We start from the raw sequence: 287,961 nt of genomic DNA, 5'->3' as shown, positions 1-287,961 counted from the left end.
TTTTTTTTCGAAAAGTTCAGGGAATTTCCTATAAAATTGTCCAAGAAACATTGAAGATTCGACCACTGCTCTGGTTGCTAAGATTTGAACATTTTGAAATAAAGACTGACATTTCTGAAGAGCGTAATTTTAATTTTTGGTCCTTTTGAAAAATTTGCCTTGAATTTTAAAAATTCGAAATATTTTTTTGGAATGGATCAGAACATTAAAAAAAATTGACATTGAATGTTGGACCCTTAGTTGATAAAATATTGGCGTTACAAAATGGGAAGTTGTTTGAGTGTGGCTTAGAAAACATCAATTTTCCAACAATTTGCATTTTTGCCTTTTCTATTGTTAATATTTTTTTGTAGTTAACGTCCTTTGAGTAATATTGGCGTAATATTGAATGTTTGACCCTTTTAACATGTTAGTCTTGATATTGTTTTGCGAAGTGATCACAAAAATTTACAAACGTTTCATTTGAAAAACTTCATTTTCTAACAATTTTCCAGTTTTCTTTTATTCAATGTATCTTACCCGAGCACCATAAATTTTCACAAATGATTCATTTTTCAACATTGAAAATTGGACTGGACAAAAGTTGCTGACATATTGGGATTAGAAAATGCTGGAACGTTTGGATGATTCTTAAAAAACTTCATTTTTCTTGGTTCTTTTTCATTTATTTGCTGTATTTAAGCAACCAGAGGACCAGTCTTTAATGTCCTTAGGCAATTTTGTTGTAAATTTTCTAAGCTTTTCGGAAATAAAAATCAGGCGTGGACAATCATGAACATTATATTTAAAAATCGAAAAACGGGAATTTGTACGTTAAAACCAAATTTTAAGTGGCTAAATCTTAAAAATAGACCCATTTCCAAAAAAATCTGTGAATAACTTTTCGATTGCATATTTGTTATTTCAAAGGGCCCCGTGGCGCTGTGGTTAGCGGCTTCGGCTGTCGATCCCTAAGTTGCTATGAGGCGCGGGTTCGATGCCCGCCTTATCCTTCTGGAGCTTTTCGTTCAATGTTTGTCCCGTTTAATACTTTTATTCAGTCTTCAAAGACAATGTGATTGTCTTTTTATTTACATTAAAAACTGAGAAAAAATTTGGCTAAAATTGCTGTTTTTTTCAAAAAAAAAAACACAGGTTTTCAAAAAAACATAACTCTTTGGCAAAACTTTTGTTAATGCTCCTCTATGTCTCAAAAGTTTCAGTTTTTTATCCCCTTAAACAAATAAAAAAAAATAAACACATTTATTTTGGAAAATAGAATAATTAAGAATAGAGTTTATTTAAAAATCGGCAATTCCCAGCAACAGTGACAGTTTGTTTGCGAATTGTTTTCCTGTCCGTGTCAATCCGATAGAAGCTTTAGTCACAGCTGAAAGGATCCCCTAATACTCTGTTCCCTGATCCTAAAGAAACTATCTGTTTGTCGATAAATTAATGAAATAAACTGAATTGATTGAATTGAAAATCGGCCATTTTTTTCCCTGTACCATTTTTTTCTGAATAGTCCTCATCAATACCCGCTGAAAATTTTGGCTCGAGCCTCGAGTAGATCTGGCTCGAGATCAAGCCTGAATCGAGTCGAGGCTCGACCTAAAATTCTCAGTGGGTGCTTTCAACTTTGCCAAAGACACTAAATAAAATAAAACCAAATCAAAAGTTACAGATTTTCAAATATTTACGTACCATTAAAGTCAAAAAATTTATGGAGCCCTGTATTGATGAACCAATGTCACCAAATGGTTTCTTTGATCATAGGGAAGGCCTACATATTGTATGAGCCAAAATAAAAAAAATACAAAAAATAAAAAAGGATCTAAATCGGACGATTTCGTAGAGAATTGCTCAGCAGTTTTAAAATCAAGCTCATCGACTCGTTCTTAATGTTAACATCCACAGACGTAAGCAGGACAGACTGTTTGTGTTTACACTTCGGCTTTGGCCTATTTACATTGTTTTCCTTGAATTATCATTCAATATTCGAACCAGCATGCAAAACAACAAGCAAGTCGGGTCATGTTTTAGCCGACTCCGACTCCAGCTATTCGAGTTTTGACGACTCCGACTCCGACTCCAGGTCCCCAAAAAGACCCAACTCCACCGACTCCGACTCCACAGCCCTGGTAGAAAGTATCATATCCGCATCTCTTGCTTTTTTGAGTTTTGAAAATCTGTCAACAGCTTAGTTTAAAGTTTCAAGAAAGCATTATTTAAGCAGTATTTTACTGATATAAATTATTTTTCTTTATTATTTCATTATTATTTATGACGGAAATAAATAATTGTACCTTTTGGCCTACAAGCTTTTGGCTTAAAATTTGGCTCGAATGTCAAAAGCTATGGGAACCTCTGACCGAAACGTTCATGCTGTTGCACAACTTTGTGCAATTTGTTTCTTCCCTTGGGCACTGCATGACTCCACCGGCTTGCATGCAAAGCCGGTGAGTAGTTCGAAACTTGCATGCAACTTTTGCATTATGTATCCCATCTTGTTTTGAAAACATTTGAATTCGCAGTTTTTTCGAATTGCTAGTTGATTGATTATTTGAAAATTTAGCAAGCAAAAATAATCAGAAGCGTTGAATAATTCTTTATGAAACGTGTTTCAAAACATTCTGTTCATCAACAAAAAAATAGGTACTAAAATTTTAAGGTAGCTGTCCAACATGTCTACTGGCTTTTGTCGTTATGTCACATTTGTTTTTGTTTTTTCGCAAGCAGAAGGGAACTGTCAGTGCTCGAGTTCGATAGCGCGGCCGATTGCTCGCAGGTTGGTGACCTTGCCACTTTGCTTCATCAAAACAGTGTCCGATCGATTGCGGTCTGAATGATACTGAGAGTGGTTCGCAGGATGTCGTCGTCCGTCGATATATCTGGTAAGGGAAAGAAAAATTGTGTTTTTTTTTTTCTACTCTAACTTTTGAACTTAATACGCATTGCTTTGCAGCACTTCGCATCAAGTACAAGGAACCGAAGGACATCTTCCACGAGTCCAGCATCGAGGTGAAGGAACCGTTCCATCTGTTCCGCAAGTGGTTCGACGAGGCCTGCTCGACGCCGGAGATCATCGAACCGAACGCGATGTGCCTGGCAACGGCGACCAGGTTCGGGGGATTTTGTTTACCAAACTGATAAGGCAATATATATCATTTTGATTGTTTTTTGTTATCTTCACAGAGATGCCTTCCCGTCGGCTAGATTTGTACTGTTGAAGGACATCACCGACCAGGGCTTCACGTTCTTCACCAACTATGAGAGTCGAAAGGCGAAGGAGCTGGTAAGTTTTTTTTTCAATGATAAGTTCTTGGATGTTTTTTTTATAATTTGCTCCGAGAAACACACCATTTTTATGTACCGTACGTAAACCGGGGTGACACTGATGGGTTTGAAATGTTTTAGCAATGTGAAAATACGAATTGATTACAAACAGAATTTGGAAATTTTTCGCACTTGATCCGTATTCCATTCAATTTGCAGATTTTCACTGTTTAGACAACTTATTTTGTAAAACTGATGATAGAAACTTGCTTGCTCACTTCCTATTGAACTATTTATCACTCGATTTCAGTTGAAAACGCTGTTTATGAGAATTGAACGTCGAAGTGCTAAAATATCGAAATTAGGGGCACGATGGATGTTATGCAAGTGAAATCAATCCTTCTAATGAACGTGGCAATACAGGGTTAAGTTTTAGAGAAATGTGGTATTCGGAGCACTTCTGGAACTCTGAAAAACGAACGTTTTTACTTTTTGACATGTCAATTTGGACTTAAGGGTCAAAAGTTACAGCCATTTTAAGGTTAAAAAGATGCAAATTTAAAACTTAAATACCGTAAACCGGGGTGACTTTGATAGGATTTCAATTTGTTTTTAGAATATTATCCAACAGGTAAGGTTTTTCTCAAGATTATTATATTAAAAACATGTACTGGGGTAGACTACACAAAGTCCATGCACTATTTCGAAAAAAAAGTTTTTTAATAATGTTTAGAAAAATAGTTACGTTAAAAATTCTTAGTTTTAATTCCGGAGTGACTTTGATAGTCATAGTTTTTCTTGTTAAAATCATATTTAAGTTGTTCAAACTTTATTTGTACGCTAAATGTACCATCACTAAAGAAGGTGATATAGTTTTTAAGAAAAAAATCAATGTTTATATTTAGTTAACTAAGTGTATAAGCTTTTTAGCAAAATACATATAAATTTTAGGTAAAATTGTTAAAAAATCAGAATTTTGCCTTAAATTTGTTGAAACTAGTTTTGTTTATAAAATTATCGATTTATATTGCATTTTATACTGAATTCGAAGCACGAATCACAAGTTTTCACATTTTACATGAAATTTGTTCAACTGAAATTTGCGTTAAATTTGGAGATTTTTTTTAATTGTGTTTCAAAAACACATATTATTTATTATTTACAAACTTATTTAACCTTCTCCTAGTGGAAAATTGTCCAAAGAATCCGAATATGCATTCCGTTTTCCGATTAAAAATCATGTTCATTGAGAAAATCATGAAACTTTGAGAAGTTTAAAATAATGACTTTCATCAATATTTTCTTTACTATAGTTAACTAACTTTTTAAACTTGTCAAAATTTTATGAAAAGTTCTGCTTGAGGTACTTTGAACACTTCTCTACCACGGTCAGTATGATTCTAAACCATTCCTTACGTATTTTAATTGTACTCTCCATTTTGCGGAAAATCGCAAACCTATCAAAGTCACCCCGTTTTACGGTATCTCGAAAAGGCGCAAGCCAAATTTTAAGTACCAGGTTGCATTTAAAAGAGGAGTTCTAGCACTACAAACGCTGAAAAAATCTCAGGGGTGTTTTTCTTTAAACTCGAGATATCTTCATTTGAAAAAGTCTAATTTTCAAGGGAAAACCATACTGGACCACCCTAACGAAATTCGATTTTTGGTTCCAAATATATGTTTTTCCATGTAATTTTGCCCGCTGAATCTGAATCTGACCTCAGAATTGGGTCCTAAAATGCAGCTTAGATTGCTGATATTATTGTTTACAGCGATAAAGCTTATTTTTCTGAGTACAATAACCCTTTGTACGACCACAAAGAGTTTAAAATGGATTTTTAAATCAATTTTGAAAAATTAACCTCGTGGTCCTTCTTGACAGAAAAGCTCCTACTTGACAGCTCGTTCCAAGGGACCATAGTTGATCCATCGAAAAAATGTTGTCTTGTCAAAAAAAAAATTTCATTAAAATGATAAAAAGTGATCAGTAATGGTTTTTAATGGTGTTTTTTACCGTTGTACATAAAAATTTACATAGGGCTTTAGTACCCAATTGAGCCAAAGTATCGAAAAATCGATTTTTGCTCATAATTTGGGTTTGCATGTAAACTTATCATTTAAACCCAAATTATGACCATTCCAAAAAAATTTCGAGTTTTTATTTTATTTTTAAAAACAAAAACATTTAAAAACATTCTCGATAGATGTAATTTTTTGTGAGTTTTGCCATTCTTTCAAATATGAGCGGTTCTTCCAAAAAAAGTTTTACTTCTAAAATATTTTTAAAGATTTTATTTTATTTTAAAAACTTATACTTGACTGTCGTAATGATTTTGTGATTTTTTGTATTATTTCAAATGTGAGCGGTTAATTTTTTAAATACTACTTCTAAAAAATGTTTCAAGTATTTAATTCTGTATATATAAAAACTTTCGATGGTTTTGTTCGAACGCGAATCAGTTGAACATGGAAGGATCGAGGCGCTTTTTGTTGCGTTAGGTTCGTGTAAGCCCAAGAAAGGTTTATATGCAAAAAAATTGCCACTTTGGCCACTCTGGGACCGATTCCGGAGCATTTGCAGATTGTATGAGAAAATTTACGTAAAATCAAATTTTGATCACAGGAGGCTGAATAAGCAAACAAGCTGAAAACGTCATGAAACAATAAAAGTCTAGACGAAGTTTGTCGGGTAAGGCTTGTTTATTTATAAAAAAGGTGGGAATATTTTAGTGAATTTACCATTTTTTCAAATACAAATATTTCCAAACAATGAAAAAGTCCTGCTTCCTAAATATTGTTGCAAGATTTATATTCTTTTTCAATATACTCGTACTGACTCAGAGCAAGGGTGAGATGTAGGTGTAAGAGCAGTGCGTGTTCGTCGGGAACCTGGTGCATAAGATCGGTTAAGGCCCGTTCTTACACTGAAAATTGCGAATTGCGAATTAAGCTTCCAATTTATATGTATTATTATTCCAGGAAAATTGTACCCAATAATGAAAAAATCTGGGGGTGCATTTTGCCCAACGCGACGCGGCTTTTTCAAACCTAAAATCGTTTGGAATTTGGTTAAAATATCCAATGAGCCTGGTTGGAATGGAACCAACAATCGATACCTTTACTTCTTTTAAATTATGGTCATAGATTTTTTTTGTTACTAGATGATATCCTAAACAGAAGATAAAGACATCTTTAGACATTTAGACATTTTTTTTCCTATTATTTCAGGCGGAAAACCCGAACGTGGCCCTGGCCTTCTACTGGCTCCCCCTAAGACGGTCCGTCCGCATCGAAGGAACGGCGGAGCGCATTCCGGGCGCGGAATCGGCCGCGTACTTCCACCAGCGACCCCGGGCAAGCCAGATCGGTGCCCTGGCCAGCCCGCAGAGCCGTCCGATTCCGAGCAGGGACTTTTTGGACCAAAAAGAGCGCGCCATCAAGGAGGAGCTCGGCCCGGACGGGGAAGTTCCGCTGCCAAACTGGGGCGGCTACCTGGTCCGACCGGCGGCCGTCGAGTTCTGGCAGGGTCAAACGAATCGCCTCCACGACCGCATTCGGTTCCGCAAGCCGGCCGGCCCGGAGGAAGCAGTTGACGGCGAGGTGTTGCATCGGGGCGAGAACGGGTGGATCTACGAGCGGTTGGCACCGTAGGAATGGTGTTGTTTTTTGGTTAAATCTCATCGGTACGGGCTTCCAATTGATTTGTTGTAAATATCAATGAGTTTGAAGCTATTTGTTTAATAAAAATAAGAACATTTGGCGAGCATTTAACAATAGCTTTTTATTGGATTATGGCCGAAATCGTTAATAGCTCCTTACGTATGTTCGGCCCAAGCCGAAGTTTTGACCCAGTTTCGTGCTAATTGGGTCCTAAAATTAAGCTTTAATTTGTGATATTATTGTTCAAAACGATAAAGATTATTTTTCTGAGTACAATGAACCGTTGAACGACTGCAAAGGATTTAAAATTGATTTTTAATTAAATTTTGAAAAATTAACTTCACGGCCCTTCTTGACAGAAAAGGTCCTACTTGACAGCTCGTTCCAAGGGGACCATAGTTGATCCATCGAAAAAATGTTGTGTGTGTGTGTTGTGTGTGTTTAACCAATCCAATATCCGTAGGCCGGCTACGAAATTATGGGAAAGTATAATCTGTATCAGACTTGGTTTATGCTGATACAGCTTATCGAAGTCCCGGACATTAGGTGGTGTTAGCCCTCGCGCTGCTTCCAATAACCCGTTTCAGAATGACAGAGCTCCTTGCGGTCCAATTCCGAGGTCATTGGGCATTGTCCGGCCCCGCCCAAGCATAGAACAAGAACCAGAAGAGTCCTCGAACTATCTTCAGACTTCCAATCTCATAAGGCAAAAATGAGATTAGCGCGTATTTAATGGTTGTTGATAAAATGGCAAATTTTGAAAGTTTGAATTTGGATAGATCTCACCAAGTTTCTGGAATTTCCGGTAGCCCTCTCTGTCGGCTGCTTTGCTTCTGAGCAACTGGATATTGCCATCCGTTTTCAGTCGTAATCTGCTGAAAGGATGCATCTTGTGGAATGGTTTCCTTGCAGGCAGCGGACACGATCCTTCGGCTTCTTCGCAGTGTCCTCTTCAGCATCAGCAGCAGCAAAATTCCCCGAAAAGATCCCGCCAGAACTTATTCTTGTTCACTCTTCAACACGATACACGCACCAAAAACTTCTCATAATTTTAATTAATCGAATCAATTATGATCAAAACTAAACAAAGCAAAACACATCGTCGAAAATAATTTGATTCCACATCACTGTGTCGAAACTGACAGGGTGAGTTCCGTGAGAGCCCACGCGGAAAAAAATGACGTTTGAAAGAGTGACCGGCAAACGAAATGCATAGCATAGCAACACAACAAAGATGAAGAAGAAATTTCCAAGCTAAAATTATGAAATTCTTGCAAAAATGCCGTAATTTTCTCTTAACTTCACTGAATCCCAAATCTTTGTTCCTTTTTTAACCACTACTCGGCAGCGGACAATTCGAAAGCTGCGAAAAACACACCAAAAAACGTAAAAAACTGGAGACCGATCGAACGCGCTTCTTTCTTATTTCACAGACAAGCAGACCCCTTGATCCATCGAAAAAATGTTGTCTTGTCATTTTTTTTTGCATTAAAACGAAAAAAAAAAGTGGTCAGAAATGGTTTTCAATCGTGTTTTTAACCGTTGTACATAAAAATTGACATAGGGCTTTAGGACCCAATTTGCCCAGTGTGCGCAACCCCATCCCTGCAGGGTTGACAGCTAGGCGCTGCCAACCTGACAGAACTAAAAACAACGGCGCGACCACGAGAGTTCGCGCGAAAACGAACACGAGAGCGCGCGCAAAGGCAAACACGATGCAAGTCGCAAGGAAGATCGCGAACAACCAGCACGTAATCTTGTATATAGATCATAAATAGAGAAAGTTTTGTGAAGAGAAGTGAATTTCCGCGTGTTTATTCTTGTCTGAAAAGTGGTCCCAAAAATCCAGTTGAGAGTTTACAGTCCGCTCAAATCGAAACCGTATATGGACTAGTTTAAGATTATGCCAATCCGAACAGGGAAAAATTAGGGACCCTAACTAGGGAGACTGGTCGAAGTGAATTTGACGTACCCAAACGAGCATTTGCCTTAACTAGACTGGTCGGACTTTGCTAAATCGATCTGGCAACGTATGTTTTTAGTTTAAACAATTGCCAACACAGCCAAGTTTTGCTGGGCTCGTTTGGATACGTCAAACTCGTGACTGTTTGGGTACGTCAAATTCACTTCGACCAGTCTCTCTATTTAAGGTCCCTAGCCTTAACACCCAGCAAAACTTGGCTGTGTTGGCAGACTAAAACATACGTTGCCAGATCAATTTAGCAAAGTCTGACCAGTATAGACTCCCTATTCGCGATTAATGCAAACTTCAAATTGAATTTACAGCTCTTAGAACAACTTTTGGGAAAAAATTCAAGTAGTACGAGTGTAAACTTTTTGCCCTCTATAAATTAACGCAATAAAAAAAAATTGAAAAAAAAATATTTTGAAAAAAAATATTGTTTAAAATGATAGAGCATCAAAAGTTAACAAAGTATCAGCTCAAATTTTTGCTCAAAAAATAATTTGAACGCTGGAATTTAACAAAACAGAATTCGCATACATAACCTCAAAGGGCAAAAATTTCAATCGACATCCTTTGCTCTGTTCTGCTACTCAACACTAGATGTCGCATGTTGTTTAGCTTATGAATGCCAGTTTAGGGTCTCTACTGTAGAGAATGAGTGTGGCAGAGAAGAGAGAGAGAGTGAGAAGAAAAAGCGTTCATGTAGCGTAATGAGAGAGAGAGTGAGAAGAGAAAGCGTTCATGTAGCGTAATGAGAGAGCAGGTCAGCCGAGAGAGAAGTTGAGAATGTGTGCGTGAGAAAACGAGAAATAAATCAGTCGTGTGTTTTTCTTGGGCTTGAAAGGACGCGAGAAAAATTACACGGAAGTACATTAACATGAACCAAAATTTGCCCATGGTTTGAGTACCAAAAGTTGTGTTTTTTTATCAAGAAAATTTTGTTACACAAACATGTATAGGTCGTCGCTGTAGGAGCGGCCGTGGCTGACTGGTTACGGTGTTCGTTTTGTATGCGAATGGTCCTGGGTTCGATTCCCATCTGCTCCCATCGAGAAAGTATAGGAAACATAAATCTCGAAACTCTGAACATGAACGAAAAATCAAAGTCGCTCGAGTCGGGGTTCGATCCCCCGTCCTTTGGATCGGTAAGCAAAAATGCTAACCACTAGGCCATCGCGACTTGGTGAGCTATAACTGGAATTAGGAATACTGTTGCTACTAACTATATACGCGCTGGGTCCTTGTCCATTTGACAAGGGTTCGGAAGTTCTAAATAACGTTTGAACCCGATTGGTGCAAACGTTCTTCAGGGCGGGGCTTGTCGATAAAGCTGAAGTACAGTCATCCCTCATATTCGGAACAGTTTACAGATAGGCCAATGTTCAAAAAATCATAGAAAATCGATAATTGAACTTAATGATTCGCTTTTACCTTCATTTGAAAGCTTTTCTTGCGAGCTTTCAAATGCTGTACTGAACAGCTGCAAATTTTAACTTTTAAATCACGTTTTTGAAGAAAAACTTTGACCCTTGAAATCCACAAATTCGGAACACTTTTTTCTTACGGATGTAAACAAACTTTGGTTCTCTCCATGAGTACAGAGTTTTTACAAAATAATGACTTCACGCACTGAAACCAACGAAACTCAAGCTTAGTAATGTTTTATGAATGGTCTAATAACATTTTTTGTAAAAATATCAGTTAAATTCAGGTGTTCCACAATTGTGGGAGGCACAATAACATCCCACAATTATGGAACAGGCAATTTGGAGGCAGTGTTTTGCTACTCTGAATGAAATAGTCTTGAGATGCAGTTTTTTGTTTTAAAAGTACTACTTTTACTAGTGAAATAGCAAGAGAATGTCCTAATGAAGGTCATAAAAATAGTAGGGTCGACAGAAAAGATGCATTTGGCATGCTATTGACAAATTACTACAAAAGTGTTCCGAATTTGTGGGTGTTCCGAATATGTGGGATGACTGTACCTCGCGCTTGGCTAGCCAGCGTAGAAATGGGTCACCGAAGCTCGGCAGAGCTAACACCTTCCAAATGCCTATGCGAGTTATTTGCATGTATAGAATGTAGATCTAAAAATACATGGAAACAACTCAATTTGTAAGAAGCGGCCGCGTGGTCCCGTTTGGTTGGTTGCACACACACACACACACAAACATGTATAGGTCGTCGCTAAAATTTGAAAGTTATCGCAGTTTTAGTTTAAAAAAAGTTGATTTTTTCCTGTTTTCGTAATTTTCTCGATTTTATTTTCCAAAAAATCACATCTCGGAATCCTTGTAATGAACACCTCCCAATTTTGAGTATGTTACTGTCCAAGGAATCCGATGAAAATATTTTCAAACATAGGCTCTTTGGTCCAGACACCGTCAAAACGGCATTTTAAAGTTTCATTCGACCTTTTCAAATCTTGGGCTAGAAAGACAACTAAAATCGGTTGAAATGTCGTGGAATTGTTTACCCTAACGGCCAAACAAAAAAAAATACGGGTATAATTATTTCGTTCAAAGAACCCCCTAGAAAAAATTTGAATCCGACCAGAGACCTTATTTTCGGTTAAGGCTTTGTTCAGATGGAATTGCTGTATACAGTGAGTCAAATATTTGTCCGTACCACCCTGTACGGATTTTTTTTTGACAGGAAGGTACCAACTTCTATACGTCAATCGACGCGGCAGAATATCCTCTTCAAAATCTTATCGTTGAGTATTAAAAACGCATTCTTAAAAAATTCAAAAATTGTTTACTGAAAAAAGTTAAAAATTAGGTCAAATAATTGTCCGTGCCCCTTATACAACTACGGAATCTACTCGATTTGAGTACATTCTTTAAGTAAATATTGATGCTGTGTTAAATACAAGTACTTTAAGCTAGATTGTGACAGTTTTTAACTTCTGATAATTTTTTCTAGTAAGTTTGTGTAAAAAGGGTTAAAATTTACTTTTTTTAAGTAAAACTTATCAAAACATTAGTTTTTGAATATCTATTTATAGCAAATTATTGAAATTGAACAAATTTCAATAAAAAAATTTCAAAAAAACGTTGTGTTTAGTCTTTTTATTTACATTTTACGACAAAAAAAAATCTATTTCGGAACAAACCGTAAAACAATCCGGATTGTCCCAGAACCAGTTTGACCCCCGGGGGGGAATTTTCCTGATATAAGATAGAGGACACAAAACCCCACCTTTTGCCATTTGAAGCATCCAAATTCGTTCACTACAGCCCGATTACGAGTCCCATCATATAGATTGGACACCCGGTTTGATGGTGTACTCAGAATTTTTTCTGAACATATCATTTTAAGGCAAAATTAATTTACTTTTCAAAACTTCATTAACCGAGAAGGGTCAGTGGTAAAATTACACATTTTCAGAGGTAAAATTACACCTTTTTTCTGACACAAAAGATGTACCCCTTCCCAGATGTAATATTACCATGATTTTTTTAACTATGTAACACGCTTAATAAAAAATGACCCTTCTTGGTTAATGCAGATTTTAAAAGTACATTAAATTTCCCCTTAAATGTTATGTTCCATTTTTTTTTACAGTTGAGTAAAGGAAAATGGCAGAGTTTATAATTTTTTTATGTTTTTGGCGATGAAAAATACTTTTTTTTAGTACGCCATCAAGTTAGGTGTTCAATTTAACATAAAAGTCCCTTTGCATGACATCAAATTTCCATCTCATCACCTTATCAAGCTGAAATTTATTGAAAAACACGACTTTTACGCATGTTCAAAAATGAAAGGGGTCGTACCGCCCCTCCGCCACGAGATATCAAAAAAGGACCTCAGATTCGTGATCAGGGATAAAAGTTACCCCTTAGGACAAAGTTTCACGCAAATCGAAGAGGGGTCGAAGAAGTGAAATTTCTATAAACAGTTAAGCATAGAGTTCTTTTATCGCACTTTTTGTTTTTTTAAGGCTAATAAAATAGTAAACAGTTTTGCTTTGTTTTCTTTTTTCAGAATTTGGAGATACTGGTGACGGGAAACAGTTTTGATTCAGTACAGTTGGAAATACACTAAAAACCCCGATGGTTTGACACCAACTGTTGTCAAACGAACGGGGTCACTTTTTAGTTTGACACCCCTTTTACACACACACACTATTAAACGTTTGTTTTGAAGTGCGCGCGAGCGCCGTGTAAAAAGTGACAGTCCGTCACTTTTTACACGGCGTTTCTTCTTTATTCAACTAGCCATCAAATTCCTTGAACTCATTCTCAAATTTAATGCCACTTAAGAAATAGAAACAAATAGTGAACATTGTTTATAACATATTTGGTAAATGGTTCAAGATTTGAGGAATGATGATATTCAAAAGATTTTCTTCAATGCGGACACTCTTCCTATGTATAAAAAAAATGAGAAAAATGATAGTGTTTTATTTCATAATAAAAACCAAAAAAAGTACTCATTTTTATAACACTCAGCCTTCGTTTCTGCACAGATGCAACAAAACCAACGATGAAGCTTTTTGTTCGTCAGAATAAGATCTTGAACCCGGTTGTGCACCCAGCCGACGACCAAAAGCGACTCCAGCACGGCTTTGCTAAGCGCGAGTGTGCCTTTGAACGCGCGTGGGACTTGCCTGTTGTGTGTGACCTGCTGGCTCTGCTCAGTAGTAGTCAGTTCGGAGTTCGCAGTTGCACGTAGTTTTTTTTTGTAGTTTTTCTGCTTCCTCGTAGCAGCCAAAAAGTGCACCACCGAGGGACGAAAATGACGCGGAAGTTGTTAAAATTTCAAATTATCCTCGACAAGGACTCGTTACTGTACCTGCCGGGTCAAGTGCTGGCCGGAAGGGTGCTTCTGGAAACGCTGGAAAGCACAGCTGTGCTCGGTGAGTAAGAAGAGCACCTGCCGTTTCATCATGAGCGCGGCTGCTATTTCGTTTCAACTTGAACATGCAGTTGAGGGATTCCGTGAGGGTAGTTGAAATTAAAATGGACCAGTGAACGATAAAAAAAAGTGTTAAACTTTTGAGTGCATGGACCAGAAACTAAAAAAATATTTGTGAAAAAGTTGATTCAGCGTAGGCACGCGATGTGAGGTACCTTTTGGCGTAGGCGTCGTGACGCCGCAGCAGCAGAAGCGTTCAAGGTCGTGTAGACGAAAGTGGCTTTCGCGGTTTAAAAGATGTGTTTGTTTTCAGTTTTCTGTTTCAAGTTGGTCATTTTGTGCCAATTTTGTTGTTTGAAAACATTTACTTCCCTTTTTGTTTAAAATTCCAGCATTAAAAACTAAAAACTAAAAACTAAAAACTAAAAACTAAAAACTAAAAACTAAAAACTAAAAACTAAAAACTAAAAACTAAAAACTAAAAACTAAAAACTAAAAACTAAAAACTAAAAACTAAAAACTAAAAACTAAAAACTAAAAACTAAAAACTAAAACTAAAAACTAAAAACTAAAAACTAAAAACTAAAAACTAAAAACTAAAAACTAAAAACTAAAAACTAAAACTAAAACTAAAAACTAAAAACTAAAAACTAAAAACTAAAAACTAAAAACTAAAAACTAAAAACTAAAAACTAAAACTAAAAACTAAAAACTAAAAACTAAAAACTAAAAACTAAAAACTAAAAACTAAAAACTAAAAACTAAAAACTAAAAACTAAAAACTAAAAACTAAAAACTAAAAACTAAAAACTAAAAACTAAAAACTAAAAACTAAAAACTAAAAACTAAAAACTAAAAACTAAAAACTAAAAACTAAAAACTAAAACTAAAAACTAAAAACTAAAAACTAAAAACTAAAAACTAAAAACTAAAAACTAAAACTAAAAACTAAAAACTAAAAACTAAAAACTAAAAACTAAAAACTAAAAACTAAAAACTAAAAACTAAAAACTAAAAACTAAAAACTAAAAACTAAAAACTAAAAACTAAAAACTAAAACTAAAAACTAAAAACTAAAAACTAAAAACTAAAAACTAAAAACTAAAAACTAAAAACTAAAAACTAAAAACTAAAAACTAAAAACTAAAAACTAAAAACTAAAAACTAAAAACTAAAAACTAAAAACTAAAAACTAAAAACTAAAAACTAAAAACTAAAAACTAAAAACTAAAAACTAAAAACTAAAAACTAAAAACTAAAAACTAAAAACTAAAAACTAAAAACTAAAAACTAAAAACTAAAAACTAAAAACTAAAAACTAAAAACTAAAAACTAAAAACTAAAAACTAAAAACTAAAAACTAAAAACTAAAAACTAAAAACTAAAAACTAAAAACTAAAAACTAAAAACTAAAAACCAAAAACTTAAAACTAAAAACTAAAAACTAAAAACTAAAAACTAAAAACTAAAAACTAAAAACTAAAAACTAAAAACTAAAAACTAAAAACTAAAAACTAAAAACTAAAAACTAAAAACTAAAAACTAAAAACTAAAAACTAAAAACTAAAAACTAAAAACAAAAGACAAAAAGACAAAAAGACAAAAAGACAAAAAGACAAAAAGACAAAAAGACAAAAAGACAAAAAGACAAAAAGACAAAAAGACAAAAAGACAAAAAGACAAAAAGACAAAAAGACAAAAAGACAAAAAGACAAAAAGACAAAAAGACAAAAAGACAAAAAGACAAAAAGACAAAAAGACAAAAAGACAAAAAGACAAAAAGACAAAAAGACAAAAAGACAAAAAGACAAAAAGACAAAAAGACAAAAAGACAAAAAGACAAAAAGACAAAAAGACAAAAAGACAAAAAGACAAAAAGACAAAAAGACAAAAAGACAAAAAGACAAAAAGACAAAAAGACAAAAAGACAAAAAGACAAAAAGACAAAAAGACAAAAAGACAAAAAGACAAAAAGACAAAAAGACAAAAAGACAAAAAGACAAAAAGACAAAAAGACAAAAAGACAAAAAGACAAAAAGACAAAAAGACAAAAAGACAAAAAGACAAAAAGACAAAAAGACAAAAAGACAAAAAGACAAAAAGACAAACAAGACAAAAGACAAAAAGACAAAAAGACAAAAAGACAAAAAGACAAAAAGACAAAAAGACAAAAAGACAAAAAGACAAAAAGACAAAAAGACAAAAAGACAAAAAGACAAAAAGACAAAAAGACAAAAAGACAAAAAGACAAAAAGACAAAAAGACAAAAAGACAAAAAGACAAAAAGACAAAAAGACAAAAAGACAAAAAGACAAAAAGACAAAAAGACAAAAAGACAAAAAGACAAAAAGACAAAAAGACAAAAAGACAAAAAGACAAAAAGACAAAAAGACAAAAAGACAAAAAGACAAAAAGACAAAAAGACAAAAAGACAAAAAGACAAAAAGACAAAAAGACAAAAAGACAAAAAGACAAAAAGACAAAAAGACAAAAAGACAAAAAGACAAAAAGACAAAAAGACAAAAAGACAAAAAGACAAAAAGACAAAAAGACAAAAAGACAAAAAGACAAAAAGACAAAAAGACAAAAAGACAAAAAGACAAAAAGACAAAAAGACAAAAAGACAAAAAGACAAAAAGACAAAAAGACAAAAAGACAAAAAGACAAAAAGACAAAAAGACAAAAAGACAAAAAGACAAAAAGACAAAAAGACAAAAAGACAAAAAGACAAAAAGACAAAAAGACAAAAAGACAAAAAGACAAAAAGACAAAAAAAAAAATTCTGGGGTTGCTGTTGATGTTCATGTAGTAAAAAAGTATGTCAATTTAAGGGTGCACAGCAACGAAGGAAGTTGTTGTCTTCTTATTCCAAAATTGACAAACTTACGGACCCAATCCTGCAACAATCTGATTGTAAAAATATGCAAATTTTGTTGTAAATCGCCTAGTAGACAGTACTTTAGGGGATGTATAAAAAAATATATCAATAGTTCCCTTAGTTTCGAAAATACTAAAATATCTGTAACAAACATCTTGGTGCAAAAGCATTGGTTGATGTGCACCGTTAATGACCACCCTTTCCCCAAAGGCCTTCACTTCCATGTGCTCGGCGAGTGCACCGTCAACGTGGCCAAGGGCGTCCGGCGGGACAAGTCGTACGACAAGGAGAACTACATCGACTTCCGGATGAAGCTGCTGGACGACTTCGACAACAAGCCAATCCTGCTGTCCGCCGGAGTGCACTGCTTCCCGTTCAAGCTGGGCCTGCCGGTGTCGCTGCCGTCGACCTTCCTGGGGCAGCACGGGTGGATCCAGTACTACTGCAAGACCAGCCTGCAGGAATCGTCCGGCATCACGCACAAAAACCAGCAGGTCTTCATCGTGCTGAATCCGATCGACCTCAACCTGGAGGATCCGCTGCTGAGCGTAAGTGGTGGTCAGCTGGCAATGCAGAGTAGTAGATCCTTAACCATCTTTTTTAGGATCCCTTGGAGGCCAGCGTAAGTCACCGCGTCGGAGTTGGACCGCTCGGAGGGACGATCCGGTGTAACGTTGGGCTGGACAAGCGAGCATACGTCCCGGGAGAGAACATTCTGCTCACCGGAGAGATCCACAACCAGACCAAGCTGGCCATCAAGCTGCTCAAGTACGCGCTCATTGAGGTTCGTTGTAATATTTCGGATTATTCAGAGCCAAACATCACGTGGTTTTGACCTTTCACAGACCGTGCAGTTCTACGCCCACGGCAAGCTGTTGCACCAGGAGCGTCGCGAGTTGGCCGCCCTCGTACGTGAGCGCATCAAATCCGGCAGCCGGGACGTGCTCCAGAACGGACACCTGACCGTGCCGCCGCTTCCGCCCACGAATCTGCTCGGGTGTCACCTGATTCGGATACGGTACAGCGTTTGTGTGAGTATATGATTTGAGCTGCTCTAAACATTAATTTAATATGAGTTATTTTCCACTTGTTCGCAAATCGTCTTATATTCAAATTATTTTTATTTGAATGTCAAAGAACCCTAAAGTCTGTGAAAATTGTGAGGAGGGTTTTTCTGATCGATTTGGATTTTCAAAAAAATAAATAAACATTCATTATTATTTAAATATTGAAATAATAAATATAAATATAAAAATATTGTCAAAAATTCAAATTTTCAATCAAAAATATCTTTTCACATTTTTGATAAAGTGACCCATATTCAAGTTCTAGGGGAAATATACCCTTTCTAATCAAACACCTATCTTCGTCATATGGAGAGTTTGATGCTCGATTAAAGCTCCAAAAATACTATTTAGGCTGTAAACTTAACAGCAACAGCACCGCCTCGAGTAAGCACGCAAATGTATGCCACTTACTGGCCAAAAAGATCAAATTTAATGCACTTTTGATCATAATTTCTATTTTGCGAGACCATTTCTCATCATTTTGGTGGCACACACATCCACACGCAAGATCAGAGGTTAACTGCTTAACGAAAGTTGCCATCAACATCTATTCACTTGCGCTAACGATTTCAAAGCGCTTAAGATATAAAATTGCTTCCAACTACCGGCAACATGTTCTTTTGACCGTTACTTAGTCACTCACTTGAAAAATAATCCCGAAACATGTAAATAATTAGCAAGCGCCATCCAAAAAACAAACGCGCTAAGTCTTTTGACGTTTCAATTTTGACCATCCATTCCAATCGAAGGCTGAAGAAAACCGAGCGAGAAGCAAAGGCAAATAAAGAACAAAGGGTGGCCACCAACACCACCAGCAGCGCTTGTGTTGTTGCCAGGAAACTTTCTCTATAAATGCTACTTTTCGTGAGTGTTCGCTCAAAATTTAATCAATATTGGCAGCACGAAGCAGACCCAAACGAGCGTTGGAAGAAAAAAATAACTGAGCTGAAAATAGAAAAATGGGCGTGGCCCAATGCACACGACTGATTAGAATGCGTTTTTGAAATATTTTTTTTAATGCTTGTAAAAGGAATAGCATAACTTTAAAAAAAAGTGAAAATAAACAGAAATGTTCACAAAAAGTTGCATTACTCGTTGGTGTACTTGGTTTTACTGAATTTCAAGGAACACTCCAGATTATCCAGCATCATTCAAACAAGACCGCTTATTAGGCTTAAAATGGGTTTATTTCCCCTAGCACCTAAAAAAATAACTATCGAAAAATTTGGAAAAATTGCTTTCAATTTTCTTTTTAAACTTGGTTGACAAGAATGATGGTTGCTGAAATACAGCCTCTTAATACAGTGGACTCTCTCGTTGTCGATATTGAAGGGACCGTCAAGAGCGGGAGTTATCAAATTATAGAACGGAAAATCAAAGCAATCTATTTAAAGGGACTGAAAAAATTATTGACGGTTGGAGCAATATTCACACTACGAAAAAAAAAACGTGTAATTTACGGTAAAATTAGACGCACATAATTGGAGCATTAAATTAGACGCAAAGCTGGGTCATATTAAACGTAATGTTACACAACTCAATAAATGTCGATGGTCGTGTAAAATTACATTAATCGTAATTTTTGTGAGAAATGTTCCAATTGAAATCGTGCCATTCTTATTGAACGACATAAAACGTGTTTATATATTATTAAATCAATACGATTGTATTGCATCACATCATAATTTATCACATAATATTCACACATGGTCCAAAATTGTCTTCTTTGTAACTTTTCTACGATTTTCACCGAAGTCACTCCATTACCCTCACAACCTTTGTTGTTCCACTACCAAAAAAAATATGAGTGATCTGTTTCACATCACTCCAAGAAGATTAAACTCCCCTCTTACAGAAATTTGATTGTTTTTATCGATAATTGTAGCGGGCTCCGATCTAGGGGTAGGCGTGGCTGAATGGTTACGCTGTTCGCTTTGTAAGTGGAAGGTTCTGGGTTCGATTCCCATCTGCTCCTATCGAGAAATTATGGAAAGAAGGAATTCTGAACACTTGAATATTAACGAATGGCAATTCCAACGATTTACGTCAAAATAAACCCAATTTTACATCGAAATTACGTTTACATGAATAATTAATAGGTTTCATCAAAGATTAGGGTAGAGTAGTCATCAATGACGGGGAACAATGATAAAATGGCTCTCACAAGACGTAGTTTCAACTAATCTGGCTCATATTTAGGGGAAAGGTGTGTCTACTGGATACACGTCTGCCATTATAGTGGCTTTGGTTATGGACGCTACCTTTGTAAATTATGGACAAAAAATACTTTTTCGCTTGTAGGCTGCCATTTGAACCAAAACTAATATTTCTTCAAATTTCTTTCGACGTTCCATAGGGATTGAGTTGGGCTACAATGTCCTTTCATTAGGTTTGGCCAAAATTTAGAATATACCCAGAATCAGGGGCTGTCTCATTGTTCCCCACTCATTTCAGCCCATGGGTAACAATGAGACACTTCGATTTTTCTTCATTAAACTTTTCAAAATCTATGAAATCTTTTAAAACATGAATTGAAAGTGATTTTTGGCATATTTATAGAGTGTTAATTTCATTTAACCAAAAATAAATAAAGTTATTTGGTATTAATATATGGATTTAACAAAATTTAAATCCTTTTTAGTACAACTTTTGTTAATTAAAGTTTCATGTTGTCAAAATTGCTCTAAAATGTTCAAGGCAAGTCACCTGCAATGGAACAATACAAAAATATGATGTTTTACTAGAAAAGTGTTGATTTTCGTAGAGTGTCTCATTGTTCCCCAGCTGCCTCATTGTTCCTGCCAAGTGCGTCTATAATGAGACAGTTGAATAACTCTGGCTGAAGATGTCGGATCGATCTCATATTTTGGTCAATGTTAGTGCTCACCGTGAAGCCATTTTGGAATTATCCATTGATGACTACCCTACCCTACGTCAAATGGACACTTCGAAAAAAACTTGTAATTTTCGGTTAAATTAGATGCACATAACTGGAACGTCGAATCAGACGTAAACTTGTGTTAAATTGGACGTAAAATTACACGACCAACAATCAACCTAGGACGTGTAAAATTACATTAACATATTTTTGTGGAGCACCAATCAAATAAGAATCTTAAAAGTCTTATTGGAAAAGGAGAAACGTGTTTCTGTTGTCTGAGGTTTATGTTTTTATTGTTACATATTTTAATTTATCACTCAATTTCACTCACAGCACAATTTTTCTTCTTCGAATTTTCACCGAAATTTCATCCTTGGGTTTGTTCATTATCAATCTTCCGGCATACCGCTCGGAGTGTGTTGGCCACACCACTGGAGCGTTTGCCATGCTTGAGGAAACTCACTTCTTTGCAGGGCTGCGGAGTCGGGTCATATTTCAAGCGACTCCGACTCCGGCTTTCTGAGATTAGCTGACTCCGACTCCAACTTCGGCCTACCAACTCTAGCCAACTCCGACTCCGACTCCGACTCCAGCTTTCAAAAAATGGTTGGCTCCGACTCCGACTTCGATTCCACATATTTTTAAATATTTTAAAAGTTAGTTAACTATTATTTCGTCAACATTGATAAATAGGATATTTAAAAACACTCCAAATGGAAAAAAATGATTTTTTTCTTGTTTTATAAGTTTTATACGTTTTTTAAAAAGAGAAATCAAAATATATCTCCAGTTTTGAAGTAATTTTCAGAAATTTGGATTTATTTACTTAACTGAAAATTTTTATTAAATGTTTTAAAAGCTAAAATATTAAATAGTAATTTTTTTAACGATCATTAAAAGAAAGCTGGCCCTTATGATCGAAACTATCTTTTTAAAACTCCATTGATTTTTTTTACTAAAAATGGTCGCGCCTCCATCAAAATATATGAAAAAACTTAAAATGGGATGAAAAACTAAAATCCACAAGTAAAATATTTTCTAGGTCACGGATATTTCAAAAGGATCCTTAAGTTACCTTTCCAAGAAAAATTGTTTAGTTGCAATGGTAATCACCTTCCGTCATACCGGTAAGAATTTTCTCATGCTGTTTGTCCCACGCCAAACAGTATGAGAAAATTCTTAGCGGTTAAATAATATTTTGAATTTGATTATTTTGAATAATATTTGAAATATATAGAGCAATTCTCTGAGATTTCGGTCATTCGAATTTTCGTATTTTTTAATCCGGCTGAAACTTTTTTGGTGCCTTCGGTATGCCCAAAGAAGCCATTTTGCATCATTAGTTTGTCCATATAATTTTCCATACAAATTTGGCAGCTGTCCATACAAAAATGATATGTGAAAATTCAAAAATCTGTATCTTTTGAAGGAATTTTTTGATCGATTTGGTGTCTTCGGCAAAGTTGTAGGTATGGATATGGACTACACTGGAAAAAAATAATACACGGTAAAAAATTTTTGGTGATTTTTAATTTCACTTTTTGTCACTAAAACTTGATTTGCAAAAAAACACTGTTTTTATTTTTTTTATTTTTTGATATGTTTTAGATGACATAAAATGCCAACTTTTCAAAAATATCCAGAATGGGCAAAAAATCTTTGACCGAGTTATGATTTTTTGAATCAATACAGATTTTTTCAAAAAATCGAAATATTGGTCGCAAAAAAATTTCAAATTCATTTTTCGATGTAAAATCGAATTTGCAATCAAAAAGTACTTTAGTGATTTTTTGATAAAATGCACCGTTTTCAAGTTATAGCTATTTTAAGGTTACTTTTTTGAAAATAGTCGCAGTTTTTCATTTTTTAAAATTGGTGCCCATGTTTGCCCACCTTTGAAATTATTTTTGAAAAGTTGAGAAAATTCTCTATATTTTGCTTTATTGAACTTTGTTGATGGGACCCATTGTTGCTGAGATATTGCCATGCAAAGGTTAAAAAACAGGAAAATTGATGTTTTATAAGTCTCACCCAAACAACTCACCATTTTCTAATGTCGATATCTCAGCAACTATAAATCCGATTTACAATGTTAAAACATGAAACATTCGTGAAACATTCGATCTTTTCGAAAAAAATATTTTCAAAAATTTTAAATCAAGACAAACATTTCAAACGAGCCAAACATTCAATATTACGCCCATTTGAAATGTAATTCTTGATTTAAAATTTTTGAAAATATTGTTTTCGAAAAGATCGGAAAATTTCACGAATGTTTCATGTTTTAACATTGTAAATCGGACCTATAGTTGCTGAGATATCGACATTAGAAAATGGTGAGTTGTTTGGGTGAGACTTAGAAAACATCAATTTTCCTGTTTTTTAACATTTGCATGGCAATATCTCAGCAACTATGGGTCCCATCAACAAAGTTCAATAAAGCAAAATATAGAGAATTTTCTCAGCTTTTCAAAAATATTTTTTTCAAAGGTGGGCAAACATGGGCATTAATTTTAAAAAATGAAAAACTGCGACTATTTTCAAAAAAGTAACCTTAAAATGGCTATAACTTCAAAACGGTTCACTTTATCAAAAAATCACTAAAGTACTTTTTGATTGCAAATTCAATTTTACATCGAAAAATGAATTTGAAATTTTTTTGCGACCAATATTTCGATTTTTTGAAAAAATCTGTATTGATTCAAAAAATCATAACTCGGTCAAAGATTTTTTGCCCATTCTGGAAATTTTTGAAAAGTTGGCATTTTATGTCATCTAAAACATATCAAAAAATAAAAAAAATAAAAATAGTGTTTTTTTGCAAATCAAGTTTTAGTGACAAAAAGTGAAATTAAAAATCACCAAAAAATTTTTAACCATGTATCATTTTTTTACAGTGTAGTCCATATTCATACCTACAACTTTGCCGAAGACATCAAATCGATCAAAAAATTCCTTCAAAAGATACAGATTTTTGAATTTTCACATATAATTTTTGTATGGACAGCTGCCAAATTTGTATGGAAAATTATATGGACAAACTAATGATGCAAAATGGCTTCTTTGGGCATACCGAAGACACCAAAAAAGTTTCAGCCGGATTAAAAAATACAAAAATTAAAATTAAAGAAAAAAGACCGATTCCGTAGAGAACTGCTCATATATTAAAATCCAATAATTTTTCAGTTTATTTTTTTATCTTGAAATTCTATCTTATCCTAAAATCTTGAGATTTGTTCAACGATTATATGCGTCAGTACCAAAATAGTTTGCTTAAGGATCAAAATTCGCAGATTTTAGTAGAGAAATAGTAAACATTGTTATAATTGATAATGATAATCGACATCGCGTCGCGTCGAAAAACCAGGATTTTTTTTTTAGTCATGTCTCAGAATCCTGTTAATGAACCTCGCCCAATTTTTGATATGTTATGTAAAATAGTCAGAGGAATCCATTAAAAATATTTTCAGGTATAGGCTTATTGGTCCAGACACCGTCAAAACGGCATTTAATGTTTTCATAAGACCCTTTTCAAATGTTTGGCTAGATTTTTGAAACTCCGCATTATTTTTTCTTGAAAGCCAAACTTATCATCTTTCATTTGCGCCAAAGACAGCTAAAATCGGTTAAAATGGAGCGAAGTTATGATTTAAGAAAAAAGTGTTTTTTTGTGAAAATCATCGAAAATGGCAATTTTTGAACCACCCTAACACGGCGTAGGCCACCCTAACGGCCAAACAAAAAAAATGAGGTCTAATTATTTCGGCCAAGCAACCTACAGTAAAATTTTGATCCAAATCGAAGCACTTTTATTTTTTTCTTTAACTTTCATATGGAACTGCTGTGTAGGCAAAAGAAGCAGTCAAGAATCAATTAATTCTGACTACAAAACCAATAGCATAGCATAGCATAACGGGTCTGCACCACGCTGTAGGGGGTGCCACAATGGTCAATTCAATATTCTTAGACAATTTGATTGCTGCCCGGTACATCCAAAAATATCTAAGAACGTAAATTTCCACACTGTGCTCCAAGGCTACGCCCATACAGTCCCGTGGGGATTTGGGAGGGGATGTTTTTGTTGTTCACTAGCGGCAAAAGTGCAGGGAACCCATGCGACTTTTAAAAGTGAACGGAATATTTTTTGGGAGGTTTGGAATGGGGGTTAGGGAAATTTCATCGGGCCGATGAAAATGGTTGAGTGCGTAATGTATTTAATGTTTTGAATGTTTGTAAGTGTAAATGTGAGTCTGTAGTGTATTATCTAATAAGCATATAGTTTTGTAATAATGATAAATAATAAATATAATAAATATACCGTCATCAGGGGTGACATTAGGTCTGGGGGGTGAGATTGGGTCATACAAATTTCTGCATTTTTGTATGACCCAATCTCACCCCCCAGACCCAATGTCACCCCTGATGACGGTAGTAAATAAAATAAATATAATAAATATAATAACTACAATCAAGATGATTCCTGGAAGCTGTAAAAAAAAACAGTTATTTAAAATATAAATGCTCCAGATGGTTCCCATGCTGTTTTAGAAAGTTTCGTTAATTTAAGCAGTTTGATCATATATGGTATGAGGAGATGGTATATTACAGGAAAGGAATAGGATAAGGAATAATATGAACATTTAAATAAATCATATAGTGAGTAGACAAATTTACATGTAGACATTTGATTTAAAATAATTCCAGGAAGCTGTAAAAAATGAAAATAATTTTAAAACTAATACTCCAGATGGAAACAAAAATTTAACAACAAAGACCCAAGAATCCTAAAACACGGCTTCGCACCTTCCACATAATTCGACATGAACACGATCACGAATACAGCACAAAAAGAACGCCACAAAAATCCATCTTCCCGGCGCTGCTGCTCACACAATAATCTTAATTCTGACTACAAAACCAATATTGTTTTATTTTTTTGAGTTATGATGATACTACATACTTGGGTAAGAGTGGATTCACAGGTTATCATTTAATGGTCATAGATCTCTAAAAAAAAGATATAAGAAATTTTGTTAATTAAGCTGTTTTATAGCTAATACTAAAACATTAAAAAACATATTTTTTGTTCAATTCAAGATAACTCCGACTCCAACTCCGGGTTATCAGAAATTTTCGGCTCCGACTGCGACTCCAGCTAATAAACTTTTGTCGACTCTGGCCACGACTCCGACTCCAGCTGTTCGTGTTTTGATGACTCCGACTCCGACTCCGACTCCAGGTCCTCAAAAAGACCCGACTCCACTGACTCCGGCTCTGACTCCGACACCTACTCCACAGCCCTGCTTCTTTGGGATTAGGTTTTGGTCCACTCCGGGAACATCCTCTTCGGTGGACAGAAAGTGTTTATCCTGTAATATCGCCGTATTTTGCTGTAAGTTCCATGATATCGGTAACCTGCAACGAACAGCAACAAAACGAGGAACGACAAAAATATGAGTAATCTGGTTTTTCACCTGAAGAAAGATTAAACTCACCACTCCCGTAGATTTGATTGCCGGCAACAGGTTCAGGCCAATAATGAAAAAAAAAATTAAGATACTCGATGACGAAAATTGCTGCGGCAACAATATTTTTGCGACGTCAAACATGGCGAACGCTTTGACGTTTCATCACTCTGACCAGGGCTGTGGAGTCGGAGTCGGAGTCGGAGCCGGAGTCGGTGGAGTCGGGTCTTTTTGGGGACCTGGAGTCGGAGTCGGAGTCGGAGTCGTCAAAACTCTAACAGCTGGAGTCGGAGTCGGAGCCGGAGTCGGCTAAATTTTAAGAGCTGGAGTCGGAGTCGGAGTCGGAGCCGAGGATTTCTGATAACCCGGAGTCGGAGTCGGAGCCGGAGTTATCTTAAAATCAACAAAAAATATGTTTTTTTTTATTGTTCAGTATTTCCTATAGAACAGCTTAATTTACAAAACATCTTATATTTTTAAAGAGCTTTATCAGATGCCATTGTGTTTTTGAAGCTTTTTATTGTGATTGAAAAGCTCTAATTGTGTTATTACACTATAATCACTAAATGATAACCTCTTGCCCAAGTATGTAGTATCAAAATTTAAAAAATAATAAAAAAATATTGGTTATGTAGTCAGACATATCTAATTGATTCTTGAATGCTTCCTTTTGCCTATATTTATGTGCCCTTTCAATTCAAATTTGACCAAATTTCATCCAGTTATTTCTGAAAATAAAGTACACACACAGTCATCTTTTACCCCGATAGCATATGGCTTGGTACGAGGTACATAAAAAGATTAAAAATAGTAATCACTGTTTTTGCAAATCGAAAAAGAGTCACTGACAGTTTAACTTTTGTAACAAATAATCAACGATAATAACAATCTCTTACTTGGAACTCAACATGCGCATTTTGTTTATCACTAAGTACAAGAAAATCAATATGTTGCATTTAAAATAATTGAAACTAACAAAAAATATCAAAAGAAGTTGCAACAAATTTCGAATTAATCATTGATTGTTGATGTTGATGTTGATTTTAGTTAAACTATTTTGATATCGTTGCAAATTATCGTTGAACAAATCTCAAGAATTCAGTACAAAAATGTAGGATTTTAGGATTTTAATTTATTTTTCAAATATTATACAAAAACCAAAATCAAAATATTATCAACTGGTACGAATTTTCTCATACTGTATGTCCCACGCCAATATGACGCAAGGTGATAATCATTGCATAACAATGTACCTTAAAAAATTAAATATTTGTGAACTACAAAATATTTTACTTGTGGATATTTGTTTTTTATTATATTTAAGTTTTTTCATATATTTTGATGGAGGCGCAAGATCATTCATAAAGCTTCGTTTTAGATGAAGATTCACGAAGTATTGTGCGCCTCCTTTTTAAAGTATATAAAATTTTAAAATAAAAAAAATAAAAAATTCCAGGGTAAAATATTTTCCATGTCACAGATATTTGAAAAGGACATTTTAAGTGTCCTTTCCACGAAGAAATTGTTTAGATACATTGATTTGCAATAATAATCTCCTTCAGCCATGGCGTGATGTCCATGTACGTCTTAAAAAAAAAACAAAAAAAAAATGTTTCGTTTAAAATTGTCATTTTAAAAACAAGGTGCCTGTCACTGTGCTTCTTACAAATGTCAGCCTGAAAGTGAGCAAATTGAATTTTAATGTTCAATAGATCATTAAGGCCAGATTTCTTTTAGTTATCCTTTTAAAAATAACAATTTAATATTTAAATTTATTAGCTTAGAAAAAATATTTTCAAATTTGAGGTTAAGCAAATAAATCCAAATTTACTTACAAAACTGTTCTTCTCAAAATGCCTCTAAAACTGAAGATATTTTTTGATTTCTGTTTCCATAACGTATAAAACTTGTAACCTAGAAACTTTTTTCCCGTTTATTTACTTTACTTTACTTTTACTTAACTTATTTTTCTTGAGACAACATGACGCTTAGAGAGTATTCAAATAATCCTATTTATCAATGTTTTAAAAATAATTAACTAATAATAGTTAACTAACTTTTGAAACATTTGAAAATATGTGGAGTCGGAGTCGGAGTCGGAGCCAACCATTTGCTGAAAGCTGGAGTCGGAGTCGGAGTCGGCTAGAGTTGGTAGGCCGGAGTCGGAGTCGGAGTCGGAGCCAACCATTTGTTGAAAGCCGGAGCCGGAGTCGGAGTCGGAGTCGGCTAATCTGAGAAAGCTGGAGTCGGAGTCGGAGTCGGAGTCGTTTGAAATATGACCCGACTCCGCAGCCCTGACTCTGACAAATGGGGAACGGCGAAGCCCGTGATATTGGGTTTCGTTTGATGTAAAATTACATGCTCCAGTTATGTGCATGCAGATAAAGCGTATTGTTGGGTTATTTGTCATGTAATTGTTGGTTTCGCGAGATGTAAAGGTGTACCAATGGAAATTTCACCAATTTACGTCAAAATAAAATTCAAAATTTTTTAGCTGCAGCTTTTCCTTACAGCTAATCATTATACTGTAGCAACGTGCTCAACGCATTCAGCAACACCTATTAGTCAGAGTTACACGATCATTGAATTAGCTGCAGCAAGCTGAATGTAATGCAATTCTCTCCTCCCTCTTCTCTTTTCACCGTTTGCAGATCCTCATCGAGCCGAACCTGATGGAGCGACAGGTGGCCCTGCGGGTGCCCATCACGCTGGGAACGTACCCGTACAGGCGTGACGACCAGGACCAGGACCAGGGTGAGAACCTGCAGCAGTGGGTGGAAAACTACGTGCGCTATCCGTCCACCCTGCCCGTGTCCCGAACCGGCCCCAACCCCCCGCAGCTCGAGTGATCCGGATCCTTCCGGAGCGACGACGACGACGACGACGACTCTCAAACTCAATTCCCCAGGATTAATCACTATGCAATGACTTTAGTAGTTTCGTTCGTACGTATGTTCGTTCGTTTGGCCAGGCCTTGGACAAACGTGCCTCTGAGGCAGCGAGCTGTTGAAGTAGCAATTACACTGGCCAACTAACACGTGGAGAAAGTGTTGGAACCAACTGAATCGTTAACCAAAACTCTTAAAATTACGCGGAAATTTTCGCTCAGTGTTCGTTACGCTGTAGTGTGCACATAAAACGACTTGCCAACTTTTGGATGGGAAGTCAAACTCCATTCAATCTGTTGGTCAGTGTAACTTTTAACTGCACACTTCTGAAACAGTAAAACCTCGCTGTTTGGACACACCACTGTATGCAATCTTATATGTGATTCACTGTCATGGCCACTACCAGGACAAGAGCGAAGGTACACGCAATCAGTGCCAAACCAACGGGGTTTTACTGCGTTCACACCTAGCTCTATTTCTCTCAGCACAGGAGGCAGGATGCCATCGCATGCAGGGCTGACTGACACCAGGCACCTGCACCAGTGCAAGTGCTCCAACACTAACATACACACACACACACACACCGGTGCAAAATGTAACACGATACACTCTAACGAACCACCCAATGCAGATGATGGTAATACAATTTAATAAAGCCTGATGGAATTATTCGAGTGTATTTCTCGGCGAATTGGGTTAGTGAATGCTGCTGCCGTCCTTTACTGGGGGGTGGGGGGGAGGTGGGGGGGACGCATGGTTTGATTGGTTTTGTGGCTTTGCAATTTAAAGTTGACAATATTGAACAATTACCTACAGAATGTTCACTAGTGTAATTCTTCAGAATTTCAGCGACCAACAAACACAGCATAATGTCATGTAATATTACACTCAAACCCCGATGGTTTGACACCAACTGTTGTCAAACAAACGGGGTCACTTTTTAGTTTTACACGGAGTTCACACTCACTACCAAACGTTTGTTTTGTTTTGATAGTGTGCGTGAGCGCCGTGTAAATAGTGACAGTTCGTCACTTTTTAGTTTGACTTTGACCAAACCACGGGGTACAAACTAAAAAAGTGTCAAACGAAAAAGTGACCAACCACGGGGTGTTGAGTGTATACCCTGAAATATGCAGCTCTAATCAATGATTTTCAACCAGGAGCCTCATAAACTGCATCACAAAATTAAAAAACTTCTTCAGCACCTTCAAGAACAACTAACATATGGGTCATTCCATCTGAAGCGGAACAGCATTTGAAAATTGAGCAATTCTCTGAGATTTCGGTCATTCGATTTTTTTGGTATTTTTTAATCCGGCTGAAACTTTTTTGGTGTCTTTGGTATGCCCAAAGAAGCCATTTTGCATCATTAGTTTGTCCATATAATTTTCCATACAAATTTGGCAGCTGTCCATACAAAAATGATATGTGAAAATTCAAAAATCTGTATCTTTTGAAGGAATTTTTTGATCGATTTGGTGTCTTCGGCAAAGTTGTAGGTATGGATTTGGACTACACTGAAAAAAAAATGATACACGGTAAAAAAATTTTTGGTGATTTTAAATTTAACTTTTTGTCACTAAAACTTGATTTGCAAAAAAACACTATTTTTAATTTTTTTTATTTTTTGATATGTTTTAGAGGACATAAAATGCCAACTTTTCAGAAATTTCCAGAATGGGCAAAAAATCTTTGACCGAGTTATGATTTTTTGAATCAATACAGATTTTTTCAAAAAATCGAAATATTGGTCGCAAAAATTTTTCAACTTCATTTTTCGATGTAAAATCGAATTTGCAATCAAAAAGTACTTTAGTGAATTTTTGATAAAGTGCACCGTTTTCAAGTTATAACCATTTTTAAGGTAACTTTTTTGAAAATAGTCGCAGTTTTTCATTTTTTTAAAATAGTGCCCATGTTTGCCCACTATTGAAAAAAATATTTTTGAAAAGCTGAGAAAATTCTCTATATTTTGCTTTTTCGGACTTTGTTGATACGGCCCATAGTTGCTGAGATATTGCCACGCAAAGGTTAAAAAACAGGAAAATTGATGTTTTCTAAGTCTCACGGGCCAAACATTCAATATTGCGCCCTTTTGAAATGTAAGTCTTGTTTTTAAATTTTTGAAAATATTTTTTTCGAAAAGATCGGAAAATTTCACGAATGTTTCATGTTTTATCATTGTAAATCGGACCTATAGTTGCTGAGATATCGACATTAAAAAATTGTGGGCTGTTTGGGTGAGACTTAGAAAACATCAATTTTCCTGTTTTTTTACCTTTTCATGGCAATATCTCAGCAACTATGGGCCGTATCAACAAAGTCCGAAAAAGCAAAATATAGAGAATTTTCTCAGCTTTTCAAAAATATTTTTTTCAATAGTGGGCAAACATGGGCACTATTTTAAAAAAATGAAAAACTGCGACTATTTTCAAAAAAGTTACCTTAAAAATGGTTATAACTTGAATACGGTGCACTTTATCAAAAATTCACTAAAGTACTTTTTGATTGCAAATTCGATTTTACATCGAAAAATGAAGTTGAAAAATTTTTGCGACCAATATTTCGATTTTTTGAAAAAATCTGTATTGATTCAAAAAATCATAACTCGGTCAAAAATTTTTTGCCCATTCTGGAAATTTCTGAAAAGTTGGCATTTTATGTCCTCTAAAACATATCAAAAAATAAAAAAAATTAAAAATATTGTTTTTTTGCAAATCAAGTTTTAGTGACAAAAAGTTAAATTTAAAATCACCAAAAATTTTTTTACCGTGTATCATTTTTTTTCAGTGTAGTCCATATCCATACCTACAACTTTGCCGAAGACACCAAATCGATCAAAAATTCCTTCAAAAGATACAGATTTTGAATTTTCACATATCATTTTGTATGGACAGCTGCCAAATTTGTATGGAAAATTATATGGACAAACTAATGATGCAAAATGGCTTCTTTGGGCATACCGAAGGCACCAAAAAAGTTTCAGCCAGATTAAAAAATACAAAAATTTAAATTAAAGAAAAAATACCGATTCCGTAGAGAACTGCTCAATTACCTTCTCCGATGCTGCTCAAATTTTGCAGAGCTTGTTGATCAATTTTCCTTGAAAATGAAGGACGGCTTCACAGTGATGACCTGCTGACTGGAAAATTGTATTTTATTTTCAAAACTGTCCTTACCTTCAACTTTACCAAAGACTTGGTGACTTGAAACAATAAACTGCAAAAAATAATAATATTGGAATGCATATGAGGGTTGATATTTAATTTTTAATGCATTCCTTGGACAATTTCCTATGAAATGCAACCAAAAGAAAGTCTTTTGGTCTAATAGTTAGAAAGTTACGAGTAAAAGTATAAAACGTTTTTTAGAAAATCGTCAAAACAGAGGGCGGTGCCAAGGAAGAAGGATGGTCCAATCGGCACCAAACTGGGGATTCCTGTTGACTATCTATAAATGAAAGTTCCCTTCAAGTTTGGTCCAAATCGGCGAAGGTCGAGTCCCAAAGTGTACCCCGGAATGCCCCGACTTCATCAGTATATTTTCAAAAACAAAAGATGACATTGCTTTAAGAATGTGTTTCAAAATATATTTGTGAAAAATATGAAAAAAATCACATTTTTCAGCAATTTGTATGGCTGGTTCCCCGTGATAGCACACGATCATTTTGAAGAGAAATTGATCCATGCCACAATTTGCAATACCGGTTCCGTAGCTGTCGGTACCTTTGAAATTTGGAATCAAGAATTTGAACTTTGAATATGAACAAAATCGAAAATTCAATCCAGTTGGGTTTCGAACTCTCACCTCGCACCAAAACAAAGCCAGAACAAAAGAACAGTTGTTCATCTTGTTCATTACGGAACCAAAACAAATCAACTGCGCACTGTAAAAAAGTACAAAAACTTCTGGCATAAAATGGAAAAAAACTGATTATAAAACTGCGCCAGGTTGCATTTTGTTCAGGAAGCCGATCCCTAGAGGAGCATTTTTTTTGTGCTGCCAAAAAATAAAAAAAAAATTTCTTGCGCTGTGTTATTTTTTTCATGTAAAATATAATTCAAGTTCAAAAGGTAGTGTATGTTTTTGAGGTGATTTTTTCTCAATTTATGTGCAAAATAAACTACTAAAGTTGGGATCATTAAGAACACATTTGGCCGATAACTTCATTTAAAATTATACTTTTATCACATGAAACATTTAACTGAAGTACTGAGTATTTTGATTTTCACTACAGTAAATCAGAATTAATGTTAAGAAAAAATTAAATATAAATAAAAATTTTTTTTTGGACTGAAATAAGCTGTATCAGCATAACCCTAGTCTTATACAAACTATACTTTCCCGTATTGGATTGGATCACACAAACACATGTCACAATTGTATTTTGTAATATCCAGAAAACGGAAGCGTCTTTCCAAAATCGGGTTAAAGTATCTTGTAGGGTTTGTTGAGTTAAACAAAACTTCATCATTAACTCATTTTCGACCAAAATGGTCATTTTCACAAGATAACACACAACAGACGAGATTCTGGAATGCGTTTTCAACTGAGCAATCACAGAGTAAGACAGAGTTCGAACTGCCTCTTGATTTTTTGTTCAACTTGGTGGTACATCGCAGGTACATCGCACGCCTGCTACCAGCAAACCTTATGGAGCCAAAAAATTCAATGACATTTCTTCGGACTGGGCACTCTGGGTTACGCTGTGGAGCAATTCTCTGAGATTTCGGTTATTCGATACCTACCTTCGGTACCTTCGGTATGCCCAAAAAAGCTATTTTGCATAATAAGTTTGTCCATACAATTTTCCTTACAAACTTGGCAGCTGTCCAAAAATAGCTGATACAAAAATGATATATGAAAATTCAAAAATCTGTATCTTTTGAAGGAATTTTTTGATCGATTTGGTGTCTTGGGTAAAGTTGTAGGTATGATTAAGGACTACAATAAAAAAAAATATGCACTGTACATTTTTTTATGATTTTTAATTTCACTTTTTGTCACTAAATCTTGATTTGCAAAACAACACTATTTTGATTTTTTTATTTTCTGTTATGTTTTAGGGGACATCGAAAGCCAACTTTTAAAAAATTTCCAGAACGGGCAAAATATCTATGACTGAGTTATGAATTTTTGAATCAATGCTGATTTTTTCAAAAAGGCGATAAAGAAATTTCAACTTCATTTATTCTCCATCAAATTTGCAATCAAAAAGTACTTCAGTGAAATTTTGATAAAGTTGATACGACCCTTAGTTGCTGAGATATTGCCATGCAAAGATTTAAAAACAGGAAAATTGATGTTTTCTAAGTCTCACCCGAACAACCCACCATTTTCTAAGGTCGATATCTCAGCTACTAATGGTCCGATTTTCAATGTTTAAATATAAAACATTCGTCAAATTTTCCGATCATTTCGAAAACAATATTTTTTAAACAAAGACTAACATTTCAAAAGGGCTTAATATTGAATGTTTGGCAAAAGCAAAATATATAAAATTTGCTCAGCTTTTCAAAAATATGTTTTTTAAAAGTGGGCAAACATGGGCTTTTATTTTAAAAAAATGAATAACTGAGACTAATGTCAAAAAAGTTACCTTAAAAATGGCTGTAACTCAAAAACGATACACTTTATGAAAATTCACTACGGAACTTTTTGATTGCAAAATCGATTCGAAAAATGAAGTTGAAAAATGTTTGGAACCAATCTTTCGATTTTTTCAAAAAAATCAGTATTCATTCAAAAATTTATATTTATTATACAGATTTTTGAATTTGCATAAATAATTTTTGTATGGATAGCTGCCAAATTTGTTTGGAATATTATATGGACAAACTAATGATTCAAAATGGCTTCTTTGGGCATACCGAAGGCACCAAAAAAGTTTCAGCCGGATTAAAAATTACAAAAATTAATATTAAAGAAAAAATACCGATTTCGTTAAGACATGCACAACTGTAATCGAGTAATAAATAGCGTAACAAGAAGTAACAAGGCCTCATGATCCCCTAGGTGTACTGAGCCCGAATCTCAAATATGAGCTTGATTGGTTGCTTGGCGCTTTGACTTTGAATTTCAAATGGGATTTAACCCGTAAAATCGGCGCGTTTTGGTTTTTGCCAGTTTTGAGCCCCTTAACATTTTTTGCATTTTTCAAAAACCTCATAGTCCGTATTCCAGGGAACAACTTTGCCGAAGAGTTCGAAAAGATTTGTCCACTATGTAAAATTTTACAGAATTTATAACATCGTCGCTGAAAACATCAACTTTTTCTTTACCCTCTTCTGAGGGGATGACAATGGGTCAAATAAAACTTAAATGATGCTCGAATTCAAAGAATGGGTGAAAACTTCCCAAGTAACAATTTAAGTTTTTTTACTTTCTTAAAGATAGATTCAAGTTATCTTAGCCAAAAATTATCACAAAGCCAAACTTTCTCCAGAACAACAATAAATCAGCGTTAAACCTGAGTTAAGAGCAAAGTGGACTATTTTAGGAGGTTATCAAGAGCGTTTATGCGGAGTAATTTAAAACTAAGCAACTTTGACGTTGATTTTTACAATACTCTGCAAATGCTCTTTATTGCTATTCTAAAACTTATTCTCAAGCTTCAAAAATTTATAACATCATAGAAGAGATCTTCAAGACTGTAATAAAGTGAACTTAAACTTATTTGCTCTCGTTGATGATAAAAAAGATTTGTCGAAGAAAAACCAGTTCTGAATTTTATTTCGTTAAATCCATTTAATCTTTTCGAAATTAATTCTCAAATGGCCGATGAACTTAAGCTTACACCGAAAATAATATTATAATAACCAAATAAATATAACTCTGACTTTACGCAGCCATTTTTATCGTAAAATTCTTGCCATAAAAATTTCACTGATCAATTTTCTTAGATGCCTCGAAAAAATATGCATCGAAGGTATGAATCTTTCAAAATTACTATGATTTGTAATTTTTAATGGAACAATTAATTCTACATCAGCAGAAAAATCAACATGGCTTCCGTTTTTGGGCGTTATTTTTCATGTTAATATGGCTGATCTCATCAAATCTATTCTCTCTTACTCAAAGCAGTTATTAGAGCTATGTTTCTTGAGAAGCTCTTGTTCAAGATTAAGTAAGAACATGTAGACTGCAGTAAGCTTTAATGCGGTTTTATCGCAGAGTAAAACGCGTAGTATTGCGACCGTAGCGCATGCACATATTTGTTTGCAGGAGGTAGATCCGAAAAAGATTTTTGGAAATGCTTTTTTATCGTTGGATTAAAACAATGGTGTTAATTATTTTTCAAATCTTTTTATTTATTCATTGAACGGCCGCGACTTTTGAAGAAAACACTGATCTCGCACTTGAATCTAAATGTAAGGACGGGTACTGGACACGGATTCACCGGCAGGTTGGTGTTTTGCTCGCACCTTATTCGACAGCCTTGACGAGAGCCTTGGCCACTTCAACGGCAATTCAGCCTCGGCGCGTTCCACATCAGTAGAGGCCGACGAAAGTTTGCCCTGGGCGCCGGACAGGAGCTCGCGGTACGCACCGGCATCCAGATCCTCAACCGGGTGGGCTTCTTCGGCCAGCACCTGTCGAAAAAAAATCACAGGGAAAAAAAACGTTGAAATAACGAACATTTTTAGTCACAATAATCAACACGAAACCAATAAAAACACTAGCACTCCGCGGGACATTTTTCTCCATTCTCGAAACACCTAATTCTGGTCCGGATGCGTCGTGCCAATTTTGCGTGTCGGAGAGGTCACTAAACTGACTGACTGTACGAATATTCAGTGATTTGACAGATCAAGTTCAAAGACTCTTGAATTATGCTTTCATGAAACGGAGAAGTTTTAGTTTAGTTTTAAGGCAGTTTTGGCAATGTAAAATGGTCTTAAAAATAACCTCTCTGGGATAACTTCAAGTCAAACAACGAAGAGTGGCATAAAACTATGTGTCATGCTTCTAAAGTGCTCTTGAAGATACTTTTAAGAGATTTCTATCGTAAATCTTTAAAGTTTTGTTCAATATCATCACAACACCGAGTAGCAAATTTTAAATCTTTTATAAAACCTGCTAAGAAGTAGAAGCATTTTGCTTGTTACTTGGGTTGTCATCCAATGTTAGAAGTGGAGATTTTTAATCATTTAGGTATTTACTTTCCAGCAATAAAAAAATGGAATGATTGATTTTTTTTTTCCAAAACAAACCTTAATTTAAGACACCTGCCAAAGTGACGATATATTTTTAAGCAAAGTTCCCTTCACAACCAGGCAAACAGAATTAAGTTTCATTGAGATGAACTTGTGAAATTGCAAAACACGTTAAAAATCACTTTGACCCAATGTCACCCCGACGGTACGCGATTTCATTCTGATAACTCTGCTGCACACCATTTTCAGCATTAATTGCTGGACAAAGCCAGTGAAACTTGCTCTTGTTGGTTGTGAATGAATGCAGTGGACGGAGCGCTGTTAATACCGTACACATAATCCTATTAGCGTGTAGAACGAACTTATATTTCCGCGCGGATCCGTTTAGAAGCTGCTCCATATGGAAGGAGCTTATTATTCACACCAAATTAACTAATTGAAGCGGAATCATGGTTTTAGTTACAGTACCCACGGTGCTCAAAATACCGTTATTATGAAAAAAATATGTTATCCTGGATTTTGGGTTCTATCGATTCCTTACCCGAGCAGGGGTAAATAACACGGGAATACCAAATTTTGGTATTACTTGGGCAAATAACAGGGACCAAAATGTGCCCTTGGTTGCCCCAGTAATAGATGGTAAAATACCATAAAATCATACCAAAGTCTTGTATGTGGAAGGGCACAACAATACCAAACCATGTTATTCCAAGGGTAAAATAATACCTCAAAATAAAACCATTTCAATACCAAGTTGAGGTCTTCTGGATTTTTGAACATTGCTTGAATACCAAATCTTGGTATTGCCATGGTTTTTTTAGGTATTCCCGCGCCCTTGGAAAATCAGATTTACATACATGATTTTGGTATGCTTTCATGGTATTTTACAATCTATTACTGGGCAACCAAGAGCACATTTTGGTCGCTGGTATTTGCACAAGTAATACCAAAATTTTGTACATTCATACCATTTTTAGTGCAGCAGTTGCAGTTAGTGAAAAAACGGAAATGATCCATACGCAACAGCCAAATCTACTCACCTGATGATTCCATGTTGTTCTTAGTGATATTCTTCACCACACCGAATGCATTTGTCATTGATGAACGGCCTGTGCATGAAGTTCTTGAAGATTCTGAATGATAACAAGATTGAAAAATAAGTGTTATTAAAACGAAACTGGATTGAAATTCACCAAAATTTAATAATCTGTTGATTAACTCGTTTTTCAAAGTACCTATTTGTTTATCGCGACTTAGAGAAAATTCAACGATTAAAAAAAATCCTAATGGGTATATAAAAAAAAATTAAAATCAGCTTTAACATTTTTGGGTTTTAAGTCATTTTAGCGCAAAATTAATTATCTCGCCAAAATTTATAGAAATTTCCCATAGCTTCAGAGGAATTTGATGAAACCTGTCAATATCAAAATAATACCAAAATGTGGCATCCTGACATAGGGGGTAGGGGGGTACAGTATGTAAAAAAAGTATTTACACCCCTTGGGCACTATGCACATTTTTTGATGAAACATGTAACAATTTAAAGTTTGTCAGAAACCTAGTACTACGTTTTGTTCAGAAACTCATGCCGAACATTTTGCTACAAAAAGCTCATGAAAAGATGTGTTCCATAAATAGTTATATAACAAATACTATTACAAAAATCAAAAAAGGTGCAAAAAAAGTTTGAACACCTTTTGAAAAATTAACATTAATAGAGTTATTTGTTGACAAATCACCATAAATCTAGTCTCCCAACTCTAAATAGGCATCCTTGACTGATTAAAAGAATAATTTGGATTGAATATAAAGTTTACTAATTACTTAGTATAAAAGTTTATATAACTCTGGAAATTCTATGTAAAACTTATCTAAACATAATTTTGCAAACTTTCAATTTAGCTAAATGTCAATATATTACCATAGAATTGCTAAACAAACCTTCTGGAGTGGGTATAACACCGTTTTGGGGGTCTTTGTATCGCTAGAATAGATTTTTCGTTGGAATTTCGTACCAACCCGGAATTACGTCGTCGGAAAATCTGCCGGTATCCGAACCGGTCCACAATTCACAAGTCAACCTATGTGGCATCGAAAAGGGCATAAAATGTCCGATCTTTTGATACCTATACATCTAGGTTTTCTATAAAACCCACGTTTTTAAATACCTGGGCAAAAAGTAAGTTTGTTCCACGAGAACAAAAATAACGAAATTCCATACATTTTTGGCAGGTTGCTCAAACGAAACCATAACAATGAAAAATTTGAAATTTCCGGTCTTCAATGAAAGCATTTTCTTTCAGACATCATTTTGGCGCAAAATTAATTATTTTATCAAAATTGGTCGACATTTTTCCATAATTTCAAAGGAATTTGATAAAATACTTTAATGCCAAAATAATACCAAAATGTGGTGTTCGACCATTGACAAATTCTGCAATTTTGCAATATCAAAACAATACTTTAAATTGGTATGAAACCACATTTTGCTCTTGCATAATCCTTAAGACAAATTTTAAAGGGTCCAGGAATACCAAAATTTGGTATTGATACCAAAGAAAGGTATTATTACGCATTTCTCTTGTTATTTACCCATGCTCAGTATACACCATAGGGCACCTCTGTGCAAAAAATAAAAACATTCGCTGATGTAGTTTTCGAGATACAGCCCTTTTAAGATGTTATTTTCGACTTTTTATAAGAAAATCTGTTAAATCAATACAATTTCAGCACTTTAAAGAATATGCATTTCGAGATAATGATGTTTTTGCTTCATATGACAGTCAAGTATCTCTGGGTAAAGTTTCAGAAGGTTTGCGGATGTAGTTCTCGAGATATAGCCTTTTTAAAATGTTATTTTCGACTTTTTCCAAGAAAATCTATAAAATCAATACAATTTTAGCACTTTAAAGAATATACATTTTGAGATAATGATGAATTTTGCTCCATATGACTGTCAAGTATCTCTGGTCAAAGTTTCAGAAGGTTTGCGGATGTAGTTCTCGAGATATAGCCTTTTTAAAATGTTATTTTCGACTTTTTCCAAGAAAATCTATAAAATCAATACAATTTTAGCACTTTAAAGAATATGCATTTTGAGATAATGATGAATTTTGCTCCATATGACTGTCAAGTATCTCTGGTCAAAGTTTCAGAAGGTTTGCTGATGTAGTTTTCGAGATACAGCCATTTTAAAATGTTATTTCCGACTTTTTCTAAGAAAATCTATAAAATAGATACAATTTCAGCATTTCAAAGAACATGCATTTCAAGATAATGATTGATTTTGCTTTATATGACTGTCAAGTATTTCTAGGCCAAGTTTCAGAAGGTTTGCTAATGTTGTTTTTGAGATACAGCCGAATTAAGATGCTATTTTCGACTTTTAACGCCGATTAAATAGATTTTCTTTGAAAAAGTCGGAAATAACATTTTAAAACGGCTGTATCTCGAGAACTGCATCAGCAAACCATCTGAAACTTGGCTCAGAGATACTTGACAGTCATATGAAGCAAAAAAACTTCATTATCTCGAAATGCATATTCTTTAAAGTGCTGAATTTGTATTGATTTTGTTTGAAAAAGTCGAAAATAACATTTTAAAATGGTTGTATCTCGAGAACTACATCAGCAAACCATCTGAAACTTGGCTCAGAGATACTTGACAGTCATATGAAGCAAAAAACATCATTATCTCGAATTGCATATTCTTTGAAATGCTAAAATTGTATAGATTGTTTTGATTTTCTTATTGAAAATCGGATGTAACATCTTAAAAGGGCTGCATCTCGAAAACTACATCAGCGAATGTTTTTATTTTTTGCACAGAGGTGCCCTATGGAAAGGGAGCGGCCGTGGCTGACTGGTTACGGTGTTCGCTTTGTAAGCGAATGGTTCTGGGTTCGATTGTAAAAGTGCTGAGTCATCGTCAAAAAATAGACGGCGTCCTATCTTGCCCAGCAAAATAAGGTCGATAAAGTAGTCGGTTTCGATGAGAAAAAGTGGAAAACGTGGTCTAAAAATAGCGACGCCATCCCCCTATGCTAACCACTAGGCCATGACGACTTGGTGAGTGTGGACTGGAATTAAGAATACTGTTACAGAGAGCGAGTTGTGGCGCTATAACCACGGCAAATAGTGTTCAGGGCATTCGTGGAAATACAATGTCCCATCCCAGAGGGTCCCGGAGTACCAAAACCTTCTTAGCATGGTGCTCCCAACAAATACAACCAAAATCTCGGAGCGTATGGTGGTGTGTCCCCACGCTTCTTCCTTCCCTGTCGATTCAGAATTGTGCTGTTGTTCGAACACTCAGTGCTCAAACTCAACCCAATTACGAGTCATCTCTGCGATACGGCTTTACGCAGTAGGCCTGGCCGCTTTAACGCTTGTGATGTTTCAATGCATTCTAATGCAATGGCGCACTACAAATGTTAATAAATGACAAGAAGAGTGCTAGGCGTCATCTAACCTAAGGCACTCTCCAGGATCCCTTCGAAAGATTGGCTGCGCTTGAGTCTGATTAGATTAGATTAGATAAGATTAGATTTGCACAGAGGTGCCCTATGGTGTAAGGAATCGATAGACCCCAAAATCTCGGATTGCATATTTTTTTAATAATAACGGTATTTTGAGCACCGTGGCACCAGCATCTGAACTTTCAGACGAAACTTTCCATAAACACGCTTGTACGTATTTTTTTAATATTAAATGTTGAATAACTTAAGATATTCTAACCTCTTTGAGCTATAAAAGGCAAAACTGTATTCAACAGATTTGATCAAATCTAGAATCAGTTCTATATATTAATTAAAACACATATGGGCCATTTCGCGCCAACTGGCACACCACTCGAAATGAACTTTCTCTTATCAAGCTCAAATTTGGTGGAGCTATTGATACTATCAAAACATTAAAGAATCCCGATTTTGAACCAAATTAGACCGCCCTTCTTTTTGGCACCGCCCAAAGTTTTGCGGTTTTCGTTTTTTTTTTTCAAAAACATCTTTTTCACAATTTTTCAAATGGCCATATTTCGGAAACAAAAAATGATAGAGCAAAACTTGACAGTTATTTCTAAATTTAATTGGTCGTGGAATTGAATGGCGTCATCAGATTTTCGATTTCAATCAAACTTTGAGGCATTAAACTTCACCATCGTGTTCCCAGGCGATTTTACATAGGAGTCAATTTTTCGAATGTTGGGCGAATTGAAATCTCTTGAGATAACGATTTTTCAAGCTTGCAGTGGTAGAATTTACCTCCCACGCGATTCATTTTGCCTAAAAAATGAACAAGCACATAACCTCCAACACCCATACTCCCACAGGTCAAAAGTTAGGTTATTTCATAGTTTTACGATTTTTCTATCACAAACTTTTGACATCGTTAAATTTTGCCCTGTAGGCCCTATTAGGGTGTAATAACAAAATCGATTTTCCAGCACAGCAATTTTTCAGTTCCTTTTGGGGTCCTAAACAACTTCCCAAAGTTTGAGAACGATTGGTTCAGTCCTCACATTGCGCAAAGCGATTAAATTTTCCATATAAATTTGTATGGGAAAAACCATTTTTTTAAATTTTGATATTTAAAAAACCCACGTTTCACGCTGTTCTGAAACCGGATTCATATTCGGATGCTCTGGAAGATGCTCTACAACTTTCCCGAAGAGAGTATGGTGCTAACTTGTCCCTGAAAGAAGATACAACGTCCTCAAAACTCGTCTAAAACGTGATTTTCGAGCAAAAAACACGTTTTAGACGAGTTTTGAACACGCTGTATCTTTTTATAGGAACAAGTTACCACCATACTCTCTTCAGGAAAGTTGTAGAGCACATTTCAGAGCAATCAAATATGAATTCGGTTTTAATATAGCGTGAAACGTGGATTTTTTAAATATCAAAATCTAAAAAAATGGGTTTTCCCATACAATTTTATATGGAAAATTGAATCGCTTTGCGCAAAGTGGGAACTTAACCAATCGTTCTCAAACTTTGGGGAGTTGTTTAGGACCCCAAAAGGAACTGAAAAGTTGCTGTGCTCACTAAATTTGAACAACTTTATTTTTTTCCATACAACCATATTACACCCTAAGGCCCTATATTACGGCACTTTTTGTCATATTCGAAATCCTTGGCAAAATTTGATAGAAAAAATAATTCAATAAAATATTTTTGAATAAATAGATCTTGTTTACCTTGTGATCAATACGTCAAATGATGTATCATCATGGACGAACGGACATGACACCAGGAACAAATTTCTGAAGCAAAATATCACTTGCGCCATCTACATTCAAGTTGTCGAAGTATCATCGCGCGATTACGCATGATTTCTCAAAATGTCTTATGCAATAATTAATCAAAACATTTAGCATTAGTTTGGTGCTAGAAACAGTTGTTTGGCATTAAGTTTGTCTTTATTATTCTATTTAATAAGGCTTTCTAGTCAGAAATTTACCAACACATTCAAAGTATGTTTTCAAAATTCAAAAATGCCCTTGAATTTGTATCATCAGCTGGCTTTGCTTAAACCACGTGGCGCGAAGATTTTGACTTAAGCGATCTCGCTTGCGCAGATTTTCACAAAGAAGAAGTAAAAGAAAACCTGCTTCACTTTTTGAAACCCCGTGTCATGTCCGTTCGTCCGTGGTATAACGTAAATGCGAGCAATTTTAGGATTTTTAATGTTTTTTGACCATGAGCATGAGCATGGTTGACTGCCAATGAGCTGCTACTCCGTTATTGACAGATCAGCTGAAGTTAGACAATGAATCATAAATGATCAGTGGAAGCCAACCATCCGTTCACTGTTTAACTTCTGAAGATCCCGACTTTATTAGTCAATACCGGCGCCCTCCCATGAAGCCTGCAGTTCAACAAAAGGGAGAAATGTTAGTCCGATAGTTGAAGTTGCAGACTCATCAAGCACACAGTTGTTGCCGGTTGACACCGCATGAGACTGTTGAAACCACGGCATCTCCTTCAAGTATCACGGGATTAATATTTTCCTTTTCGATGCCTCCTGAGCTACGATGCTATGGGGAGGACTTTCATTATAGACCCGTCAGCGAGCATTCCGAGCAACGATGTTATGGGAAGGTCTTTCTGGTTAACACACAAGAACACTCACACACAGTTATTTTAATATCAAATAATAGAAAATTTTGCGCCACTATTAACTCGACGATTCAAAATATCAGCGTGTCTTTCGACAAACGATTCGATAGAAATTATTTTTTCACCGTGAAAATTTTACACATTTTTCGATAAATTAATGCACAATCCACCCGACGCCGTGCCTTCTGATCAACGATGATTTAGGAAGGGCTTTTAAAATCAAGAAATAATAATCGAAATTTTAATCAAAGCACGAAAAAAAAACAGCAGTTACTTTAAAAAAGGACGCTCGAAACACGAACAAGGCAAACGCGCTGTCCCACCGTCCACAATCGACTGATGCAGGCAACACAAAAAACTAGGATTTTTAATGTTTTTTGAAACTTAAACTTCAATTCCCGTTTTACCCCACTTCCGTTGGTCGTAGAGGGCCCATGTTTTGCATGAGTTTATCTCATGTATAGACAAACAAACGCCGAAAGTCATTGTTATCCGAGCATTCGTTGGAGAAGGTTGTCTGATTCAACATGACTCGTCGCGTCCCGGCGCAAAACGCCGGCAATATCGCCCTACCTGCGGCTCAAGCAGGCAAAAAAGTGGGAATTTCCAAAAGGAAGGTTGAGGCCTCAACTGATGGCCAAAAACCGGGGATTTCCAAGAGGAAGGTGCTTTTGGAAGTGACATCGAACAGCAAAAAGACGAAAAAGAGCGACGGTACTGTACCGATGGATGAGGAGGAGGAGAACTCTTCGTCGCACGAGGAGCAGCTTTTGAAGAACAACAAGTTCGCTGGACTGCCTGACGAGGACCAGGTAGCGGAAGCAAAGGAGAATGAAGTGAAACAGCGAAAGGAGAAACTGCCTCCTTTTTATGTGCGGCAATCAGCAGCAACGATCGACTTTCGAGCGGGGCTGGTTGAACTCATCAAGTCTGGGAAAGTCCAAGGCAACATTCGTCTGTGTCAGGACGGATTTAAGGTGCTGGTGCAATCCAGGCAGCACTATCAACTGGTCAAGGAATACTTGACCGAAAACGAGGCGGAGTACTTTACCCATGATGTCGCCATGGATAAGCCGTACAAAATCGTCGTCAGAGGTCTGTACGACATGCCAGTGGAGGAATTAGCTGCCGAGCTAAAAGTTTTGAAACTGGATGTGTTGGCCGTGCACAAAATGAGCCGACGCAACAAAGACATCAAGTACCGTGACCAGCTCTACCTGCTGCATTTGGCTAAGGGATCGACGACGCTTCCTGAGCTGAAGGCAATCCGAGCGGTTTTCAACATTATCGTGTCGTGGGAGCGATACCGACCAGTGCACCGTGACGTCACACAATGCTTCAACTGCCTGGGTTTCGGGCACGGAGGTAAGAACTGCCACCTAAAGCGTCGTTGCGCCAAATGTGGTACCGATGCGCACATCACATCCCAGTGCATCCAAGATTCGCTGGTGAAGTGCCTCAACTGCAACGGTGAGCACTCGTCAACCGACCGAAAGTGCCCCAAGAGAGCTGAGTTCGTGAAAATTCGGCAGCAAGCATCGACGAAGAATCAGCCTCAGCGTCGTAGAACTCCTCCAGCCCTGGTGGAGCAAAACTTTCCACCTCTTCAACCGCGACGCCAGGTCCCGAACTTGGCACCGTTGCCGTTGGATCCCAGGAAGAGAGCTGAGATGAATCAACCACGGCCGGGTTCCAGCCAGGAGCCGAGACCGCCACCACCGGGCTTCAGCCAGGAGCCAAGACCAACCCAAGAACCAGCAGTTGAGGAAAATGGTAATGATCTTTACACCTCAACCGAACTCCTCAATATTTTCAAACAGATGTCCGCTGCACTGCGTGGATGCAAAACCAAGACCCAGCAGATTGAAGTGCTGACCTCGTTCGTCATCCAGTATGGATCGTAGGTCCCTCAAGCTGCTGAATTGGAACGCTTGCTCCATTAGGAGGAAGAACTTAGAGCTGGTGGATTTTCTTCGCGAGAAGGATCGACGTAGCTGCCATCACGGAAACTCATCTGAAGCCCGGTGAAAAAGTTTATCTGCAAAACTACAAGATCGCGACGCAGCTCGACAGGACCACCTCTGGAGGAGGAGGTGTGCTTGTCGCTGTTCATCGTGATCTCAAGCCACGCCGGCTGCCACACTTCAAGCTGGACATCATCGAGGCCGTTGGGGTGGAAATTCCCACTTCGGTTGGCCCAGTACTCTTCATTGCTGCATACTGCCCACGTCAGGTGAATTCCAGAGATGGTTCAGCAGCAAAACTGAAGAGCGATATCCAGAAGCTGACACGGCGGAGCGCAAAGTACATCATCGCTGGTGACCTCAACGCGAAGCATGAAGTTTGGGGCAACAGCAGGAGGAATCGGAACGGAGTGATTCTGCACAACGATCTGCAAAACGGATACTACAACGTTGTGAGTCAAGATCGTCCAACGAGGGTGGCTCGGTCTGGGAATCACTCAATCATCGACTTCTTCATTACCAATATGGCTGAGAACGTGGCTCATCCTGAGGTGTTTGAAGAGTTGAGTTCTGATCACTATCCGGTGGTTGTGGAGGTTGGAGCATCCGTTACTCCGCAGCGGCAACCAACCCGGAAAGATTACCACAACGTTGACTGGCAGCAGTTTCAGCAAGTGGTCGACAGCAACATCGACTATGATCAACACCTGGAAACTTCTGCCGATATTGATCGTTCGCTGGAGGTGATCCAGCAGGCTATCAACCAAGCAGAGGCTGCCAACGTTCGGGAGGTTCCTGTTAATTTTAAGGTAACTGTGTAACGAGTACATATGGAATAAAAGTACAGTCGGTATGATTGGGAAGTAGAAATACCTAAACTGTATTAAACGTACACACCGCAGAGTAGAGCTTTCTTTGCTGAGTGACCTTTGCTCATTCCTTTGATCACTCAAATGCCGAGTACCTTTTGCGCCAGTTATCCCAAAAGCTTTCCGTTCAACCAGATGGCCGAGTGGTTTAAACTTTGCTCTTGAGGTGAGCCAGCACAGGAGATCGGGGAGAGCCAGCCGCACGAATCTCGCGAAGAGTTTCGCGTTTTCGCGGTTCGGGGGTGATGAGATCGCGGAGGTAGTAAAGCGGTCCAGGGGAATGACAAGCTATTGTCCAGGGTTGGTAACCGTGAGAGGAACGGAATTCGGAACTGAAGCCTCTCATAAGTCTCGGCGTTCTGATGACGCGCCCAACGGTTCACTTTTAACAGTTCCGCGGAAGAGGCACCAGTGGCCCTCGATTGTGCGCGTCTCGTGATTAAATTGTAGGTTTTCTAGTTCCCATGAGTTTGTCTTTTTAGGTTATCTCTAGTGTAATGTGTTTCTCTGTCCTTTCCCTGTTAGCTAGTTAGCGAGATTAGTAGATCGTTCTAGTGCCGTGTCGTGTGCGTGTGTGAAGACCGTGTGCATGTGCGTTCCAGAAATCCTGGTAAGTGCGCTGACCACCTCGTGGTCACCTGTGCGAGTGCCAAGTTAACATCTGCCCCATGACCAGCTCTGCATCCACCGCCACGCTCGTCAAAGACGGCCCGATCTACCGGGGACCAGCTACCGCTTCGATCCGGCCGCAACGCCCACGCCGCCGAAGGCCAGCGCTCGCCAAACCGCGCTAGGCAGCGGAACTGTACGGCCACGCCGTAACAGGACAGCAGCAACCGTCACCGCAGCGTCCTTGAACTAACCGCCATCGCGATCAGCATCCGCCATCGCGATCGCCAACCGCCATTGAAACCTAACCTGGAAGGTTAGGAAACCACGTGAGGAAGGTTAACCCTTGGGAGAGAAGTCCGGCCTCGAAGGCGGACACGCGAACCGGCAGCAAACAACAACCAGCTAACCAGCGTTCCAGCCGAGCAGCAGCAGCAGATCTTCAAGCGTAGGTCGTCGCGGTTCCCTCGCAGGTGCGACCCACCACGTGCTCGAGTCCCGTCCGGTGTTAACCGGAGAACAGCATCAGCAGCAGCAGCAGCAAGTGATGACGTCGTAGACGTCCGCAGCAAGAACACCGACCACCAATCGTCCGGAGTTCCTTCGAGACCAGCAGCAGCAGAACAGGTATCGAGACGACCACGTGATCGTCGACCGCGAACGCCAAGCAAACCGTGAGTAAGAGCATGCACTAGTGGTAAGACCATGGCCCACACCTTTTCGCCCGCTACCAACCTTACCAACTAAGTAGCGCGGCGCTGCGCGTCGAGATTGTTCCGACACGTCAAAATATGAATACATAAAACGCACATAGCACACACCCCTAAACCGGAAGAAGAAGAGAGAAGAAGGAAGACACACACGGTAGATTTTTGGATGAAGTAACAGGATCTCAGGGAAAGGAAGAGGGGAGGATCGCCGGCAAACACAAACGTACGTACGTAAACATGTATGACTCACTGTAAAATAAACGAACACAAAACACTACAAATGTTTTTCCTGCTGCACTTAACCTAGACACACAGTAGCTATAAAACAAACACTTATGCTAGGGTGACCGAGAGAGTCGACTCATGTTGATCGCGACCGATTAAATAAATGTAGATTTTCTTTCATTATTCTAGTTTACTTTATTCTATTTTTCTACTGGAGTCAGGGCTCCGAATCCCTTGGACCATTTGGCTATTTTTCTGCAGATCTGTTTCAGGTGGACTGTTCCAGGCCGCAGGTGATGAAACACGCCTGAGGTCTCCAGTCCGTTTCCGGTTTCTTTTCAGCTACCCTTCCTGGGTAGTGGCGTGGTACGCTAGTCGGAGTACCTCCGACGCGTTTTACACCCCCACAGAACTCCCTGTCCCGAAACGGGATTACTGAACCCCCCTCGAGAGGTCTCTACGGCTGGGCAAACCGACAAACAGGTGGATGGTCTCCTTCGGGAGTGGCGCTTAAGCCATCTCACTTAACCATAGGGGAGTTCGATAGGCTGGCGGGCTATAACTGATATTGACGTAGATACTAAACACTTGATAAGACTAAGGAATGTTTATAGGAGACAATATCAACGGACTGGGGACTATGACAAAAAGATTTCAGTGAACAATTTGAACAAAATCATACAAGACCGACTTGACAATATCAGAAATCAAGAATTTTCAAAACATGTAAGCCAGCTTGGGAATTATTCAAAACCATTTTGGAAACTTTCTAAAGTTCTTAAAAACAAACCAAAGCCTATTCCTCCTCTTATTGTTGAGGATTCTCCCTTGATTACATCCGAGGAAAAGGCAAATGCACTTGGGCTTCATTTTGTTAGTTCTCATAATCTTGGCGCTTCCATGACAAGCCGTAAAGAAACATCAGTTGCCAATAGTATTTCAACAATTAATAACTCTACCTTTGAATTTCCTGCAGATTCCCATGTTTCTGGTGAGGAAGTCAAAGTTGCAGTAAAACAAATGAAAAATATGAAAGCTCCTGGCTTTGATAACATTTTTAATCTAGTGTTGAAAAAACAGAGTGATCAGTTCTTTCAACATCTAGCCAATATTTTCAATAAATGTTTGCAACTTGGTTACTTCCCCACCAATTGGAAACTGGGCAAAGTCATACCAATTTTGAAGCCTCAAAAAGATCCAACATCGCCAACAAGTTATCGTCCCATTAGTCTTTTGAGTAGTCTGTCCAAACTCTTTGAGAAGGTCATCTATTCAAGGCTTTTGGATTTTACCAACGATAATAATATAATTTTGAATGAGCAGTTTGGCTTCCGTAAGGGACATAATACTGCTCATCAGCTTACGAGAGTAACCAAAATCATCAAGCAGAACAAGCTTGAGTCTAAATCAACTGCTATGGCTTTGTTGGATGTTGAGAAGGCTTTTGACAATGTTTGGCATGATGGTTTGATACATAAACTGTATTTGTACGGTTTTCCAATGTATCTTATCAAAATTATCCAGCACTATCTTTCGGAGAGATCGTTCAGGGTTTTCTGAATGGGATTGCTTCTGGATTATTCAACATTGATGCTGGGGTTCCCCAAGGAAGTATTCTTGGCCCACTTCTGTACAATATTTTTACATCGGATTTGCCTACTCTTCCTGGTAATGGTGTGTTGTCACTTTTGCTGATGACACTGCCGTTATTTATAAGGGTAAAATAACCAGATATTTAGTTGGCCGTCTTCAGAAGGGTCTTGACGTTCTTTCTGAATACTTTGGCGACTGGAAAATTCGCATAAATGCAGCAAAAACTCAAACCATCATTTTTCCTCTTTCCAAATCGGCCAGATTTGTCCCAAAGGATGATGTTTTGATAAAATGAATGATGTTTCGATACCCTGGTCAAAGGAAGTTGTCTATTTAGGTCTCATACTTGACTCGAAACTTTTGTTTCGGCAGCATGTAGACAAAATATTGAACAAGTGCAGCATTCTCATCAGGTGCTTGTACCTTTAATTAACAGAAAATCAAAGCTTTCTTTGAAAAATAAGCTAGCAGTTTACAAACAAATAATTTACCCCGTTATTGAGTATGCAGTACCTGTTTGGGAGTGTTGCGCTAGAACTCATAAATTGAAGCTCCAGCGTGTCCAAAACAAGGTACTCAAAATGGTTTTGAATGTTCCTGGCTGGACAAGATCAAGTGAGGTTCATGAATTAGCAGAAGTAAAAATGTTGGATCAGAAGATTCAAGAAAAATGTTTGAAATTCAGGGAAAAATGTGCTATTTCTGAATACCCCTTGATTCAAGGATTGGTTTAGTTTATTGTAAGTTTAAGTTAGTTTTAGGTTAGGTTATGTTTTCTTAACATTTTTTTTCCTCATTGTACCTAGTGTTACAAAAATGATAAATCATATATTTTTATAGTTATGAAAATGAACAGTGTTTAAATCACGAAAAGCAAATTAAAGCTGAAGAGCCACAGCTGACCACTTATTATGTAAACCAAATGTAATTATTATAAGAAAGATTCAATAAAGTATATTTAATTCAAAAAAAAAAACGCCGAAAGTGTCATCCAAATCGGAGCACCTCGTTACGACCTCTAGAACACACCGTGCAAAATCTACAAAAACTGCCTCTTAAATGCAAAACATCATTAAATTAAGTTTGTTTTGAAAACATAACTGTCATCGGTGCTTGATGGGTTCAAACCTCGTCGGTTCCGTCGACATTTCTAGAGGCTTTTCCCAGGAGGGTGCTGTGTCCTATCCCCCGCCTAGACCAGACCAAAATCCATGATAAAGCTGTCAGACCAAGACATTCAGACCAAAGAGCAAAAAGTAAACAATCTTGGTCTTCGACGTAGGGGAAATATACCCTTTCTAATCAAACACCTATCTTCGTCATATGGAGAGTTTGATGCTCGATTAAAGCTCCAAAAATACTATTTAGGCTGTAAACTTACCAGCAACAGCACCGCCTCGAGTAAGCACGCAAATGTATGCCACTTACTGGCCAAAAAGATCAAATTTAATGCACTTTTGATCATAATTTCTATTTTGCGAGACCATTTCTCATCATTTTGGTGGCACACACATCCACACGCAAGATGAGAGGTTAACTGCTTAACGAATGTCGCCATCAATATCTTTTCACTTGCGCTAACGATTTCAAAGCGCTTAAGATATAAAATTGCTTCCAACTACCGGCTACATGTTCTTTTGACCGTTACTTAGTCACTCACTTGAAAAATATTCCCGAAACATGTAAATAATTAGCAAGCGCCATCATAAAAACAAACGCGCTAAGTCTTTTGACGTTTCAATTTTGACAATCCATTCCAATCGAAGGCTGAAGAAAACCGAGCGAGAAGCGAAGGCAAATAAAGAACAAAGGGTGGCCACCAACACCACTAGCAGCGCTTGTGGTGTTGCCAGGAAACTTTCTCTATAAATGCTACTTTTCGTGAGTGTTCGCTCAAAATTTCATCAATTTTGGCAGCACGAAGCAGACCCAAACGAGCGTTGAAAGAAAAAAAGAACTAAGCTGAAAATACAAAAATGGGCGTGGCCCAATGCACACGACTGATTATAATGGGGTTTTGAAATATTTTTTTTAAAATGCTTGTAAAAGGAATAGCATAACTTTTAATGAAAGTGAAAATAAACAGAAATGTTCACAAAAAGTTGCTCTACTCGTTGGTGTACTTGGTTTTAGTGAATTTTCCAGATTATCCAGCATCATTCAAACAAGCCCGCTTATTAGGCTTAAAATGGGTTTATTTCCCCTAGGTGCACACAAATGTAGAAAAGAAAATTTTAAAAAGAATTTTATTTTTCCAATTCAACAGTTACGTAATAAAAGAACGCTCCCCTAGTGAATTGCGTACTCGAGTACGGTTTTACGCCGACTCGTTTTTGAGGTTAGAATTTTGACAGTTTGCATGCACCAAATGACGTCACGGAGTAAAACCCGGTAAAAGCTGTGATATCCACTAGTCTAAATGTAAAAGGCGTACACAATCGATTGCTCTTTTTTTTTCTACTAATCTGGTATAAACATTTACTCTGATATTCTCTAATACACAACAACATCTCCAAAAGTTACTATCGCACTACTTTGCAACAATGAAACACCAAGTTTTCCTCCAAATAGTGCGTTTTGATTGTTCTATTACTGTGTGTGGGTGTGTTTAGTTAGACCGATTCGTTGGCCATGGGCCGTGTTACGGTGACAGTTGTGGCGGCGGCAGCGTGGTGCTAGCTGCTCGGCGGTTGCCACGCCGGCTTCGAGCCGTACCGACAGAGGAGCACCTTTTTGAACGCGTCCCGAAACGCCTTGTTGAAGATGGTGTAGAAAATGGGGTTGACCATGCTGCTCGCATAGCCGAGCCACGTGACAACCTCAAACACCCACTGGGCGATCCGGGACTCACAGTCTTGGCACACGCTCGGCAGCAGGTTCAGCACGAAGAACGGCGCCCACAGGATAACGAAGGTGAAGAAGACCACCCCGAGCACCTTGGTGGCTTTCTGCTCCAGCCGGATGATGCGGCCGTGGCGGGACGAGTTCCGCGAGATGACGCTGGAGTTGCGCGAGTGGTGCGACCGGATCGTGGTCTGCCGCTGGAGCAAACACGGAGTCGAGCTGTTCTGCTTCGGACTCCGGCAGTCCGACGCACTGCCGGGGACTCCACCGGGACCGCCCACCACAATCGATGGCGTTCCCTCGGAGTGGTTCCGCAGGGTGGCCGATCGACGCAGGGAGACGGCCGGTGGCTTCGTCGGGGTCAACAGCAGTGAGGTGCGGGCGCCACCGAAGCTGGAACCACGCCGCTGGTGACGCCGGGAGTCCCACGTGACGACCGAGACGCCCTTCAGGTTGTTGAACTTGCTCTTGCTCGGCGAAACAAGCGCCGAAGCGGGCAGCGTCGACAGGCTGCTCGACGTGGACCGCGTCGAGACGTTGTTGCTGTAGACCTGCGAGGAAAACATGGATACATCATGAGGGAAAGGGTTAGAGGTGGGCAAAACCGCTCTTTCTTAGAAGCCGCTCATTTTCGTTCGCTCTTTAAAAAGAGCCAATCTTTTGAACGGCTCTTTCGCTCTTTTTCAAAATTTGGATGAAAAGGTTTTTTTTTAAAGAATCGTGTGATTTAATATGTTATTTCACATTAGACTTTTATAAATTAATAGATTAGATAAAAAAATTTAAACTGAAAACAAGAAAATGCCATTGAAAACCATAGATCATGGTGGTCTCTATGTCAAGATTTCTACTCGAACCTAAACATTCGATTAATTGAGTGGCATCCGAACTTAAATCTAGTATGCTGGAAAAATTGCTATTAATTCTAAAATTGCGTTTATGTCTTCAAGAATTGAACTAATTTGATATTTTATTTAGCTACAGTTTAATTGGACAAAAGGCTATATTTTAACTCTAAAATCTCTAAACTATTCAGTAGATTTTTGGTAATATTTTACAAATTATGCAATTTGAAATGCTCAAATATGTATTCCGGTAATTCTTTAATGTACAATCAGTTAAACAATGAAAAGTTTTCTTCTGTTTGTTTAGAACTACATTTTTTTAAATTCAATTGATAATATTTATAACATCAATCATTCCATCTTGAAACGGTTCTTTCAAAAGACCGGAGTTTAAAAAAGATCCGCGGTTCTTTTTTTTGTGAGCCACGGTTCGTTCGCTCTTATTTTGCCCACCCCTAGAAAGGGTGCACTGGTTATGTCGCAAGCATAACCAGGATGACGAAGAACGAACGAAAAAACTATTTTTTTTTGTTTTTGAGTAAAATATGAATTGCTGGCTTCCACTTGGTGGTGACAACGAGCAGAGTGAAATGGTTTCGTGTAATGCTATAAGATGAAGTTCTTCGGGATACTATCGATGTTCCGTTCAAGCAAAACAATGTAGGGGAGAGTGGGGAGACTTGATCCCCGAGGACACTTGATCCCAAGCCTGTATCTCGTCAGCATGTGGGTAAAACAATTAGCTTTGTTCTAAAAAGTTGTGCGAAATTAACTAAAACTCATTATAGAAAACAAAGAAAATAAATAAAAATGTTTAGATTGAGTTACACACATTTTTCTAAAACGAGCTGCAAAAAACTTCCAAGAGATCTTTTTTTCATTGTTTTGATATGTATAAAAAACACTCAAAAATTATTCAAAAAAATATTTTTTTTACATGAATTGTTTGATAAACTTATCAACTCCAAAACCCTTACGCATTTGATGTTAAATTTATCGTCATACTATTTTGACAGTCAATTGTTTAAAAAAGTCCGTTTAGGGAGACTTGATCCCTGAATTTTTACAGTCACTGGAATCAGCCTCAAGATTAAATAATTGAGCTGGGTTTTCATAAATAGTTTCCTTTAGTATAGTTGTACATAACTTACTGCAGTTTTAATCTTTTTTCAAAAGTTTTGTTAACAAAAATTTCCAGCTTTTGTAAACATGCTTAATTTTGGTTTAAAAAATAATATTTTATGTTTTTTAAATATTTTACATACTAAACTTGTTATATTTTGAACACAAACATACAGGTGTTATGTGAAATTGCTGTAACTTATAGAAAATTAAAAGTTTGGATGAATAAGAAACATTTTGCTTAAGATTTCTTCAAACGTTGAAAGGGGGATCAAGTTACCCCTAACATTTTTAAAATGCCGGTTTAAATTATTTTTTTAAAACGATTGGCATGATTCGAAGAGTTTATCTGATGAAATACCCTTATTAGCCAAACATATATGAATGTTTAAACTTTCAAATCATGCAAAAAGTTTAAAGTTTTGTGAGAAATTGACAGAGTTATGTGCGATACAAAAAAAGGGGATCAAGTCTCCCCACTCTCCCCTAAATTAACCAAATGTATTTTTAACATGATTAGCTACCTGCGTTTCAAAGTTCGAGATCGAGCTAAAGTTGGACGTCGTCTTGACGATCTTGATCTCGGCCGGCCGGATGCTTTCGTACTTTTGCTGGCTGCAACTCTCGCCAAAGTAGGGACACTTGCAGGGCGGTGGCAACCGCAGCGTCACGCTCGTCGTCCCACCCTCACTGGTCGTCTCGCTTCGGCTGCTGTCCTCGTGGTCGTCGGTGGTCGTCGTCTCTCTGTCCTCCGTCCGGCGGCTCTCCCTCGAACGCCGGATCGCCTCCTGCAGCAGCAGGTCGTCCACCGTAACGTCCCCAGCGCTATCGCCCGGCGGTGGCACCACAAACGGCAAACTCTTGAAGCGCTTCCGGGCGGTCGTCGAGGGCGGGGTCACCGAGTTCCGCCGGTTGATCCACGCCGACGTCGAACTGCGACGCTTCTTGGGCACGAGCGGCCGCGACGGCGGCGGAACCGCGGCCGGCGTCGAGGATTTTTTCCTGCAAATGACAGCAATAAAATAAAAGTGATACAATGAAATTGATATCGCGTTCACACCCAGCAAATAAATTGAATCATAATCTGCAAGGGTTGGTCGTCCCCTCCTTTTCGGGTAGCCTGTTGTGAACCCTTCTCAGAAAAAAAAAGGTGTTGGCATCTCCTTTGGTAAAGTAGAAAAGGTGCATCAGCGAAAGGGTTTCCCCATTTCCAACATTAATGGGGCTATGTGGAGTGAATCAACAAAGCTTTGTTTTAAAATATCAGTGTCCGTTTTAACCCAACCAGTGCGTCCATTCCGGGAATTCCCGTGACAAAATTCCCGGGATTTTTCTATAACCGGGAATGCCCGAATCCCGGGAATTCCCGAAATTGAAAAATAAAATCAACTTTGGTTTGGAAATTCAGGTTTGGTTGTGAATATAGATGAACAGTAAAATACATCGAATTTAAAAAAAATATAGCATTCTAATTTGTATTCAACAAATGAGCAATTCTCTACGAAATCGGTCTCAATTTTAATTTTTGATTTTTTTATTACGGCTGAAACGTTTTTGGTGCCTTCGGTATGCCTAAGGCTACCAACTGTACGGATTTTTTCCTTATCATACGGATTTTCGACCCTCTTCGCAGATTTTTAACAGGCCGGAATTTTTGTAAGGAATTTTTCGCATAATACGGATTTGTACGGAATTTCAATAACTTTTAAAACATTGATTTGATTTTTTTTATTTGGTCAAAGCTTTTGTTAACTAGACATTTTTATTTTACTGTGAGTTTGATTTAAAAAGGGAGAGTTTTCCGGGTTTTCCTCAATTCAAACTTGATTATCATTAAGTCTAGAGTTCCTATAAACTATTGTCTTTCTTATGTTATAGGACCTTTTAACGGTGCACATCAACCAGAGCTTTTGCACCCAGATTTTTGTTACAGACATTTTTGTATCTTCAAAACTACGGGTACTATCGAAATAGTTTTTTATTCATCCCCTAAAGTACTGTCCACAATGTTTTTTACAACAAAGTTTGACTAATTTCACAATTCCGTTGATGCAGGATTGGGTCCGTAAGTTTGACAATTTTGGAATAAGAAGACAACAACTTCCTTCGTTGCTGTGCACCCTTAAAAAAATCTCGAATTGTTCTTTTAGAAATTCCTTACTAAATATATTTATCCATTAAAAGACCCAAAGGCCATCTAAAACTTGTGAAAACCTTTGAACATTTGAATTAACAAATCTAGAGTTTTTTTAAAGGTCATATAAACTGTTGTATTCCACATGTTATAGGACCTTTTCAATAAAAAAAAAAATTGGAAATGTGTTCGTGAAAACACTGAGAACGATATTATTCGTAAAAGCAAACTTGACATTTCATAAACTTTTAAACGTTTAACAAAAAAATTAAGCACGTAATGTTTTGATTCAAATCACGGTTTATTTAGTATTTAAACGTGCAAGTCATAAGCACTCTGATAGCATTTTGTGAAATTTGTTAGCTGTAAAAACGACACAGTTTTAAATTTTTGATTCTCAAATTTAATTTAATTTATAAAAATAATTCCTTGACAGTTTTTGCTATACCATGCTGTCATATCGGCAAAGTGTACGGATTTTTGCACAGCAAGAGTTGGTAGCCTTAGGTATGCCAAATGAAGTCATTTTGCATAACTAATTTGTCCATATAATTTTCCATACAAATTTGGCAGCTGTCCATACAAAAATGACGTATCTTTTGAAGGATTTTTTGATCGATTTGGTGCCTTCTGTAAAGTTGTAGGTATGGATGAGGACTACACTGAAAAAAAGTGATACAAGGTAAAACAAATTTTGTCACTGAAACTTGATTTGCCAAAAAAAAAAAAAACACAATTTTAATTTTTTTATTTTCTGATATGTTTTAGGGGACGTCAAATGCCACCTTTTCAGATATTTCCCGAACGGGCAAAAAATCTTTGACCGAATTATGAATTTTTGAATCAAAACTACTACTATATTTCAAATAATCGAAAGTCGCAAAAAAAAAATAACTTCATTTTTCGATGTAAAATGGAATTTGCAAATAGTGTTTTTTGGCAAAACAAATTTAAGTGAAAAAATTTAAATAAAAAATCATTAAAAAAAATTTAACTTGTATCATTTTTTTCTGCGTAGTCCTCATCCATTCCTACAACTTTGCCGAAGAAACCAAATCGTTCAAAAAATTCCTTCAAAAGATACAGATTTTTGAATTTTCAGATATCGTTTTTGTATCGACAGCTGCCAAATTTGTAAGAAAAATTAGATGGACAAACTAATGATGCAAAATGACTTCTCTGGGCATACCAAAGGCACCAAAAAATGTTTCAGCCAGATTAAAATATACAAAAAAAATCGAATGACCGAAATCTCAGAGAATTGCTCATAAGGGGAAATTGTTTGAATTTAAATTGACAGGTCCGCAAAATACCTAGCTCTTTTAACATTTTATTTTTAATTTTAATTATTTTTTAATAAACTGGGAATTATATACCTTTATTAATCATTTTAAATTATAAAAAATAATATCATATTTAGTATTGTTTCATGAAATTACCAATGTGACTAATTATCGAATTAAGACAGCATTTTTTTGCATAATGTTTTGATTTTTTGATTGATTTCGGTTAAAACAGGAACAGAACATAACAATTCGTACACCAATTTCCAAATTTATTGTTCTACAATGTCCTGTACTTATTCAGACTAGTAGTAGTCCCAATTTTCCCCAGTTGACGGTAGTGACTTGAAGATATTTTGTAAAATTTGTTTTACATGTACTGGTGTAATTTTTTTTGTTTTTTTTTTTGTTTTTTAGACACTTCAAAATAAATGTTCAAACTTTTCTTGTCATGTCTTATAAAATAATAAAAAATAAACATTTACAAGAAAGGTGCATTTAAAATTCAAAGCACAACAAAGATCAAAAATCATTTCTTACAGCTATCTAAAAACTGCTATCCATGCTTAGATTGGAGTGCAGATTATCACCAATCAATAGTTTTGAGCTAATTCTATGATTTTAGGCTTGTGAAACATAAAAAATATAATGAAAACATAGATTTTATGACTATTTCAAAAGTTCCCGGCATGCCGGGAATTCCCGGGATATTTTTCCCGTTTCCCGGGAAATTCAAAACCCGGAAAAATTGGACGCCCTATACCCCTAACTCCCCTTTGTTGTAGAGGGCTCATATTTTGCATGAGTTCATTTGATGTATGCTGACCCGTAACACACTCACGCAAAAAAATCGCTTTTAACGCCCCCTCCTTCATAACTATTTACGAAAATTTAAAATATTTTATTCGCGAGGGCTAACTTCACCAAAAGCCCGAGACTGAGGTAAGCTGTATCAGCATATATTCCAAGTCTGATAAAGTTTGAATAAAGTTTATACTTTTTCATAATTTCATTGCCGGCCGTTTTAAAAATTACAAATAAAAAAGTTGTACTAGGTAGTTATTTCATTAAAAAAATCTTATTCTGGCTTTTATTAAATTTTAAATTTTACTTGACAAAAACTGTAAAAAACGTTAAATTTACAAATATTTTAAACCCCCCCCCCCCCCCCCCGTTCCACCTACTTGTCGAAAAACTTTCGCCGGATCCTCTGTCAAGTGGAGGGTGGAGCTGCTGCCGCCGCTGCTTGAATTTATGGCTTGCTCATTAGACGGGACTCGTCCTTTTTCACCCATATTTCATCACTCTTCATTCGGCAGAATTTTCGGGAAGTAAAGTAAAAGTAAAGTGAAAAAAGTGCTCATGACTCATTTACGTGTTTCAATGCATCACTCTTTGTTACTTCATCTCTCCTGAACTATGTCTTCTACTAAATTAGTTTAAAATATTGAAGTGAAAAAAAAAAGTTTTGTTAGATTTTTTTCAAATGAGTACTTACACTCAGAATGTTTGAGTTGTAATCCGGTGGCAAACAATGCAAAGAAAAAGGTTGGTTTGTTAGGAAGGCAGTGAACATAAATGTCACTGCCGAAAGATAAAGCAGAAAAAGAACCGCATTTCGTCGTTGTCGTGCTATCTTGTCGCACGTGCATTCTGGGCCAAATTTAATTAGGAACGCTATTTTGTGCAGCTCACATTGCTTCACCTTTTGACTTTCACAGATCCCCAAAACTCAATTTAAATCCTGAGATATTCAATAAAAACCAGAAAAACTCCGTGCATTGTTGTCATTCTTCAAATGGAAAAAAGCCTGAAAATTGCTGTAAGTGCGACAACTGGCCAAAGGGATTTCAGGTCAGAACGCGTTTGACACACGTACATGCCCGACTACCGTAAACATTTGTAACGATAACTTGGGATTCAGGCAACCAAATCCAACCGAACTTCGGTACAATGCACAGAATGGTCAACCAAACAAAACGTGTTTGTTATTGTTTACATTGCGTGCACTTGCCTTTGTTTATTCAAGGTCAAACATTGAAACACGTTTTTCTCGGAACGTCAAAGAACGACGTGCGACAAGATAGCACGAAAGCGACGATTTGTGACTGCTGAGCTGAGTGGAACTAGAGCGGACAGTCGACGATAGACAGACCTATAGTTGGCATACGTGATTTATCATTGCCACAGCACTGAAATAGCCCGTAAGTCTCTACTTCTGGCAGGACGTGGGGGCTGGGGCATAGTTTTACGGAGATGAATGATTGATTGGATGGGTTTGAGTTCCGGTGATGGGTTTTTCCGACTCCCGTAGGCGAAAACATGGCTTTATATGGATGGAAATAGTCAACAGTTTTACTGACAAGAAACGGCTGTAAACAAGAGTGACGGCAGACGAGACAGGTATGCTGTTAGATATTATATTATGGAGTATGTTACATTGTTTTTATAAATTTAAAAAAAAAACCCGGCTAGACGGAACCATACAAACGCTTTATGTCAACTGGATTTCCGACCATAGTTTTTATTTTTGTCTGCAATTCATTCTCTCAAGAATGAGCATTTTTAAATTATTTTGATACAGATGAAATTTTGAATACATGTAGAGTCCAGACAGATTATACATACAGATACAGATAATCCGAAGACCTTGGAAAAATTACAGAAAATTTAATCACACAATTTTTTTTTTCGTTGCCTTATTTTTGATTGTTGAGCTTGAGTTTGACCCTTTAACTACGCTAAAGTAACTTAGAATTTTTATATCAAAGATGGTTGAAAATGTTCTTAATTTCAAAATTTTAAAATCAGAAAATTGTTGTGTTGGAGGAAGAGAGTGAGGGTGTTTTCGTTAACTGCCTGGCGGATGCAAGGAGCGGACTTCATTGGTCGCGATCGACTCGAGAAGCGAGAGACAAGGAGCAATTCTCTACCAAAACCGGTAATGGGTTTTATTTGTATTTTTTTATATGGCTCAAACTTTGTGAGGGCCTTCCCTATGACCAACTAAGCTATTTTGTGTCATTGGTTCACCCATACAAGTCTCCATATAATTTTGGCAGCTGTCCATACAAAAATGGTACCTAAATATTCAAACAGCTGTAACTTTTGAGTGAATTTTCTGATCATAGTTGAGGACTATTGAGAAAAAAATGGGTCAGCGGAAAAAAAATTGCAGATTTTTCAATCAACTTTTTTTTACAAAAACTCAATTTGCCAAAATACGTATTGTTTGAATTTCGAGATTTTCTGATATGTTTTAGGGGACAAAACCCGCAACTTTTGAGCCATAGAGAAACATGGTCAAAAAATCTGCCGCCAAGTTATGAATTTTTGAAAAAAATAGTGATTTTTGGAAAAAAAAAATCGAAATTTCATGCAAAAACAAACTTGACGTATTTTTTTAATGTAAAATTGAATTTCCAATCGAAAAGTACTTTACAGATTTTTTGATTAAGGGCTCTGTTTTCAAGATATAGCCACCGAAAGTTTGATTTTAGCGAAATATTTAAAGTTTTTCGATTTTTTAAAATAGTGACCATGAGTGACCATTTCTATTTTTTTTTTTTTAGAAAAGTTCAGAAAATTCTAAGTCTAAGAGACATTGAATATTGGACGTCTGGTTGCTGAGATACAGCGGCTTGAAGAAAAAGAAACACAAAAATTGAAACTTTCTAAGTCCCACCCAAACAACCCACCATTTTCTAATGTCGATATCTCAGCAACTAGTGGTCCGATTTTCAATGTTAAAACATGAAACATTTGTAAAATTTTCCGATATTTTCGAAAAAAAAATTTGAAAGAAAATAAATCAAGACTAGCATTTTAAATGGTCGTAATATTCAATGTTGGCCCTTTTAAAATGTTAGTTTGATTTAAAAAATTTCTAAATATTTTTTTCGAAAAGATCGGAAAATTTCACGAATGTTTCATGTTTTAACATTGAAAATCAGATCATTTGTTGCTGAGATATCGACATTAGAAAATGGTGGGTTGTTTGGGTGAGACTTAGAAAACTTGAATTTTCGTGTTTCTTTTTCTTCAAGCCGCTGTATCTCAGCAACCAGAGGTCCAATATTCAATGTCACTTAGACAATTTTATAGCAAATTTTCTGAACTTTAAAAAAAAAAAATATTTTTAGAAATGGTCACTCATGGTCACTATTTTTAAAAATCGAAAAACTTCAAATATTTCGCTAAAATCAAACTTTTGGTGGCTATATCTTGAAAACAGAGCTCTTAATAAAAAAAATTGTATAGTACTTTTCGATTGGAAATTCAATTTTACATAAAAAAATTCGTCAAATTTGTTTTTGCAAAAAAAAATATTTTTTTTTTCCAAAAATCAACTTTTTTTCAAAAAATCATAACTCGGCGGCAGATTTTTTGACCATATTTCTCTATGGCCCAAAATTTGCTGATTTTTGTCCCCTAAAGCATATCAAAAAAATCTCGAAAATCAAAAAATACGTATTTTAGGAAATTGATTTTTTTTAAGTTGATTGAAAAATCTGCATATTTTTTCCGTATACCTATTTTTTTTCTCAATAGTCCTCAACAATACCTACAACTTTGCCGAAGACACCAAATTGATCAGAAAATTCACTCAAAAGTTACAGCTGAGCAATTCTCTGAGATTTCGGTCATTCGATTTTTTCTGTATTTTTTAATCCGGCTGAAACTTTTTTGGTGCCTTCGGTATGCCCAAAGAAGCCATTTTGCATCATTAGTTTGTCCATATAATTTTCCATACAAATTTGGCAGCTGTCCATACAAAAATGATATGTAAAAATTCAAAAATCTGTATCTTTTGAAGGAATTTTTGATCGATTTGGTGTCTTCGGCAAAGTTGTAGGTATGGATATGGACTACACTGAAAAAATGATACACGGTAAAAAAATTTGGTGATTTTTAATTTAACTTTTGTCACTAAAACTTGATTTGCAAAAAACACTATTTTTAATTTTTTTATTTTTGATATGTTTTAGAGGACATAAAATGCCAACTTTTCAGAAATTTCCAGAATGGGCAAAAATCTTTGACCGAGTTATGATTTTGAATCAATACAGATTTTTTCAAAAATCGAAATATTGGTCGCAAAATTTTTCAACTTCATTTTTCGATGTAAAATCAATTTGCAATCAAAAAGTACTTTAGTGAATTTTTGATAAAGTTCACCGTTTTCAAGTTATAACCATTTTTAGGTAACTTTTTTGAAAATAGTCGCAGTTTTTCATTTTTTTAAATTAGTGCCCATGTTTGCCCATCTTTGAAAAAAATAGTTTTGAAAAGCTGAGAAAATTCTCTATATTTTGCTTTATTGAACTTTGTCGATACGACCCATAGTTGCTGAGATATTGCCATGCAAAGGTTAAAAAACAGGAAAATTTATGTTTTCTAAGTCTCACCCAAATAACCCACCATTTTATAATGTCGATATCTCAGCAACTATAGGTCCGATTTACAATGTTAAAACATGAAACATTCGTGAAATTTTCCGATCTTTTCGAAAAAAATATTTTCAAAAATTTAAAATCAAGACTAACATTTCAAATGGGCGTAATATTGAATGTTTGGCCCGTTTGAAATGTTAGTCTTGATTTTAATTTAAATATTTTTTCGAAAAGATAAAATCACACGAATGTTTCATTAACAAATCCAGACCTAGATATCGACATTAGAAAATGGTGGGTTGTTAGACTTAGAAAACATTTTTCCTGTTTTTAACAACTGCAAAGTTCAATAAAGCAAAATATAGAGAATTTTCTCAGCTTTTCAAAATATTTTTTCAAAGATAGGCAAACATGAACACTAAAAAAATGAAAAACAAAAAAGGCAAAATTGGTTATAACTTAAAACGGTGCACACAAAGTGCACTGATTGCAAATTGATTTCATCGAAAATGAAGTTGAAAATTGCGACAATATTTCGATTTTGAAAAAATCTGTATTGATTCAAAATCATAACTCGGTCAAAGATTTTGCCCATTCTGAAATTTCTGAAAAGTTGTCAAAACATATCAAAATAAAAAATTAAAGCAAATCAAGTTTTAGTGACAAAAGTTAAATTAAAATCACCAAATTTTACCGTGTTTTTTCAGTGTAGTCAATCCATACCATACAACTTTGCCGAAGTAAATCGATTCCTTCAAGATACAGATTTTAATTTCATATCATTTTTGTATGGACAGCTGCCAAATGGAAAATTATATGGACAAACTAATGATGCAAATGGCTGAAACACTGTTTCAGCCGGATTAAAAAATACAAAAATTAAAATTAAAGAAAAAAGACCGATTCCGTAGAGAACTGCTCAGCTGTTTGAATATTTACTAGGATGTAACAAAAATGACTTTTTGGCGGGCATTCAGGGGTTTGTTCCGGTGGGCATACTGAGCCCAAATCCCAAATATGAGCTTGATTGGACGTAACAGGAGCTGGCGCTCCGCCCTTCAATTTTAAATGGGATTTAACCCGTAAAAACAGATTTTTCCAAAAATGTCAATTTTTGAGGCACTTTGGCCACTGAAGCGTTTACCAAAAACATCACTGGCGTGTAGGCCAGATCCTTGCGCATCTTTTGGTATATATAACATTGAAGTTTGGAGCACCCTGGAGTTCGGTACAGACCTTCAAATTTTGGCATTTTTTCAAAAAAACTGGCCCCGGCAAAAAAGATATGCGTCGCGTCTCGCGACGCCCGAGACGCCATTTGATTTTGCTGGGACCGATTTTTCGAAAAAATGCCAAACTTTGATGGTCTGTACCGAGCTTCAGGGTGCTCCAAACTGATATATACCAAAAAGATGCGCTCTGGCTACGCCAGTGATGTTTTTAAACGCTTCGTGTAATATGCCTCAAAATTGACATTTTTGGAAAATCTGTTTTATTAAATCCCATTTAAAATGAAGGGCGGAGCGCCAGCCACGTCCAATCAAGCTCATATTTGGATGGGCTCAGTATGCCCACCGGAATAAACCCCTGAATGCCCGCCAAAAAGTCATTTTTGTTACACTCTAATATTTACGTACCATTGTTTTGTATGGACAGCAGCCAAAATTGTATGGAGACTTGTATGGGTGAACCAATGACACAAAATAGCTTATTTGGTCATAGGGAAGGCCCCCACAAAGTTTGAGCCAATTCAAAAAACACACAAAATAAAAATGGTCGAAATCGGCCGATTTCGTAGAGAGTTGCTCAGGCTGGAGAGTGCACAGGCGAGCCCAAGCAGAGCCCAAGCTGTTCCACCTATGCTGCTAAGGGGAAGTTTGGAGAAAGGAACTGCTGCCAGAGAAGCGCAGGAAACCGACGATCAGTACTGTTTATCGTGCGAGGGAAGAGCTCAAGAAGCTCAATCTCTCAGCGATGCCTGACGGTTCATCGTCTTGAAAACTTGCCTTAGGGGTTATTCAAATATTACATTCAGAGATTTTCGGGATTTCTGAACCACCCTCCTTCCTGTCACGCACTTTTCCTATCTTTAACATGGGCTTCACAAACTGCAAACCCCCTTCCCTCCCTTTATTCGTGGAAGTAATTTGTGAACAAACCCTTACAGTGCTTCCAGATTATATCCTTTTCAGAGATTTCCAAAAAATGTTTCATTTGTTTCCCAAGTTTCTTATTTCCGTTTATTCTTCGCTTCTTTATAGTTATTTCTTCTGAAACTATCAAACTTCTCTTCAAATCTTTCATCTCAGTTTTTCTTACTATTATTTCTTACAATTTCTTCATTTCTTCTAATTAAAAAATGCTGTGCTATACGCTCTGCCTTATTTCAATGAATAACGTATTATTTTTCATATAAAATAATGCTATTGACTTTATTCATTGATTATATTTATTATATATCATTACACTAAACACACCCTACACAACACTAATGCTACTATAAATCGGAGGTTGAGATTTCCAAAAAAGTGTCCACGTGTGGATGGTTCCTTAAAAAATATTTGAATATTTTTTGTCTATGTCTTTGTTTTTTTTTTTTTTTTTTTTTTTTCAAACAAAGCACGACTTTTAGAAACTCATATCTTTTAAACTAGATTTTGCACCATTACGCACTATGGCTCAGAAGATGTCTTCTTTAGTGCTCTAAAAGATATAAAAAATCGTTTATTAAAAAATATGTATTATCGGAATTCAGCTGTTAGTTAATCGGCTGATTTGGACCATTTTTATTTTTAAGTATTTTTGATTTGGTCTATGACCAAAGAAGCCATTTACAATAATGGTACCGTAATCTGGGGTGAATCGGGACTACAGTCTGAATAGGGACAGCAGTTTTTAGAGCACATAAAGCTTATAAATTTGGAAATGAATGTACACATTTTGTTGGCCTGAGTCTGTTCTAATCGAAACCAACCAGAAAAATCAAAATATTGTGCTCCAACATGGTTAAAACTGCTGTCCCAATTCGCCCCATGTGTCCCGATTGACCCCAGTTTACGGTACGTAAATATTCGAAAATAAGTTGAAGGTATTTATGAGGATTATTTGAAAAAATCGGTTCACGGAAAAAGGCTGATTTTTTAAATGACTATTTTTTTACGCAAATTCAATTTCTCAAAATCCGTATTCAGAATATCAGAAATTTAAGTCAATATCTTTTTGACTTCAGTTTTAATGTAAAACCAAATTTACAATCGAAAAACACCGTAGCTACCTAAAGTTTAATTTTTGCTAAAAATTACCATTTTTCTCAACAATCAAGCCTTCGGACACCTAGTTTCGAGTAGGAATCTCGCAATCGAGAACGCCAAGGCAATGCTGTAGAGCGAATAATTTGATTCGATTTGACTGATGGCCAAGGATGTCAGATGCACAGTTTTGTCTGTGTTTCACAGCATTTGAGCTTGTGCCAGACGTTTTTTGAGGTACACAGATTAAAAAAAACTTAATTAAATTAATATGTTGTAACAAAAAAGTTGTTGAAACTTATTTCGTTAACCTTCAAATGCTTAAAAACACAATTTCTGATGGATTTCAATGACTGTAAATTGATATATTTGAATTTTCGACAAATGCACAAACATACACAGAATTTTTACAGACATTTTAAAAACCAAGTGGCATTCCTGCTGATGGTCTACACATTTTAGCTTATAAATCAAATAAAATCTCATGAACGAATGCAAATTGCACGATGAATTTCCCTTTTCATTTTTTGCTGTGTGCTCTTTGCTTCATCTCACACTCATTCGGTTGCATACCTGCAGGGATGTTTTTTCCCGTCTGCCGCCGCCGTCAAACCCGGACTGTTGGCACGGTTGGCCACTGAGGAGGCCTCCCCGGCCTTGGCCACGGTTTCCAGGCCCCGCGAAAGTTTCAACATTTCCTCGCCAAACTGGTGCAGGGCGGTCATCGTTGTGGGCGTTGGCTCCGGAATACTGGGTGGGAAAGAGAAGGAGTAGAAAAAAAACACGAAATAAACTCTCAAAAAATAAACATCATTCAGTAACCGTAACGAAAAACTTCACCAAACCATCGAGGCTGGCTGTGCAAACTAATTATGGACTGTAAAGCGCAATTTTGTGTGGGTAAACAGTCAGTTGAATTGGATTTTTTGAAATTCGAGCATGGAAGTTGCAATAAAAGTAAAATTAACATTTGCATACATGAGAATGAGAATGATTTTGGTGAAGAATAATTCTATGATTCCATGACACTCTCTCCAATATCAATGATTCTTTGAAGACATGTCATCCTACGTTTATAAAAGCAATTTTTGTGTAGATTGAGCCTGTGGTACTCGAGAGCGAGTTGTGGAGTTATAACCACGGCAAATAGTGTCCAGGGTATTCGTGGAAATAAAATGGTCCCGGAGCACCAAAACCTCGTAGCATGGTGTTCCCAACGAATAAACCAAAATCTCGCAGCGTCTGGTGGTGTGTCTCCTCGCTTCTTCCTCCCCTGTCGATTCAGAATTGTGTTTTATGAACACTCCATGCTCGAGGTCAACCAACTTCAAAAGAATCATGTCTCTGCGATACAACTTTACGCAGCAGGCCTGGCCGCTTTGACTAGCACTAATACTCAGTGATTAACAACATTCGTTCAATACCTGGACTCGAGCAGCCAGAGGTCGTGATTGTCCAGGGTGGACAGTTCGGTGTCGGTGGACGCGGCCGAGTGGGCGTGATTGGGCGTCGCCGGCAGGCTCAGCTTGATGATTCGTTTCCAGGTGTTGCGCCGGTCCAGGGCCGGTGCCTGGCCAAGCCACCCGCTGGACCACCCGGCACCGGTTCCGCCGCCGCCGCCGCCCAGCTCCAGACTTTGCTGGGCCAGCAGCCGGACGGTCAGCGTGTACGTAATCAGCATCACGGCCAGCGGGATGTAGAAGCACACGATCGAACCGACCAGCTTGTAGACCGGGTCCGGAATTTGGCACGTGCCCTCCACCAGCACCGACGCGTGGTTCTGAGGCACAGGCGGAAGAGCAAAGAAAAAAGTTGTGGTTAATTGATTGGGAGCTTGATTGAATTACACAGAAAAAAAATCATGATAATATTACATCTGGGAAGGGGTACATCTTTTATGTCAGAAAAAAACTGTGTAATTTTACCACTATTCTGGTGTAGTGTCGCTTTTTCAGTCTAAATTGAGGTAAAATTACATCATAAAAGAGGTTATATTCAACCTTCCAAAATTACACCTTCCAAAATTTCCAAAATTTTTAGTGTGTAATTGCCGGCCATCAAAGTTTTCAATTATTTAGTTTTTAGTTTTTAGTTTTTAGTTTTTAGTTTTTAGTTTTTGGTTTTTAGTTTTTAGTTTTTAGTTTTTAGTTTTTAGTTTTTAGTTTTTAGTTTTTAGTTTTTAGTTTTTAGTTTTTAGTTTTTAGTTTTTAGTTTTTAGTTTTTAGTTTTTAGTTTTTAGTTTTTAGTTTTTAGTTTTTAGTTTTTAGTTTTTAGTTTTTAGTTTTTAGTTTTTAGTTTTTAGTTTTTAGTTTTTAGTTTTTAGTTTTTAGTTTTTAGTTTTTAGTTTTTAGTTTTTAGTTTTTAGTTTTTAGTTTTTAGTTTTTAGTTTTTAGTTTTTAGTTTTTGGGTAATTCTCTACCAACTCACACGAAATCGGGAAAAGTTGCCCCGACCCCTCTTCGATTTGCGTGAAATTTTGTCCTAAGGGGTAACTTTTGTCCCTGATCACGAATCCAAGGTCCGTTTTTTGATATCTCGTGACGGAGGGGCGGTACGACCCCTTCCATTTTTGAACATGCGAAAAAAGAGGTGTTTTTCAATAATTTGCAGCCTGAAACGGTGATGAGATAGAAATTTGGTGTCAAAGAGACTTTTATGTAAAATTAGACGCCCGATTTGATGGCGTACTCAGAATTCCGAAAAAACGTATTTTTCATTGAAAAAAACACTAAAAAAGTTTTAAAAATTCTCCCATTTTCCGTTACTCGACTGTAAAAAATTTTGGAACATGTCATTTTATGGGAAATTTAATGTACTTTTCGAATCTACATTGACTCAGAAGGGTCATTTTTTCATTTAGAACAAAAATTTTCATTTTAAAATTTCGTGTTTTTTCTAACTTTTCAGGGTTATTTTTTAGAGTGTAACAATGTTCTACAAAGTTGTAGAGCAGATAATTACAAAAATTTTGATATATAGATATAAGGGGTTTGCTTATAAACATCACGTGTTATCGCGATTTTACGAAAAAAAGTTTTGAAAAAGTAACTTTTTGCGTTTCTCTTTGTTTCGTCGTCCGTGTCTGTCGCGAGTGACCATGAACGGCCATGATCGATGACGACCAACTTTTTCAAAACTTTTTTTTCGTAAAATCGCGATAACAAATTATGTTTATAAGCAAACCCCTTATGTCTATACATCAAATTTTTTTAATTATCTGCTCTACAACTTTGTAGAACATTGTTACACTCTAAAAAATAACCCTGCAAAGTAAGAAAAAAACACGAAATTTTAAAATGAAAAATTGTGTTCTAAATGAAAAAATGACCCTTCTGGGTGAATGTAGATTCGAAAAGAACATTAAATTTCCCATAAAATGACATATTCCAAAAAAAATTTACAGTCGAGTAACGGAAAATGGGAGAATTTTTAAAACTTTTTTAGTGTTTTTTTCGATGAAAAATACGTTTTTTCGGAATTCTGAGTACGCCATCAAATCGGGCGTCTAATTTTACATAAAAGTCCCTTTGACACCAAATTTCTATCTCATCACCGTTTCAGGCTGCAAATTATTGAAAAACACCTCTTTTTTTGCATGTTCAAAAATGGAAGGGGTCGTACCGCCCCTCCGTCACGAGATATCAAAAAACGGACCTCGGATTCGTGATCAGGGACAAAAGTTACCCCTTAGTACAAAGTTTAACGCAAATCGAAGAGGGGTCGGGGCAACTGCTGTGTGAGTTGGCGGAGAATTACCCTTTTAGTTTTTAGTTTTTAGTTTTTGTTTTTAGTTTTTAGTTTTTAGTTTTTAGTTTTTAGTTTTTAGTTTTTAGTTTTTAATAAATAAAATTGACCCTAAGACAAGTCGAAAACCCAAATATGAGCTATTTAGGTTGAAATTAAGTATTTAAAAGGCCTTGCCCCGTGCTAATTTTCACTAATAACGGGAGCGAAAACCCCGTAGGGCTAAAGTTCCCCAAATAAAATCAACAACAACAACTTTCACTAATTACCTTCGAGTACATCAGACTGAGCGGCAGGCTCATCGCAATCGACAGCAGCCACACGAAGCTGATTTTGAGCACGACCCGCTTCCGGGTTTTGTTCCGACCGAATCGCATCGGGTACCGCAGCGACAGGTATCGATCCACCGAGATGGTACACAGGTGCATGATGCTGGCGGTGCAGAACAGCACGTCCAGACAGATCCACACCAGACAGTACTCGGACTGCAGTGGAAAGTAGCCTGCAAGAGAAAAGGGGGGAAGGGGAGAACCAACAGTCACTTTATCGTTGACCACTTTGCTGTTATTGCAGAAAACAAACATTAAATTGTGGAAAGTCGTCAAGTCGTCTTGAACTAGGAGATTTAAAGTTTTGAATTTGATTTGGCACCATACAATTATGCGGGAGGTCATACAAAATAAGCATTTGAATATTTGAAAAACTGTATCTAAAGAAAAGATTTCCTGATCGATTTAGATTCTTTGGCAAAGTTTTAGGTTGTGTTTAGAACTTTTTAGAAAAAAAATGCACGAAAAAAATCACGACTTTTTTTATCGCAAAGTAACTTTTTGAATGGACTAAAAACATTAATTTTGGACATTTTGAAATTGGGTTGGGTAGAAAATTTCACAAATGTTTCATTTACTTTTAAAATCGAATTATCAATTTCAAAGATATCAAGAGTGAGGGGTTTTTTAAATGTCACTGAGAAGCAAGGGTCCTGATTTGATTTGATTTGATGTGATAATCAACAGGGCCACAAGGATGACCTATGTAGCGGTTGCCTGGAATTACAGTGGCTCAGAGGGAGCATCTTCAAATTTCTGCCGTATGAAGGGCCAAAAGGGGATGGTTGGACGCGAACAAGCAAAATCACCCACGGTGTCCTCAGGGGAATCTCCTTCCGACAGTAACCTCCAATAACTCCGAAAAAAGTCTGACAAAGCTTAAAAACAGGGCTGTTGGGGGCCTTAAAGGGCGCGGCAAACAGCTGGAAACTGACATTGTACAAATATTAAACAATTTTCCCCTTGTGACGTACTTCTGGTCTTCCACTATCCACATCCAGTCTGCGCCATTACAGCATACTGTCCACTGCCCTGATGCTCCCTCCCCAATCCCCGGCTTTGATTCTAACTACTGATGAAAAGGAAAATCATAGATGAGAAAAGGTCAATGCGGATGGAGAGCAAATCGAGCTCAGTATCCCCTCACAAAGACTGGTAGTAAGTGTGAAAAAGACGGATGGATCGATGATCCCCCCACAATGACAAAAAAGAGACAGATGATAGGGAGAGCAAAAGAAGAACAAACAATCAGGAATAAGAAATATTAAATGCAAATGAATAGCAAATTAAGCTCAATTTTCCTCACAAGTTAAATACTTTAAATACTTTAACCACTTTAAATACTTTAACCACTTTAAATACTTTAAATACATTAACTGCCCATGATCGCATAAATGTCCCATATGCATTTTCTTCACTTTTGAGTTATTGATGCAGTTTGGTTCAAAATCGTGTGCTCTTTCAGAAAAGCCTACAACATTCAGTACTTTGTTCTAGAAATCAGGAGGAAATACTGTGAATGAATTGAATACTTTTAATACTTTGAATGTTTTAAATACTTTAAACATTTTGAATACTATAAATATTTTAGGTACTTAAAAGCGAGTCCACGCCTTTGTATGGGACGTCGTTTCACCAATCTGCCTGAAATTTTCAGGGGTTGTTTGTACATATAAAACTAGCATCTGGCCAAAATATGAGCACCCTAGGTCAACGAGAAGTGGGGCAAATCGGGACACAAAATTTAAAGGTTCAAAAACGTCAATAATCCTAAAAAAGCTATAACTTAGACAAAACGAAGTTGATTTTATAGCTGTCGGCCACCATTGCTAGTACCAACCACTAGTGTCTTCCTTTTATCTACAAGGACTTCGCCGCCCTGGGCTCCTAATTGTATGAAAGTATGGCACGGAGTGACGGCGCCGAATACTCATGTGTACACAAAGAATTTTAGAGCGCCCGCCGCGGGATTCGAACCGGCGACCTCTGGATTGTGAGACCAGTGCGCGGTCCGATTGATCCACACGGGCGGGACACTAACTTAGACAAAATTCAATTTTATTTCAGAATTCAAAATCGGGACACAAAATTAACTATCATTTTTTAAAGGGTTTAAATAAATGAAAATGAACATTTTTATGCATGTTTATATTGTGAAATTTTCTCTGGAACATGAATATGATAAAATTAACACCAGAAAATGTTCTCAGTCTCAGATGGTAGTCCCAAATGTCCCCTTCAAGCTGCAGGTCGAACCGAGTTGATATCTGGATGGAACACTTTTTTATTAGAGTTTGAAAATTATGCTATTTTTTCACTAAAATGCCAATAACTCCCTTTAGATTTAACCAATTGGGATGCTTCACCCGGCATTTTGTAGTATTTTTTAAGCCCTATCAGATGCATTTTGAATTTTGAAATTAAATTGAATTTTGCCAAAGTTACAGCCTTTTTAAGGTTTTTGACGTTTTTGAACTTTTAACCTTTGTGTCCCGATTTGCCCCACTTCCCGTTGACCTAGAGTGCTCATGTTTTGGCCAGATGCTAGTTTTATAGGTACAAACAACCCCTGAAAATTTCAGGCAGATTGGTGAGGTCGATGCGAGATGCTTTGCTCGTGGTTTTTAAAACTTTCAATACTTAAAATACATTCCAAATTTCAAATGAGAAATTGTGGATCCGATGGAGAGCATATCGAGCTCAGTAACCTCTTAAAAATATAATTATACAGCAATTCCCCACGAAAACAGCATGGAAAAAATCAAAAGTGCTCGGATCGGACTCAAAATTCTTCTGGGGGTTCCCTGGACGAAATAATTAGACCCGTATTTTTTTGTTTGGCCATTAGGGTGACCTACGCCGTTTTAGGGTGGTCTAAAAAATGGCCATTTTCGTCGATTTTCGCAAAAACCACTTTTTTCAAAAAAACATAACTCCTCGCCATTTCAACCGATTTCAATTGTCTTATACGCAAATGAAAGGTGATAAGTTGGGCTTTCAAAGAAAAATAATAAGAAGTTTCAAAAATCTAGCCTAACATATGAAAAGGTCGAATGAAACTTTAAAATGCCGTTTTGACGGTGTCTGGACCAAAGAGCCTATGTCTGAAAATATTTTTATCGGAATCCCCAAACATTTTTACATAACATACTAAAAAATGGGAGGAGTTCATTAACAGGATTCCGAGATATGATTTTTTGAAAATAAAGTCCGTGTTTTTCGACGCGCCGCGCGCAAAAACAAGAAAATGACAAAATCGGCAAAAAATCAGCTTTTTCCACTAAAACTGCGATAACTTAAAAATTTCAGCGATGACCTATACATGTCTGGGTACCAAAATTTTTGTAATTGAAAGACGCAACTTTTGTTTTTTTCCATGCTGTTTTCGTGGGGAATTGCTGTATAGAAAAATGTTCAGCACACTACTTCATTGATTTGAAATGATTTTAACTACCTCCTTATCACCCACACTTCTTTTTTTAAATATGTAAACAAATTGGAAATTCAAAATTGATAAAAACGGACGTTAATAAATAAATGAATGTCGCATAAATTTGAATTGGTTTTATGTTTTGAAATTATGAATAATTTTACTCTAAATAAAAGTTGTATCTGTTTTATGTATGTATGTATGTTAGGGTGGTCCAAATCTGGCCTTTTTTGGGGCTACCCCCTGATATCAAAGATTGACCCATCACTAGGTTTAATTCCAAATTGGCCGCGTTAAAATTTCATAACACCTTATAGAGGAGAAAATCGTGCCGTCAGAAATGAACTCAAATCACTCAAAGTTCATTTTGTGAGTGACTTTAACAGTTTGGCCTAGTTTGACAGATATCTTGTCCTCAGTTTTCTTTGGGAGAGAAAAGGAGGCGAATACATTATGAAAATCATACCTGTCAAAATTCCTAGCCTCAAAATTTTGTCGCGAGTTGCTTTTCTCCTCTAATAGCTTTTATTGCCAGAAGCAGGGCTGCGGAGTCGGGTCATGTTTTAGACGACTCCGACTCCGGCTTTATGAGTTAAGCCGACTCCGACTCCGGCTCCAGCTTTATGAGTTAAGCCGACTCCGACTCCGACTCCAGCTTTTAACAAATTGTTGACTCCAATACCAATTTTTCCAATTTTTTTCAATACAAAAATGGGAGACCTAGCCTCCATAATCGATTTGACATATAAAATCATTTTGCTTACATTTAGGCTGTAATTTGTAAGACACAAAGTAACTATCAAAGTCACCATGGTATTAAAATAAACAGTTTACGTAACTATATTGCAATGCTCTCCTGAATTTATCTAAAAATACATACATGGACATTTTGTGATCCAGCCCAGTACATGTTTTAAACATATAAGTCATGATAAAATTCTTACCAATTGAATAATATTTGGAAAAAAATCTAGGTCTATCAATGTTACCCCGGTTTATGGCATTTAAAAATAAATATTTAATGACCGAAAACAACCATATTTTTAGATTTGTTCAACGATATTTGAAAGGATCCACTCTTTTAGATTTTTGTAGAGAAATAGTAAACATAAAGGAAATCAATAAATTTAATATATTCAATGATGATTTCAAAATTAGTTGCAACTTATTTTTGATATTTTTTGTCAGTTTCAAATATTTACAACACGACCCTTTGTTTTTTTATTTATATGCAAAATGAGCATGTTGAGTTCCAAGTAATAGATTGAAATTCTCGTATGTTTGGCAGCGTAAGCACTCGGTCCTAACTCCATCCAATTTGCTGATTTTCACTATTCAAACACTAATTATGCAAAACTGTTGATAGAAACTTGTTTGCTCACATCCTATTGAGCTATTTATCACTCGATTTCAGTTGAAAACGCTTTTTATGAGCTGCAATTTAACATCATTGTGCTGATATGGCAACATTAGAGGAATTCGATGCTGTTCTCCTAATAGTTGATAATTTGATGGGCAAAATTAACTGAAAAAAATCTTTACGCGGTTTAAAAAAAATAGGTACATAGAAGTTTTGTAAATTAATTTGCATTATAACAAAAACTGATCAGTAAAAAAGTTTATAAATAATATTGAATTTAAGATAACTCCGACTCCAGCTCCAACTCCGGGTTTATCAGAAATTTTCGACTCCGGCTCTGACTCCAGCTCATAAAATTTAGCCGACTCCGACTCCGACTCCAGCTATTCGAGTTTTGACGACTCCGACTCCAGGTCCCCAAAAAGACCCGACTCCACCGACTCCGACTCCGACTCCACAGCCCTGATCAGAAGGTTTTATGTCCGAAGCATAAAACCTTGTTAGAACCTACTAATTAGCTCTTGCTTATTGGTTGCAATGAATGCCCAAATAAAACTAGAAAGCAAACAAGATGCTACCATAACACCTCAATAAAACTTGGTGGTGGCTTGTTGGTTTAAGGGGTTACAAACATGTAGAAAATCACAAAATTTCATATCACAGAAAATTTATTGAATCCACTAAAATGATGATCTCAAACACTCCTGAAAGTTTCATGATGATATTTCATGATTAAACTGAGTAAAGGACGATTTAAGCTCAAAGTTTTGCCATGCGTAAAGCGAACTGTCAAACTTTGTGAGCGTTTTTCTCTTAACACCGAGTTGATTTACGGGTGCCACAATATCTTGAGATGAGATGTACAAAATTGGCTGAAATTTCGGGTGAAGACTCTCAGGACATATCCCGTGTGCATGGAGAAGCCCGATTTTGAAATTTTGCTTTTTTAAAAAAATACAAAAAATCAAAAACTAACGATTTTTTATATGAAAAACATAAAACTATTTTTATCTTTTTTTTAAATAAACTTTTTGAAAATCGGCCTGGTTAAACGAGTCTTCACCAAAATTTTGAGCCGATTTGATTAAAGCAGTGTTCAGATATCGTGGCACCCGTTTTTTTAAACTGCAAACTTCAAATAGCTATATCTCGGCGAAGACACAACCATATGTGTTCAAATTTATTTCGTTTTATTTTTATGGAAATTGTCCATGAGGGGGGGGGGGGGGGGGTTGAGATTTCCAAAAAAAAGTGTCCACGTGGTTTGTGGTTTGTGGATGAAAATGTATATTTTAATGCCCTGAAAACAGTTTTGAAAAAAAGTTTAAGCGTGTGCTCAAACCAACCTCCGAAATTTATGCCGATTTACGTGTATGTAACCCCTTAAGATATTTGTTTTACAAAAATGGTCAAAATGGCACTGAAGAAAAAAAAAGTAATTGTTTTATGAAAGTTTAAGGGCCACTTTCCATTCTTTATTTTTAAAATTCAATGTGAGTAGCATGACTAAGTGGCATCGATTTTCAGGACCTATGGGTTCTTGATCATAGTTCTCTCCCGTTGTCCATTCTGTGATGCTAGGGAGGGGGGGGGAGCTTTTCCATGGTTTAGCAACGGAGCGAAACAAGCAAGCAAAGCAAATAAACAAACAAACATCCCACTCCAGCGGCCAGTCTGGGTCTGGACCAGAGCTTTATTTGTCAGGCTAGGTTTTGGGGGTGTTGGAATGGGCCCGGGGGACAACTACCCGACCTGATGGAACTGGTCTGAAATCTCTCGAAATCGCCTGTTGTGAGGATTGAATGCTTTTGCAAGGTTTGTAACTTTGGATGGAACAAAAATAAAACGGTGAAATTTTTTTTTTCCAACTGCAACAGCCGATGTTTATACTTTGAATAAAATCGACGTTTTGTAAAATCAGTTCCTAGAATAAAAGTTTTTGTTTTATTAAAGGCAGCAAGGATCATTTGCCAAACTTGTACTTTCCCTGACTCGGGATGTTTTGCGGAATCAACATGAGTTATTTCTGTTGCATTCTCTCTCTCTCTCTCTCTCTCTCTCTCTCTCTCTCTCTCTCTCGTTCCTTCCACTGTCCCACCGGCCTCACGCTCCTCATTGTTCACTGCCACTTTCTGTGGGCCTAGCTCTTAATTTCCCACCCCCACAAATTCGCAACCCAGCTTCCCACAGCCAAGCGGCACGAGGTTTTCGTGGAACCAGAGTCGACATAATAAATATTATCTTTGGAAATTGATTTTCATTCATGCGATTTTAATGATACAACATCCCCACCCGAAACCCAATTCCGCACAGGGCGGATCCTCGTAATCCAAACCACAGCACCGAGAGGATTAAAAGGATCGAGGCTTTTCGTGCGAGGTGGGAAGGAGAATGGGCGGGGGTGGTCGTACGGTTATAATTGGAACACGACAGGAACGGGTTTAGTGACACGCCGAGAGGTCACTCCGGGAATTCTACCCATAAATTTGCTCCGAATAGATGGATTGTGTCCCATTAGGAAATGAAAAGGTGGATTTCACTGGATTTAGTTCTGTTAGTAATCTTAAAGGTTTGTTTTACAAAAAAAAAACGGCATTTGAAGACTGTACCGATTCAATTGAGAAGTGATGACATTTTCGAAAACAACATTCGAAAATCTGATTTTTGGGAAGGGATTTTATGATCGATTCAGTGTCTTTAGCAAAGTTGATTTTGGAAAATTCACAAAAAAGTTATATTTTCGATGATATAATAGTAGTTTATGCAACAAGTTGCAAAAAGAGGATTTTTTCAGCACGAGTCGTACATTTATCCAACGAGGTTCACCGAGTTAGATGAATACGAAGAGTGCTGAAAAAATCATGTTTTGCAACGAGTTCCATACATTTTTTTTTGCAATTCCGAAAAACACCCATTGAGTGAAATTTTAAGTCAATTTTTCATGTATTTTGTCAAAAAATCGTTGAAATCTAAAAAATGTTAAAAAGTGTTAATTTTCGAAACAAGTGCTGAAAAGTTCAACTTTTCAGCACCCATTTCACTGCTGAAAAGTAGAACTTTTTAGCATTTATTTTGAAAAGTGTTGCTATTCGATTCTGTTATTTTTGGTACAGAAAAGTAGGCTAATTCGTCGTTCCAGAATGACAGTTTCAGTAAAGGGGTCCTTCTTGAAACTTTAAGAACAGCTGTATCTTAACAGTACACATCAATTGGGGAAGTAGTTGTATTTTTCTATCACAATTGTTGCATTTACAGACACTTTGATTCTTATCTTATCCAATATTATCGAACAAAAAGGCAGCGAGTCCGAAGAAAGCATCCACCGCAAATTCATTCTTGTCATTATGTTGAACGAAAATCAAATTTCACAATATCAACTGGGAAGGAAGAATGCGTGGACATACCGCAACAAACGCTCCAAATCGGTAAAGGCTCACCCATAAACAACATGGCCTCTCCAGTTTGGGGTTCAAGTTTGATGTCAGGTTTCATATATTTCCAAATTTTCAGACCTTTTTTGTGACCTGTTTTTTGGTAAGTGGCGAGGAAGGTATCAACCACAGATGGATAGTTAGTATAAAAAAAGATTTATAGCCATGGAAGAGAATGACACAATATAAAAAATTTACGCCTTAATTGACAGCGTACTTTGCGTACATAAGGAGTTTCATCGCATCCATCACAAATTACGATAAATTTTCAGTTTTCAATAAAAAAAAAGTTGATAATTTTTACTATTTTAAACTAGTTTGTTGAAGCTTGTCGCTTCCGCCTCGTAAGCGGTAAATCAGGGTTCAAATCCCGGCTCGGACCAACACAACTGGTGATCTTTTCCCTTCTGGATTCGATTGCTTTTTAAAGGGAAGGTAGTGTATCGTCACAAACTGGACCTTATCAAGACACCTTAGGAAGACAACCTATGGAATGTAAACATTAACCTTAACATGTTAACATTAAGTTAAATAATAAACTGTCACTGAATCCGCTTTGTAAATGCCGGCCCCGATACTCTTCATGGGAGTCCCCAAGTGCGTCCATCCCGGGAATTCCCGGGACAAAAATCCCGGGATTTTTCCAAAACCGGGAAATCCCGAATCCCGGGATTTTCGTTAATTTGTCCCGGGAATTCCAGGAATTAAAAAAAAATCATATTTTGGTCCGGAAATTTAGATTTGGTTGTGGAAATAATATATCAGTTGAATACTAAGTAATCGATAAAATGAATTAAAATTTGGATTCGCAAATATCAGCATTAATTTGGCTTATTAAGGAAAATAATTATAAATTAATTTACAGGTCTGCAAAATGCCTAGGGCTTTAAATATTTTCTCTCTTTTTTTATTATAAAAGACTTTTTATTTTAAAAAACTGAATATATTTACGATTTTAAATTTGAAACAAAAATCTCATATTAAATTAATATTAATGAAACACCGGCATCTGGGGCAAATAAGGACAAATGTAACGAATAAAGACAGCTATTTAAGCAAAAAAAAATGCATAATGTTTGGATGTATTGCTCTGAAATCTCCTGTACCTATTCAGACTGTAGTCTCGATTTTCCCTCGGTTGGCGGTAGTAACTTGAATATAATCAGTAAAATATGTTTTATATAAAACAATGAATGCAAAATTTATCTAAAATTTTACATTGACTGGTATCATTTTATTTGCTGCCGTTTTTCGTTTTTTAGACATATAAAAGGATTTTTTTAGGCTGCTTTAGTCATGTCATATAAAAATATATATAAAAGAAATATTTTTATAAAAGACTAATGTAATTTGTTCCGCAAATCGAAAAAAAAATGAATCACATTGGGGTAATTCTCTACCAAATCACACGAAATCGGGAAAAGTTGCCCCGACCCCTCTTCGATTTGCGTGAAACTTTGTCCTAAGGGGTAACTTTTGTCCCTGATCACGAATCCGAGGTCCGTTTTTTGATATCTCGTGACGGAGGGGCGGTACGACCCATTCCATTTTTGAACATGCGAAAAAATAGGTGTTTTTCAATAATTTGCAGCCTCAAACGGTGATGAGATAGAAATTTGGTGTCAAAGGGACTTTTATGTAAAATTAGACGCCCGATTTGATGGCGTACTCAGAATTCCGAAAAAACGTATTTTTCATCGAAAAAAATACTAAACAAGTTTTAAAAACTCTTCCATTTTCCGTTACTCGACTGTAAAAATTTTTGGAACATGTCATTTTATGGGAAATTTAATGTTCTTTTCGAATCTACATGGACCCAGACGGGTCATTTTTTCATTTAGAACAAAATTTTTCATTTTAAAATTTCGTGTTTTTTTTCTAAATTTGCAGGGTTATTTTTTAGAGTGTAACAATGTTCTACAAAGTTGTAGAGCAGACAATTACAAAAATTTTGATATGTAAACATAAGGGGTTTGCTTACAAACAACACGAGTTATCGCGATTTTACGAAAAAAAGTTTTGAAAAAGTTACTTTTTGCGTTTCTCTTTGTTTTGTCGTCCGTGTCTGTCGCGGGTGACCATGAACGGCCATGATCGATGACGACCAACTTTTTCAAAACTTTTTTTCGTAAAATCGCGATAACTCGTGATGTTTATAAGCAAACCCCTTATGTCTATATATCAAATTTTTTGTAATTGTCTGCTCTACAATTTTGTAGAACATTGTTACACTCTAAAAAATAACCCTGCAAAGTTAGAAAAAACACGAAATTTTAAAATGAAAAATTTTGTTCTAAAAGAAAAAATGACCTTTCTGGGTCAATGTAGATTTTAAAAGAACATTAAATTTCCCATAAAATGACTTGTTCCAAAATTTTTTACAGTCGAGTAACGGAAAATTGGAGAATTTTTAAAACTTTTTTAGTGTTTTTTTCGATGAAAAATACGTTTTTTCGGAATTCTGAGTACGCCATCAAATCGGGCGTCTAATTTTACATAAAAGTCCCTTTGACACCAAATTTCTATCTCATCACCGTTTCAGGCTACAAATTATTGAAAAACATCTCTTTTTTCGCATGTTCAAAAATGGAAGGGGTCGAACCACCCCTCCGTCACGAGATATCAAAAAACGGACCTCGGATTCGTGATCAGGGACAAAAGTTACCCCTTAGGACAAAGTTTCACGCAAATCGAAGAGGGGTCGGGGCAACTGCTGTGTGAGTTGGCGGAGAATTACCCATTGGAATTATAAATGAAAGTTGGTTTTTAAATCCAAAACACCTCAAAGAAAAAAAAAACATTTTTGAATTTCTTTTAAGCTATTTAAAAACTGCCGTCCTTGTTCAGATTGAAGTGTAGATTATCACCAATTAATATCTTTAAGCTAATTCTATGATTTTAAGCTTGAAAACATAACAAATATAATGACAACATAGATTTTATTACTGATTAAAAAATTTCCCGGGATCCCGGGAATTCCCGGGATCCCAAAAATATGTTTCCCGTTTCCCGGGAAATTCAAAACCCGGGAAAATTGGACGCCCTAGCTCCCCTCAGGGAAGGGAAATATTTACTTTGTTTTTACTTGTTGAAGCTTCACTTTAGAATCTCATAATTGTGCCATCAGAAGTGTTTTTTTTTTCAGAGAGTTCAGCTTATTTTTCAAGAGAATGATCTTTTGAAAATTAATTAAGACTTAGTTACTGTATTGTTTTTATTTAGGGGAAAGATACTCATTTTCATCACACTAAGCCTTTCGACCTTTTTTTTTGTTTGCCGCTATTCAAACAACAATTTCAGATACACCAACATTAGAGAGTTGCTTGCTCACTTTTAAAAAGCAAAGCAATCCACTTTAACGACCCCCGGGTCTTTTGAGGTCTCTGTTGCAAGTTTCTGCTCATTTCTAGACGTCCGAAAGTTTGTGTGGTGAGTGTGTGTGTGTGTGCTCCAATCCAATACCCGCTAACCGGTAGCGAAATTATGGGAAAGTATAATTTGTATCAGACTGTGTACATGCCGAATGCTGATACAGCTTATCACAGTCCCGGGTATTAGGTGGTGATAGCCCTCGCGCTGCTTCCAACGACCCATTTCAGAATGACAGAGCTCCTTGCGGTCCAATTCCGAGGTCGCTGGGCATTGTTTGGCCCCGCCTAAACATAAAAGCAAGCATCTGAAGGAAACTCGATCTATATTTAGACTTCTAATCCCCTCAGGCAAATCAGGGATCAGCGCGTATTTAATAATATGAGAAGAAGAGATAACATGTTTCAACACTACGGATCAATTCACTGCTAGAGTGTAAACCTTCTGATGGCCGACTGCTTAGCGTCCCAGACCACCACCACCACCAAAGGTGTGAGTTCGAATCCCACCTGATTCATTTTAGTTTTTATTCATATTCAAATTCCTGATTACAAATTTCAAAGGTACCGACCGGGATTTGATCCCTGAACCTTTTGCTTGGGAGACAGAAGCCGTAACCATTAAGCCACGGAGCCGGTTGAATGAGACGTGGTTCTCTGTATGGATTTTTGCGAGATGAGAGCAGAGGACAACAATCATCTCAACGTTTCTACTTTACCCGGGCTAACGACCGGCAGTTCCAGTTCACGATGATTTCCCTTCATATGTTAAAAACCACTTATGATTTTGGCACATATTCCGTTTGTCAACGTTTCCTGTCATTACTGGCGGGAAAAATCTACGTGGAATCAGCTCTGCAGACCTCATGTGTGACAGGAATGCAGGTTGAGCGACTCCCACGGGCACGTCCGAAAGTTTGTGTGGTGAGTCACCCAAAACCTTTTTTACGCAGATGGACCGACGTTTTACTTCCCCATCCGATAGAAGGCGTGATCACACCGTCTGGGATTGAACCCAGAAGGTGAGAGACTACCACGCTGGCCACTACACCACCGGGCCCTCACTTTTATTTGAGCTAAATAGTAATAAATGACTTTAAATAGTCAAAAACACCTTACAATCCATGATCAATGTTCTGATAAGCCAAAAATAGAAATGGGCCGTGAAAGGAAACATTTCCCCTAATAGTGCGCTGATTTTTTTCCAACATAAAGATGCTCTTTACAATAAATAGTTCTTTTTTTAATCCTCAAATGCATGCAATGCTCTAGCCAAAATGAAGAGCCAAACATTCAATACTAAGCGCATTTAAAATATTAGTCCTGACTCAATAAAAATTTTAAATATTTTTTTCGAAGATATCATGAAATTTCATAATTGATTTATTTTTCAACATTGAAAATTGGACATTTAGTTGCTGAGATATTGGTATTAGAAAACATTAGAATGTTTAGATGAGACTTAAAAAACTAAGATTTTCTTGTTTCTTTTTCATTTATTCGCTGTATTTCAGCAACCAGAGGTCCAATCTTCAATGACTCTTAGGCAATCTTATTGGAAATTTTCTAAAATTTTCGAAAAAAAAATATTCAGGAATGGACAATATGACTCGTTTCCTTAGGTAAAAATAAGTATCTGTGCAAATTTTGAGCCAAATCGGTTAAGGTTTAAGGGTCGCTTTTTATCGTTGAAGTTTTTATGGGGAAAATCGCAAAAATTGATGCAGAAAAACATCGTTTCAGTTTTTTTTCCGCCAGGTGGCGCCAGGGTCTCACCAGAAATTGATTCTTGTAGGAAATTCAATTCCCTGCAACTTTGCCCAAGGGTACGAAACAACCCGAGTTGATCCTGATTTTTGGTGATTTTTTTAGTAAAAAATATTGTCTTATATACTTCCTATGTACTCCTTATATACTTTCAAATATATAAGCCGATTTCTTTTCATCGTATTGCTAATAACTCATCAGGATCAACTCGGATCTTCTTGCATTCTTCGACAAAGTTGTAGGAAAAGAATCTCACACTTGAACAAAATTGGGCGAGACATGCGCCACCTGCTGCCAAAATATTTAAGCGATGTTTTTTTTTGCATTTTGCGATTTGGCTCAAAATTGGCACAGTTACTTATTATTGCCTAAAAAACCGAGCCAAGAGGTATCTCTTGAAATTTTCCATTATTGTCACCCTAATGGACAATCATGGACACTGTTAAAAAATCGAAATACTTGAATTTTTCAGTCATAGGGAATTTGTCCCTATTTTGGGCCTACTAAGCCGAGCGAAGTCTTGCTTATAGTACATGGAATAAGTTGGGTTTTTCATGCTAGGGACTATCCATAAACCACGTGGACACTTTAGGGGGGGGGGGTGGTATGGCGATTGTCCACGCTCCATACAAAAAAGATTTTTTTTGTATGGACAATTGTCCACGAGGGGGGGGGGTTGAGATTACCAAAAAAAGTGTCCACGTGGTTTGTGGATGGTCCCCTAATGCTTAATCACATTTCTGATAAAAATACTTTATATCGTTGTATAAGCCCAAAAACTAAAATATTTGTGTCCCTGTTTTGGGTCTATTATTCCATAGGATACGACCATGACGCTGAGTGTCAAAAAGCGGTAAGCAAAAGTGGTGAAAATTTTGGACCTATTGGGCAGCTTGCAATTTGCCAAGAAAAAGTGAAGAGTGATATTTTTATTGCTTCATTTCTAAGTTAAAAGGAAAAACTTAATTATTCTTGCCCACCAAAATGAAGAAAAGCACGTAACATTCTCAAATGTAAGATTTCTGCAAGATTTGGTGCAATGTTCAATTTTGTTGAATTATGTTTGGTAAACCCAAAATAGGTACTAGGCCATAAATAGAGACAAATACCCTAATTAAACGTTCAGTGGCTTTAACTTGAAAATGTTGCTCTTTATCGAAATATCAATAAGGTTTTTTTTTCGATTGCAAATTTGATTTTACATTAAATAAAACTGACGTAAATATTTTTTTTAAGTAAACACTAAAATTTATATTTTTGCCAAAAAACACATTTAAAAAAATCATAGCTTGGCTTAATCATATCAAATAATCTCCAAAAAATAAACCATTTTGGCTTTGGGAAATTGAATTTTGGTGAAAAAAAGTTAACTGAAAAATCAACAAAATTATCCACAAATACAAAAAAAAATAACACCAGTTAAGTTGTTTTGCAACCATTGCTTTCCAAAATATTTGAGTATTGACGAAAATTGTTGTTTCGCCTATCAAAAAACTTTTTGCGGTACTGCAGTACATAGTTCATGTACATAGGAATTTCACTTCTAATTTCGTGAAAATTATAAAGTTTTTCGAAAACATATTTTTTAGACCCCCAGATTTTCCGGGTTGATTTTAAAGGGAGACACTTAAACTTTAACAAAGGTTTGCAATGGCTTAGTTTTATAAAAAAAAAATGTTTTGAATTTTTATATTTTATTTATTATTGTCCGACAAAATATTGCAACCATGCTTTTAAGTACTTACACATGGTTTAATCAAACTTAAGATAAAGTCAACTTCAAGTTAAAGACTTCCGTTTTTGTATGTAAAACATACGGATTGCTTTAATGGGGTGGTAGATTTAAGCGTTTTAGCAATTACACAGTTTCGTCACATTTCCGCTCCGTAGATAAAGAGCCCTCAGGACAAAGTTCTGGGTTCGATAAAACTTTAGGCGAGACACACAATCCATCCTTCAATCCCGGAGAAATTTAGGAGCCACTGCTGCCTTTCCGGAACGGAAATTGGCACAGATTTAAAGCTTTCTGCGAGAAGGAAATCACTCCTCACCCTTTGCCTTGTATCACCATCCAGTTAGCCGGCAAGTTATCCCTCGCAGAGCTCCCACACACCACAGCTAGGTTTCAACTTTCATTAGCTACGGAGTGGGAAATGTAACTTGATTTGGGTCAACTAATCCCATTGGGCTTGGGAGCCAACTACAGCAGCAGGAATGGACTGGAGTGGAGATTTTTTAATTACGTGAGAGTGTAGCGCGATTCCTTGGCGGAAGGAGTTTTCTTTTCTTCCATTTTGGTTTATTATATAATACGGCTAAGAAACTGAAAATTTGTATAGATATTTTAATTTTGTTTGGAAATTAGTAAGTAATTTTTGTTTTGAACTACATTTGTATACCCACAAAACAACGTTAAAATTGAGACAATTCTCTAAAAAAATTCTTACGAAAGAATGGGCATTTGAGAGTTTTAATCTTTATTGGTATCGACTTCCGAAGACAATTTACTCTAAACTGCATCCAGAAGAATGTCTTTTAGTTTTGTCGTTGTAAAGTTACGAAGCAATACAACATAAATAACAGCATCTACCTTCAGTCGTACAACATAACATCGACCATTTCCATTAGTCGCTAAAAGGATGGTCAAATTTTGGTTCAAAACGGAACATGCGAAAGCCATCCTGCCCGCCGGCAAAAGGGCAGCCATGGAGTTTAAATGAAAGGTAAAAGTTGGCCACCCTTCTAAGAAAAGGTATGAAAGGGGCAGCAAGGGGTTGGGGAATTCTTGGAACTGCCGTTTGCGCCTTTTTGAAATCGTAATCGTTGATGGGAATCTAATTTCCCAAAGCGATAAATCGGAAAACTTTTCACCATCGGTGGCCATCCGAGGGCGGGTGCGGTGCCATGTCGTCTTTCTCCGGGTAGATTCACTCTCTCGGAAGGATAACGGAAACGGAAATGGAACCGGGGGAGAGTGGGGTGTTAATTGTGGGACTTGGTTCACCAGCTATGGGTTCTTTCTTTCGAATACTGAAAAAAATCAACTGGAAATAAGCAACTGAAGTAATATTGAACTCTTTTTTTTAAATTTACCAAGCAGCCAAGTAGGAGTGAACTCCAGTCTCCCCCTGGACCCAATTTGAAAGAGCATCCTCACTTTGACGCTGTCGTGCTATCTTGTCGCACACGCCATTTCGACGTTCCGAGAAAAACGCGTTTTAATGTTTGACCTTGAATAAACAAAAACCAAAGCACGCAATGGAAACAATAACAAACACGTTTTGTTTGGCTGACCATTCTGAAATCCATTTGGCCAGTTGTCGCACTTACATCAATTTTCAGGGAGTGTCAAGATAGCACGAAAAGTTTGAAACTTCTTTCATATGAAGAGCGACAACAATGCACGGAGTTTTTTCGGTTTTTATTGAATATCTCAGGATTGGAATCAAATTTTGGAGATCTGTGAAGGTCAAAAGGTGAGGCATTGTTAGCTGCACAAAATGGCGTTCTTAACTGCAATTTGGCCCAAAAAGCACGTGCGACAAGTTAGCACGACGGCGACGACTTTGGATTTAACTGGTTGTAGATGACAGAGCGAACAACTTTTGTCACACTGTCTGTGGGAGGGCTGGCAACCAGGCCGACTTGTTGCTGCTGTTATTCACTATTGTCAATTTCGCCACTTTAGCAGATCGCATTACAGTACCTTTGTATCAAATTTCAAGCCTGATTCTCAAAATTTTGAAACTGTTATGAATGTATAAAAACATCTTTTTTTCCCCTAAAGTTTTACATCTTTTTCCGATGTGTGTTTCCAAAATTTAAAAATGTAATGATTTAAACTACAAAACAAAGCGTTATCCAATTAAGTTAATTCTCCGCCACCTCACACAGCAGTTGCCCCGACCCCTCTTCGATTTGCGTGAAAATTTGTCCTAGAGGGCCACACAGCAAATAAAGTAGTAATCCAGCTACGTGTAAAAGGCCTGGGTGTAAAATAAATTTTGCATTATTTTATGAAATTCTGTGTAATATTACACCCTGAAATATGTAGCCCATCAGTATGGGAAACCTACTTGACCGAAATGTCAAGCTCATATATGCGTTTATCCTTACAGCATTTCATCGGTCTGATGGCCGAGTGGGCTAAGGCGCCAGTCCTAACTGTTGGTGCTGGGATTGAGTCCCGTCAGTTGCAACTTTTTTTTGTGTATACAAAAATTGTACATGCAGCGTGTAATATTAAGTGTGTCTGTTTTGACGAAGGTGATGTGCATGCTTTTGCATGCGATTTTACCATCGGATTTTTTGCTGTGCAGCTTTTGTCCCTGATCACGAATCCCAGCTCCATTTTTCGATATCTCGTGACGGAAGGGCATGTACGACCCGTTCCATTTTTGAACATTCGAAAAAATACGTGTTTTTTTTAACCTTCCTACGGTATTGGGGTCCTTTTCGGCCTTTTTGAAAATTAAATTTGCCATAACTTTTGCTATATACTTGCTAGAGCCTTGAAATTTTCTGACATTAAATTTAGATAATAAATACACATTTCACAAAACAAAAAAAACCTAGGGAAGCGTCCATAACAAAAGTTACTTTAAAGGTATTGGGGTCCTTTTCGACCCCAAACTTTAAATAATCGGCAAAAATCCAGTTTTTGACCGATTCCGGTTCTTTTGGTCACACATGAAAGCTTACAACGTCCCCTTTCCGAAAGCGTCCTGGAAAACCGGATTTGGTCGTTGTGGCCACCGGGAATCGGCTACAACCGAAAAAATGCCTTTTTGAGACCCCAACTTTGACGACCCTGTATTTCCGGCAAATTTCAACCAATCAGGATGCTCCGGGTTGCATTGCAATATCACGGCCAGGTGACCTACCGGTTCCGGAAATCCGGAAAATCTAAAAAGTTCATATTTTACTGCTTTTCACGTATGTGTGATACCAATACTCTCATGATAGATGGAATTGATCCATAAAACATAAAACTAAAAACATAATAAACGATTGCTAGAACCACTCTGGCGTGTTAGTGGCCACTTCCGGGTACCCGATGAACGGCCAATTTGATTTTTTTGTTGAAAACCCATCATGTTGCATATCAAACTTCATGAAATTGAAAGATATGTCCATCTTTGATAATTTCGTTAATCGCTGAGCCATCCTGGCCAATCTGGAATCGGTTACTGGTGGCGCCTTGGGGACACTTCCGGAATATGAGAGAATCCCTATCATCCGACATATCAAACTTCATGAAATGGAAATACATGTCAATCTACGGTCATGCCGTTGTTCGCTGACCCATTCTGGCCAAGCTGGAATCGGTTACCGGTGACCCCTTGGGGACACTTCCGGAATATGAGAGAAACCCTATCATCCGACGTATCAAACTTCATGAAATTGAAAGATATGTCAATCTACGATCATGCCGTTGTTCGCTAAACCATTGTGGCCAAGCTGGAATCGGTTACCGGTGGCGCCTTGGGGAAACTCTCGGAATATGAGGGAAACCCTATCATCCGCCATATCAAACTTCATGAAATGGAAATATATGTCAATCTACGGTCATGCCGTTGTTCGCTTTGAATTTCCCTTAAATGACATGTCCCAATTTTTTTTTCAGTTTTGTAATGACAAATCCCTTTGACACCAAATCTCCAAAACATCACCATTTCAGGGGCTGTTAATTATTTAAAAACACGTCTTTTTTCGAATGTTGAACAATGAAAGGGGTCACGAGATATGGTTCATTTCGCGCCAAATGTCACATCACTCGAAATGCACTTTCTCTGATCAAGCTCAAATTTGGTGGAGCTATTGACACTATCAAAACATCTAAGAATCCCGATTTTGAACCAAATTGAACCAGGTATATTCTTAAACTGCAAGTTTAAAAAATCGGTAGCTCAGGAGATTTCAATTTGCCCAACATTCGATTCTTATGTGAAATCGTCTGGAGAATACGATTCTTATGTGAAATCGTCTAGAGAATACGATGGTGAAGTTAATTCAAAATTTAATCGCATGTTCATTGAGAAAATTGCGTGTGAAGTTTTCAATTGCGCAAAATGCATCAAAGTTTGATCTCATTAAAAAAAAATCTCAAAACGCTCAATGGAAATTTAAGTGCAATTAGCTGAAATCAATTTAAAATACATTCCCTGCGTAAAAAATCATTTTTGCAAATTGGGTTGATTTAAAAATTATTTTAATTTTTGAAAATTTTCGATATGTAAACAACTGAACTAGTGAGAAATGCATTTAAAAAAACTTATCGCATTCAAATGTTGAGACTACGGCTTGTTATTCCAATTTTTATATATTTTTTATTTTTTTTTGCAGACACCCCCCCCCCCCCTCGACCAAGGCCAGAGCTGAGGGACAAAAAAATTTGAAAAATATTTGCATCGGCCTGATGGTTTTTCAATAAAACTTAAAAGCAGTTGCTCATCTAAAAATGCTACCAATATATTCAAGGATTTTTACCTTCAGAACGTTTTTGATTTGATAACTTCAGCATGGTTATAGGTATTGATCAAAAGATTTCAGGGAAAAATGTTACACACTTCAGAATCAACCGTATTTATTCGAAAATAGAATAGAATAGAATAGAATAGAATCAAAAATAGAAGTTAATTAAAAAAGTTCTCCGAGTCTTACCTAATTGAGACTGAACGCTTCATGTTGCTGAGCGGAGCTGACCAAGACCGAATCACTCATTACAAGAGTACAGATTATGTGTACGTCCAAATGTTCAAACACCTAAATTCTAAGAATCCGATGACCTAACAAACAAATCCCACAGCACGGAGTCTCTGGAGGAGGCCTGCAGTCCATAAGGATAATTGAGTACAGAAACGAGTGGGACGAGACTACATTACGAACAGAGTGCTCCTCGGGGTGGCTTCATTCTACAGCAAGGGTAGTGTGAGCAATTTTGGGCGTTTTAGAACGCAAACAAAAATAGACGAGCTCACGACAGTCTAAAAGAAAGTCATTGTGACAGGGGACCATCCATTAACGACGTGAACACGAGGAATTTCAGACCCCCGCCTTCCTTGTGGACAATTGTCCTTTGAGTTTCCTCCGGGAACCACCAACCAGTGAGGAGTGCCTCCAGATTAGTTCCAAAGAAGAATAGGCGGTCCTCACCCGTAGGATCGGTAGATTTAAAGAAGTTAAAGAGTACCGCTGTGCTACCTGAAAACAAGGCAATTTGAGCAAGGGAACAAATCTGGAGATTTTTTTTTTTTTAAAAGGTCCAAGAAACCAAATTTTCAGATTTTGCTTTTTGGGTGTTTTTTAATACCCCTGACTCAACACCCAAAAAGCAAAAACTGGAAATTTGGTTTATTGGACCTTTTGAAAAAAAAAAAAAAACTCAGTAAATCCTCCATAACTAAGTTTGCTGGTTTTCTTAGTTGAATAACATAAGAGAGAACAGGGGCATCGAAATAATAAAACGAAAAATACAACAAAGGTGAAAAGCATTTAGGCATAACAGTTGACATGTAAAAGAAATGTAATTATTATTAGATAGTTAAGCAAAGATAAATTTAATTCAATTTTTTAAACTGGAAATTGGATTTTTTTTAAACTTTAAAAATGCAAAATACTACACTGAAATAAAAAAAAAGTACCAAATTCCTAAATTCTAGGAATTTTGGCGCTTTTCCTTATTTAGTAATAGGGTTTTTTGGATTACTTAATAAGAAAAGGAGGCAAAATTCCTAGAATTTAGGAATTTGGTACTTTTTTTTATTTCAGTGTACAAAACTGGTTACAGCAAAAGTACCGTCATTTCTTTGGCAAAGTAACTATCCTAACCATAGGTGTACCATTCAACAGCTGATAAATTCAAAGTTGTGTGCAGAGTTTGCAGGTGCTTGAAGAATAATATGATACTAAAGAAAAAAAAAGTTACAACATAACCTTCGCAATAATTTATGAACTGGGTAATTCTCTACCAACTCACACGACATCGGGAAAAGTTGGTCCGACCCCTCTTCGATTTGCGTGAAACTTTGTCCTATGGGGTAACTTTTGTCCCTGATCACGAAGCCGAGGTCCGTTTTTTGATATCTCGTGACGGAGAGAGGCGGGATGACCCCTTTTTGCCTTCCTCACCTCACTGAGGCAAGGCTATAAAATCACTCGAAAAATTAACTTCTTAAATACACCTCCTAGATATACCTTCACGTATACCTATCGACTCAGAATCAAATTCTGAACAAATGTCTGTGGGGATGTGTGTAGACATGATTTTTTTTCCACACGATTATCTCAGAACTGGCTGAACCGATTTTGGCCGGATCCGCCTTATTCTGTTCGTTTTGGGGTCCCCTAAGACCCTATTAAATTTTATCCTGTTTAGTGAAGTAATTTTAAAGTTATGCCATGAAAAAGTTTTTTTGTAGATACAAAAAAGGGTGATTTTCAACATAACCTCAAATGGCCGGGTCTACTGTTGCGGGTCGACGAGCGAATACAGCGTTGTCATTTTTTCTATATCAGAGATCTGTTTTTCCCTCTGTAAAAGTCTGTAATTGGCAAGTACATTTTTTACACCTTTATAGATTTTTACTAACTTTAAATGCAAACTAATGATTTTGAAGCATTATTTATTATATAGTTTAATAACAATTCAGCTGAAATAACAAAAATAACAATATATTAATGAAACTTACTACTTATTTCAAATGTATTAAATTTCAAAAGTCTGTACTAAACATTTGGTTTAATATATCTGGCATCCTTGTGTGTGAGAAACGTCAAGTTGCAAGTTGTTTCGTTTCGGTTTTGTTGTGCTGCAATTCTTCCTCCTGAGGAGGTATTTCAACGATCTGAACCTGTTTGAACGGTATTTTCGCGATTCTTAAGCCAAATCCGGTGGCTGTCCGTTAGTAGTGCTAAGTGCTGGTGAACGGTCCCCGCGTTGGTGTTCCGGAACGGGTGAAAAAGTGACGTTAAGGCGGCGGCGGCGGCTCGCCACGAAGAAACTTTTTTATTGTGCTGGACAAGTACAACGAGTGCATTTGCAAGCAGGACCGGGTTCAGAAAAGCTGGAGATCGCTAAATGGTAAGAAGTTTTTTTTTGAGATTCAGAAGAATATTTCCTAAAAAGACTTGTTTGTTACAGGCCGGCAATTACAAAATTTGTCTGTTAAACATTGCTTTGGCCAGAAAGCACAACTACAAGGCCAGGTCGGAGCCCAAGTTGGCCGATGGAAGAACTTCGAGTGCTGATGGAGAAGCTTCGCGAGGCGACGAACCTACTCCAGCTGCATCTGGACTTGAACAAGCCGAGGAAAGAGGTGATCTCAGGTGGTCCTTCGATGACTCCAGACTCGCTGCTCCAGAACCAGTCTAGGCTGGTGGTCCATTTAACGCAGATTCAATTGGATATTGTGAAAATTCGGTCGTCGGTTGTGGTGCTGACTAGAGAGGAGCTGTGCCAAATCTCGACGTCCCTGTCCGTTACGGTTAGACCAACGGAAGAGGAGGATGCCCTCGCTGGAGATCTTCTCAGCCGGATCGACTTTGGCCGGTTGGCCAACACGCGGCTTAAACACGTCAGCCTGAACGACATCTCCGATTGGGTCCGGCTGTAGCTACTAGGGCAGATTCGGCACCTTGCAACGGTTAGACATGCACACCTGCTGGCTGGACAGTTGGGCTGAAGTCTTTGGAGCGGTTTAGGAGGCACCGGCGTTGCTGTTTTTGTAGCTGAGGTGCATCCGGGTTGAGTGTGGATGCGATTGTCTGACGGAACGGGTCGGGAATCTACGATATTTTACGCTGAGGGCGTGCGACGTGACCAAGAGTATGTGACTGCACCTGATTGTGGTGTGCCTGGCATTGAGGCAGGTTCCGCTGTCCTGTTGGTGCTCTGTCTCGGACTATCCCGACTGGCGCAGCTGATCGTGTTCCGGTATCCCGTTTCGGTGAGTCCAATAAAAACGACTGTTGAAACCAAAAAAGGTATTATAACTATGAATGAGAGTGCAAACTTCAAAAAACAAAAAAGTTTCCCGTAAAACAGATGAAGCTGTTCGCTAACGAACGAAAGACCCTAATACTCCATACAAACTTTGGAGAAAACCCATTTGGCTCTGCCTAAATATTTGTTCGAAAAATTCAAAGTGCACTTGTTACTAGGGATTTTTGTATTTTTTAAGGTCATTGATTAATCATATATATATTTCTGGGCAAATGATGTTGATCAAAATAATTGAACTCGATTATTTTGGGACTGGCTGAACCGATTCTGACTGTTTAAGTCTCATTTGGACTGTCTTGAGGTTCCATAAGCCACTATCTATGAATTATGATATATTGTTAAGTACTTTAAAAGTTATGTAAAAAAAACGATTTAGGTTAAAGTCCGGAAGAATGTAAAGGGGTGGTTTTTGTAAGAAAACCCGGCATGTTATTCCTTTTTTAGAAAGGTATTTAACAGACCTTTCAAGCTCTAATGATTACAGACCTGATAACTTTATCAAAAGTTATAAGCCCTTAATGTTTATTTATACATGATGAAAACGTTGTCCAGGTTATCAGAAAACCTTTCGAACGAGCCCAAGGAATTGTAGATTTGACAACCCTATTAAAAGAAATGAGTGATGAAGTTTAATTTGTTAAACGTGTTAAAGATATATTTTGACTGAATGTAATTACTATATAAAATGAGGAAGGCACCATCCACCTAAAGGTGGATTAAGTAACGTTTTTATACGAAAAAGACGTGTCTTTCAATAATTTGCAGTCTTAAATAGTAATGAGATGGAAATTTGGTGTCAGAAGGACTTTTATGTAAAATTGGACGCCCGATTTGATGGCGTACTTAAATTTAAGAAAAATGTTTTTTTCATCGAAAAAAAAAACACAAAATAAGTTTTAAAAACTTTACTTAATCCACCTTAAGGTGGTTGGTGCCTTCCTCGCATTCATGTTGTATTTTAGGTTGTATTTACAAATTAATTCAAGAGTTTTTTTTTTAATTTTTTATTTCTTTTTTTCATTTATTTTTTATAATTATTGACAAGCTTCCCTGCACCGTGCGGTACACGCGGTTCAACTGAACCTCGGGTTTGCTTTGCGCCTGCTTTGTTCGGTTTACACCCGTACCCGACTCACACGAACCGAGGGTATTTTGGTTCATCGTACCAGCACACCACGACACTCTCGGTTCGCCGCGTCGGTTTTGTGTCTGGCACTCACCCATGGCATGAACCCGGTATATGAGCCAAGGTGCTTCACTCGTTACGAGCCGAGGTACGTGCCGTGGTACGCGCTGGCGGTACAAAACGGGTTCAATACCACGACACGTACCACGGCACGCTGGGTTCATGCCATGGGTGAGTGCCAGACACAAAACCGATGGGGCGAGCCGAGAGTGTCGTGGTGCGCTGGTACGATGTACCAAGATACCAATACACAAATGGGTTCAGGCACGTACCGAAGCTAGAAACCGAACCCGCGGTGTGCGTTGGCACTGGCGCATGGGAAGCTTGATTATTGATTTTACCTGAACAGCAATTTTCAATTCTTTTTTTACCAACTCTCCAAAATAAAGGAGAAAAGTCCCATGAGTTATATATTTCACTAAAAAGTTCGTGTAAATCTTTGTCGAGACAAAATGATGCAGCAACATAATTAATACAGATTTTTTCCAGAAGAGACGCAGACACTGCTTAAGCAATGTGGCAACCGGGCGATATGCATGCAAGGGGGTGTGGCTGCCAATCCCCCGCGTGGTCAAACCAAAATCCCTACGCATGCTGCGCGACTCGCGCGCGTAAGCAAAAAGATCCGGCCTTTGAGGTTATGCAAAAATCACCTTTTTTGTAGCCACAAAAAAACTTTTTCTTGGCATAACTTTAAAAGTACTTCATTAAACAGAATAAAATTTAATAGGGTCTTAGGGGACCCCAAAACGAACAGAATAAGGCGGATCCGGCCAAAATCGGTTCAGCCAGTTCTGAGATAATCGTGTGGAAAAAAAATCAATCAAATCTACACACATCCCCACAGACATTTGTTCAGAATTTGATTCTGAGTCGATAGGTATACGTGAAGGTATATCTAGGAGGTGTATTTAAGAAGTTCATTTTTCGAGTTATTTTATAGCCTTGCCTCAGTGAGGTGAGGAAGGCAAAACCCTGCTATTTTTCGTTATTCAATAGTAAAAAAAATAGAACATGGCATTTAAAGGGAAACTTAACCCAGAAGAGTCATTTTTTCATCTTCTCTTATCTTCTCTTATATATATATATATAAAAAATTTCGACAGTTTTGTTCGAACGCGAATCAATTCAACACGGAATGTCGGATCGAGGTGCTCTTTGTTGCGTTAGGTTCGTATAAGTCCAAGGAAGGTTCTTACGCCAAAAAGTTACAACTTTGGCCACTCTGGAACCGATTCCGGAAAATCTGCAGATTGTATGGGAAAAGTTACGTAAAATCAAATTTTGATCACAGGAGGCTGAATAAGCAAAAAAGTTGAAAACGTCAACAAACGAAAAAAGGCAGAACGAAGTTTGTCGGGTAAGGCTTGTTTGTCTAATCTAATCTAATCTAATCAGACCCTAGCGCAGCCAATCTTTCGAAGGGATCCTGGAGAAAGCCTTAGGTTAGATGACGCCTAGCACTCTTCTTGTCATTTATTAACATTTGTAGTGCGCCATTGCATTAGAATGCATTGAAACATTACAAGCGTTAAAGCGGCCAGGCCTACTGCGTAAAGCCGTATCGCAGAGATGACTCGTAATTGGGTTGAGTTTGAGCACAGAGTGTTTGAACAACAACACAATTCTGAATCGACAGGGGAGGAAGAAGCGTGGGGACACACCACCATACGCTCCGAGATTTTGGTTGTATTCGTTGGGAGCACCATGCTAAGAAGGTTTGGTACTCCGGGACCCTCTGGGATGGGACATTGTATTTCCACGAATATCCTGGACACTATTTGCCGTGGTTATAGCGCCACAACTCACTCTCTGTAACAGTATTCCTAATTCCCCAGTCCACGCTCACCAAGTCGTCATGGCCTAGTGGTTAGCATTTTTGCTTACCAATCCAAAGGACAGAGGATCGAACCCCGCCTCGAGCGACTTTGATTTTTCGTTCATATTCATCATTTCAAATTTATGTGTTCTTAACTTTCTCGTTGAAAGCAGATGAGAATCGAACCCAGAACCATTCGCTTACAAAGCGAACACCGTAACCAGTCAGCCACGGCCGCTCCCTGTTTGTCGGGTAAGGCTTGTTTGTAATAAAAAATTTCATTTTAAAATGTCGTGTTTTTTGTAACTTTGCAGGGTTATTTTTAAGAATGTAATAATAATCTACAAAGTTACAATCTAGTAAGTGTAGTAATGCTCTACATAGTTGTAGAGCAGAACATTACAAAAATTTTGATATGTAAACATAAGGGGTTATCTTATAACTATCACGAGTTATCGCGATTTTACGAAAAAAAAAAAAGATTTGAAAAAGTTGGTTGTGTCGATCATGGCTGATTATCGTCAACCGTGACAGACACCAACGACGAAACAAAGAGAAACGCAAAAAGTAACTTTTTCAAAACTTTTTTTTGCAAAATCGCGTTAACTCGTTATGTTTATAAGCAAACCCCTTATGTTTATATATAATTTTTTTGTAATTGTCTACTCTACAACTATGTAGAACATTACTAAACTCTAAACAATAACTAGGCTTTGTGATTTTTCACGCTCAAAAATTGCAAATTTCACGGGGACCTTCATTTTAAAACATAACATTTCACGGAAATTTCGCGGAACTTGAAAAGTATTAAAATAACTATGAAAATTGTATGTTAAACATACAAAAACTACTTTTTATGCTTTACTATATAATATTTTTCAATTAACTAAAAAAATCTTAGCTTAATTTGAACGAGACACAAAAAAACTTTTACTAATTTCAACAAACAAAATTCATTTGGTTTATGGATGGGCTCTATATATATTTTGAAACCAAAATGTAGAACATGCATATTGTCATATATTGAGCTGCTTTTTAACATTCCAACGCCCAAGGCTCCAAAAAAGTTGGAACGGTAACTTCAACTCAATGGATCTCGAGCATAACTCAACCAATCAAGATGATTCTTCTTTCCAGTGATTTGTTAGGATGTCTAGATGATTCTAGAACTTTGCAGAACTTAATTTGATCAAATCTGTAATTTTTGCGATCAAAAACATCGTTCCAACTTTTTTTTTCGCTTGTAAAAAAAAATTCGCCAAAAATTCCGCGGAGGCAGTCGTTTTGAAAAAAGGTGGAACGATGTTTTTGATCGCAGAAATTACAAATTTGATCAAATTAAGTTCTGCAAAGTTCTAGAATCATCTAGACATCCTAACAAATCACTGGAAAGAAGAATTATCTTGATTGGTTGAGTAATGCTCGAGAACCAGCGAGTTGAAGTTACCGTTCCAACTTTTTTGGGAGGCTTGGGCGTCCGTGTAAGTTGGACATGCGTTGGGCGTTCCAGTGTTAAATGTTCTACTAATATAGCTAAACAGTCTCGCTGATTTGCTACTATTTTATCCTTTAACATTTTATTGAATTTCAAATCAAAGAAAAATTTGACAATCTATTAATGAGAATAATTTTTATGCGACATTTTTACCAGTAGAAATATTTTTAAGGTTTTCATCTCACTTCTCAAAAACTAAATAAAAAATAAACAGGCAAACATAATTTAATCTGTAACGAAGTCTCCAAAATTTTATTCGAAATCAGAAAAGAAAACAAAAAAAATATTTTTTTTCACTTCCACGGGAACCATCCACCCAAATAAGGCTGGTACAAATTTTATTTAAAGTTTTTGTCCCCCCCCCCCCATTTTTTCAAAGTTGGCCCGAAAAATCGAGGGACAAAAAAATATTTTTTCAAAAAACTTCAAATTTCAATGGAAATTGAACTGCAATCAGCTGAAATCAATTTAAAATGCAATCCCCTGCGTTCAGAATCATTTTTAGCATGTTTGATTTGATTTAAAAATCTTTTGAATTTTAGAAAATTTTCGAAGTTTATTATCGCAAAAAAATTAATTTTCGTCAAATCTTACATTTTTTGAAAACTTATAATTGCAAAACAAGTGAACTAGTGTAAAATGTATTTTAAAACAGTTTTTCCATGCAAATGTTGAAACTATGGCTTGTTATTTCAACATTTATATTTTTTGCCTTCCTCACTGAGGTAAGGCTATAATCCTGCTCGAAAAATGAACTTTTGAAAAACAGCTCATAGACCTATATTCATGTATACCTATCGACTCAGAATCGAAAACTGAACCAGTGTTACCACATGCTCGTCTGTATCAGAGGGTCCAAAAATCTGTCTTATCTGCACCAAGCATGGCGAATATCTGTACCATTATCTGTACATTATTTAACATGCATTTTGAACAATCTTATGACAACACTAAACGCTGATATGCAGCTCGGAAGGAACGCAAAACTCTATATAAAAAACACCCAAGAAACGGCCAAGGAAAGACGTTTCTTCGCGTGACGTTCCTTCGCGCGATGTTTGTTTGCAAAAGTTCTAGTGAAAAAACTTAAATATTCAGAATTTGTTTATTTTATTGCAACTGAAAGTCATAAATGTATCAATAATTTTGTAATCGATATTATAATATTGAAAATTTCGAATTGCCTTTTGATGCCGAATCTCAAAAAGCAGAATCTTGAAATTAAAAGGAAGGATTTTGTATTTTGCTTGAAAAGAAAATCCATAAACACACAGATTCAAAAATACAAATATTAAAACTAAAAAAATCTAAAATTAAAAAAATAAGAAGAAATATTTATACAAAACAAAATTTAAAAATTACAAATTCAAAGCTTTAAAATTCTAATAATCAAAAATTAATAAAATTAAAATAATATAATTTAATAAATCATATATTCAAAATCCTTCAAATTCAAAATTATAATCCAAAAAATTTAAAATTCTAAATAAAAATCTAGAATTTCAAATCATACCCAGATTTAAAATTTAAAAAATATCAAAGAATTTAAGAATTCAAGAATTAAAGCATTTATGAATTTAATAATTTAATAATTTAAGAATTTAAGAATTTAAGAATTTAAGAATTTAAGAATTTAAGAATTTAAGAATTTAAGAATTTAAGAATTTAAGAATTTAAGAATTTAAGAATTTAAGAATTTAAGAATTTAAGAATTTAAGAATTTAAGAATTTAAGAATTTAAGAATTTAAGAATTTAAGAATTTAAGAATTTAAGAATTTAAGAATTTAAGAATTTAAGAATTTAAGAATTTAAGAATTTAAGAATTTAAGAATTTAAGAATTTAAGAATTTAAGAATTTAAGAATTTAAGAATTTAAGAATTTAAGAATTTAAGAATTTAAGAATTTAAGAATTTAAGAATTTAAGAATTTAAGAATTTAAGAATTTAAGAATTTAAGAATTTAAGAATTTAAGAATTTAAGAATTTAAGAATTTAAGAATTTAAGAATTTAAGAATTTAAGAATTTAAGAATTTAAGAATTTAAGAATTTAAGAATTTAAGAATTTAAGAATTTAAGAATTTAAGAATTTAAGAATTTAAGAATTTAAGAATTTAAGAATTTAAGAATTTCAGAATTTCAGATTTCAGGAATTTAAGAATTCAGGAATTTAAGAATTCAGGAATTTAAGAATTCAGGAATTTAAGAATTCAGGAATTTAAGAATTCAGGAATTTAAGAATTTAGGAATTTAAGAATTCAGGAATTTAAGAATTCAAGAATTTAAGAATTAAATAATTTAAGTTAGACTGTAATCCATATTCATACAGACTGCAGTCCCGATTGACCCAGTTGACGGTACAAAACATGATTTATCGAAAACTTTCAATAAAATTTACTTTGACCAGATTCCATTTATTAAATTGTTTAATGTGACATAATGGCGTTACCTTTCAAGAAATAAATAATAATGTTTTGAAAAACGAGGATTAAATTTTTTAATATTCAGGCAACTACAAGGCGGTTGTAAATATTTTTCATATTTAGGGCATGTAAAGTATGGAATGCTAAAAAGATAATTTTTATTATCAAACTTTTTTTTGCAAAAAATGCTTTAAATGCAATAAGCAAGATTATGAATATAAAAAAATCATGTTGTTTTCATATAATTTAAAAATATACTCAAATTAATAAAAAAAAAGTCAAAGTAGTTATGTCACAGACATAACCGGAATGGCGTAGACTTACGTAAAATTTAGATATGTGGACATGTGGGTTTTCCATATATTAATTTGAAGAATTAGCTATATATATTGGAAGGAACACCCATTCGAACGGCAAAGAGAGGAAAGAAAGAGACGAAGGAATTTTAGCGAGCCGAATGGGGAGAGGGGGCATAGGGGTTGGGGGCGAGAGCAGCCTCAGAAAGCTGTGCAATCCGTCGCCCCCGAAGACCAAAATTTGTTCCTGAAATTTAAATTCAAATTAGCTCGCTGCCTCGTCCCGGGTGGGACGAGGGCAACTCTTTCAACACTAGAATTTGATGAGATGTAAATCTTTCAGAAGCGCTCGCCGCGAATGCGACGAGCTAGTTGGATGTCCCGATTGTTTAACAACCAAGGCTTGACTCACGAGAGGCTTTTCGGCGGAAGGCAGCAGGCGCGCGCCTCATCTTGTTGATGCCTCGTCCCGGGTGGGACGAGGGATGGGGATTGAAGCACCTCCGAACCACAGCAACCACGAAAGATCCTAACGGTCCGGCCATCGAGAGGTAACTGGCTGACGGTGACGACGAGAAGGCGATGCGCACTTCTTTTCCAGTTCTGGTCCCACTCTCCTGCTGCTGCTGCTCTGGGCTGAGCTTTGCTGCTGCTGCTGCTGCTGCTGCCGGTCCGACGTCTGAGACGTGAATGATCGAATGGGCTCTGGCGCACGTTCTTATGTATGATTTCGGCCCGCTACTTCCCCTCCTTTTTCGCGACCGACACTCGGTCGCGATGCTCGGATGATTTTCCCCTCAAAATAGGTACTTGACATTCCCGTCCGTGAGTGGGAAGCGCTCATTTTGCTTGCAAAATTTCTGCATTTTGAAAACATTTTAAAACATTCAATTGTTTCAATAGTTAAACTATTTTGCCAACAATGAAAGTTTTATAGCAAATTGCTGAATAATTTTCGAATCGAATGGCACATAAATCGTGTCGATTCGATTAGAGGGAAGGAAGATATAAGCGTTTGACGGATGACGCAGTAATCCAGGGCCTTCGGCCCGGGTTTTTTGGAATGACACCCCAGTACCTTCGACAAAGACGTAAGTCTACGTCAATATGTGGACATGTGGGTTTTCCATATATTAATTTGAAGAATTAGCTATATATATATTGGAAGGAACACCCATTCGAACGGCAAAGAGAGGAAAGAAAGAGACGAAGGAATTTTAGCGAGCCGAATGGGGGGAGGGGGAGAGAGCAGCCTCAGAAAGCTGTGCATTCCGTTGCCCCCGAAGACCAAAATTTGTTCCTGAAATTTAAATTCAAATTAGCTCGCTGCCTCGTCCCGGGTGGGACGAGGGCAACTCTTTCAACACTAGAATTTGATGAGACGTAAATCTTTCAGAAGCGCTCGCCGCGAATGCGACGAGCTAGTTGGATGTCCCGATTGTTTAACAACCAAGGCTTGACCCACGAGAGGCTTTTCGGCGGAAGGCAGCAGGCGCGCGCCTCATCTTGTTGATGCCTCGTCCCGGGTGGGACGAGGGATGGGGATTGAAGCACCTCCGAACCACAGCAACCACGAAAGATCCTAACGGTCCGGCCATCGAGAGGCAACTGGCTGACGGTGACGACGAGAAGGCGATGCGCACTTCTTTTCCAGTTCTGGTCCCTCTCTCCTGCTGCTGCTGCTCTGGGCTGAGCTTTCCTGCTGCTGCTGCTGCTGCTGCTGCCGGTCCGACGTCTGAGACGTGAATGATGGAATGGGCTCTGGCGCACGTTCTTATGTATGATTTCGGCCCGCTACTTCCTCCTTTTTCGCGACCGACACTCGGTCGCGTTGCTCAGATGATTTTCCCTCAAAATAGGTACTTGACATTCCCGTCCGTGAGTGGGAAGCGCTCATTTTGCTTGCAAAATCTCTGCATTTTGAAAACATTTTAAAACATTCAATTGTTTCAATAGTTAAACTATTTTGCCAACAATGAGAGTTTTATAGCAAATTGCTGAATAATTTTCGAATCGAATGGCACATAAATCGTGTCGATTCGATTAGAGGGAAGGAAGATATAAGCGTTTGACGGATGACGCAGTAATCCAGGGCCTTCGGCCCGGGTTTTTTGGAATGACACCCCAGTACCTTCGACAAAGACGTAAGTCTACGTCAATACAATAAACTTTATGACTCATTATTTTCTGTATGATTCAGTACAACTTTTATTAAATTTTTGAAGTATTTTAGATTTTATTTTACCTGTGTTCTCCTTAATTTCAAAATCATTTTTGAGAAGAATGGGAAATGCTGGAAATTATGTTATAACTTTATTAGAACGAAATGCTATAAATTATTTTTATTAGGTCCTTGTCGGTACTGAAACCTGGTTAGCAATGAGTCTGCTTTTGTAAATGCAGTTTTCTTAAACCTAAGAAAAACCTAAAACTACAGAGGATCTTGTGTGTAAATGTTAGTGGGAGGGAGCCAATTACCCGCGGCGTACTGAGGGTTAGTATTAAGAGAGACTCCTAGTTCAAAATATTCTAGCATAAATCGTTAAAAAATATAAGCTTGATCCATTTCTAAATGTTTCAAAAGTTAAACTAGATTTAATCAATGAAAAGTTCTTAAATGTTGAGATAATTGCAATAACTTTGAATACAAAGAGACGAGTTGTTCCTTTTAATTCCGCTATATATAGCGGAATTAAAAGGAACAACTCGTCTCTTTGTATTCACAGTAATGCATTCTGCTAAAACGCTCAACCAAACCACAATGCAATAACTTAACTATTCAATAATATCATTTTGAGTAAGAATCTGTTTTATCTGAAAATCTGTACAAATCAGTACGGTGACCCAAATATCTGTCATCTGTACGTACAGATTCTGTACTCAATTCTTGGCTGAAAATCTGTACCATGACAGATAAATCTGTACATGTGGCAACGCTGAACTGAACAAATGTCTGTGTGTGTGTGTGTGTATGTGTGTGCGTATTCCCCTTGGTGCTCGAAATTCTTGCCAAGTTTTCTCGGCACTGGCTGATCCGATTTGAGTCAAACAAGTTGCATTGAATCCGGTTTGGTGCCCCATACTGCACTATTAAATTGTTTGAAGATCCGATAAGTAGTTCAAAAGTTACGTATAAAAAAGTGTCAGAGTTGCGAATCGGGTGCTGGAATTTTGATGCCGGATCTCACTTATCTATATGAAAACTATGTCCGGATCTATCATCCGACCCATCGTTGGTTAGGTAATCAAAAGACCTTTCCAATGAGACCAAAACATTGAAGATCTGGCAACCCTGTCTCGAGATATGTCCACTTAAGTGATATTTATGCACTTTTTTGAAGCCGGATCTCACTTATCTATATGAAAACTATGTCCGGATCTATCATCCGACCCATCGTTGGTTAGGTAATCAAAAGACCTTTCCAAAAAGTCCAAAACATTGAAGATCTGGCAACCCTGTCTCGAGATATGTCCACTTAAGTGATATTTATGCACTTTTTTGAAGCCGGATCTCACTTATCTATATGAAAACTATGTCCGGATCTATCATCCGACCCATCGTTGGTTAGGTAATCAAAAGACCTTTCCAATGAGACCAAAACATTGAAGATCTGGCAACCCTGTCTCGAGATATGTCCACTTAAGTGATATTTATGCACTTTTTTGAAGCCGGATCTCACTTATCTATATGAAAACTATGTCCGGATCTATCATCCGACCCATCGTTGGTTAGGTAATCAAAAGACCTTTCCAAAAAGTCCAAAACATTGAAGATCTGGCAACCCTGTCTCGAGATATGTCCACTTAAGTGATATTTATGCACTTTTTTGAAGCCGGATCTCACTTATCTATATGAAAACTATGTCCGGATCTATCATCCGACTCATCGTTGGTTAGGTAATCAAAAGACCTTTCCAATGAGTCCAAAACATTGAAGATCTGGCAACCCTGTCTCGAGATATGTCCACTTAAGTGATATTTATGCACTTTTTTGAAGCCGGATCTCACTTATCTATATGAAAACTATGTCCGGATCTATCATCCGACCCATCGTTGGTTAGGTAATCAAAAGATCTTTCCAATGAGTCCAAAACATTGAAGATCTGGCAACCCTGTCTCGAGATATGTCCACTTAAGTGATATTTATGCACTTTTTTGAAGCCGGATCTCAATTACCTATATGAAAACTATGTCCGGATCTATCATCCGACCCATCGTTGGTTAGGTAATCAAAAGATCTTTCCAATGAGTCCAAAACATTGAAGATCTGGCAACCCTGTCTCGAGATATGTCCACTTATGTGATATTTATGCACTTTTTTGAAGCCGGATCTCACTTATCTATATGAAAACTATGTCCGGATCTATCATCCGACCCATCGTTGGTTAGGTAATCAAAAGACCTTTCCAATGAGTCAAAAACATTGAAGAACTGGCAACCCTGTCTCGAGATATGTCCACTTAAGTGATATTTATGCACTTTTTTGAAGCCGGATCTCACTTATCTATATGAAAACTATGTCCGGATCTATCATCCGACCCAGCGTTGGTTAGGTAATCAAAAGACCTTTCCAATGAGTCCAAAACATTGAAGATCTGGCAACCCTGTCTCGAGATATGTCCACTTAAGTGATATTTATGCACTTTTTTGAAGCCGGATCTCACTTATCTATATGAAAACTATGTCCGGATCTATCATCCGACCCATCGTTGGTTAGGTAATCAAAAGACCTTTCCAATGAGTCCGAAACATTGAAGATCTGGCAACCCTGTCTCGAGATATGTCCACTTAAGTGATATTTATGCACTTTTTTGAAGCTGGATCTCACTTATCTATATGAAAACTATGTCCGGATCTATCATCCGACCCATCGTTGGTTAGGTAATCAAAAGACCTTTCCAATGAGTCCAAAACATTGAAGATCTGGCAACCCTGTCTCGAGATATGTCCACTTAAGTGATATTTATGCACTTTTTTGAAGCCGGATCTCAATTACCTATATGAAAACTATGTCCGGATCTATCATCCGACCCATCGTTGGTTAGGTAATCAAAAGACCTTTCCAATGAGTCCGAAACATTGAAGATCTGGCAACCCTGTCTCGAGATATGTCCACTTAAGTGATATTTATGCACTTTTTTGAAGCCGGATCTCACTTATCTATATGAAAACTCTGTCCGGATCTATCATCCGATCCATCGTTGGTTAGGTAATCAAAAGACCTTTCCAATGGATCCAAAACATTGAAGATCGAGCAACCCTGTCTCGAGATATGACCACTTAAGCGATATTTATGAACTTTTTTGATGCCGGATCTCAAACAAATGTATGTAAACTATGTCCGGATTCATCATCTGACCCATCGTTGGTTTGGTAATCAAAAGACCTTTCCAATGAGTCCAAAACATTGAAGATCTGGAAACCATGTCTTGCGATATGACCACTTAAGGCCGTTGCAAATATTTTTTGAAGTTTATGTCCTTCGACTTCGACTGTTTAAATTACAGGCCACGGTGTCAATATTTGAATGAAAAAAGTGTTTTAAAATGCATCATACACCTGTCCAGCTGTTCTGCAATCATCGATTTCCAAAAGTACTGACGAAAATTTTATTTTTAGGAGAAAAAAAAGTTTTTGCGGTGTAATTTTATAAAAGTTCAAAATATTTTTAAACGAGTCCAAACATGTTTAATATGATTATCAATGCAGAAAAAGGCATTTTAGATTGTTCTCTCTTTCCATTGAAATTTTGATATTTTTTTGAAAAAATATTTTTTTTGCCCCCAGATTTTTCGGACCTTGTCCGGATCCATCATCCTTCCCATCGTTGGTTAGGTAATGAGTCTTTCCCACGAGTCCAAAACATTTAAGGTCTGGCAACGCTCAGTCTCAAGTTATGACCGCTTAAGTAACATTTATGTATTTTATTTTATTTTTTATTTTTGAGAAATAGATGGAATTTGTGTCCAAACCCATCATATCACCAAATGTTGGTAAAAAGTGAGGAAGGCACCAACCACATAGGTGGATTAAGTTAGGTTTTTATTAAAAAAAAATAATTCCGGGAATATTTTTTTTCTTCGACTGATTTTTGTTAACATCATTTAAGTATTCGCAGCATTCACTTCTCAGTAAATGTTGTATCAATTTCATGTTAATGTATGTTTTGATAACAATTCTTCAAATGGTTCATATTACGCTTAATTTTCAACTGAAAACTAAAAAAAAATTACTTAGAAGCAGAGATGGAATAATCGCAAAAAATCTATTTCGCTTGCGAACTTTTTTCACCCGCAAAAGAGAGAGGAGGCAAATCAAGCAAAAGAAAATCACTCCCGAACTTCTCCAGGAAAATCAATCTGCTGATGATTTTTTGTGAATTTCCTTGTCAGCACCACTTAAAAATATTTATTTCACTTTGTAACACATTGCCCATCTACAAAATGTGACGTTACACTTGCAAGTGTAGTAGTGAAAAAGATGTTCCGTCGAATAATCAAGATGATGATTTTTTTAGATTCCTTTTACCGATCTTTCGAGCGCGAGAGAGGAGAGCCAAGCTCCCTTCGGAATTTTTCTCTTGATTTTCCAATGATGTCCAATGATTTTCTTTTGATGATGATTATTCCATCGCTGCTTAGAAGTCTTCGTGAAAGAAATATTAATTCACGGAAATATTAATATTAATTCACGGAAATATTCAAATTTCACGAACTTCACGCTGTCCGCGAAATCGTGAAAATTCACTAACCCTAACTATAACCCTCAAAGTTACAAACAAATACGAAATTTGAAGATGAAATTTGTTGTTCTGAATGAAAAAAAATACTTTTTGGGTTTTTGCCGATTCGAAAAGTACTTTAAATTTACCTTAAAATTACACATCTCAAAATTTCCACAGTTGAGTAGCGAAAAACGGCAGAGGTTTTGAAACTATTTCTGTGTTCTTTTCGATGAAAGGTACGTTTTTTTCGGAATTTGGAGTACGCCATCAAATCAGGCGTCTAATTTTACATAAAAATCCCTTTGACACCAAATTTCACGTCTTTTTAGCATGTTTAACAAAAACGTATTTTTAGCATGTTTAACAAAAGAAGGGGTCGTACCGCCCCTCCGTCAAGATACATCGAAAAATGGACCTCGGATTCGTGATCAGGGACAAAAATGTCCCCTGCTTTTCAACTTTTCCGCTTTCGTGAGAGTTGACGGAGAATGACCCATTTGCTACGCAACATATTTGTGGATTTAATTTTAAATAAAATTGCATAAAATATTTGCAAACTTTGCACGTGTCTAAATTACTACCCTTAAGGCAAAATAAGATCATCCACCTTAAGTGATCAACCTTAAGTGATAGAAAGAGCATTCGAGAGTGAAGAAACCATGACTTTGTATAGAAACGGTACGAATGGAGCTGGAAATTAGTGTGTAAAGCGTGATCGGAATAGCATCCCCAGGTTGCGGAGGAGGAGCACTCGGCAAACACAATCTTTGAGCGTTTCTGTCGATTGTATTGCCCGAAAGATTCCCTCCAGCTAAACCGTGTAACAACACGTCCCCGTAAAAGGTCCGGGAGTGGAAACGTGTTTGATCTCCGTGTGTATATATTACTGACCTTTTTTTTTGCTGTTTTTTTTTTTTGTTCAGAGGCGCTTCTTCCCTACACAAAGTTCGTACGGGGGAAAGCTTCCAATCGAGCGCCAGATGGCGCTTTTTGCATCCCATTGTGATGGATGTGCCTTTTGGCCTTTTTTCCTTCGCCCCGCATACTCGATACCTTTCAAATTTATCTCATGCATTTGGGTTCCGCCGCTCCTAGTGATGAATGGAGAAAAATTCGCCAACAAAAAAATAAGTGGAGCTCTGGTACCTGAAGCTATTTGTGTAGTTTGCACGAAGCTGAAAAGCAATTTTGAAAATATTAAATTTCGTGTTTGCCCCAGAGCTGTCCGGTGCTTCGAAACCGATTGATGCACTTGGCTTGAGGTTTGGTGAAAAGCTTCGACACAAATCGATGGATGCATTGTCTGTGTGCACAACCGTGGAAAGATTGAAAGAAGAAGAGAATGCCACTTGAAAACTTCAAAATTTAACGAGAAGATTTGCCGGAAATCTATCCTCACTGCTGTTTTCAGTAACCATTCTAGCGCGCTGGTTGGAGAGCCACTACAATCTTTGCAAAAGTTGAAGCATGCCGTAGAGATTCACCGGTGAGCTGTAAAGTGTCTGCCGTCTACCTATGTCTATGTGCTAGTAAATTTTGAGGTAAGGATATCCTCAAGAATAGTTTCCGGAATGAATTCCGCTTCATGGTAGAACTCGGAGTACCATCTTACGAGCATCTTTCTTATGTCAACTAACGAACCAAAAAAAAAAATATGTATATATTGCAGTGACTGCATCATACCAGCGTCACACGTACGAAAGCTTATTTCCAGACTCATATTTTTAGCGGTGGAGTTTTGACCGTCTCCCTGATTGGCACTGTGTTTGCTAATGTTGTTGACGTGACGTTTACGTATACTAAGGAAGGTGAAATGCATTTTAAAATTTGCTGTTGCATCCGCCTTGCTTCAAGTTGAAGAAAAATTTGCTACATGTTCATGGCATGTCTCTATCTCTAACGAATACAGTGTAATCCTGCCGGAAATCCCACATATCAGCACGAATTGTGTTTAATATGATTTGATCTTTGTAGATGCTTGTAGTAAATTTGGCATTTCTACACTCCCCTAATAAGTTTGAGAAAAAGAGACACGTTTTTCAGTGATTTGTAGCTTGAAACCGTGAAGAGATAGAAATTTGGTATCAATGTTTTCTATAAAATTTGATGCCCAATTTGTTGGCGTACTCAAAACTCTTAAAAAACTTTTTTTTAAAACTTGGTCAATCCACCTGAAGGTGGTTGATACCTTTCTCACATTAATATATCTTTTCATTTGGATTATTTTTTTTTTCATTTGGCCCTCTACTGCCCTATTTATTTTTATTTTTCCCGTGTTCAGGAGATCATTTTGAGCAGCTTTTGTTCGACGAAAAACTTTAGTTCTCTTGTTTTATGTTTTTCTTGTTTTATTTTCAGTATATTAAGTTGCTTTTATCTTGTTTAGTTTATGTTTGTTTTTGGTAGTATTTAGCCTATTGTACCACCTCCTATCATAACATTTTGCCTATCTAATATTTTAAATGTTTTTACAGTCACTTTTTAATTTTTTTGCTTGTTTTTCTTTTTTTTTTTGCTACAGAAAGGCACCATTATCATTTAAATTGTAAAAACATGCGTAGAGGCATAGTCTGGGACATTACAAAAATTACTGCATACTTATTTTTACTTAAAATATAGAAATGTTAGCAAAAAACACAGCCAAAGTTGACCATTAAAAAATGACATTTTCAAAAACATTGGCAAAGTCACATAAAACAAGTAAAACTTCCAACCCTAAAATTTTCTAAAATTTTAAGAGTTCTTTTTTAAAGATCAAAAATTGGTTGAAAAATGGATTTGGGTCGATTTTTTAAATCGAAGCCTGTCTAAAGGCGGGTTTGGGTTGTAGAGTGTTTCTTGTAACTTTGCAGGGTTATTTTTTAGAGTGTAACAATGTTCTACAAAGTTGTAGAGCAGACAAAAATAAATATTTTGTATGTATTCTTCACCAGTTATCAGATTTTTTTTTTGAAAAATTGATGATTTTGAACATTTTTGATCAGTTTTTCGATTTTTTAACCCCTTAAACTCAATTGTGTGCTTTTGAAAGTTTTTTTTTTTTTCAAAAAGTTCAGCTTATTTTGGGCGATTGTTGTGGCTCGTGCACTGCTTGTATGTGGGGATTTTTCTAAAATAAAATAAAAACAAACTGGGTACTGCTGCTCATCATAAAAATATTGTTTTTAGAAAAAAAAAATCCGATTCTAGCAATGCACGAGTCACAACATTCGTCCAAAAAGTAATTCTTATCCAAAATTAGCGGAACTTTTTGAAAAAAATACTATCAAAAGCACACGGTTAAGCTTTAGGGAGAAAAAAAAATCGAAAAACTTGTCAGATCATCACTTTTTCAGAAAACTTTTTTTGTAAAATTCTGATAACTCGTGAAGAATACATACAAATCCCCTAATGTTTATTTATCAAAATTTTAGTTTGTTCTTCAACTTTGAAGAACATTGTTTCACTCTATAAATAACCATGCAAAAAAAGAAAAAAACACGTAATTTTAAAATGAAAATTTTTGTTCCAAATAAAAAAATGACCCTTCTGGGTTGTAACAGATTCAAAAAGTACATTAAATTTCCCATAAAATGACATGTCTAACGATTTTTGACAGTTGAGAAACAGGAAATGGCAGTTATTTAAAAACTTTTTTGATGAAAAACGAAACGAAATTTCGAAAATTTCGAGTATTCCATCAAATCTGGCGTCCAATTTTACAGAAAAGTCCCTTTTAAACCAAATTTCTATCTCTTCACGGGTTCGAGCTACAAATCACTGAAAAACGTGTCTTGACACCGTCACGAGTTGTCGAAAAATGGATTCGTGATCAGGGACCAAAATTAGCCCTTAGAGCAAAGTTTCAGCAAAAATCGAGAGGGGTCGAGGCAACTTTTTTCCGATTTCGTGTGAGTTGGTGGAGAATTACCCATGCATGTATGTATGAATGTATTAGTACCCCTGTGCATAGTTTTCAAACAGATAAGTGAGATCCGACTTCAAGAAAGGACATAAATATCACTTAAGAGCATGGGTGCTCAAAGTTTTTTGATGCCGGGCCAAATTTGAAACTCAAATTAGCTTGCGGGCCAAATGTACAATATAGTTAATTAAAAAAAAGTTTATTACGTTATTTTAATTAAAATGACTAAAAATTACATCAATAAGTTTATTGAAATTTCTGATATTTATAGAAAATTTTTGTTATTTGAAAATAATACAAAACAGAAAGTTACAGTTTTAATCAGTTTTATGGATTTTATTGTTTTGGTAACACCTCCGTGTACGCACGAGTGCAAGCAGCAGTCAAGTGCTCAGTGCTCCATCGTTTTTTCGAAATTTTTCGCCGTAATTTACCGGGATTAGCCGCGAGTTTGCTCCTGCAGCATGCCAAGGGCCGGCCGTGGCCGTGGCAGTTCGAGTGCGGCCTCGAAAAACCCGCGAAGTTCGTCTACCGGCCGTGTGCAAAAAGGTAAACAAACCAACGCCGCGTCGTCCGCCATCGCGCCGGGGAGTGTGTGCGCCAAAGGATTCGACCCCAAGTTATTACACCCTAATTACCGCGTCCAGGATCGCTGCCCTATTAGGCTCCGTTCAGCTACTTCCGGCAATCCGTCGACCGATGGCGCTTCAACATCCGCCAACATTCCCACCAGTAACAAGTTCGCAAGGCTGAGTGACGAGGAAACCAACAACAACAACACCGACGGTAGCACTACCGACGACGACGACGACGATGGTCGTACACGGAAGAAAGTGATTTCGCCAAAAAAAGTAATTACTCCAAAGGAACGACGACCACCACCAATTTTCGTTTTGGACACGTTGGCGGACGATGTTGACGAGCAGCTGGAAGGCCTCGTGTACTGCCTCAAAATAGGTAAATCGTCAGTGCAAGTGTTCACATTTGACCAAAAGAACTTCGACCTGGTTGTGGAGAAATTGAAGCGTAAAAACTTCAAATTCTACACATTCGACCCCGTGCAGAAGACCGCTGTTAAGATCGTCTTGCAGGGGTACCAAGACCGCCCGATCTCCGTCCTCAAGGAGCACCTCTCGGGTGTCGGAATAACGCCGCAAGACATAAAAGTCCTCTCGCGGAAGACAACAGTCACAGGTACACACACACTGTACCTGTTGTACTTCGACCGCGGCACCGTCAAACTTCAAGACCTGCGGCGGACTAAGGCGTTGGACGGTTTTTGGGTAAACTGGCGGTTTTACACCAAGAACCCGACGGACGTAGCGCAATGCCACCGATGCCAGAAATTCGGCCACGGCTCGCGGAACTGCAACCTCCCGCCCCGCTGTGTGAAGTGCGGTGAAACACACCTCTCTGAGGCGTGTGCACTGCCGTGCAAGGCGGACCTGGGGGACAAGGCAGAGCAAACCAAGGCGCGCATCAAGTGCGCGAACTGCGGCGGTAACCATACCGGTAATTACCGCGGATGCGTCGCGCGGAAGTCCTACCTCGAGGAGCAGGAAAAGAGGAAGAAGAAAGCAGCAGCGTCCCATCCTCCTCAGCGAAGTACGAGCGCAGCCGTTCCTGCAGCTGGCCAGCGTACGGTTCCAGCGGACAACCCAGCGTTCCCTCCTGGATGGGGCGGTCGTTTGCGAGCGTGGTCGCTGCCGGTAGCGGCGATGCGACCCAGCAAGGAGTCACCGCGGAAGATCTCTTCACCCTGCCGGAGTTCTTTGCTCTCGCGGGGGAGATGATGACGCGGTTTCGGACCTGCCGTAACAAGGCGGAGCAATTTCTGGCCCTCGGGGAGCTGATGATCAAGCACATCTATAAAGGATAAAAATTTGTGATCTAGTTTTAAGCTTTCTCTATTTCTATCCCCTTTCCCTTGCAATTTTAGTAAGTTTTTTTTCTTATCTTTTTCTTACTTTCGGTAACCCCTTAACTATAAGCAACAATTGTTCCAAAATGGATTATGATGTAACACACAGCTGAAAGGAACTCCAAAACTCTGTTATGTATTTCAAAAGAACTTATTGTATATTGATAATTCACCAATAAAAAAATAAATTAAAATTAATTGTTTTGGTAAAGAATTGGAATTAGTTGAATGTGCTTGTGTATTTATGGAAATTTCATGTTTTCTATTGAAAATAGTGACATAAAATCTGAATAAAATATTTTTATCTTTAAATTGAGTGTAAAAAATGAAAAATCGTTACGAAATTATTTTCCAACTATAAGTCATCTGCAAATATTTATAATAGATTTTGGGAGCGCAAAATAAAAGCAAAAAGAAATTGAAAATATATGCCAGAATTTCAACAATTCAAATTCAATATTAACGAAAAAAAAACCAAAAAAAATTGAAAGACACCAGCCTCCATCCCTAGATTTTAACAATATTTGGCTGCCTGAATCAGATCGTTATCCAACTTTCATGAGTTTGAATCCCAAGTTGGAAAAAAGGATTCTAAGTACACGGAGGAAAAAGAGTTCTCAAAATCGTGAACAAGCGTTCAAGAAAATGGGAACCACGAACAAAGTGTTCAAATACCATGGTACGTTTTTCAAAATCGTACCATGTGATTTGAACACTTTGTTCGTGGTTCCCATTTTCATGAACGCTTGTTCACGATTTTGGGAACTCTTTTTTCTCCGTGTACAAAGTAAGTCAGTTTGAACGTTTCATAAATCATTTCCCGAAATGTTTGATTAAAATTTTCTTGAATTTCATAAAATATTTTCGCTCACATTGTAACTCTTTCTATTAGAAGGTTTTTGAAGAAAATAATAGTTTCGTATAAAAGGGATCACAATATGGACAAACCATTAGTTTAAGATTAACAAAAATAAAATTAAATGGCATGAAAAGGTTTTGAATAAACTTTCATTTGTCCGCCCGTGTGGATCAATCGGACCGCGCACTGGCTCACAATCCAGAAGTTGCTGGTTCGAATCCCGCGGCGGGCGCTCTAAAATTCTTTGTGTAAATATGGGTATTCGGCGCCGTCGCTCCGTGCCATACTCTAGTACACTTAGGAGCCCAGGGCGGCGAAGTCCTTGTAGTTAAAAAGGAAGACACTAGTGGTTGGTATTAGCAATGGTGGCCGACAGCTATAAAGTCAACTTCGTTTTCGTTTCATTTAAAAAAAATAAATATAAATAAATCATCTTACAAATGATCAAAGGGCCAATTTACATGAATACTCAAAATGGGTTCGCGGGCCATAAAAAGGATCTGGTACATTTCGCCAAATGTCATTTCGCTGAAGGTCGTTTCACCGAAGGTCGTTTCGCCGAATGGACATTTCGCCGAATTTTTTAGGTTTTTTGTTAAGATTTCGACATTGTATAAATGGTTGAGAGATGGTCTCTTATGCTATTTAATAGAAAGTGTTTTTAATTTCATGTATTTTAAAAATGTGTTTTTTTAGTTTTTTGTTGTTGTTTTTTACTGCTTAATGCTTAGTAAGAAAGAATTACATCTATAGTTAATACAAATTTAACAAAGACAAGATTACTGTAGGGGTAAACACTTTTAGAATAGTTTTGTTAGACCCATTTTTTGTTTAAAATACTGCTGCATAAATTCATAGACAATATTCAAAATCATTTGTTTGAAAAAGAGTGAAACAAAAAAAATATTTTTTAAAACAGTGGATATTTTTTCCAGAGACATGTACATTGAAGTCAGATTTTTTATAGAACTGCTCATGTTTTAAACAAATTCAAAAACATGTTCAAGAAAGTTAACTTCGCTTTAAAAACCATCAAAAGAACTCCCCTTTTTTAAAAGAATGTGGAAGCAAAACATTATTAATTTTAAAACAATTTCCAACATTTTAAAACAATTTCCAGAAACTTTTTTATTGAAGTCATAAAATTTCGAATTAAATACTATGATAAGAACTGCTCATGTTTTAAAGAATGGATAAACACAAACAAAAATGTTTAAAAATTTAAAAATGTCTCAAAGAATTGATGTTTTCCCAAACATGTTCTGATCTAGACTGACAACTACACTTAGAACCATCAAAAGAACTGCTCTTTTTTTAAAGTATGTGAAAACACAAAAAAAAACAATATTGATTTTAAAAGAATAGACAATTTTCAGAAACTCCGCTGAGTTATCCTGATTTTTTTGGAGTAAGTTTAATAGTTTTATCATTTTTTGTCCTTTTTATATTTTTTTTTTTTCATTTTTTTTCCTTTTCGGCGAAACGTCCCATTCGGCGAAACGACATTCGGCTTAACCTTCGGGAAGTCGCGTGTTTTCGCCTTTCTTACAAGTGCCCTTACAAACTGTGTACAAAGTACACGTACGCGACCTCCGGTGGGTTAATGACCTTCGGCGAAATGACCCTCGGCGAAACGACATTCGGCGAAATGTCCCCCACCCGAGCAGAGCATACCCATTCGGATGTAACAAAACTGGTAAATTTTGCGGGCATTTTAGGGCATGACCTCTAGGTGTACTTTGCCCGAATCTCAAATCTAGAGTAAATATTTAAAACAACCTGTAGTAAAATGTATAAAGTGACGGTGAAAATATTTTCTGCACAGTTTGTACAATGCATTTTTTTTTTTTCCAAAGAAACGATATTCTGTTGAGCACCTCGACGCCCAGAATGCTTAAAGCTGAACGGGTAACCATTATTGTATTATGATTTGCATACACTTCAAACTAAATTTGCACCAACCTCAAACTAGATTTACCAAAAAAAAACTCTCCCGCAGAGGTTCATTTACAGACTTAATCCTATTAAAGCCATTTGGAAGTTTCTCCCATTTTTTTTTTTTTTTTGCTGCAGCCTGCCTGGCAAGTTTCTTGTGTGCAGCTTCTCGTTTGCGGTCTTGGTGTGTCGAGTGGAGGCCCTGGAATACACAACGACAACCCCACCCATAAGGGAGAACTCGAGTCGGGGCTGGTGGTTGGAGGGCACAACTTTACAGTTACTTTCCTCAGGGTGCTGGTAATAGCGAAACGATGGGAAAACTTGCAAATCACTTTGCCTTCTTTTTATCCATTTTTAGAGCAATCGATCGATAGCTGAAGGATGGCTACTGGTTGCCGCGACAGGGTGCTGTAGGGTGGGCCAAAGCTCGGATTCATGATTAAAGACAAAATCATCTCTTAGGACAATTTTTTCTCACGAGCACCATCGGGTTACGTTAATTAAAGTCTTGTCTCTTCTTTCCAATTGCAATAATTGAAATATTTTTACACATTTTTAAGAGGCAAAACTTGATAATTTTTGAAAAATGTACCTGAAAAATCATCACCAATACATACATATTTTGGAATATTTACGTACCATTTTTATACCGACAGCTGCCTAAGTTGTATGGAAACTTCTATGGGTGAACCAATGGCACAAAATGGCTTCTTTGGTCATGGGGAGGAACCCCACAAAGCTTTCTTTTGTTTATGTTGATTGATGAAATAAAAAAATGAGTAATTTTAGCAAAAACAAGTACAGCCCAGACTCGATTATCCGAAGTTTCGATTATCCGAAGGTTCGTATGGGACTTCGGATAATCGAATCATAACAAAAAAAAAGTTTTTCGTATTATTGCATTTTCTTACTTTTCACATCAAATTCGAACTCTGCGAATTCTTGTCAAATTTGACTGGTTGAATGCCTATTTCTGCCATATTGGATTTAAAACTTCTAAATCACTTTAGAGTAGTCAAGGGGTCATACTTAAGCTTGAAAATGAAAAATAAGACAACTTTTTTTTTCGTGATTCAATTATCAGAAGTGAATTATTTTCGAGGCCTCCGCATAATTGAGGGTGGATAACTATTACGGATAAATGACTTTTTGCGGGACTTGTTCTGGTTGACAAGTGAGCCCAAATTCCATATACAGTCATGCCTCATGCCAAAACTACGTATATTCGAAAATATGCTCCAAATTTCACATTTTTACAATATGGGTATCAAATGATCGGGAATTTTCCATACATTTCGAAGTTTTAACATTTTATTTAAGTACTAAAAAATTTCACCAAACTACGTATTTTCGAAAAAATACTAAAATTTTCAGTATTTTACAATATGGGTATCAAATGATTAGGAATTTTGCATACATTTTGAAAATTATGACACAAATGTTTTAAAATACTAAAAAAAAATCACAAAACTACGAATTTTCGAAAAAATCTCAAAATTTCAGGTTTTTACAATATGGATCAAATGATCGGGATTTTTTCATACATTTCGAAATCAATAACAAAAAAATGGAAAATACTCAAAATTTTCACAAAGCTACGTATTTTTGAAAAACTACTCAAAATTTTAGTTTTGTAACAATATGTGTATCAAATAATAGGGTTTTACAAATACATTTCGAAAATTATAACACATTTTTTTGATTACTCATATTGCAAAAAAACTGTAATTTTGAGTATTTTTTCTAAAATTCTAAGTATTTAAAAAAAATTGTTATAACTTTTGAAATGAATTCGTAACACCCTATTATTTGATACGCATATTGTTACAATACTGAAATTTTGAATATTTTTTTTTTCAAAAATACGTAGTTTTGTGAACATTCTGAGTATTTTAAAACATTTGTGTCATTATTTTCAAAATGTATGCAAAATTCATTTGATTAATCATTTGATACCCATATTGTAAAATACTGAAAATTTAAGTATTTTTTTCGAAAATACGTAATTTTGTGAAATTTTTTAGTATTTAAAAAAATTGTTTAGACTTCGAAATGTATGAAAAATTAAATATTTTTAAAACTTGGTGTTATTACTTTAGAAATGTATCAAAAATCCCGATCATTTTATACTCAAACTGAACTGTACTAAAACTGAAATTTTAAGTTTTTTTTTCTTCGATAATACGTAGTTTTGTGAAAATTTTGAGTAATTTAAAAAAAAATGTGTTATGACTCCGAAATATATGAAAAAATCCGATCATTTCATATTTTTAGTACTTTTTCAAAAATGCGTAGTTTTGTGAAAATAATTTCAAAAAAATTGTTATTACTTTCGAAATGTATGAAATAATTACGATCATTTGATACCCAGATTGCTATAACAATAATTTTGAGTATTTTTTGAGAAACATTGCACTTTCAAAATACATATAGGAAAAATACGTATTTTTGTGATTTTTTTATGTAATTGTAACTGCAATGGATAGCTGACATCATAACGATTTCAAAACACTATATTTTTTGAAGTTTTGATGATTTTTTCATAGGATAATAGCCAGTGACTCCCATATAGCCCAAATCCTATTAGCTCTGTGCTTCAGTAATGCACTAGGCCGTGCTTAACCGAGGCAGCTGAACGAATCAAAACCGGGCAGTACAAAACCGAGGCATGACTGTATGAGCTAGAATGAAAGTAGGTAATAGGAGCAGCTGGTGTTCCGACTTTGAATTTTAAGGGTGCACAACAACCAAGGAAGTTGTTGCCTTCTTATTCCAAAATGGTCAAACTTTGATTTGATTGTAAAAATTGTATAATTTTGTTGTGAATCTTTATGGAAATAGTAGCTTTGGAGGATGAAAAAAATAATAATTTGGATAGTCCCCGTAGTTTTGAAGATATTAAAATGTCTGTAACAAAAATCTGGGTGCAAAGCTCTGGTTGATGTGCACGGTTAATAGGATTTAACCAGTTCATTTTTTTATTCAAATAGGGGAACCCTTTCCCTTTCTCAGCCTATTTCTATTATCGGCTTATCAGCACTTTGATCATGAATTACAGCTTTCATAAAGTGTTTTTGACTGTTCCAAAGTAATAAATAGCACAAATAAAAGTGAGCAAGCAACTCGCCATTGTCGATACATCTGAAAATGTTGATTAAATAGTGGAAAACGACAAAAGTGATGAGAATTGGTCGAACGTCTTAGAGTGATTGAAATGGGTATATTTCCCCTATGTCGATTTAGGAGGTTTGCGCAAAGAAATTTACAGATGTTTTTTTAACCTCCATACCAATACGACCTCTAGAACAAATCTAGCAAAATTTACAAAAACTGCAATATGAATGGTGTGGAGAATGGGGTGGACGAACTTATGATACAAAATGTGCTCTTCGGTCATACAATTTTAGCCCCATATTAAAACCACACAATTTGCTTTTCCTTGTTAGAATTACTCACATGACCTAACCTTAATTTGCACCACACTATTCACGCTACGTGTTGCCGAACAAGCGGAAGCAAACCAAGTGGAAATTCATTTCCAAATGCGGCGCTCACACATCCAAACCCCTGACCCGTTTGGTCATGACCATCAACGGCCATGACTTCTTCTTCTTCGTCCTCTTTGGCTTCGAGTGCTGCGACCCACGGGCCAGGCCACCTCGTACCACCACCACCAGTACCGAGTACAGGTCGGAGTGTATCAAGGTGTCATCGATAGTATCAAAGATTAACGACGTACATGCCATTCAGTATCGATTTTCGACCTTGCTGCTACTGCACATCACATCGTTCCGAGCGGTTGTTCCCAAGCTGTACACTCAAACGAACACTGTATGTTGGCCGTCTACGAACAGTGATACCTTCATCAAGTAAGGCTGCACTTTGTGAGTGTGAAATTTCTTCCGGAAATCATGTAGCTTCCTCTCTTAGTGAGTGCAAGCTTATAATTTTCCTTTGGATTTACTAGTTTGAGTGCATGTAGTACCCTTAACAGCACGTAAGCTCTGTTCAATACAAATAAACCTGCAACAGTAAGAACACTGCAGTGGAAGGCAAGCATCTACAGAATTTATTAATTTAAGTCCGCGAGGAAAATCAACCAAGGCGGCATGTCGCCTCCAGAAGCGGAGTTTCCGTTGGCAACAGATGAGAAAAGTATTTTAATACTGAATCTACTATTTGGCTGGATGGTGCTTGTTTCGATTTCATTACCAACCAGAGCAATAACAACGTGTTTCATCAAGTTTTGCTTGGAATTTTCAACTTTTACTGTACGAGCGAGCCCATAAGCAGAGCAGTCCCATCTCGCATCGACCGCACCAATATGCCAAGGGTTGCTTGGACATATCTTGGACTAGCATCCCGAGCATGGGTAAATAACAAGGGAAATGCGTAATAATACCTTTCTCTGGTATCAATACCAAATTTTGGTATTCCTGGACCCTTTAAAATTTGTCTTAAGGATTATGCAAGAGCAAAATGTGCTATCATACCAATTAAAGGTATTGTTTTGATATTGCAAAATTGCAGAATTTGTCAATAGTCGAACACCACATATTGGTATTCTTTTGGTATTACAGTGTTTTATCAAATTCCTCTGAAACTATAGGAAAATTTTGACCAATTTTGACAAAATAATTAATTTTGCGCTAAAATAATGTCTCAAAGCGAATGCTTTAATTGAAAACCGGAAATTTCAAACTTGATTTTAAACATTTTTGATATACCCCCTAAAGAAATGACTTGAAATTGTTGAAAATTTTCTAAGTCAGGATGGCACATTTTGGTATTATTTTGGTATTAAAGTGTTTTATCAAGTTCCTCTGAAAATATGGGAAAATTTTGACCAATTTTGACAAAATAATTAATTTTGCACTAAAATTATGTCTCAAAGCGAATACTTTCATTGAAAACCGGAAATTTCAAACTTGATTTTAAACATTTTTAATATACCCCCTACATAAATGACTTGAAATTGTGGAAAATTTTCTAAGTCAGGATGGCACATTTTGGTATTCTTTTGGTATTACAGTGTTTTATCAATTTTCTCTGAAACTATGGGATTTTTTTTTACCAATTTGGACAAGATAATAAATTTTGCGCTAAAATGACTTGAAAAAAAAACCAAATACTTTGAAAAACGAGTCAATCGAAAGATAATTGAATTTTGGTTAATTTCAATCCAGTTTTATTTTAATAACACTTATTTTTCAATCTTGTTATTTTTCAGAATCTTCAAGAACTTCATGCACAGGCCGTTCATCAATGACAAATGCATTCGGTGTGGTGAAGAATATCACTAAGAACAACATGGAATCATCAGGTGAGTAGATTTGGCTGTTGCATATGGATCATTTCCGTTTTTTCACTAACTGCAACTGCTGCACTAAAAATGGTATGAAAATAGCAAATTTTGGTATTACTTGTGCAAATATCAGCGACCAAAATGTGATCTTGGTTGCCCAGTAATAGATGGTAAAATACCATCAAATCATACCAAAATCATGTATGTGGAAGACCACAGGAATACCAAAATATGATTTTCCAAGGGCGCGGGAATACCTAAAAATTAAACCATGGCAATACCAAGTTTTGGTATTCAAGCAATGTTCAAAAATCCAGAAGACCTCAACTTGGTATTGAAATGGTTTTATTTTGAGGTATTATTTTACCCTTGGAATAACACGGTTTGGTTTTGTTGTGCCCTTCCACATACCAGACTTTGGTATGATTTCATGGTATTTTACCATCTATTACTGGGCAACCAAGGGCACATTTTGGTCGCTGTTATTTGCTCAAGTAATACCAAAATTTGGTATTCCCGTGTTATTTACCCCTGCTCGGGATCTGGGCCAAATGTGAGCACTCAAAGTCAACGGGAAGTGTGCAGATCGAGACTCAACATTTAAAGGATAAAAACGGTCAGAAATCTGTAATCTGTAACCAAGACAAAATTCAAATAAATTTCAAAGTTCAAAATGCATCTGAAAGGGCTTCAAAAAAAGCAACAAAATGATAGGTTAAGCGTTCTAATTGGCTAAATTTAAAGGGAGTTATTGTCATTTGAAAAAATAGCACGTTTTTCAAACTCAAATAAAAAAAACTAACATAATCCAGTTGCTGATGCCTTCCTAACTCTGTCTTTTTTATGATTTTCTTCACTCATTGCCAACAATGGGTGATATGATGTGTTTGAACACAAATTTAAATGACGAAAAATGTTCAAATTTCGATTGTTTGTTTTGGCTCTTAAAGCATACATTTTGTGGAAAATATTGAATATAGGTGTCATCTAATCACACTTTTTGTAGAAATTGCGATATCTTGGAAACGTTTTTTTCAATTAAAATGTTAAAAAAACCTTTAGTGATATTTTCTGATCTTATTAATAAAGTGTCTGATTTTTTTAAATCAAGAGTAACCGTTTGAAAGAGAAAGAAAGAATTTTGAAATAAAAAAAAATATAGTAAATAGCAAAAACCTTCACTGGCCAGCATAGTTTGTCCTAAGGGGTACCCAAGCAGCATTTATTGTCGCCAAGCCTTATTTGCAACTAATTCAAAACAATCCAATATTGCTCAGGCAACATGTACGCAACACTCCTGGTGACAAAAAAAGCGCACGACAACAACGCGATTGGCAACAATAGCCAGATAGTTGTGAACGTGTTGCAGCAACGTTTCCTATGCGATGCTATTGTGGATTTAGCTCGTAGCTGGATTTTCTGGCTTCTTCTCACGGTCATTGGAGTGAAAAATCAATTTATAGAAAATTATGGATTAACATTTGCTTTTTTACTTCTCCGACATCAGGAATAATTGTTTGAACATTCTCGCAATTTTATTCGGTCGGAAAAATATTATTTTCTGAAAAACTTTCATTTTTAATCACATGATCACCTACTGATGCCGCCATCATGCGAGCGCTGTTTGTTTGTCAACAAAGCTGCAGCTGGATGGTGAGACGAAGAGGGAAGAGATTGACATTTTACCCGCATTGGCCGCCGCCTGCGTCGGTCACTGAGTCGCCGGTGACCGAGTCCAGCCAGGTACTGATCGTACAATATTGTACGATCAGTACCTAGCTGACTCGGTCACTGGAAACGACCGGCGACTCAGTGACCGACGAAATAGGCGGCGGGCCAGATGCGGGCATAAAAATGTCAAAATCTCTTCCCTCACTTCGTCTCACCATCCAGCTGCAGCTTTGTTGACAAACAAACGGAGCACGCGGTCGCATGATGGCGGCATCGAGCCAGAATTAGGGGTGATCATGTGATTAAAAATGAAAGTTTTTCAAGAAAATAATATTTTTCCGACCGAATAAAAAATTGCGAGAATGTTCAAACAATTATTCCTGATGTCGGAGAAGTGATAAAAAAGCAAAATGTTAATCCATAATTTTTCTATAAATTGATTTTTTTCACTCCAACTGGGAACCCCTAGGTCTATCCACGACCGTTTCCAATGACCGTGAGAAGAAGCCAGAAAATCCAGCTACGAGCTAAATCCACAATAATTTTTGTAGGAGAAATCGATGGTGTTGCAACAATGTAACAAATATGTTGCAAATATTTCACGATGGTGGTGAAATTTTCGGTTGCTTGACATCAAACGTGCAGCCGAAATGATTTCAAGCGCAACAAAAATATAATTAATTTCTGAGTTAATATGTTTCCGCTTTGGTTTCGCTACAAAACAAAAATGGATAAGTCTCGAAAAATAAACCTGTCGCATTTTTTGACGACAACAAAAACAATTGTTTTTCTTAAATGTATAGAAGGTTATTTCTATGGCAATTCCAAGTTTACCGAGTAGAATTGCATTCTGCTCAGGATTTTTTCATGCGCTCTTAATCTTTTTAAAATTTGCTGTTTTTTCTGGAGCCATTTCAGTATCAAAATTAAAAAAAAGTTGGCTAAAATATCTGAAATTATTTGGGCTTCAATACTAGCTACGCAAAATGACAATTCTGTAGCAAAAACTTATACAAAGTGAGTTAAAATAGCTGAAAATTGATTGCTAAAATATTTTTTTCCAATCAACCATCATGGCGCTTTGTATGCACAGGGGTGTATTCAGGAATCTTGATTAAAATTAGGGGTATAACAATTGTTGTATATGGATGTCAAAGTTTAAACAAAGAATCTGTCATGCTCACTTCAGTTGATGTTTACATTAGGAACGAGCAGGATAGACTGTTTGTTTATACTTCGGCAATGGCTATATTAAACTGTTTTACTTGAAGAAGTTTTCATTGGGAATGAGAGAAAATTCAAATTAGCATCACAAATCACAATTAATTTTGCTCCGGATATTTCAAGTCTACCATACATTTTCACATCTGTACTCACGCAAATACACAGAGAAATATTTACAATAGATTGTTGTGAACGAGAGTTAAGACAAGTTTAATTGATAAATCTACAGTGATTATTGATTAAATCTTCTTGACATAAAAGGTAACACAGAAACAATTTTTTTTTGTTTGTAATTGTTGCCATGAATTTATATACGATAATATAAAATAAATTTTGCACAATTCCAACCAATTTAAGACCAACTAATTTACAGCACTTTCCCTCTCAATAGGGACTGTGTAATAGATCTGGAAATGCTTAATAACAGTAAAAATGGGTAACACGATACAATAGTCCTCGTAATCAGGATTCCGTGTCTTAATACTCAAACAGAAAAAAAAACTAATTTATTTTGGAAAATATATTAATTCCATATTTAAGAACAAAAAATTATATATTTCCTTTGATTTGTTTGTATCAATTCAAAACTAAATACAAACAAAAAATTCTATTGTAAAATCTCATACAAAAGCTCATGCAAAAGGGTGGGTGCGCATTTTGAAAAGTTCAAGGGGCTCTCCTGCCAAATATCAGCGCATTTGATGGTAAACTGGCTGCGCGCATCAGGGTTAAAGTTTACAAGGGATTTACTATGGAAAATTTCGTCTTTTTGTGTAAACGCTCCTACAGGTCTGAGAAAATCAAACGGCAACTTCTGGTATGGTCAAGCCTAATGGCCTATCTACAATCACTTTTCTTAGATAATTGAAACTTGACGTACGGATTGAAAAAAATCTAAATCTACGGTAAGTTGACCTTTTTATATGCAACGTATTTATATCAGCACAGCAAGTTTTCTAAGTTGATTGTAGATGACGGTCGTAAGTTACGTGCTTTTCTAAATAACATATCTTTTTTACTTTACTTAACTAGTCTAAGCTAAAAGATTGTAGATAGGCCATTAGAGGAATGGTTTGGAGAATACTTTTCACACAACCAATGCGCCATGGGTTTCCTATGTACATAGGACATTTTGAAAAAGTAAGCGAGAATTCATTGTACCTAGAGCTAGCGCGATATGTTAGGCAGATACCAGCTACTGGATATCAAGGAAACGAGAGGAATCACAAATCCGCATAAATAATTTCAAGACTGTTCAGGTGTAAACCGAAAACGCGATCAAAAATTTAAGTGGACGAATAAGGCTCTTAACTGCATATTTATTTGTCGGTGTACAGGACGCCGTACAGTTTAGTCATTTTCTGGCGTACATTTAGTTTTGAAGCCCAAAACCAGTTAGGCCGTTGCAAATATTTTTTGAAGTTCATGTCTCTCGACTGTGACCAAAGTCGAGGGAGGGGTAAAAAAAAGTATAAACAATGAAATTAAGAGCCATGGTTTCATCATTCAAATGAGAAAAGTGTTTTAAAATGCATTAATACACCTGTCCAGTTGTTTTGCCATCATTTGTTATCAAAATATCAAAGTATTGACGAAAATTTTATTTTTTGCGAAAAATGAAATTTTTGCGGTGCTATACATTGGAATTTCAGAAACATTGGAAAATATTTGCACTGCCTTATTGAATTGAAAAACAAATCTCTTTCAAATTTTATTTTCTTGATTTTTGTGCATCTACATCAAAGACCAATATTGTTTACTTTTTACTCTTTGGTCTGGCAGTCTTGGTCTGACAGATCGTTATTATGAATGAAGCATAAAACCTATTTAAAAAAAAATTGATTAAATGTGATAAGATTTCTGAATCATTTACCCTCAGTACGTCCCTGCTTATGTCTCTTTGTGCAAAATGTCAAACTTCACTCCTGTTGCAGCAACGTTTCAGATATGTAGCAACTTAGTTGAACATACAAATCGAACACCCCAAATTGTGTAACGTTGTGGTAACATACACGGAAAATCGGCATTAGTCTTTAAAGACTTATTTTTAGTCTTTTTTGAAGTTCGGTCAGTATTGTCAGAAAAAGGCCTAAAAATTAGTCTTTTTTGGGCCTAAATTTTAGGCTTTTTTTAGAACAAGGTAGGGAACTAAGAAAAAGACTAAAATAAAGGCTTTTCTGTACTATTAAACTTTGGTTCACGATTTGACATGTCAAATCAGAAATTTTTTGATCCAGGTCGGTTGTTGTTGGTGCTTGTTGGAGTGCGGGAGGAATTCGACCAGGTTGGCCAGGTGCAAGGTAAGTTGTGGTGCCTTATCTGCCGGAAGAACCGGTCAAAGTGAACGAGCTAGCGGATAAGTGTTTCCGCGGTGGATAGCGGTCCACCAGTAAAGGATGGAGAGGAGGCGGATTAAAAGCCGGGTGTTGAATTCAACTCCCGGCGGTAGTGGCGCATCGTGGTGTCGCCTGCTGGAGGAGGTGAATTTTGAGTGCGGTAAGAGACGGCGGAACATTTCGGAATCAATCCGCCGGAGATTGATGGTGATGGTGGAGGTAGTGGTGTGTGAATGTGTGGTGCGCGCGCGTGTGTGTGTGTGTGTGTGTTCAAAAATTTAAAAATTAAATCAAAAATTCAAAATTCTTAAAATTCTTAAATTCAAAAATTCAAAAATTCCAAAATTCAAAAATTCAAAAATTAAAAAATTTAAAAATTCAACAATTCAAAAATTCATAAATTCAAAAATTCATAAATTCAAAAATTCAAAAATTCAAAAATTCATAAATTCATAAATTCATAAATTCATAAATTCAAAAATTCAAAAATTCAAAAATTCAAAAATTCTAAAATTCAAAAATTCAAAAATTCAAAAATTTAAAAATTCAAAATTCAAAATTCAAAATTCAAAATTCAAAATTCAAAATTCAAAATTCAAAATTCAAAATTCAAAATTCAAAATTCAAAATTCAAAATTCAAAATTCAAAATTCAAAATTCAAAATTCAAAATTCAAAATTCAAAATTCAAAATTCAAAATTCAAAATTCAAAATTCAAAATTCAAAAATTCAAAATTCAAAATTCAAAATTCAAAATTCAAAATTCAAAAATTCAAAATTCAAAATTCAAAATTCAAAAATTCAAAAATTCAAAATTCAAAATTCTTAAATTCTTAAATTCTTAAATTCTTAAATTCTTAAATTCTTAAATTCTTAAATTTTAAATTCTTAAATTCTTAAATTCTTAAATTTTAAATTCTTAAATTCTTAAATTCTTAAATTCTTAAATTCTTAAATTCTTAAATTCTTAAATTTTAAATTCTTAAATTCTTAAATTTAAATTCTTAAATTCTTAAATTCTTAAATTCTTAAATTCTTAAATTCTTAAATTTAAATTCTTAAATTCTTAAATTTTAAATTCTTAAATTTAAATTCTTAAATTCTTAAATTCTTAAATTCTTAAATTCTTAAATTTTAAATTCTTAAATTCTTAAATTCTTAAATTCTTAAATTTTAAATTCTTAAATTCTTAAATTTAAATTTTAAATTCTTAAATTCTTAAATTCTTAAATTCTTAAATTCTTAAATTCTTAAATTCTTAAATTCTTAAATTTAAATTCTTAAATTCTTAAATTTTAAATTCTTAAATTTAAATTTTAAATTTAAATTTAAATTCTTAAATTTTTTAAATTCTTAAATTCTTAAATTCTTAAATTCTTAAATTTAAATTCTTAAATTCTTAAATTCTTAAATTCTTAAATTTAAATTCTTAAATTTTAAATTCTTAAATTCTTAAATTTAAATTCTTAAATTTTAAATTCTTAAATTTAAATTTAAATTTAAATTCTTAAATTCTTAAATTTAAATTCTTAAATTTTAAATTCTTAAATTTAAATTCTTAAATTCTTAAATTCTTAAATTTTAAATTCTTAAATTCTTAAATTTTAAATTCTTAAATTCTTAAATTCTTAAATTCTTAAATTCTTAAATTCTTAAATTTTAAATTCTTAAATTCTTAAATTTTAAATTTTAAATTCTTAAATTTAAATTCTTAAATTCTTAAATTCTTAAATTCTTAAATTCTTAAATTTAAATTTTAAATTTAAATTCTTAAATTCTTAAATTTTAAATTCTTAAATTCTTAAATTTTAAATTTTAAATTCTTAAATTCTTAAATTTAAATTTTAAATTCTTAAATTTTAAATTCTTAAATTCTTAAATTTTAAATTCTTAAATTCTTAAATTTTAAATTTTAAATTCTTAAATTCTTAAATTCTTAAATTCTTAAATTCTTAAATTTTAAATTTTAAATTTTAAATTCTTAAATTTTAAATTTAAATTCTTAAATTCTTAAATTTAAATTCTTAAATTCTTAAATTCTTAAATTCTTAAATTCTTAAATTCTTAAATTTAAATTCTTAAATTCTTAAATTTTAAATTCTTAAATTTTAAATTTTAAATTCTTAAATTTTAAATTCTTAAATTTTAAATTCTTAAATTCTTAAATTTAAATTCTTAAATTCTTAAATTCTTAAATTTAAATTCTTAAATTCTTAAATTCTTAAATTCTTAAATTCTTAAATTTTAAATTCTTAAATTCTTAAATTTTAAATTCTTAAATTCTTAAATTCTTAAATTTTAAATTCTTAAATTTTAAATTCTTAAATTTAAATTCTTAAATTTTAAATTCTTAAATTCTTAAATTCTTAAATTTTAAATTTAAATTCTTAAATTCTTAAATTTTAAATTCTTAAATTCTTAAATTCTTAAATTTTAAATTCTTAAATTCTTAAATTCTTAAATTTAAATTCTTAAATTCTTAAATTTTAAATTTTAAATTTAAATTCTTAAATTCTTAAATTCTTAAATTCTTAAATTCTTAAATTCTTAAATTTAAATTCTTAAATTCTTAAATTTTAAATTCTTAAATTTTAAATTTTAAATTTAAATTTAAATTTTAAATTTAAATTCTTAAATTCTTAAATTCTTAAATTTAAATTCTTAAATTCTTAAATTCTTCTTAAATTTTAAATTTAAATTCTTAAATTCTTAAATTCTTAAATTCTTAAATTCTTAAATTCTTAAATTTAAATTCTTAAATTTAAATTCTTAAATTCTTAAATTCTTAAATTTAAATTCTTAAATTCTTAAATTCTTAAATTCTTAAATTCTTAAATTCTTAAATTCTTAAATTCTTAAATTCTTAAATTTAAATTCTTAAATTTAAATTCTTAAATTTAAATTTTAAATTCTTAAATTTAAATTCTTAAATTTAAATTCTTAAATTCTTAAATTCTTAAATTCTTAAATTCTTAAATTCTTAAATTTAAATTTAAATTCTTAAATTCTTAAATTTAAATTCTTAAATTCTTAAATTCTTAAATTCTTAAATTCTTAAATTCTTAAATTCTTAAATTCTTAAATTTAAATTTAAATTCTTAAATTCTTAAATTCTTAAATTCTTAAATTTAAATTTTAAATTCTTAAATTCTTAAATTTAAATTTAAATTTAAATTCTTAAATTCTTAAATTCTTAAATTCTTAAATTTAAATTTAAATTTAAATTCTTAAATTCTTAAATTCTTAAATTCTAAATTTAAATTCTTAAATTTTAAATTCTTAAATTCTTAAATTCTTAAATTTTAAATTTAAATTTAAATTCTTAAATTCTTAAATTCTTAAATTTAAATTCTTAAATTTTAAATTCTTAAATTTTAAATTCTTAAATTCTTAAATTCTTAAATTCTTAAATTTTAAATTCTTAAATTCTTAAATTCTTAAATTTTAAATTCTTAAATTCTTAAATTTTAAATTTTAAATTTAAATTCTTAAATTCTTAAATTCTTAAATTTAAATTCTTAAATTTAAATTCTTAAATTTAAATTCTTAAATTTAAATTCTTAAATTCTTAAATTTTAAATTCTTAAATTTAAATTTTAAATTCTTAAATTTAAATTCTTAAATTCTTAAATTCTTAAATTTTAAATTTAAATTCTTAAATTCTTAAATTTAAATTTTAAATTCTTAAATTTAAATTTTAAATTCTTAAATTTAAATTCTTAAATTCTTAAATTTTAAATTTTAAATTCTTAAATTTAAATTCTTAAATTTAAATTCTTAAATTCTTAAATTTTAAATTCTTAAATTCTAAATTCTTAAATTCTTAAATTCTTAAATTTAAATTTTAAATTCTTAAATTCTTAAATTCTTAAATTCTTAAATTCTTAAATTCTTAAATTCTTAAATTCTTAAATTCTTAAATTCTTAAATTCCTAAATTCTTAAATTCTTAAATTCTTAAATTCTTGAATTCTTAAATTCTTAAATTCTTAAAGTCAGATCTTTGAAAAATTGAACTTGTCAAACTACGCCAATCCAGTTCTGAGCGAAACTCTTAAATGAAATCACCCAATTTTTGAATAACTATCAAACTCTCACAACTCTTCTTCAAAATATTGATTTTTTTTATTTTCAGGTTTAAGCTGTACTCATCCGTGAATCTGTCGTACATATTCCGAAATTATCGAATTACCGAATAAAAACATTTTTATAAAAATTTAGATAATATATAACAATATTTTATTTTCTACCGTTTATTCCTGCCATTTTGATCCCCTAGGCTTTTCAGGCACAAATAAGTCTTAATAAAGTTCCGCCATCTTGGATTATGTCCGCTTTGACCCCTCCCATTCCATGCAAAAGCCTAAAAATTAGTCTTTTAAACCTTTAAATAAGTCTGTTTAGGCCTAAAAATAAGTCTTAATCAAGTTCCGCCATCTTGGATTATGTCCGCTTTGATCCCCTCCCATTTCCTGCAAAAGCCTAAAAATTAGTCTTTTATACCTTTAAATAAGTCTTTTTAGGCCTAAAAATAAGTCTTAATCAAGTTCCGCCATCTTGGATTATGTCCGCTTTGATCCCCTCCCATTTCCTGCAAAAGCCTAAAAATTAGTCTTTTATACCTTTAAATAAGTCTTTTTAGGCCTAAAAATAAGTCTTAATCATGTTCCGCCATCTTGGATTATGTCCGCTTTGATCCCCTCCCATTTCCTGCAAAAGCCTAAAAATTAGTCTTTTATACCTTTAAATAAGTCTTTTTAGGCCTAAAAATAAGTCTTAATCAAGTTCCGCCATCTTGGATTATGTCCGCTTTGACCCCTCCCATTTCCTGCAAAAGCCTAAAAATTAGTCTTTTAAACCTTTAAATAAGTCTTTTTAGGCCTAAAAATAAGTCTTAATCAAGTTCCGCCATCTTGGATTGTGTCCGCTTTGACCCCTCCCATTTCCTGCAAAAGCCTAAAAATTAGTCTTTTAAACCTTTAAATAAGTCTTTTTAGGCCTAAAAATAAGTCTTAATCAAGTTCCGCCATCTTGGATTATGTCCGCTCTGATCCCCTCGCATTCTCGAAAAAGACTAAAATTTAGGCTTTTTGACGATAACAATAAGCCTAAAATTTAGCCTTTTTCGTACTAAAACGAAACTAGTCTTTTTAAGACTAACCCATCATTAGGCTTAAAAAGACTTAACACGGTTAGGTTCGATAAAGCCTAATTTTAAGTCTTAAAAGACTAATGTCGGCTTTGCGTGTAGTGGAAACATAAAATTTGCAAACATTTCATTTGTCTAGAGAACTGTCAAACGAAAAAATGTTCTCGTAATCAATCATAATTTTGGCGAGAGTCAGCAATATTTAACAAGAACTTGAAAAGAATTGTGTATGGTAGGTGTCGAATAAAATTTCTGGATGTTGGATGGTTCTTGGTGGGTGGTTCCCCTCCCCATTGTAAAAGGCAAGTGAGACGAGGAACCGGGGCGCGGGTACTATCAGCTTTAGGCTGATTTCGGCTCTCCTGCACCCACGGAGGATGTTGTGTTGGGTGGTGGATTACGTACTGGGGTCCGTGTCGGAACCGGGAAAAAGTCTTGCCAGGAAAACTGATGGACAAGGCTGTCCACCGGCGGGAAGCTCAGTGGCAACCGGTGAGCATTTTGAGAAGCCCAAGTTCCCGCTTTCCGTGTGTGTGCAGAGAGCCGACTTTGTATCCAACTGCCGAGTTTTGAAGGTCACCCGGAAAATCACACGAATTAGTTTATGATTGATCCGGAAAATTCTCCTCAGCATAATAAGCCGAAACATTTTATGAATAGTTGAAATGTTATTTATTATTTTATTTGCCGGTCGATAGTCAAAGTTGTGTTCATGCCACGGCTAACGATATTGACAGTAAGCTTTATCAAGAAAACATTGCAGCAACTAATTCGCAACATTCGTCGCTCAACATGAAGAAAGTTTATTTTTGTTTCAACATTGGTACAATAATGTCACCGAAACGTTGCATTAACAAACAAAATCAAATTGTTGCCCCAGCAAATAATGGTAACTATTTTATGAAGAGCTTTGTTTCGATGTTACATTTTCGCGAATTGCAACATTGTTGCTCCCTTGTTGTAACTTAATTGGACTTAGACGTTTTTAGCATGTTGCGCGATGCTGCTTGGGTAACTTTTGTCCCTGATCATGGATCCATTTTTTGATATCTCGTGACGGAGGGGTGGTACGATCCCCTTCATTTTTGAACATGCGGAAAAACGTGTTTTTCAATAATTTGCAGCCTGAAATAGTGTTGAGATGGAAATTTGGTGTGAAAGGGACCTTTATGTTAAATTGGACGCCCGATTTGATGGCGTACTCAAAATTCCGAAAAAACGTATGTTTCATCGAAAATACACTACAAAAGTTTTAAAAACTCTGCCATTTTCTGTTACTCAACTGTAAATGTTTTTGGAACATTTCATTTTTAGGGAAATTTAATGTAGAGGAGAGTGGGTAGACTTGAACCCCTTTTTTTGTATCGCACATAACTCTGTCAATTTCTAACAAAACTTTGAACTTTTTGCATTAATTGAAAGCTTGAACATTCAACTGTGTATGGCTGATAAGAGTATTTAATCAGATGAACTCTTCGAATCATGCCAAGCGTTTTATAAAAATATTTTAAATCTGGCATTTTCAAAATGTTAGGGGTAACTTGATCCCCCTTTCAACATTTTGAAGAAATGTTAAGCAAACTGTTTCTTATTCATCCAAACTTGTGATTTACTATAAGTTACAGCAATTAAGATGTATGATTGCGTTCAAAATATAACAAGTTTAGTATGTCAAATATTTAAAAACTTAAAATATTCTTTTTTAGACCAAAATTGAGCATGTTTACAAAAGCTGGTAATTTTTGTTAACAAAACAGTTGAAAAATGGTCAAAACTGCTTCAAGTTATGTGCAACTATACTAAAGGAAACCATGTGAGCAGTTCTCTCAGATTTCGGTCATTCGATTTTTTTTTTGGAATTTTTAATCCGACTGAAACTTTTTTGGTGCCTTCGGTATGTCCAAAGAAGCCATTTTGCTTCATTAGTTTGTCCATATAATTTTCCATACAAATTTGGCAGCTGTCCAACAAAAATGATGTATGATAATTCAAAAATCTTTATCTTTTGAAGGAATTTTTTGATCGATTTGGTGTCTTCGGCAAAGTTGTAGGTATGGATACGGACTACACTGGAAAAAATGATACAACGTAAAAAAAATTTTTTGGTGAATTTTTATTTAACTTTTTGTCACAAAAACTTGATTTGCAAAAAACACTATTTTTATTTTTTTAACATTTTCTGATATGTTTTAGGGTACATCAATACCAACTGTTCAGAAATTTCCAGGTTGTGCAAAAAATCTTTGACCGAGTTATGATTTTTTTGAACAATACAGATTTTTAAAAAAAATCGAAATATTGGTTGCAAAAAAAATTCAACTTAATTTTTCGATGTAAAATCAAATTTGCAATCAAAAAGTACACTAGTGAAATTTTGATAAAGTGCACCGTTTTTTAGACATAGCCATTTTTAGGTAACTTTTTTTTAAAAAAGTCGCAGTTTTTAATTAATTTAAAAAAGTGCACATGTTTGCCAACCTTTTAAAAATTTTTTTTTTGAAAAGCTGAGAAAATTCTCTATAATTTGCTTTTTTGAACTTTGTTGATCACGGGTCCCCCACAGACCGTTATTATAAATAAAAAATTTCCACCCAAACCAATGATTGGACATGGTTCCTGGGACCATTCTGCACCTCTGGGCCGAGTTTCAAAATATTTGCCGGCAGAAATTTCGAATACGGTCAGTTTTAGTGTTTCAAGTAGAAATTAAGGGGAAATCACAAGTAAAATGCGTAGGAAAAGATCAAAGTTTCAATGTTTTAATTCCAAAACATTACTGGTTATGGTTTTAAATTGTATTAACATGTAGCAGAATGATATAAAAACTATTTACAGCACTGACTTAGCCGGATTAAGCCGAAGTTAAGTGACTTAAGTATATTATTTACAAGTTTACACCTTAATATTAAAAAAACTCCTACATCAAGGAATTTAAAGGATAAGGATAACTAGATAGCACAAAAATAAATTAAAATGGGGTGACTTTGAGCCAAGGGGTGACATTGTACCAATAAATGCATTAAGATTGCTTTGATAAGCTTGAATTTTATGTTAATTTATTTATTTGTAGACGGATTAATTTGGTCTATTTATGTTCCCACAAAGCAATTTGATGATATTGCTACGCAAATCTGCTTATTCTGTTTGAATAAAGCCTGTTGATTTAAAATTTAATTAATTAAAATAAATTTAAAATCTCCTGGAATCCTCCAAATTTGAAAATTATGCTCACATTTTTCAGTTCTGAATCAATTTCTTCTGAAATCAAATAAAACAATCAAAATATTAGGGAAACAAATTTTTTGACGTGGCAAGTTTGTGACATAGCAATTAGAATAAACATGTTCTTTTTTGTTTTAAATCGTTTACAAATTTCAAACTTACGAATGAAATCCGGAGACAACTCCAGCTATCATTTAGCTCATATATTTTTGTTGTCCTGAGTAATGATTATACTTAGCAAAAGTTGAATGGCACAACTTCCCACAGGATTAATATTCAAACCAACCAATTATTTTTCAACATTGCAGTTATCGTCATAAAATAAAAAATAAATAAAATAAAATAACTTTTCGTAATTGGATAAAATAATGTTGATGCACTCATAGTTAGGATTCAATAAAACATATTATTGATCATCAAGAACGTTCACTAATAATGTATTCATCAAAACAAATCCTACTTCTGGCCAATGTGAAAACACAATCAATCTTTTAGCAAGCTTGGCATATCTTATGAAAACATGAAAATAGTACAGTTAAATATCAAATCAAATCAAATTGTTCGCTCTTCAACATTACCAGCCAAACTGGGGTGAGAGGCAACCACGTTTAACACTCTAACACCGAACCCAATATAGTCAAGTAAGTACATGTAATGTAAGTTTTCAATGTAACTTGTGTCCTAAAACTCTTGTCGGTGTCAAACGGTAAGGCTTATGAAACTAAAGCTTTATCTATTTTATCTATTTTTTTAGTGTTTCGTACTTATTGAACTTTTTATGGCAGAGGACATAATCTAAAAACAATATATGCAACGATTATACTTTGCAATTCAAGCTTATCGAGCTTGGTGTTAAGCTATCTGGCTATTATAAAATCGTATAATTTGGTACAATGTCACCCCTTGGCTCAAAGTCACCCCATTTTAAGTTATTTTTGTGCTATCTAGTTATCCTTGACATTAAATTCCTTGATGTAGGAGTTTTTTTAAATATTAAGGTGTAAACTTGTAAATAATATACTTAAGTCACTTAACTTCGGCTTAATCCGGCTAAGTCAGTGCTGTTAATCGTTTTTATATCATTCTGCTACATGTTAATACAATTTAAAAACATGACCAGTAATGTTTTGGAATTAAAACATTGAAACTTTGATCTTTTCCTACGCATTTTACATGTGATTTCCCCTTAATTTCTACTTGAAACACTAAAACTGACCGTATTCGAAATTTCTGCCGGCAAATATTTTGAAACTCGGCCCAGAGTTGCAGAATGGTCCCAGGAACCATGTCCAATCATTGGTTTGGGTGGAAATTTTTTATTTATAATAACGGTCTGTGGGGGACCCGTGTTGATACGACCCTTAGTTGCTGAGATATTGCCATGAAAAGGTTAAAAAACATGAAAATTGATGTTTTCTAAGTCTCACCCAAACAACCCACCATTTTCTAATGTCGATATCTCAGTAACTAATTGTCCGATTTACAATGTTAAAATACGTAACTATCGTGAAATTTTCCGAGCTTTTTAAAACAGTATTTTCAAAAATTTAAATCAAGACTAACATTTCAAAAGGGCCAAGCATTCAATATTACACCCTTTTTAAATGTTAGTCTTGATTTGAAAATTTTGAAAATATTGTTTTCGAAAAGATCGGAAAATTTCACGAATATTTCATATTTTAACATTGAAAAGCGGACCAATAGTTGCTGAGATATCGACATTAGAAAATGGTGGATTGTTTGGGAAAGACTCAGAAAACATCAATTTTCCTGTTTTTAAACCATTGCATGGCAATATCAAAGCAACTAAGGGTCGTATCAACAAAGTTCAAAAAAGCAAAATGTAGAGAATTTTCTCAGCATTTCAATTTTTTTTCAAAAGTGGGCAAACATGGGTACTAATTTAAAAAAAAAAAATGACTGCGACTATTTTCAAAAAAGTCACCCAAAAATGGCTTTAACTTGAAAACGGTGCACTTTATCAAAATTTTACTTAAGTACTTTTTGATTGCAAATTTGATTTTATATCGAAAAATTAAGTTGAAAAATTTTTGCGACCAATATTTCGATTTTTTTAAAAATCAGCGTTGATTCAAAAAATCATAACTCGGTCAAAGATTTCTTGCACAACCTGGAAATTCAGAAAAGTTGGCATTTGATGTCCTCTAAAACATATAAAAAAGTGTTGTTTTTTTCAAATCAAGTTTTAGTGACAAAAAGTTAAATAAAAATTCATCCATTTTTTTGCCGTTTATCATTTTTTTTCCAGTGTAGTCCATATCCATACCTACAACTTTGCCGAAGACACCAAATCGATCTGAAAATTCCTTCAAAAGATACAGATTTTTGAATTTTCATACATAATTTTTGTATGGACAGCTGCCAAATTTGTATGAAAAATTATATGGACAAACTAATAATGCAAAATGGCTTCTTTGGGCATACCGAAGGCACCAACAAAGTTTCAGTCGGATTAAAAAATACAAAAAAAAATCGAATGACCGAAATCTGAGAGAATTGCTCATGTACGAAAAACCAAACCAATTAATAGAGCTTGAGGCTGAATCCATTGACTTAAACGCACTTTTTTAATCAATTATTATCGTCAAATGCGCAGGGGTCTTGTACTTGATAAGTTTATTAAACAATTTTATAAACAATATGTTTTTGAATAAATTTTAAGTGTTTTCTAAATATATCATAACAAAGAAAAAAGATTTCTTGAAGGTTTTTTGCACCACTTTTTAGAAGAATGTGTGTAACTCAATCCAAACATTAAAAAAAAAAACTATGTTTTCTACAATGAGTTTAAGCCAATTTCGCTTAACTTTCTAGAACAAAGCTTATTTGTTCACCCTCATGCTGACGAGATACAGCCTTGGGATCAAGTCACCCCACTCTCCCCTACTTATCGAATCTGCAATAACCTTGAGGGGGTCATTTTTCCATTTCATGCAATTTTTTTCGCTCGGGGCATCTGCTGTGTGAGTTGGCGTAGAATGACCCATTTGGCTTGAGCTACTCGAGTTTTAGTCAAAACGAACTTTTTTGGGATTAAGGCCCCAGAGAACGACATGAGATTATTGAAAATTTTAACCACCATAGGGAGCGTTCTTTTATTACGTATCGCAGTTGGGGGAAGGGGGGGTCGGAGGCCGTGTTACGCTCCATACAATTTTTTTTTAAATTTGTATGGACATTTTGTTATAAGGGGGGGGGGGGTCTAAGAATCCGGTTTTTTGCGTTATGTAATAAAAATTAACCTACCCCCTCCGCCTATGTCACACTTTGTCACGCTGGCTTTTTTTTTGTTTTGTTCAAGGTTGCAGTGATAGAAATCACCATCCTCATCACAGTTTTTTTTAAGGATCAAAAAACTCTGTTTCTTAAAGCCTTGAATAGTGTTTGATTTATGAGTAAAGTTTATCAAAACAAACATTAAACATTTTAGGCTATATTTTAAGAATGAATTTTCAGTATTTAAGAAATAGTCTAGCGTGACGTCACAGTCTCACGTATCCCCCCCCTCTCCCCCTGTTGCACTTTTTCACACTTGCGACAACCTCCCCCCTCCCCTCCTAGAGCGTGACGTACTTTATGGATGACGCATAAGAAAATTAACATTTCGACGTTCCAAGAAAAACGCGTTTTAATGTTTGACCTTGAATAAACAAAAACCGAGAGCACGCAATGTAAACAATAACAAACCCGTTTTGTTTGGTTGACCATTCTGTGCATTGCCCTGAAGTTTGGTTGAATTTGGTTGCCGGAGTCCCGAGTTATCGGGCATGTACGTGTGTTAAACGCGTTCTGACCTGAAATCCCTTTGGCCAGTTGTCGCACATACAGCAACTTTTAGGTCGTTTCAAAATAGCACGACAAGATTGAAACTTTTTTCATGTGAAAAGTGACAAAAATGCACGGAGTTTTTTTTCAGTTTTAATTGAATATCTCAGGCAAATCTCAGGATTGAAATCGAATTTTGGGGATCTGTGAAGGTCGAAAGGTTAGGCATTTATCCTGCACAAAACGGCGTCCTTTACCAAATTTGGCCCGATATCGACGTGTGACAAGATAACACGACCACGACGGTTTAACAGAAATTTTGGTAATCTGTGAACACTGTGTGAAACGATATCGAATGAAAATCACCCTCAAACAAATGATCAAATCCGGTCGGCATGGAACAACAAACCGAATCGTGCACATAATCCGGCGCTGTCTGTCAAGTAGAGCACACACCTTAATATATACGCTTGTTTGTCATGCTTCCATCCTTATCAATAATTCATTGCGCTTGGAGGGTTGTTTGATGTTCGGAATCAGTGCTTTCGATGTTTCTCACCCGCGTGGAAATGGCAGATAACACTTTGGCAACTAATTTCTGCCCGCCACCTGGTCTGACAGGTTGGATTATGAGCTCAGCCAGTGGGAGAGCTTTCCCCGCTGTTTCCTGTTTTGGCTTTGCTAACGGTTCCGTTTCTTTTTTTTTTTTTTGTTTTGGGTTTTGCTTACCGACATAGTAATCACCTTATCGAGTCGTTCCACATTACGAGGAACATCGACTTCTGGCCACCGCCAACGCCGACAGGTGGTGCTACATTGAGTTGATTGAATTCACCAGTTTGTTGAACGGATCTTTCTAAACTTGAAAAATAATTATCTCTTGAAGCAATTCTGTTCGATTGAGCAAATTTACTTTCAGTTCAACTTTTTTCATTTGTTTTTATTTGCACAGAGGAGTTTCCATACAAATTCAAACCTGTTCTCGAGCTAGGGAGTGCCAACTTGGTTTTTTTTAGCTTAGAGGATGAAAAAATTACTATCGTTGAAAGTCCTACAGCTCTTTGCTGAAATGAAAAAAAGGGGAAAAAATATAACGGCGTTCAACAGCTATTTTTCAGCTGAACAATCAGCCCACTCCCGTCAACGGTGAACAGCGCCCAAGTTCAGGGAGGAAATGGCTTAATATCGCATCGAAAGTCAGCGAATGAAACTGCCACAGTCTGCCAGTTTTTTTTATTCTTCGGCCAGGAGGAGAGGATTACGTGGGTGGGTGCCATCCCCTCTCCTCGGTGGGGGGGTGTAGAAGTAGGATGGCTTAATCAATATTGTAGTTTTCCGCCGCAGAGTGGAGTTTTATTTTTTCCCGTTTTGTTGATTTCTCCTGCCGAGTAATTGACTCTGGACGAATGTAATACCTTCTCTCCGCCAAGCTATGAATTATTAATTTTTTCTCAGTCAGAGTGTTCGAAGCTTTCAGCACGATACTTGCATAGCTATTGTCAGTGTGCGGTTGCATTTATGTTTTTCGTTAAGTTTTGTGAAATTTGAACCGAGCGTTGTTTTTCGATTGATTTTGTGTCTTTGGCAAAGTTGTTGGTTTTGATAAGAACTGTTCAGAAAAAAGTTACATGGAAATTGAAGTTTTCCTAGTCCATCCGAAACTAGGTAGTTGTCCAATTTTCAATATAAAACATTTGCTGCATTTCTGATCGCTTTCAAAAAATATTTAAAAAAATTAAGGAAATCAAGACTAACACTTTAAAAGGGTCTTATATTAAATATTACGCCTTTTTGAATTGTTGGTCATGACTTCAAAACTTAAATAATATTTTTCAATTAAATACTTGAAATTTCCCATGAATATGCCAATAACAGCCGGGTCCGGTGGTTTAGTGGTTAGCGTGGTAGCCTCCAAACCCCAGTATGGCCTGGGTTCAATCCCAGACGGACCCGGTGGCATTTTCGAGACGAGATTTGCCTGACCACGCCTTCTATCGGATGGGGAAGTAAAACGTCGGTCCATTAGCGTAAAAGAGGTTTTGAGTGACTCACCAAACATAACCTTCGGACGCCTAGAAATGAGCAGAAACTTGCAACAGAGCCCACAAAAGACCCGGGGGTCGTTAAAGTGGATTGCTTTGCTTTTTTTTATGCCAATAACATTTTCAAACAATATTTGACACAAGTAAAAAGTTTCCGAACTTAAATTTACAAGATCTCTAGCATTCTTTGAAATGAAAAAAAAAAACAGATTTGATTCTCTCAGATTTTGGTCATTCGATTTTTTTTTTGTATTTTTAATCTTGCTGAAACTTTTTTGGTGCCTTCGGTATGCCCAAAGAAGCCATTTAGCACCATTAGTTTGTTAAAATTCTGAAAATGATTCTGAAACTTCCTCCCTGGTTCAGCACCAGTGAACTTCATCAATTAGTCGAAGTTGACACTTTGGATGTTATGTCCAATAAGATAATTGATGCATTTCGACAAAAATCATTGCAGTCTTCAGCTGCATTGATCCGCTCTTTATATAGTTTATAAGTTAGTTTTAAGGTATCCCTTTTCCCTTTTGTACATGTAGGACCTCCTACATTTGAAATCACTGAATAACGAAAGCTACAATATTTCATGAATAAATGAATGTTGCTAGTATTTAAAATTGAGGTGAAAAGTCATCGATTGTGATTGGACACTCAATAATATTTTAACTGAATGAATGTATATGGAAACGAAAAACTGAATAAATATAAATTAAAAAAAAAAATATTAGTTTGTTCATATAATTTTCCATACAAATTTGGCAGCTGTCCATACTAAAATGAAGTATGAAAATTCAAAAATCTGTATCTTTTGAAGGAATTTTTTGATCGATTTCGTGCCTTGGGCAAAGTTGTAGGTATGGATATGGACTGCACTGAAAAAAATGATACATGGTAAAAAAATGGGGATTTTTAATTTAACTTGTCACCAAACTTGATTTGCAAAAAAACACTATTTTTATTTTTTTTTATTTTTTGATATGTTTTAGAGGACATCAAATGCCAACTTTTCAGAAATTTCCAGGTTGTGCAAAAAATCTTTGACCGAGTTATGATTTTTTTAATCAATACAGATTTTTTCAAAAAATCAAAACATTGGTCTTAAAAAATTTTAAACTTCGTTTTTTGATGTAAAATCAAATTTGCATTCAAAAAGTAATGTAGTGAAATTTTGATAAAGTGCACCGTTTTCAAGTTAAATCCATTTTGAGGTGACTTTTTTGAAAATAGTCAAAGTTTTTATGTTTTTAAATAAGTGCACATGTTTGCCCACCTTTGAAAAAAATATTTATGAAAAGCTGAGAAAATTCTCTATATTTTGCTTTTTTGAACTTTGTTGATACAACCCTTAGTTGCAGAGATATTACCATGCAAAGGTTTAAAAACAGGAAAATTGATATTTTTCAAGTCTCACCCAAACAACCCATTATATTCTAATATCGATATTTCAGCAACTAATGGTCCGATTAACAATGTTAAAATATGAAACATTCGTGAAATTTTCCGATCTTTTCCAAAAAAATACTTTCAAAATTTTTAAAACCAAGATAATCATTTTAAAAGTTCGTAATATTGACTTTTTGACCCTTTTGAAATGTTAGTCTTGATTTAAATTTTTTGAAAATATTGTTTTTGAAAGGATCGGAAAATTTCACGAATGTTTCATATTTTAACATTGTAAATCGGACCGTAAGTTGCTGAGATATCGACATTATAAAATGGTGGGTTTGGATGAGACTTGAAAAATATCATTTTTCCTGTTTTTTAACTTTTGCATGGCAATATCTCAGCAACTAAGGGTCGTATCAACAAAGTTCAAATAAGCAAAATATAGAAAATTTTCTCAGCTTTTCAAAAATATTTTTTCCAAAAGTGTGCAAACATGTGCACTTATTTAAAAAAAATGAAAACTGCGACTATTTTCAAAAAAGTCACCTAAACATGGATTTAACTTGAAAACGGTGCACTTTATGAAAATTTCACTAAAGTACTTTTTGATTGCAAATTTGATTTTACATCGAAAAATTAAGTTGAAAATTTTGTACGACCAATATTTCAATTTTTTTTTTAAATCGGTATTGATTAAAAAATTCATAACTCTGTCAAAGATTTTTTGCACAACCTGGAAATTTCTGAAAAGTTGGCATTTGATGTCCTCTAAAACATATCAATAATAAAAAAAATAAAAATAGTGTTTTTTTGCAAATTAAGTTTTAGTGACAAAAAGTTAAACAAAAAATACCCAAAAAAATGTTTATCGTGTATCATTTTTTTCAGTGTAGTCCATATCCATACCTACAACTTTGCCGAAGACACCAAATCGATCAAAAAATTCTTTCAAAAGATACAGATTTTTGAACATCATAAATCATTTTTGTATGGACAGCTGCCAAATTTGTATGGAAAATTATATGGAGAATCCACGTAGTAACCCAGAGGGAGCACTGGCATTTAATTTATGGTTGCGTTACGCGGTACATCGTGGTACATCCCCCCTTCTGCAAAACTTTGATTGTTCTGGGCCTCGAAGTAAACTGACGTTTAAGGCGTTACTTTTTTTTCGCAGCAACCAGGTTGTTGTAAGTTGTCAAAATTTTTCTGAATTACAACAATTAAATCATGTGAAATTTCTGATGGCAATCAAAAGGAATTAAAAGAATTTCAGTGAAATTTTCAGAAAACTACACTTTCTTTAAAATAGAAAATTGTGCGAATTGGTTTGAGAGAGTTTTCGTGGCCAGACAATTTCTCTAACCAGTTTTTGGAGAATGACGGAACATACCACTAGGAAAAATTGTGTTAGAAGAATCTTTTCGTTATTATGTGTAATTTTCATTTATATTCCTCAGTGTGGTCTAACTTGGTGCAAAGACTTATTTTAGTTTTGGGACTAGACACATTTTTAGTCGTTTTAGGAAGGACGACTAACCTGAAGTATTATTTCCTAAATAAAAAAAATATGTCGCTACATAAGATTTCCCTCATTTGAATCTGCAAAGAATACATGGCATGTGTTTGTGAGTAAGAAGTCCCTTGGAGACTGCTGAAAAGTTCAGATTTTGCCTAATCCACGGGCGGCAATTACGACTCAGCTGCATATTCATTATCAACTTAAGATAGCAAAACAAAAACCCGGAAGGACTAGACGAGACCAGGATAGATGCTATTGCCCCACCGCCAAATTAAAGTATTTGGATGGTCCTGAAAAACACTGCAGGATTAGACTGAATTTCAACGTTTAACTGCTTCATCAATGCCTTTAAATTCAAATAAATCAGATAACTTGAACAGAAAAAAATGTCAACAGCAAAGCCATCAAAACCTGACAGTTGTCAAAACAAAAAAATCTGAACATCCTGAGTTTACTATGATGAAAATGTTGCTTCATCAAACCCGTAACGCTCGAAACATAACGCCGAAAGCCGCTACCTTTCCAAATGGTATAGTCGTAACGGAGCCACCAAATTAGCTGATAACTGTTCGGACTGTTCTCTCTGGATTACTCTGTGGAGAATCTAATGATGCAAAATAGCTTCTTTGGGCACACCAAAGGCACCAAAAAAGTTTAAGTCGGATTAAAAAATACAAAAATTAAAATTCTTTAAAAAAGACCGATTTCGTAGAGAATTGCTCTTCTTTCTTCCCCATGTTGCAAAATTAATCGATTTCTTACATGTCACATTAGGTGTTTTTAATTGTTTTGATTTGTTTTAATGCATAGAGCTCTAATGGAAACCAGAACAATCCAGCTTTTGTCTGTGCTACAAATTTCCGGCATAATCCAGCACGGTTTAAAAAATTAAATCTTAATCTGTGTTAAATTTCAAATGCGTTAAAAGTAAAAAAAAAATAGATAGAAAGTCATGGCAATAGTCGTATGGGTTTCACAAAGTATATGGACCAACATGTCAAATAACTCTTTGTCTCAACTTGAACCAATTTTCAACCATGAATTTGAATTTGTAATCATTCGCGTCTTAAAATGAAGCGAAATCCAGTGCGCACTCCAGAGCACCTTCAACGCTCTCATATCTCGTTACGGAGCCATCATTTCACACATGCACACACAGCCAAACGGTGCGATGGTTATGCGTAATCATATGTAAATTGAATGTATGAAATATTTATTCAGAACCGGAACACCCCCCCGGTTTCTTGCTACCGTATATTGTCATGATCGCATAAAAGTCCCACATATAAAGACAAATGTATCCCACCCATTTGAAGAGTTTGTTTCCAGAAAGTTCGTTTGTTTTAGAGATTTTGAGACATTTTTGCGACCATGGTCGGTATGGCGTTGCTGGTTCCGTGCAACATGTTCCCGGTCCTTGTCTGCGTCCCAGCAGCAGTTGAGACGAGGACAGGTTCGCTCGTTTGAAGTCCTCAAAGTGCCAAGTTATGCGTAACCGTTTGATTTGGTAGCACCTCGCGCGTTACCTCATGGCGGAGAAAATTGGTGAATTTTTCTGTACCATTGGGAGTAGCCTACAAGTGGAGAACAATATCGCTATCAAAAGATCTTTTAATTTGCTTGTTTTCAGTGTTTATTGGTATGTTAACATTGACGAAATGTAGAAATGTGAAAGGTAATTAAATTAAGAAATTTTGGAGAAAGACACTATTTATTTCAGGAAATTGGGCATATCTCTGCTTATACTAAACCAAAACTGATACTTGTTTATGGAACTTGTTCAGAAAACTGTTCTCCACAATGTGATTGATTCTAAAATGTTTTAAAATGTAATGGTGTAATGTGGCAGAGGATTGAAAAAATAATTTTCCAAGCCTATTGGGTAATAAACAGCTTATTAATTAAATAATCCATGTTTTGCATTGTTTATTGCTCAAATTCGTATCCGGGCAATGTGTTGCTGTATTTTCATGACAAATTTTAAAAAGAAAAGATTTACTTTCGGTCGTTTCGGGGTTTCTAGCTTGGATTTTGAGGTAATTTCAAAGAAAGCTAGAAATCTCGAAAATTTGGTTCGATTTTTTTAGTGGAGGTCAAATATTGGTCAAATATAGTTGGTTAGAGTCTCCAATGCATATTCATAAGAAATTTGAGTGATACCAACTTGAATGCACTGATTTTCTGTGACTTTTTTGAACAAATATCCCATAAAATCGAAAAATTATTTTCAAAAAAAAAGTTACTCTAGACCCCCCGACGAAATATTTCGGTATACCCCGCAAAATGTCGGGAAAGAGTCCTTATTTCACGGTGCCAAATATCAGACATACCGATTTTTTTATCTTTGAGGTCTCGAAAAAATACACCGTGATCTGAAGCATATTCAACAAAAATGATTTAATTTCTAGAGATTTTTTATAAAGTTCTTTGTCATATTGGTCATGTTGAACATAACCACCTGCACCTTTTTCGCAATTTTTTTTTCTTGTTCGTAAAATCATACATTTTTGCAGACTAAGTTATTCATTAGTGGACCCCTTTCCTATAGTGGACCCTCTGATGTTTTTTAAATGAAAAATTCAATAAAATCACAATTTCAAGTTGACTGACATTGAAGTGTCCTTTTCGTCAAAATAGGTGTTTTAAGTTCGACATCTGAAATCAGCAATGGCCACTAGCATTTTCACTACAAAACAGTATTTCTTTATTATGATTGAATTAACTATCAAATCATTTATTGACTGATTTTTTCACTTCAGTAAGTTGAAATAATGTAAGATTAAGGAACTTAACAAAAATAAAACAAAGATTTGCTTAGATTCGAGCAAAATTAAGGAGGTCCAATATAGGACAATGAAAATCCTAACTTTTCCAAAAGTGGACCCCTGTTTTTTAACCTACAAATATGAAAAAAAACTATGTATTTTAGCAAAAGTTTTTCTTGAACGTACAATCCCAAGTAACATTTTTTTCCAGGAGTTCTACAAGAGCTCTTCAATATAGCTACAGCATACCATTTTGGACCGCGGTAGGATAAAATTCTCTTCAAAACTTCTTCAGGAGTTTGGAAGAGTACTTGAAGAGAGTTTTATCCTACCGCAGTCCAAACTGCTATGCTGTAGCTATCTTGAAGAGCTCTTGTAGAACTCCTGGAAAAAAAATGTTACTTGGGATAAATGCATGTTGTAATCAACCTAATCGCATATATTTCAATCATGAGCCGATTCATGAGTTTTAGGGGACAAAAACCGAAAGTTTTCTAAGTCTCATCCCAACAACCCTCCATTGTTGCGTCTTTTAATTACAAAAATTTTGGTACCCGAACATCTATAGGTCATCGCTGAAATTTTAAAGTTATCGCAGTTTTAGTGAAAAAAGTTGATTTTTTGCCAATTTCGTCATTCTTCGGTTTTTGCGCGCGGCGCGTCAAAAAACACGGATTTTATTTTCAAAAAATCATATCTCAGAATCCTGTTTATGAACTCCTCCCATTTTTTAGTATGTTATGTAAAAATGTCCGGGGAATCCGATAAAAATATTTCCAGACATAGGCTCTTTGGTCCAGACACCGTCAAAACGGCATTTTAAAGTTTCATACGCCCTTTTCTTATAGTAGGCTAGATTTTTGAAACTTCTTACATGAAGGTGGGTCTAGGAGCTTTTAATAAAAAGTTCATTCTTAGAGCAGGATTATAGCCTTACCTTAGTGAGGAAGGCAAAATATCAGTTTTCCTTTAGTGGACCCGGGTCCACAATCGGATTATGGACCCGGGGCCATAACTGGAAAAAAAACTCGTTTGTTTCAGATGGCTTTTTTTCTGCACAAAAGCAATTGATGAAACAAATAGTCAGAGTTGTTTAAAAGAATTCAGATTTTCATTATTTCAAACAAAAAGTAATGAAATATTGCTTAAAATATTGAAAAATTGTGAAAAATGTCCGTCGGCTCTACTAGGGGGTCCACTAATGGTTTAAATACCTTAAAAATTGAGCAGTTCTCTACCAACACCGGAAATGGTTTTTGCCTTCCTCACTGAGGTAAGGCTATAATCCTGCTCGAAAAAGTAACTTTTGAAAAACAGCTAGTAGACCTATATTCATGTATACCTATCGACTCAGAATCGAAAACTGAGCAAATGTCTGTGTGTGTGTGTGTGTATGTGTGTGCGTATTCCCCTTGGTGTTCAAAATTCTTGCCAAGTTTTCTCGGCACTGGCTGATCCGATTTGAGTCAAACAAGTTGCATTCGGTCCGGTTTGGTGCCCCATACTGCACTATTGAATTGTTTGAAGATCCGATAAGTAGTTCAAAAGTTACGTATAAAAAAGTGTCAAAGTTGCGAATCGGGTGCTGGAATTTTGATGCCGGATCTCACTTAAATGCATTTAAACTATGTCCAGATCCATCATCCAACCCATCGTTGGTTAGGTAATCGAAAGACCTTTCCAATGATTCTAAAACATTGAAGATCTGGCAACCCTGTCTCAAGTTATGACCACTTAAGTGATATTTATGTACTTTTTTGAAGCCGGATCTCACTTAAATGTATGTAAACTATGTACGGATCCATCATACGACCCATTGTTGGTTAGGTAATCAAAAGACCTTTCCAATGAGTTCAAAACATTGAAGATCTATCAACCCTGTCTCGAGTTATGACCACTTAAGTGATATTTATGTACTTTTTTGAAGCCGGATCTCACTTAAATGCATGTAAACTATATCCGGATCCATCATCCGACCCATTGTTGGTTAGCTAATCGAAAAACCTTTCCAACGAGTCCACATCATTGAAGATCTGGCAACCCTGTCTCGAGTTATGACCACTTAAGTGATATTTATGTACTTTTTTGAAGCCGGATCTCACCTAAATGCATGTAAACGATGTCCGGATCCATCATCCGACCAATCATTGGTTAGGTAATCGAGAGACCTTTCCAACGAGTCCACATCATTGAAGACGGCAACCCTGTCTCGAGTTATGACCACTTAAGTTATATCTGTGTACTTATTTTTCTGGACCTAAAAAAAATAGCTGAAATATGTGTCTAAACCACTCATATTACCCATTGTTGGTAAAAAGTGAGGAAGGCATCAACCACATAGGTGGATTAAGTTTGTTTTTTTTTGTATTTTGATTTGGCTCAAACTTTGACGGAGCCTTCCCTATAACGAAAGAAGCTATTTTGTGTCATTAGTGCACCCATACAAGGCTCCAAACAATTTTGGAAGCTATCCATACAAATGGTACGTAAATGTTCGAAAATCTCTAACTTTTGAATGAATCATTTGATCAATTTGGTGTTTTCGGCAAAGTTGTAGGTATTGATTTGGACTATTCAGAAAAATAGGTACATTACAAAATAAAATTGCCGATGTAAATAAACTTATTTCATAAAAACTAAATTTCCCAAAAACCGATTTTTTTTATTTTTGAGATTTTTTGCTATGTTTAACCGAAAGTTTTCTAAGTCTCATCCCAACAACCCTCCATTTTCTAATGCCGATTTCTCAGCAACTAATGATCCGATTTTCAATGTTAAAAAATGAAACATTTGTGAAGACGATATTTTCAATTTTTATTAAACAAGACTACACAAGACATTTCAAAAGAGCGTAATATTGATATTTGCCCTTTTTAAAATGTTAGTCTTGATTCAAAAAGTTATTGTTTTCTAAAAAACTTTAAAAAAAATTAATTAAAAAATCGGCAAATCGGCAAATAGTCCTCAGCAATACCAACAACTTCGCCGAATACACCTAATTGATCAGAAAATTCATTCAAAAGTTACAGATTTTCCAATATTTACACAAAATAGATTCTTTGGTCATAAGGATGGCCTCCACAAAGTTTGAGCCCAATAAAAAAAACACAAAAAAAATAAAAATGGTCGAGATCGGCCTATTTCATAGAGAATTGCTCTATTGCAAAATAACTGAACTGAACAATTCCTAATCTTGCTTCGAATAAGCTGGTCCCTAAAGTCATTTTAATTATTTGGACATTTGCAAGCTTTTGAGTATGGGTCATTCCATGTCAACAGAGTACACTTTTGGACTCGGCCATCAACGATTTTGGAAGAACAGAAATTTTAAGTTTTTTTGCAGACAATCCCTATTTTTTTGGCACCGCTCCATTTATTTTTGACGATTAAAAAAAATCTTCTGCTCGTAACTTTGCAACCAAATGATTTTTTTTTTTCTTCGAAGGGAATTGTAAAATTAATGCGATACAAATAAAATACTAACACTGAAATGCCTCCCAATATTATCTATTTTCAGTTTATGTTTCAAAACGTTGTTTTGACCAATGCTCTAGTTTTTTTTTTTTTTTTTGTCACCAATTCGTCAGCTGTGTGCTATCTTGTGACAACGACCATTTAGTACTATTCGAGAAAATCGATTTTTAAAGTTTGATGATAAATATTTTCAAAACTATGAATGGTAGAGCCAAACTTTTTGAAACAATCGGTTCGTTTACTATCGCTTAACAAACGCTCCAAGTTTCAACTAATTTGGTTACACCAGTTAAAAGATACAGTAAATAATGTAATCAAAAATCTGAAAAGCACGTGTCACAAGTGTGTTTCGAAAGTAAAATTGTACTACGTGTCACAAGTGTGCACAGAATTCCCATACACACTAAAATAGGCTTAAATCAACAGTTTAACCGACTTAATGAGGATATTTTCAAAAACAAAAGATTGCATTGCCTTCAGAAAATGTGTATCAATATAAATTTGTGAAAAAACAAGAAAAAATTTCCACATTTTCCAACAACATGTATGACGTGTCACAAGTGTGCACAATCATTTCGATGATAAATTGGTCTATGTCACAAGTGTGTATTGCGATATCCGGGAAACGGAAGCGAGTTTCCAAAATCGGGTTAAAGCATCTTGTAGTGTTTGTTAAGTATAGCAAAACGTCATCATTAACTCATTTTCGACCAAAATGGTCTATGTCACAAGATAGCACACAGCTGACGAATTGTTAAATTTTTCAAGAATCATCATATCATCAAGAAATCCAAAAAGAAGTTTGCGGATGAAGTTTGTTTTTTACTTCTCCAGTGTGCAAACTACAATTTGCGTTTGTTTTTCACTCAAAAGCCGCCGCAGCCCCACGTGCCTGTTTGTCACGTGCCGTAATTGAAGTGGAAAAGAGACCCATAGCGAGGTGGGTCACATAAACGAGTTTGTTTATACACCTATGGGAGGCACGACACCAGCTTTCATGTGTAGCAGCACCCCAAACGAGTCAATTTAAGAAATGACTAAACATTTTCGAAAAAAAGGTGCAAAATCCTAGGAAAGCCATGGATAAATTTTGATGCTCGGGAATCTTCAAAAACATTTCAAAACTGTACACATCTTTTCAAGCTTAAATTTTAAACGGATCGGAAAACATTAGCTGAAACCACCACGAGGATAACGCGATGCGTGGAGGAAGGAGGAGAAGCATAAATTTTATGATTTTATTGATGTGACACCGTACTGTAGCCGTACCGATGAGGAAGTTGCGTTCCAGGAACACATCCTTCCGTTCATGATTTCGTAAACAACGTGTGTTGAGAAATTACTTTTCTGGGGGGGACTCGACCTCACCAGGGCTTAGTGGCTTTAGGAGGCTCATGGTATCGAAGTGAATAGTCTTTTTGAAATGTTTTATAGATTTTAGACTAAAAAATTATATTATGTGAAATAAAAATTATGCAGAAAGTTTGGTTTTTAAATTTTCAAGAAAAACTAACTTAATTTACCTGTGTGATTTGTGCTTTTCTCACTCTTAACCGTATAATGGGTCACATGAAAGATCTGGACATAAAATTCAACTAATTCATATTTTTTGGCGTCCCTTTCGACCCCGAACTTAAAAAAATCGCAAAAATCTAGTTTTTGACATACCTCAAACGTAACCCGGTCCTCCGATACCCGAAGATCGGCAAATTTTACTATTTTTGTGAAACCCCATCATGCCATGCCGTTAGGCTAAACCTCATCATGGCCACTTCAGAACCGGTTACTGGCGGCCGCTTCAGGACACACAATAAACCCTAGCCTAAACCCAACAAAGTTTACCAAACTTTTGAAGCAAACTTGCAACCCTGTCGAGTCATGGTCCCTGGGCACGGTAATCAAAGTTTAGAACAAAACTCCCCGCGGGGTAGGATGTTTGGGGGTGCCTGGCGTAACTTCCTGTCCATGTTGAGGTCTCCTCCGTTCGGGACATTGTGCCCCCCTCCACGAAAGTTCTACGCGAGCTGATGTTTGCCACAGTTGTTTGACTTTTCCTGTGAAAACAACAATCAGGGCAACTTTTCGCCATAGCACTGCTGACGACCCGGGGACGAGGACTTTTGGCATAATTTTGCATACCATTTTGGGCGCGCGATTGCGCGATTGGGCCGCTAATTTGGTTTGGTAAATTAGTAAAGCGCGGGGTGGTTGAAGAAATGAACCGAGAGGGGCGAGTGCTTTCGAGCATGGTGGTGGAAATTATTCACTTTCAATGTAGAGTGTGGTGGTTCTGGGTGTGATTTATTTGAAAGTTGATTCAAAAGTACAGAAACCGAACGTATTGGAGAGGGTTACGTCAGCTTTAAATAAACTTGCGCAAATTTGAAGCTTTTGGTCACTGATCACTAGCAAATCACTGATCAAAGCCCTTCCTATATCATCGTTGATCGGAAGGCACGGCGTTGGGTGGATTGTGTTTAAATTTTTCGATTTTTTTTTTGCGGTGAAAAAGCCATTTCTATTTAATGATCGAAAGACGCACTGACATTTTGGATCGTCGCGTTAATAGTGGAGCAAAATAACTGTGTGTGAGTGATTTTGTGTGTTAACCAGAAAGACCTTCCCATAGCATCGTTGCTCGGAAAGCTCGCCGACGGGTCTGTTATGAAAGTCCTCCCCATAGCGTCGTAGCTCGGGAGGCATCGAAATTGGCTTTCCTACTAACCCAAAAATATTAATCACGTGATGCTTGAAGGAGATGCTGTGGATTCAACGGTCTCAAGCGGTATCAACAAGTATATAGCGAAAAACTATGTGCTTGATGAGTCTGCAACTTCAACTATCGGACAAACATTCCTCCCTTTCGTTGAACTGCAGGCTTCTTGGGAGGGCGCCGGTATTGACTAATAAAGTAAGGATCTTCAGAGGTTAAACAGTGAACGGATGGTTGGCTCTCACTGATCATTTTTGATTCATTGTTCAACTTCAGCTGATCTGTCAATAACGGAGTAGCAGCTCATTGGCAGTCAACCATGCTCATGCTCATGCTCATGCTGAACTCAGATCTTCTTGCACCCTTCGACAAAACTGTAGGGAATTGGGACGTGGCGTCGAGCTGCCATCTTATTTTTTTTAGGTGCAAAAGTGGAAAAAGCTGAGTCATCGTCTAAAAATAGACGGCGTCCTATCTCGCCCAGCAAAATGAACTCGATAAAGAATCTTACACTTGAACAAATTTGGGCGAGACCTGCGCCACATGGCGGAAAAAAACAATGTTTTTCCATTTTTTTTTTTTTTTGCGATTTTCCCCATATAAATTACAACGATAATAAGCGACCCCTTAGCCTTAACCGATTTGGCTCAAAATTGGCACAGTTACTTACTATTGCCTAAAGCAGTGGTCACCAAACTGCGCCATGCGAGCTGATTTTTAAATTACTATCCGGCCCACTTAGTAGTCTTCATGTCAAGTTTACTAGTAAAATAATGAACAAGTTTTCTTTATAAAACGATTGAATCAATAGAATTGAATTGACGAAAAATAACTAAAACTATTATTGAATTATTAAAACTTAGATTCTGAATATGAATGTTTTTCAAACAAGTCTTTTTGTATTTGAAACCACTTTGCGGAAAATGCAGCTAATTTAGAAAAAAAATCTTTCATAGTTCTAAACAATAATATTTTATTCTTAAATAAAAATTATAAAAAGAAAAAAACTGTTTACAATACGTAGAACTTATTGATCTAAAATTCGTTTAGTCGGTTCAAACAACTTCTGAACACTTATCCAATTTTTCTTATTGTTTAAAAATTGAACGCACTATAATTTTTTATTCAATATTTTTTCAAAATCAATATTTTTTATTACGCACTGGAATATTGATAAACTGAAACCCTTTTAACCCTTCAATAATGATTAAAAAAATCTTTCTAACATGTTCAACGTATAAACCCTCTTTTAAAAAAAATAAAACACCGTATTGATTTCAAAGCAAATACAAAAATTTATCCAATCAAAAAATCAAAAAATAACTTCAATCCAAATATTTTTGCAGAACTTAAAAAATATATGTAAAAATCAAAAATAATTAAATTTTACAAGTTTACATAAAAAAGGATATGAATATTTTTTTTTATACCGTTTATTTTTTATTATTATTTTTTAATAAGATAATAATTTATAACACTTAAAAATCAACGATTGTGAACTTCATTACCGAATTTCGGTAAGTTTTTACCTAATTCGGTCATTTTAAGTTTACCGAATTGTTCAGCAGTTGAAAATTCGGTAAACTTTACCGAATTCGGTAAAAAAAATCTAAGTGTGTAGGGGCGGTACAACCCCTTTAATTTTTAAACATTCGAAATAAGACGTAAATTTAAATAATTTTCAGCCTTTTATATAAAATTGAACGCCTGATGGCATTCTAAAAATTTCAATAAAACGTATTCTTCATCGAGAAAAATAGTTTTTTTTCAAAGTTTTGCATCAGGTCTTCGAAATCAACGGCTTGCAATGCACTCACCTCGCACCAGTGTCAGTATTCCAAGCGGCATCACCGAAAGCGCCACCATCAGGTCGGTAATGGCCAGCGACATCAGAAAGTAATTGGTGACGTTCTGCAGCCTCCGCTCCCACACGATGGCAAGGCAGACCAGAATGTTACCGGCGGCCGTGCCAAACACCAGCACGGTGGCCAACAGGGCCCAATAGTTGTTCAGGGCCGTTGTCCCACCCGGGCCGCCATCGTCGGCCGAGCCGTCCTCGCCCGTGGCAGCGTCCAGCAGCGTCGTGTTCGTGTGTAGACGCCGGTCCCGGATCAACCCGTAACCGATGGTGGCCGCGGCCGAGTACCGACTGTCGCTGGACGCTTGATTAGCGTATCTGAAGTAGTTGACAGGCTTCGTGGCGGACCACAGCCACATTTCCACCGGGTCCCGGTACAGCAGCTTGTCCAGCCTGGCACCGCCGCGCATGGCGTTCCAAAGATCCACGATTAGAGATTCTAGTCAAGGTTTACCTGTAATCAAAAGGACTAATTGAAATCCAGTTGCACTCAAGCAGAAGAAGACGGTTTCGTGGTTTTGAGATCATTTGAACGGCTGATTAAATCGGCATTCGGAAAGGGGAACCATTCATGGTCAATCGAGAAATTAAAAGTAGGAGTGTGTGCGTGCAACATGGAGTTAAACTTTTTGAAAAGCCTTGGTAAGCTTCACAGCAACTGCACAGAAAGTTTAACTCCATGTTGCGATTTGACAGCTCGATAGCTTGTAAGAAATTCTTGACTGCATGTCGACGTTGTCGTGCTATCTTGTCGCACGTCGCTTTTTGACGTTCCGAGAAAAACGCGCTTTAATGTTTGATCTTGAATAAACAAAAAACGAGAGCACGCAATGTAAACAATAACAAACACGTTTTGTTTGGTTGACAATTCTGTGCATTGTTATTACTACAAATGTTTACGGTAGTCGGGCATGTTCGTGTGTCAAACGCGTTCTGACCTGAATTCCCTTTGGCCAGTTGTCGCACATACAGCAATGGAGCACCCGTCGTCGAGCAGTTTTTGCCAGTTCGCTCCATAAGAAATACATTGTAGAAAAAGCAAAAACTGCTCAAATGGAAATGCTCCATTTCCAGGATGTGTCAAGATAGCACGACAAGATTGAAACATCGTCCATGTGAAAAGAGTGACAACAATACAAGAAGTTTTTTTTCAGTTTTTATGAAACATCTCAGGATTGAATTTTGAGAATCTGTGAAGGTCAAAAAATGAGGCATTGTGAGCTGCACAAAATGGCATTCTTTAAATTAAATTTAAATTTGCTTCTTAATGATGTATTTCTCCCCTTCAATTCCCGACTCAAGCGCCTGTAAATCCCGGCCAACCAAGTTAAACATTTGCTCCGAAGACTCCGGATCTGGAACCGACAACCGCGTGACGTTCAAGCTGTTATGCCGGTTATGTAAAAAACAAAAAAAAAAAGAAATGTTTACTCCTTTCTCCGAGGACATTGTTTTCCAAGTTGACATGAAATTGAATTCCATTCTTGGTGAGATTGTGCGCTTGCCGGTGCCGTCACAGCGAGATTGCATGCTGTATTGGTTCTTCTGTGCGACACAGCGTTATTGTTGTTTGCGTGGAATGTGTTGGGAGTTGTTGAATAATGTGATACTTGGATGTTGAAAGCCTTGGAGAAAATTGGACCACTTTGACAACCCTACTCAAATAAAGAAACAAATCCTGCCGCATGTTATCCCCACTTAATTGATTTTTATGAACTTTTAAGAAGCCGGATCTCACTTATTTGTATGTAAACTATGTCCAGATGTGTCATCCAACCCATTGCTGGTTTGGTAATCGAACAAACTTTCCAACGAGTTCAATAGATTGAAGATCTGGCAACCATGTCTCATGTCTCACTACACTGGAAAAAAATATACAAGGTGAGCAGTTCTCTAGGATTACTGTCATTCGATTTTTTTGTATTTTTTAATCCGACTGAAACTTTTATGGAGCCTTCGGTATGCCAAAAAAAGCCATTTTGCATCATTAGTTTGTCCATATAATTTTCCATACAAATTTGGCAGCTGTCCATACAAAAATGATGTATGAAAATTCAAAAATCTGTATCTTTTGAAGGAATTTTTTGATCGATTTGGTGTCTTGGGCAAAGTTGTAGGTATGGATACGGACTACACTGGAAAAATATAATACACGGTAAAAAAAAATTTGGTGATTTTTTTATTTAACTTTTCATCACTAAAACTTGATTTGCAAAAAAACACTATTTTTTTTATATGTTTTAGAGGACATGAAATGCCAACTTTTCAGAAATTTCCAGGTTGTGCAAAAAATCTTTGAGCGAGTTATGAATTTTTGAAACAATCCAAATTTTTTCAAAAAATCGAAATTTTGGTCGCAAAAATTTTTCAACTTCATTTTTCGATGTAAAATCAAATTTGCATACAAAAAGTACTTTAGTGAAATTTTGATAAAGTGCACCGTTTCAAGTTAAATCCATTTTTAAGTAACTTTTATGAAAATAGCCGCAGTTTTTCATTTTTTTTAAAATTAGTGCACATGTTTGCCCACTTTTGAAAAAAAAGTTTGATAAGCTGAGAAAATTCTCTATATTTTGCTTCTTCGGACTTTGTCGATACGACCTTTAGTTGCTTGGATATTGCAATGAAAATGATGTTTTCTAAGTCTCACCCAAACAACCCACCATTTTTAAATGTTGATATGTCAGCAACTTATGGTCCGATTTTCAATGTTAATATATGAAAAATTTGTTAAATTTTCCGATCTTTTCGAAAACAATATTTTCAAAATTCCCGCATAAACGAGAACTTTAAAAAAACTTTTTGTTAAATGGTTTGCTCATCATTTCAGAGATCGTAACCACTATTTGAAAAATGGTAGGAAAACCTTAAAAATACCATATCGGAAATGGTACCCTACCATTTTTCATAAAGTTCGACCATCTGAGATGAGGGTGGTTAGCAACGGTAACCTTAAAAATCTCCGAACAACGTTTCGTCAGATTACCATTTGTGTAATGGTAAAAATAAAGTTAATTTTCGCGTGGAAGCGACCTTTTTCCTCCGGTTTTTACTGTTTCAGAAATGGTTCTTAAATGGTATTTTAAGGTTTTTCTTACAATTTTTAACCTTGCTGCTACTGTTTTACAAATGGTTCGTAAATGGTTTTTTAGGGTTTTTCTTGCTATTTTTACCGAGCGCTAATATTTTAGAAATAGTTTTCACATGGTTATTTAAGGTTAATTCTATAATTTTCTCCCAGTTAAACTATTTGAGAAATAGTTTTCAAATGGTTTTTAATAGTTTTTCTAGCATTTTTTACCTACTTAATTTTTACAGAATTGTTCACTTTTTGACGGATGGTTCACAACAATAATATTAAAACTTTTTTGGCTTTAATTCTAGTTGATTGCCGATTCTGTTCGGTTGATCATACTGCCAAAGTCGTCCAAACCTGAAAAAATATGAAAAAAAATCACAAATTATCGAGTAGAATGTAACATTCAAATATGTGTACTTATCTCATGATTCAAATGATTTCCTTGATTATTGCCAATCGTGCGTTCGCTTCGATTTTGTTTTGTCGGTCGGCTGCCGCTGAATCCTCCAGCACCAGCTGTTCCGTTGTTTCAAGTTCTCCACGGCGCTGAAATGATCAACAAGAAAAATGTAAACAAAGTATCTGGTAAATCAAATGATTTGTTTGAAAATTATACCTGCGCACAAAACGTAGACAACAACCAGCCGCACAAACGTTTCACTTCAGACTGTTTTTGCCTGCGCCAGCCTGCAACGAGTGCAGGTAACGAGCATAGCGAGAGAAGAGAAACGAGAGAGCGCGAAAAGCAGAGTAATAATATTCTGCCTGGTGCGCTCTTTCGTTTCTCTTCTCTCGCTACGCTCGTTACCTGCTCTCGCAAATATGCCGTAAATCCAAAATTATCAACTGTTGAAAAATGATTCGCTCATACAATTGAAATAAAGTAACAATTACCACAAACATGATATGCTTAAAATTGAATCGTCAACGAAACTCAAAGGAATTGTAGCGCATCAAAAGGAACCGACATTATCGAGCCTTTTTGTTCATGAGCTCCTCAGTTTGTTTTCTTTTTTTGTTGGTTTAGATTCTGTCAATTAAAATTGGTAAACTTCGGATTGGCTTTCTTTGGCAGCTCAAATGTGGGTAAAATCCAGGGCCAAGTAAGCCAAATGATGCCCACATAACTTGGTACTACTGGTGCCGCTGCACGACGAACACTTCACCGTATAGTGAATGCCTTTACCATATGGTTCACAAACTCTCCACCAAAGTTGTAATTCTTCGCTTTTATCAGCCCCACCATTGTTGAGTAGATCGTACACTTTTCCGGCAACTTAGTCAGACAAAATCTTGTTCCGGAAGTTGCCCAAATCGGACTCCAGCACAAACTCAACCCCTTATGAAGCTACAGACAAAAAAGTTTGATTCTTTCATTTGAAAACAAAACTTAGTCAAATTTGGTAAACGCTGCAAATTGTAACTATTTTTCAAATGGGTATTTAATGTTTCTATATGGTAATCGTGAATCAATATGAACCATTTGAACTTAAATATCACCTTATGATTTAGGGTAACCATTTGAGAAAACATCTGCAAATAGTTTTTCAAAGTCATCAAGAAAATTGTTTACCATTACAAACATTAAGATAACTCTATTACTTATGGTGACCATTTGACGAATATAGTTATCAAGGTCCGCCAAATAACATTATTACAAATGGTGACCATAACTCATAAGGTTGTTTTAAGGTCCTCACTAGAATTCATATAGTTTTCGTTTATCCGGGTTGTTAAACCAAGACTAACATTTTAAAAGGGCGTAATATTGAATGTTTGGCCCTTTTGAACTGTTAGTCTTGATTTGAAAATTTTGAAAATATTGTTTTCGAAAAGATCGGAAAATTTCACAAATGTTTCTTATTTTAACATTGAAAATAAGACCATTAGTTGCTGAGATATCGACATTAGAAAATGGTGGATTGTTTGGATGAGACTTAGAAAACATCAATTTTCCTGTTTTTTAACTTTTGCATGGCAATATCTCAGCAACTAAGGGTCGTATCAACAAAGTTCATATAAGCAAAATATAGAAAATTTTCTCAGCTTTTCAAAAATATTTTTTCCAAAAGTGTGCAAACATGTGCACTAATTTAAAAAAATGAAAAACTGCGACTATTTTCAAAAAAGTCACCTAAATATGGATTTAACTTGAAAACGGTGCACTTTATCAAAATTTTACTGAAGCACTTTTAGAATGCAAATTTGATTTTACATCGAAAAATGAAGTTGACAAATTTTTGCGACCAAAATTTCGATTTTTTGAAAAAATCAGTATTGATTTAAAAATTCATAACTCGGTCAATGATTTTTTGCACAACCTGGAAATTTCTGAAAAGTTGGCATTTTATGTCCTCTAAAATATATCAAAAAATAAAAAATATTAAAAATAGTGTTTTTTTGCAAATCAAGTTTTAGTGATAAAAAGTTAAATAAAAAAATCACCAATTTTTTTTTACCTGTATCATTTTTTTCCAGTGTAGTCCGTATCCATAACTACGACTTTGCCGAAGACACCAAATCGATCAAAAAATTCCTTCAAAAGATACAGATTTTTGAATTTTCATACATCATTTTTGTATGGACAGCTGCCAAATTTGTAAGGAAAATTATATGGACAAACTAATGATGCAAAATGGCTTCTTTGGGCATACCGAAAGCACCATAAAAGTTTCAGCCGGATTAAAAAATACAAAAAAAATAAATAAAAAAAAAACGATTTTGTAGAGAATTGCTCCTATGAAAATTTTTATATGCAACGGTAAAAACACGATTAAAAACCATTTCTGATCATTTTTTTTTTTCATTTTAATGCAAAAAAAAAATATTGACAAGAAAACATTTTTTCGAAAAATCAACTACACAGCAAAAAACCCAATGGCAAAATCGCATGCAAAAGCATGCACATCACCTTCGTCAAAATAAACACTTAATATTACACACTGTACAATTTTGGCAAACACAAAAAAAAGTTTCAACCGACGGGATTCAAACCCAGCACCAACAGTAAGGACTGGCGCCTTAGCCCACTCGGCCATCAGACCGATGAAGAGCTGAAAGGATAAACACATATATGCGCTTGACATTTCGGTCAAGTAGGTTTCCCATACTGATGGGCTACATATTTCAGAGTGTAAAATCACATAAAATTGCATAAAATAATGAAATATTTATTTTACACCCAGGCCTTTTACACGCAGCTGGATTACTACTTTTTGAGCTGTGTATGGTCCTCTTGGAACGAGCTGTCAAGTCAAGGTCCGCGAAGTTAATTTTTCAAAATTAATTTAGAAATCCATTTTAAATCCTTTGCGGTCGTACAAAGGGTCATTGTACTCAGAAAAATAAGCTTTATCGTTGTGAATAATAATAATTGTTCATTTGATTTTGGTTAACCGCGGTGAATTTTCTTGAAATAAGTAATTCGTTGGTGTCAACGAATAACTTATTCAATGTGGTAGATGCTTTGATCGATTTTTGACAGTTCTATTTTTTCAAGAAAATCCACCGCGGTTAACCAAAATCAAATTAACAATACAACTCAGATGTTAATTCTTTTATTTGTGTGACCCATTTTTGGTAAGGAGTGAGGAAGTCACTAAGCACATAGCCCTGAAACACATTTGCCAAAATTGTAATACAATTTGTATGGGCGAACTAATGACGCAAAAATGGTTTCTTTGATGGTAAAGAAAGTATTCGCAAAGTTTCACAAATTTGGTTGTGTTCCACGCTGCCCTGCCAGGTGACTTGGTGCTGCTTTTGATTATCTTAAAAAAACAGCAGAGTTATGAAGCAGAGACCGTGAAGAACCACCGGCGAGGATGCTGGCTGTACGCAGCCCCAGCAGTTGCGAGGGAATTTAATTTATTTTTAATAGCAAATTCAGCTTCCCGATCTCGCGCCCGGAAATTACACCGCGTGCTTTTTTTTTTATTTTTAACATGGCAAACATTGTAGAGACATGAAAAAAATAACTTTAATGTAATGCAGCCTTTTACACTGTCAGGCCAACCGAGTTGCATTAACCGCAGAGACCAATTGTGTGAACGCCCGTTCAAACATTTGAGCTTTTCAGTGGATTAACTCTCAATTGAATGCGTTACCACACATTAACGTTCAAACGAACGCAGTGACACCATTTCCGGCAAAAATTGTCGCTACTCTTTCCCGTCAATTAAACTTGGCGCTTTCGCTAAGTGGTCCCGAGTCAACACACGCCCAAACCCAACCTGGGAATGCTTAAAAGGTCGTTTCATCTAACCTCCGGATCCGGATCGCGTGAACGGTCGGTCCGTCCATTTGCCTTCTGGCAGGGCTCTTGGAAGAAGGGCTCCAAAAAAAAAATACGGTGGGAATGCTTTTAAATGTTAATTAGAAGCGGCGGTCACGACGGACCGGGCCTCCAATATTAGGCGCGCGTAAATTCATTTGATGTCATTTTCACAGAGTTTCTCCGCGTTCCCCTCCCTCCCTAAGGACCAGAGACTTTCCTCGTTGACCGGCTTCCTCCGGCCCCCGAGTGCCGTTTTGAGCGGAGAGATTCTATCGGTGGGCAACACCCACACAGTGGACCTGATGAGGGAAAGAAACTGGTCAGCATTTATGCTTGAATTTTAGATTTTCAGTCTGAGTAGAACAATTGTTTCGGATTCGGATTTGGCTGCTCAAGTTTTGGTGTACTTGAAATCCTACAAGAGCTCTTTAGGAATCTTTTGAAAATGGTAATTTTGAAATTCTGAAAATATGTTGACAAATTTTACACACTTCGCAACATTAAAAAACGGATCAATATGTCCTAAAAATCGGACCACCACCGGAATATACGGATTTATTGGAATGTAAAATACAAATATTCAAGCGCGAACTGGTTTGCTTTCTTGTACCACGAGTCGTCATGCAAAACGACAATGAATCAATATAAAATGTAGCACGACCCGTTGGAACCAGTTTCATCGAACATCAGTGGCCTCTTCCGGAACCAAACCGCGTAAACTACACAGCAAAAAATCCGATGGTAAAATCGCATGCAAAAGCATGCACATCACCTTCGTCAAAGTAAACACTTAATATTACACACTGCATATACAATTTTTGCAAACACAAAAAAAAAGTTGCAACCGACGGGATTCAAACTCAGCACCAATAGTAAGGACTGGCGCCTTTACCCACTCGGCCATCAGACCGATGAAAAACTGTAAGGATAAACGCATATATGAGCTTGACATTTCGGTCATGTAGGTTTCCCATACTGCAGTATCATGATGAGCTACATATTGCAGGGTGTAAAATCACATAAAATTGCATAAAATAATGCAATATTTATTTTACACCCAGGCCTTTTACACGCAGCTGGATTACTACTTTTTTAGCTGTGTATTTAACAATCTGATATTTTTATGTATCATGGTGTTAGTTTAGTATGTTTTGAAGACATTTTCATGACAGTTTTTTGTAGTTCGCCATAATTGGGTATTGGCGGGCTACAATAAGGGATGTATTTTTTGTACAAAATTTACCTTAATTTCATACCTTATATCTTAAAACCGGAACAATTTAAAATATCCAACCCTGTACCAAAAGCATCGTTAGAAGTCCCTCTTAGATACGCCCAATCGAAAAAGTTCATAAATTTTGATAGAATTAGTCATTTGAGAGAAAAATGCCATTTGGGTTATCATCTTGGGTGATTCGGTCTAAATAAATTAATAGCTTGAAACCTATGTCGATGGCTCTACAGAGTGCCCAACGGCTCTATACTGTTAAAAGTCACATTAGGGCATCTGTTAGAATCAATTACCATCATTTGTTGCATTATTTTTTTCCCTTGAATCATTGCAGGCTCCAAAAACTCCTTAAAATTGAAGCATTTTCAAAATCGGGATATTTTTAAAAAGTCCACTGTTAGAATTTTAAGTTTAAATGTGCTGTGACATTCGAATAACCTCTAATAACAATGTCGCATTTTTTTATAAGCCATAGTGTATATTTTTTCAGAAATAGACGAGAATAGACAATTTCACAAAAGTTCTTTTTGATTCCAAATTCAATTTTACATCTTAAAAAAAACTAATTTAATCCACCTATGTGGTTGGAGCCTTCCTCACTAATTACCAACAATGGGTGATAAGATGGGGTTGGATACAAATTTCATCTTTTTTTTTAGATCCGGAATAAAAATGTACATTAATATCACTTAAGTGGCCATATCTCGAGACAGGGTTGCCAGATCTTCAATGTTTTGGACTCGTTGGAAATGTTTTTTGATAACCTAACCAACGATGGGTCGGATGGTAGATACGGACATAGTTTACATACATTTAAGTGAGATCCGGCTTCCAAAAATACATAAATATTACTTAAGTGGCCATATCTCGAGACAGGGTTGCCAGATCTTCAATGTTTTGGACTCGTTGGAAAGGTTTTTCCATAATCTAACCAACGATGGGTCGAATGGTGCATCCGGACATAGTTTACATACATTTAAGTGAGATCCGGCTTCCAAAAAGTACATAAATATTACTTAAGTGGTCATATCTTGAGACAGGGTTGCCAGATCTTCAATGTTTTGGACTCGTTGGAAAGGTTTTTCGATAACCTAACCAATGATGGGTCGGATGGTGGATCCGTTCACAGTTTACATACATTTAAGTGAGATTCAGTTTCCAAAAAGTATATAAATATTACTTAAGTGGCCATATCTCGAGACAGGGTTGCTAGATCTTCAATGTTTTGGGCTCGTTGGTAAGGTTTTTCGATAACCTAACCAACGATGGGTCGGATGGTGGATCTGGACATAGTTTACATACATTTAAGTGAGATTCGGCTTCCAAAAAGTACATCAATGTTACTTAAGTGGCCATATCTCGAGACAGGGTTGCCAGATCTTCAATGTTTTGGACTCGTTGGAAAGGTCTTTTGATTATCTAATCAACGATTGGTTGGATGGTGGATCCGGACATAGTTTAAATCTAATCTAATCTAATCTAATCGAACACAAGCGCAGCCAGTCCGAAGAAAGCATCCGGGAAGAACTTATGGTTAGATTACGCCTCAAGTTCTTTCTTGTCATTATTAATGATTGCAGTACTTTCGAGAACCCCCGAAATGTATTATACTCACTAAAGCGGCCCGGCCTACTGCGTTGCATTAACCGCAAGAGACAGTGTTCCGGATCGAGCCCGTTCGATTTGAGTGGACTGTATTTGTGGGGGGGGGGGGGTTTTAGCTCGTCCAGAGCACACGGGGTCAATGTCCTCTTCTTCAAAACACGGTCGAAGTTAAAACACGACTTGTAGCGCGCACAGAACTTTATTCGCGACGATCGGGCGGTACAAATACGCGGGGTTTCACGAACCGAGCCGGTTGGGTGTTGGCTGAATACTTAGTTTATTTACATTTCGATCACACATCGAACCTACCTAACGCCGTCGGGCTCTCCCGTACGGCTCTCTTCTCTTCATTTTTCCTCTCACGGTTCATCTTGCTATAAAATAGCATCTTAGGGTAAAGGGCGCACTGTTGCACTTAACTTCATTTCCTAACATGCCGCCCGCCTTGAAACCAGTGGTTTCAACCATTTGAAAAACTTAACTTCTTAACTCTTATCACTAATACTAATTCAAACATTGAACTCTTAGGGCTAACTTCGCATCACATCATTTCAATAGCATCACATATTCTACTTCTACTGGTGTAAACAAACTGCTGTTCAGGTTGCTGCTGACTTCGTGGGGTGAATTTATTCATCGACGACGACTTGGTGCATTCTCTGCATCGTACTGCAACTCTGCTCCCTGGAACTCATCTGCTGCTTCGGTGCTGCCTTGGTGCAGCCTGCTCGTGGGGGTCGCCGCCGAGTAGCGGACGTGATGTTGTGGTTTGCTGCTGTTGCAGCCTCTGCTTCGCGTCGTCAGCGTTCTTCAGATCGGTGGCCGTGTGTCAAGATCGCAAACCGTGCTGAGCTTCTGGCGCAGCCTCGCGCTGCGCTTCTTCGGTGTGGGTGGGGGGTGATGCTCCAGCGGAACATGCTCTGCTTCGGGTGGGATCAATGGTCGACCACAGAATGCACACGGGGTGCAGTTGCATCGGTTGATGCCTTCCTCTTCTTCTTGGTGTATGTCATCTTGTTGATGTTGTTCTTCGTTGCAGATTTCCTCGGGGAGAGAAACGATGTAGTATACAGGTGGAGAATTTTGAAAAACCGGAACAACTTACCCAGCCAGGTAACGTTGATGCTGGGCCCGCAGGCCATAGAGGTGTTACACTGGTGGTGTGTCGTTTGCCGGTGTGCTGATCGTCGGTGTGCTAGTCGCCGGTGCGCGGTTCGCCGGTGTTGATGCGGACGTGGGTGAGCTTCGTGCAGGTGGATTTCGGACGTCGGTGTAGGTGGTTGAGTTGGTGGTGTGCCTCGAACAAGATTTGGATGTAGTGGGTGTATGTAGCGTGCGTAAACTGGAACAACTTACCCCACCAGGTGAATTCTGGCGCTCGATCCGCAGATCATCGGTGAATTCCTGGGGGCGTTGTTCTTCTTCGCTGGTTAGGGATGACTTCAAACTTCGTACTGCGTGGTGACTTCAAACTTCGTGGTCAGGATGTCGATCGGCGTGTGAGCTGGCCAAGCCCACTGTCGAACGAGCAACCGAGACCGACTGGCAGGAAACTAGGCTTCCTCCAGTGAGATGTGGGTGGGTGTGCTACCGATGATAGGGGTGATTAGCGACTTTTTGACAAACATGCAATCCCTTAACCAGGTGCGCCTTGCGCGCTGAGCTCGGGCAGATAGGTGTCTACCGAGTAGAGACTGGACAGCGTCCAGCACGCTTTCTTGAACAAAAACATGCACACATACAGACTACAACACTAACTTCAACTTCAAGAAAATGGGTGACGCAGCAGCGTCGGGCGCACTCCGCGAGTGCTTAGTTTGAGGTTTGAGCTTAATTTTGATTGTTTCGAATGAGCAGCGAATAGACGATCGAGATTGCTCGATCGAAGCGTCCGTTTGCCGTGCGAACGGTCACAACGCGCACGTTGCCATTTGCTTCTTCGTCTTCTTCGTACGGCTTCGCAGGTTGGAAAGCCACTACGTACTCCACTTCTTGTCCAATAGTTGTGCGTTCTGCCAAGCGTTGGATGTTGACCTTCTTCTTCTTGCGCTTTGGGTTCTCGAGCGAAGCCACCTTGGCCTCGACCATGAGCTGTCGAAACGTGACGGAACCATCAAGCGCAGTGCAGCGGAGGTAGATACTCGCACCGTACGCTCGCTCTGACCCGTAGATCGTGATCTCGACGCAATCGTTGCTGAACCCAATCCAGCGCGGCACCTTACTCGTCGCGACCGCCTTCAAACTCATCTTAACTCTCCACAGCTGCTGCAACGATTCGTCCGACGGTTGATCCCGATCGCTCTTGACTCTCCACAGCTGTTGACACAAGACACAGGCGTGCACGACACTGTGCAGCGTGTTGAGCGTGCTGCGCTCGTCCTTTAGGTGCTTTGGGAGCTGCTTGATCAGCTCTGGGCAGTGGGAGATCCACTTCTTCACCGTGACATCAGCTGAATCGGTGACCTGCCGGACTTTCTTCATCGGCGTGCTGGCTTCTTCGACGCCGTCTGATCTTCCCTTCGCATCTTGTTTCGTCGTCTTCTTGAACAGCTCTTCGCGGGTGGACTCCTCCAGAGAGTGGGTGTTGTTGACGTGACTCGACTCCAGTTCGCAGATTTCCTTCAGGTCAACTGCTGAGCTGAAGTAGGTTGCCGTGCATGGGACGCTGGGTGACGACACTGGAACTTTCCCTGAGACTATCCACCCAAGCACAGTCTCTTGCAACGTCGGACCGTCCTCGACGATCTTACGACGACCAGCCGCCAGCAAATCGAAAAAGAACTCAGCACCGATGATCATATCAATGGGACCAGGTTTCCCAAAGTGCGGATCAGCGAGATTGATGTCACAGGGGAGCATCATCTGGCTGACGTCAACCGGTGTGACGGGCAGATCGCTCGCGATCTTTTCCAGCACGTGGAACTGCATTTCCTTCGAGAACATCGAGATCGTAGCCAGCCGTGGCTGGATTTTCGCTCGTACGGCCTCGAGCGACAACGCTGAGCCGTTTCCGATGCCCTGTACTCTCAGTACGTCGGGTGTTGTCCGGAACTTCAGCTTCTTCGCAAAAGTGATAGACATGTAGCAGAACTCGGAACACGAATCCAATAGTGTCCGAGCGAACGAGAAGTTCCCGAACTGATCTTCGACGCGAACTACAGCCGTGGACATGAGGACTCGGCGGGAAAGTGTGGGTGCAATTTGTGCGGGTAGGGATGCCGCTTTGAGGGTGGTGGTATTACGAAAGTCTGTGGGTGGTGGTGGGTGAGTGTTTCGAGAAGTGGATTGGATCACGGAGTAGAAACTTGTGGTTGGTTGGGTGGAAATGTTCTGTGTCTGGTCTTGCTGTCTCGTGGGTTGTTGTAGTTGTTGTCCAGCTTCGTGGGATTGGCTTTGCGTATTAGGAACGGAGGATCTTTCTTGACGAGCGCCAGCAGGGGCCGGCGTGTCGTAGTGCAGCAACGTGTGATGTCTTCCGCCGCAGCGGGAACAGGAACCTCGAGAACATCCGTCAGCGTAATGACCAGCATGCAAACAATTTCGGCACAGTCGCCGTTGATTCACTTCCTCCACTCGTTGGGACACAGACATGTTCCTCAGCTTGCTGCAATTGAACGGCATGTGAAATGCCTCTTCACAAAACAGGCAGCGTCGTTGTGACTGCGAGGACGTGTGAGCGGTCTAGACTCTTGATCGGTTCTGCCGACCGTCTCCTTCGCTGGGCCGGTTGGCCTTGATAGATTGCAGCACCGTACACTGACCACGCAGAAACTCGATCAGAACCTCGTACTTCGGCACAGCTTTCGAGTTGTGATGCGATTCCCACAGTCGCAGCGTGGCATGATCCAAACGCGCGCAGAGCATGTGGACCAGGATCGTCGACCAGGCTTCCGTTCCTTCACCGAGCTTCTTCAGCATCTGGAGGTTCGTCTCGAACTCGCTGATCAAGTGAGACAGACCGTCACAGCTCTCCTTCCGCAGCGGCTCGATGTCGAAGAGCGCGTCCAGGTACGCCTTCACGATGAGCTTGTGGTTGTTGTACTTCTTCTCCAGTGCCTTCCAAGCAACGTCGTAGCCTTCTGCAGAAAAATCGACCGACAGGATCTCCAGCTGTGCCTCACCTTGCAGAGCGGACCTCAAGTATGTGAACTTGTCGATGTCCGGCAGCTGCACGTTGGAGTGGATGAGGCTCTTGTAGGTGTCGCGAAACGGGATCCAATCCTTAAGCTCGCCGCTGAAGTTGGGCAGCTTGATGTCCGGCAACTTAATGCGCGAAATCGACCGATCGAAGCAGGTTTCGTTTAGGTCAGCACCAGGAGTGGGCTTGACCTTGACCGGACGCAGCGCGACCAGCTTCGCCTTAACCACGAAGTACTTCTCCTCGACGTCACGAAGAGCCTTGTTGTACTCCATCTCACGCTGAACCACCAGATCAGCCAACCGCTTCTTCCGAGCCTCCTTTGACTCTCCAGCAACTTCGTCCTCATCCTCGTCGTCGATCATGGCTTCGATCTTGCGGCGCACCTTGTAGAACTTCCGCATGGCCTCCTCCAGGGTGTCCAGCCGAATCGAGATCTGGTTCTCATGCTCCGCCTTCTTGTACGCCTCCACGAAATCACCAACACCATTGATCGAAAGGATTAACTGCCGCTCCTGCTTCTGCAAGTCCTTCAACTCATCCATCCTTCACCGCCTTCACTCCCGTTGACCGCCAAAACTCCAGAACACTGCAACCGCGAACACCGAAACGATCAACTCAACGTTCTACGCGACCCGATTGACAGTGGGGAGAGACAGCCAATGTGGAGAACCAGCAGTGGACCGACCGACAGAGACCAGAACAATCCAAAATCAGGGCTTGCGCAGGAATAACCCAAACCACAACCCCAGAAATAAACGCAAACGCGTAAAAAATCCAAACTTCTTTATTACAAAACTTCTCTCGAAAAACGCTCATTCACTCAAACCCAAATCGCACACACCTCACCACAGACACACACACACACCTCATGCACCACATGCAAACCCAATACTTCCTCTGGAACGCTGCTTGGCCCTCCTGGAACCTCCGGTAGATGGGCAACGTCCAGCACACACACACACACGATCACTCTCGAACACACAGCTTCCAGCAGCAGCGCAGCTTCCGTCCGCCGTAGAACAGCTCCCAGCAGACCACGATCGCTCTAGCTGCTTCTTCCAGCCAGCACCACCTCGCAGAACAGCAATAAAAAAACTGCAGCACAAAGCCGCAAATCACTGCGCGATGGCGCCAACTGCCGCGGACTTTGCACAGTCCGATCGCGATGGCCACTGTTCCGCGAACAGGCCACTTCACACGCGCGCACACACAAAAGTCCTTCCACTTCGGGCCGGCCACTTCTATCCGGCTCGAAGGACCAATGTTCCGGATCGAGCCCGTTCGATTTGAGTGGACTGTATTTGTGGGGGGGGGGGGGGGGGGTTTAGCTCGTCCAGAGCACACGGGGTCAATGTCCTCTTCTTCAAAACACGGTCGAAGTTAAAACACGACTTGTAGCGCGCACAGAACTTTATTCGCGACGATCGGGCGGTACAAATACGCGGGGTTTCACGAACCGAGCCGGTTGGGTGTTGGCTGAATACTTAGTTTATTTACATTTCGATCACACATCGAACCTACCTAACGCCGTCGGGCTCTCCCGTACGGCTCTCTTCTCTTCATTTTTCCTCTCACGGTTCATCTTGCTATAAAATAGCATCTTAGGGTAAAGGGCGCACTGTTGCACTTAACTTCATTTCCTAACAGACAGATTCTATGAACGGAACCCACATTTCATGGAATCATCAGGGGAAGAAGAAGAAGTGGGGACATACCGTACCAACCACTTCGAGTTATTATCCAACGATTGGTTGGATGGTGGATCCGGACATAGTTTAAATACATTTAAGTGAGATCCGGCTTCCAAAAAGTACATAAATATTACTTAAGTGGCCATATCTCGAGACAGGGTTGCCAGATCTTCAATGTTTTGGACTCGTTGGAAAAGACCTGACAAGTAGAAGAGCAAACAACAAGTAGAAGAAGGAAAAGAGGGAAGATGAAAAAAAGGAGAAAACTAATTTGGATGTAATGTGATAGTCAAAAAGATTCTTTAAACGTCACGTTTCTAGTTGATTAAGACGCTGTTAAAATTAGCTTGAAAACCAATCAATGACGTATAATTTCTTATTTTTATCATTAACTAAAAAATCAATCCCAATTCTATCCATACATTTTCTACTCAATGCAGTCGTCACTGCAGCTTGAAAAGATTTTTTTCTTCGAAGTATTGTATGCTACTCTGCTTGCATTCAAGAAATATTCATTGAAATTCTTTTATATTAAATTCGCAAGGCCACAAAGAGTAATAGCATGTATTCCCGGTCACCTAATGTTGGCATCTCGGCACTTCGACGTTCAAGTACTGCTTTTTAACACTGGAACGCCCAACGCATGTCCAACTCAACCGCAACCATTCGGGACGATTCTTGTTTCCAGCGATTTGTAAGAATGTCTAGATGATCCTAAAATTTAGCAGAACTTGTTTTGAACAAGTCTGTACACAGCAAAAAACCCAATGGCAAAATCGCATGCAAAAGCATGCACATCACCTTCGTCAAAATAAACACTTAATATTACACACTGTACAATTTTGGCAAACACAAAAAAAAGTTTCAACCGACGGGATTCAAACCCAGCACCAACAGTAAGGACTGGCGCCTTAGCCCACTCGGCCATCAGACCGATGAAGAGCTGAAAGGATAAACACATATATGCGCTTGACATTTCGGTCAAGTAGGTTTCCCATACTGATGGGCTACATATTTCAGAGTGTAAAATCACATAAAATTGCATAAAATAATGAAATATTTATTTTACACCCAGGCCTTTTACACGCAGCTGGATTACTACTTTTTGAGCTGTGTAATTTCTGCGACCGGAAACATCGTTCTAACTTTTTTTTAAAAGACTGCCTCCGTCGAATTTTTGGCGATTTTTATTTACACGCGAAAAAAAAGTTGTAACGATGTTTTTGATCGCAAAAATTACTGATTCGATCAAATTGAGTTCTGCAAAGTTCTAGGATCATCTAGACACCCAAACATACTTTAAGGGCTTGAGAGTTGGAATGTTAAAAGCGTTTCAACTGAAGTCATGCAATAAATTGTGAGCATGAGTAAGCAGATTTTGGTGAATTGCATGGAAATAGGACCCAGTCCTTAATCTGCCGCACATAAGAGAATTTCCCTTAATCAATTGAGTTTAAAATGGTACAGTTACGAGCATTCAGCTAATTCGCTCACGTGAGAAAGCCGCAAGTGAGCTACTTCACTTGTGCATGTTTAAAAAGGGTGAAAACTGCATAAAAAGCCTCTCTCTCTCTCTCTCTCTCTCTCTCGCTCATTTTGTCAGCCCGTTCTCTTAATTGCGTGTCCTGTCGGGTTAGTCGTCCTGCGTTCTGCGTTGCCCCGTCCTTTGCTGGTGTTTTTTTTTTATTATTGTGTTATGAAAAGGTAGACACACTTACCCATCCCATCGCCCGTCAGCGTCCCCATTAGCTGCGGTTCCGCATTGTGACGAGCTTCCACGGAAAATAAGAGTTATAAAAGTTGATGAAAGTCAAAGTTGGTTGGTCGGAAATTGTGACAACCAGAAGGGAGGAAAAAAAAAGCTGGCAAAAACATCGTATCCAATTTCATTGCAATTTTCATGGGAAAAAATCGCGGGAAAGGAATACAAGGATTCGGAATTATAGAGTAATTTACCAGGATTTTCGTAGTCTAAACATTGTTTTGGAATTGTCGTCAAAATGTTAAACTCATTTGGATGGATCTTTCAAAAACCTCTCCAACGATAGCTCGGAAAGTTGATCGTTTTTGCCTTCCTCACTGAGATAAGGCTATAATCCTGCTCTAAAAATGAACTTTTCTCAGAAAGCTCGTAGACCCACCTTTATGTATACCTATCGACTCAGAATCGAAAATTGAACAAATGTGTGTGTATGAGCGTGTGAGTTTGTGACCGAACGATTTTTCTCAAACCAGTTACGTACCTATTGATTTTTATAAAGTTTCGATAAGTAGTTCAAAAGTTATGTATAAAAATGTGTTTTTGTATTTATCCGGATGTTACATAAAAGAGCCGGAAATCACTTAGGAGCCCAGGGCGGCGAAGTCCTTGTAGATAAAAAGGAAGACACTAGTGGTTGGTACTAGCAATGGTGCCGACAGCTATAAAGTCAACTTCGTTTTTTTAATATCATGTTATACATCGTTGGTAAGGTAATAAAGAAAACCTTTCCAACGAGTCCAAAACATTGAGAATCTGGCAACCCTGTCTCGAGTTTTGACCTCTTAAGTGATATTTGTGTACTCTTTTTTATTGCGGATCTTAAGAAAAGCTAGATGAAATTTGTGCCCAATCCCATCGAATCACCAATTGTTGGTAAAGAGTGAAGAAAGCAGTTTTGAAAAAGTAATCTAGAAGTTTTTTTTTTTTTTTTTTTTTTGCGGATCGAGGTGGGATAGCCAGGATCAAGTCAGTCCAAGTCCGGTTGTGTAAAGGAACGGTAATGGTCGTGTCAATCACATGCGGATAACTCGCACTCCATGGGAGCGGGGATTGAGGACATGATTGGGTAGGTTAAAATGAGATTGTGTTTGTGAGAGTATGTAATCGTGTAATGATGTAAATAAGCTAAATCGAAACTTCGTGCTCAATCGCCGCCCCCAATGTTCATTAAAAACCCCATTTGCACAAGCTTCCCAAAATCAGTGCTGTAGGTTTGAACTGTCGAGACTGTTAAAACCTACAGAGCTGGCCCCAAGGAACTCGAGCAAACGGGGTACACTATCCACGCACCAACGGACTTTTACTACGTGACCCTTAACTGTTCCAACAAAAGCAAAATTATTAAAATGAATTCATATGTTGAGGTTTAAACTCAATTAGCAAAGGTCGTTATTTAAAAGAAGCAAAGAAACACACCTCGGGCAAAATTTTCCCACATAAAAAAGTCGGAACTTGTATAAAATGTTTTACAGTCCCCTGTCCTGTCACGTTCGTCAAAAGTCTTGTCAATTTTGCTGAAAAATAAAGTGGTTAGAGTTGCAGTTAATCGTATTCAACATGACCAGAAAAGGCAGGCCTGTAATACGATTATCATGCATGAGTACTTAGCTTTAAAGAGGACGACTCCGCAACCGCCGTCAGATGTCCTCGATCACCTTCGCCAGCATAAGTCGCAATTGGCCAGTAACGAGTTTGTCCTGGTTGTCCTTTGACCAGCTCCACCGTGGGTACCATCATATCGAAATCGGAGTTCCATTACGCTACACAACCCGGCCGCTAGGTACGCTCCACTTGCTCCAAATTTTCCGACGACAGGAAGCATTCGATCATTCGGTTCCGTCTGGATTTATTCTTCAAAACTGTGGCACTGTAAATATTCTTCAAATAACTAATAAAGAACTATTAATATTTCCAGACACCACTCGGCAAAGATCAATGTGTAACATCTTTGACTGGCGCTAGTATGGGGAACAAATGCTCCCCTGCTCTTTCCGTATTGGTAAAGTGCATTACAAGCCCTCCGACCGTCCCATGCTTTCCATGGGGGCAAGGTCCCAGCCGTGCGGAGGGAGTTTTGAAAAAGTAATCTAGAAGTTATAAAAATTTCTTAAAGTCATGTGAGCAATTATCCACCAAACCCGGAAATGGATTTTACTTATAATTTTTTATTTGGCTGAAGCTTTGTAGGGGCCTTCCCTATGACCAAAGAGGTATTTTTGTGTCATTGGTTCACCCATAAAAGTCTCCAGTCAAAATTGCAGCAGACAAAAATGGTACGTAAATATTCGAATATCTGTAACGTTTCAAGGACTATTTTTGAATGTTTTTTTTAATGTTTTAGGGGACAAAAAACTGCTTCTTTAAGGCCATTCAGAAGTATGATTTTTTTAATTATGGATTTTTGGATAAAATCGACATTTTATACATATTTTTTTTATTCTAGTGATTTGTCAGGATGTCTAGATGATCCTCGAACTTTGCTGAACTCGATTTGATCAATTGGTAATTTTTGCGATCAAAAACATCGTTCAACTTTTTTTTAACGCGCAGAATTTTGGGTGAATTTTTTTTACACGCCCAAAAAAAAAGGTGAAACGAGGATCATCTAGACATCCTTACAAATCACTGGAAAAAATAATCGTCCCGATTGATTGAGTTAAGCTCGAAAAGCAGCGAGTTGAAATTACCGTTCCAACTTTTTTGAGGGGTTGGGAGTTGGAATGTTAGTTTGCTTTTATAAGCTTGTTTTCAAAAAAAAAAAATATGTCACTGGAAAGTTGGCTTGAAAAAAAATTATTTTTGCTTGCTCATTTATTAAAAAAAACTAACTTAATCCACCTATGTGGTTGATGCCTTCCTCACTTTTTACCAACAATGGGTAATATGAGTGGTTTAGACACATATTTCAGCTATTTTTTTTAGGTCCAGAAAAATAAGTACACAGATATAACTTAAGTGGTCAGAACACGAGACGACAACCCTGTCTCATCAATTATGTGGACTCGTTAGAAAGGATTTTCGATTACCTAACCAACGATGGGTCGGATGATGGATCCGGATATATGTGAAAACACATTTTTATACATAACTTTTGAACTACTTATCGAAACTTCAAACCATTCAATAGCGATGTATGGGACCATAAACCAAGTCGAATGCAACCGGTTCGATCAAAATCGGTTCAGCCAGTGCTGAGAAAACTTGGCAACAATATTTGACACATACATACATACACACACACACACACACATACACACAGGCATTTGTTCAGTTTTCGATTCTGAGTCGATATGTATACATGAAGGTGGGTCTTCGAGCTTTTGATAAAAAGTTCATTTTTAGAGCAGGATTATAGCCTTACCTCAGTGAGGAAGGCAAAAAACAATTTGAATCACAATCTTCAATCACAATCACAATCTTAAATCACAATTTTAAAAGAAAAACTTCCATTTGAAGTTAACTAAGTGAAAACTGTAGGAAATTTAATTTAAGTATCTTTTGTACAATTTTTAGACAACAATCCAAGTTTTTTTTTTCATATTTTTCACATTTCCACGATATGGATAATTTTGTTTTGTTGCGCCATTTTTATGTTTAATAAATTATTCTGAAAATATACCAAGTTACAAAAATATTTAAACAAGGCAAAATCCAAATAATACGTTTAATTAGTAACATTTAATAACTGATCGTCAGTGATTTAAATGCAAAAGCAAAAAAAAAAACAAATGAATGTTCCAAATTTTTTTTTATTATAAATTATATTTAAAAATATGATCGAAAGCTTGTTTTTTTTTTTTTTAAACACTCAATATATTTATTGAACATTTTATGAAGAGCCCTAAGGGCCGGCCATAGAACTATTTTGAGAAGCCGTCACGGGCCGGACGTTGGGCAGCCCTGATTTAAGGTGAAGCCGACAATTATTTTTTAAGAAAATTCATCATGACTCTGAAATGCTCTGTATTCCCGAGCAGACGGAAATAACGTTGGAATAACATTTTTTGATATTTGAAAATACTAGTCCAATAACATTTTATGTTATTTATAGCAAGATTTGTTATTCACCGTTATGATTTTTTGTTTTTGGATTGTTATTAAAATAACAGACTAATAACATTTTAAGTTATTCTTCGAACAAATCTCTGCTATTATTTTTTGTTATTTTAATAACTAATCCGATCATCCCAATAACACTTGTAGGTATTCTTCCATAACAATTTTTTTATTCCCACACCCAAAACTGGGCAGCGCTTGTCCGAGAGAATAATGGCCTCGAGTCGAGAGAATAGTGGCACCATTCACGGACACAGAAAACACAGCTCGAGATTGGCGAGAGAATTATTCTATCGAGGTTCATTTGCAAAAAAAATCATCCGTCAAAACAAAAAACCAAAAGTGTCGACTACGGGAATCGAACCAGAGATCTTTAACACACTAACTCAATGACTTAACTGCCTCGGCCACCACAGCTTGGTGAACAACTTGTGGTCAGATGTCAATGTATGGCACTTGTTGGAGATTTATTGTTTCAATTAACGAATGAACTCATTTGTTATGGTGGTGTGCGTTGGTAGCACTATTCTCTCGATTTTGGCGCTGAGCCCTCAATAAATTTTGAGAGAACGATTATCTCGACTCGGAATTTTGGGTGCAAGTTGTGTTGGCTTTCAACCAATATCAGTCTTGTGACACGTCTTATCTTTTTACAGAAGACGTGTCACAAGATAGCACACAAGCGACGCAATAACACGTTTTGTTATGATAACATTAAATGTTATTTAAACCTTATGCAAAAATAGATCTTTCAAGAAGATTCCATAACACTTTCTGTTATTTTAACAGTATTTGTTATTGAAATGACATATATTTTGTTATTACCGTCTGCCCGGGCTTAGCTCAATTTTATGATGATCTGTACACCCAAAATTCAGAGTCGAGAGAATCGTTCTCTCAAAATTTATTGAGGGCTCAGTGCCAAAATCAATAGAATAATTGTACCAACTCACACCATCATAACAAATGAGTTCATTCGTCAGTTGAATCAATAAATCTCCAACAAGTGTCATACATCGACTTCTGACCTCTCCATGGTCACCAAGCTGTGGTGGCCGAGGCAGCTAAGTTATTGGGTTGGTCTGCCAAAGGTCTCTGGTTCGATTCCCGTAGTCGACACTTTTGATTTTTTGTTTGACGGATGAACTTTTTTTGCAAATGAACCTCGAGAGAATAGTTCTATCGCCCATCTCGAGCTGTGTTCTCTGTGTCCGTTAATGGTACCAATATTCTCTCAAATCGAGACCATCATTCTCTCGGACTAGCGCTGCCAGTTTTGGGTGTACCAAAATCAATCAGCATATGCCGGATGTACCTTGTAAGTTGTACAGTGTACAATTTACACGGTGAAATTATTTAGAGTTCTCCTAGATCTTGGCTGCCCAACCTACGGCCTGCGGGCCGGATCTGGCCCGTGAAAGCATTTCATCCGGCCCGCGACGGCTTCTGAAAATTGCATAACTTTCTTCCCTCTTATCGAATCGGCACGATTTCTGTTCCATTCGATTCGAACAGTATTCAGCAACTTAAATTTTCAATGTTGGCAAAATAACTAAATAATCACTTTGTCTCGCAGTGGTGCGCACATTTGCAAAACTTTTGCAAAGCAATTTGGATGCGAAAATGTCAAAACGAAAAACAAGCGAGGCAGTTATTTCCGAGAAAATGCCTGGCAAAAATAATTTGTTAAATTCAATGCCAAACAAACGAGCATTTCCCCTAAATCCATCGCATCACTTCAAATCGACGTTAATTGGGTGTAGTACACAGACTGGATGATTTAATTGCTCGTCGCGCTGGCACAATTAAAACGATTGGGAACTTATCGATCGAGCTACTCAAATTTCACGCTACTCTGCTGCTTCAACCACCACCACCCTTTTAGGCCAGATTTCGTCGTGGTTGTGCTTCGTTGTCGCACAGAGCTCATTTTTAGCTGAGCTCTGGTAAATCATTCAAGCTCAGCCTTAAATCTGATATAGTTAAAAATGAAAAAAAAAACACAAAAATCCAGGAGGCAAATTAATCCGTGAATGTTAGAACAAAAATGCACTTTCTCGAAACGTCAGAAACCAACGGTGGCAAATTGAAGCTATAACGAATTGCCTCAAGTCATTTCTAGCCTTTTTTGGTTTGGTATCGTTGATCGTTTGCTCGAATGAACTAATTAAAGTCGTTAGGGACGCTGTGGGGTTGGCCTCATTAGAATGTATTTTTGTTTTGTTCCATTATTTCTGATTTTACCAGACCTTTCTTGAACGCGTTCCACTTGACAATTATTTATAAGAAAGGTTTGATAAAATTGATAATTTCTCCAGTTTAGACTATTTTTAATACAATGCATTGCAAAGAAAAATTAAGGTGAAACGGGATGACTGCTTTAAGACAGCTCCTGTTCAACTGAAACCAATTTCTGAACTCGACAGATTGCTTGCTCTCTTTTTGACTGATGTCGACTCGTTTCTCCTTTACTCTGTTTAGTCTTATAAGTATGAAAATGCCCTTTTCAGTTGAAACGATTACGAAAACATATGAAAATCAAGGATGTTAACGATAATCTTATCATTGCTCAACAACGATTACAATTCTTCTATTCACGGCGTGTTTTCTGGAAAAATCTTTTAAATAAATAAAAGTGCCTTATAGAAATTGTTCAACTTTCCAATGCTTCAAAGAGCAACATGCTGCTTCGAGAATTTTCTGGGACATCTAGATTTTTAATTCCTTAATTATTTGTTTACATGTAATGATGTTTACATTTGAAACGAGCAGGATAGACTCTTTGTTTACATTTCGGCATTGGCCCAATTACAACGTATTCAGTTTGTGTGATTAACTCGAAGACGGTGTAATAAACAACATTGTTTTGCTAGAAATGATGTGTTTTATGTGACAATTACTCATCAAAATGTGAAAAAATATGACTAGAAACAACTTTGTAGAAGGTTGCAGATCGTTGAACGTTTGAAAAAATAGTTTTATCAGTGTTTTTGAATATGTAGGCATTATTAAGAAATGAAACTCATAAAATCGTATTAAAACATGATGTCACCAAGAACACGTGATATTTTATATATTTTTTGTAAACAAATGTCACCTGTGTGTAGAGCGTCCAATTTCCCGTCCCGGGAAATAATTTGTAACCCCGGGAAATTGGACGCTCTACCTGTGTGCTCTTCAAGCTGATACAAGCGAAATTAAAGCAGGTTTAAGATTGTTAACTCTCTACTGCCCAAATTTTTTTTCGAAAATTTTTATTTTTCACGTGTTTAGGAGGTCATTTTGAGCAACTTTTGTTCTTTACTTCTCTCGTTTTATGTTTACTTCTCTCATTTTACTTTACTTCTCTCGTTTTATGTTTTTCTTGTTTCATTTTTAGTATTTTAATTTGCGTTTATCTTGTTTAGTTTATGTTTGTTTTTGATAGTATTTGGCCTATTCTACCAACTCCTAGCGAATGACTCATAGGGTTAAAGTTCCCCTAATAAATCAACAACAACAACAACCACCTATCATTACATTTTGCCTATTTAATTTTTGTCATGTTTTTATAGCCACTTTTTCAATTTTTTGCTTGTTTTTCACATTTTCTGCTATAAAATGGCACCATTATCATTTAAATTGTAAAATAAATGCGTAGAGGCATAGTCTGGGACACTAGAAAAATTACTGCATACTTCTTTTTACTTAAAATATAGGAAATGTTAGTAAAAAACACAGCCAAAGTTGACACCTAAAAAAATTACATTTTTGAAAACATTTGCAAAGTCATATAAAACAAGTAAAACTTTCAACCCAAACATTTTCTAAAATTTTAAGAGTTCATCTTTCCAAAGCTTTTTAAAGATCAAAAATTGGTTGAAAATGGATGTTTGGCGATTTTTTAAATCGAAGCCCGTCTAAAGGCGGGGTTGGGTTGCAGAGGGTAAAGGATATCATTGTGTTATTATGAATAAATATCATATTTCCTAAACGAAACATGTTTCATAATCAAAATTGTACTGCAAATTTTTTTGCAATCTTCAGGAGAAATACTAATCATGAGTAGTCATGAGCAGTAGGGTGGTACAAATACGGATTTTCTCGGGTCTACCCCCAGCAATCAAAGATTGACCCATCACTAGACTAAATTCCAAATTTGGCGTACGCACGTGAATTTAAAATTAATTGTTTCTAGGTAGCCCCTTAAAGCCGTCAAGTTAATGAGCACCGTTGAACATGAAAAAATGTTTGTGACGATGTTTTGAACATTTCGAATAGAAAACACGCGATTTTTTTTTGCTTCTTTTGAGTGCATTTTCAACAGCAAAGTATTTTATAAAATCTAATCTTTATTTTATACTCATGGAAAATGTGAAGTTTGAAGCTGGCAACAGCAATTTTTCGTCCATTTTTGATCTTCATGACTAAACTATTCCCACAAATTCACAAACTATTGGATTTTCAAGAGGTTAAGCGATTTGCCACCTTCTACAAAGTCGTTTCTTGTTTTATTTTGCTCATTTTGATGAGTAAATGACACATAAAATCACTTTGTTTTTACTAGTTTCTTGAACAGTAATTTAAATGGAAGGACAATGAAGGATTAAAAAAACTTAAAAAATCATTTCTTTGCAAGATTTTGAAATTACATTTTGCTCTCAAAAGCATCGGAAAGCTGGGAAAATTTCCTATCACATACTTCTGAAAGTAACGATTACTATTTTTCCTGAAAAGTTTCTTCTAGAAAACACGCCGTGGCTTGCGCTATCGTTAAGAACGGGTTTTTATTTTTGTTGAAAATAATCATTTTTTCATAATTTAGAGTATTGATCACTTTTCAATTTCACCAAATGATGCGAAATTTTTCCACGTGGTTCATGGATGGTCCCCTTATTGAAAGTTATGATAACATAAACATTTATATTGAATAAAGTTTTTTCCATTTTCAATTTATGGAATTGCCGATCGAAAAAAGTTTAAAACTGAAAGAAATAATTTCATGATTTCATTTATATTTTGCAAAAAGTTTAAAGTCGCATACACGGTGTGTTTTTTAGAACAAACTAATGATAAAAAATTCGGTATGTCTGATATTTGGCACCGTGAAAGAAGGGCTCTTTCCCGACATTTTGCGGGGTATACCGAAATATTTCGTCGGGGGATCTAGAGCACCTTTTTTTTGAAGATTATTTTTCGATTTTATGGGATATTTGTTCAAAAAAATCACAGAAAATCAGTGCATTCATGTTGATATCAATCAAATTTCCTATGAATATGCCTTGGGGACTCTAACCAACCATATTTGACTAATTTAATAAAACTAATAAACCAACCATATTTGACTATGGTTGGTTAGAGTCCCCAAGGCATATTCATAGGAAATTTGATTGATATCAACATGAATGCACGGATTTTCTGTGACTTTTTCGAACAAATATCTTATAAAATCGAAAAATAATCTACAAAAAAAAAGTTGCTCTAGACCCCCCGACGAAATATTTCGGTATACCCCGCAAAATGTCGGGAAAGAGCCCTTCTTTCACGGTGCCAAATATCAGACATACCGAATTTTTTATCTTTGAGGTCTCGAAAAAATACACCGTGCGCATGATTTGAGAACGTATAAAGCATTTTGTCGTACTTTTCCTTCACAAAATGAAAATTTTGGCTCTAAATTTGCTTACCATTTCGGAGTCTTCGGCAACTTTCTAGGTTAAACCTTTAATATTTTTTTTTTGTTGATGTTTGTTGAATATTGTTGAGAATGTTGAATACTACATTTTGGTATTTTTTGGTATTACAGTGTTTAATTAAATTCTTCTGGAACTAAGGGAAATTTTTGACCAGCCTTGACAAGTTTTTTTTTTCTAAAATCTAGAATACCTCAACTTGGCATTGAGTTGATTTTTTGTTTTGTGGTTTGACACTTAACAACATAACATGGTTTTGTATTGTTGTGGTCTTCCACATACAAGAATTGTTTTCCCCATACCAATTTATATGGAAAATTTAATCGCTTTGCGCAAAGTGCGGATTTAACCAATCGTTCTCAAACTTTGGGGAATTGTTTAGGACCCCAAAAGGCACTGAAAATTTGCTGTGCTCACTAAATTTGAACAACTTTATTTTTTTTCCATACAACCATATTACACCCTAATGTCACATAGCAACTTAGGGATCGGCAGCCGAAGCCGCTAACCGCGCCACGACCCAGTTAACTCAATCGGAATTCTGAAACGGAATCCAATTCGAATCGTTTACGTATTCCGTTTCAAACGCAACAACCGATTCCGTGTACATACCGGTATGTACACGGAATCGGTTGTTGCGCTTGAAACGGAATACGTAAACGATTCGAATTGCATTCCGTTTCAGAATTCCGATTGAGTTAACTGAGGAGGTCTTGCAAAAAAAAAATGTATTGGAATCGGAGCTGTATTGTTAATTTGATTTTGATTAGGCGCCGTAAATTTTCATGAAATAATTCGTTGGCGTCGAACTGTCAAAACTTGATCGCGGTGGATACTTTTCTGCCACAGTTTTTTGTGTGATTGATGTGGTAAATGCTCTGGTGGATTTTTGACAGTTCGAAATTTTTCAAGAAAATTTACCGCGGTTAACGAAAATCAAATTAACAATGCAACTCGGGTCTTATTCAAGGTCTAAAGTCGGAGTTAGCAAATCGTCAGCTGTGTGCTATCTTGTGACAACGACTATTTAGTACTTTTCGAGAAAATCGATTTTTAAACATTGATGATGAATATTTTCGAAACTATGAATGGTAGAGCCAAACTTTTTGAAACAATCGGTTCGTATACTATCGCTTAACAACGCTCAAAGTTTCAACTAGTTTGGTTACACCAGTTAAAAGATACAGTAAATTATGTAATCAAAAATCTGAAAAGCACGTGTCACAAATGTGTTTCGAGAGTAAAATTGTACTACGTGTCACAAGTGTGCACAGAATTTCCATACAAACTAAAATAGACTTAAATCAATAGTTTAACCGACTTAATCAGTATATTTTCAAAAACAAAAGATTGCATTGCATTCAGAAAATGTGTATCAACATAAATTTGTGAAAAATAAGAAAAAAAATCCACATTTTCCAACAACATGTATGACGTGTCACAAGTGGGCACGATCATTTTGATGATAAAATGGTCTATGTCACAAGTGTGTATTGCGATATCCGGGAAACGGAAGCGAGTTTCCAAAATCGGGTTAAAGCATCTTGTAGTGTTTGTTAAGTATAGCAAAACGTCATCATTAACTCATTTTCGACCAAAATGGTCTATGTCACAAGATAGCACACAGCTGACGAAATGTTTCAGAATCCGGATCGAAGCCGGAACATGAGTTACACGTCCCCTAAAATTTGTCAAATCGGCCGGAAATATGTCAAACCAGCGAGCTTTCAGTACACTTTTTCCATAGTACCTTCAAACCCGGAGTGGCGGAAATTGCAACACAATGGAATGAATTACCAGTTTGAATTGCGACAAGTGCACTGCTCTTATCCGGCACACTCTCGTGCATTCGGCGCACTTTTGCACAACTACCACAACAATGCTGCTGCTCCTGGTAGTGCACGATGGCTCCGTTCACGACGTCGCCAGCTTCGTTATTCTTTGTTCTCACTCGGCGACGGCGGGATTCGGAATTGAACGCTTGGCAAAAAACGGCCCTTCAACTTTTCACATTAATCACCAATACCGCAGGGTTGCCCCCCCAGGCCACGGTGCGCCGCCAGAGATCTGGGCCAATCCCGGAACCCGGAAATAATCCGACGAACGACAGCTACAAAAAAGCAGCTGGGATAGCACTCTGAACACCGCTTCTTCTTCTTTCTGTTCTTGGGTGCGTTCCGGATACAGCTTCCAGAATGTACACAGATGGGCCAAAAATCCAGCGCCGTCTGTCTTTCTTGGCAAAGATTTATTCCACGGGATGACAAGCAGGTAACGAATGCTAAATAGCACTTTAAACCCCCACACCGCCTCCCTTTCCAGCAGCGAAAAAGAGAAAGAGACCCAAGCGGAACTCCCGATTCTTACAAAAACAAACGCAAACACTTTGCACAAACACTTGCGGGACCACTTCTTCGCGATCCGCTTTCACTGTGTAGTAAACCCATCACCATGTGATTCCCAGCGACTACAACGACGACGACGACGAACGGGGTCATCCCTTGTTTTTCTGCCGCGGAACATCCAGCACCAGGACTCTATAAACCCACACACCAGCAACCAACACTACGAACGACGACGTCCGGACTCCCGAAATGGAACCGCGCCAAAAAAAAACGGAATCTCGACCGAATTTTGGCCCTCCGGGGAACCGTTGAACCGTGTGCGAACCGGTCGGCTGTCATTCCGGGACTGACTGGTGCGGCGCGAATACCAGCTGGCTGGTGGCCGACGATTGGCAACAAGTCGGCAATCGGAGGCCGGACCCGAGGTAACACGACAAGAGCGACCGAACGGGCTGCTATCGGCCCAGGATGACGAAGGAGTAGGAAGTGGGGCCACGAGTTTTCACGAAGTGCAGGGCAGCGTTGCCAGTGCGCAGGTTTGGCGGCGGTTGGGACTTGAAGAATGAAATGGCGTGCTTTCTGGTCGCACCGGCCTTTATATTATTGGTACGTTCGTTTGAAGCTGTGTGGTGCGAGCTCTGTCGCCGTTTTCACACCAGCTCAAACTGTCAAAATTGCACCAGCTTTCAAGGCTTTCAACGCTCATGGTATGGCAGATTTTCAAATCAAAATTTATTTTTTCAAACTTTTTTTTTAATTTTATCAAGCTTTCAATAAATTTGAATACTTATAAATTGGAAGTTGTCAGATTTGTTTATGTCAAGCTTCGTGTGTGTACCGGGTTCGAGTTAGCTTTTAGCTATTTTGTTCGACAATTCTAAACCGACCAAAGAAAATGTTTGAAAAAATCGTTGTTTTTTGAGTTATTTTAATTATGTTTAGTCTTTTGTAGTTTGTGAATCAAATCTGGATTTGTTTCAGATTCTTGATGGCCGCGATCTGCGTTGAACGTGGTTTCAATTTTGCGAAATTCAAAAATCGCATTTCCATTCAAGCAGTTTTTGCTTTTTTCTACAATGTATTTCTTATGGAGCGAACTGTCAAAAACTGCTCGACTGCGGGTACTCCTGTAAATGGTGGAGAAAAATAACAACTGTGTGAATACATTTGAATATGATCATAAATAAGTTCATAGTGAATAAATTCAGACATTAAAGACATTACCTTGACCATAACTGACAGCTCGCACGACCTAGGTTTGAAGAGCCGGTGCGGTACTGAGTTCCGCACTCGTCGGTGCCAGTTTTGGTTCAAACGAACGTCATTTGTTAGTGTGCGTGGAACTCGTATGAAACTAAAAAAAAATATGGCGGAAAAACTCGTGCGGGACTAGCGCGAGTTTCTTCGAAAAACACTTGGACAGCTCTGAGTGCGGCACTCAGTGCGGAACTAGCCCTCAAACGAACGTACCATATGACTAGAGCGCGCAAGGTAAACAATAAGGCTTTCTAGTCAGAGATTTACCAATACATTCAAAGTATGTTTACATTACAGCTGGACGTTTGTTTGCATCAGGTTTCCTATCTCTTTCTAGCAAAAGTTTTTTGTCCGATATGTCAGAAAACATACTTCACAGGGCAGTGACAGCTCGAGCTCGATCAATGTTTGCATCAGGACACTGTGACGAGAAGTTCGTCATTTTTGGGTTAAATTATATTTTTTTCACTGGGCCTAGAAAGTCTTATATCAAACTCTTTTTTTTTTGGCTCGGGCGTCCAATTTTCCCGGGTTTAAAATTTGAGCATGAGCATGAGCATGAGCATGAGAGACCATCCATGGTTGTCCTTCGCCGTTGCTGAAAAGGACCGTAATATCCTATCAATACAACTGACCATACGCTTAAACGATCTAATGGTGTTTCCCTTATCAACAGCATGTATGAATGCGCTGAAAAGATAAAACATCAAGATCATTAAAACTAGATCTGGAGCAAATAGGTAACAGTCATTGGCCACCAACGGCGCCCGCCATGTCAGTTTGTAGATCTCGGGGGATTGGGACGGGAATGTTAGTTAGCACAGGTTGCTACCAAGGGTGGGTTCTATACGATATCCACACCCCCACGTGTGCCGGAAAACTACTCCTACTTGGGATTTTGTTAGTGGGTAAGGGTAATGGCCAGGATTCAACATAGAATATGATGATGCGACCCAATAATCAATAAATTTTGTTTAATGGTGTGATGTATTATGCATTCTCAAGGCAAACAGTCGGAGTATGCGGATGAGACCATTCCCGGTTATTTGGTGTTGAGTTTAGTATAAATGATTCAATCTTAGACAGCCGGCTGTGGAAAGATAAAACCAACTTAAATGCGAAAACGCGAAAACGCGAAACCGCCCGGACCGAAATACACACACAATCGGGGGGACAACAAAGACGGAAACGGCATCGAAAATCCTGCGCGATGACCGCGACGCGCACCGTTCAAATTCTCCAAAGCAACTCAAATTTCCCGGGTTTAAAATTTCCCGGGAAACGGAAAATATATTTTTTTAAATCTCGGGAATTCCCAAGATATTATTAAAATATTTATAAAAACCACTTTTTTAAACATTTGTGAAGTTTTTAAACATAGAATTAGTTGATCTACTTTAACTGGTAATAATCTTGACTACAATCAGAACAAGGACAGCAGCTTTCAGATTACCTAAGGTCTCAAACGCTTAAATTTGATTTTTCTATACGTACTTCGTTTTGCTTTGGATTTAAAATCAACCAAAAAATAAGTTCCTTATGAATAAATTAATTAAAAGTACAATTTTTTGATGTATTTGATAGTGACTGGACTATTCCAGGCGTAGCCGAGCCTGCTCCGGTGGAGTCACTCGTCGTCAACGTGCAACGTTGTGATTTGATCTGATCGTGTGCAACCTTATTAATGGGCTAGTGATTTTTCGCGATTTCACGGAAGCCGCGTAATCCGTGAAATCTGCCCTTGGCCGTGAAATTTGGTAAATACCGCGAATTGCCGCGAAATTCAAAAAATATATGTATTTCCAAATTGCTCCACTCCAATCCACGAGTTTTTTAAAGGCATTTTGGAGCCCATTTTTGAAGAAGTTGTATTTTTAAATTTTGTTTTACGAAATACAGATAATTTAATAAATTTCATAAACGCAAAGAAAGTATACAAAATAAATATTTTGGTCATAAATAAAGGTTTTTCATTCAATTTGATTTTAAAACAATACGTGTTGTATGATTTTTTTAGGCAGTCTGCAATGTTGTCGAATTTATAGAATATTAAATAACAAATGTTAGTAAAAAGCTGTTTAAATGGGATTTTGCCGAAACGTTTTTGAAATGCTTAAATTTTTCAATTTCGGAAAACCTTGATAGCCAACAAAATTTTGTTTCTCTTATTTTACTGATACTACTATGGTGAATTCTTCGATAAGAATGTGCTATGTTTAAAGATATTTTAGCCTTTAAGATATTTTTTTAAATTTCACTGAAAATATGTTGTAAATTTTGCAAAATTTCACAAAATTGAGCTCATATTTTCTTGTCAGGAATATTTTGTGTCAGTGTTAAACAACTGCTAACTTTTTCAGTAACTTTTCTGCATACATTTATTCCTAAATTACAAATTTGTGTGCTCAATTCAAGCAAATTTTTAAGAACCGCAAAAATGCCGTGAAATTCCATTGTTTTGAAATTGGCATGCCGCGTAATTTCATTTTTTTTGCCGTGAAAAATCCCTAGCCCTACTTATTAGTAGGGTAAATCAATTGTTTCAAATACATTCGAATCTGATGTGTCTAAGTGATAGCAGTTCAATTGTTAGCAAATAAACATGTTTTTCATGCATTGTTCGTCTTGCCCCACTAGTTAAGTAGAATGTACGGAAAATCAAAAAAATTAAACTCGATATTTTACATTGAAAAACTGTTTTTTTTTTTAAACTTGTTCTATCAAAGTAATAGTCAAGCCCCACTAGTTAAGTAGAATGTACGGAAAATCAAAAAAATTAAACTCGATATTTTACATTGAAAAACTGTTTTTTTTTTTTAAACTTGTTCTATCAAAGTAATAGTCAAGCCCTGAATAAGATGATTATGAAAAAATCCAAAAGATGTTTCAACGTTTATAATGGGTTTTAACGAGCATTTCCTTAGCTTGTTACACTTGCCCCACTTTCCCCTAATTGATAAAACAAGATGAGGTGTCCGGGTTTCGAAGCGTCCGGGAATTCGTATCATGACGTTATTAGAAAAATCCTTAAAAAAACTGAAATATTTCCAAGAGAAAATCCGCTGAAAGATTTCGGGCAGTTCAAGTATATTCAAACCTTATAAAGAAAGCTTCGGATAAAAGCTTATTTGGTTCGCTGTAAACTCTGCGCATAGCAGTAGAAAAAAAGGGAAACATTTCAGCGCAGTTGGTGGAATTAATCCTTTGTATCCCTTGAGTATCCTTTGAGTATGCCTTCAACGCATGAAAAATATAATACGAAACTGCTTGAAAGGAGCAACTTAGAGAAAATTTGAATAAATATTTTTGTACAAACTCGAGATTTTAGGTTTTACAAAATCACACATTTTAAGCGAGTTACTACTATTGAATCCACTATGCTAATGCTAGAGTGCAGGAAAAAGTGTTCTCCAAAGTTTAGTATTCTGTAGTTCCAGTTTTTATTTCTATCAAATAGATTTTAAATTCCAGAAATCAAACATGTACAACATAGCATTACATGGGTGCTTTAAGCTGTAGTGAGTTCAAAACCCGAGCAGACGGAAATAACTTGGGAATAACATTTTTTGATATTTGAAAATACTAGGCCAATAACATTCTATGTTATTTATAACAAGTTTTGTTATTCGCCGTTATAATTTTGTTGTTATTGGATCCCGGGCGGAAAGTGCCCGGGCAGAAAGTCGCATCATGGGACGAACAAAAAAATAACTTGAGTTGTTTTTGATATCATGGCATGTTTGATATTTGTTCCAAAAACTCTTAAAATGCGCGCCGAAATCTATGTTCCTTTCTATGTTTGTAGACCTTTTATCATCAGTTGATAAATTTTCATTTTCTCATGATATTACCGGACTTAGAAAAAAAATCGAAAGCCGAATTATTTTGGGACTTAGAAAAAAAATTGACCTCTTTATCATGAGATGATATTGTTTTGTTTTATCATGTTTTCACTGGACTTAGCAAAATTTCGCAAGCCAAATTATTTTGGGACTTAGAAAAAATTTCGAAATCTTTATCATGAGATGATATTATTTTGTTTTATCTTGTTTTTGCTGGACTTAGCAGAATTTCGAAAGCCAAATTATTTTGGGACTTAGAAAAAATTTCGACCTCTTTATCATGAGATGATATTTTCTAGTTTTATCTTGTTTTTGTTGGACTTAGTAAAATTTTCACTCCTCGACAAAATTTAACTTTTCCTACACTTAGAATATTTTTGAAAACCCTGGATTATGAGATGATTTATAAAGTTAATTTTTTTTCAAGCGGGACTTAGCTAAAATGGCAGTTTTGTTAATGGACATTTTTATTGAATTTTTTTTTTCACATTAATTTACTTTAAATACACTAGCTAAACTAATAACATTAAAAAGCATTTTACCGCATATAAAATTTCAACGCAAAGCGCAAAAATGAGCCCACGCGCTCGCTCACTCTCTCTTTTTTCTCTTCTTTCGTTCACTGCTCGCACGCAACGCGCGCGACATGTCTTGACAGGAATCGGCAATTGGCAAACAGACAGCTTTTGCGTTCGTGGCGGGCTGGTTTGTTTACGTTTTCGCGCAGTAGTTTTCCGCGGATAAATTGTAGTCCGCGAATCGCCGCGGGTTGTGAGTACGTTCTGTGGCCGAGGTAGTGTGTGTTCGTTCGTTCCGTGGCATTTGGGAGCCGTGATATGTTGTGTTTAAGTGATTGTTTGTGTTTTTGTGGCTGGGGGGCGAAGAAAAAGTTTCACTCCGTGTTGACGGGTGCAAGGAAAGTTTCGGCCAAGCTGCTGCACCTGAAAAGTAATTCTCTTGCCCAAGATGCTGCTGTGGATTAACGAGGAAAGGATTTTGGCGGATTCGCCAGGACAAGGACAAGGGACAAGTGTTTGTTTACGTTTTTTGTGCAGTAGTTTTAACAACAGCTCGCGAATCGCCGCGGGTTGTAAGTGCGTATTTTGGTCGTGGGAATGTGCGTTCGTTGGTGTCGTTTTATGTGAGAGTTGCGAAATGTTGTTATTTATGTGAAAGTTGATGTTTTTGTGGCTCGTTGGAGAAGAAAAATTTACGTTAGCGAAATCCTCCTGCCTACATGCCGCTGGTCATCATTCCTCCTCCTCCTCCTGCCGGTGCTGTTAAGACGTTTATCAACGCCGAATGATTTTGGCGATTTTGACAGTTTTCGGTGGAGGAAAACAGCAGTGTCGATTTGTTTTGGTTTTTGTCGTCGCGTCATCAGAATCGCGATTTGTGGGAAAACCGTATTTGATCCGTGTGTTTTCGCGAGTGTGCGTGTGATTGTTTACGTTTCTGCGTTCATGGTGGTGATTGGGGACTGGACGTGAAACTGTGCCATTGTTTCTATCGTTTCTATCCTTCCTCTTGTGATTCCGGAGGAGGTGATTCAATTGAGTGGCTCGAAAGCAGTTTCACGGAGGAGGATGAGTCCACCTGAAGCGGCTACAGATGTTGGTTCTACTAGTCAAACCGACAAATATTTTTCGACGATTTTTTAAAACTCAGATAAGTATTGCTTGTTTTCTATTGAATTTTTAATTATTCCATAAATTTTGTTTGAGAATTGATGCTTTGTGTTTTATTTTCTCTTACAGATCTACTAACGGGCATTTTCTGGACATTCGGATTCTAGAATTTTGTTTAGTTTAACCAATCAGCTGCAAAAATGGATTGTGCTGCAATCATATGCTCTCTGGATGGATTGGAAGAGGATTAACAAGGTATGTACGAAAATTATTATTTCAAAGTGAACCTATCACTTCAGTTTAGAAATTCTTTCAAACATTTCAATGTTTCTTTAGCAAAGTTCAGTTTTTCATTCTGTTATTTATGCTGATTTTGAATACAGATTATTGACCTTTGACAGATTGATATAAAATTCTTAAAATACATTATTTATTAATAAGGATTGCATATATTTTTTAGTTTCTTTCCTTTAAAGACCATATTTTTGTTTATTTTTTTTGTTTGGGAATTTTATAAATTTAAATGTTTGTATAAGACCGAGCCACGTAGCCCAGTTGTAACGCTTCCGCCTTGACAATATTTACAAATTTCTACACTTTCAAATAGGTTTGCTAGAATTCCAGGAAAATTTTCAGCGGCTTATTCAAATAAATTAGTGCATTATTGATTTGTTTAGTTCAATTGTACAGATTTTCGAAGCTTTTTCTTTGACTTGGCTTTACAAAAAGTTTGATTTGTTTTAATATTGTTAGTAGTATGCAATTTTGGATGTTATTTTTTGTTGGCCCCTGATTTTTCGGGCAAACTTCGAAGGGAGGAGTGACAAAAACTTTAAATAAAATGTGTACCAGCCTTACTTATTCACACTAAACATTGAATTAATTCGAATTATACGGCAAATGATATGTATACAGCAATTCCCCACGAAAACAGCATGATTCGAAAAAAAAGTTCTCCGATCGGGCTCAAAATTTTTCTGGGGGATCATTGGCCGAAATAATTCGACCCGTATTTTTTTGTTTGGCCATTAGGGTGACCTACGCCGTGTTAGGATGGTTCGAAAAAAAATATCATATCTCCGCGCCATTTCATCCGATTTTAGCTGTCCTAGACGCAAATGAAAGGTGATTAGTTTGTCTATTTGGGAAAAATAGTAAGTAGTTTCAAAAATCTAGCTCAACATTTGAAAAGGTTGAATGAAAACATAAAATGCTGTTTTGAAGGTCTCGGGACCAAAGAGCCTATGTCTGAAAATATTTTTATCGGATTCCTCAGAAAATTTCACATAACATATCAAAAAATGGTGCAGTTATGTTTTCGATACTCTGAGATACGATTTTTTGATAATAAAAACTAAGGTTTTCAACGCGCCACGCGCAAAAATGGGAAAATGACGAAAACGGGAAAAAATCAACTTTTTTCACTAAAACTGCGATACCTTAAAAATTTCAGCGTTGACCTATACATGTTAAAATATCAAAATTTTCGTAATTAAAAGACGCAACTTTTGGTACCATGGTTTTCGTGGGGAATTGCTGTATACAAATATTTTTAAAAATTTAGATTTTCATTATGTTTAGTCTTCCAGCAGATTGTTTGCTAGAGTTTTTAATTTTAGGCTTATTTAATAAAAATAAATTTTACTAGAAAATCACATTATATCATTAAATTAATTTGTTTTATTGAAATACAATTGAAAAACAGTCTATATGAAACTTATATTTTCTTACTGTGTATTACGCTTTCTAAAGCAACCAAATTATTACAGAAAAAAATATCTGGAAACATCACAACTTGTTATGATACTTATATGTTTTTGTATGATATTTTTCGCCCAATATTTTTCCAGGAAAAAAATAAACTGGTCGGGATAATTTTATGTTTATGGATGATATTTTTCCGCATCATAGCATGATAGTTTGAAGTTTCCAACACGAACTTAAGTTGATAATTTTTTGATATGCGTAGAGTAAATTATGTTCGCGTTTATGTTTGATTAACTCTTAACTGGAAGTTAACAGATACTTGTCATGTTTGTGTTTTTGCGAACATGACAAGTTTTCAGGAAGATGTAACTTTCTGCCCGGGTGAGTTGGTGGATATAACTTCGAACTATCTTGGCTTGTTTATTCGCATCTTGCTGTAAACTCCTCGAGTTATGACGACTTTTGAAACCGACTGCGTATCATGGAAAGTATATTCCATGATCATACTGCATTATCTACAGTTGATATTGAGCTGTTAGTGGTAGTTTTTTTAGACTTAGCAAAAATTTCGAAAATTTTATTTTTTCCAAAATTCTACCCGAACATCATGAAATGATTATTTTGACTTTATTTCAAATTTATGCTGGACTTAGAAAAATTAGCAGTCACTGACATAATTTTCAATTTCCGACACTTAGAATAATTTTCAGTTTGGAGTTTGGAGTTTGGAAACATGATAAATTATTTTGATGTTTATTTTTGCTTTGAACCAAAATTTCGGAAAAATCGTCGAAATTACAGGAAATTTTTGTCCGATTTTTACAAAAACATCAGTTTGTTCCTAAAATAATGTCCCTAACAAAACGTCTTCATTGAAATTTTGAAATTCGAAAGTTGGTTTTTAATAATTATTGATATACCCCCCACAAAAATCGTTCCGGCATTTAGAAAATTTACGGGATCCGTATCACGACAAGATTTATGGTAGAATTTATTAGATTTTCAGGACTTTGCGAAATTTTTGCTCTCAGCCAGTTGAATATTTTTAAACATTTTGAAAAATTATTTTGATAAGAAACATTACCAGGCTTTTTGAAATTTTACTTTGGATTTTTGGACTTATGCAATTTTAGGAATATTTTCATAAACTTTTATTTTTAAATTAAAAAAATGGAATATAGAGACTTTGGATTTTTCGTGATTTGGAAAATTATTGTGACATTTTGGCAATTCAACGCTTTCTCCACAATTTTTTTAATGAGTTTTTAAAGTAAAATAATTTTTCAACTTTGAAAAATCTTGTTTTGATGTAGGTGCGTATATTCCTGCAATATTACTCATATTTGTGAAGAGGAAGAAGGGGGTGTCTGAATTGTGGCGGGGTGCATTAAAACCAATAAAATTATTTTTGGGATCAAAATCTACTTTATGAACTTGATATGATTTTTGGAAGATTTCAGTTGTTTGCTACTATAAATTCAACTTGATGTGGCATTGTTGGTCAAATAAACTCAACAAGATTTTTCGCAGATACGCCTCGAACAATTTATGTTCGTGGCCATGTTCGGTTATCTCTTAACCATACCCTGGGGTGAACTTGACTTGTTCGTGTTTTTACGAACATGGGTAGATTTTTCCAAGATGCAACTTTCTGCCCCCCGGGCAGAAAGTCGCATCTTAGGATGAACTTAAAAATATCATGGACTGTTTTTGTGAACATGGCATGATTTTTGTTTGTTCCAAAAACTAAAAAATTGGCCCCAGAAATTCATGATACTTTTTATGTTTCTAGACAGTGTATCACCAAATGTTTTATTTTCGTTTCTATTTGATATTTTTGGACTTAGCAGAATTTCGAAAATTTATTTATTTGGGACTTTGAAAAAAATTCGACCCGTCTATCATGAGATGATATTTTGATGTTTGATCAAGTTTTCGCTGGACTTAGAAAAATTTCGAAAGCCAAATTATTTTGGGACTTAGAAAAAAATCGACCTCTCCATCATGAGATGATATTTTCTAGTTTTATCTTGTTTTCGCTGGACTTAGCAAAATTTCAAATGTCCAATTATTTTGGGACTTAGAAAAAAAACCAACCTGTCAATCATGAGATGAAACAATTATTTTCCATCATGTTTTCGTTGGACTTAGCAAAATTTTCACTCCTCCGCAAAATGCCACTTTTGTTAATGGAAATTTTTAGTGAGTTTTTTTTCACTTTAATTTACTTTAAATACAGTATGTAAAAAAAGTATTTACACCTTGGGCACTATGCACATTTGTGATGAAACATGTAAAATTTAAAGTTTGACAGGAACCTAGTACTACGTTTTGTTCAGAAACTCATGCCACACATTTTGCTACAAAGCTCATGAAAGATGATTTCTATAAAAGTTATATAACAAATACTATTACGAAAATAAAAGGTGCAAAAGTTTGTACACCTTTCGAAAAATTAACATAAATAATGTTATTTGTTGACAAATCACCATAAATCCAGTCTCAACTCCAAATAGGCATCCTTGACTGATTAAAAAATAATTTGGATTGAATATAAAGTTTACTAACTACTTAGTATAAAAGTTTATATAACTCTGAAATTCTATATAAAACTTATCTAAACTTAATTTTGCAAACTATTAATTCAACTAAATGTCAATATATTACCATAGAATTGCTAAATAAACATTTTGGAGTGGGTATAACACCGTTTTGAGGGTTTGTATCGATAGAATAGATTTTTCGTTGAATTTCGTACCAACGGAATTACGTCGTAGGAAAATCCGCCGGCATCCGAACCGGTCCACGATTCACAAGTCAACCTATGTGGAATCGGAAAGGGCATAAAATTTCCGATCTTTTGATACCCATACATCTAGGTTTTCTTTAAAACCTACGTTTTTAAATACCTGGGCAAAAGTAAGTTTGATCCACGAGAACAAAAGTTACGAAATTCCATACATTTTTGGCAGGTTGCTCAAACGAAACCATAACAACGTTTTTGCTTAGGTATTTAAAAACGTGGGTTTTATAGAAAACCTGGATGTATGGGTATCAAAAAATCGGAAATTTTATGCCCTTTCTGATGCCACATAGGTTGACTTGTGAATTGAGGACCGGTTCAGATGCCGGCGGATTTTCCTACGACGTAATTCCGGGTTGGTACGAAATTCCAACGAAAAATCTATTCTATCGATACAAATATCCCCAAAACGGTGTTATACTCACTCCAAAATGTTTATTTAGCAATTCTATGGTAATATATTGACATTTATTTGAATTAAAAGTTTGCAAAATTAAGTTAAGATAAGTTTTATATAGAATTTCCAGAGTTATATAAACTTTTATACTAAGTAGTTAGTAAACTTTATATTCAATCCAAATTATTTTTTAATCAGTCAAGGATGCCTATTTGGAGTTGGGAGACTGGATTTATGGTGATTTGTCTACAAATAACATTATTTATGTTAATTTTTCGAAAGGTGTACAAACTTTTTTTGCACCTTTTTATTTTCGTAATAGTATTTGTTATATAACTTTTATAGAAATCATCTTTTCATGAGCTTTTGTAGCAAAATGTTTGGCATGAGTTTCTGAACAAAACGTAGTACTAGGTTCCTGTCAAACTTTAAATTTTTACATGTTTCATCACAAAATGTGCATAGTGCTCAAGGGGTGTAATACTTTTGCCTTCCTCACCTTACTGAGGAAAGGCTATAAAATCACTCGAAAATGAACTTCTTAATTTGACCTCGTAGACCCACCTTCACGTATACCTATCGACTCAGAATCAAATTCTGAGCAAATGTCTGTGTGTGTGTGTGTGTGTAGGGATGTGGGTCTGTGCACCAAAAAATATGCACTCGATTATCTCAGCACTGGCTTAACCGATTTGGACCGTTTTGGTCTCATTCGATTCGTCTTGGGGTTCCATAAGTCCCTATTGAAAATTATGAAGTTTAGTAAAGTACTTCAAAAGTTATGCTAAAAAAACGATTTTGGCGTATGTCCGGAAGATTGTAAAAAGGGTGGTTTTTGTGAGAAACCCTGTCATGTTATACATTTTCAGAAAGGTATTAAAAAGACCTTTCCAATAAGGCCAAAACATTGAAGATCTGATAACCCTATCAAAAGTTATTAGCACTTAAGTGTTATTTATACACTTTTTGGAGGCCGGATCTCAGATATTTCAGTAAAAATTATGTCCGGGTCCATCATGCGACCCATCGTTAGTTAGATAATCGAAAGACCTTTCAAATGAGCCTAAAACATCAAGGATCTGACAATCCTATCAAAAGTTATTGACACTTAAGTGTTATTTATACACTTTTTGGAGGCCGGATCTCAGATATTTCAGTAAAAATGATGTCCGGGTCCATCATGCGACCCATCGTTAGTTAGATAATCGAAAGACCTTTCAAATGAGCCTAAAACATCAAGGATCTGACAATCCTATCAAAAGTTATTGACACTTAAGTGTTATTTATACACTTTTTGGAGGCCGGATCTCAGATATTTCAGTAAAAATGATGTCCGGGTCCATCATGCGACCCATCGTTAGTTAGATAATCGAAAGACCTTTCAAATGAGCCTAAAACATCAAGGATCTGACAATCCTATCAAAAGTTATTGACACTTAAGTGTTATTTATACACTTTTTGGAGGCCGGATCTCAGATATTTCAGTAAAAATGATGTCCGGGTCCATCATGCGACCCATCGTTAGTTAGATAATCGAAAGACCTTTCAAATGAGCCTAAAACATCAAGGATCTGACAATCCTATCAAAAGTTATTGGCACTTAAGTGTTATTTATACACTTTTTGGAGGCCGGATCTCAGATATTTCAGTAAAAATGATGTCCGGGTCTATCATGCGACCCATCGTTAGTTAGATAATCGAAAGACCTTTCAAATGAGCCTAAAACATCAAGGATCTGACAACCCTATTAAAAGTTATTGGAACTTAAGTGTTATTTATACACTTTTTAGAGGTTTGATTTCAGATATTGTGATATAAATATTGTCTGAATCTTCCATGCGAACTATCGTTGGATAGGTTTTTTTATCAGACCTTGCCGATGAGCCAGAAAAATTGAAGGTCTGCGAACCATTTCAAAAGAAATGAGTAATAAAGTTGATTTGTTAAACATGTTAAGGGTTCCCCCTTAACTATTTTTTTTTTTTTTTTGCTATTTTTACTGAATGTATTGACTTTATGAATATGAGGAAGGCACCAACCACCTAAAGGTGGATTAATTAACTTTTTTTTTACATACTGTACACTAGTTAAACTAATCACATTAAAAAGTATTTTAACGCACATAAAATTTCATCGCAAAGCGCAAAAATGAGCCCACGCGCTCGCTCTCTCTCTCTTCTCTCTTCTTTCGTTCACTGCTCGCACGCAACGCGCGAGACATGTCGTGACAGGAATCGGCAATCGGCAGACAGACAGCTTTTGCGTTCGTGGCGGGCTGGTTTGTTTACGTTTTCGCGCAGTAGTTTTCCGCGGATAAATTGTAATCCGCGAATCGCCGCGGGTTGTGAGTACGTTCTATGGCCGAGGGAGTGTGTGTTCGTTCGTTCCGTGGCGTTCGGGAGCCGCGATATATTGTGGTTAAGTGATTGCTTCTGTTTTGGCTGCTGGGGGCGAAGAAAAAGTTCTGCTCAGTGTTGGCGGATGCAAGGAATGTTCAGGCCAAGCAGCTGCCCCCAGAAGAGGAATCCTCTTGCCCTTAATGTCACTTGGCCTCCTTCCTCCTCCTCCTCCTCCTGCAGGTGCTGTCTTGACACGGATCAACGCCGGAACGATTTCGGTGGATTTGACAGGACACGGGAGTTCTCGGTGAAGGAAAACACCGCTGGTTAAGTTTGTTTTGGTTTTGGTGTCGCGTGATTGGAATCCTGATTTGTGGGGGAACATTGTTTTCGCGAATTCGCGATTGTGTGCGTGTGTGTTTGTTTACGTTTGACGTATTCTTGGTGATTACAACTGGATGAAACTTTCTTGGTGTTTCCGGAGGGGGTGAGCGAGAGAAAAACTGACAAATCCGCGTTGGTGCTGGCTGCGGCCTGCGATTGTTCATGTGACTGTGCTTTGGGGTTTGTTTACGTTTTTAATTGATTATTGTGAGTGTGTGGCAGGGGCAGGGACGTGACAATGTGACATTGCTTCTATCCTTTAAGGGGTGTCCGTGACAGAAGGAAGAACCTTTCTCTGGTTATTTCGGAGGAGGTAATCTATTGGGCGACTCGCGAGCAGTTTCCCGGTGAAGGTGGAGAGTGGAGTCTATCTGAATCGATGGTACATGCTGCTTCTAAATACTTAGTAGGAAGAAGTATTTCAACGATTTTTTGACTCAGATAAGTATTATTTGCTTTCCTTTTCTATTTTTTTTATAATATCATGTTGGATTATTTGATAAAAAAAACCCTGGACATTCTGTTTGAGAATTGATACTTTGTGTTTTGTTTTCTTCAACAGGACCACAACCTGGACATGTTTCGGGACATTCAGCATCTGGCATTTTGTTTAATTAGACAAATTAGCTGCGATGCAATCATGCTTTGGTTGGATGGATTGGAAGAGGATTAACCAGGTATGTACGAAAAATATTATTTTAAGGTGAACCTATCACTGTTCGAACTTCATTTTGTAAATTTTGCGAATATATTTTTTTCAAATCAAATCAATGTAGTCATGAATTTTATATTAATTGAATTTTCACCAAGATATATTGATCACAGATGGCTTCGAAAATCTTTTTCTGGGAAGTCACTAAAATATTTTGTGCGAATTATTGTTTAAATATTTTTTAAAGACGTTCTCGTGAAGAGATTTTTTTTATTTAACGTTGTTGCCGTATTATATTGGTATAGTAGTTGTCCTAAGCTGAGATGAGGAGTACCTTTAAAAACTTAATTCAAAGAAAGATTTTGGTTTTGAGCGAATAATTCAACTGAAGAAAGAACATCATCTTTCTTCAATATTTGATTTGCTTTTATTATTTCAGTGTTTTAAAGAATTTGGGCATGAATCGTTTTTAAGTTTATAAATTGATTTTTTAGAAGTAGTTTATGTTAAAGTCAATGTAACTTTTTCCAACAAAAAGTTTTTATATTACATTGAAAAACTGATGATTTATGTAACTTGCAATATCAAATAAAGTGAAATTTTATTTAAATATTTAATGAACCTCTTTAATTATTTTTTTACATTTAAAAATATTGTTGACTTTCAGTACATTATTTTAATAACAGATTGATTGAAAGTTATTAACAAAACCTTCAAAAATAGATATGACTGGTGTCCCATAAAAAATACACATTGTTACTGAGTTTGGCATGGCAAAAACTCAATACATAAATCGATTCAATTTAAATATCAATGTTAATAATTAATTCAATTTATACGCAATGTTTTTTCACAGTACGCTTTCACTGTGCGTGCACGCTCTCTCTCTCTTTTCGCTTTTCTCCAGGCCCGTGATACTGACGTAGCTTGCTGAAGCCGCCACCAAATGTTTGGTGGCGCTGTTTCGGGAATAACATTTCAGAGGGTCACAAATCAAAATATAATAAGTCTTATTTAATTTTTTGGAAAATAATCCTGTAGCTGCTTATATTGATTCTTTTCATTAAAATAAACCTTAAATGCCGCCAACAACAATATATGTTTAGCATCAGGTCTCAGGCAAAGCTTCCCAGCAGTTGTCTATGTCAAATCCTCTGAAATGTCTTCCGCAAATTCTTATTTGGCCAATGAACTTAAAGATCATCATAATGTTAATTTAAATCTACAATTTGAGGCGGTTGAGCTCAACCATGTTGTTGGGAAGCCCATTATTAGGGACGTTGTGGGGCTTTACAAAAAGCATGTTTTGAGTCAAACAAACCAACTTCTATGGTACCCCGTGGTTTGAATGTGTTGGTAAATTTTCGACAAGAAAGCCAGGACAGCTGTTTTTAGACATAAAAGTTCAAATTTAGAAACTAATTTTGTTGTTTTGTGTCTATTCCTACTGAAACAAATTAAAAATATTCAAATGCAAAAACATTGCTAAAATCACTTCTCAATTCACTCCATGTGTCTCGATTTGCCCCGGATAATGGTACACATTTAATTTCATTTTAACTAACGAAACAAAAATAAAGAAAAAAAATATTTTCGTCCTTTCGATTTTGCGCCCTTTTTGTCATGTTACTCCCCATAATTTTGACACTAGACACCAAAACTTTGGTACTTTTTCGGCTTCAGTGACATTGTATGCAGATGACAGCCGAAGCATCCCCGTGCTTTTCTCCCACTTGCTGCTTACACTCGCACACACGGCGAAATGTCAAAACAGGAATCAAAACAAACCGGTGCTGTGGTTTTTTGTTTCGTAAATCGGGAAAAAGTGCATTTTTGGTGCATTATGTGTCGATAGTCGTATGTATTTGTGTTTGTTTATGTGTAGTGAGTGAGGGGAAAGTGGAGGTTGTCGTTTTACCGCTGAAAATAACGAGAATCTTGTGTGTTTTTGCGTCACCATTTTGGTGCATTAGAAGAAGGAAAACTAAGTAGATTCACCACCGCCAGAGTTGGCCACCGATGGAAACTGAGGCTTCAATTCGGTGCGGAGTGAACCCGGCAGGCTGTGCTGTTTTTGTTTATGTGTATTATGTCGGTAATTGCGTGTGTATTAGTTTGTTTATGTGGGGGATGTGGTTTGCAAAAGAATTTGGAGGAGGTTTTTTCGCGATCGACTTTTGCACCTGTCACAGAAGAAGTCAGAAGAGGAATCCTCGTTGCCGGTATGGCCACCATCATTCAGCTTTACGGAAGCTCTACAATCTCCAGATTCTTCCTGTGGCAGACGGTGCTGGTTTTGCCTGTTGACAGATGCATCTCACGGAAGAGGAGCTTTGCAGTCGCAAGGTATTATTTATTTATCACAGCCCCCAATGTTTTTGTTCTGCTGCAGCTTGTCCCCTCCGTCAAAAGCCCGGTTCAAATATTTTTTTTATTTTCAGCCTCTGAAGGAGGACGAGGCAAAACGGTGCAATCTAATAAGCAGCTGCGTTTTCACAGCAAAAAATACGATGGTAAAATCGCATGCAAAAGCATGCACATCACCTTCGTTAAAATAAACACTTAATATTACACACTGCATGTACATTTTTTGCAAACACAAAAAAAAAGTTGCAACCGACGGGATTCAAACCCAGCACCAACAGTAAGGACTGGCGCCTTAGCCCACTCGGCCATCAGACCGATGAAAATATGTAAGGATAAACGCATATATGAGCTTGACATTTCGGTCAAATAGGTTTCCCATACTGATGGGCTACATATTTCAGGGTGTAATATTACACAGAATTTCATAAAATAATGCAATATTTATTTTACACCCAGGCCTTTTACACGCAGCTGGATTACTACATTTTTAGCTGTGTTGTAACTGTCTCCAGCGGGGCGGGTCCTACCTATTTAGCAGCACCATCTTCCACCGGAAGATTTTGGGGCCTCCATCGTTCCGGTAGCCATCATTTGCATTGGACAAATCCGGTCATTTCGACAACGGAATTCTCGTTTTTATTCAGATAAGTATTGTTTGCTTTCATTTTGTAGAAATTACATTTAATAATTATTGTAAAGGCGGAGTATCTTTACAAAAATGATTTACACTTTCATTTTAGAATTGATACTTTGTGTTCTCTTCTCTTTCACAGGACAGCAATTTCTGGACAACCATCATCATATCATAGTATTCATCATAGGGAATTGATTGGATGGATTTAGAGATCATTTACAAGGTATGTTAAAAAATATTGTTATGTGAACATATCACTTTTTATCAATTGGATATTCAATACATGTCAATTCCCGTTTTTTTAAAGATAATGGGTCTTAATTGAAAACATTCATGGTGTTAATTTTTGAGATATTAACTTAAAACTACTATTTAGAAAAACTTCTTGCAAATTGTAATTCTCGCTTACTTTTTAAAAAAGGTCCTATGTTAATAGGAAATCCATGGCGCATTGGTGGTTTTGAAAAAGTAATCTAGAATTATTTATTGGCAAAAATAAAAAAGGAAACTAAAAATATGCAATTTAGCATTTCACACCAGCTGTATGATTAACGCTTTTTTCATTCGTATTCAGTCATACTTTCGTTTTGCAAAATCATCTTCAATCATACCATAAACCCATGCTTATTAATGTTAACCCCAAATCAAACAAAACAATCAATTTTATGTAAATAAGTTAGACTCTAGTACATCTATACATTTTCTGAAACACCAATATATCACTTGTTTTCATAGTTCTTTTATGTATTCAGATGACAGTTTTTGACATAATAAAAAACTTCTTCTGACTATTTTTGTAAACAGTGCATTGGGCTTACACCTTAAAAATAATGATTTTCTGAGTTCAATATCCCACTTTTCATACGATTTTTTGAGTCCAGGTACTACAACCATAAAAATGGTTAATCGTATGAAAAGTGCGATATTGAACTCAGAAAATCATGATTTTTGGTAAGGGTGTACTCAGTTCAGATAGCGCGATGCACTTTTACTTAAAAAATAAGCCCTTATAAGTTTTCTTTCGAAAAATACCATCTGAAAATAAAAATGTATCATGGGAAGTTGCGAATTATGGATTTGTAAGATTTCTTCACAAATAACTACTTTTCATGATACAAAATGTTTCTGGATGATACTTTTACGAACAGTTTTTCAGGCAAAAACCTGAACCTTTCTTGATTTTTATGTTTCTGGATGATATTTTTCGCACCAATTTTTCAGGAAAAAGCAGAATTGGCCATGATTATTTCATGTTCCTGGATGATATTTTTCGATACCATGACATGATATTTTAAAGTTCCAAATGTCAACTTGGTTTGATATTTTTTTGATGTTTCGTAGAGTAACTCATGTTACATTTTATGTTTCTACATCTCTTAAGTCAAGCGTTCTGGAAACATGTCATCTTCATGTTTTTAGCAACATGACAAGTTTACCGTAAGATGTAATTCTCTTAAAATGCGCGCCGAAATCTATGTTCCTTTCTATGTTTGTAGACCTTTTATCATCAGTTGATAAATTTTCATTTTCTCATGATATTACCGGACTTAGAAAAAAATCGAAAGCCGAATTATTTTGGGACTTAGAAAAAAAATTGACCTCTTTATCATGAGATGATATAATTTTGTTTTATCATGTCTTTGCTGGACTTAGAAAAATTTCAAAAGCCAAATTATTTTGGGACTTAGAAAAATTTCGAAATCTTTATCATGGGATGATATTATTTTGTTTTATCTTGATTTTGCTGAACTTAGCAGAATTTCGAAAGCCAAATTATTTTGGGACTTAGAAAAAATTTCGACCTCTTTATCATGAGATGATATTTTCTAGTTTTATCTTGTTTTTGTTGGACTTAGCAAAATTTTCACTCCTCGACAAAATTTCACTTTTCCGACACTTAGAATATTTTTGAAAACCCTGGATTATGAGATGATTCATAAAGTTAATTTTTTCAAGCGGGACTTAGCTAAAATGGCAGTTTTGTTAATGGATATTTTTATTGATTTTTTTCACTTTAATTTACTTTAAATACACTAGTTAAACTAATCACATTAAAAAGTATTTTACCGCATATACAATATCATCGCAAAGCGCAAAATTAGCCCACGCGCTCGCTCACTCTCTCTTCTTCTTTCGTTCACTGCTCGCACGCAACGCGCGAGACATGCCGTGACAGGAATCGGCAATCGGCAGACAGACAGCTTTTGCGTTCGTGGCGGGCTGGTTTGTTTACGTTTTCGCGCAGTAGTTTTCCACGGATAAATTGTAGTCCGCGAATCGCCGCGGGTTGTGAGTACGTTCTGTGGCCGAGGGAGTGTGTGTTCGTCCGTTCCGTGGCGTTCGGGAGCCGTGATATGTTGTGTTTAAGTGATTGTTTGTGTTTTTGTGGCTGGGGGGTGAAGAGAAAGTTTGACGGGTGCAAGGAAAGTTTCGGCCAAGCTGCTGCACCTGAAAAGTAATTCTCTTGCCCAAGATGCTGCTGTGGATTAACGAGGAAAGGATTTTGGCGGATTCGCCAGGACAAGGGACAAGGGTTTGTTTACGTTTTTGGTGCAGTAGTTTTCCACTGAATAACAACAGCCCGCGAATCGGCGCGGGTTGTAAGTGCGTATTTTGGCCGTGGGAATGTGCGTTCGTTGGTGTCGTTTTATGTGAGAGTTGCGAAATGTTGTTATTTATGTGAAAGTTGATGTTTTTGTGGCTCGTTGGAGAAGAAAAAGTTACGTTAGCGGGTGCATTACAAAGCCGCAGTTCGCAGAATCGAAATCCTCCTGCCTGCATGTCGCTGGTCATCATTCCTCCTCCTCCTCCAGCAGGTGCTATCAAGACGCGGATCAACGTCGGAATGATTTTGACGAATTTGACAGTTCTCGGTGGAGGAAAACAGCAGTTTCGATTTGTTTTGGTTTTTTGTCGTCGCGTCATCAGAATCGCGATTTGTGGAGGAACCGTATTTGGTCCGTGTGTTTTCGCGAGTGCGCGTGTGATTGTTTATGTTTCTGAACCTTCCTCTTGTGATTCCGGAGGAGATGATTAAATTGTGTGGCTCGCAAGCAGTTTCACGGAGGAAGATGAGTCCACCTGAAGTGGCTACAGATGTTGGTTCTACTAGTCAACCGACAAATATTTTTCGACGATTTTTAAAACTCAGATAAGTATTGCTTGTTTTCTTTTTCTTTGTTTACTATTGAATTTTTAATTATTTCATAAATTTTGTTTGAGAATTGATGCTTTGTGTTTTATTTTCTCTTACAGATCTACCAACGGTCATTTTCTGGACATTCGGCTTCTAGAATTTTGTTTACTTTGACCAATCAGCTGCAAAAATGGATTGGGCTGCAATCATATGCTCTCTGGATGCATTTGAAGAGGATTAACAAGGTATGTACGAGAATTATTATTTCAAAGTGAACCTATCACTTCAGTTTAGAAATTCTTTCAAACATTTCAATGTTTGTTTAGCAAAGTTCAGTTTTTCATACTGTTATTTATGCTGATTTTGAATACACATTATTGACTTTTGACAGATTGATATAAAATTCTGAAAATAAATTATTTATTGATAAGGATTGCATATATTTTTTAGATTCTTTCCTTTAAAGACCATATTTTTGTTTATTTTTTTTTGTTTGAGAATTTTATAAATTTAAATGTTTGTATAAGACCGAGCCACGTTGCCCAGTTGTAACGCTTCCGCCTTGACAATATTTACAAATTTCTACACTTTCAAATAGGTTTGCTAGAATTTCAGGAAAATTTTCAGCGGCCAATGCAAATAAATTAGTGCATTATTGATTTGTTTAGTTCAATTGTACAGATTTTCGAAGCTTTTTCTTTGACTTGGCTTTACAAAAGATTGATTTGTTTTAATATTGTTAGTAGTATGCAATTTTGGATGTAATTTTTTATTGCCCCCTGATTTTTCGGGCAAACTTCGAAGGGAGGAGTGACAAAAACTTGAAATAAATTTTTTACCAGCCTTACTTATTCACACTAAACTTTGAATTAATTCGAATTATACGGCAAATGATACAGTCATCCCACATATTCGGAACACCCACAAATTCGGAACACTTTTGTGATAATTTGTCAAAAGCATGCCAAATGCATCTTTTCTGTGTACCCTACTATTTTTAGGACCATTATTTCGACATTCCTTTGCTATTTCATTAATATAAGTAGTACTTTTAAAACAAAAAACTGCATTTCGAGACTATTTTATTCAGAGCAGCAAAATGCTGCTTCCAAATTGCCTGTTCCATAATTGTGGGATGTTATTGTGCCTCCCACAATTGTGGAACACCTGAATTTAACTGATATTTTCACACAAAAAAGTTAGCAGACCATTCATAAAACATTACTAAGCATGAGTTTTTATTGGTTTCAGAATGTGAAGTCATTATTTTTTTTTTAAATATGTACCCCTGGAGCGATGACAAAGATTGTTTACATCGTTAGAAAAAAGTGTTCCGAATTTGTAGATTTCAAGGGTCAAAGTTTTTCTTCAAAAACTTGATATAAAACGATAAAATTTGCAGTTGTTCGATACAGCATTCGAAAGATCGCAAAAACAGCTTTCAAATGAAGGTAAAAGCGAATCATTATGTTCAATTATCGATTTTCTATGATTTTTTTTAATATTGGCCGATCTGTGAACTGTTCCTAATATGAGGGATGACTGTACACAAATATTTTTAAAAATTTAGATTGTCATTATGTTTAGTCTTCCAGCAGATTGTTTGCTATAGTTTTTAATTTTAGGCTTATTTAATAAAAATAAATTTTACTAGAAAATCACATTATATCATTAAATTAATTTGTTTTATTAAAATACAATTGAAAAACAGTCTATATGAAACTTATATCTTCTTACTGTGTATTACGCTTTCTAAAGCAACCAAATTATTACAGAAAAAAAATATCTGGAAACATCACAACTTGTTATGATACTTTTATGTTTTTGTATGATATTTTTCGCCCCATATTTTTCCAGGAAAAAATGAACTGGTCGGGATAATTTTATGTTTATGGATGATATTTTTCCGCACCATAGCATGATAATTTGAAGTTTCCAACACGAACTTAAGTTGATAATTTTTTGATATGCGTAGAGTAAATTATGTTCGCGTTTATGTTTGATTAACTCTTAACTGGAAGTTAACAGGTACTTGACATGTTTGTGTTTTTGCGAACATGACAAGTTTTCAGGAAGATGTAACTTTCTGCCCGGGGGGATTGTTATTGTAATAACAGACTAATAACACTTTTAGTTATTCTTCAAACAAATCTTTGTTTTTAATTTTTTGTTATTTTAACAACTAATCCGATCATCCCAATAACAGTTGGAGGTATTCTTCCATAACAAAAAGTGTTATTCCCCAGTTGTTTTGGCTTTCGACCAATATCAGACCAATAACAAATTTTGTTATGATAACATAAACTGTTATTAAACCCTTATGCAAAAATGGATTTTCATAACACTTTTTGTTATTTTAACAGTATTTGTTATTGAAATGGCATGAATTTTGTTATTACCGTTTGCCCGTAAAAGTAGTAAATCTTTCCCTGTTCCTGAAGGGGACCACCCGTGAAGAGTATCGGGGCCGGCATTTACAAAGCGGATTCAGTGACAGTTTATTAATCAACTTAATGTTAACATGTTAAGGTTAATGTTAACATTCCATAGGTCGCCTCCCTAAGGTGTCGTTGATCCAGATCCAGTTTGTGACGAAACACTACCTTCCCTTTACTAAGCAATCGAATCCAGAAGGGGAAAGATCACCAGTTGTGTTGGTCCGAGCCGGGATTTGAACCCCGATCTACCGCTTACGAGGCGGAAGCGTTACCACTACGGCTACGTGGCTCGTCTGCCCGTGGTATTTAAAATTTCGAAATTCCATAATTTTATTCGAAAAAACGTGTCATTTTATGGGATATTTAATGTACTTCTCGAATCTGCAATATTCCAGGAAGGTTTTGTTTTTCTTAGAGCAACAGTTTTCATTGAGCAATTCTCCACCAAAACTGGAAATGAATTATTTTTTTGTTTGATTTGGTTCAAACTTTGTGGGGTCCAATGACCAATGAAGCCAGTTTGTGTCATTGGTTCATCCATACAAGACTCCATACAAGTTTGGCAGCTGTAAATACAAAAATGGTAAGTAAATATTCGTTGGGTCTCGTGGCGCAGGGGTAGCGGCTTCGGCTGCCGATCCCGATGATGCTATGAGACGCGGGTTCGATTCCCGCCTTATCCACTGAGCTTCTATCGGATGGTGAAGTAAAACGTCGGTCCCGGTTTCTCCTGTCTCGTCAGAGGCGCTGGAGCAGAAATCCCACGTTAGAGGAAGGCCATGCCCCGGGGGGCGTAGTGCCAATAGTTTCGTTTTTTTTTTTTTAAGTAAATATTCGAAAATCTGTAACTTTCAAAGGAATTTCCTAATCGATTTGGTGTGTCTTCCCGGGCAGAAGGTAATAACAAAATTCATGCCATTTCAATAACAAATTCAATAACATAAAATGTTATCAAATCTTCTTGAAAAATCCATTTTAGAATAAAGGTTTAATAACAGTTTATGTTATCATAAAAAAAATGTTATTGGTCTGAAATTGGTTGAAAGCCAAAACAACTTTGGAATCCCGGGCAGACGGTAATAACAAAATTCATGCCATTTCAATAACAAATATTGTTAAAATAACAGAAAGTGTTATGGAATATTCTTGAAAAATCCATTATTGCATAAGAGTTTAATAACAGTTAATGTTATCATAACAAAATTTGGTATTGGTCTGATATTGGTTGAAAGCCAAAACAACTGGGGAATAACATTTTTTGTTATGGAAGAATACCGCCAATTGTTATTGTGATGATCGGATTAGTTGTTAAAATAACAAAAAATAATAACAAAGATTTGTTCGAAGAATAACTAAAAATGTTATTAGTCTGTTATTACAATAACAATCCAATAACAAAAAAATCATAACGACGAATAACAAATCTTGTTATAAATAACCTAAAGTGTTATTGGGCTAGTATTTTCAAATACCAAAAAATGTTATTCCCAAGTTATTTCCGTCTGCTCGGGATAACATTTTTTGTTACGGAAGAATACCGTCAACTGTTATTGGGATGATCGGGTTAGTTGTTAAAATAACAAAAAATAATAACAAAAATTTGTTCGAAGAATAACTAATAGTGTTATTAGCTGTTATTACAAAAACAATCCAATAACAAAAAAATCATAACGACGAATAACAAATCTTGTTATAAATAACACAAAATGTTATTGGCCTAGTATTTTCAAATATCAAAAAATGTTATTCCCAAGTTATTCCCGTCTGCTCGGGTTCGGCAAAGTTGTAAGTATTAAGAGGCAGTATTTGTAGATTCTGCTCGGTTTGTTCTAGAGGTCGTATCGAGGTGCTCCGATTTGGAAGAAACTTTCAGCGTTTGTTTGTCTATGCATGAGATGAACTCATGCCAAATATGAGCGACAAAGGGAAGTTACGGGCACAAAACATGAAAAATCTTAAAATTTGTCGCATTTCCGTAAAACTTCATCAATTCCAACTCTCTAAGATGCATTCAAATGGTCTTTCGAAGCCCTTCAAAATGTGCTATAGACATCCAGGATTGGTTTAACTTTTTCTCATAGCTTTTGCAAATTACTGTTAAAAATGGATTTTTTTAAAACCTTAATATCTTTTTGCAACAGCCTCCAACACCCATACTCCCATAGGTCAAAAGATAGGTAATTTCATGGACTATAAGCCTACGGTATTAACTTTTTGGCCAATCGCAGTTTTTCTCATAGTTTTACGATTTTTCTAGAACAAACATTTTACAACTTTAGTTTTTGCTCTGTAAGACTCCATAGCGGCACTTTTTGGTCTCAATTTTGTCATATTCGGAATCCTCGGTCAATTTCACGTAAGTTAGAAGTATTGGAGTTGTAATTTTGATTTAAAAAATAATTAAATAAAACATTATTGAAAAAAGAAATAGATCTTATTTATCCTATGATCAATACGTCAAATGCTGTATCAAGTAGGCGAAAACTTGTTTACCCCTAATCCGACAAAATTCTAAATAATATTTTAATTAATTCTAAATGCCATTATTTCCAATCAAATTCAAAATTCCAACACCTCAATCTAATGTAAAATTTTCAGAGGATTCCGAATATGTCAAAATTGAGACCAAAAAGTGCCGCTATGGAGTCCAACAGAGCAAAACCTAAAGTTGTAAAATGTTTGTTCTAGAAAAATCGTAAAACTATGAGAAAAACTGCGATTGGCCAAAAAGTTAATACCGTAGGCTTATAGTCCATGAAATTACCTATCTTTTGACCTACGGGAGTATGGGTGTAGGAGGCTGCTGCCAAAAGTTATTAAGGTTTTAAAAAAATCCATTTTTAACAGTAATTTGCAAAAGCTATGAGAAAAAGTCAAACCAATCCTGGATGTCTATAGCACATTTTGAAGGGCTTCAAAAGACCTTTCGAATGCATCTAAGAGAGTTGGAATTGATGAAGATTTACGGAAATGCGAGCAATTTTAAGATTTTTCATGTGTTTTGGACCTCAAACTTCAATGCCCGTTTTACCCCACTTCCCTTTGTCGTAGAGGGCTCATATTTGGCATGAGTTCATCTCATGCATAGACAAACAAACGCTGAAAGTTTCATCCAAATCGGAGCACCTCGATACGACCTGTTTCACATCGGTGAAAAACTCGCTCTTAATGAGAACTATTCAGCAAAATATAGGCACATGCATCTATAAAAAAAAAAAAATTATTTTCTTTACAAAAATTAAATTTCCTAAAATAAGAAATGTTTAATTTTTGAAATATTAGATATGTTTTAGAGAACAAAACCCGCAACTTTTGAGCCATAGCGAAGTAAGAACAAAAAATTACAGCAAATTTGCAAACGAATTGTACCATTTGGTTTTGTTTTAAAGAGTGCATTGTTTTTAAGATTTAGCCACTTATAGCTTGATTTCGATTGAAAAATTTCCGTATTTAATTTTTTTTCTAAAAAAAATTGTTGTTCAATAGGGTCAAAACAAGTTCTGCTGAAGGCAGGAGGAATAGACAAAAACACACATTAGAAGGTAAACAAAAAAACATTTCAGAGAGGTCACCATCATCAGTAAATGCTCCACCATGAACGGCCAACAATACAACTGTTTTATTCCAGCAATATGTTTTGTTTTTTTTTCTTTCTTATAACATTTATTTTAAACATTTACCGCTTAAGACGTTTTGTGCTCAGTTTGCTTTGAACGTAATACTTTTGGTTTACATTGCTTCAGTTTTTCTTTTGATTCTTCAAACATTCATTAGCATTGACTAGTGAACAGGGGTTTGCCATCGAGTAAAAGTGTACCTAAATTTCCTTAATCTCTAATCTTGGTAACAGCTAAGTACGGCTCGTGTTCCGTCGAATCGTGACGATCCTTGGTGAGTTGTGTAAAGTTTTGCAAGTTAACTTGTTCCATTGCTCCATGTCCCATCCCAGTCTTGCTTGGGGTTAATTAACTGCGTTGACTTAAAAAAAAACAGGTACCATTTGTACGGCCAGCAGTCTAACAGTCGTCGTCGGTGATTTCGTAGCTTCCACGAAAGTCACTCAGGGGCGTCACCTGGGTGCTGGTGGGCGTCAGCAGCGGGGCGGCACCCTGCAGCGAGATGGCCAACGGCAGCGCAGACGGGTTGCACACACTGATGGTTCCCCGGCTGTCCGTTACGGAGCGGAACCGGGCGGGACGACCCGACCTGCAACAAAGAATAAGGAACTTGGTCAAGACTAACTTCTATCGCGTGATGGAGATATTTTTCACTTTTCGCAACGGCACCGCAGCAGCCGGATGAACGCTGCCCGGAACGTCCGGTTGAAGATGGTGTAGATGATCGGGTTGATGGTGGACGAGACGTAGCCCAGCCACAGACAGACGCTGACGATCTGGTCCGGGACGTAGATGTCGGGCCAGGCCGCGAACAGGATGTTCAGCACGAAGAACGGCGCCCAGCAGAAGACGAACGTGAAGAACACCAGCCCCAGGACCTGTCGTTTGGAAGAGGGGGAAGGAATTTAGCGATTCCCGTTAAGATGAGACTTGAAAGATGTTATACCTTGGTGGCTTTCTGTTCGGTGGCCACGGCATTCGCCGACAGGTTGTTGCGGCGCTTTTTACTAGCGAGAAATTTCAAATTAAAGTGAATGTTTGGCGTTGGCACGCGCGGTGGATTCAGCGGCAGCCGGAACGAGCAGAACCGTTGCCGTTGGCGCGTCTCCCGCTCGATGCTGGCCGGCGTTTGGGTGCTCTGGTCGCAGGTTCCACGCCGTCGTGGCGGTGGTTGCGCGTGGTGATGGTGCAAGTGGTGGTGGTGGTGCCTCGCCAGTTGACCCGCTATCCGCGTGGGTCCGCCCAGGTGATCTCCGGTGCCACCGTTGCTGTAGCCGGAACCGGACTGCGTCGACGCCGAGATGGAACCGAGGTTGGTCCCGTGCAATCGCCAGGGACCGGTCCCACCGCCGCCGACCGTCGTCTCTCGCTGGTTGCAACAGAACGGGTCCGTTTGGGAGGACCCACCGGTGCCACCCGGCGGTGGCGGATGCTTTGAGACGGAAAGTCTGCCGCCCAACCTTCGGAACAGTTCGCCCTCCGGATGTTCCTGCAGGAAGCGGGCCTTCTTGCGCAGGAGCTGCACCGTGAGGGCGTACGTGACCACCATCATCACCATCGGGATGTAGAAGGCCACCAGCGAACCGAACACGAAGAAGGCCCGGTTGTTGATGACGCACTCCTGCGGGCCCGGCATGATGTTGCTGCGGTTGACAATACCTGGAAGGTGAGCGAAAATTCAAAAGAGTAGTATAATATACTATGTCCAGATTTGCCTCATTTTGGTAAATCTCAAGAGATACCCCCAGTTCTATTCTTTAGGTCAAAATAAGTAACTGCCCAAGTAACCAAACAGCCCTAAAACAAGTCAGTGTTCAGCACTACAAGCGCTTTACCAGCTGCGGATTATTGCTAATAAGTTTAGACATCTGCACTAAAAGCGCTTTTACAGCTGATTTGCGATCGGTTTTGGACTTTATATTTCTGATTTCCAGCTAGCCTCTACTGTTGTTGATCCAACCCTGCACAAAACGTCAAAAAAATTGAGAGAAGCAAAAATGTGGCTCTCTCGGCTCTCTCTATTTCCCCTCCCCATCTTCTGATCTATTTTTGGTTTGTTTACTACCACGTTACCGACTCAGCTGTCCGTGTGGAGAAGAGCCGATTTTTTTGCGTGAAAGGTAGATGTTGGAGATGTAATGCCTTGATGCTGGAGTTTGCCACCGATGTGTTGAATTTTCTGCGCCTTTATCCATTCGCCCAATTTGGAGTTGGCTTACCGCAGCTGTTTTCAAACCTACCAATGCTTGTACTTTGCATGATACCTAAAATAACTCTGTGGTATATGCTCCGTCAGACTCTGCTGGAGCAGGTTCCTCCATTATGACCCGTACCCCAGTACCCACGGCGAATTCTGAAGATTCTTTAGGCACCGAAGAGGCCCGAAAAATGTCAACCTTTAGGCCAACCTACTTTTTTCAAAAGAAGCGATTCTCTTTCATAATAATCGCAACATTAGTCCTCATTTTGTTTATTCAGCTTTTATGAAAAATTTCGATAAGGACTGAAAAAATCGACAGCACCTGCTAAAGCATGAAATCACGGTGAATCTCAGCCACCAACTGACATCGGAAATTTTCTCCGCAGGTTTGTGATGGTTGTTCTAGTTTAAGGGATGAGCGAGTAAGAAATGTGTTTATTTTTGTTTGCTTCATTCTCTCTCTTTCACACCTCTACTGTGTTGCCAGTTAATGGGAAAAAACCAGCAGTGTTGCTAGGAGCAGCAATAATTCAGCTGCATTTCAGCAAAGCCTAAAGCAATTGTTTTAGAGCTGATTTGTTTTGATCTTAGCTGTTTTATGACTAACTAGCTGGTGAATGCTGATGAACAGCTAATTTATGATTTATATTAATGCTGGATGGTTACTTGGGTGTGCCAATTTTGAGCCAAATCGGTTAAGGTTTAGGGTCGCTTTTGATCATAGAACCCAAGTAACCGCGAGGCACTAAATAGCGGCATTAAATCAGCATTCTATTGGCATTTAATACCAGCAAATAATGCTTCAAAACATTAAATCAGCACTTTTCCCTTGAGAAATATTTCAAGTGGCGCACAGTGATGCCGATTTAATGCCTCACCGAAAGCTCGAACAAAAAAAAAACTGCTTTATCGACGTCAAGGCTGGGGGAAAAAAAGGACAGCTAGCTGCTCCACACACTTGGTGGTGGGCCTCCTTTATTTTTTTTCTCCTGTAGAGGAGAAAATCGTGACGTCAGAAATGAACTCAAATCACTCAAAGTTCATTTTGTGAGTGACTTTAACAGTTTGGCCTAGTTTGACAGATACATTGTCCTCAGTTTTCTGTGGGAGAGAAAAGGAGGCGAATACTTTATGAAACTCATACCTGTCAAAATTCCTAGCCTCAAAATTTTGTCGCGAGTTGCTTTTCTCCTCTGTTGCGTTTCATGTGTGAGTGTGACACTTTGATGTTATTCTTGCATTTTTCTCGTCGATCTCCAGGATGCGCGCCAGCCAACTGATGTACAGTCATCCCACATATTCGGAACACTTTTGTGGTATTTTGTCAACAGGATGCAAAATGTAACTTTTCTGCCGATCCTGCTATTTTTAGGGCCTTTATTTGGATGTTCTCTTGCTATTTCACTAGTAAAAGTAGTACTTTTTAAACAAAAACTGCATTTCCAGACTATTTTATCCAGAGCAGCAAAACACTGCCTCCAAATTGCCTGTTTCATGATTGTGGGATGTTATTGTGTCTCCCACAATTGTGGAACACCTGAATTTAACTGATATTTTCACAAAAAAAAGTTATCAGACCATTCATAAAACATTACAATCATGAGTTTTATTGGTTTCAGAGTGCGAAGTCATTATTTTGTTAAAAATATGTACTCCTGGAGAGAAACAAAAGTTTGTTTACATCGTAAGAAAAACGTGTTCCGAATTTGTGGATTTCAAGGGTCAATGTTTTTCTTTGAAAACTTGATATAAAACGTAAAAATGTACAGCCGGTCTATACATCAATCGAAAGATCGCAAGAAAAGCTTTCACATGAAGGTAAAAGCAAATCATTATGTTCAATTATCGATTTTCTATGATTTGTTGAACATTGGCCGATCTGTAAACTGTTCCGAATATGAGGAATGATTGTATTCTGAAATGAGTGTTTGTTTTGAAGGTTTTAATCGATGTGGTTGATGCATCGAACATTAAGGAAGACTTTCTTTCTGCTGTTTCGAGTTTCTGGTTCATGAGAAAAACCCGTTGTCATTTTGTTGGACGAAAACTATTGACGAGTCACTCAGCAAATTGCGGCCATCCAGTCAAGTACCGTACAATCAATTACGGAAGGCTTGGGGTTAATAGGGACAAGTAATGGCTAACGGCTAACCTAAACTGTTTTCCGAGGAGTGCTTGGTCCACGGTTGGCAAAATTTCACAAAGTGTATCAGACTTCCGGAAAGCAGCTTTTTGCTTGCGAGAAAAGTCATTTAATTTACCAGAGAACTTTTGATAATGTCCTTTGTGCTATGGGCATATGTTTTGAAAAATTTGGCTTAATTACAGGTTGCAGTTTTCCACAAAAAAAAATATCCAAAAAAAAAAACATTTCAGTCAGCGGGAATTGAACCCAGTTCACGCAAAAATAAAACTGTTGCACACTGGGGGAAATGCGCCTTAACCCGCACGCTTACGGGAACAGTATAACGGGAGAAGGATAAAAGTCAATAACAGCGTGACTGGCTGAAATGTTTCCCGTATGGATGGGTTACTTTGTTGATAAACATCAAATGCTTTGAAGCACATTTTGAAGGTCGTAAATGGTGATTTAATGCCAGTTGTAATGCTGCAAAGTTTTGGTACTTTGAGGCATTCGCAAAGCTTATTTACAACTTCAAAGCATTCGAGTGCTGATTTAGTACTGAATAAAAACTTCAATTTAGTGCTTGTAAAAGGCCTGGGTGTAAAATAAATATTGCATTATTTTATGCAATTTTATGTGATTTTACACCCTGAAATATGTAGCCCATCAGTATGGGAAACCTACTTGACCGAAATGTCAAGCTCTTATATGCGTTTATTCTTAAAACTTTTCATCGGTCTGATGGCCTAGTGGGCTAAGGCGCCAGTCCTTACTGTTGGTGCTGGGTTTGAATCCCGTCGGTTGCTACTTTTTTTTGTGTTTGCAAAAATTGTACATGCAGTGTGTAATATTAAGCGTTTTTTTTTTACGAAGGTGATGTGCATGCTTTTGCATGCGATTTTACCATCGGATTTTTTGCTGTGTAGGGTGCTTAGAGTTATTACTAACGCCAAGTAGCAAAAATGTTTTTTTTTTCTTTTCAAGTACTCTTCCAAACTCCAAACTACTTAGCTATAGCTAGCTAGGTATCTAGAAAACTTTTTGTAGAACTTTTTGCTGCTTGTGAGTTCTTTCTAGCAGGATGAACATAATGTCCGGATAGGCGTGAGGAAAGCATTAGCCCGATAGATGGATTTTAAAAGTTAGTTTTTGCTTGGTCAAAATTACATGTCGACGTCGTCGTGCTATCTTGTCGCACCCGCCATTTTGACGTTCCGAGAAAAACGCGTTTTAATGTTTGACACAAAATGGCGTTCTTAACTCAATTTGGCTCAAAATGCACGTACGACAAGTTAGCACGACGGCGACGATGTGATGAGTTAACACGATCTGTTCTGCCACCACGCTCATTGCCCGGGCCTTTGCTGTTGACAAAAGGCTTCAGCATAACGAAACGAACGAGATAACTATTTTTAATAGACACTTTTTTGCTCGTTTTATTTTGCCTCCATTTTTTTAAGCACGTCCCATTAATCCTGTTGCCCGGGATGAGATGTCGAACGCCATGAAATGCAATTTCGCAACCACAAACCAACCAGTGACGTTAAGGTGAGGTCTGGTTTCTTTGGGAATTTGGGAATCTTTGGATACGGTTTGGATGCATTCTTCCCACCAGACCTCCTCTAGACGTCATCGTCAATAATAAACTCACCCAGAACGGTAATCGAGCTGGACACCAGCATCGCGAGCAGCCACACGAGAACGATTTTGATGCCGGTCAGCCGTTTGGTGGCGTGGTGCCTGCTCCCGAGCGGATTCCGGATGCCCAGGTACCGGCCCAGGCTGATGAAGCACATGTGCAGGATGCTGGCGGAACAGGCCAGCACGTCACACGTCACGTAGATGTTACACCAGGTGAACCCAAACGGCCAGTAACCTGGAAAAAAAAAGATCGGGAGACCGGGAGAAAAGATTAAAAATGAACCCTGTTTGTTGCACACATTTTGCATCACGAGGCATTGAGTGACACCAGCAAGTGCAGGCACGTGACAGGATATGAATTGCCTTGATAATGTATACGTTCCTTGACTTGGTATAACATTTTATGCTAACATGTTAAGTAGTTTGTTCACGGAATTTCTAAGTATTATGGCCCTAGAAGCAAACCTGAAAATTTGAGCTCAATCGGTTAGAGGTTTTGTGGGTCCAGTTTTGACTGATTTTGAATTTAATTAAATTTATTTTACGTTTTTTAACTCTTCTTCTAGAAAGTTTTCGTAAACCCGATAAAATGTTCTCGTCTTAAAGATTTCTTATAGGTTTCGATCCGGAAAACAACTTTGAGGAACATCCCATAGCGCTAAGGATTGATCCCGAAAAGATACAGGTAAATAGTTTTTTTGCGTTTATAAAATTTATAAGGCTTTTTAGTCAAACATTTTCTAACACGTTCACACCACTGAGTGCCACAGAAGTTGGTTTGTTTGTGACGAGTTGGCGTTTATTCGGGGAAAGAGCGTTAACACAGAGTGGGTGGTGTTTATATAAAAGATGCGCGTGGCAAAGCCTACTGCGCCTAAAGCTAACTAAATCTAATCACCAGGGCTGCACTTAGGGTTGACTTCCAACAGTTTGCATCAGATCTACTTTCACTTTCCAGCAATATTTTTTTTGCCATGCATCTTATAGCTGGTTTTGAAAGGCCTGCGGAGAGATGACAGCTTACATGTTTCGCAGGGCCAATGACAGCTCGAGCTCGACCTTTGTTTGCATCAGGACACTGGGACAAGTAATTCGCCATTTTTGATTTAAATTACACTCAAACCCCGATGGTTTGACACCAACTGGTGTCAAACGTACGGGGTCACTTTTTAGTTTGAAACTCCGTTTACACGGAGTTCACATACACTATCAAACGTTCGTTTTGATAGTGTGCGTGAGCGCCGTGTAAAAAGTGTCACTTTATAGTTTGACTTTGACCAACCAACGGGGTACAAACTAAAAAAGTGTCAGACGAAAAAGTGACCAAACAACCGGGGGTTGAGTGTGTATTGTTTTCACTTGGTCTAGAAAGCCTCAATGCTGTAAGGAGCAAGTTGCACTCGAGAATTACATTATAGAAGGGCGTAAGCCTTTGAATTTTTTTTTTGAAATTTCCAATTTAAATTTTGCTGTATCTCGAAGCTGTAACAGACAAACTTGTAAGAAATTTGACAAGCTTTCTGAAAAACTGCACTGAAATAAAAATACACACTTTTTCTATCGGATTATTCAATTTAAATTAAAAATCATATTCGATGGTAATCCTTTTGAAGATATAGCGGTATTAAAAATAAAAATGTAAAAAAGGGAATAAGCCTTTTATTGGTGGTTTTTAACTGAAAACAAGCTACAGAATTTTTTCATTGTGGTCAGTAAGATAGTAGTTATCTGGGTATTAAATTTGCTTGTTAACGGTGCACATCAACCAGAGCTTTTGCACCCAGATTTTTGTTACAGACATTTTAGTATCTTCGAAACTACGGGCACTATCGAAATATTTTTTTATTCATCCCCTAAAGTACTGTCTACAAAGTCATTTACAACAAAGTTTGATTAATTGTACAATCCAGTTATTGCAGGATTGGGTCCGTAAGTTTGACAATTTTTGAATAAGAAGACAACAACTTCCTTCGTTGCTGTGCACCCTTAAATTGAGATACGTCAAATGCAAACTTGCAGAAATCGGACAAGCTTCTCGTTAAAAATATTTTCTAGGCTGAAAAATCAAGATTAACAAACAGAAATGGCAAAAAAACACAAAAAATGGCCAATACCTTTGTTTTTGATCTATATTTTATTTTTTAGCCGCTGTATCTCAGAAAGTATAGGACTTTGGACGATTGTCAGTAGGGGTTGTTCAAATATAACATCCAGAGATTTTCAAAATTTCAGAACCTGTCTGTAAAGTTTCACTGATATCGAAGAGGGTCGGGTTCAACCGAATCCCAATTTGGCATGCAATCTGCTGTCTCAAAAGCCCACCATAACATAATGATAAGGAATGTTTACAAAGTTTTGGGTGAAGAAAAACCTTCTTTCAACCGCAATTGATTATTTTTTCCAGATTCAATTACGGGTCGCAAATAAGAAAATATTTAAGCCAAAATCAGAACGTAAATTTGCACTGATCCAATTGAATATGCTTTTGCATTGATACTCTCCAATGGTACGGTGCTTTGTTTGAAAAAAAAAATCAATTATTTGCCTGGTAGTATTTATCCTGGAACAACAACACCCATTTTTCCACGTACAATTAATGTGGCAGAAATAATATTACGGGTATTGTTGTTCGCGCCATAATGCTCATTCTTTAAATCATTGAACCGTAAAGTGTTTTCAGTGGATTGGAATGAAGTGCAAATCGAGCAATGTGCTGCAAAATTGATGGGTTCTTAAATGTAAACCTTTTCAATTTTATTGTAAGCCGTAACCTGAGACATGAAGATTTTTTAATTCTTAAAATGATGGAAAAAAATCAAAATTTTGTTTCACATGGCAAACGTATTGTGAAGTAGTTTTCCACACATATTTAAACAAAAACGAGAACGCGAAACTTTCTGGAAATGTTTGTCCCTGACAAACACACACACATGAACATACACACTGGTGATTTTGCGAGATTGAGTTACCACGAATTTGCCACAGGTAAACAGATTTTGCAGTTTTTCTTGCACGAAAAATAAATTAAATAAGTCAACGTACAAATTCCGAACAGGTGGTGCAATTAATTTTTCAGAAACATAATGCTACCACCCAGTGAGAATTTTACCTAAAGCTTCGAATCTAAACCTTGAATGCCATTTTTTTTTTATTTCAGAGGTACATTATTTGTCGCAAGTAGGGCGTCCAATTTTCCCGGGTTTTGAATTTCCCGGGAAACGGGAAAAATATTTTTGGAATCCCGGAAATTTCCGGGATCCCGGGATATTTTTGAAACAGTAATAAAATTCATATTTCCATTATATTTGTTAGGTATTTCATGCTTAAATCATAGAATTAGCTCAATACTATTAATTGGTGATAATCAAAACTCCAATCTAAACAAGGGCAGCAGTTTTTTGAATGCTTAAGAGAAATTTAAAATTGTTTTTTTGTTCATTGTTTTGAATTTTAAATGAACCACAATTTTTAATAAGTAAGTCTCTTATAAATAAGGCTTAATCTTATAAATAAGGCTAACTATACGATTTTTTTCTTTACCGTACGGATTCAAGACCTTCTTCGCGAATTTTTATCAGGCCGGATTTTTAATGGTTACAATAATAACTTTTTGGATTGAAATGCTTTTTTGATTTGGCCAAAGCTTTTTTTATTTAAATATCTTTATCGAACTGTCAGTTTGATATTAAAAGAATTATTTTCAAAAAAAAGTTTATTGTCCTTAAAAAAAACTACATAATTGTTCTTTTCATATTTCTTTCAAAACATATTTATTCAATAAAATAACCAAAGGCTATCTAAAGCTAGTGAAAACCTGTGTAAATTTGGATTAACACATAGTTTTTGTGAAAACACTCAGAACAATATTATCCTTAAAATCTCCTTAATCCTTACATTTTGTAAACTTCAGAAATTTTCAAGAAAAAAAAAGGAAAAAACATAATGATTCGAATCGTCAAATCACGGTTTACATTGTGTATGTTTTTAAATATTCATGTCATAAGCACTATGATTGCAAAGTTAAAATTGTAAGCTCTAAATACGACACTGTTTTATATTTTTAAGTCCCAAATTCCAAATTTATCTAAATAATGCCTAAACAGTTTTTTATACCATGGGGTCATATCGGCAAAGTGTACGGATTTTTGCTCTGCAAGAGTTAGTAGCCTTACTTATAAATATATTCCTTTTCTTTATTTATTTATTTATTTATTTATTTATTTATTTATTTATTTATTTATTTATTTATTTATATGATATAACTAGAAAAGCTTAAAAAATTTATTTGAGAATTGAAAAAAAAAGAAAAATATGATTTTTTCAGCTTTAAAATCATTTAAATACTTAAATATAATATCCAGTCTCTTCAAAAATTTATTAAGTAACATAGAAAATATCTTAAGCACTAGGCTTTTTTGCGGATCAGTAAACTAAATTTTAACAATTTTCCTTGGTAAGCCAAATTAATGCTGATATATGCCGAATACAAAATTTAATTTTATAAAATACTTATCGATTGCTGGGTTTGTGTGCATCTTTTTCCACAACCAAAGCTGAATTTCCAGAGCAAAATTTATTTATTTTTTAACTTCGGAAATTCCCGGTTTTAGAAAAAAATCCCGGGAATTTTGTATCAAAAATCCCGGGATTCGGGAATTCCCGGTTTTGGAAAAATCCCGGGAATTTTGTCCCGGGAATTCCCGGGATGGACGCACTAGTCGCAAGATATTTAAATTTAATTAAAAAAACAAATTGGATTGACATTATTAGAAAATAATAAAGGGTACTCAGTCTTTAATGTAAGTCTATGATTAACTTAAAAAATATGTATCGCTATTGCACTTTGTCGATCTATTATGAGAAGCCAGAAAGAAAACTTTCACGCGCAGCGTAAAAGCGCTGGCGTTGAAGCTTCGACTTGAAGCTTCGACTTGAAGACTTGTCGAGCTTTCGAGCAAGAACGAAACACACTAATATGGCTATATCTTTGGAAATACATTTTGGAAATTTTGGACCCAAGCAGTTTATGGCGCATGTTTTCGAATGGCTTTTTGTTTGAAACTTAATTCTTTTATTTGATAGTGTTATCTGTAAAATAGTCCAAAAAATACCTCTAAAAATGGCTTTGACCACATTTACTGGTCGAAAATTGTGAATCGAAAAATAAAATATTCGTCTCTGACCCCACGGCTACAGGTCTGAAATATAAAAATTGTGGGTTTTATGAGCGGTTTTCCAGTGATGGAAGACACAAATTTTTAAGAGCGGATACAGACATCGCTCATGTATTTCAGAAAAAGAACTCTCAAAAATCAGACTTTGAGTTCCGGGTTTCGGGCCAAAATTCAATTTAGTAATAAGATTTTTTCCTGGGACGAATCCTCACCGTGCACGAATTTTTTAAGATTTCTGAGAAAAACGCTTTTCCAAAAGCAAACCTTAAACTTTTTTTTGTAAGAAAGACAAAACTTCGTCTTGACAAGTGATTTTATTTTTTTGTATATTTTAGTGTACATAAAACGCAAACTTTTGAGAGTAAAGTATTGTGTGGATCTGTAGATCCTGCGAAATCTGCAGATCATTAGTTTTTCAAAATACTTTTTCGTAAAATTCTGATAGGGGAATTATACCCATTTTAATCAGTCTAAGCCGTTCGACCAATTCTCATCACTTTTGCAGTTTTCCGCTATTATATCAACATATTCAGATACATCAACATTGGAGAGTTGCTTGCTCACTATTATTTCGACGTCGTCGTGCTATCTTGTCGCACCCGCCATTTTGACGTTCCGAGAAAAACGCGTTTTAATGTTTGACCTTGAATATACAAAAACGAGAGCACGCAATGTAAACAATAACAAACACGTTTTGTTTGGCTGACCATTCTGTGCATTGTCCCAAAGTTTGGTTGAAGTTGGTTGCTGGAGTCCCGAGTTATAATTACAAATGTTTACGGTAGTCTAGCTTGTACGTGCGACAAACGCATCCTGACTTTCCAGGCCTGAAATCCCTTTGGCCTTTTGTCGCACTTACATCAATTTTCATGGAGTGACAAGATAGCACGACAAGATTGAAACTTCTTTCATATGTAAAGTGACAAAAATGCACGGAGTTTTTTCGGTTTTTGTTGAATATCTCAGGATTGAAATCGAAATTTGGGGATCTGTGAAGGTCAAAAGGTGAGGCTTTGTGAGCTGCACAAAATGGCGTTCTTAACTCAATTTGGCCCAAAATGCACGTACGACAAGTTAGCACGATGGCGACGATTTGAGCTATTTATTACTTTGGAAAAGTCAAAAATACTTTATGAAAGCTGTATTTCATAATCAAAGTGCTGATAGGCCGATAATAGAAATAGGCTGAGAAAGGGTATATTTCCCCTAACTCTTTAAAACCCGTGCTAATGATAAGGATCGGACTGAAACTAGAACTGAAACTGAAACAGTTGTTTTTCTCCATAGATTTTGACGATTTTCCACATACAAACTCCAATACAACTCACCTAGAAAACCCGGAATCGCCCCGAGCGGCATCACGAACAAGCTCACCAGCAGGTCGGCAATGGCCAGCGACAGCAGGAAGTAGTTGGTGACGTTCTGCAACTTCCGGTCCAGGGCGACGGCCAGACACACCAGGATGTTGCCGAGTCCGCCGGCAAAGATGAACAGTATCACAAACAGGAAGCTCCACTGGTACTTGGGCGCCACCGCAGTGGCCATCAGCGGTCCCGGCATGGACCCGTTAAAGATGACCATGCTGGCCACCTGTTCCACCAGGCCGTCGTACTCGACGTTCAGCAAACACTGGACGGGTTCGAGCAGAGCCGCCGTAGAGTTGACCAGATCGAACGAATCGTTCTCGTAGAAGGTGAACCGTCCGGCACTGTTGTTGCAGATCAGCTGGTACCGCTGCTGCTGCTGCTGGTGCAGGTTGATCCGGGAAGAGCCGGCACTCCGGATGCCACACGGCAGCTCGGAACCGTTACCCGCGGCAGAAGAGGTGACCATCGCCGCCGAACTGCCCCCAGCGGCCATCAGCTCTAGCGTAAGCTTGGGCAGTTTGAGCAGCAGTTCCGAAACCGGCCGGAAGATGTTCCGTGCCAGCACGGTGCTGTTGAAGCTGGCGAAGCAGTCCTTTACCAAGCCGTCACCGGCGTTGGTTATCACCTTCCAGGAGCTGCACTCGTACAAAGCGTCCGTCCATCGGATGTTGGGGCTGGCATGGGAGGATAAAATGAAGCATGAAGTTATTCATTGTCTTGAGCAATTTTCCACGATTTTGCAAATCGTTGTTTCTTTGCAGAAAAAAAACGACGATTTTTTTTTTACTTCGCGGATAGAAACTAACAGTTCAAAAGAGCGTAATGTTTAATGTTTGACCCGTTTAAAATATTAGTTTTGACTAAAAAATTTCAAAGTATTGTTAAATTTCACAAATGTTTCATGTTTTCACATTGAAAATCGGACCATTAGTTGCTGAGATATCGACATTAGAAAATGGTGGGTTCAATTTTCCTGTTTTTTTTTTTTTTTTCTTTAAACCGCTTTATCTCAGCAACCAGAGGACCAATCTTTAATGTCTCTTAGAATATTTTATAGCAAATTTTTGAACTGGTTTTATCTTGAAAAAGGGGTCCTTTATCAAAAAATCTGTTAAGTATTTTTTGATTGCAAATTCATTTTAACATACAATAATTAAGTCAAAAAATTGTTGCATGCAATTTCGTTTATTCCCAAAAATCACATTTTTTCTAAAATTCATAACTCGACGGCAGATTTTTTGACCATACTTCTCTATTTCTCAAATGTTGCGGGTTTTTTGTCCCCTAACACATATCAAAAAATCAAAAAATACATTTTTTGGGAAATTGAGTTTTTGTGCAATTTTTTCTGTGCATCTATTATTTCCTCAACAATACCTACAACTTTGCAAAGCCACCAAATTAATCAGAAAATTCACTCATAAGTGAAAGATTTTTGAATATTTACGTACCATTTTTGTAGAAAGAGCTGACAAAATGGTATGAAGGATTGTATGGGTGAACCAATGACACAAAATAGCTTCTTTGGTCATAGGGAGAGTCCCCACAAAGTTTGAGCCAAATAAAAAAAACAAATTAAATCCATTTCCGGTTTTGGTAGAAAGTTGCTCATTTGGAAAATTTGACGAACTGAAACAAAAATGCACGTCGCTACTATTAGATTAAATAATTTTTAAGTTAAAAAGTCAAATTTAAAGGCGAGCTCACGATTTTTTTTTGTTCAAAATTTTTGTGAGTTTGGCCTAATACGTTTTCAAAAGAATCATGAAAAATTCAGGACGAAGAAAACTCCTTAAAAATTACAAAAATCATTTACTAAAACTGTTTTTAAGTGATCTTAAAACATCAAAATTTTGAAAAACCAGAGCGGGAATCGATTTTCCAGACACTTTTTCATAAAAGTTCCCCACTACCCTAAGTCCAATATTTGTGAAGAAACAGCGGTTTTGAAAATAAAAATTATGATAAAACAAGGATGTTTGCCATTTATTGTGGTTTGTAACTTTTATCAAAAAGTTTCTGGCATTCATTTTTTGTCTGTTAGACTGTTAGATGTTTGCGTACACCGGCTTCGCAGGATCGAGAAAAAGGCAAGACACGAATGGTTAAACTAAATACTAAACTCCTTTATTTCCGTCCGTCTACTTCACGTGTTTGTTCAAGAGTGATGTTGTTGTTTTGATGTTCTTCTCTTTGCGCGCACAGACCAACTGTCAAAAGCCTAGGGGTGCGCATAAACAGTAAGGAGAGTAGGGTTGTCCACCGAAACAGACCACTTAAAACAACTATTTAATAAATGATAACTATGTAATAAGTGTTTTTTTAGGAGAGTTGCTCCTTCCATTTTAGGTTTTCTTTACAAAAATTTTGAACTCCAAAAATGACTTTCAAACTTATAAATCAAAAAGTCTCATAGAAGCCACGTGCATTTTTTGTTTCAGTTTATTTTTTTCAGAAAGCTCGTAAAAATTTCTACAAGATACATCTTTAACAACTTTCTGAACCGATGTAACTGCTTCGAAATGCAGCAATATTAAAATTACGATATGCTAAATTATTGAAATTACATAAGGTCTTTTAAATGTTTTTTTGAATTAAATATACTTTATTGAACCTTTCTTATAATAATCACATTTGATTTACAAAATAAGTGGTTAGTTGTTGCTCTTCAGGTTTAGTTTGCATTTGTTGATTAATTTTGATTAATCCAAAATCACCCTAATCGTGAACCACCCTAATTTTCAACCAAACCAAAAGTTGTTTCTTGCCATATGCAACAACTCTTCTGAAGACACCAAAGCTCCAAAACTTCATCATTTTACGGAAAATCCATTTTCCACTTAATTTTGCGATCTGGACCACTGTGTTTTGGGTACTACAATTTTTGTAATTGAAAGACGCAACTTTTGGTACACAAAAATGTATAGGTCATTGCTTAAATTTTAAAGCTTAAAGTTTAAAAGTTTTCAAATATACCTAAAGCTAGATTTTTGAAACTGCAAACATTTTTTTTCTTGAGGCCCAATCAATCACCCTTCATTTGCGTCCAAGGCGTCATCCATACAGTATGTCACGGGGGGGGGGGGTCTGAGCAAGTGTGATATTGCATGTTATAAGTATAGGAAAAGCGTGACAAAGGGGGGAGGTGTGGGGGGGTAAATTTTGGCTGATTTTAGCGTGACGTACTTTATGGATGAAGCCCAAGAGAGCTAGATAGGGTTGAAATGGCGCGGAAAAATTTGGTTTTTGCGAAAATCGTCGAAAATTTCCATTTTTTGGACCACCCTAACACGTTGTATGTCCAGTGTCCAGTCGTATGATACAGTCCAGACTCGATAATCCGAAGGCCTCGGAAAAATGTCGTTTCGGATAATCGAATTACGAAAACAATTTTGTTTTCTTATTCCTGATTGTCGAGTTTAAGTATGATCCCAAAACTATTCTAAAGTGATTACAACATTTTAAATACAAGATGGCAGCCAAAATGACGGCGCTGAAATATTGAAAAATTACATTTGGTATTTGTTAAGGCAATCAACTATTCAATTTCTACCAAAATTGGGTCGTCGAGTTTGAATATGGTGTAAAAAGTAAGAAACAAAAAAAATCGTTTTTTTTCTTCTTTTCTTCGTGATTCGATTATCCGAAGTCCCGTACAAACTTTCGTATACTCGAAACATCGGATAATCGAGACTGGACTGTTTTTAAATTGCCCTACTCACTTTCCAGTCCCACTACTGCTGCTGTTGCTGCTGGGGCTGACGGATTTCAGGACACACTTCAAGTTCTGATAACACTGCACAATAGCTCTGACCGCGGTGCCACTCTTGGCAGGAACATTTGACGGTCCGGCTGATGTCCTGGTGGCTGCTGCTGCTGGCATCAGTTCTGTGACACCGTAGCCGCAGATGATGTCCGGACCCCAGTACGACGTCCAGGTGTTGTTGTAGTTGGCACAGGACAGCAGAAAGCGAAACGTGGACCAGTGGTCACTCGTGCACCAGTCCATCGGATTGTGGTCAATTGCCATGTCGGCCCCCCTCCGTTCTTAGCAGTTGCTAATTGGAGGCCCAGATTCCGAAGGTGGTACTGGTACTGTTGTCCGTGCTGGTGTTCATCTTTGTAGGCTCGGGATCGGTGATCAAATCCAAAAAGGGTGCTGAAAATGACAAGATGTTCAATCATTGAATAGGCTCTTTAATTGCTAACACTATGAATTTAGTATGACTTTCTGCAATTACTTCGGACAATTCGTTTCGAGTTTTTGTAAAGGGAACAATTTGATTTGTCTCCGTTTTATTTTTCGAAAAAAAAAAACCAAATTTTCGCTCGTTTCCGTTTGTTGGCAGTGAAGTTGGTTCGATCTGTACAGATCGGTAAGCCGTTTTCCAACCAGCGATACTTCTCTATAGTAACTTAACGTGTTTTATCCAGAGCTTACGATTGATGCGGTTATATTTGGTCTACCGTTTAGGAACATTCCCCCAAAAGGGTTTCCCCCGCCATGCTCTAGCGGCATCTCAAGAGAGTCGAATTTCCCAACCCGTCTGATACAGAGAAAAATCACCTTCCAACCTACGAACCTTCGGATTAGGTACAGCAAACCCCTTGCATTGAGGAAGCATGTGTTGTGCTGCTGAACTGACACTGTCATTTTTTGAAGTCTTGCCTTCTGCTGTCCCGAGCAGACGGAAATAACGCTGGAATAACATTTTTTGATATTTGAAAATACTAGGCCAATAACATTTTATGTTATTAATAACAAGATTTGTTATTCGCCGTTATGATTTTTTTGTTATTGGATTGTTATTGTAATAACAGACTAATAATATTTTAAGTTATTCTTCGAACAAATCTTTGTTATTATTTTTTGTTATTTTAACAACTAATCCGATCATCTCAATAACAGTTTGCGGTATCCTTCCATAACAAAAAATGTTATTCTCAAGTTGTTCTGGCTTTCAATCAATATCAGACCGATAACAAATTTTGTTATGATAACATTAATTGTTATTGAACTCTTATGCAAAGTTGGATTTTGCAAGAATATTCCATAACACTTTCTGTTATTTTAACAGTATTTGTTATTGAAATGGCATGAATTTAGTTATTACCGTATGTTCGGGGTTAAAATACCGAAATTCATGCGCTTGACAGAGATTTTCATTATTCTTGTGTTGTTAAATTGGAATAAAATAAAACTAGAGAGCCTCTGTAGTACAAACAAAAAACAGCAAAACGCTTCTGTACAGTGAAAGCTTTGTTGTTTGATTGTTGGTGGTCTAATCAAAGAATCATGTTGAACAATGGTCAAACTTTTCCAGCTAAACGTGGGTCCATACAACAGCGAATTAACTGGATCAAACCCTCGATGTCGCACCGTACTGTGCTGAGGTGAGGCTGCCCGCCCTGTCCTGGCAGGTCTTGTTACGGTTTGTTCGACCAGCCGGTATGATTTACGTGCAGTTTTATTGCGCCGTGCCAGGATTATTCCCATCCATCCGGGCGGAATTGAGAGCGACCGTCCATTTATTTCTTTTCTTTTTTTTTATTTCTACCACCCAGATAAAGCCTTCTAGCGAACAAGGGATTCAAATCAATTTTGGGCTGGCAGAGTGCCCAAAAATTTCCGTCAAAATCGACGTCGTCGTGCTTTCTTGCCGCATGTCATCTGTTTAACGTTTCGGATAAAACCCTAAACCCTAAATAATCAAAACTGAAAACAATATCAAACATGTTTTTTCTTTAGCTGACCATTAGGGTGGTCCAAATCCGGGCTTTCTCGGGGCTACCCCACTGAAATCAAAGATTGACCCATCAATAGGCGTAATTCCAAATTTGAGCTGTGGAGGTAAAATTGTCGTCCAATCTTTATCAATTCTCAGATGTAGGACCGTCATTAAATTTAGAGCAACCTTCCCAAAGGCCGCGTAAAATGGTAATTTTCAGAAGGTAATAACTTTTCAGCAAAAAATCCTAAAATAAAATATGGGTAATTCTCTACCAACTCACACGAAATCGGGAAAAGTTGCCCCGACTCCTCTTCGATTTGCGTGAAACTTTGTCCTAAGGGGCAACTTTTGTCCCTAATCACGAATCCGAGGTCCGTTTTTTGATATCTCGTGTCGGAGGGGCGGTACGACCCCTTCCATTTTTGAACATGCGAAAAAAGAGGTGTTTTTCAATAATTTGCAGCCTGAAACGGTGATGAGATAGAAATTTGATGTCAAAGAGACTTTTATGTAAAATTAGACGCCCGATTTGATGGCGTACTCAGAATTCCGAAAAAAAAAACGTATTTTTCATCGAAAAAAAAACACTAGAAAAGTTTTAAAAATTCTCCCATTTTCCATTACTCGACTGTAAAAATTTTTGGAACATGTCATTTTACGGGAAATTTAATGTACTTTTCGAATCTACATTGACCCAGAAGGGTCATTTTTTCATTTAGAACAACATTTTTCATTTTAAAATTTCGTGTTTTTTCTAACTTTGCGGGGTTATTTTTAAGAGTGTAACAATGTTCTACAAAGTTGTAGAGCAGACAATTATAAAAAAATTGATATATAGACATAAGGGTTTTACTAATAAACAATACGAGTTATCGCGTCGTACCGCCCCTCCGACACGAGATATCAAAAAACGGACCTCGGATTCGTGATCAGGGACAAAAGTTACCCCTTAGGACAAACTTTCACGCAAATCGAAGAGGGGTTGGGGCAACTGCTGTGTGAGTTGGCGGAGAATTACCCATATGGTGTCTTCGGGAAAGTTGTGCAAAATTTAATGATGAAGGTCCTTCATCATTGATAAAAATTGCACGACTATTGCGCCCTTCACAGGTAAAAATCTTTGATCTTTGATTTCAGGGGGTAGCCCCGAGAAAGCTCGGATTTGGACCACCCTACTGACCATTTTATAGGGTGTTTAGAAATTTGGCATTCAAAGTTCCAAAATTTGTGCAACGTCAAATTTGTACGAACCTTACAATAGACGTGCATGCAAATGTGATAAACTGCTTCTGAAAACGTGTGGCAACGTAGCGAATATAATCGGAACAACATTCTTATATGATAAGCGGCAACATTGCACAGAGTAGAGGAAGTTCTCGTATGTTTACATGTAGAAAATCACAAAATTTCATATTACAGAAAATTCACTAAATTCACTTAAAAGACGATTTTCAATCACTCCTGAAAGTTTCATGAAGATATTTCGTGACTGAACTGAGCAAGAGACGATTTAAGTTCACAAATTTGCAATGCGCAAAGCGAACTGTCAAACTTTGTGAACGTTTTTCTCTAAACACCGAGCTGAGTGCCACGATATCTCGATATGGGATTGACCAAATTGGCTGAAATTTGAGGTGAAGACTCTCTAGACATATCCCGTGTGCATGACGAAGCCCGATTTTGAAATCATACTTTTTGAAAAAATACAAAAATCAAAAACTGACGATTTTTCATATGAAAAATATAAAAATATTTTAATCTTTTTTTTTTAATTAAGTTTTTGAAAATCGGCCTTCGTCATGCACACAGGACCGGTTAAACGAGTCTTCATCAAAATTTTGAGCCGATTTGGTCAAAGCATTGTTGAGATATCGTGGCACCCGCTAACTTAAAATAGCTATATCACGGCAATGGTACATCCAAATGTCTTCATATTTATTTTGTTAATAGATGAAAATGTATATTTTAATGCCCTGCAACAATACTTTCAAAAAAGTTTGAATGTGTGCTCATACCAATCTCCGCCATTTTTGACGATTTACAAGTATGAAACCCCTTAAGGTGTTAGAAGGAGTCTTTCACTTTTGGGGCAATGACTGTCAATGATGGTTCTGGATTCGGGGTCCAGAAAAAGTAAATTGAAATGAAAAAATAATCACAATATGTACAACGCTGCTACAAAAAACACAAAGAAAACCGTTTTTTGATTGAAAACATACTGAATCAAGATTTGAATGTTTTTCTAAAACAAACATGGCCGCCGAATGGCCGACCGGGAATGATGCCTTTCAGAGCCTTAAGCACTCGCTCCTAACTCAATAAAATTTTTGGATTTTCACTATTTAAACAACTGGTTTTGTAAAACTGTTGATAGAAACTTACTTGCTCACTTCCTATTGAGCTGTTTATCACTCGATTTCAGTTGAAAACGCTTTTTATGAGCTCCCGAGCAGACGGAAATAACGTGGGAATAACATTTTTTGATATTGGAAAATACTAGGCAAATAACATTTTATGTTATTTATAACAAGATTTGTTATTCGCCGTTATGATTTTTTTGTTATTGGATTGTTATTGTTATAACAGACTAATAACATTTTTAGTTATTCTTCGAACAAATCTTTGTTATTATTTTTTGTTATTTTAACAACTAATCCGATCATTCCAATAACAGTTGGCGGTATTCTTCCATAACAAATAATGTTATTCCAAAGTTGTTTTGGCTTTCAACCAATATCAGACCAATAACAAATTTTGTTATGATAACATTAACTGTTATTCAACTCTTATGCAAAAATTTAGTTTTCAAGAAGAATCCATAACATTTTCTGTTATTTTAACAGTTTTTGTTATTGAAATGGCATAAATTTAGTTATTACCGTCTGTTCGGGCTGCAACTGAACGTCACCCGAGCAGACGGAAATAATTTGGGAATATTTTTTTTAATATTTGAAAATACTAGGCCAATAACATTTTATGCTCGTATGCCCGGGCAAAGTCGTGATACCAGAGCAGACGGTGATAACAAAATTCATGCCATTTCAATCACAAATACTGTTAAAATAACAGAAAATGGAATGGAATCATCTTGAAAAATCCATTTTTGCATAAGAGTTTAATAACAATTTATGTTATCATAACAAAATTTGTTATTGGTCTGATATTGGTTGAAAGCCAAAACAACTTGGGAATAACATTTTTTGTTATGGAGAAATGACTTCAACTGTTACTAGGATGTTAGGATTAGTTGTTAAAATAACAAAAAATAATAACAAAAATTTGTTCGAAGAATAACTTAAAATGTAATTAGTCTGTTACTACAATAACAATCCAATAACAAAAAAAATCACAACGACGAATTACAAATCCTGTTATAAATAACATAATATGTTATTGGCCAAGTATTTTCAAAAATCAAAAAAATGATATTCCCAGGTTATTTCCGTCTGCTCGGGTATGCTGTTCCGCTGTTTAACGGGTTGTCGGATGAAAACAATGCGGCATAAAAAGGGCTTTCAAATTTACCCAAAGTTTCACGTGCGAAAGGCTGGCACGATCCCGACGGAACGCTATCCTTTTTTCCCCAGTGCTCTTATTAAAAGTACGTGTGTCAGTTGTTTGTTATGCTTTGTTTTCTAGGATAGGGAAAAACAGGCCCGGGAATTGGAACCAAAATAGCTGCAGTGCGACAATTGCAAAACCCGGAGCAAATGGGTTGAATTAGTATTCGTTCGCGAAGAAGCCCACCGCTTTTTAATTCCAACGGATTATGTTTTATTATGTATGCACTTTTAATTTTCCGACCACTTTCGCGAATGATCCTGATTAGCTAGGTTTTTCTGAGAAATGCTTGGGAAGAGGGCCATCCATAAACCACGTAGACATTTTTTTTGGATGGTCTTCGACGGGGGGTGGGGGGGTTGTTTGGGATTTACATGCTTAAAAAAAAAAATTCAATTATTTGCAGCCTGAAATGGTGATGAGATAGAAATCTGGTGTCAAAGAAACTTTTATGTAAAATTTGACGCCCGATTTGATGGCGTACTCAAAATTCCTAAAAAAAACTTTTTTTCATCGATAAAAACCCCAAAATTATTTTAAAAGCTCTGCCATTTTCCGTTACTCAACTGTAAAAAAAATGGAATATGTTATTTTAAGGGAAATTTAATGTAATTAGTTTTCGAATCTACAATAACCCAGAAGGGTAATTTTTTCATTAGGAAAAAAAATTTGATTTTTTATAGATTTTAAAAGGCAAAAACAAAATTCCTGTGATGGCCAGTGGCCGCGATGGTAGCAAAAGTGCACCGGTAGTTCTTGCGCAACATTTTCTTTAGTATCATGTAATGTTCGAACATCTGAAGCGGGTGCAGTCGGATCACAAGTTCCGTTTCCATGGTTTCGTGTTTCGTGAATCCTCAGAGTGAACTCTTTCCGTGGTTCCATTGTTTCTCGACAAAAATCAAATGGCCTTTAACTGTAAGCTAAGCACTGACACGCGTGTCTGATTCCAGCGCAACTGTTGTCCAGACAACTGTTGTAGTTCAAACTCGATTGTGCAAAACCCCGATTATCTGAAGTGATTATTTTTTTTCAAATAGAATTTTGCGACCCCATTTCAATCAAATATAAATTTAAATAAATCTTGGATTTTTTTTAAATCACTAAGAAATAGTTAAGGTGTTTAGACCCCTAAAAATAGGACAGAAAATAGTGTTTTTTATTCGATTTTGCAAAGTTTTGATAATCCGAAGTGAAATAATAACATTTTCTGATAAAATAACAAGATTTGGTATTGAAGTGATATTATACTGAAAACGCTAATAAGAGGAAATGTTATACATTTCAAAAACTCTCCTTATAACAAGATTTGTTATTCGTTTGGTATTCTGACTTAGAAATAAAATTACCATAAATCGCACAAATGGAAAAGTTTTTAAGTGTCCATAACACAATCTGTTATTATTTTTTCTTTTGTTAAATATGTTTAGATCTTTGGGATAATTTTGACCGTTTTCGTCGGGGTCAATATTTTGGCCATGAAATGGGCTCCTTAAGCTAAAATTATTCTAAAAAGTTGAAAATTTGAAAGTTGAATTTTTTTTTAATTATTTGATATACCCCCTAAGAGACTTTGCTAATATTGGCTAGAACTATGGGATAATTTTGACCATTTTCGTCGGGGTCATTATTAAGGCCATTAAATGGGGTCCTTAAGCTAAAATTATTCTAAAAAGTTGAAAATTTGAAAGCTGATTTTTTTAAAATTATTTGATATACCCCCTAAGAGACTTTGCTAATATTGGCTAGAACTATGGGATAATTTTGACCATTTTCGTCGGGGTCATTATTTAGGCCATTAAATGGGGTCCTTAAGCTAAAATTATTCTAAAAGTTGAAATTTTGAAAGTTATTTTTTTTAATATTTCATATACCCCCTAAGGGACTTTACTAAAATTGGCTAGAACTATGGAATAATTTTGACCAATTTAATTGTGGTTATTTATTTGACCATGAAATGGTGTCCTTAAGATAAATTAATCTGATAAAATTAACTTTTGAAAGTTGTTTTTTGTTAAGTTTGTTATTGATTTATTTATTGAGAATTTTTGAAATGTGAATAACAAAAACTGTTATTATTTTGACAGAGCGAGGAAGTCGGAGCTGACGTTGAAGTTCGAGCTGGAGTGAGACCTCGGAGACGGCATCGGATTCAGCTAATTTTCAGCAACTTTCACTTGGAGTCGGAATCTGTGGAGTCGGGTATTTCGACGCCAACATTTCAAAAAGCATCATGTACAAACCATGCGTTTTGAGAAAAACGCATTTGAATGTTGAGCATCCATTTTCAATTCCCATTTTAATATAAAAGCAAAATAAGATGTTTTAATGATAACAAACGATGAAAAACGTTGCTTTTATTGATACTTGATCATCCAAATTCAATAAAACATTATTTCCCTAATTTTATTTGAGAAAAACAAACATAACTTCTTTTGAAATCACCAACGTCTATATCACCCTGCTGTCATTGAGGGGGACGCTTTGTTATGGTTCGTTTTTCTTCGCCGAATGTACATGGCGCTTTGTTCATGTTGCTTTTTTTTCGTCACGAGGTTCATGTAGTCTTTTGTTTGACAGGTTGACAGGGCTATATAAACAGGGACTGCTGATGGCAGAGATTTTGTTTATGTTACTTTATTTAAAATCATTATTAAACAGACTTTACTGAAGTAACTTTTGCTCATTTTTGGTGGAGAGGTAGCTTAATAGGAGTACTTTCAGAATATGCAATAACCCAGAAAGTGTCAAAATGTACATGATGCCTTTTGAAATGTTACCGTCGATTTTTGGAGAGCTGAAGTCGGCGTTGACGTCATATCCTGCATCCAGAGTCGGAGTTGTCTTCAAAGTATGGATTCAAAGTCGCTTGAAGGAACCCGACTCTGCAGCCCTGACTAGTTTAGAAGAGTTATGGCAACTGCAGGTTTATTTGCAGATGGCAAATAAACCAAAACAATAACTTTTTTTGTTATGGAGACATACCAGTTCAATAACATTTTTTGTTATTATGCTGCTCCACTTCTCCGCACAAAATAACAAATCTTGTTATTCCTTCATGGTTCCTTCTGTGTTATTGGTTTGTTATTGCAATAACAACATAATAACAGTTTAAGTTATTCTTCGAACAAATCTTTGTTATTGACATCTTTTAAAATACATATGGCACACCATATAACACCCTCAGAAATCTTCTGTTTTTGAATTTATAAGATTGCCTTATAAGCATGATTGCATAAGAGTAGAATTCATAAGGTTAATTTATGATTATCATCGACTTTGTTTATGTGAAAAAGTCATAAGAAAACCATATAACATTCAAAATGGAAATAGCGAAGACGAAGAGCAAAGGGACAATGTCCACCAGCAAATGAAAAAATGTGAGTATATTAAAAATAATTGATTTTTTGCTGAAGTATTCCGTTTTCTAACAATTATTTTTTCACATATTGTTTTATCGAACCCCTGGGAGCCGGAGGTCTGGATTCGAACTTGCTTACGACGGGGAGCGCGGAGTTTTGGCATCGTACGTCATCTGGAGCGTAGCGGAGCTCGACAACCGGAATGTGTTTGAACAACAAGCTGGTGCGGTGGAAGTTGCGACGCTCCGGAAAAGTCACGGTTTGTAACTTGATCACCAGATCACCCGTTGGGAAATAAAGCTGAAATAAAGCTGGCGCAATTGCAGCATCACCATCTTTTGTACCTACCGGCCTCGTCAGAGACATCCACTAGGAACTCCCGGAGATAGATCTCGGCATGAGTTCTACAGAGTGGATCCGGCGTGGCCGCCAAGAACGATTGAAGGTAACGTTGATTTGTGAGGTTTTTGTCTAATTTGGCTAGATTCGATATTAATTAACTTTTTCTAAACAGGAAACCGAACAACGATTTGACCAAAAGCAGGCGGCCAACTCAAGTCCATAAAGGTCGGGAAATATGTCGCCGGCAGTGGAGATGGTGATCACGTCGGGTTCTTCTTGGAAACAATCGAGGAGGAAACCTTGGAGAAGTACAAGGAGTTCCTGTCGGAAAAGGTGGGCACGCTGGACAGCAAAAGACGCGCCGTCGCGGACAGCGACGACGACTTTAACGAAGACTACCTTGAAGAGGCGACAAACGACTTCCAACCCGGTGCATGTGTAAGTTTTAGGGTTCAAAGCAGATTTTTTTCGAAAAAATAGTAATCATTTCAACCCTTTTGATCCAGGATCATGATCAATTTGGAGAAAAGCAGTATGATATCGACGAGCAGCGAGCCATTTACGATGGAAACATACTCGAGATCACCGTCGTATGTATGCAACGTGGCATCTGTCTGGCGCAGTCTAGGGCGCAGTACTGTTCGCTGTACCTGGCGGTCCGTCATCAAGAGCGCGACCACGGCATCACGATGCAAGAGCTGGGAGAAACGCTCCGGTACGATCGTGCGGGAGCGAAAGTATCAGTGCCGCTTCTGCAACTGTCGGTGTGGACGAAAAGGCCCTCGAGAAGCACATCAATGGTCCATCATCGCAAGCAGATCCACGAACACGAGCGTTTTAACTGTGACTAGTACCCGATCTACCCGCGCGAAATATACCTCAAGATTCCATACAGTCTCCACTCGGACGAACTCCCCAGAGATCAGGTTCACGCTTGCGACTTCGTCCCGAAACGGTTCGGCCATCGTGAGACACTCCACATCCAGCGGTCGCTGCACACTGACACGACCCCGACCAGCAATGAGACTCGTTGAATCTAATTTGTCACAAATTGCATTATTTTTGTAAATTAACAGAAATAAACTTTCAAATATTAGTTAAAAGAATACAGTAACAATTTAAAGAGAGAGAAAATAATATTCATAAGTTTTCCATATAAGAACAAAAACCTGCTAGCTTCGCAAAATTTGAGTTTTATAAGGTTTTCTTATGAACGAAACACAAATGTTACATTAAATTCATAAGGTATGCTTATGGAAAAATTATCCATTCAGTACTCCTATGAAATCTATATGGTTAATGTATGGAAAATTTTTATATGGTATCCTTATGGCTGGTAAAAGGTATTTTGGCTGAGTGTGGATCAAGCTACCGAGTTGTGTCGGGTTTGGGTCGTGACGAGAAATGGTGCGCATCAGCGATGGAAGAATCATCATCAACAGAAATCTTTCGACACTCATCAAGAGAAAAAATCGCAACGGAACATGGCTCTCCATCTCTCACGCACGAAAGAAGCGTAAACATAAATTCAAAAAATCATCATCGGCACCACGGCAAATAGTGTCCAGGGCATTCGTGGAAATACAACGAATACAACCAAAAATTTCGGAGCGTATGGTGGTGTGTCCCCACGCTTCTTCCTTCCCTGTCGATTCAGAATTGTGTTGTTGTTCGAACACTCTGTGCTCAAACTCAACCCAATTACGAGTCATCTCTGCGATACGGCTTTACGCAGTAGGCCTGGCCGCTTTAACGCTTGTGATGTTTCAATGCATTCTAATGCAATGGCACACTACAGATGTTAATAAATGAAAAGAAGAGTGCTAGGCCAGGATCCCTTCGAAAGATTGGCTGCGCTAGGGTCTGATTAGATAAGATTAGATTAGAATAACTCCAAAGTGCTAATAACTTTGAATACACAGAAAAAACCTTACTTAATCCACCATAAGGTGGTTGGTGCCTTCCTCACATTTATATTGTATATTTGGTTCTAGAGTTTTTTTTATAAGGACCTATAAACATATGAAACACAATAGCTTATAGGACCTTCTAAAAAACTCTAGAATTTTTACCAGACCAGCAAAAGGGTCCTAAAGCCCTATGTAAATGTGTATGTACAACGGTAAAAAAACACGATTAAAAACCATTTTGATCACTTTTTTCATTTTTATACAAAAAAAAATTTACAAGACAACATGATTTTGATAGATTAACTATGGTCCCCTTGGAACGAGCTGTCAAGTAAGACCTTTTCTGTGAAGAAGAACCGCGAAGTTAATTTTTCAAAATTGATTCAAAAATTTATTGTAAATCCTTTTCGATTGTACGAAGGGTCATTGTACTCAGAAAAATAAGCTTTATCGTTGTGAACAATAATATGGCAAATTTAAGCTTTTTTATATTTAAGAAAATCACTATACACCCTGCAATTAAAGGGACGACGGTTCACATGAGAGTTCCATCGAAATCAAATTGAATTCCATTGAAACCAAATATTTAATCAATCTCTAACTGAAAAGGTCTTTCAAAAAACTTTTTAAAAATATATAAAAAGATGGGTTTTCTTACAAAAGCCACCCTTTTAACAATCTTTCGGGATTTTACCAAAATCTTTTTTACAGCATAAATTTTTAAGTACAGTACTTTCTAAACTTCATATTAACTAGGGTTTATGAGACCCTAAGACCGATCGAATGAGACCAAAACGGTCCAAATCGGTTCAGCACTCCGGAGATAGAATTTGATTCTGAGTCGATATGTATACGTGAAGGTGGGTCTAGGAAATCGAACTAAGGAGTTGATTTTTCGAGAGATTGTATAGCGTTTTTGAGTAAGGTGAGGAAAGCAGAAAGAACTTGCGAGTTTTTTTCGGTTATTTAATCATTTTTTTCCATTCGTATTATTCTTCACTTCTTTAGTCATGTTTATTTATTTAATAATCTTAAATACTAAACGTCACCACCAAACGATCATCAAGGCCACAGGACGCAGATGCGTTTTACTGTAAAAAAAATGACTCCGAAAGCGTGTTCCGGATGCAGTACTTCAGCCTTTTCGGAACACGCTTAACATTGTGGTTTGGTTTAACATTTAACCTTGACGTTGCTGAATCGACAAACGGAAGGTTGACGTGGAAATGAAAACGTCCTCACTTTCGTTGCCGTGTTCGTGTAGACATACTCGACTATTGACAAATTTTGAAATATCCTACCGACATCAGGAAAATCAGTCAGATCAGCTCCTCCGAGTCCCTCTCGACGGACACCGAATTGGAGACGATCGGGAAATTCAGCTCAGCAAGTCATGAGAGATTTGCCCGGAGATCACGGTGTTGACCACAATTTGATTCGAGAAGATCGCACACAGGGTCGATTCGTGGGTTGTCGTAATTGGAGTGGCATATCGGATAACCTAGCAGATGCAAATAAAGATTTAGTTGGGAGGGAAAAGAATATATTGGGGCAAATACGCATCACCTGCTGGTAACCGCTCGCCGACTATGATCAATTTGGACGGGAGAACTCGTGCTCGGCGGGGATGATGATGCTGTTCAATTCGAAATCTTCACCGGCTTGTGGGCACATAGATGAACAAAGCAGCTTCCGTCGGGAAGTCAGTAGCGAGTTGATGTACCCCGGCTGGGACTGAATGCAGGAATTACAATACACTCAACCCCCGGTGGTTGGTCACTTTTTCGTTTGACACTTTTTTAGTTTGTACCCCGTTGGTTGGTCAAAGTCAAACTAAAAAGTGACGAACTGTCACTTTTCACACGGCGCTCACGCACACTATCATAACACACGTTTGGTAGTGTTTGTGAACTCCGTGTAAAAGGGGTGTCAAACTAAAAAGTGACCCCGTTCGTTTGACAACAGTTGGTGTCAAACCATCGGGGTTTGAGTGTATCCTCTTTTTTTCACTCGTTGAACAGTTTTTGCAGCGCGTACGAGGCCAGATGCAGCCGCCGTCGACAGCTGCATCACGTAAACAATCTTTGATTTTGACATTTCAAAATCAAGCGTTGCCAGTTCAGCAGAGAAAGTGCTGTGACAGTTCCGCGCGAAAATTGAGTGCGTGCAGATGTGCACTATCCAGTACCATCGCGCACCCAATTTCACCCTGAACACAAACCTTTCGTGCAAAAACCGTGTGGAAATTCTAACACCTTGGTATAATGAGGAGTGTATTTCACTAAACAAATCGTGTAATTCTTTGTCAGGGCATAATTGTTCAGCAACATAATTAATACAGACTTTTTCCAGAAGATATGCAGACTCTCATTTGAAACAATGTGGCAACCGGGCGATATGCATGCTGAGTGCCTCTCGCGCGTAGGCAAAAAGATCCGGCTTTTGAGGTTATGCAAAAATCACCCTTTTTTGTATCTACAAAAAAACTTTTTTATGGCATAACTTTAAAAGTACTTCACTAAACAGAATAAAATTTAATAGGGTCTTAGGGGACCCCAAAACGAACAGAATAAGGCGGATCCGGCCAAAATCGGTTCAGCCAGTTCTGAGATAATCGTGTGGAAAAAAAATCATGTCTACACACATCCCCACAGACATTTGTAGAGAATTTGATTCTGAGTCGATACGTATACGTGAAGGTATATCTAGGAGGTGTATTTAAGAAGTTCATTTTTCGAGTGATTTTATAGCCTTGCCTCAGTGAGGTGAGGAAGGCAAAAAGTTGAATTTTTGAATATTGAAAATTTGGTAAGTTGAATATTACCTCTTTTTTTGAGTAATATTACATAAAAAATTTGTAAAAATGTGAACCTGATGAATATTCATCAAAAACTGATGAAAATTCATAATTTTCTGGAGTAAAATTAATCATTTTTTTGACACAAAATCTGTCACCATTTCCTGATGAATATTACCATCCTTTTTTTTCCTGTGTAGGGTTATCAGATCTTCGATGTTTTAGGCTCATTTGAAAGGTCAGTCAGTAGTCAATTATCTAACTAACGACTTATTCATGAAATATCATCTGATAATGATTTAAATTTTGAACAAAATCATAAAATTAATTCATTCAGCTATGTAGTGCAGTGAGGGAATTTAATAATTGTATTGTAGTGTTGACTTTAGGAATATGAAATAAATAATGGTTTAAACCAATCCCCTTTATGCAAAAACGATTCTTCCTGGCCAGCAAACAGCTGGTAAATGTCGATTTTTTACTTCGATTTTAGATTGAGTTGCAGAAATTGCCCGATGTAGTCTTCAATAATGAGAAAATTGCCGTTTTTTGTTCAGCTTGCAAACACAATGATTTTGCTCAAACTGTGTTAGCCTTTTCATAGTGACTTGCTCGACTGGGTTCATTTTTTTTTTATCTTTTGCTTCGATTGTATCGACAATTGCTAATTTGAGAAACTCTCCGCGCGCTTGTTAAACATGAAACGAAACCATGCTCATTGGGCAATAAGTCGCTTTAAATAGGACTAGTAGAGCAGATTGAACTGGAACAGAACCGAGCGCTTCCTATACTGTTTTGTCACGGTTTTAACGCTCTTCAATTTGCGTGAAACTTTGTCCTAAGGGGTAACTTTTGTCCCTAATCACGAATCCGAGCTCTATTTTTCGATATCTCGTGACGGAGGGGCGGTACGACCCCTTCTGTTTTAAAACATGCAAAAAAAGACGTGCTTTTCAATCATTTGCACCCTGAAATGGTTGGTTTGGAAATTCGGTGTCAAAGGGACTTGGACGCGTGATTTGCTGGCGTACACAGAATTCCGAAGAAAAAGTTTCAAAAATTCTGCTATTTTTCGTTACTCTACACAGTAAAAAATAGTGTGAATTTGGAAGGTGTAATCTTGGAAGGTTGAATATTACCTCTTTAATGTTGTCATTTTACCTCAATTAAGACTGAAAAAGTAGTTTTACAGTAAAAAAGTGGCAAAATTACACATTTTCAGAGGTAAAATTACATATTTTTTCTGACATAAAAGATGTACCCCTTCCCAGATTACCATGATTTTTTTTACTGTGTAGTGTAAGTTTGTTTGGGACATGTCTTTTTATGGAATATAATAAAAACAAACCATCAGGAGTCCAAAGGCTTGAATGGATAGAGCACCCAATCCTCTCTTTCTACTCTCCAAGGAACCTTCCACCCCAGGGTTCGAACTGACGACCTTTGGATTGCGAGTCCAACCGCCACCAGCGATTCCACCGGAGCAGGCTAGTTTTGGTGTGTTGATTGTACTAATGGCAGGGAGACGACTCCCACACCTGGAATGACTTAACGGCCTAACATCAACTTAGGCCGGGACCGACGTTTTACCTCCCTATCCGATGGAAGGTTGCAGCAGATGGAAATCGAACCCAGAATCATCCGCTTACAAAGCGTACAGCGTAACCATTCGGCCATGCACTGCCAAATATAATGGGGTAATTCTCTCCCAACTCACACGAAATCGGGAAAAGTTGCCCCGACCCCTCTTCGATTTGCGAGAAACTTTGTCCTAAGGGGTAACTTTTGTCCCTGATCACGTATCCGTTATTTTTATATCTCGTGACAGAGGGGCAGTACGATCCCTTCAAATTTTGAACATTTGAAAAAGACATGTTTTCTAGTGGTGTTTCCCTTATCAACAGCATGTATGAATGCGCTGAAAAGATAAAGCACCATGATTGCTAAAGCTAGATCAGTTGCGAATAGGTAACAGTCATTGGCCACCAACGGCGCCCGCCATGTCAGTTTGTAGATCTCGATTTTAAGGGACGGGAATGTTAGTTAGCGCAGGTTGCTACTAGGGCAGCTGGTTTGCCCTGTGCTTACACCCCAAGAGCGCCAGGAACATGAAAATGTGTTAGTAGGGTAGGGTATTTGGTCAGGATTCACCACAGAAGATGATGATGCGACACAAAATCAAAATGTTGAATGAAAGGTATTCTATATTATTCTCAAGGCAAGCAATCGGATGCTGCGGATGAGACGTTTCCCGTTTATCGGTTGTTAAATTTTAAATGAAATGGTTTAATCTTAGACAGCCGGCTGTGGAAAGATAGAACCAAAATCATTTGTAATTAAATGTGTAACTTTTAAATTGACATGTTTTACGAGTTTTACATGATTGATGTTTAGTGGGGTACTGATTAACGATGCGAACGGCGAGTGACGAGGTTTATCGAGCTTAAATGGTATGTTTACTTTTTCGCGCTTCACTAGTTACAAATGTGGCCGTGTCCAACATACCTACGAATGCTGTCTGATCATTGCACGAGTAATCCTACACAATCGTACCGAATCACAACAACCAAACAAACAAGCGCTTTCCAGCAATTGGCTATCGAGTGCACCAGCAGCGAAACACTTCAAACGACAGCAGCAGCAATGATCGGGATGTCATCGGTAGTGGAGACCACTTCAAACGGTGTCCAAACAACGCAGTTCGAGTAGAGCATTCGATTCGGTTGTCGGTATCTACCCCGACTACGTAATTTTCCTTCTTCCAATGAAATCCACCGTAAATTTCCCTTTGCCAGAGTGAACGAGATCCTTTCAGGGGTTTGATGGTGCTGCAGCAGTAGTAATCCGATTTAATGGCATTTCATGGTGCAATTCACTTGATGACACAGCACTAGAAGAACGAACTTTGTTATTTCACACCAACTGTTGTGTAGCTTTTCCGTGGATTAACTTGGCAGCACTTTATTTACACTTATTGATTCGAATTAACACGTAAAATTTCCCATTTACAGGTGTGCTTCTTCAGCAATCCCCGTTGTGATGTAAATTTGCATAATGTGCCATGCGAAAATTGCAGGAGATTTTTTCACAGTGCACTTTTGGTCACCCAAATGTCGCCACTCTTGGCGGGCAAAACGTAAAAAAAAAGAAGGTAAAACTATCCACACACACTCAAACCCCGCACGCCGGAAGTGATGCTCCGACTGTTACAGCTCACAACCGCGGTGTTCTCCGCGCGAGACCGAGGTGTTAAATATCCTTCCGGGAGTGAAGATCAGATCGACCCGCGACCCAAACCACGTGTTAACTCGACAAAGGCGCGCTGCAAACTGAGCTGCCCAAGAGCTGGCAGACTCCGGCTGGCAGAACAACGATGGGTGGTCACTCACTCTCTCGCGTGACGAGTTCATTCGAGTGAGTGGCTGGGAAAACTGTGTGTGAGTGCACAAAGTGGAAACCCCTTTTCGTAAACGGAAATCTGTGGTGCTGATCGGTGTGAACTTGTAAGGATAACAAAAATTGTTCTTTAATGTGTTTCTGTTATGTTTACAATTTGAAGTGTTTTTTTCAAAATGTCGTTTTTAATGGCGCTTATTGTCTTTTGCAAGCAGAACATAACCAAACTTTTTGGCACCCTCAGCAAACGTCAAATCAATACAAATTGCTGCCGGATCTTTTTCCCGGATCTCTTCCGGAAAAGATCCGGCAGCAATTTTGTATGGTTTGACGTTTGCGGAGTGTACCAAAAAAATGTAAACAAATCACTTCGTGCATCGGCCAATTTGTAGGGTGGGGCTGTTGATTCTATAAAGAGTTTTTGGAATCCCGGATCTTGGACGAAATCAAACCACCCAATTAAGAGAACAGGTATGTGGTAAATAACACAAGTCAAACAATTTGCAATCACCAAGAACGAGCCAAAAAATATTTTTTTCATCGTCAAAAAAGTGCAAATAAAACGAAACTAACATAACTTCTCACTACTAGCCATGTACAGTGAGTCAAATATTTGTCCGTACCCCCTCTTACGGAAAATGTTTGTGATATAAAAGTACATAAAATTCGACTAAAGTACCATGTTTTATACATCAATCGACGCGGCAGAATGTCCTCTTTAAGACACTGTCATTGAATTTCAAATTTCAGACTAGGGACTCGTATTCGGGCTGTAGTGGACGAAATTGGATGCTTCAAATTGCAAGAGGTGGGTTTTTTTGTACTCTATCTGACCACCACAAAATTTCCCCCCGAGGGGTTAAACCAGTTGCGGGACAATCCGGATTGTTTAACGGTATTGTTCCGAAACAGTATTTTTGGTCGAAAAATGTCAATAAAAAAGATGAAAACAATGTATATTTTGAACAAATATTGTTGAAACTTGATCAATAGAGACTCTTATAACATAAAATAGCAATTTATAAAAATAGTTGTTTATAAACTAATGTTTTGATAAGTTTTACTTAAAAAAAACTGAATTTAAACCAATGTTTAATATAAACTACACAGCAAAAAATCCGATGGTAAAATCGCATGCAAACGCATGCACATCACCTTCGTCAAAAAAGACACTTAATATTACACACTGCATGTACAATTTTTGTTAACACAAAAAAAAAAGTTGCAACCGACGGGAATCAAACCCAGCACCATCAGTAAGGACTGGCGCCTTAACCCGCTCGGCCATCAGACCGATGGAAAATGGGAAGGATAAACGTATATATCAGCTTGACATTTCGGTCAAGTAGGTTTCCCATACTGATGGGCTACATATTTCAGGGTGTAATATTACACAGAATTTCATAAAATAATGCAAAATTTATTTTACACCCAGGCCTTTTACACGCAGCTGGATTACTACTTTATTTGCTGTGTAACTGAACAAAGTTATCAGAAGTTCAAAATCTTCACAAACTGGCTAGAGGTACTAGTATTTGACACGGAAACAACATTTCATAAATGAATTCACTTAAATCGATCAGATTTTGTACTTTTATTAGCACAGCAAAAAATCCGATGGAAAAATCGCATGCAGAAGCATGCACATCACCTTCGTCAAAATAGACACTTAATATTACATGCTGCATGTACAATTTTTGCAAGCACAAAAAAAAGTTACAACGGACGGGATTCAACAGTAAGGACTGGCGCCTTTGCCCACTCGGCCATCAGACCGATGGAAAGCTGAAAGGATAAACGCATATATGGGCTTGACATTTCGGTCAAGTAGGTTTCCCATACTGATGGGCTACATATTTCAGGGTGTAAAATCACATAAAATTGCATAAAATAATGCAATATTTTTTTTACACCCAGGCCTTTTACACGCAGCTGGATTACTACTTTTTTAGCTGTGAGGGGTACGGACAATTATTTGACCTTCTTGGGCGATGATTTTTGATACAAATTGATGAATTTTGGTGGAATTGGCTATGGCTAGAGCGAGTTTTTCGCCAATGTGAAACAGGTCGTATCGATGTGCTTCGATTTGGATGAACTCATGCCAAATATGAGCCCTCTACGACAAAGGGAAGTGGGGTAAAACTAAATTTTGTCCAGAGTGCACAGCGGATTACCGCGACGAGCCGAGAATCGGTGAAATAGAAAAACACTCGCGATAACTTTACCAAAGGCACGTTTTGTTTGACGAGAAAAAGTCGATCCGCACTAGGGTGACAAGAAAAAATGAAAATTTTGGGAAATCTGAAGAGATACCCCCTGGATCGATTCTTTAGGCAATAATAAGTTACTGTGCCAATTTTGAGTCAAATCGGCTAAGGGTTAGGGGGTCGCTTTTTATCGTTGATGTTTATATGGGGAAAATCGCTAAAAGGTATGGGGAAAAACATCGCTTTAGGATTTTGGCAGCAGGTGGCGCAGGTCTCGCTCAAAATTGTCCAAGTTTGAGATTCTTGTAGGAAATTTAATTTCCTGCAACTTTGTCGAAGGGTGCAAGAAATCTGAGTTGATCCTGATGAGTTATTAGCAATGCGATGAAAAGAAATTGGCTTATATACTTGAAAGAATATAAGGGGTATATAAGAAGTACTTAAGAAAATAATTTTTACTAGAAAAATCATCAAAAATCAGGATCAACTCGGATCGTTTTGCACTCTTCGACAAAGTTGTAGGAAATTAAATTTCCTACAAGAATCTTACTCTTGGAAAATTTTGGGCGAGAACCGCGCCACCTGGCAGAAAAATATTAAAACGATGTTTTTCTGCATACATTTTTGCGATTTTCCCCATATAAACTTCAACGGTAAAAAGCGACCCCTTAACCTTTACCGATTTGGCTAAAAATTTGCACAGATACTTATTTTTGCCTAGGGAATCGAATCAGAGGGTATCCCTGATGTATTTTTTTTTATTATTGTCACCCTAATCCGCACGCGACAATGTTTTGGGCGGGAATGATGTCGTATAATCATCAAGGCACACAACAGAAGGTTGGTGCCGAAACGGCGAGCCAAGGAGGAGGTGAAAAGGTGAACACTGTTTACTCTCAATAAATTTAACTTTTATTCAAAAAAACAATATTTCATTATTTTCCAATCTAAATCACTTTTATAGCTCGTGGAATTTCCTGAGGATTTCGAATATTTCACAATTGAGTGCCGTCTTGTTGACCGACGAATCAAAGTTGTACATTAAAACACAAACTATAAGCTAATAAGGTTTTAGAAAAATCAAAAAAACCGTTAAGGTACCTTCATTTTTGTGGGCAGTCAGTGACTTGTGTCGGTGCACGCTATTTTCTCAGCCTGCAGCAAATTTACCTGGAATCGCTGAATATTTTCGCAGGCTTGAATCTCGAATCAAACTTTTAACTATAAACACAGATTATTTGTCCGAGAACATAAAGCTAAAAAAATTGCAGGTCTATTATTTGGCACCATGAACGAAATTTTGCGGATTCAGTCGAACTTTGTTTTCAATTTCTTATAATACAAGCCTAACCCGATAAACTTCGTCTTGACTTTTTTTTGTTCCTTGACGTTTTTAGCTTGTTTGCATATTTAGCCTCCTGTGATCAAAATTTGATTTTACGTAAATTTCCCAAACAATCTGCAGATGCTCCAGAATCGGCCCCAGAGTGGCCAACAAAAAGCGCCTCGATCCAAAGTTCCGTGTTCAACTGATTCGCGTTCGAACAAAACCAATGAAATTTTTTTTATATATATATAGTAGGATGTAACAAAAATGACTTTTTGGCGGGCATTCAGGGGTTTGTTCCGGTGGGCATACTGAGCCCAAATCCCAAATATGAGCTTGATTGGACGTAACAGGAGCTGGCACTCCGCCCTTCAATTTTAAATGGGATTTAACCCGTAAAAACAGATTTTTTCAAAAAATGTCAATTTTTGAGGCATTTTGGCCACTGAAGCGTTTATCAAAAACATCACTGGCGTGTAGGCCAGATCCTTGCGCATCTTTTGGTATATATAACATTGAAATTTAGAGCACCCTGTAGCTCGGTACAGACCTTCAAAGTTTGGCATTTTTTCGAAAAACCGGCCCCGGCAAAAAAGATATGCGTCGCGTCTCGCGACGCCCGAGATGCCATTTGATTTTGCTGGGACCAATTTTTCGAAAAAATTACAAACTTTGAAGGTCTGTACCGAGCTCCGGGTGCTCCAAACTTCAATGTTAAATATACCAAAAGATGCGCAAGGATCTGGCCTACACGCCAGTGATGTTTTTGGTAAACGCTTCAGTGGCCAAAATGCCTCAAAAATTGTCATTTTTGAAAAAATCTTTTTTTACGGGTTAAATCCCATTTAAAATTGAAGGGCGGAGTGCCAGCTCCTGTTACGTCCAATCAAGCTCATATTTGGGATTTGGGCTCAGTATGCCCACCGGAACAAACCCCTGAATGCCCGCCAAAAAGTCATTTTTGTTACACTCTAATATATAGATAGATTGCTTCATAAAATTTGCAGAAAATCGATGGATTTATTTAATCCTTTAGGTACCACGTGGAATTTTAATATTCAAAAAATCATATCTTGGCTCTGTAGAATCGATTCCCGTATACGGTTTTTAAAAATTTTGACGTTTAGAGCATTTTCCAAGAAAAAAACAGTTTCAGTAAGTGATGTTTGAATTTTTTAAGTGATTTGCTCCATCCTGCATTTATCGTGAGTCTTTTTGTAACATCTAAGGCTATTTTCACTAAAGAGCAACTCTCTACGAAATCGGCCGATTTGGACCATTTTTATTTTTTGTATTTTTTTATTTGACTCAAACTTTGCCTTCCCTATGACCAAATAAGCTATTTTGCGTCATTGGTTCACCCATACAAGTCTCCATACAATTTTGGCAGCTGTCCATACAAAAATGGTATGTAAATATTCAAACAGCTGTAACTTTTGAGTGAATTTTCTGATCAATTTGGTGTCTTCGGCAAAGTTGTAGGTATTGTTGAGGACTTTTGAGAAAAAAATAGGTACACGGAAAAAAATTTGCAGATTTTTTATCAACTTTTTTTTCACTAAAACTCAATTTCCCAAAATACGTATTTTTTGATTTTCGAGATTTTTGATATGTTTTAGGGGACAAAAATCCGCAACTTTTGAGCCATAGAGAAGCATGGTCAAAAAATCTGCCGCCGAGTTATGAATTTTTGAAAAAATAGTGATTTTTGGAAAAAAATGAAGTTTCATGCAAAAACAAGTTTGATATTATTTTTTAATGCAAAATTGAATTTGCAATCGAAAAGTACTTTACAGATTTTTTGATTAAGGGCTCCGTTTTCATGATATAGCCACCGAATGTTTGATTTTAGCGAAATATTTGCAGTTTTTCAATTTTTAAAAATAGTGACCATGAGTGACCATTTCTAAAAATATTTTTTTTGAAATTTTCCGATCTTTTCGAAAAAAATATTTTGAAAATTTTTAAATCTGGACTAGCATTTTAAATGGGCGTAATATTCAATATTTGGCCCTTTTAAAATGTTAGTCTTGATTTAAAAAAATTCAAAATATTTTTTTCGAAGAGATCGGAAAATTTCACGACAGTTTCATGTAATAACATTGAAAATCGGACTATTAATTGCTGAGATATCGTCATTAGAAAATGGTGGGCTGTTTGGGTGAGACTTAGAAAACTTCAATTTTCGTGTTTCTTTTTCTTTAAGCCGCTGTATCTCAGCAACCAGAGGTCCAATCTTCAATGTCTCTTAGAAAATTTTATAGCAAATTTTCTGAACTTTTAAAAAAATTTTTTTTTAGAAATGGTCACTCATGGTCACTATTTTTAAAAATTGAAAAACTGCAAATATTTCGCTAAAATCAAACATTCGGTGGCTATATCTTGAAAACGGAGCCCTTAATCAAAAAATCTGTAAAGTACTTTTCGATTGCAAATTCAATTTTGCATTAAAACATAATGTCAAACTTGTTTTTGCATGAAATTTCGATTTTTTTTTCCAAAAATCACTATTTTTTTCAAAAATTCATGACTCGGCGGCAGATTTTTTGACCATGTTTCTCTATGGCTCAAAAGTTGCGGATTTTTGTCCCCTAAAACATATAAAAAAATCTCGAAAATCAAAAAATACGTATTTTGGGAAATTGAGTTTTAGTGAAAAAAAAGTTGATAAAAAAATCTGCAAATTTTTTTTCCGTGTACCTATTTTTTTCTCAAAAGTCCTCAACAATACCTACAACTTTGCCGAAGACACCAAATTGATCAAAAAATTCGCTCAAAAGTTACAGCTGTTTGAATATGTACATACCATTTTTGTATGGACAGCTGCCAAAATTGTATGGAGACTTGTATGGGTGAACCTGGGTGCTGAAAAGACAGAATGCGTAACGTGATTTTCGAAAGCTCCCCACTGCTCCCCACTAATACAACTGCACTACAGCTATAAACATAAACAAAGTAGAAGGCTATGTTCAAGCTCAAGCGTGACATATTTTTTGCTGCTGAAGTGAATTATTATGAAACATTTTGGATCTGTTGATGTTGATGTTTTCGATGAAAAATAAGGTGCTTCGCACTTTTTTCTTTGTAGACTAAACGATGGGCGGCCAAAAGAGGCCTTTTTTGTTTTCCACGAGATGAAAAATTGTGTCAAAAGTGGGTGGAATTTCGTGAATCAGAAGAGCAACCGAATGGAAGTTCCGAGATTATGTATCTTTGATGTGTAGTGATAATATCGGAGTAAGATTATCCAATATTATTTGGAAAGTACTATTCATAGTTATTGATAATTCGTCGCTAACATTTAAAAAAGCGTCATAAACATAGGTTTTGCGTGAGACATAGCGATTATAAAATTTTAGCGACGAATTATGCCAATCTCGATTTCAACCCTCTTATTAAGATGTTTTGACTTCGAATACCTCAATAGCCATCGATTTTTTTTTATTCCTGACTAAATAAATTTTAGATCGATCACAATACTTGCCACTTCTTGGTATAATTATGCGAACAGTAAATTGGTTCCGCTTTGACAGTTCTAAATTGAGGCCGCTTTGCGGACAACTATTCTGCACCCAGGGGTGAACCAATGACACAAAATAGCATATTTGGTCATAGGGAAGGCCCCCACAAAGTTTGAGCCAAATCAAAAAATACAAATAAAATCCATTTCCGGTTTTGGTAGAGAATTGCTCTAAAATGTTTAACGAAAATAATCTTTTAAACATAAAAATCGAAAAATCTCAAAAATGTTGCGTGTTTTTTTTTCTTTCAGTGTATTTTTTTGGAAAGCCCGTCAAATTTCCTACAAGTTTGTCTTTGGCCACTTTTTGATACAATGCAACGGCTTCGGGATACAGCAATATTTAAATAACGAAATACAAAAATATTTAAAACACTCACGCCCATCCCAAATGTCACTATCGAAGGTAATTGGCTCTATATACAAAAAATGGCTTACCTAAGCGTAGGATAACATGTCTACAAAGTTTTATTGAAATCGGAAAGGGTCGAGAAAAAAGTACCTAAAAAATTCTTAATTTAGGCTGGAATTTCTCAATATAACATTTAAATCAAATTAAATCAAACAAAAAAACATGTCTGACCTAATCTCTAATTTTTTTAAAGGTTTCCTTGAAATGCTAATTTGTTAATCGTTATTTAATAAATTTAAAGGTGATAAAAATAGCTAAAACTGCTATGCGTTTTCTTTCTTTAAAGTTTGAATCTCGTTTTTTTTCTCTTTCTTTTTGAAGTTTGGTGTTAGAAAGAAAAAATGTGCATGTGTTATGCATTAAACTTCCTATTGTTTTATCTCTAGCTTGTTACAACCAAAACATTTTCCGCTTAATCTTTTCGTAAAACATTGTAATAAACAGTATCTTCAAATATTTCATTTAATAAAAATATGAATTGTTTAAATGAATAATTAATGCTTAAATACACTAAGGAGCAATTTCACAGTCAATTATTTTGATTTTAACGGTATTTCGCGGTATTTATTAAATTTCACGGCTAAGGGTGAATTTCACGGATTTCGTGGCTTCCGTGAAATCGCGAAAAATCACTAGCCCACTAACCATTTCGTAACCTAAGATTAGATTAGATTAGATTAGATTAGATTAGATTAGATTAGATTAGATTAGATTAGATTAGATTAGATTAGATTAGATTAGATTAGATTAGATTAGATTAGATTAGATTAGATTAGATTAGATTAGATTAGATTAGATTAGATTAGATTAGATTAGATTAGATTAGATTAGATTAGATTAGATTAGAGTAGATTAGATTAGATTAGATTAGATTAGATTAGATTAGATTAGATTAGATTAGATTAGATTAGATTAGATTAGATTAGATTAGATTAGATTAGATTAGATTAGATTAGATTAGATTAGATTAGATTAGATTAGATTAGATTAGATTAGATTAGATTAGATTAGATTAGATTAGATTAGATTAGATTAGATTAGATTAGATTAGATTAGATTAGATTAGATTAGATTAGATTAGATTAGATTAGATTAGATTAGATTAGATTAGATTAGATTAGATTAGATTAGATTAGATTAGATTAGATTAGATTAGATTAGATTAGATTAGATTAGATTAGATTAGATTAGATTAGATTAAATTAGATTAGATTTGATTAAGTTAGGTTAGATTTAACATAGTTTAAATATTCTGTAAATAGAAAATATGTAAGAAATTTTAATCGAACTGAACAATTCAATTATTTTTACTACACTCATTGATCTAAACCGTTTTTTTGATATTTTGGTCAATTTGGATGATCTTAATATTTGAAGCAAAAGTTTCAAACTTGTTGCGTATACCTACCTACTACCATTCTGCACGATTCGATGATAATTTCGATGCATAGTTTCGAGTGCCAAATTTCAACACTCAAACTTCTAACAGAGACTTTAAAAAGTTAAAAGTTACGGTCAATTTTACTAGGACCCCGACTGTTCAGCCACTACGAAACAAAACAAAGTTTTTATCAATAATATTTCGAAGATAAAAAAAACTAGTTTTTTAAACTGGGAAGCATCCATTCCAATTCATTCAGCTTTTACGAGTTTGAGATCACATTAATTGGTTTATGGATAATCCTCAAGCTCATGTCGGCTATAATCCTTCCCACTCTTCAACGGGCTGATAACAGAGTGGGTTTAGGGGCAGTCCTCTGCCTGTTTGCTGTGTTTTAAATCACGCATGTTTAATCTAATCTAATCTAATCGAACACAAGCGCAGCCAGTCCGAAGAAAGCATCCTGGAAGAACTTGTGGTAAGATTACGCCTCAAGTCCTTTCTTGTCAATATTAATGATTACAGTACATCCGAGTTACCCCGAAAATGTATAGCAAAAATTAAAGCGGCCAGGCCTACTGCGTTGCATTAACCGCAGAGACAGATTCTGTGAACGGATCACATTTCACAGAATCATCAGGGGAGGAAGGATGCGTGGACATACCGTACCAAACGCTCCGAATCAGTTGTGGTGTGGTGTGTTAGTGTAAATTTGGCAGATAATAATATTTAGAGGTGGGGGGGGGGGTTGGGAGGGGGAGGAAATGAGGATAGGAGAAGGTGAGAAAGGGATAATATGGATATATCATTTGATCAATAGAATATTATATAAAATAAGGGTAAAAAAACTTCTATCAAATAATGATAGATAAAATGGATAGATCTCACAAACTCCTGGGTCCAACTCGATATAACCGGAAAGTATGTTCCACAACGCCTTGATTGTTGCTCTTGGAAAACAGGCTGTTATCTCCACAATCCTCCTCATCAGCTGGAAAAAGACTTCTAATCCACCGGAACCGAAAAACCGCCAGAAAAGTTTCACTGCAGCAGAAGGCCATCGTAAAAGCAACTGCACCAGAACAGCAGGAACCAGGAACCAATCCACATTGAAAGCGATCCACTAGAACTGAACTCCACTCGTAAATGAACTACACCGGAACTTTACTCCAACGGAAAACTTTAAAAAAATCTTGAGGAAAATCCACTTCTTTGAAAAGAGAAAAAAAAACGCCAGCGAAAAAAAAAACTTTCCGTCCGAACACCTGTGTTTTAAATCACGCATGTTTCAATTGATTTTTTGTTGTGATCTGAAAACGGTAATTTTAGTTTGTAATATTGAGTATCGATTCATCGGATCGGATTAGTTCAATTCTTCTTTAGATGGTTATTTCCAAATGTTTATTCTCCGGAAGCAATCAGCTTCAGAACCTGTTCGCACCCAGTTTTTCGCTGAAAACACACATTTTCTAATAAGATGTCGTGGCCAACCCAAGTCGGGGTGAATTATGACGCTCCATAGAGTTTTACCGAATGACTTGATTAATTGTGTCAACTTTGTTCCGCCCCAATGACCTAGCAAGGGGAAGGTTTCTATTAGGAAAAGCCTGCTAGCTCAACTTGGACTGCGGAAAACTTCTACCGTGCTCGGGAGGGATAATAATAACAAATCCCTGGAGCATGGAGCTCAACGGCAAATACCTCTCCACGCGAGGAGAGAGAGAGAGGTCACATTAAGCAAAGAACAGATGGGAAAGCCGTAAATTAATCAAAACGCTGAAACGCCACCAAAATGGACGGACGACCGTTTGGAGACTGGAGAGGACCATCGTCCACTCTGGAGCAGTTCACCCAGGCTAATCATCTTGAATGTGACCAGTCGGGAGGAAAAGCTTTTCATCGTCCGTGCTGGGATGAACGCTGACTAGAGATGGGCGGGCAGGAAAACTCTGAATGCTTTCATCTTGCACGGATGGACGACACGTGTGCAGTGTGCACTCTGTGCACGTGGACACCCTTGGTGAACTGCTGCGAAGGGGCGTTCAATCTCGCCTATAGGATGCCTGAAGCTTTTAGTTAATTTAATTACGCTTCGAGATGAAGCATCTGTCTAGTTAACCATGCTATCAAAAGTTTAAAATTGAGTTATTGGGGCTCATATCAAGCTCTCAATTTTATGAAAATGTTGTGATCGTGCTATCTTATGTATGGTATGTCATCTTTCCGTCTTGCGCTTATGAGCTTTACAGTTATTTATCAAATGAAGGATTCTGACATTGATTTCATTCAGAGTACTAAGATCCGGCCGAAAATATTGTACATGGAAATGGGAGTTGACGTGTTGACATGAGAGTGGGAAACTATTTTGGAGGTAAAAGTGCCCACGTGGTTTATGGATGTGTATTAGGGTGACAAGAATTTTTTTTTTCGAAAATCTCAAGAGATACCCCCTTGTTCGATTCTTTAGGCAAAAACAAATAACTGTGCCAATTTTGAGCCAAATCGGTTATGGTTTAAGGGTCGCATTTTATCGTTGAAACCGAGTTGATCCTGATGAGTTATTAGCTATGCGATGAAAAGAAATCGGCTTATATACATGAGAGTATATAAGGGGTAATAGGAAGTAGACAAGAAAATAGGGTAATTCTCCGCCAACTCACACAGCAGTTGCCCCGACCCCTCTTCGATTTGCGTGAAACTTTGTCCTAAGGGGCAACTTTTGTCCCTGATCACGAATCCGAGGTCCGTTTTTTGATATCTCGTGACGGAGGGGCGGTACGACCTCTTCCATTTTTGAACATGCGAAAAAAGAGGTGTTTTTCAATAATTTGCAGCCTGAAACGGTGATGAGATAGAAATTTGGTGTCAAAGGGACTTTTATGCAAAATTTTCTGTCTTTTAGACATCTAAAACAATTTTTTAAGCTGTTTTAGTCATGTCATATAGAAATAAATAATAAATAAATATTTATAAGATACTTATTAAATTTTAATTCGAAATTGTGGTACATTTAAAATTCAAAGCACAACAATCTACAACATCTAAGAACTGCTATCCTTGTTTAGATTGATATTAATAATATTGAGCTAAGAGCATGAAATCGGGAAAAGATGCCTCGACCCCTCTTCGATTTGCGTGAAATTTTGTCCTAAGGGGTAACTTTTGTCCCTGAACGAATCCGAGGTCCGTTTTTTGATATCTCGTGACGGAGGGACGGTACGACCCTTTCCATTTTTGAACATGCGTAAAAAGAGATATTTTTCAATAATTTGAAGCCTGAAACGGTGATGAGATAGAAATTTGATGTCAAAGGGGCTTTATGTAAAATTGTACCCCCGATTTGATGGCGTACTCAGAATTCTGAAAAAACGTATTTTTCATCGAAAAAAAACAATAAACAAGTTTTAAAAACTCTGCCATTTTGCGTTACTCGACTGAAAAAAAAATTTGGAACATGTCATTTTATGGAAAATTTAATGTACTTTTCGAATCTACATTGACCCAGAAGGGTATTTTTTTCATTTGGAACAAAATTTGATTTTTAAATTTCGTGTTTTTTTTCTAACTTTGCAGGGTTATTTTTAAGGTTTGCTTATAAACATCACGAGTTATCGCGATTTTACGAAAAAAAGTTTTGAAAATGTTGGTCGTCGCTGTCCGTTGATCATGGCTGGTCCTGGTCACCCGCGACAGACACGGACGACGAAACAAAGAGAATCTAATCTAATCTAATCTAATCAGACCCTAGCGCAGCCAATCTTTCGAAGGGATCCTGGAGAGTGCCTTAGGTTAGATGACGCCTAGCACTCTTCTTGTCATTTATTAACATTTGTAGTGCGCCATTGCATAAGAATGCATTAAACCATCACAAGCGTTAAAGCGGCCAGGCCTACTGCGTAAAGCCGTATCGCAGAGATGATTCGTAACTGGGTTGAGTTTGAGCACTGAGTGTTCGAACAACAACACAATTCTGAATCGACAGGGGAGAAAGAAGCACCTCCATACGCTCCGAGATTTGGTTGTATTCGTTGGGAGCACCATGCTAAGAAGGTTTTGGTACTCCGGGACCCTCTGAGATGTGACATTGTATTTCCACGAATGCCCTGGACACTATTTGCCGTGGTTATAGCGCCACAACTCGCTCTCTGTAACAGTATTCCTAATTTCAGTCCACGCTCACCAAGTCGTCATGGCCTAGTGGTTACCATTTTTGCTTACCAATCCAAAGGACGGAGGATCGAACTCCGCCTCGAGCGACTTAGATTTTTCGTTCATATTCATCATTTCAAATTTATGTGTTCTTTACTTTCTCGTTGGGAGCAGATGGGAATCGGACCCAGAACCATTCGCTTACAAAGCGAACACCGTAACCAGTTAGCCACGGCCGCTCTCACACGGACGACGAAACAAAGAGAAACGCAAAAAGTCACTTTTTCAAAACTTTTTTTTCGTAAAATCGCGATAACTCGTGATGTTTACAAGCAAACTCCTTATGTCTATATATCAAAATTTTTGTAATTGTCTGCTCTACAACTTTGTAGAAAATTGTTACACACTAAAAAATAACCCTGCAAAGTTAGAAAAAAACACAAAATTTTAAAATGAAAATTTCTGTTCTAAATGAAAAAATGACCATTCTGGGTCAATGAGCATGAGCATGAGCTTGGTTGACTGCCAATGAGCTGCTACTCCGTTATTGACAGATCAGCTGAAGTTAAACAATGAATCAAAAATGATCAGTGGGAGCCAACCATACGTTCACTGTTTAACCTCTGAAGATCCCTACTTTATTGGTCAATACCGGCGCCCTCCCAAGAAGCCTGCAGTTCAACAAAAGGGAGGAATGTTAGTCCGATAGTTGAAGTTGCAGACTCATCAAGCACATAGTTTTTCGCTATATACTTGTTGATACCGCTTGAGACCGTTGAATCCACAGCATCTCCTTCAAGCATCACGTGATTAATATTTTTTTTGGGTAAGTAGGATAAGGTATTGGCTTTTCGATGCCTCCTGAGCTACGTCGCTATGGGGAAGACTTTCATAACAGACCCGTCGGCGAGCCTTCCGAGCAACGATGCTATGGGAAGGTCTTTCTGGTTAGCACACAAAATCATTCACACACAATCATTTTGCTCCGCTATTAACTCGCCGATCCAAATTGTCAGTGCGTCTTTCGATCATTATAAAAAAATGGCTTTTTCACCGCAAAAAAAAAATAAAACCTTATTCGAAAAATGTAAACACAATTAACCCGACGCCGTGCCTTCCGATCAACGATGATATAGGAAGGGCTTTGAAAATCACAAAACAATAAATTAAGACACACACAATTCACGACAAAAGGCACACGAAAAAAATCACTTTTCACTCCGAATATTTTTTACGACCACGCGCTCCCTTTACAAATTATGCACTCACCTCATTCGAACAGCGACACATAAGCACACACAAAAAAAAATAACCTGAACAATCACGACTTCGCGTCCCCACTTCCAGCGCACCAATCTAAATGAAAAAAATTACCATTCTGGGTCAATGTAGGAACGAAAAGTACATTAAATTTCCCTTAAAATTATATATCATATATGATCCAAAAAAATTGTACAGTCGAGTAACGAGAAAAGGGAGAGTTTTTTAAACTTTTTAGTGTTTTTTTTTCGATGAAAAATACGTTTTTTCGGAATTTGAGTACGCCATCAAATCGGTTGTCTAATTTTACATAAAAGTCTCTTTGACACCAAATTTCTATCTCATCACCGTTATGCAAATTATTGAAAAACACCTATTTTTTCGCATGTTCAAAAATGAAAGAGGTCGTACCGCCCTTCCATCACCAGATATCAAAAAACAGACCTCGGATTCGTGATCAGGGACAAAAGTTACCTCTTGGGACAAAGTTTCACGCAAATCGATGAGGGGTCGGGGCAACTTTTCCCGATTTCATGTGAGTTGGTAGAGATTTACCCAATATTTATATTATTTTAAATCTGGATGTACAGCACCGAACAACGTTTTTTTTTTGTTGAAAAAAAAATAAAATTTCCGTAATACAGTACAGACTCAATTATCCGAAGGCATAGGAAAAATTTCACTTCGGATAATCGAACCACGAAAAAAAAATTCGTTGTCTTATTTTTGATTGTTGAGTTTTAGTATGACCCTAAAACTACTCCGAAGTTATTTAGAATTTTCAAATCTAAGATGGCGGTCAAAATGGCGATGATGAAGTATTGACAAAAGCATTTCTTTAACCCCTCCCCGCCCAGAGCAAAGTCGTGATTTTTTACGTTTTCCACCATTACTCGTAACTGGATCGACCAAATTGGATGAAATTTAAATGGTTATAAGCTGGAGCTGGAAAAGTGCATCGTTGCAGAAAAATTAAAATTTGAAGACAAAAATTAGTGATGCTCTGGAGTAACCATGGGCGTTAGAAGGTTAATTTTACAGGCAATCAACCAATCAAATTTGACTAAAATCGGGTCGCATTTGATTTTTAAAGTAAGGCCGATGCAATGTTTTTTCCAAGATTATTAAAAATTATAAAAATGGTCGAAATCAACAGATTTTGTAGAGTTTGCTCAATGTATTGAACATTTTTACAGAAGCTTATTCAGCTTCCTTTCATTTTATAGAACAATTTACAAAAAAAATACAACTGATCAGAAAGTTGCCAAACTAGCATCTTAACCGTGTTTTTAATCATGTGTAATCGATTCCCTAGGAAATTTTATGTGAAAAACTGACTTTTGACGAATTTTTGCTCAGCCTCCTAATTTGCGATTTGTACTCTTTTTCGCCCGCTTTACAGTGTTAAAAAAGGTCTTAAATAGAAGCTAGAAATGGGTTGACACCCTGTAGATGTGCCACCCTGTCTTCCAACCATGTCAAAATTTCTTGGAACTTAAGCTTAACAACTTTTCCTAAGATACCAACGCTATAAAAGGTCGCCAGTAGAAGTCAGCGTTGACACCCTGTAGGTGTGTCACCCTGCAAATCAATAATTTTAAATGAAAGCCACAATCATATACAACAACTTTTCCTAAGACACCATTTTGCTAGGTTGCTTCCTAATTACGTTAAAAAAAATATATCGAAATATCTACCGATGCACTTATTTTCAAATGCCTCTTTTAAAAACTCTGTATCTTTTTCCAGAAGCAAGATAGGGCCATAATTTCTTCGGGAAAGTTTTAGAGGACATTCAAGACTACACTCCTACGGTGTTGGTTTTTAAATTGAGTGAAAAATTAAAATTAGAAAAATTAAAATGTAAAGCTACATTGGCTTTGATCGTCCAGTTTTCACATTGGTGAGATGGCCGTGCGGGTTGGGGCGCGGAATTTGTAAGCTAGATATAACTACCGCCGGTTTGATATTTTTTTTTTGGGATTACAGATATTTTTTTCTAGCGTCTGCCAGATATAAATTTACACATTATTAGAGGTAAAATTAAAGCTTTTTTCTGACATAAAAGATGCACTCCTTTTTAGATGAAATTTTACCATGATTTTTTTTATTGTGTAGTGTATAGCCTTGTGGGAACCTGCAAACCTTGCGGTTGATGAGTCTTTGTCAAAGCCACGATTACTACAAGGATTACAACGATATCCTGCCCGGTAGACCCACCCAGTTGGCCAAAACAAAACACAGACATTAACTCACGGCAATAAATCGCTGAATTCTTCTGAGAATTTCACAGCAAAACCACCGTAACCGGACCCGAACTCAACAGTACGTTCCAAATTACACCATTAAAAGGGAATTCGTTCCGGTTTGTGCCAGAACGAATCAAACCACCACCGGCAACAGAACATTGACCACCTGTCCTAAGAATAGACGAGAGAAAAAAAAAATCTCGTAGCTGCTGTGCGACTCTATTAACACCGCGCCGGCCGAGCGTCTATTCTTGAGTCTAAGGTCCTAATCCCGCCGAAGGAGATCGATGCGAATCGTAGTTGAAGGTCAAACAGATTTCCGTCCTGTCAAACAATCGCGCGCGCGCACAGGCACACACATTCGCACAATTACACAGACAAATGAGCGCGCATCAAAAGCCATAAAGCTCGGCGATTTCCTGCGTTCGGTGTGTGTGGTGTCGAATTTTGCTGTAGTGTGCAGTGTCGACCATTGACGATCGATGCTAGGGGATGCTGGGGATGTTTTGATAACCGCTATGTGTTGCTAGCGACAACTTTGTAGAACATACCAAAGCTGTAAAACTCGATCCTGAAAGGTAATTAGCGAACCACGATTTTTCACCAAGTTCAAGTTCGGGTAACCAATTTCGCTCAAAATTGGTACAGCTGCTTAAAATAACCCAAAATAAACGTTTTCCGCTGGTACAGTAGGGGGTCAATTTTGTTTTTTGGCACATTAACCCTCTACAACCCAACCCCGCCTTTAGACGGGCTTCGATCTAAAAATTCGCCAAAAATCCATTATTCAACTAATTTTTGATTTTTAAAAAGCATTGGAAAGAAGAGCTCTTGAAATTTTAGAAAATTATAAGGTTGAAAGTTTTACTTGTTTTATGTGAATTTGCCAATGTTTTTAAAAATGTCATTTTTTCAGGGGTCAAATTTGGCTGTGTTTTTTACTAACATTTCCTATATTTTCAGAAAAATTAAGTATGCAGTAATTTTTGTAGTGTCCCAGACTATGCCTCAACGTATTTTTCTACAATTTAAGAGCGAGTTTTTCACCAATGTTTAACAGGTCGTATCGAGGTGCTCCGATTTGGATGAAACTTTCAGCGTTTGTTTGTCTATACATGAGATGAACTCATGCCAAATATGAGCCCTCTACGACAAAGTGATGTGGGGTAAAACGGGCTTCGAAGTTTGAGGTCGAAAAAACATTAAAAATCTTAAAATTGCTCGCATTTCCGTAAAACTTCTTCAATTCCAACTCTCTTAGATGCATTCGAAAGGTCTTTTAATGCACTTCAAAATGTGCCATAGACATCCAGGATTGGTTTGATTTTTTCTCATAGCTGGTGGTGCCATTATATAGCAGAAAATGTGAAAAACAAGCAAAAAATTTAAAAAGTTGATGTAAAAACGTGAAAAAATTAGTTAGGCAAAATGTAATTATATTAGGTGGTAGATTAAGCCAAATACTACCAACAAACAGACATAAACTAAACAAGATCAGTGCAAATTCAAATACTAAAAATAAAACAAGAAAAACATAAAACAAGAGAAGTAAAGTTTTTCGTAGAACAAAAGTTGCTCAAAATGACATCCTGAACACAGGAAAAATAAAAAAAAATCGAAAAAAAATTTGGGCAGTAGAGGGTTAATATGTATAAGTAAAGATGGATCCAGGAACAACAAGTTCACTTTTCACGTGTTTTTAAAGCCTTTCCTCAACTAGTTTGGGTGAGACTAAGAAAACTTTAATTTTACTGTTTCTTTTTCTTTAAGCCGCTGTATCTCATCATCAAGAGGTCGAACCTTAAATGTCTCTTAGAAAATTTTATAGCAAATTTTGTGTTAACTTTTCAAAAATAATAATTTCAGAAATAGTAACTCATTGTCACTATTTTAAAAAATTCTCAAAACTGCAAATATTTCGCTGAAATCAAACTTTCGATTGCTCTATCATGAAAACGGGGCACATTATCACAAAAAATAAAATGTTTATATAAAAGCGGTTTTTTTTTGAGTAATTATTTGTTCAGAATAGTCTTCATCAAACAACTTTGCCCAAGACTTGATGTCTTGATCAGAAAATTCATTCAAAAGTTTCATATTTTAGAATATTTGGGCATCATTTCTGTATGGACAGTAGGATTGCTCGAGATGGTCGATTTTTCAGAACATGCTTTTTTTCGGTTGCTTTTAGGCCCCTAAACAACTTCCCAAAATTTGAGTGCAATGGGTTGCGTTGCCGGGTCCGGTGGTTCAGTGGTTAGCGTGGTAGCCTCTAAACCCCAGTATGGCCTGGGTTCAATCCCAGACGGACCCGGTGGCATTTTTCGAGACGAGATTTGCCTGACCACGCCTTCTATCGGATGGGGAAGTAAAACGTCGGTCCATTAGCGTAAAAGAGGTTTTGAGTGACTCACCAAACATAACCTTCGGACGCCTAGAAATGAGCAGAAACTTGCAACAGAGCCCACAAAAGACCCGGGGGTCGTTAAAGTGGATTGCTTTGCTTTTTTTTTTTTTTTGGGTTGCGTCACAGAGTAATCGTTGCGTCCACACTTTGCGCATTGCATTTAATTTATTTATGGGAATTGGTATGGAAAAAACCTTTTTTTACCTTTTAATTTTTATCTATATCATTTCCCACTCAATTTTTCAAACCAAAATAATAGTGTTAAAATTGAAAAAAATCCCTAAAACTTTTCCCAAGAAAGTATTGTGCTTTTCCTGTTAAAAAGATACAGTGTCCTTAAAATTGGTCTATAACGTGATTTCCGAGCAAAAACCACGTTTCAGACCAGTTTTGAGGACGCTGTATCTTTTGACAGCAGCAAGATAGCACAATACTCTTTGAATTGAAGACAATTGTCGTTTTTGAGACCACGGTGTAGGCCAACAACAAAAAAATATGGGTTGAATTATTTCGGCTAAGGAACCCCCAGACAAATTTTGAGCCCGATCGGAAAACTTTTTTTTTTGTTTATGCTCAGCTACCGAGCTACCGTGAGGTTACGGGTTTCGCCTTTTAAGTGGAAGGTGATGGGTTCATTTCCTGTTTGGCTCGGCAAAGTCAGATCCCTTCAAAAAGTAAATCTGCTCACTGGGAATACTGACCGGTAGGGGATGGGTTTCGACTTGCGGCGTACTGGGTTCCTAATCCAGAGGTCGTGAGTTCGATTCTCGTACCGGGATGATGAAGTTTAAAAAAAAAATGCTGTTGCTAATAGCCGAGCCGAAAGGGAAGCTAGTGTGTCGTCACAAGCTGGACCTTATCACTGCACATCATTGAAAATATGGCTACCGTAAAACGGGGTGACTTTGATAGCCGGGGGTGACTTTGATAGCCGGGGTGACTTTGATAGGTTCGCGATTTTTCCGCAAATGAAGAGCACAATTAAAATACTTACGGAATGGTTTAGAATCATACTGACTGTGGTAGAGAAGTGTTCAAAGTATACCTCAAGAAGAACTTTTCATAAAATTTTGTAAAGTTTAAAAAGTTAGTTAACTATTGTAAAGAAAATGTTGATGAAAGTCATTATTTTGAACTTCTAAAAGTGTCGTGATTTTCTCAATGAACATGATATTGAATTGGAAAACGGAATGCATTTTCGGATTCTTTGGGCAATTTTCCACTAGGAGAAGGTCTGTAAATAATAAATAATATGTGTTTTTGAAACACAATTTAAAAACACTCCGAATTTATAGGCAATTTCAGTTGAACAAATTTCATGTAAATTGTGAAAACTTGTGATTCGTGCATCGAATTCAGTATAAAATGCAATACTGCCCATGTTCGCATAAATGTCCCATATACAAAAACCGCAAGCTGAGAAAAACGCATTTGAAGTTTGTCCCATACATAAGGCTACGTGTTGCGTTTTTTCACGAAAAAACGGGATTTCCCCCTGATTTCTAGAACAAAGTACTGGATGTTATATAACAATTCCAGCTCAAATCAGGAATTTTTCTGGTACTTTTGTTCCCGACCATCTCCGATTTCAATTAAACTTTTTAGACATGTTATCCTAGGCCTATAAAAGCCATTATTGTGTATATGGAGCCAGTTGCACTCGATAATGACATTTGAGAAGGGCCTAATAGTTTTCAATATTTTTATATTTTGTTATTTAAATATTGCTGTATCTCGAAGCCGTTGCATCGTATCAAAAAGTGGTCAAAGACAAACTTGTAGGAAATTAGACGAGCTTTTTGCAAAAAAATACACTGAAAGAAAAATGCACGCCAATTCTATGAGATTTTTCAATTTTTAAGTTTAAAAGTTAAATTTTAAGGTGATGTCACGATTTTTTTTCGTTCAAAATTTTTGTGAAAATAGCCTAAAATGTAACAAAAAGACTCACGAAAAATGCAGGATGATATGTCTCTCCTAAAAAATACAAAAATCATTTACTAAAACTGTTTTTTTTTAAAGTGGTCTAAACGTCAAAATTTTCAAAAACTGATAGTGAGAATCGATTCCCCAGACAATTTTACATAAAAGTCTCCATATTGACCATTGTCCTATGTCCTATCCTTGTGAAGATACAGCGGTTTTAAAAATCAAAATGTTGAAAAAATAGGTTTTTTAGTGGTTTTTGGCAATTTCTATATGACAGACTGATTTTTCAGTCTCGTAAATATTTTTACCGGAAAAACTCGTCCAATTTCCCATAATATTAATGTTATCTTATTTACTATCCAGGTTTCTACCACACTGAAAAAAATATTCTATTTTCAGTTATGAGCAATGTAATTAAGCTTATATCTGTAAGCCCATACATTCAATTGAAATGCTGTCAAAAGACAAACTTATGGAAAATTGGACGAGCACAAAAATGGCTTTTATTGGCCTAGGATAACATGTCTAAAAAGTTTCATTGAAATTGGAGAGGGTCGGGAACAAAAGTACCAGAAAAATTCTGGAATTGCTCTATAGGCTTTCGAAAGAGCACACAATTTTGAAGCAAACTGCATCTATTAATCGAAATCGATGAAAATGCATATGGGATATTTATGCGATCAGGGGCAGAATATCAATCGATAATTTTATAAACAAAACCAGTTTTAACAAATTTCAGGCAAAATTCCGACATTTTAACAATTTTGCCTTAAATTTATATGTATTTTGTTAAAAAGCTTATAAACTTAGTTAACTAATTATAAACATTATTTTTTTCTTAAAAACTATATCAGTTACTTTAGTGATGGTACATTTAACGAATAAATAAAGTTTGAACATCTTAAATATGATTTTAACATGAAAAACTATAACTATCAAAGTCACCCCGGAATTCAAACAAAGAATTTTGAACGTAACTGTTTTTCTAAACACAATTGAAAAAACATTTTTTCCAAAATAGTGCATGGACTTTGTGTGGCCTACCCCGGTACATGTTTTAAAAATAATAATCTTGAGAAAAAGCTTGCCTGTAGGAAAATATTCCAAAAACAAATTGAAATCCTATCAAAGTCACCAAAGGTTTACGGTACAGTCAATCTACGTATAAGAGCGCCTCGCATGTGCAACTTCGCATATACGAGTCATTCCACCTGATTCGGTTTTGTCGCAAGAGTTGCATATGCGAGTCACAGGGCTTATGGGATTTTGGTTGTATGTTAGACATGTCCCGCCCGTGTGGATCAATCGGACCGCGCACTGGACTCACAATTCAGAGGTCACCAGTTCGAATCCCGCGGCGGGCGCTATAAAATTCTTTGTGTAAATATGGGTATACGGCGCCGTCGCTCCGTGCCATACTTTCATACACTTAGGAGCCCAGGGCGGCGAAGTCCTTGTAGATAAAAAGGAAGACACTAGTGGTTGGTACTAGCAATGGTGGCCGACAGCTATAAAGCCAACTTCGTTTCGGGAGACATGGGCTATATTTTGATGAAAAATCATCTTAGCTATGCAAATTTAAAATGTTTTGTAATCGTTAAGAGTTGCACTTTTGACAAAATCGAGATTTTTGCTCCAGGTGGTAGAGGATGTTCCAACGCATCTTATAAAACTTGAATTTCGCAAAAATATTCTTTAGTTTGGTTGCCGATACGAAAAACCAAACGGCTAACATCCCATTCCCCTTTGAAATTGCCTTGGCGAAGATTTGGTGACGTATGTATGTATGTATGTATGATCCCCATACCCGCAGGCAACTTGGTCCTGAAACACATGTGAGCGCTAGGTGAACAATTCGATCATCTTTTACTCCGTAATCTGTACACCCACGTGCATAAGTTTTTTTGCACGAATTTTAGTGCTACAAATACCGGCGCATAGAATAAAATGGTTTCCCTCTTCCCTCCCAAGCGCCGGAAATCTGTAGCGGGTGTAGGGACACTTCGCATAGACGCCCTTGCTCCCATCACGTCACTGAGGGTATGGAGCGACGAGAAATTAATAAGCATGCCCCCTCAGTCGAACATTCATTAGAGAAGCAGGCAATCCACAACTCACAGCGAACGACCAAAGAACACCCTACCGCGTATATAGTAAATTGGCGTGGTTAGTCTTAAATGGAATGTATGAATGTTAGAATGAGTGACAGTATATTTTGATATAAGAAAAGGAGCGATCTCACCAAATCCGGAATCTTCAAAATGTCTTGAAATGTTACTTGAATCTTCTTGGAATTCTGTCCTCTATTTGCTGAACTACCGGCAACCAAATTGGTACGGAACCAAAACAGCAAACAACTTCCTGGATTCCAGTGAAAACTTGAAGGACAAGTCAGGTGTTGGTGAAAGCTACCCATCCTGGCCTGGCTGATAAACTTGAACATCAGGACTCGAACCACACCAGGTTTTAGCCGATTATAACTTAGTGGTGTGCACCAGCTGCTGCTTATCCGCCGATATTGTCCGCAATCGCCATCTCCTGGGCGTCACGAGGATCTTCCACTGTTATCGCTATCACTGGCCACCAACAGATTTACCGGCTGAATATCCTTATTTTCTCTAACTTTTTATTTTTAAATCAAATATTTTAGGATTGAAAAATGACACCTTGAAAAAATTACGTCAAGTCTCGCGCACGGATTGCTTCGATCTGCCTTGGCGAAGATTTGGTGACAAACAAAAAACGCCCTTTTCTCGGAATACTTGATTTGGCGTAATAGCAGAATCTTCAATTATGGCCAGATCACGACACCTTAGGGAGGTGACCTATGGAACTTTATCATTACCTTCAACAGTCAACATGATAACATTAAGTTTAGAAAGAAATTGCCACTGATTCCGCTCTGTAAATGCAGCCCGTTGCTCTTCATGGAAAAAAACATACTATTTATTTACTAATTAGAACGTTTTCTACCACCTGGGGAAATGAATTCGACAAAAATGGACAATAGCACTTTTTTATTATGGGCAGTTTGGATCATATTTGAGTTCCTTTTAAAACCATTAACATTTTCGTTTAAAAAATCCTAGAATAATTTCCCCAATCTCCCCTGTTGGAACAAGAAAAAAAGCCAAACCATCAAAAGCAAACTTTTTGTCGCTTCTGCATGATTTGGCTAAATATTACTATTGCTGCTGCGTTTTTTTGCCTTTCTGTTGAACCTCCGGACGGGCGATTATTTCTCATTTTCTTTTGGGCTCGGACTGGACCGGACAAAGCTCCTCTCGCCGGCCGGGTGGCTGGCTGGGCTAGCTGGCTGGCCAACAGAAAATCTTCATTTCGTTCGCTTGGACGCCTCGTTATACAAGCCCGGGTTCGGAGTCTGGCAACAAATTCGCGTGCGCGCGGGGAGTCGTTTTTCAAGCTGATGAGTCGGGGTTTTTGTACACACTCTAGTCCTCTCTCTTTTTCTTGTTTATGGTCATCATTTTCGTTACCAGAGCTACGGACGGATGGGGGGGGGGGGGCCGCGACTTATTTGAAGAGAGTGAAATGATTAGATAACATTTTATTGTTTTTTTTTCTTGTAGCAAACATGGTCATCCTAAAAGGAAAATTTGTTTGAATCACAAGACCTTTAAATCAAAATATTAAGAATCAAATGTTGCGTAATCTTTGAAAGTCCCCTACTCGTAAATTATGGTGTTGTTAGTCGCAAAGAACCTATATTGGCAAAATTACAGCAGAAACGCGATCCACCATTGGTCACTGACATGACCTCTTGTTTCAACAGCTAATGAAAATAGCAGTAAACCAATTTTAATCAGCCTGGACCCAAATCAAAAATGTCTATTGTCTTTTGTCTTTTGTCTATTGTCTATTGTCTATTGTCTATTGTCTATTGTCTACTGTCTATTGTCTATTGTCTATTGTCTATTGTCTATTGTCTATTGTCCATTGTCTATTGTCTATTGTCTATTGTCTATTGTCTTTTGTCTTTTGTCTTTTGTCTTTTGTCTTTTGTCTTTTGTCTTTTGTCTTTTGTCTTTTGTCTTTTGTCTTTTGTCTTTTGTCTTTTGTCTTTTGTCTTTTGTCTTTTGTCTTTTGTCTTTTGTCTTTTGTCTTTTGTCTTTTGTCTTTTGTCTTTTGTCTTTTGTCTTTGTCTTTTGTCTTTTGTCTTTTGTCTTTTGTCTTTTGTCTTTTGTCTTTTGTCTTTTGTCTTTTGTCTTTTGTCTTTTGTCTTTTGTCTTTTGTCTTTTGTCTTTTGCCTTTGCCTTTTGTCTTTTGTCTTTTGTCTTTTGTCTTTTGTCTTTTGTCTTTTGTCTTTTGTCTTTTGTCTTTGTCTTTTGTCTTTTGTCTTTTGTCTTTGTCTTTTGTCTTTTGTCTTTTGTCTTTTGTCTTTTGTCTTTTGTCTTTTGTCTTTTGTCTTTTGTCTTTTGTCTTTTGTCTTTTGTCTTTTGTCTTTGTCTTTTGTCTTTTGTCTTTTGTCTTTTGTCTTTTGTCTTTTGTCTTTTGTCTTTTGTCTTTTGTCTTTTGTCTTTTGTCTTTTGTCTTTTGTCTTTTGTCTTTTGTCTTTTGTCTTTTGTCTTTTGTCTTTTGTCTTTTGTCTTTTGTCTTTTGTCTTTTGTCTTTTGTCTTTTGTCTTTTGTCTTTTGTCTTTTGTCTTTTGTCTTTTGTCTTTTGTCTTTTGTCTTTTGTCTTTTGTCTTTTGTCTTTTGTCTTTTGTCTTTTGTCTTTTGTCTTTTGTCTTTTGTCTTTTGTCTTTTGTCTTTTGTCTTTTGTCTTTTGTCTTTTGTCTTTTGTCTTTTGTCTTTTGTCTTTTGTCTTTTGTCTTTTGTCTTTTGTCTTTTGTCTTTTGTCTTTTGTCTTTTGTCTTTTGTCTTTTGTCTTTTGTCTTTGTCTTTTGTCTTTTGTCTTTTGTCTTTTGTCTTTTGTCTTTTGTCTTTTGTCTTTTGTCTTTGTCTTTTGTCTTTTGTCTTTTGTCTTTGTCTTTTGTCTTTTGTCTTTTGTCTTTTGTCTTTTGTCTTTTGTCTTTTGTCTTTTGTCTTTTGTCTTTTGTCTTTTGTCTTTTGTCTTTTGTCTTTTGTCTTTTGTCTTTTGTCTTTTGTCTTTTGTCTTTTGTCTTTTGCCTTTGTCTTTTGTCTTTTGTCTTTTGTCTTTTGTCTTTTGTCTTTTGTCTTTTGTCTTTTGTCTTTTGTCTTTTGTCTTTTGTCTTTTGTCTTTTGTCTTTTGTCTTTTGTCTTTTGTCTTTTGTCTTTTGTCTTTTGTCTTTTGTCTTTTGTCTTTTGTCTTTTGTCTTTTGTCTTTTGTCTTTTGTCTTTTGTCTTTTGTCTTTTGTTTTTAGTTTTTAGTTTTTAGTTTTTAGTTTTTAGTTTTTAGTTTTTAGTTTTTAGTTTTTAGTTTTTAGTTTTTAGTTTTTAGTTTTTAGTTTTTAGTTTTTAGTTTTTAGTTTTTAGTTTTTAGTTTTTAGTTTTTAGTTTTTAGTTTTTAGTTTTTAGTTTTTAGTTTTTAGTTTTTAGTTTTTAGTTTTTAGTTTTTAGTTTTTAGTTTTAGTTTTTAGTTTTTAGTTTTTAGTTTTAGTTTTTAGTTTTTAGTTTTTAGTTTTTAGTTTTTAGTTTTAGTTTTTAGTTTTTAGTTTTTAGTTTTTAGTTTTAGTTTTTAGTTTTTAGTTTTTAGTTTTAGTTTTTAGTTTTTAGTTTTTAGTTTTTAGTTTTTAGTTTTTAGTTTTTAGTTTTTAGTTTTTAGTTTAGTTTTTAGTTTTTAGTTTTTAGTTTTTAGTTTTTAGTTTTTAGTTTTAGTTTTTAGTTTTTAGTTTTAGTTTTTAGTTTTTAGTTTTTAGTTTTTAGTTTTTAGTTTTTAGTTTTTAGTTTTTAGTTTTTAGTTTTAGTTTTTAGTTTTAGTTTTTAGTTTTTAGTTTTTAGTTTTTAGTTTTTAGTTTTTAGTTTTAGTTTTAGTTTTTAGTTTTTAGTTTTTAGTTTTTAGTTTTTAGTTTTTAGTTTTTAGTTTTAGTTTTTAGTTTTTAGTTTTTAGTTTTTAGTTTTAGTTTTTAGTTTTTAGTTTTTAGTTTTTAGTTTTTAGTTTTTAGTTTTTAGTTTTTAGTTTTTAGTTTTTAGTTTTAGTTTTTAGTTTTTAGTTTTAGTTTTTAGTTTTTAGTTTTTAGTTTTTAGTTTTTAGTTTTTAGTTTTTAGTTTTTAGTTTTTAGTTTTTAGTTTTTAGTTTTAGTTTTAGTTTTTAGTTTTTAGTTTTTAGTTTTTAGTTTTTAGTTTTTAGTTTTTAGTTTTTAGTTTTTAGTTTTTAGTTTTTAGTTTTTAGTTTTTAGTTTTTAGTTTTTAGTTTTTAGTTTTTAGTTTTTAGTTTTTAGTTTTTAGTTTTTTGAAAGCGACTATCATGTCAACAGAGTATGCTACCGTTGAACTCAGCGCAAGCATCGCTTGTAAAGATACCAATAGCTCTTCTTCTTTCAGCCGTAAATCTATAAATAGGAACATCAACTATTATGTCATTTACGATGCTTTCAATATTGTAGAATCGATCTGCAAAGCTCGGAGTATCACTTAAAGTGATGATTCGTTTTAAAGATATTCGACTAGAAAAATATGTCACAGATTTGATGCTAATACTGGAATTGAGATGTACCGCAGTCAAACTTGAATTTAGCAAATATTAAAATAAATGATAAATCTAAATAATTTAGTACGCAGCAAAACACCATCTGAACTCTGTGAATCAGCTTTGTTCCGCTCAATTTAGGAAAACCTGCCAAGATCAGTAAGTTGATACGAGAAGCTGTTAAATCCGACAAAGTTTTGCCTTCACAACCAATCAAACGTGCAAATCAAGTTCGGGTACAAGTTTCCCTCGGCTGGTGTCTGAACTTGGCACGATTATCCGAGAAGTTTTCTGGTCGACCTGGCAGAAATGATTACACTTTATGCCAACTAACCGTGAAAATTATCGCAAAGCTTGATGGCCATTTTGCTGCGGGCGAAGTGCTAGATGGCGTAAACATCCGCCAAAACGCGATACAGACTTGGACGAGTACTGATGGCCTGGATGGCCTGAGCTGGAGGAGTCGTGCATAGTTTTGAGAATTCTTTGTCATGTTGGTCATGTATATAACATTACCACCAATACATTTTTGTCTTATTCAACATGAAGTTTTTTAAAAAAAGCTCTTGACCTTTCGACTCAAATAGTCAATTCAATGTTTTGAGTTATTCGTGATTTTGAAATTCTTTTTAATTTTCTTCAAAGGGTACATAAAGTCTAATAAAGTTCTTGCAACCCAAAAAAAAAAGAATCAAAGGTTCACCAAAACGAGGACCGCCTGCGCCAAGGGACTGCCAACAAGTGTTGGGTAAATTTGTCCACATTAAAGGCTGCGGTCCATTTGATTTCGTTTATCGAGTGTATATCAGCACTTCCGGAGACTGATTGGCCAAACATTTGTCCACCGGATGAAGCGGGAGGGGAATCTGGTTGATAGAAGTGACAAAGGCAAACATTTCCTAGTAAAAGCTCTAGAACTAAAGTCAAGGGGGAGGAACAAAAAACTTTTCCAATCATTTGGCACTGGCGGACTAATATTACGCAGATCGAGAGTTTGTTAGAAGAATTTTTTTTGTTATCTCAAAACGCATTAAATATCCTAATGGCGGTGTTCGAGTTTGGATCGATGCCAAAGGTCAATTGCTTTCCACTTCACACTTTTTTGGGCATTTCGGATGACACACACGTGATACAACTTTTAGGGTAGCTTATTTGCATGGATATTGACGATTATTTCCACGCATGTTTAAGCACCACTTGACGGCTTTTTTCAATGGCCCTGCTCTGGGAACGGTCTGGTCACGGAGAGTCACGTTTCTTGCGTCCAATTTGTGTGTGAATATGGCATAGTCAAAGTGTCATTGATGGAATTTGATAAGCTCGAGTATTCTTCAATGCTTTAATGGAGTTGAATGATGCTTTATACCGTTTTTTTTAAATTCGCTTCCGTTTCCCGGATATCGCAAAACGAACTTGTTACATAAACCAACTTCTCATCAACGTAGTCGTGCTATCTAGTGACACGACTCATAAAATGTTGAAAATGGGATTTAGTCTTATTTTTCTCAAATTATTTTGATCTATATTGTTTTTTATTGATTGCATTTTTTTAATATAGCGGAAATTATCCGCTAACTCACACAGCAGATGCCCCGAATGTTTCGGGACATGTCATTTTATGGGAAATTTTATTTACTTATCGAATCTGCATTAACCCAGAAGGGTCATTTTATTATTCGCAATTCGCGATTCTCAATTTTCAGTGTAAGAATGGGCCTTGACCGATCTTATGCACCAGGTTCCCGATGAACACGTACTGCCCTAACACCTACAGCTCACCCTTGCTCTGAGTCAGTACGAGCAACACGCTAGAACACGCTTTGAGTGTTCGTGCCAGGCATTCGCACCTGTCCCTGTTACGCATTTGAACTCGTTCCGTAGGGTTTGATCAATCAAACCATCCACATTAACGACCCCCTGGTCTTTTGTGGTCTCTATTGCAAGTTTCTGCTCGAACCTAGGAGTCCGAAGGCTTGAATGGGGAGAGCACCCAAACCTCTTTCTACTCCAAGGAACCTTCCACCCCATTGTTTGAACTGACGACCTTTGGATTGCGAGTCCAACCGCCGCCAGCGATTCCACCGGAGTAGGCTTGGTTTGGTGTGTTGTTTGTACTTATGGCATCGAGACGACTCCTACATCTGGAATGACTTAACGGCCTAACAACAACCAAGGCCGGGACCGACATTTTACTTCCTCATCCGATGGGAGGTTGCAGCAGATGGGAATCGAACCCAGCATCATCCGCTTACAAAGCGGACAGCGTAACCATTCGGCTACGCGCTGCCCATAGGGTTTGATGTATACAGCAAAAAATCCGAAGGTAAAATCGCATGCAAAAGCATGCACATAACCTTCGTCAAAATAAACGCTTAATATTACACACTGCATGTACAATTTTTGCAAACACAAAAAAAAGTTGCAACCGACGGGATTCAAACCCAGCACCAACGGTAAGGACTGGCGCCTTAGCCCACTCGGCCATCAGACCGATGAAGAATGGAAAGGATAAACACATATATGTGCTTGACATTTCGGTCAAGTAGGTTTCCCATACTGATGGGCTACATATTTCAGAGTGTAAAATCACATAAAATTGCATAAAATAATGTAATATTTATTTTACACCCAGGCCTTTTACACGCAGCTGGATTACTACTTTTAAGTGTGCCTATCAACTTTCATTAAAGCAAAAACTGTTTTATTTTTAGTTTGAATTCATAAACTAGTTGTAATTTTACTGTGTATTGTTTTCTTCTGAAATCTTTCCTAGTGTTGAGTCGTGTTTATATGTTGCTATTTCTTTTGTCGCGGTATTTTTTTTTACAATGTTTGGTCCTAAGCATGTTATAAAAGTTTACCAAAAGTACAATTGTAATATTTGTGTTAATCCTTTAACCATTCCTTAAATTGAGTAAGGGCTCAAACCCCACTTGTTTGAAGAAAAGGGTGAAGATTGAAAACAATAGACAGTAAAAGAGAATCTATTTTATAAAAAAATCAAGAATCAATAGTTAGAGAATGATGATTGTATATTAAAGAATAAAAATAAGAAGCTGGATGTAGTAGATGTAAAATAAGACAATAGTTAACAAATAGAGATAAAAAAAACAAGCTTAGATTATAGTAATGATAATTTACAGGGCAGATAAAGAATTATTCAAATCAAAAGATTCGCAATCAAATCAAGAAAGATTAGGCAAATAATAAATAGACATGATATTACTAGTACATTAAGGGAAAGTATATTTTTAAGGAAAAAAACAAAGTTTGTTACAGCAGTATCAATTGGTAAAAAAGAGTGGAAAAGCATTGTCAGATGAGAGGATCAAAAGTTAGTAATAACAAAATCAAATGATGGATATTAAATAGAAAAATCAGTGAAGAAGTGAAAATCAGTAGAGCAAAATAAAAATAGGAGATAGGTGGTAGCTGAGAATGAAGAGAAGAGAAATCCCGTTGTGCGATGTTTCAGGTACATCCACAGCAGTTTACTCAACATACTGCGAATCAAAACAATACCGTCTACAATCACATATTTCTTCTCTTTCCCACATTGACGCGCCCCTTTTTTTAGCCGTCTCGACTCTGACCCGCGATGGTCAAAGGTTTACGAGCCGTTCCACAGACCACCAGCTAGGTTACACCTTGTCATCATGATGACTAAACCAAGCCAACGTGGAGGTAAGAAAATAGGACACTTGCAAAGAACCAGAGCTATACTGTTCTGATCAAGATGATTCGGATGATCTAACAGAACTACGGATGTAGTTAGTTTCGCTCCTTTTTTCATAAAATTATTTTTATTAGGTCCTTTTCGGTGCTAGGACCTGGTTAGGACCGAGTCGGCTTTTGTAAATACATTTTACTTAAAGCTAAGAGTAATTATAGAGGATCTTGTGTGTAAATGTTAGTGGGAGGTGAGCCGATTACCCGCGGCCTACTCGGGGTTAGTAGGGAAGGGATTGATGTTAAAAGACAAGGCGTGGAAAGGGAAGGGGGATTGTAGTTGCGCTCCTTCCAGGATGTTCCTTACCTGGATGTCAACCGAGGAACACGCAATAAGATCAGTGCCATTGCATGCTTTTAAGTATCTATCCTTGGCCTGCAAGAAGGGTCATTTTTCATTTAGAACAAATATTTTCATTTTTAAATTTCTTGGGGTAATTCTCTACCAACTCACACGAAATCGGGAAAAGTTGCCCCGACCCCTCTTCGATTTGCGTGAAAGTTTGTCCTAAGGGGTAACTTTTGTCCCTGATTACGAATCCGAGGTCTGTTTTTTGATACCTCGTGACGGAGGGGCGGTACGACCCCTTCCATTTTTGAACATGCGAAAAATGAGGTGTTTTTCAATCGTTTGCAGCCTGAAACGGTGATGAGACAGAAATTTGGTGTCAAAGGGACTTTTATGTAAAATTGTACGCCCGATTTGATGGCGTACTCAGAATTCCGAAAAAACGTATTTTTCATCGAAAAAACACTAAAAAAGTTTTAAAAACTCTGCCATTTTCCGTTACTTGACTGTCAAAATTTTTGGAACATGTCATTTTAAGGGAAATTTCATGTTCTTTTCGAAACTACATTGATCCAGAAGGGTCATTTTTTCATTTAGAACAAAAATGTTCATTTTAAAATTTCGTGATTTTCTAACTTTGCAGGGTTATTTTTAGAGTGTAACAATGTTCTACAATGTTGTAGAGCAGACAATTAAAACAATTTTTATATGTATACATAAATGGTTTGCTTATAAACATCATTGTCAAATCTTTGGTGCTCACCCCTAGAATGATAGATCAGGATATCAGGAACAATGTTTTCATACAACAAAAAAAATCCCAAAAATGGTTTACAACTCGCGCGCGGTGCTTGAATGAAAAAAGTGCATTTTTCGAGTATTTTTCAGAAATGCGCGTAACAATCATACTAAAGTTATTCAAATTTGGTCGCCTTGGGCTTCAAGTTATAGTTTGACGTCCCCTGAACAAATTCCTGTACAGACATAGCGCTTGTGTTTGGGCTTGGCAGGGCGTTTTAGGGAGAAAAAATTGTGTTTTTTAGCTTAAAAAATTTCAAAAATCCCTCCCCAAAACGAGCCAAACAATTTTGCAGCCAAAACTAATGCATTCATCTTATAGGAAACGGAGATCATTTTGCTTTTTTTAACATTCAATTTATGTCCACGCAAAGCCGAGATATTTACATTTTAGTGAACAAAAAGTAACGAATTTTCAAAATTCTTAGTATATAAGCGTGTTTTTAGCATAAAACATGGGCTACTATGATTACATGAATGACTTTAGTATGATTGTTACGCGCATTTCTGAAAAATACTCGAAAAATGCACTTTTTTCATTCAAGCTCCGCGCGCGAGTTGTAAACCATTTTTGGGATTTTTTTGTTGTATGAAAACTAATATTTAAATATTTTTGGGTGCTGCTCAAAATAACAGAAAATCTCAAATAACTTGTTCCCATAGATTGATAAAAACAGGGCTCCATACGAAAACTCGGAGTGAGTGTTCCTTGGCCGTACTAGGTATTTCGACTAGTATGTTTTGTTTGTTTGACCATTTGGGTGTCCTACGCCGTGTTAGGGTGGTCCGAAAAATGCTCAGTTTCGACGATTTTCGCGCCATTTCAACCAATTTTAGTTTCAACCGATTTTAGCTGTCTTGGACACAAAATTTGATGTTCTCGTGCTAACTTTGTCGTACGTTGCTTTTTGACGTTCCGAGAAAAACGCGTTTTACTGTTTGACCTTGAATAAACAAAAACAAGAGCACGCAATGTAAACAATAACAAACCCGTTTTGTTTATTTGGACGAGAGTTATATTTACAAATATTTACCGTAGTCGAGCTCGTATTTGTGTCAAACGCGTTCTGACCTGAAATCTCTTTGGCCAGTTGTCGCACTTACATACATTTTCAGGCTGTGTCAAGATAGCATGAGACAAGCTTGAAACTTCTTTCATATGAAGAGCGACAACAATGCACGTAGTTTTTTCGGTTTTTATTGAATATCTCCGGATCAAAAGGTACGGTATTGTGAGCTGCACAAAATGGCGTTCTTAACCCAATTTGGCCCAAAATGCGACGTGCGACAAGTTAGCACGACAGCGACGAAATGAAAGGTGTTAAGTTAGACTTTTAGAGAAAAATTGTGCATATATCTTCGTTGTAGACGGGGTTGACGACGGGAAAAGTTTCTAATTTCGTTCCCACACGAAGCTGCTGGAGCCTCAAGAGCCATTCTCGATCTCGATGTGGACACAAGTTGGGAGCTTCCACGACTAGGCAAAATTGAGAGAACAAGAGACTGCTCAAGGGTTCAAGCGGATCCCCAAGTCGCAACGTTCACAAGAAGTCCATTATCTGCCAGCAGTGGCAGACATTTATACGTGAATTTTCCTTGCCCGGAAGGCTTCAGCTTTTGTTTAATTTCTTTTGCTTTTCCCTCTCGTTGGTGGTGACCGACCACAAATGATGAGGAATTTTTCAAATCGAGTTAATTTTCCATTTTCTCCCCATTAGTCTTGGGAGTATCCCCGTAGGGAGTGAGGGTGGAAGCACTGGCGAAAGTGTTTCTGTTGTGTTGTGCTGCAAATTGAAGAGCTGGTTCTGGCACAACACACTAAAAGGAAACAGGACGAACAACGAAGATAAATCTCAACCCTGGGCACTAATGAGGCTTCGTTCGTTCGTTATCTTGGGAGGGCGGGAGTAACTGTTTGCACAAATTGTAGGGTTTGTAACGAGTTCGCTGTGTACTAAGAGAGCAACCATGCAAACGCTGGATGAATTTAATAGCGGATTATTTTCCTCCGTCATTTTCAGGGCATGGCAGAGCTTCACTGAAATGGCACTCGGAAGCTGATGGTTGAAACGAACAAAATATTCCGGCTGCAGAATGTCTAAAATATCAGGAAAGTGGGAAGACATTGTAATATCAATTCAAATAACTTTAAATCACCCAAATTTCAGCAATTTGCCTCGTAAATTGATATTTTTTCTTTCCCACCGTCATTTACAATTTTCTTTTTTTTTTATTGGGATGAAACTCTATCCATTCCCTATATCAAGAAAGCAAAGTGGTTCTCTACGATTTCGGAAATCGACTTTTTTTTTTTGTATTGATTGGTTTGGATGAAACTTTGTCCACGCATTCCTCAATTGCATTAATTTTCCTTCCAAAGTTTTTAAATACTTATAAGGCCGTTGCAAATATTTTTAAAAGTTTATGTCGCCCCCACCCCCCCCCCCTGCCCCTTCGAAATTGGTCCGAAAATTCAGGGGGCAAAAATTATTTTTTTCAAAAAACTTAAAAATTTCAATGAAAATAGAAGTTTAATCAACTGAGAACAATCTAAAACGCCTTTTTATGCATTGATAATCATATTTAGCATTTTTGGGCTCATTTTAAAATATTTTGAACTTTTATGGAATTCCAATATACATCACCGCAAAAACTTTTTTTTTCTCGCAACAATAAAATTTTCGTCAATACTTAAAATTTTTGGAAACCTCTGATTACAAAACAACTGGACAGATGTGTAATGCATTTTAAAACACTTTTTTTTATTCAAATGTTGAAACCATGGACTGTAATTTCATCTTTTTTATTTTTAATCTAATCTAATCTAATCTTGTCTAATCTAATCTAATCTAATCTAATCTAATCTGATCTGATCTAATCTAATCTAATCTGATCTAATCTAATCTAATCTAATCTAATCTAATCTAATCTAATCTAATCTAATCTAATCTAATCTAATCTAATCTAATCTAATCTAATCTAATCTAATCTAATCTAATCTAATCTAATCTAACCTAACCTAATCTAATCTAATCCAATCTAATCTAATCTAATCTAATTTAATCTAATCTAATCTAATATAATCTAATCTTATCTAGCACAAACGCAGCCAGTCCGATGAATGCATGCTGGAAAGTCTTGTGAATAGAATACTTTCCAAGCACTTTTCTTGTCATTATTAATAATTGCAGTGCATCCGAGAACACAGGAAAATGTAATACAAAAATCAAAGCGGCTAGCCCTACTGCGTTGTGTTTAAAGCAGAGAGGATTCTGTGAACGGATCACATTTCACAGAATCTACAGTGGAGGAAGGATGCGAGGACATACTGCGGTCGCATGATTGTGATGCATGGCGGCATGAAAGTATATCAGAATCTGCATGAAATCTGTCTTCATGCATTTTTTGCGATTTAGGAGTACACCATATTCTTTTATTAAGTCACCTTTTTTTAAACGATTCTCGATTTACGCAACTTTTTTTAAGTCATGACTTAAAATGAGAATGTCCATGACTAAAATTTAGATTATGACTAAAATTAAGAATCTTTGGGATTTCGTAATTTGTCGGAGAATTTTCAACATGTATGAATAGTATTTTGTTTAGTTATGTTATTAAAACATTTTAGCATGGTTTTGGAACACCTGGGATGTTCTAGTCTAGTTCATCCGAAACTTCCAGAAGCTTTGTGCAGCAGGCTAACCAAAGAAACAAGTCGAAGCTTCAAAATTTTTACAACGGATCCTACCAAGACTGCTTCATTAAGTGTGGTAGGCTACAGTGCATTGTTGTAACAACTTATTGGAATGATCTGGGTCATCCAAGGACTCCCTGGAGTTAAGATCTGAAAGTCTAACGCCGTAACAAGCAAGAGGTCGACGGTTTTTGACCCCGGGACATACCCGCATAGCTTCAGTGAGTATGGTAGACTACTTTGCTGATGTGTTGGGATGCCCTGGGTCATCCAAAGACTCCCTGGAGGTAAGATCTGTGGGTCTACCGCCGTAACAAACCAGAGGTCGATGGTTTTTGACCCCGGGACATACCCACATAGCTTCAGTGAGTATGGTATACTACTTTGCTGATGTGTTGGGCTGACTTGGGTCATCCAAGGACTCCCTCTATCATATCCCCAGGGAGTCCTTGGATGCTCCAGAACATCTCAACACATCAGCAAGTTAGTCTATCATACTCAATGAAGCTATGCGAGTGAGTCCTGGCGTCAAAAACCGCCGACCTCTGGCTTGTTACGGCGGTAGACCCTCAGATCTTAACTCCAGGGAGTCCTTGGATGACCCAAGTCAGCCCAACACATCAGCAAAGAAGTCACTGTACTCACTGAAGCTATACGGGTATATTCCGAGGTCAAAATCCGTCGACCTCTTGCTTGTTACGGTGGTAGACCCTCAGATCTTAACTCCAGGGAGTCTTTAGATGACCCAAGACATACCAAAAGATCAGCAAAGTAGTCTACCATGCTCACAGAAGCTCGATTCTCGTACAGGGATGATGAAGTTTCAAACAAAAAAAAAATAAAAAAAATACGGATATGTTCCGTGGTCAAAAACCGTCGACCTCTTGCTTGTTACGGCGGTAGACCCTCAGATCTTGACTCCAGGGAGTCCTTAGATAACCCAGGACATCCTAAAATATCAGCAAAGTAGTCTACCATACTCACTGAAGCTATACGGGTATATTCCGGGATCAAAATCCGTCGATCTCTTGCTTGTTACGGTGGTAGACCCACAGATCTTAACTCCAGGGAGTCCTTGGATGATCCAGGACTTCCCAACACATCAGCAAAGTAGTCTACCATACTCACCGAAGCTATGCGGATATGTTCCGGGGTTAAAATACGTCGACTTATGGCTTGTTACGGCGGTAGACCCACAGATCTTAACTCTCGATTTAAACACCCCCATTTCGTTGTGTAAATCAAGAATATGGTGTATGGTATTTTTTGCCCGTTAGCGACAATTATCGACATTGCCGCCGGCTGATTGATTGTATTACAAAAAAAATCCTAACCGAACGAGGATTGAACCATCAACTCCTTGGTTGTTGATCCGACTACCACCGCTACCACCGCGCAATAGACGCTTGATGAATTGTGAGGGGCAGAGCACCAACATATTCTTCTCTCTGAAGTGTTGCTCGGGGACTCGCCAGCATTGTATGTGTTGGTGAGAACTGCAGATCGCTGACATAGGGGGATTGCGTCGCTATTTTTAGACCACGTTTTCCTCTTTTTCTCCATTAAAACAAACTACTTTATCGACTTCATTATGGTGGGCGAGATAGGACGCCGTCTATTTTTAGACGATGATCAGCACATTTCCTCTCTTGCACTTAAAAAAAACAGGTAGCAGCACGATGTAACGCCACGTCCCTATGTTTACATGTGGCCACCCTGGCACTGGGACTTTTAATCAGCCGCCCCTAACCTGGGGAACAGACGCTGTTTCGAGCCGCCCCTAACCTGGGGAAAAGACGCTCGAGGGGGGGGGAAACTCGCTCCTAACTCCATCCAATTTGCTGATTTGCACTATTTAAACAACTAATTTTGCAAAACTTTTGATAGAAACTTGATTGCTCACTTCTTATTGAGCTATTTATCACTCGATTTCAGTTAAAGTCGCTTTTAATTAGCTTTAATTGAATGTCAAAGTTCTGATCTGCCAACATTAGAGGCACGCTGGATTTAGATGCTGTTCCCTTAGTATTTTTAAAATGCAAAAAAAAAAAAACGAAAGGAAATCGAACATTTTTACCTAAAAGTATACCTAAAGTTAAAGGCCGAGCGGATAGTACTCCCGAAAAGAAACGAGAAAAAATCGTGTTCATTCGTTCATTGAAACAGTTCATCCGAGTGACTTATATGGTCCAATGACCGCCACTTAGTCACCGAATCATGGAGGCCGATACGGTAAAGGTTCAGTTCACTATGACGAAGGTCTTGGGTTCGAGTCTTTTTTTAAGATGAACTTTTATGGAAAGTGAACCTCTCGGTAATTTTAGGATTTTATTCTCTCCGTCCGTTCACGATACCATTTTTCTATTGAGCCTTGCTCTTTATCCTCTCACTCAGCTATAACTTAAAAACGGTGCTTTTTATCTTTGTGATGAGAGCAGTTTAATTTTGCCTGAGTACTCGACGTAGCGAATGCAAGACATCGTCCAAATTTTCAAAAATCTTTTCCACATTCATTTCCTGTCAATTTTACCTGTTCCGGGAAGTGAAACAGTCCAACGGAAAAAATGTTTATTAGAAGAATACCCCGGTTTCATCATCGCTGGTGTAGAGTTCCTTTCACTTTGCGGTCGGTTGTTCCGGGCACGAGACGGACAGCTCGGGCTCATCTTTTTCACCTGGAGTGACCCCGGAAGTGAGGGGTTCTGCTCTGTATCCGTGCCCCCTACTGTGGTCTGTTTACCCACGCCATGAGTCAATTCGGAAGATGAAACGTGAGTGCTGTTTAAATAGCAGAAGAGTAGGAGCAAATGTAACCTCAACTGAGCTGAATTTCAATGAATTTAATAGTTCTTAACTTCAAAAAATGGTAATTTTGTATTTTTTGTCTAAACAAAATAAAAATCAAGCCTGAAACTAAAAAAAATTGATTGTTTCCGACATAAGTCTTGAGATTTCATCAAGCAGTTATTTCCCACAATAAATATACCACTTCAAGCACGGGCAAACTGTGATGACGAACCACATCTCGCTGGGTTTGGGGCCAGGCAAGCGGGGTTGTCTTCGCCGGAAATCTCATTACACTGCTGCCACGTCCTTGTTCGTTTGACCCATGTTTCCGCCTGCTCTATCAATCATTCCGTTTTGTGGACACGGACACGAACCTTTCCCGAGGAGAGCAGCATCCCAAATGGTCGGAGTGCACTCGAAGTCGACTAGCAATGTTTCGAAATGGGTAAGTGGTGGAGTTTTGAAGGTGCTCTGTAAGGTGTCAACCACCGTTTGTAAGATCCAACTTGACACAAAAGGGGTTCCGTCAGCAGGAAAGCCCTTCCGGAGAATCCTTTTGCTAAGTTGGTGAAGGGCATTTCATAATGTGCAAACATATTAATATCAATATCAAAATAGCAACTACACAGAAAAAAAAGTTGAATTTTGGAAGGTTGAAAATTTGGTTGGTAGAATATTGATTTTTACCTTAAAAATTTGTAGATGTGTGAACCTGATGAAAATTCACCAGAATCTGATAAATATTCATCAGTTTCTGAATAATATTACACTTTTTTGCCACAAAATCTGTCACCATTTTCTGATGAATAATCCATCTTTTTCTTTCTGTGTAAATCAAACTGAACAAATCGTATCCTTTGGATTGTGAGTCCAACTGCCTACCAGCGACTCCACATCGAGGCAGGACCGGAGAGACGAATCCTACACCTTGACTGAGCTAACGACCTAACCTCTAGGTTAGACCGGGACCAACATTTACTTCCCCGTCCGACGGAAGGCGTGATCTAACAAATCTCGTCTCAAAATTTGCCACCGGGACCTTCTGGGATCGAACCCAAGCCGATTGGATGAGAGGCAACCTTAGCAAACTTTTTGCCTTACTGAAAAGCTGTTAAACTTCAACCTGATTCATCCCGAACTCTACAATGCATTCACCCGAACCAACCACCCATCGGGGACTCTCACTCTCTCACACGCTCTCCGAGTTCCCCCATATCGCTTGTTTTGCTCCCACTTTATGCTCCGCTCAGCGCCGAGAGCCACTTTTATTCTGCCCCACGTGCTTTCTGGCGCCAGCCGGCTCCTGGTCTCGTTGCTTGTTTTCCAATACATGTGGCAAAACTGAGAAAGTGTTTTGCAAAACAAACCATAAAGCATATTAGCGCACCTAAACGATCGAACGAGGGATTTTGAGTGCATTGGTTGGTTCCTTTTTTGGGGTGAATGTTGAGACTCGCAGGGAGTCTCAAAATGTTGAATTCTAGTGAACATTTAAAAGCAAATAACCCAACATGAAACTTCAATCTAATCTAACCCTAGCTCAGCCATCATCTTATTTTTTAACTAGCCAGGCCAACTGCGTAAAGTTACCCGCAAAGATAATTCGTTGAATTTGATTGTTTTTCCATTGTTTTCCACAATTGCCCTGGGCACTATTGCCGTGATTATAGCGCCACAACTCGCTTAACCCAACGTGAAACTTCAATTAACAAAAGTTATACTAAAAAGTATAAAATTTTTGTAAAATCCTTATATTTATTCCAATTAACTTTACACATGTAAATGGTTCAATACAATCTATTGACGACGGTTTTGATATCTCGGATTAGTTTTCAAAAAGACGTAAGAGCCAATGCTAAACAAAGCCTTTTTTGCCTCGGTATTCGACGTACTTACGAAAAACCAATTTCAAAAATGCTTAAGATTGTTCATCTACACGTCTTTCAAGTGCCCCAAACTAAAAATAAATTGAATTTTATTACAATTTGGAGATAAACGAATATTAGTGTCGGAGGTCACGGTGGCTCTTACGGCTTTTTGAAAACTCACCCGAGATATGTTCGTCAATACTTTAACGAAAAGTTGAGCCGGCCTTCCCACCGTGTAGTTTTGACCTCGGGTTTGACAGCTTAATTTTTTATAAACAAAAATATGTGTTTTTTTTTTGACTCGTGCTCAACAACAGGTAAGTTATTTACTGTTGTTGTTTACTGATTCGACAGGTGCCATCTCTCCGGAGGAAATTACGACCTCAACAAGTGTCCCGAAGAGGAAACCCACTGCAGGAGGTTCGGTGGCAATCTCGACATAAACTATAGAACTTCCGGCTACGCGTTTGGGGTCGTGCATAAACCACGTGGCCTTTTTTTGGAGTATTTTTGACCCCCCCCCCCCTTCCCCCCATGGTTTTTCGTGGTTTCACGTTTTGTTTCAGGAAAAAATATTTTTATATTATTTTAAGGAATTTATCTAATTATGAAAGCTTATATTTATGTTAATATTAATTTTATTCCTAACATTCATAAAAATCCAATCTAAAGCTACTTTTCTTTTTAATTAAGCATGATTGATTCCGATGATTCAGTGTGTCCAAAAAAGTCGAGTTGTGTAATTTATTTCTGCAACTATTTTTAAAAAAGGTTCCTAAAAATTGCTATAACTTTAAAACGGTGCACTTTATGAAAATTTCACTGTAATTCGATTTTACATCGAAAAATAAAGTTGAAATTTTTTGCGATAAATATTTCGATTTTTTTTAAATCAGTATTGATTCAAAAATTCATAACTCAAACAAAGATTTTTTGCCCGTTCTGGAAATTTCTGAAAAGTTGACAAAATAAAAAAAAAAATACAAAAACCTGTTTTAGTGACAAAATGTGAAACTAAAAATCATCAAAATAAATAACCATTTATCATTTTTTTCAGTGTAGTCCATATCCATACCTACAACTTTGCCGAAGACACCTAATCGATCAAAAAATTTCTTCAAAAGATACAGATAATTTTCATATTTCAATTTGTATGGAAAACTATATGAACAAACTAATGATGCAAAATGGCTTCTTTGG

General features: G+C 36.7%; 4 protein-coding genes across 4 annotated transcripts; 2 read left to right on the top strand and 2 right to left on the bottom strand.

The window, feature by feature from the left end:
* The first annotated feature begins 2,732 nt into the window (after positions 1-2,732).
* LOC6046002 (pyridoxine/pyridoxamine 5'-phosphate oxidase) lies at positions 2,733-7,026 on the top strand. Its single transcript, XM_001863233.2, has 4 exons — positions 2,733-2,873; positions 2,945-3,101; positions 3,175-3,274; positions 6,484-7,026. The coding sequence occupies exons 1-4, from the start codon at positions 2,825-2,827 to the stop codon at positions 6,904-6,906; spliced, it is 729 nt and encodes a 242-aa protein (XP_001863268.2). The 5' UTR covers positions 2,733-2,824; the 3' UTR covers positions 6,907-7,026.
* Positions 7,027-13,389: 6,363 nt separating this feature from the next.
* Positions 13,390-29,599, top strand: LOC6045998 (arrestin domain-containing protein 2). The gene is made up of 5 exons (XM_038265938.1): positions 13,390-13,742; positions 16,830-17,167; positions 17,224-17,403; positions 17,465-17,650; positions 28,684-29,599. The coding sequence occupies exons 1-5, from the start codon at positions 13,622-13,624 to the stop codon at positions 28,879-28,881; spliced, it is 1,023 nt and encodes a 340-aa protein (XP_038121866.1). The 5' UTR covers positions 13,390-13,621; the 3' UTR covers positions 28,882-29,599.
* Positions 29,600-52,611: 23,012 nt separating this feature from the next.
* LOC6046000 lies at positions 52,612-185,673 on the bottom strand. Its single transcript, XM_038263351.1, has 7 exons — positions 184,788-185,673; positions 155,437-155,931; positions 71,046-71,278; positions 68,457-68,812; positions 67,606-67,782; positions 55,499-55,976; positions 52,612-53,558 (listed from the first exon to the last, which is right to left on the bottom strand). Exons 2-7 carry the CDS (start codon positions 155,885-155,887, stop codon positions 52,839-52,841), a joined length of 2,415 nt encoding a protein of 804 aa, XP_038119279.1. The 5' UTR covers positions 155,888-155,931; positions 184,788-185,673; the 3' UTR covers positions 52,612-52,838.
* Positions 185,674-212,569: 26,896 nt separating this feature from the next.
* On the bottom strand, positions 212,570-246,063 carry LOC6046005 (D(2) dopamine receptor). Its single transcript, XM_038264794.1, has 7 exons — positions 245,253-246,063; positions 228,766-229,202; positions 225,005-225,717; positions 218,513-218,737; positions 213,483-214,195; positions 213,191-213,414; positions 212,570-213,125 (listed from the first exon to the last, which is right to left on the bottom strand). The coding sequence occupies exons 2-7, from the start codon at positions 229,071-229,073 to the stop codon at positions 212,936-212,938; spliced, it is 2,373 nt and encodes a 790-aa protein (XP_038120722.1). The 5' UTR covers positions 229,074-229,202; positions 245,253-246,063; the 3' UTR covers positions 212,570-212,935.
* Between the last annotated feature and the right edge of the window lie 41,898 nt (positions 246,064-287,961).

Source organism: Culex quinquefasciatus, chromosome 3 (assembly GCF_015732765.1).
Source record: "Culex quinquefasciatus strain JHB chromosome 3, VPISU_Cqui_1.0_pri_paternal, whole genome shotgun sequence".
Taxonomy (NCBI): domain Eukaryota; kingdom Metazoa; phylum Arthropoda; class Insecta; order Diptera; family Culicidae; genus Culex; species Culex quinquefasciatus.
This window is presented reverse-complemented; position numbering and strand designations above follow the sequence as displayed.

What these genes read in the sequence shown, in the direction of transcription:
- LOC6046000 (XM_038263351.1), bottom strand. Translation starts at nt 155,887, where the DNA reads ATGCGCGGCGGTGCCAGGCTGGACAAGCTGCTGTACCGGGACCCGGTG. An exon ending in CTCTGGCTGCTCGAGTCCAG is followed by an intron (nt 67,783 to 68,456) that starts GTATTGAACGAA and finishes TTTCCCACCCAG; the next exon opens with TATTCCGGAGCCAACGCCCA. An exon ending in TCTCGAACTTTGAAACGCAG is followed by an intron (nt 53,559 to 55,498) that starts GTAGCTAATCAT and finishes TTTTCCTCGCAG; the next exon opens with GTCTACAGCAACAACGTCTC.
- LOC6045998 (XM_038265938.1), top strand. Translation starts at nt 13,622, where the DNA reads ATGACGCGGAAGTTGTTAAAATTTCAAATTATCCTCGACAAGGACTCG. An exon ending in GGAAAGCACAGCTGTGCTCG is followed by an intron (nt 13,743 to 16,829) that starts GTGAGTAAGAAG and finishes CTTTCCCCAAAG; the next exon opens with GCCTTCACTTCCATGTGCTC. An exon ending in GGATACGGTACAGCGTTTGT is followed by an intron (nt 17,651 to 28,683) that starts GTGAGTATATGA and finishes CACCGTTTGCAG; the next exon opens with ATCCTCATCGAGCCGAACCT.
- LOC6046002 (XM_001863233.2), top strand. Translation starts at nt 2,825, where the DNA reads ATGATACTGAGAGTGGTTCGCAGGATGTCGTCGTCCGTCGATATATCT. An exon ending in TGCCTGGCAACGGCGACCAG is followed by an intron (nt 3,102 to 3,174) that starts GTTCGGGGGATT and finishes TTATCTTCACAG; the next exon opens with AGATGCCTTCCCGTCGGCTA. An exon ending in GTCGAAAGGCGAAGGAGCTG is followed by an intron (nt 3,275 to 6,483) that starts GTAAGTTTTTTT and finishes CTATTATTTCAG; the next exon opens with GCGGAAAACCCGAACGTGGC.
- LOC6046005 (XM_038264794.1), bottom strand. Translation starts at nt 229,073, where the DNA reads ATGGCAATTGACCACAATCCGATGGACTGGTGCACGAGTGACCACTGG. An exon ending in CAGCTCGATTACCGTTCTGG is followed by an intron (nt 214,196 to 218,512) that starts GTGAGTTTATTA and finishes CTCACCTTCCAG; the next exon opens with GTATTGTCAACCGCAGCAAC. An exon ending in CCGAACAGAAAGCCACCAAG is followed by an intron (nt 213,415 to 213,482) that starts GTATAACATCTT and finishes TCCAAACGACAG; the next exon opens with GTCCTGGGGCTGGTGTTCTT.